General features: G+C 40.0%; 7 protein-coding genes and 2 non-coding genes across 17 annotated transcripts; all 9 read right to left on the bottom strand.

Annotated features, from left to right (window-relative positions):
* Positions 1–29,699: 29,699 nt before the first annotated feature.
* On the bottom strand, positions 29,700–39,054 carry stk33 (serine/threonine kinase 33). The gene is made up of 11 exons (XM_073464877.1): positions 38,981–39,054; positions 38,735–38,839; positions 38,443–38,581; positions 35,488–35,573; positions 34,765–34,852; positions 32,636–32,711; positions 32,440–32,552; positions 32,211–32,296; positions 32,052–32,124; positions 31,715–31,884; positions 29,700–30,347 (listed from the first exon to the last, which is right to left on the bottom strand). Exons 2-11 carry the CDS (start codon positions 38,816–38,818, stop codon positions 30,147–30,149), a joined length of 1,116 nt encoding a protein of 371 aa, XP_073320978.1. The 5' UTR covers positions 38,819–38,839; positions 38,981–39,054; the 3' UTR covers positions 29,700–30,146.
* Positions 39,055–52,299: 13,245 nt separating this feature from the next.
* On the bottom strand, positions 52,300–69,545 carry trim66 (tripartite motif containing 66). Its single transcript, XM_073463846.1, has 17 exons — positions 69,537–69,545; positions 68,509–68,722; positions 66,424–66,553; positions 65,417–65,533; positions 65,122–65,236; positions 64,709–64,855; positions 63,514–63,631; positions 62,329–63,146; positions 59,768–59,974; positions 58,669–58,798; positions 58,488–58,569; positions 58,235–58,409; positions 56,106–56,974; positions 55,878–56,001; positions 55,553–55,627; positions 54,020–54,172; positions 52,300–53,872 (listed from the first exon to the last, which is right to left on the bottom strand). The coding sequence occupies exons 1-17, from the start codon at positions 69,543–69,545 to the stop codon at positions 53,636–53,638; spliced, it is 3,720 nt and encodes a 1,239-aa protein (XP_073319947.1). The 3' UTR covers positions 52,300–53,635.
* Positions 69,546–75,218: 5,673 nt separating this feature from the next.
* On the bottom strand, positions 75,219–124,384 carry dennd2b (DENN domain containing 2B). Of its 3 annotated transcripts, none has more exons than XM_073464142.1 (20): positions 124,252–124,384; positions 111,601–111,699; positions 104,212–105,465; positions 102,312–102,457; positions 97,917–98,038; positions 96,303–96,518; positions 95,821–95,917; positions 95,602–95,646; positions 94,704–94,888; positions 93,920–94,029; positions 92,665–92,734; positions 90,335–90,412; positions 89,155–89,295; positions 88,879–89,027; positions 80,982–81,159; positions 79,068–79,109; positions 78,360–78,471; positions 76,633–76,872; positions 76,298–76,384; positions 75,219–75,705 (listed from the first exon to the last, which is right to left on the bottom strand). In XM_073464142.1, exons 2-20 carry the CDS (start codon positions 111,672–111,674, stop codon positions 75,671–75,673), a joined length of 3,381 nt encoding a protein of 1,126 aa, XP_073320243.1. In that variant the 5' UTR covers positions 111,675–111,699; positions 124,252–124,384; the 3' UTR covers positions 75,219–75,670. The 3 variants fall into 3 exon arrangements, with proteins under 3 accessions (XP_073320243.1, XP_073320245.1, XP_073320244.1); XM_073464144.1 differs by lacking the exon at positions 124,252–124,384 and adding an exon at positions 121,915–121,934; XM_073464143.1 differs by lacking the exon at positions 124,252–124,384 and adding an exon at positions 121,861–121,895.
* trnae-uuc (transfer RNA glutamic acid (anticodon UUC)) lies at positions 77,997–78,068 on the bottom strand. The gene has a single exon. It is a non-coding gene; the product is annotated as a tRNA-Glu (tRNA).
* On the bottom strand, positions 80,027–80,098 carry trnae-uuc (transfer RNA glutamic acid (anticodon UUC)). The gene has a single exon. It is a non-coding gene; the product is annotated as a tRNA-Glu (tRNA).
* A 6,984-nt stretch (positions 124,385–131,368) lies between the features above and the next one.
* On the bottom strand, positions 131,369–137,441 carry tmem9b (TMEM9 domain family, member B). Its single transcript, XM_073465175.1, has 5 exons — positions 137,238–137,441; positions 136,249–136,340; positions 136,043–136,151; positions 134,879–135,013; positions 131,369–132,706 (listed from the first exon to the last, which is right to left on the bottom strand). The coding sequence occupies exons 1-5, from the start codon at positions 137,307–137,309 to the stop codon at positions 132,551–132,553; spliced, it is 564 nt and encodes a 187-aa protein (XP_073321276.1). The 5' UTR covers positions 137,310–137,441; the 3' UTR covers positions 131,369–132,550.
* A 2,605-nt stretch (positions 137,442–140,046) lies between these two features.
* On the bottom strand, positions 140,047–161,104 carry scube2 (signal peptide, CUB domain, EGF-like 2). Of its 4 annotated transcripts, none has more exons than XM_073464088.1 (23): positions 160,845–161,104; positions 160,248–160,364; positions 159,755–159,880; positions 159,212–159,346; positions 158,265–158,390; positions 158,021–158,137; positions 156,455–156,544; positions 155,590–155,706; positions 155,357–155,479; positions 154,682–154,798; positions 154,424–154,546; positions 154,008–154,124; positions 152,481–152,570; positions 152,232–152,354; positions 151,391–151,558; positions 150,901–151,107; positions 145,874–146,044; positions 143,989–144,156; positions 142,594–142,755; positions 142,300–142,497; positions 141,895–142,047; positions 141,692–141,771; positions 140,047–141,223 (listed from the first exon to the last, which is right to left on the bottom strand). In XM_073464088.1, exons 1-23 carry the CDS (start codon positions 160,930–160,932, stop codon positions 141,077–141,079), a joined length of 3,063 nt encoding a protein of 1,020 aa, XP_073320189.1. In that variant the 5' UTR covers positions 160,933–161,104; the 3' UTR covers positions 140,047–141,076. The 4 variants fall into 4 exon arrangements, with proteins under 4 accessions (XP_073320189.1, XP_073320191.1, XP_073320188.1 ...); XM_073464090.1 differs by having other exon boundaries at positions 150,901–151,104; positions 160,248–160,367; XM_073464087.1 differs by having other exon boundaries at positions 160,248–160,367.
* A 1,621-nt stretch (positions 161,105–162,725) lies between these two features.
* Positions 162,726–167,500, bottom strand: sinhcafl (SIN3-HDAC complex associated factor, like). 3 transcript variants are annotated; one of them, XM_073463913.1, is made up of 6 exons: positions 167,416–167,500; positions 166,132–166,294; positions 165,881–165,980; positions 165,680–165,794; positions 164,590–164,740; positions 162,726–164,490 (listed from the first exon to the last, which is right to left on the bottom strand). In XM_073463913.1, the coding sequence occupies exons 2-6, from the start codon at positions 166,257–166,259 to the stop codon at positions 164,307–164,309; spliced, it is 678 nt and encodes a 225-aa protein (XP_073320014.1). In that variant the 5' UTR covers positions 166,260–166,294; positions 167,416–167,500; the 3' UTR covers positions 162,726–164,306. The 3 variants fall into 3 exon arrangements, with proteins under 3 accessions (XP_073320014.1, XP_073320012.1, XP_073320013.1); XM_073463911.1 differs by having other exon boundaries at positions 164,590–164,743; XM_073463912.1 differs by lacking the exon at positions 167,416–167,500 and adding an exon at positions 166,536–167,367 and having other exon boundaries at positions 164,590–164,743.
* A 1,241-nt stretch (positions 167,501–168,741) lies between these two features.
* Positions 168,742–207,575, bottom strand: dennd5a (DENN/MADD domain containing 5A). Of its 2 annotated transcripts, XM_073464336.1 has the most exons (24): positions 207,376–207,542; positions 194,557–194,622; positions 193,635–193,744; positions 192,144–192,840; positions 186,825–187,012; positions 185,032–185,343; positions 183,551–183,766; positions 183,214–183,448; positions 182,671–182,754; positions 181,412–181,562; positions 181,184–181,277; positions 179,976–180,107; positions 179,287–179,439; positions 179,087–179,174; positions 178,912–178,999; positions 176,070–176,198; positions 175,448–175,569; positions 175,208–175,353; positions 173,178–173,296; positions 172,893–173,074; positions 172,550–172,632; positions 171,639–171,762; positions 171,307–171,475; positions 168,742–170,265 (listed from the first exon to the last, which is right to left on the bottom strand). In XM_073464336.1, the coding sequence occupies exons 1-24, from the start codon at positions 207,473–207,475 to the stop codon at positions 170,082–170,084; spliced, it is 3,972 nt and encodes a 1,323-aa protein (XP_073320437.1). In that variant the 5' UTR covers positions 207,476–207,542; the 3' UTR covers positions 168,742–170,081. The 2 variants fall into 2 exon arrangements, with proteins under 2 accessions (XP_073320437.1, XP_073320438.1); XM_073464337.1 differs by lacking the exon at positions 182,671–182,754 and having other exon boundaries at positions 207,376–207,575.
* Positions 207,576–208,171: the final 596 nt, after the last annotated feature.

The raw sequence follows: 208,171 nt of genomic DNA on the forward strand, positions 1-208,171 counted from the left end.
TACATATTAAGAGCTTGTGTCAGTGCTGCAGCATTTCATCTCATCCTATACAGTCGCCTTCTTGCACAATTACACTTGTCAATCATTTCAACTCAAATTATTTGAACCACTGGAGAAATGATGTAGATCTGCCAGCGTGCTTAAGAGCCTGAAAGATGTGTTTTCATAAACCTGGAAACAAGCAAGTGAGGAAGTGTCTCTATTGATCCCACTGCCTGTAAATAAAACAGGGGCAATGAGCAAAAAGAAACAAACAACTCTGGCAGAGAGAACATGGGGAGAAAAAAAATCAATAGGTTCCCTCACTGGTGGGTCTTCTCTGGTCAGACTATTCTCTCAGGGTTAGGTTGTCTGCAGACAGTAAGGAGGGGGAACACACAGTCAACATCCTCTTGATTTCTAAATTTCTTTTATAATGGGACTCTGCAGAGAATGTAGCCCATGTGCATTTAACCCTACCTGAGACAAGGAAGCACAAATAGATGATAGTTCTCTGGAAATGATGAAGGTTGGTTATAACAGATTCATGGTTCATGTTTTGAAGGGCACAGGGCAGCAGTTGTGTACTTTTGATGCATGTCTCTGTTTGTTTGTGCGTTGTATGTGTTTTCCTAAAGTGCCCAATTTTTGTTTTTTATTCAACTCAAAGATGCAATGTGGAAGAATTTAATATAAAACATTGGAAAATTAACTAAAGTTATCAACAGAATCTGATAAGTAACACTTTTGACATCAGACATTGATGCATTGTGTTGCAGAGATATCTTCTGAAGTTAGCATGCTAAACAGCAAGCCCCAGCCCGTCTTTTTTTCATAATATCTCTCCGAGCTTCCAATTGGGATCACTAGCTGCACAGCTAAATAAGCTAACTAGCTAACAGCAGCTACAGTAACCCGCAGTTAGCAGTTACTCCGGTGATATGCTGCCCCCTATGTGTTTTGAGTGTTAATTTGGGAGGTGGCCAATTCCCCAACCCGTCCTGGTCCAAAGCTCCTGTGCTAGCAGTGTAAACAATAATACTCCCCGAGCTCCCAATCCAAACTGCTAGCTTCACTGCTAACTGAGCTAACTAGCTAACAGTAGCTACAATTTGCAGCAGTTACTCTGGTGATATGCTGCCCCCTATTTGTTCTTGAGTATGCATTTGATAGATGGCATGTTAAATATATAACAGGATACGTCCCTTTATTTAAAAAATCACTGATTGAGGAGAGTGTTTTTCATGTTAAGATGAGTGGAGGAAAACAGTGATAATGATGGTCACTGCTGCTCAGTTTGTGTGTGCTTTAATCACAACATCACGACTCTGAGGCTGGCCCAAGACCTTTGGTCATTTGCCATCTCTCTGTCTGTGTCACATATGTGCCCTCTTCCTCAATGTCAGTGGGGAAATATAGCAAAAAAAATGCCAAGAAATTATTTTAAATGATTTTAAAATATAAACTATATTGCTTCATAAAGCCTTGTACAATTCAGCAGTGGGTTTAGAGAGTCTACATTGAATACAGACAAAAGGTCTTTACATCTCTAGCATGTGGACTGACAGTATATGCCGGGAAGTGACATCATCTTCAGCACAAACATATTCAACTACTCCTTTCCTAAGATGTATTTGGCTCCAGTGTGGTTAAAACCAGGCCAGTTGTGGACATTCAGCTCTGCCTGCCTCTTTTTCTTGTTCCAGCTTAGTGGGCAATAAGGAATGCTGCCTGCCGCCCTCCATTTCCCATTAGCTGTTTTATTTCACGGGAAATTTGCTTCCTGCTAGCTGTAATTGGTATCTAGGCACCTCCTGATGTGGGCATTAGGATTTTTAATACAATCTTTTACGCAGGTGAGAATGCGCATATATTACCCTTTCAGTAGCACATTATTTGATTGTCATTCACAATTATTTACCCATGCATTGTGTGAAACAAAGTTAAAGATTGTGGCTAATGTTATTAGCTAAGTACAAGTGGGAATAACTTTGTTTCCACACCCTCACTGCACAACGGTGATAATAAGACTTGAAAACTTTGGTGTAATTTTTTCCAGTAATGGCTCTGAAATGGAACCAAATCCACAAAAGCAGGATGGTTTGCACGTTTCAACAAAAGACAGTGCTGTTTAAATATCGGCATAAGCAGACCTGTAATGAAAGGCAGCACATTATAAGTCAGGAAGAGGGGATGATTTTTATCCTCATCCCTAAACACTGTGTCCATGTGGTGAATTCACAATGACAGGTCAACACACAACATGTTGTTTAAGAATATTTGTCCGTAGCAGTAGCAAAAAAAAGAAGACTTAATCTTACCTCCCGGTAATTAACTCCGCCTCTGCCCTTTTAATTCATAGCATTTCTAAGGGTTTTGTCGCTGCAAATTGGTAGTCAATTGTGTGTTTGGAATTCAAGACACATGCTGCATTGAGTGGTGAAATTGCAGCAAGTCTTTCTTTAGCAAAGGCCAGAACTGGGGCGCCATAATGATATTCATTTTCAAACAGGAGAACAGTCTAATGGGCAATTAAGATGATCAAGCCTGCCAAGATACACGTGAAGAACGGAGTGCTGGTGCCAGTGATTACGTGTCCTCCGCCCCTGCCTCCTTCCGGCGCTGGCCCGGGCTTTGTCTTATGTGTGTGCATAAGTAGAAGGGAGGGAAAGAGGGAAAAGGCTCCAAAAGCACAATGTAATTGAACTTTCCACATTATTTCTCACTAATATGTGCTGCCACTTGGTCTCATTAGTGGAATGATGTGCTCTGCCATTCTGGAATGAACTCTTTGCCCGAGTAATTAAGGCTCCTAAAGTTTCTAGTCCTTTGTTTAAAGAATTCGTCCTTGTGCTCTCCATGCCCCATCAGCTGCCTAATTAGCAGGACCTTTGTGTGATTAAAAATTCTCACAGAGATTCCGTTGGATATTTTCCTCTGTTAATGAGTGTTTGTGGACAGCTGGGAACGGGCGCAGGCTCCCTCCTCGTAAGACCTCCTGTGCATTGGGCAGACCTCTGTCAGGGCCCGAGAGTGAGAGCTGTCATTTCTGTAATGGGGATGGAAATTGGTCAAAACCTACCGAGGTTCCCGCAGGACTGGTAATGCCTTGAAATATAAATGAGGATGAATATTCATATTTCTTCCACTTCGATAAAAAAAAAAAGTGCTGAGTATTAATATACATGTCTGTCAGTTAAAGCAGAAGCACCGGGAACTTTGTGTGCTATGTCTGCCCATTAACGCAGCCCTTGGCTTCATTTGCTATTATCCTCAGGTTCTTTTTCTCCTAAAGTTGGGGTCACCCACTCCACTGAGAATTGCACATTGGAGGCTTTCCTTTTGTTACAATTCTCCCACTTAGCAAGTGTCTCAGAGAAAGAAAGAGAGAAGGCCCTGAAAGAGCCAGAAAGACATTTAATGAAGCCCACTCGGAAGTAAGGTAAGCAGAGGTCAAATCCAAATGAAACGAACAAGCCTGCTACGTGCGCAGTTGGAAGACAGCAGAAATCCAGAGGGAGAAAAGGGAGCGACGTTGGGAGGAAAAGGCCTGGAGAAGAAGAAGTAGTAGTCCACATTGGTTTAGCTGCCTGGGACAGATGCCCTTCAGCCCCTCAGCCCACTCCTCGCTTCCACTCTGTCTTCATTTGTCCAAGGAAAATGTTAATGCACTTGTTCATACAATACCTCATATCTTTATTTCAGTAATGAGCTGAATCTTTTTCACATGGGAAGATCTGTTCAGTGTCTGCCGCTAAAACAAACGCTGCCCGGCTACGAGGAGAGACAGCACCCTTAAAGCTGGATGTGTGAGTGGCGCTTTGGTGAGACTGGAGGCAGCAGAGAGAAAATCAAAGTAATGATACAACTTGACTTGCACATGGAGAAAATGCTGAACCAAGTGATGAAACCAAGTGATGGAGCAATGAATACATTTTCTTTTTCAACCATCATTATAAACACAGACAGGCATAATTGGCTGATTATAATTCTATTTTAAAGACCTGGATCTCAAGAGAAAAAAGACAGCTATGATATGACATCTTCATCACTGATTAATTTACGCCTGAAAGGGCATATTTAGCTTTTAAAGATAAAAAATCCATTCAAATTCTGCAAGAACAAAAGAGACAGAAATTATTATTAACCTCTTTTTAGTATGATTTTCAAAATCATTGTGGATGTACTGACGATAAGTGTCCACAGTGAAGGTTAACAAGATTAGCTTGACTATCAAATAATAAATCAGCCAGTGATGATTTCCTATTTGTGGGCTCACAGATGTTGATGTTTGGACCCATTCCCCTCGCCTTATTAGCATATGTCATTTGGATTCTTTTTTTCTTCAGTTGTAAAAGTCTTTTCATGTATTAATTCTCCCCACAGCCGACTCAGTGGCCAGGATAAAATGGTAGCAGTTAACGTTAACGTGCAAACCACTGATATGTTCACATTTGTTCGTGCCATATTCAATTTAAAGTCAGAATTTCCGAGTTCCCTGTCGGCACTTTCATTCCAGTCCGCTGAAGTCAGATTTCTGACTCCGAAAGTGGGATGCACCTCACCAACCCCGACCTCAAAATCCAAGACGGCTGCTTTGCGAATCAACAGCTGTGAAAGCTGTAGGATATAGTGTTTATTAGCACTTCTGTCGTATTTGTTTCATATTTCTCATTCAATCTTTCCACCTTTTATCTGTGGACATGTTGCTGCGTGTTTGTATAATGCATTGTTAATTAACTGGTAAATAATAGCTAACAATCTCTTACCAGAACGCAGTCAACTCAGGTACGATGTCACTCCCAGCTCCGACTTCCATCTTCCGAGGTAAATGGATGTAAGGTAAACATGTTATATCGCATTCTCATCACATGTTTATGACCTGACTTTCGTAACTGGAGGTGTTGGGCGAGAAGACAGTTCGAGACTGTGTTTCAACATTTGTAAGTGTGAAACCACTGGATATTTTTAAGAAGACATCTGGACATTTCTTTCATTGTGCGGACAGAAATCAGAGATTTTTGACAGAAAGTCAGGACATCTCCAGCCATGTCTGATCAAAACAGGTATTGTAAGCCAAACCATGATGTTTTTCCTAACCATAACCGAGTGCCTAAACCTAACTAGACCATACGCACAGCATTGTCAAAGATTAAATTGGAAATTTAACCTAGAGCAACAAAGTTGCAGCATAAAGAAATGTAAAGTATTAACATATCCGTGAGAACAGGCTGATTATGTTGTCTCAGCATTACAAGATATTTAGTGTACCTTTAAAGCTGCTCCATCATTCTACAGTTAAAAGTTAGGTCCTATTTGGATTGAGTTAAATTTCCTGGATGCATGGAGCTCTGGGTAATTTGTTTGTTTTTAATTAAAATCTAATGTAGCCCTCTCAGGGCCTGGCAACTCTGCCGCTCTGCCCAGTGACTGGGGGATATTTAATAAGCCGCAGTGCTGAAAGTTGTTTCATTAGGTGTGAAAAGGGCTGATAACTCAATAGCCAACAGCCAAACATCCTCTCTGTGTCAGTTTCCTGCCTCTTTAATCTGTTTTTCATTCTGCCTGGCATGCTGTAGCAGTACAGGGGACTTCACAAAAAGGAAAAGACATTCATCACCATCGGGCCTCCAACAGACCAGGGTGATGGAGCGAGCCAGCCAGTTTGGCTGAGGAAGGAGACGATCAGACTGCAGAGCACGACGGCTGGAGCACCCCGTGTGAACTGGAGATTGCATGTGTGTTTGTGTGTGTGTAAGTGTCAGTTCATCTGTACATTCAGTTCTGTCACGATGAGCCATCTTTTATAACAGGTTGTTTTGTTATTATTATTATTATTATTATTATTATTATCACATGGTGACATTTGTGGTTATTGCATGTTCAAATTGTAGCTTTGACTCAGTAACACATGGGGAAAAGATTGCTGCGTTTCAGTAGCTCATGAGGTGGCGGTAGCAAAGGGTTGTCTACGGCGGTTGAACAAGCTCAGTGCAATTAGATGAAACACAAGCAAGTGACGAAAACATCTTCATCACTTTGACAACCCATTTAGAAAATAAACACCACAAATAGGTACAAGTCATTTTCCAACATAATTTGTCAAGTTTCCATTTAAATTTAGAGCAAATATTAACCAGAGTTCCAGAAATTTGGCAAAAGAAAATGCAAATGAATGTGTCATTTGTGCGCTGCTGTTATGCAAATATTAGCAGTTGGTTCATCAGGATTAACAGTTGGTGGTGCTAATTATCCAGAAGAGGACGGTGCATGGAGATGATGTAATTAAAAGAGCGGCAGTCATTATTCATTTGAGTTCTTCATCTCGCCTTTATGATGTTTTGTCAGTTTTTTGTCGATGTCATGAGTTCGTCCGCTTGCGCTACATTTTGTCCAGCATGTTATTATCAGGAAAAGATCCACATAGGACGACCCATGTTTATGTTTCTTGTTAGGTGGCGACATCTAGTGGCCGAGGGTAATTATTAGGGCAGCAAAGGAGGAAGTCGGGAGAAGAAGTAGAAAGCGCGGAAAAGGGCTGTATAGGTAGGAGGTATGGGGGTGAACAAGCACAGGACTTTTATTCAGGACACTGCTGTTCGATTCAGTAAACTGTGAGGTACTTATGTACGTAATCCAAACCAGATGCTTTCCTAAACCTAACCAAGTAGTTTTCTTGCCTAAACTTAACCACATTGAGATCGAACAATGAAGGGTTGATGCGCTGCAACAGCCATGATGTTTTGGGAACTGTGATATTTCTTGTCTTGAGTCACTGGAAAATACATTTTGCTTTTGTCAACACACCAACTTTTCCACTTCAGCCAAGAGGAACAACCTTTTTTTTCAGTATTTCAAGGTTTTTTTTTCCCTTTTGTTTATTTTTTTGCAAAATTCCAGTGTCTCCCAGTCCTTTTTCTTCCATGCTCAAATTGAAAATAAAAATAAAAACATTGAGATAGAAAGTGCACATTTTTACATTGTGATCAACAGTGTGAGCTGCATCCATGCTGACCAGATGGCTAGATGCTGAAATGAACTCTGCTGACACCAAATCACCCAAATGAAATCAATTTAGTGTACAATGAAAAATGTGGTTATTTATGTTTTTTTATGTATTATCTTTTTGTTTGCTCTTATACATGTCTATTAACCAGCCGTTTTTTAATCTAAAATGGGTCCAACATGGATCTCTATGAGCCAAATTTCCCATCCTCAAATCAGATGTGTCAGTAAGTGTTTCCACCAACAATATCAACATTTGCCAAGTGTACAGTCCTCTTAAATTTCTCTCATTATTTTATTTCCTTTGATTTTTTTCCACTTATCTTCACAAAGGGCTTTAGCACTCTGCATGACCTCAGTTATTACTTTGATCTCATGGTGCCTTTAGTTTTGTCGCTGCTGAGTGTTCACAAATGATAGAGACATTTATAAAACCCCAGCAACCTCTAATGAACAGTGCTGCCTGTTTCAAACATGCCACTGTACACACACAGTCATATCACTCCTTGTCTGCAGAGTTGCTGTGCTGTGTTGAGGCAGTAATGTTCTGGGCATATCATTAAAGTAAAAATCCACCACAGAGTTATTTTCCTCTACCTGAGAAATGTGACAGGCCAAGTATCTCGCAGCCTCTTTTTTACCCATACTGAATAGATAGCACAGGCCCTAATTTGCTGCCAGAGATGTGTGGCATAGTTGAGTGTTCCCCCTCCCTCCCTCCCCCTTGCTCGCTCCTTCAGGGAGGATTTCTGAAGCTCTTACAGTAATAAGGCGACAAGTATGCCTTCACGTGTTGAACTACATCAAGCCCACTAATCCTTGTAGATGGAAGCCGCCCACTGATTTAGATTGTCATTATGTGTTTCATAAACGTTCCACTCGGAGGTTTTATATTCAAAAAATCTGGAGAGGTGGAGGTGGAATGGGTGGTGTAAATGGCCCTTTCATTACCGCTCATCCCTCTGTATGCGGAGTTTAAACAGGGCAACGTAGGTGCGCTCGCTCAATGGCTCTGTTCCACCTGAGATGAAAGGCTATTTACATCCAGCGATGATGATGATGGCTGTGGGAGCCGGTGTCGTTTCCAGGCGACCAGGTTTCCCCGCTCACCGTCATTTGACAGGCTTTAAGGAGCACAGCGTTAGAGCTCTGCAGACATTGTGACCATCACGCCTAATTGACCAGAGGGGCTGTGCCTTAAGTGAAACAGAAGTATAACAACTGAAGAAATGAACCTCTTTCTTGCGCATTACCAGATGGACGTGACGGTGCAGGCAAATCACAGGTCACCACTTTATATATAAAGTCATATAATTGTCTAATTTGAGATGCACTGAGTCTGATCTTTAAATGTGTAAACTATAAGAACTGGACCATAATAATGACTGTAAAGCCAGAAGGAACTTTTTTTTTTTTTTTTTGCCCTGCTCATTCTTATTTCACGCGGCGTTGATAAGTTGATCGCTGATAAGTGTTATTCATTTCAATGAGAAAGCCAATTAAAAATGGAGTTTTATCTGACATGATAGTTAGACGTAATTTGCAAGAGTTTAGACTGCAAACTCTCAGTTAATAGTGTGGTTTTAATTTAATTTTCCACTTTTTTTCTGGAGTATTGGATTAACAGGATTGAAACTTTGTCTTCCAATTGCACAACTCTATTGGGCTATTTAATTAGCCTCTTTATTTTCTTTTTTTTTGCCGCTTAGACATGTGCATAAAGCAAAATCCCATATCCCAGAAAATAAATGAATAATTAAAATAAATGTATGCTTAAAGGCAATTATCACAGTAAGTGCTTTAGCAGCTACATTAGTACCACTTGTTCTGGAGCGTGTGTGTAAGGAAATGTAAATGTGCACACTGTTACTGACTTCTTGCAGGTGGGAAACGGCTCGCCAGCAAACTCCAAGTCGGAAAATGGAGCAACTGGAGCAGGCTCCTCTATTTTTCATGAATAAGGTCACTTATCAGTGAATGTAATGCCACCAAGTTCTCTTCATCAATTCAATAACAGTGTGAAAGTGAAAAAAATAGTTGGGTCATTTCTTTGTAATACACCCCTGGGCTTTTTATTATGACTTCATTTCCCGTTGTAATATTGGAACGTCTCTATAATTGTAAAAGTGTAATAGACTCTAATATAATTTCATTTTGAACCCTGAATGGTCTATGCCATCTCTGCTCAATTTGAGTAGAATAATGATTTTTAATGTCCACACATGGCTTCCTGTGACCTTATTCAATCTCTGGGCTGATCAGGAAATATATTGATTCAATTACAGTGCTGATGACAAGCGAACAGAGGAGAGGAGGGAAAAAAGGTCAGCATATATTTGAAAATGTAAATCTTAACAATGTCTTTTGGGTTTGCTGAAAAAAGCCATTATCAAATGCCATTTGGCTCCAGTGGCATGTAGCCCTCTGCCTTTTTCTCGCACACCAATGGGAATAGTTAGAATATTTAGGATATCCATATTGGATTTTTCCTTTGTCAGCGTGAGTTATATTCTGAGCATGTGCCGCTTTTTTTGCTTTTTGCTGTGATTGTGTGGAACATAATGGCTCACATTATTTCTTTAGCATTACATGTCCACAACTGGCCTTTTGGAGACTTCCTAATGACCTTGAAGTAATGACTTTCCGACGCTTTTGTATGTACCACACAGTTCTTTCGCTGCATAAGCGGCTCTATAAGTAAATTAGCCTGTCTGTACTCAAACATTGAACAAAGCTCTCAAATTTATTCCTTCTCAAATTACATGCACACCACACCGGGCTCGACTAATTATTTGTTTGGTCATTAAAAACTCATTAAATTTAAATTGTTCATTTGCATACCACTGTGTGTTGCATCATAAATTATTAATTGAAGATAAATAAATGAATTCAATTAGAAAAATAAGTAATGTAACATATGCACCAACAGAGATCCGCTGCTTGTCTTTCTTTTGACATTGAGGTTTTTGCTCCGGAGGAAAACTACAGCTTTTCCTTTGCCATTTGTCTGAATAAAGAGCGAGCACACATAGAGGGATCCTTGTTAAAAGGGAATGACAGTACCCAAAAGCAGATTTGAAGTGGTGTTGATGAGTGCAGATCACAGCTGCATGGCCAAGATGAACATATACTGGTAAATTCTTCCTGCAGACTAAAGTGGAAAAAATGTCCCTCTTCTGTTTTACATTTCACTGATTAACTCCCCTCCCTCCCCTACTGTCACTGTTTGGCTTTGATGAATTTGAATAAATTGACTTTTTCTCTTGCTGACAAATATTTAAGCAATCCAGCCAAAGAAAGGCAATTTTCCTTAACCCAACTCATTACCTCACATCTGTATGTGTTTTGTGGTTGGATCATCTCGTCTCAGGGACGGAATAATATTCCATCTCATTGCAAACGATCACTCTGCAAGTGCTTTTACTTTGTATGGGGTATTTCTTCATGACTGTGGCTGTTGCTATTGCTGTGCTTGTTGCTCTTGTTGTCTCACTTACTTTACATGCCCACTATTTTCCAGTTCCAGGGATTGGTAAATGTTCACCCTTTTTCAAATCACTTCATTAATTAAATGGGATTGGGAAAGGTTTTGAGCTAATGGATTAGACTGGGGCTGGCTGGTTCGGGCCTTTTACCAGAGGTCACATTTCATTTGCTGCCTATGTCAAGCGACCAGCAGCGGGGCCTCAGAGGCAATCTAATCAATGTCTGCGTGCCGTAGCCCTTGAATGAATCCATTAAAGTTATGTGGATGCATCCTGCACGGAGAGAAAAAAAGTCTCCTGATACCTCTGATAGAAATTAGCCTCTCTCCAATTAGGAGAGAGGCTGGGCTCATTCTGGATGCCAGCCAAAGCAGAATTAATAGGCCATCAGAGCCTCTTGTGTGTTAAATCCCATTTGTTCGCCCATGGTTTATGAAAGCTCCTCCTCTGTTTCTCCAGGCCTGGCGTGAGACCCCCGAACACCCACCACAAAACTTCACTCATTAAATAAAGTTCTGGGAGGAGAAGAGGCAGGGAGGGCTGGAGATTGGGGACGGAGCAGCAATTTAGGCTGGTGTTGTTGGAGATGATGATTCTGAGGGGCCGGACTGAGCTGGGGTTGTGATTGCATTTGGGGTTTGGATGGGCTTAGTCTGCAGCCAGGAATGGAGCTAAGAGGACTTTAGCGGGACACTAGGGGGACGATAGTCATGTGGGCCTCTTCAGCACCAACTTTATCTCAGCAGTGTCCACTAATCCCACAAATTGATCCTCAGTGTTTCTGTGTTTAAGTGGAGGAAAAGCACTGACCAAATCTCCTTGGAAAAGGATGTCTGAAATGCCTAAACCTATCAGAGGGAGAGGTTTCACCCCTGCAAATTTTCAAGCACTTCATGGTTCGCGATCATTATTTTCTGTACGCCTGAAAACACGCAGCAGCATATGAGATAATTACTGGACATATACTTTACTTAAAGAGTAACAGCTTTTGGCATGCCTGACTCACTAAGCCAAGAAGTCAGGGCTCGGAGTTTGTTGCTTACAACAAAGTGTGCTCTTCTGTAAGATTTTCTTCATCACTGCTGTATCCATGCTGTGTTTTCTGTTTTTCTGCTTCAGTTGGACCAATTAACAACTCTACTTTTGCAGTACAGGCTTTGACTTTCAAATAAGTGTTGCAGACGGTCTAATGTTCCACTTTCCAACACATTATTGCAGACTTGTCTTAACTAATGCAGATCTTTTTCTGACCAACTTTGTTCTGTGAAGGCTGAGCGCGCCTATTTTAAGTCACTTTGAACAGAAACGTCTGTTAAATGTATGTAATTAATGTAACTGACAGTTTTCAAACCCCAGGCAACTTTGTATCTAATTGTAACCTAGCAACCACACCTTGGCCTAGATTTGCGAAACTCTCGCAAGATTTGTAAATGTTGTGTCTTTATCGTGCACAAGAATGTGAATGTGATAACGCTGTGGTTAAGATCTGGGTAGATTTAGACACAAAAAACCAAGGTTAGGGAGAGGTCATGGTTTGGGTGAACATAATCACTCTCGCGAGACCTTTCACAGGTCTGCCTTTTTCAAAACCAAAACACAACAACACAAGTATAAGGAATGGATTGAAAAGTGTGTTTGTCCGCTATAACATAAGTTGCAATTGTTAGCAAGTCTGGCTAATGAACTAACTACCTACAGTATCCACCAAACATTACAGTACTTCCAAATTTGAGGACTGATTATGTTTAAGGTCACATTTTTAAAAGCCCTGTTTACAGTTAGCACATGTACTGTGTTGTATTTAAGCCAAACCTGGATGATATCATACATTTAAAGGTGCAATATGTAAGAATTCATACTACAAACAAACAGGGGGCAGCATCACCAGAGTAACCGATAACTGCTGCAAACTGTATTGTATTAATACACCTGTGATTGCAGCTGCTGTTTGCTAGTTAGCTCAGTTAGCTATGCAGCTAGCCAGACAACTAGGGAAGTGTTGGTGTTTACACTGCTAGCACGCAAGCACACAAGCTTTGGACCGCCGGGAGAAGGAGCTGGGGAGCTTACAATGTGGTATTACAAGACAGAAAGGGTCTGGGCTAGCTGATTAGCATGCTAACTTCAATAACATCTCTGCAACACAACGCAAAGACATCTTCGCAGAACGTTTAATTCTTTACATTCTCTTAATAATTTTAGTTATGAATATTTTAAAGTAAAAATCCAACACATTGCAGCTTTAAAGTTATGTATTGCTCTTTATTTAGGTCTACTATGGGGTAGTTTACACTCCAGCAGGACCAACCAGTGCTAACTGAAATAGCATTATTGTTATAAGAAAATACAAACAAGTACAGTGAATAAGCTGAGCAGCCAAACAGGGTTGGGTTGGAACAAAATAACAATCTTACATTTTTCATTTTACCTCATGGTACTCAGGGCTCACCAGCTCTACCCTGCAGTAAAAGAGCAATGGGGACACACTGCTTTAACCTCAGTCTTTTAGAATAATAATAATAATAATCTGCCTGAAATCAAGGACCCAATGTTTCAGAAATAACACGAACACTGTAAACAACATGTGTACCATGTGAGAATGAAAAGCTTGATCGGCACTGCAACAGTAACTTAGGGGTTTGGGACTCATAGAAGACTTGCAAAGAAACAGACAGCAGTGACAGTTATCTGCTGGTAAAAAAAGGAACAAATTACACTCAGTGTCAGATTTAATTAAATTTATGGAAATTACACAGTTTGGACAAATATCTGACACATCTTTAAAAAGTTACAACCGTGGAGGCTGAATATAATCTGAGGAGAGTTTGACGTCAGAAACAAAATAGTAAAAGTGAACTTTTCCTTTGGAGATCTCGCCGCCTCATTTGAGCCAGTGTATGCAACAAAAGCACTGACTCACCTTGACAAAAGCAGTGATAACCTCCAAATGAACTGGTACCACCCAAATCAAGCAGCCAACCAAAATAACACAGAGATGTGCAGCTCAGGGGGGACGCCTCAAACTGCTGCTGTACAGAGAAGTTTGCATACTGAACCCACTGGAGAGCCATTACAGCTCAACCGTTCTTTTCACTGCACTGATAAACAACAATTCCCAGAGTCCCTGAGTCCTCCATTGTCCAAATTTACATGAGGTTTGGGGGGCTTCAGCGCATGTGAGTGATAGAGGTCAGAGCGAGTGTGTATTCACAAACGCACGCAACACAAGGAGAATGATAAACGTAACTTTCCCTTCAAATGCCGCTCTGCAGAAAATCCAAAAACAAACTTTTAAAATGCCCGAATACACCTCAATGTACACACTCTGTATTCATGCCTCCTGAAACGTGCACACTGCATGTCCATATGCACACGCACACACATACAAACGCGGTTATTTTCATGCTGTTATAGACACACTATATGTAAATGAGATCTAAAATGGCTCTCATGCTTGCCCTCTTCCTCCGGTGCCAGAGTCACGCATCATTGTCAGCAGCCAGCAAAACAAGATGAAATAAAATTCTAAGCCGTCCTGGCAGTCAAGGACACCATTCCCTCACCGTAATAGCCTGTATCGCCTAGCCACTCCATGTGTAGCTTTTCTTCATTGCTCTGGGCTTTTATTCCTGGCAATAAGCTCTTTATCACTCCTCAACACAATTCATTTAAAACCACCGTCAAGAAGCAATCAAACCTTAAGTAAGAGGATTCAAAGTCAGTGTGTTATTGTTAAGCAAAGTAGCATTACTTCATTTCCATAATGCACCCGGACAGAGATGCCAAATAGGTAATAATAAAGAACAGTACGAAAGAAAATAAACAGTTAATATTATTTCTCATTTTCGTGTCCCTAAATTTAAAATGCAATATATCCCCCGGTGTTGTTTCCTCCTCTGTTCTTTCTTGCCTCCTTTCTGCCTCCAGAATGACATTATGTTTGGGTTAGTTGTCTTTCTGCCTCACACACCTATGATTTAGCAATTCTTGACATATCCATTACATCTCACAGATTGGCTGTTCTCCTTTCCCTGTGTCTTGGAAACCTATAGAAATGACATGTACCCTTCCATTTTTTTCTCCCTCAGATGTCCTCGATTCACAGGTGGTGCGTTTAGAAAGAAGTGGATTCTAATTTCAGGAGTGTTCCCTTACTATTAACTATAGCTACAGGAGACACATCAATCTTGACAAGGTCTTTTTGAACCACGTCTAAAAAATGCAATACCATTGTGTATTTTTCACCTGCTCTCCACAGCCTGACCGTAGATGGGCATTCGGACTGCTGCTTTTATGATTTACTATCTGCATTATTTTTGTCTCCAGAACAGTGTTTGGGAAATGGTTCACACACCATCATTATGTATCTTTTATATGTTGATTGCTTAGGTCAGAATAGCCTGTCTCTTCTCCTCTGCAGCAGAGGCACAATCAATTTTATAACAGGTGCAATAATAGATAGAATCAATGTCATCATCACAACAATCATCTTCATCCTTCTGGCGATGTTTACTTTACTGTGAGGCCAGCTTCGGCTTCCAGAGGCACCTCAGTCATCTTACACTGATGTTTACTTGCGGATTGATCTTCATCCTCATGTATTTGCAGTTCTATTCGATCTTGATTTTTACACTCTTGACCGTCGACATTAATTGATCCAGTGAAAGAGGAAGTTCATCATGCAGCAACTGCATAAACCTATGAATGGATTCTGCAAAACCGCACAGCCAAGAGGTCGCTGTATGTCCCCATAGAAATCAGTCTGGTATCAATATTAAAGCTACTACAAGGAGTTTTTAACTGGTTATGAAACAGTCTCAATTTAATACTGATGCCTCAATATGACCTACATAAGCAAACAAGAACATCAGCAAGAAGATAAACTATTTCTGTTTAGTTTTTCTTAACCACTGCCACCAGGTCCGCGTGAAGACTGGATGAGCCTGTGTTCACATTTTCCCAGGCGAAGTTACAGTGAATAGGACGTTAGCCAGTTAAAAAGAAGCAGGAGGAGACTTTTCTTTAGATAATTTTATTTTTGACATTATAGTTTATGGTTTTGATTGTGGAAAAACAACCACTTTTGTCCACAGGGGCCTCCAAAATGCACAAAAATATAAAAGTTCCTTGTAATAAATTTAATTAGACTATGATTTTCAATTAAAATAAAATGTTTCTCTTGGATATTTTCAGGGTCCTTTGAAATTCAGCCTTCAACAACATCAGATGTACAGCACCCCAGAGAAATTTACCTCCCCCACGGAGGTAATGTTTCCACCTGTTTCCGGTTGTTGGTTGGTTTGTGAGCAAGATTACATAAAAAATACTTGACGGATTTCCATGAAACTTGGACGGAGGCTATGTCTCGGACCAGAATAGACCCCATTAACTTTTGGTGTAGATCTGGAAAAAGGGATAAATCCATGAATTTCCTCTCACTTTCTTTCACACTGCTTTGATTTCGACATTTTTCGTTAATTTCTCAGGGAATAATGCACAGATCTTGATGAAAGAAATTAGGTGTGTTAAGGTTGCTGGTATCTATGAGATCTCCGAGATCTGGTGAGTTTAAAGGTCCAGTTTGTAAGAAAGCGTCTGTATTTGACAGTCTTTCTTTCTTACAAATTGGACCTTTAAATTGTCGATATGCAGTTATGGGTGGTTAAAATGTTTTAGTTTGATATTGGATGAGGCTTAAATGAATTAAAGGGGACTGTTTGGCCCTGGCAGAGGTATGCGCTCTACTGAGTGCCATTCTAGTCTGCATAGCAATACCAATCAGTATTTTTTCCTAAAATATCTCATCAGGCATCAAAGCCTGAAATGAACTCACTCATTTAAGCACTCTATTTGTTTCATTAAATTAGATATAATGAGGTCTCACTTCATGAAAGCATTTTACAGAAAGGTATTTAGATTCAAATCATTATCAAATAGCCCAGTAAGTGGTGGTGTTTGTCAAACGTGGCTCTAAGTATGATGGTTTAATTCCATGTCCACTCTCCCCTCCCTCCAGTGATTTCTGTTTAATACACCAACTTCATCACCAGGGAGATTAAGGCTAATGCCTAAAGGAGCACAGCCCAAAATTGAAAAGAATTAACTGTAATTAGCACGCTAACAAATGGCTAATACGGTGGCAATTGTATTTTTATTATATAACCTGTAATATTACTCTAGAGAACCTCATTTAAATGATGATGAAATGAGTTATTTTAATGTCAATCGTTCAATTAGCTAAAATTCAGATATTTAAATTAAACGCAGCGTAAATAAAACAGCATTTTTCACAGCTTTGCTCTGTTCCCACCAGGGTTTTTACCTTTTGTGTTACATCCTTGCAAATGTGACACAACACTGCTAAACCTACATCAAGCGCTGCATCATTACACCAACACCACAGCCACAGCAGGCAGTACAGCACATAAAAGACCCTGCTAACTGTTCCTTCGCCCTGTAAACTCAGCTAATTAATAGTAGCTTCATGCTTTGTGCATGTTGCCAGCTCGGTGTGTTTCTTCAAGGCCACAGGATGTACGCCCTGCAACAATCTGCAAGCCAATCGTCATACAAAAAAAAAGTGAGACAGACAGTAGTGAGCAGGGAATTATTGGCTCTGATAGTTATTGGATGGAGTATTTCTTTTTTCATCTTTTCTCACCTTCTGCTTGCTGTCGCTGCAGCCGTCACTAGTATCTTTCCACACCAACAGTAATGAAAATAATAATAATGATAAGAATAGCATCACTTCAATCTCACTTTCAGTGATTACATTGTTCTGCCCGTTTCCGTTTCTGCTTAAATTATATTTAACTTCATCTGCTGTGGTCTGCAAACAGGATTACTGGTACTTATCTGAAATGAAAGTGCATTTTTAACGCAGTTTAATAACGAGAGTGGAAAATCCAGTCCATAGCAATAAAGCTGAAACTAATTCATTTCAATGGCTGTCGGCAGCAGAGTGTTTCAATTCTTCCTCACATGCCCATTTCCACTGTTAAAAACTGTAAAAGAAAAGAGGCAGCAGGCCATTTGTGTAATCTGCCGCAGCCTGACATGAGCGTGGTGATCACAGAAACACTGAAGAATCTCCATCCTGACTTTAAGAGCCTCTTCAGAGAGCCACTAAAAGGCCAACCTAAAAGCAACTGAGATCATCAAACTCTGCAACTTTTCTTAAAAGTCTTGAAGCAGAGTGGAGGGTGAAGGGGTGGACTGGGAAGATGGAGGAGGGAGAAACTGCAGCATGTCCTCGTGCATCTAAAGTGGTCAGCAGTTTGAACCTGTCCGTGCCTCCTGTTCCATTATGGAATAGTAACACGGGGGCCTGTTTGTTCGCCAAACACAATTAACAAGGTTTCTGCTGCACATCAATACTGCTATTTGCATAGGGTATTGATCTGAAGTCCTTATAATCACAAAATGTTAATTGCACCAATTAATTCTCAATCTGTTTGTGCCCTTGTCTGGCCGCCTTGAGCCCTGAAGGTCAGTGTGAAAATGAACTGCTCTTTGATTCTCCTCCAGGAAAAGATTTTTTCTCAAGACAACACAGTTTGCTACTCTGAAATCAAAAGGCCCCTACCATCCTTTATCATTATTATCATTCCCCGTGAGTAGCAGCTAATGGGGTTGAAATCTTGTGATCTGATTTGTCCTTTTAAACAAGGTTTTTCTTGTCTCGTTCATTAACCAGGGCTGCCTCCTCTTCTCTGCAGAGCCACGGCTATTTACACCTCAAAGACACAGTATCCCCCTTTATATTGACTAATAAGTCATTTTCTGAGACAATGCATTGCCCATTTGATTCATAGCCCATACGCTGTGTTTCCCTCTGTCTCTGGTCCTGCTGCTACACCATGTTATTACATGCTGAAACATGACCTCCTGGTTTATTGTCTGTTTGAGATGATCAGAATAATAAGTCAGAGCTGTCTACTCTGCTGCCCCTCTGCCTGTGATATGTAGGTAGGTAGACCTCCTTGCTTTGTTGTGCTACACTCCTTTTTTGTCCCAACATGACACCACTTATATCACAGTCATATATATAAAATAATTTTAAATATACTACAGATAAAAATCATAAATGACACTCACAAGTATCTGAGTATATTGCTCCTTTTAGTGATGAGAATAAATCAGATTTTTGCACTGGCTGTCTTTACCGGTATCGATCGGCGTCTACGTTAATTGCTTTTTCCCTCTTTCCTGATACAGCCAACAACACGAATACAATTAAAGGTTTTGCAACGTGTTTCACTCACCGATATCTGTACATAACAGTGCAGAAGGACCTCTCTTCCAGTCCCCGTCATCCATGCCTGAACACAGCCAAATGACAAATGAGCCACCCTGTGTGAAAGATGAATTTCAATCCACTACACCTGTGCCACCCCACCAAATGAAAGTACTGATTGCCTCCAATTGCATATTTAAAATGCTTAATTCCTCCATTAAGAAACCTATTTACATGAATTAGGGACAATTAGCATTTTCAGACCCACTTCAACTTTGTTCGCCCCCATCCATTAACATTTGAAAGTGTCGGCTGCCAGACACAAGAAAGCCCCTCCATCTGATTTGTGCTGACCCCCTATGACGGCTGCCTGGATGGACTTTTTTTTATCTGTAGCACCTCCGTAAAGGAGGGGGCTGGCCCGGGGTCTGTAGTAAGTCACCTCATTATGGTTAATCAACAAAAGCCAGTGAATGAAAGACAACAGAGTGAAGGGCAAAAGGATGTCTGACTCAGAGAAGCAAAGGTGCAGGTCTTCAACCTTGCACACCTTTTATCTCAGGGATATTACATTAATTTTATGTGGTAGAGCTCGCGGGTTGTAGCTCTAACAGTGTGTTGAACACCGAACAGTCGCGGCGGGAGTGGAAAAATCTGTGGCCTCTAAACTGTCAGTGGTTAAGTAGAAATAATGAAGAAAAAACTTGATAAAAGAGGAGGGGATGATTATCATGGTATGCACCTGTCAGGTTTCTGAAGTTATTAGACCTTGTAGCTCAATCCAATCCGCACAATGGGAAATGAGGCCTCAGTGAAGACTATTTATGCACAGCCTTGAGTATTTTCATTGGTCAGCAATTACAGCGTCTGATTCAAAGCGCTTACACATCCCTAATATGAGCTTTTTGATGGAGAAAAGCTGTCATCTTCTAATGGAGATGACAGAGGCTGTCTCACTCTCTGGGGAATTTATTAGAAAAAGGAGCCTCACATCATGTGAGTCATATGTAATGCTTTTTATTGCTGTAGTCACAGGCGGGAGAGGGAGAGGGAGAGAGAGAGCTTGTTTTGATGATTATATTCATTCTTGAAAATATATTAATATGTCTTTGAGTTGCGCAAATCCTCATGTGTTTGTTTGTGTGTGCGCGAGTGAGTGTGAGTATGAGAGAGAGAGAGATAGTAGCAGCCTGAATCTGTGTGTGCCCATCTATAGTTGTGCACGGCTGCATGTACACTGTGTTCTTATGGGTCCGCTAATGAGTATCATTTAGATTCCTTTATGCATCTCAAAAAGTAAATTAAATTCAAAGTTGCTATGTTTGACTTGATGAAAGTGATTCAAATCATACAAAGTTATTCAATATGTGCAAATAAAGTTTGGGAATTTTAAAAATTGAGACCCAAACCCGTGTAACACCTACATCTTTAAGATCCAACCTGACTAAACTTTACTGGCACTGACATAATTTGAGACCTGAAGCCAACCAAATACCTAAAACTATCCAGTATTTGTACTTTATTATTCACTACTGACGCGCATTGGCCACACAATGTCTTTCCAGGGGTTATTTTTACATATAGAATTGCATCACATGAAAAAAATGTATTCAGACATTTGACACAGAGACAGTAAGAGTAAAGTTTTTCAATAGATTGTCAGGCCTTGTTATGTTCATCATAATTCAAGGGCCATCATTGAAACTGACCAATCATGTTTTGTAACGTCATTGCTTAACAACTCTGGGAAAAAGGCCAGAAAAGAACATATATAGAAGAAGTTATCCTTTCAAACACATGTTATGTGTTGATGTTAAATGTTTTGAAATAGTCCATTTTAGCCCAAACCATGTTTTCCTAAACCTAACCCAAGTATTTCAGTTCCCTAAACCTACGCATTTTAGTTCCCTAAACCAAAGTATTTCAGTTCCCTTAACCTAAGCATTTTTGTTCCCTAAACATAAGTATTTTAGTTCCCTAAACCAAAGCATTTCATTTCCCTAAACCTAAGCATTTTAGTACCCTAAACCAGAGCATTTCAGTTCCCTTAACCTAAGCTTTTTTGTTCCCTAAACCTAACCAGACAGCGACAGAAAACTGCAAAGAAATGGAAAATAACCAAACCACATTTTTTAGTTCCCTAAAACTAGCCATTTTTTGTTCCCTAAACGTAAGTATTTCAGTTTCCTAAACTTAAAGCACTTTAGTTCTTTAAACATAACCAACAAAACTTGATGTAAGGCTAAGGTCAGTGAAAGGTTTAAAGGGGCACTCAAATCGCAGAAAAAAACAACAAAAATGGGCTGAAAATGCCAAGCATCAACCCCCTGCTATATTTTCTAAAAAAAAAAAAATAAAAAAAAAAGCAGGTTGTTTTCTGTTCAATAACTCACTATGAAAAAATATACCATCAAGCTAAGAGTTATGCTCTTGAACTAAAGTCTGGGGCATGAAGGTACTCCACTGGCTTGAAATGGCCTCCTCAGCAGTTCAAACACCCCTTTGTGCAACAACAGACAAACACAGAGATGGTTGACCTAAAGCTTCGAAACAGCCTGCCCTACTGATCACCAGCAGAATTGTCTTTGCAAACAGTATGAAACAATTACACAAGCTGGTGAGGATGCAGTGGAAATATCTAGTATCCATTAGCCAGAGCCACTGGCTAATGGTTTTTGTTGCTTTTTGTCCATTAGCTGTAACCGTCCCCTATTTCTTTCAATCCTGATGGAAGTTAAAGGCAGCAGCTAACCAACCTCTCTGCAGACTTCTACTGACTCTCCAGCCTTGTCCAAGAGAAAGAGAAACTCTCGATCAGTTGTTGATCAGTTGTTTACATTGACCACAGACCAACAGACTAGATAGGCTCCTCTCTTACTAAAACACCAATAGATAGATACAGTGCTCACTGGCTGCTGTGGCTGATGATTCAACTGACAGCAAAGTCCAATATGTGAAAGATTACACTTTATAGAGGGTGTGAAGAAGCGTGATGACATACACACTACCACATCTGCAAGAGATCAAACATATGTGCAAAAGTTATTTGGCATGTAGACATATGTGTAGGAATCTGTCCACCTCCCAGATCCATTCTCTTGATTTGCTGCTCGACAGTATGTCAGCTCACATTTTCCAACCCCTGACTTCCCTGAGCTTCTCATGTTTGTTTTCTGCTCAACAATATTTCCACCATGAACCATTTCATATGACAATTAGAGCAATTATGAAACATGGTTTTCTCTGTTTGAATTGGCAAGTTTGATCTCTGTTTTTGCCACAAATCCTTATACCTGACAGGACATGGTAATGTTTCTGAAACCAGCTGGGTCATTCACCTGGGCTCAACTGAGCTCTAAATGGACCTTTTCTGTGTTTCAAATGTACGCAGTTAATCCTTTTAATCACCATCATCTATACTTTTTCCTGCTCCGCTCCTAGCTCTTGTGAACTTCTCCTCTAGTCCTAGAGTGTTATTCCTTTTTTACTGAAAACTACACTGCTTTGTTTAGTAAGATTTTTAAAAGGTGATTCTGTGAATATGGATGATGCACAAAGACTTTGTTAGATGATCACATGGGAAATGTCTTAAATAGTTACTTGAAGAAAGTAACTAGCGGATTTAGATAAACTTGTAGCAGTTCCTTTTGGTGTTCATTTGCAATTACTGTTCATGATTTGAAAATATACAGAAATACTTATAATGTCGTAATTGATGTTCTTCTGTTTTTGGCTATATTGTCGAAGTACATCTTACCTGAAGATGCATGTTTTGTAAAATAGTGTTGTCTTGTTCTTGGGCCATTTGTTTGACATGACGTATAAATAAAAACAAACAAATTAAACTGGTGATGGACAACTTTTTTTGCTTTAACTTATTCTGAAGTAAATGCTGATTGCACAGTGTAATGGCTGAAGAGAAATCCCCAGGTAACGTTGGAACGACTGGAATTAATGTGGACTGCAGTGGATGGTGAGCGCTCCGGTGTCAACGTCTGTACCCCGTTGATATGTGTTTCCTTCTTACCACTGGGACCTGAGTTTGATTGACCTTAAATAACTCATTGAAGAAAACAATCTGATAAATATATCTAACCTTAATTTTTTTGGTTACTTTTGCTGGTACTTTTAGTACACCAACATCACATGAGGCTGCTGAGTGTTCCTCTTCAGCTCCTCTGAAACACCTTGCAATCCGACCAATATTTCACGGCACACCAAAGGACAATCAAATGCCATCATCTCACTGGATTTAGCAGCCTTATTGCTCTCTCCTCTTGACAACAGATTTCAGAACAAAAGCAGTGACCTCCATAGTTTCCAAGACAATGACAATGGGTTGTTGTTTTTTTCTTACGGAGACACAGCATGCGCTGAAGAGTCCTTGGTATATTTGTTAGGATTGTTGTGCAGCAGCTATCATAAAAGCCAAAAGGACGCCAGTATGAATGCATGGACATCTATACACGCTCACATTGCGATAAACACAATGCTGTTTGAATGCACTCACTGTCTGCAAGGACAAGTCCTATGTACTATCATAATTGTGGTATTGATTACACATAACTCACTTTGTCTGATTATGATCACAATTTAATATTGACTTTCCACGTGCGATGAATTCACTCTCCCGGTGTCAGTCTTGTTGACTTGTATGATCTATGAGTCATCAATACCATTGATTCTCCCAAAGTTCATCCATCCATATGTGACTGGCACATCAGTATTTTACATAAAAAAGATTGAGGGGAGGCAATCTGCATGTCAGCAAAATGTCACCATAATTGAGCTTGGCTGATGTTATTGTCCCTTAACGAAGTTCTGACTGTTTTATAAACAGGGCTGGGACAAGAGGCATCAGTCACAAGGGAGAATGTTAACATTACCAAGGACAAGAGCATCTTGCATTAAACAGGAGCAGCAGATGTGCCTCACGCTCCTTCATATGGAATCTGAATGCATCTATCTATCTATCTATCTATCTATCTATCTATCTATCTATCTATCTGTTCATGTGTAGACTCACACCACAGGGATGGCGGGCGATGTGTTTACAGTTTACAGGACAACAGGAGAACATGCAGTACTACAATAGCACACAAGAATGACAGCACACTGAGGCTAATTGGAAAAGGCCTGTCACTGATTACAGACACCCTCTGTTTGTGTGTCTGTGTGTGTGCACACGTGCCCCGCGTGTGCCTTGCGTGGGCGCAAAGGCTATTCAGTCCACACACGCCGGTGTGTCTCTGGCAATTGCTCTACTGGTGGACGCCGCTGTGACAGTGGGCTGCCCTCGGAGGTCTCTGGATATCCAGTGTAAATCCAGCCCAGTGGAGCTGTGAAAAAAGCTAATAATATGTTATTGCAGTCTGGGTCCCCCTGTCGCCTCTCCATCAGAGCACCACTGTCACCTTACACATGGACCGCGGTGTGATAATGGACAATAATGCGGAGTAGCTGAGAGTGAGAAGTCCAATCTGCCTCCTGAGTGGTAAAAGGGTTGGAGGAAAGCACACCCCATATGCTGTGTGAGAGCTCCTGACTCCGAGGCCATGTGTCATCCTATCATGAACCTCTTGGCATCCCTCACAATAGGAAAACTTTTGATTGATTATTAGCTTATTTCATGAATTGTGATGGTTCAGTCATGACAACAGAGGGCCTGTGTGGGTTTGTCTCACTGCAAAACTCACTAATTGCATTCTTTTCCGCTGAGAAGTGAGGCTAATTTGTGAATACCACTCCGCAGCTTTGTTTTTGTTATCACATCATCCAAATACTTAAACGAGCTACACGGAAGACCGTTGCCTAATTGTTTCATCATGATGTGTTTATTCATATTTAATGTAGAAACACTTTCTCCTGCAAAAACAGTCATTAGTGGGAGTCTCGCAAAAGAAATAAATAACGCAGATTTGTTGTGAGAGTGTTTAAATCTCTCAAAGAGAATCTAAAATCGTGTTATCAGTGGTGACTTCAGGCGTGTTTAGCAGTTAGTGAAGCGCTGCCGCACATGAGCTATTGTTGTGCTTTCTTTGTTTAGAACAAAAGTTTCATGAAACTACCTTCAGAACATAAGTAACAACTCCGTTTTCAAACCTAAACATATTAAATATGCTTCCTTTGATCAAGCAAATGTTTCTGGTTTTGCTTACAGTAGGAATGTTTCCCTGTAGAGAAATGTTAAAACACAACAAAACACAAGCGGTACAACTTCTAGCCAGACTGAGGCCTCTAGTGGCAGCTGAAGGCAACATCCTCCCCCACAAAAAAGTTAGACTACAACATAATGTGAAGGGTTCAAGGATGAGTCTCGGCTTTTATATTCAGCTTCACAATCTGATATACATTGTCCGTACAGCCTATGAAGGCATAGAATCCCAGTGGGCGCAAAATACATTTTAATCTGCAATCTTCTAATTTCTATAAATGTAAGCGTTGTGAATAAAATAGTTTCCAGCTGTCGCCCAAGCCTCATTCACCAGGTTAGAGTAAATCTAAAACTGCATTGAAAGTCTTCTACTTGTAATTATTGTGATGTTGAGAGGGCACAGGGGGCATTTTATTTTCTGTCTGATGATTGAATTCCTGCCTCTCTCCCCGTGCTGAGTTGTATTTCGGTGCGTGACCACAGGCTTTGTGGTTTTCCAAGCCTCACGGGACCAATTCCCATTATTTACTTGACTGTGACCCCGTATCGTGACCTCTCAAGTCTCTCATTCTCCAGAAGCCTTCTTTTAAATTGCCCATCTAATGGCGACCTGCATTTTTACTGAACTGTAATGAATGCTCCAATTACGCTGAAGGTGATGGAGGTGATTTTCCTATGATAGAAGGGGTGATTGGATCTCCCACACTCCATTTCACTATCTCTCTGCTCTTCAGGCATTCCTGCAGACCTGTGGTCAGCACTAGCTGTTGGGAGGAAACTAAGCCTCCACTTGTGGTAATGCACCCTCTCAGTGCACCGCCAAGCTGCTCACCAATGAGGTGACTACAAAATTAAGTGCTTGAAATAAATGAATTCATTCTGGCAGAAATGTGTCAAATGACCTTTCCGCTGCTCATTACACATGGTGCACATTACACCAGAGAAATGCTCCTGTTGTCGAGGCTCCTTTGTTTCCCCCCTCCCGTCTTTCTGCCTTGTCAAAGGGGGAATGGTAATTAATTGAAATCATTTCCATGTGTAAGGTTGTGTAGATCCCTCCTCAAGGTGTGTCAATGGGTCGATAGATATTTGGAGTGTATAGTGGAGTCAGGTGATAAGAACTCTAGTCATACAGTGCTAAATGGCTGCCAAAGCTCCATAAAACCAATTCAAGGGCAGAGGAGTTTGAGGGCAGGAAGTAACACAAAGAGAGGGGGGGGGGGGGGGTTTGTCCCCAGCGGACGATATTCTGACAACACCGGTCCCTATCCACAGAAATTGAAATGTTTTAGCTCACTCAAGGCTGAGCACATTTTTTTCACTTTCTCTCTCTCTGATTAAAAGGTTGTTTGCGAGGACTGAACGGGTTCCTTCGAGGTGGCATCCTGAATGCGGGGCATTTTACCCAGCTCTGTGCACAAGAGAGGGGAGCTTATCCTAATGCAGAGGCTGCCTGTCTGCCTGCCAAGGAGAGATGTGGCTTTAAGAGGCCCATACATGGTGTTGATTAGTTTTACTGAGCGGGTATGCAGAGACCAATAAATTAAATATGAATAAATTAAAAATGTACTCTAGCAGAAAATTGCTTGGAAAACAACCACCTCCCCATTAAAATATGTATAGTAATGCCTTTTATGTGAAGTAACTTGGGATTAGATATCACTGTAAATTAACACGCCATCCAACCGTAGTCAAGAACTTTTCACTTTTAACAAGGAGTTATAAAAGAGGTATTTACTCCAGTGTGTTCAGTAATTAATTTGATATTCAAATGAGCTTACAGTATGTATTATAATTGCAAATATCCCAAATAAGAGTAGTTTAAAAAAGGGGTAGTGTCAACAAAGATTGATGAGGCTTGCTTTGAAATTGCCATCTGTTTCAAATGTGTACTTGAGTGGGGTTCCCCTCCCTCTCTTCTTCTGTGGTAAATAGAGGCATCATGGTTTCCTCCTGCCATTTGGCCATATGTATCTGATATTTATTTATTTTTTCGGAGGGGACACACTGGTGCAGCAGCATTCATGAACACACACATGCATCTCCACACACAACCTAAACATTGAAGGGGATCAGGAACATCAGCATGTGTGATGAGCTCCCACAGATAACGTCTCTGCAACATTTCCATGACATTGTAGCTGTGTTACCTCATTACCACAATGTCACAGCAGCGGTGTGAGGATGTTGTGTTTGGGGTGAGGATGGAGGGGAGTGTGTGTGTGTGCGTGTGCGTGTGCGTGTGTGTGTTTGTGGGGGGGGGGGTTCAGCTGCAGGTATCGGGCCTCTGCAGATGAGCTGATTAATTAAAGGGAGCTCTATTAAGGTTATTGAGATGCACACCCCCCCCCCCCCCCCCCCCCCCAGTCCTAGCAGCCCCCTCCACGCTCCTCAGTGGATAAAGGTGGATGGAGCAGAGGGGGGGCAGAGCAAGGGGGAAGCATCCTTGCCTCTTTTGACATTAGCCCGCGTGCACCCACTTCACACGCCCCGCGACTCTCGCCACAAGTGCCTCTCTGCGCCCCACCTTTGCAGGAGTGACGCTCTCTTCAGGCTCCAAAATGGGGCTGCAGAGTTTTAATCCCTCCAGCCCGTCAACCCACCCACCCTTACTTCCATCTGTCAGGAGCGCTGCTGGAGGAAAAAGGGGGGGAGGGTTTGTGGGGGGGCAGGGGGCGCATCCCTTGTTCCATCCCGACGAATTTTCTAATTTCCTTTGCCTCCATGCTTTGTCCCAAATTCACGCCCCTAACCTATCCACCATACAGCCGCTCTTGTTCCTGCCCCCCTCCCTCCCTTCCTCCCACCTCTTTTCTCTGTTGTTTTGGCCAAAGGAGTAAAAGTAAAACTGGAGGCTCCTGCTGGCTTGCAGCAATACAAACTGACAGTGTTTTAACAGCATCTGAACCTGCTGTCATCATACATGAAGACACTGATTCTTCCATATTTTCTTGATGCGTTTCAGTCTCTTTAAATCTGTTCCACCTTGAGGCACGTACAGTTTGCTGTAGGTCATATTCTGCTGGCATAAATCAATTTTAAGATTTTTTTTCCCCCTTTTGTTTCCCTTTAATTAATCAAGACAATGAGCGCCATATGCTGAAATCCCATCTCCTCTTCTGACAAAAATTAGCCATACAAGAGGTTGCCTAAACAGCCTTCCAGCACGGTAGTCTAAAGGGAAAAGGGCTGTAACTAACTAGATGAACCATCGCTCAGTGTTTTTGTTTTTTATTTCACAAATTATCGACTAACAAAATCACATTTTATGAACAAGACAGCACCCAAAAAAGACGCACGTCTTAACCGTTTACTTAGTTTGAAAGGACCATCAAGATGTAACCATACAACATATTAATTAGTGACACATTACATGGACATCACAGTTTTAATGGGCAGTGACTCAAGCAATCAATTCTAATTACACATCTTCATGCACAAAACCAGGTAGTAAGCTTTAGGGATAGCACTCTCCTGTCAGATTAACTCCAGGAAATGGATTCAGCAATTTACTACAGCTCCATCTGCTGTTTATACCAGTCTGAGTAAACCGAAGGCGTATGGTGTGTCAGTAATGTTGCAGTCTTTTTTGGCAAGCAGCTTGAATCAAAGATAATTCACGTACCATTTGTTCATTCTAAACTGTCTGTTCAATTAAAAACACATCTAACCAACGACAGTGTTTTGCATTCTACTCACATCACCCAAGATCTGTACGTCTACCTGGACAGACTTTGATAAAGGTTAACATACTGTGTCCACACTTTAAAGACAATTACCTCTTCCCTGAAATGTAGGAAAACCTTCAACAAACACACACCACATTCACGCATACACGCTAAAACACAGAGCCTGTGCAGGAACACGGAGCCCCATTGTTGGCACTCATTCACTTCGAGATGCAAATGGGTGGATTTGAAATTCAGCCTCTGTGTGTTATGCTTGGCTACTTTAATGTTGTATCTATGCTGGGGATTATTCTCTCTACAGCGGAAAAAACCTGTGCTTGAATGGCAGTGCCCTCAAAGTAGCTCCTACTGCTTTCAATGGCCTCCAAACGAGATTAGACCCGTGGCTGCCCTCGGTCCCAATCCTCTGCATTCAGATGGAGCGTAACCAGCCTGTGTGACAGTCTTTCTGTTTTGACACTGAGTGGGTGCAGTCACTGCATATAGGGCGTTTTGGAATTGAGAGGTCAGGATGGGAAGAAAGAAAATCCCTAATGCTAACTTTGGTGTTGTGAAATGATATCAAGGAAAATATCCTGCACTCTTTATGAGTGTTCTCCGTCTTCAATCTAACATGTAATTATATAAAAAAAAACTTTGTTGTTTTATTGAAAATATGCTAAATTGTTGAGCAGTTTTGAACAGTTCTGTGTTTTAGGATATTTGGCACCCTTTAAATAATATTCTTCAAAAATAAACTAATATTATTAACTTAAGGACAGATTCGAGGTGTAATCACATATATCTAAAAAAGGCTGATTTATTTTTTTGTGGGAATCAGTTTGTACCTTTCTTTTTACAAATGTGTCTGTTTGGATGTTGAAAATATTCTCTACCCAGATTATTACATCCCCGATGATCTCTAGCCAATAATTACTTATTCCTAATGTAATAAACATTTAAGTGATTTAAGTGACTATTACTTCCATATACCGACAAGGAATGCATTCACAGTGTATATAAATAAAGACATTAATAATGAGATGACATGCTGCCAGTTAGTAAGGACATTACTAAACAACAGTATAATAAAAAAAAGAGCTGTGCTGTGCTCAAATCTTTTTCAAATCTCAAACTTTTTAATAAAACCGTCAATCTGATGTCACCTCTAATATCTGACAAACTCATTCAATCTGTGTTTGCTGGCTACTATAAAAAGTATGAGTCTGTATTTGGGCTGCCGGACATTATCACACAGCTGGCTGTGAAACAGTGAGCATTTGTCCAGCAGGTCTGGCCCCCTCAGACCGGGAGGCCCTTTCCTTTGGCACGAGGCACAGCTGAGGCGGCACCGTCAGCTGCAGAGGTTTTGGACTTCTTGTGCTATTTCACACTTGCATATGAGGCCCATTTATTTGACATCGATGTCGCTGCTTATTCTCTGGTCATCAGCGTTGAGGTTGCGCTATTCACAGTAGTTTAATTCACATCACTGTTGAATCACGGAATTATATTAAATAGAGTGTATATTTAAAAAAGTCCTTCTCTACTTTAGTTTTTTTCTCTTGTCTTCTTCCCGCCCACTCACTCTCTCCAGTGATATGGCTCGTTTTGTTTTCTTATTCTAAAGCTGCACTGGTGTTAGAGCCAGCTGCCGGTTTGCGAGGGACAGTCCTACTTTTACTGGAAGTAGATGGTCTCTGGTTGCCAGCTTTCCTAATGTCAGAGGCTGGTTTCTGTCCTGTGCTGACATCCTTCTTGTCCCAAGGCCTGCGTTGCTTTGCAGTCGGCTGTGTGGAGGGTTTCAGACCAGCATGAGCCTGCAGGGATAAGATTCATATTATTCATCTTACATAACAGAATTAACTATCGCATTCATTTAAAACAGCTGCATGGCTACACCTTTATTTCCATCTTCTGTAATAGGTAAATCTGGCACCATCTAGTGGTGACTGAATATGAAAGGCAGTGTGAGTGAAAATATGAAAATACAAAGGCGGTCTAATAAGAAAATGTGTGTTTAGAATTCAAAATGTGCAGCAGTAGATATCTGTAGTTTGTCTGGTCAACAATTGTAAAATTAAAAACTAGGATGAATCAAGTGCTGCTGGAAATGTAATTAAATCCTGTAAATAAAAGTATTAATTAGGGTTGAACTGAAAAGGTTACGTTTTAGGACATTCAATAAATCTGTGTGGTGGGAGGTTGAGGCATTCCCGGGGTTTTAAAGTCATTTTTGCGCTTGTCCTGCTGGAGACTGCCTCTCTCTTTAGTCTTTATTCCAAGATACAAGGATAACCCAAAGAAGAAAGATGAGAGATCAATACCTGGATCCCATGACCATACATAATAGATAAGGGTTGACCTTTAGAGAGGTAGTTTACTTTAAAGGAAAACTCTCTTTTGTTTTGCTTTGTTTTGAAGCTTCTTCTAGATCAACGTGAGATACACAATCATGATAACCACATGGATATTAAAAATACAACAAAATCTACACACTAGATAACAAACCTATGAACATGTATTACCTCCACATGTGACATTTTGGGTTCAAGCCCTTCTTCACATGCGGAGATAATAAATGTTCATGAGAGCATTATCTAGTGTGCGGACTCTGTTTTTGTATTTTTGACTTTTGCTTCAGTCCAGCATCTAGTGTTTGTCTTTTTTTGTCTTATCAAGTGGATATTGACATGACAGATCAGAAAATGTTCAATTCTGTACAGTAGCATGTGCAACATATTTGTGCGTTTATAACTACATGTGGAGCTTTATTGAGTTTCTGAGTTTGAAGTACCCCAAAGTACCCTTTTCAAAGTCTAATAGAAGCCTGGGTAATAACCAACATGTTTTTATGCTGAAGATGATATGGTTATTATGGTTTATTCAGCACCACCAATCGTCCTTACCTAAGTGAGTTGTTTCCTAAAAAAATATTATAACCATGATGAATAATGGCTAAAAACTTAGAGTTATCTACTTAATGAGATAGCCTCAGTAAAAAAACAAGATAATTACCACATGAGGTAAATGATGTGTAAGCAAATGCAACAGTGCTCAAATAGATGAGTAGAAGTTTGACATCTTTTAAATTATTTGGGAGCCATATAGATTTATAGACTTGAATAAAAATTCAACACATAGCCGGATGAGGTCAGCTCGTTTTAGATCTGTGGTAAAACAGTACCTGCTTGGTAGATGTGGCTGGCGTGGAGAAGTTGCTGTCTTTTTTAGGAATGAGCTTCGCCTGGCTGCTGCAGTTGCTGGCGGTTACTGTTGAAGCTGCCCCAGGGACCGGGGGTGGCTCCAGTGTGTCATCAGAGGAGGTGAGGGACAAGTCCTCCAGAGTCTCTCCTCCTATTGTGGATGATTTTAAATAACAACATCGAGTAAGCTCTTGTGGCTTTGGTTCATCTCACTCTCTCCTTCAATCCCTCCTCATACTCTCTGTTTCTCAGTTGATTATCACTTGCACAGTGTTGTCAATTAATTTAAATTAAGATAAGTCTTCATTGTTGTCTTACTCTTTTCCTGTTCCAGGTGGTGACGCATCATCTCCAGCACATTGGACGGTATAGCAGGAACATTAGTAGCGCCCTGTTGGACAAAGCACCTCATAAGAGCTCCTTATGTGAATCATTTGGTAAAGTGTATGAATACAGCTGGAACAATCAGTGACTCACTGTGATCCAGGGGTTCTCTAGGAGTTGATTAGGAGACATGCGGTAGGCGGGGTCCACCTTCAGAAGGCAAGTCAATACATTTTTTGCTGTTGAGAAAGACTCAAGCCAGTTGGTGAGTTTGTTAGGAACAAAACTGTGTGAATGCATCCTGTACTGTTTCTCAATGAGAAAATATTCACTCCATTTTTTGCAGGATTACATGTATTATTTATTTATAATAAGACATCACCTGCATCACTGATTGTGGCCCAGATGCTCCGAGTAAATTTGACTTCTTTGTTCACAATCTCCTCAAGTAGGTTTTCCTTCGTTTTGGACACAAACGGGGACTCCCCACACAGCCTGTGAGGACACACAGCTCAGACACATGTGGTCACAGTGCGTATGAGTGCATATGTAAATATAATATCTGTGTGTTTACTTACAACATGTACATAACAACTCCTATGCTCCACACATCGCACCACTGGCTGTAACCACCACCGCTCATCATTTCAGGTGCTGAAATTCACACACAAATGTGAGTCTTTCTTCATATGAAATCTGGGGCTTAAAAACACTAATTAAAACCACTTTTTGACCACTAGTGGTGCTACTGAGCAATGTTTTATCATTGTATCAGCGCACAAATGCACAGCAGCACAGTAGCCATGTGATACAGAGGGTGGTACATACATATCCACAGCTGGTGGCAGTCAGTGTTGGGGGTAACTTGTTACAAAGTAATCCGTTAGAGTTCTCAGATTACTTTTTGCATTTGCACTGTTCCTGTTTCTGCGTGGCAGTGGAAGGTAAACCTACAGTTGTGTCAGTGTGCATGTGTAGCTAGCTAAGTCAATGTGGCGAGATGGCAGAGAGGACAGCATTAACTTCATAGAAATATTCCCATTATTCTGAAATTTTGGGCAAAAAGGAAAAGAACAACACAGTGAAATGCAAGTTTAAGCCCATGCACTTTCATCTAGTTGTGCTTTTATCGTTTCTATGTAAGAACTCATAGTTTATGGGTTCATTAGTAGCATTTTTAAACATAATTTACAAGGCTATAAGAGCCTGTCTTGTATTGTTTTTATTGAAACAGCTGTGCCTGATACTGTATGCTTCTGCCCAATTCACTGTCAGATTGTTAGCAAAATAAAGAGCTGTAAATGTTATATTTCGTCTGTCATTCCTATTATTAGGCTGCAGAGTTACCGATTGTGGCCCATAAAGATGGCTACAAAATGGCAGTAGAGTCAATACATTCAAAGGTACATGGCTACACAAACCGTCAGAAGTAAAAAGCTAACATTAGGCTACACACGTCCACATCGCATTTGCATGACTTCAACATCAGAGCCTGTAAAGACGGACAGTAGATGAGTGAGTAGATGGTTCTCCGTGTTCGGTGTAATGATGTTTAATGTCCCAAACAGCCTCTGTAGTCTCATTAAGCCACTTGTTAGCAACCACCTTTTTTAAGACAAGTAAACATTTTTTAAATTCACGTGTGGGATATATACTGACGTACTTTATGTCTGAGAACAAAATGTGAAAATATCTTAAGCTTGTGTTAACCACAGACCTTTTTTTCATACACCAGTCACAAAGCCAAATTCTTAAATACTTTGAACCTGCAGTGTTTCTACCAATGTTAACATTGGCTGCCTAGCTTTTCCTGCATGTTGCTACATGTTTTGGCAGTTACCCCGAACCAAACTGTCTGTCAGTGGAACAACATGAAACCAAGGGACGTCTTGTACTACGCATTGTTATGACTTCACTCTGCACTTGGCAGTAATGTGTGCATGCTAGTAGAGCATAAGATACAAACAAAACAGGGACCGGCTCATAAAATTGCTTCATAGCACCACTATTGATCTAAGACTCCATTCATATTAATGAGTATAGATGTGAAATACACAGTCCACATGCTAAAATTGAAATACACTCATTGCTTAAAAACTAAAAACTACTATGTGTAAAATTTAAACAGTTCTAACTTGAGCAACCCCCAGTGGTTGAACCAAAACGATACTGTGACAATTGCCTTTTTCACACAGAGACTCCGCATTGTCGGCGCAGCGAAGGCTCGCCAGTTCTCCACCTTTGTTTGTTTGTTCACACTGAACCATGCAGCTCCGGCGTAAAGCCACACCAGTGTGTCATTTCATACAGCACGCCGCTGCTGCAGATCCAAAAGAGGCGTGACGGTACAGATCATGACGTTGACATGTGTGTTTTTTTTCCAACATGTTTCCCCCGGTATCCACCTGTAAATCTAAACATGTACCTGCTGACTGTTTATAATCATATGGATGCTGTTATAATGTGTTATAACATCCTGACCCACCATGCATCCTGGAAAGCAAAGAACTTTCTGGAAAGCAAAACTGTCCCCCCTCTCCGCATCTGAAACTTTCACATAGACGACAATGCGGAGAATAGGCGCACGATTCCCGCACTGAAAGTGCAGTGTGAATGGGGCTAATGGAGAGGCATGCTGCTACACCACTCATTCAAACTCAGACCTCTATCCCTGTGGTCATCTGTGTGGGAGATACAAGTGTCATACCCATATAGATAAGAGTCCCGCAGGCCTCTGTCATCATGTTCCCAATGCCTACACCGCCTGTCTGCACCGATAATCCAAAGTCTGTTACCTAGGTAGAGAATAGCACTTAAGAAAAGGGTGATACAAATAAACATGATTTAGAAAAAATAATTAATTCATTGTTAAAGGTGCTTTTGTCAGGAAAACAAGGCCACAGCGTGAGCACAAACAATGAACCTCTTATTCTGATTTACATGAATAGCAACATAGCTATTGAGGCTGTCACATTATTACAAAAGTGAAAAATTAATTAACTAAAAATGAAAGCATTTTCCGCAGTTACATGACAACACTTTCTACCAACATGTACAGTATGTGGGTATTTGTATATGTGGGTGTCAGACAAAAGAAAAAGAGAGACAGGGACATTCATGCAGTGGTCTAGACTTGTTTCAGCTCACACACCAGGTATCTGCCTTAGCTGGCGCATTGTCAATGCACGCAACATGCTGTGCTCAGCTGGTAAATTGTTTAAAGATACAGTTGAGTCTCTCTTTGTAAAGGTGTACTTTAAAGGAAGACCAGAGGGAGTCTGTCGTAATGAGGTAACGTTTAAAGCCTTTACTAAATATAGAGGAGATAGCAGGCAAGGAGAAAGTGCCCATCAGAGGCTTGTACCCAGTCTGACAGAGAATGGATAAGAAGCAGTGATGGAACATTTCACGGTTTGTCTCACCATCTTACCTTGATATTAATCTTGCCATTATCATCCTCATCGAGAGAATCTTTCACAAGAATGTTCTCAAGTTTCAAGTCCCGGTGCACAATGTCTGCAAGATACGAGGAAAAAAACAGTTGAATTGACAATTATATATATATACAATTATATTTACAGAAATAGTTGTTGTAATCAGTATTAGTATCAATGTTAACATTTGATCAAATGTCTAAAAAGGGGGTTGCTCATATTGATGAAACCACTGAATTATCACACCGTTTTGGTTTAATGGTCTGAGATTTTGATTCACACACAACAATCTCATCCACACGTGAGAAAAGCTCAGATAAACCCACTGTATACAAAGCACCATACTGCAGACAGACAATTGTCAACTCGCAGTTGAATATTTAGAAGAGATGAGTCATATATTTGGGCTTCCAAGTTGGTGGAGACCAAAACAAAGCTTAAAAGAGGGTGAATATTGAATATTGTATACAGAAATACAAGTCCAAAATGCAAATTTTGCTGTCTGCTTGATGTGTGAACATGTAACTGTAACTGCTGTTTTAATTAATACATGCAGGCATTGTTACATCTAAATAAAATGCAAGCATTTTAAGCACTAGTACGAGGATAAGTGATGTAGCCTAGTATCATTTTGAGGCCATTACCTCACAACATTATCAAAGAGCATAAAAGACAGATCAAGTTTATGTCCACCTGGTTAGGATAGGGCACTTGAGGTTTAAGCAGCTTCACGGACTTGACCAGTGGAACATGCCCAAGTTTTGAAAATTCATCACAAAATATCAAAAACATGGTATCTGCTGAAAAAACAAAGGTTTTTTATCTTCAACATATTTTGGCTTCTTGTCTTAAATAAAAAGAAAGAAAAGAATTAGGGTCAGAGTCGGCGTACTGGAGAAAATGAATAAAGTCTGCGATCAGAGCAAGATGATTTGCTAATGTCAGTCACTAGAATAAACTACAGTATGTTTTGTGCACACTAACACAGTGATCTGTTTACCTCTCTAACAGCAGGCCAGGCTGAAGGGCCTCGTTAACAAAACTTGGTGGAGTGAGAAAAGGTAGGAGGAAAAATACAATTGCCCTGGGCAGTCCTTTTCACTGCACTGTTTGAAGCAAGCAATTATAAAATGCAACAGTGCTGATGGTGTGTGAAAGGTAAGTAAGACCGACTGGTGTGCACAAAACAAACACGAATGAAAATGTTCCTTTTTCCTTCATCCATTTTTTCATCCATATTTTCTGATCATTATACCCTTTATTTAACCAATTTCTGGCACCTGTACTCTCAAATTCATATTCATAAATGTCTTTATTTTTATAACAAAACATAATTCAAATAACAGTTACCTATTTTAAAATATACTCAGTATTTTTGCATTCCTGAAAGTTATCTAATTAAATACAGATAAAACAATTGGAGCTGCAGTTTAATAATAACATGTATAATGTATCCTGTTTTAACAAATAAAAGCTCAAAGCACAGCTGAGCCTAACACAGCTAAGACTAATACCTGAAGCAGCTGAGGCTGACAAAGGACAGCAACAATCTGAGAAAACCCAAACAAATTTAAGCTGAGAGACTTTCATGATTAGCCATTTGACAAGAATGTTTCTGGCTATCTCATTAGTATCACTGGTCTCTATAGAGGTGAGCAAAACCAGCACAGAGGGACTTTCCATGTGAAAGCACACCTATTAATCAGTATTGCTCCCTAGCCTGTTGTAAATTAGTCATTAGCCACATGTAACGATGCCTCATTACTAGGCAATGTCCTAAATTACCTCTAACCACAGATCTCAGCATTGAAGGGGAAACGTCATTTCCAAATAAACCATGTTGATTTAATTAAAATGTTTACTATGTTTTTTCTTTTATATTACTCTTTAATCAACATGAGCCTCATTCTATAATGACTGAGAGCAGTAATGGCAAATTTATCAAATCCTTGAGAGCAACAACATTTTGGTATTATAATGGCTTTTTAGCACTATTTAGGCACTACTATCTACTCACCCCCCATGTCGATGGAAAGCCGGGTGAAGTTTCATAGTCCACAAAACATTTATGGAGCTTCACTGCAAGACAGCATTGCGGCATTCTCCTAAACAACTGAAGTAGATGGAGACTTGTTTTAAAATGTTTAAAAAAACAACTGGGGAAAAAAAGATGAAATGGCTCCATACAGCTTGTTCGGCATGATCTAAGTCTCTGGAAACCCTGAGATCCAAAATTGAGTGGAAATGTTATTTTTACGCCCTTGTCACGCGGTCTTGCTTGTGCACCCACTTCAGTTAGCTTAGCAGCTACAGTGAAGATTTCAGCTTTAAAAAGGGTGTAAATAATGTCTTTTCAAATCACTTTGTGGTCTTGGGCCCTCCAGAGACTTGGATTACACCAGATGAGCTGTATGGAGTCATTTTTGTTTGTCTTTTTATAATTTTTTAAAACAAATCATCATCTATTTCAGTTGTTTTCGGAGAATGCTGCAACACTGTGTTGCTGTGAAGCTCCAGAAATGTTTTGTAGACTACGAAATTGGCATGTGGGTGAGTAGACAATGACTGAATTTTTGTTTTTGGCTGAACTTATCCTTTAACTGAAGCACACTTAACAGTCTGTATTAGGGCAAAATTGTCAGTGCTTGTTCCGCACAATAGTTTAATTAGAGCAAGAGTGTAAAGTATATAAAATAAGTTAACATCAAGCTGAAAATTGTATTTTTTTACTTGTCATTTGGTTATAAGATTCATGTTGCAACAGTAACCACATCTGGGTGTGGTCACACCTGTAAGCACATCTAACAATGATGTCAGGGTGTAGTGAACACATCTGCATCACTCACATCTTCAAGACTCCAATCAGTTGAGATCATCAAAAACTATATTTCCAGCTAGTTTTGAGATGATTTTTAATACTATCCAAATGTCAATCTGTAGAATGACATTACCTCTTTTGTGAAGGTAAACAACAGCATCAGCTAAGCTTGAGATGATATGCCTCGTCTCGTCCTCTGTAAAGAACTTTTTCTGCTGCAACAGCTGCTTCAGTTCACCTCCAACGCACAGCTCAGTAACCAAGTAAGTCATCTAGAAACAAGCAGAGAAAATACATCTCACCATACAGTCAATTTGTGTGTGCTTATCATTATAGGAGATTACATGTCACGTACATTACACATAACCCACTCGCTTGATTAAGCTTGCTTTGAGATTGTTACTTAAAAGGACAGCAATGCTCACCTTAGGCGTGTCGTAGACTTCCTGGAGATGTATTATGTGAGCATGATTCACTTGTCTGAGAATGTTTATTTCTTGCCCCAGCATTTTGACTTTCGAACTTCCTGCCTAAATTGACAGAGAGTAAAATCACAACTTGAGGAGTTTCATCGTGGTTATGGTCGCTTACCTCTCTCCAAACATTAAACTCTATTATTAGTGCAACACATTAAAAAACAGGCTTCCCAGTGGGATGCCAAATGCACTCACCGCTGGTCTGCAAACCTCCTTAATAGCCCATTTTGTCTGTGTCGCAATGTGGGTGGCTTCATAAACAACTCCAAAGCTACCTTGACCCAATTTCTTTCCAAATGTATATATTTCCTATGGGCATGAGAAAGGAAGCATTAATACATATGTAATCTATACCTGATCAGTGTCAGTCAGAGAGAGCAGAGGATTTCCCATGAGCTTGTGTTCTGGATGATTTCACTGTTTTGGATTACAAAGACATTATGCCTTTGCTCAAGTCCTGAAGTCTGGAGAACATCCTAATTTCAAGATCTCTGAAAAAACAGAAAGTTTTCAGGTCTCTGGAGGTGCACAATATAGTATTTCTAATCAAGTTACAAATGATTAAGTTGCTGCTGCAGTTCGTTCAATCTCAGGTCTAATTAACTTGATCATTATCTGTGTGCATGCAAGGCTGAGCACTGGCTGCTTCGGATTTGGCAAAGGGAGCACTCAAATTCCCCAATGAAGGGGGGCTATACAGCAGCACAGTGAAGTTTGATCCTCTTCTCCTGCAGATAGAGTATACTATAGAGGTCAGGTCACCAGTGAGTATGTGTGGCTTTGTCAGTGGTGGCCCCATAGCACAACTCAGGACTGTAGTGGAATCATTCATAGAAGCTCTCCATACCCTGAGGTCAGCATCATCGTTCAGGCGTATTAAAGGCGCATTCCTCTCCTGTGTGTCCCTGCTGGTCCGCGGGGACACCATGCTCATGCCAAATCCACTAACATCTGCTTGTGTCATCTGGAAATGGAAGGAGAGGGCGGTCATTATCTCTCTGGAATTCCTTGTCAAGCCATGGGATAATAGGGCTGTCCGTGACAAAAGACATTCTTGGTCGACAAATAATAACTGCAAATCTTTGACTAATCAATTAGTTATTTTAATCAAAAAATCTGTGAGATTATTTTTTCCAATATTGTTATTATTACCTCCGCCAAGGAGGTTATGTTTTCACACGTGCCCATTTGTTGGTTGGTTAGTTGGTTGATTTCCACAGAAACTTGGATGGAGGATGGGTCTCGGCCCAGAATACACCTCATTAACTTTCGGTGTGGATCCAGATAAAGGGACAGATTCAGGCATATTTTCACACTTACTAGTAATATAATAATGCATGGATCCTGCCCAAAAAAAATCTGGCACATTTAGGTGGCTGGTATCAATCAATAGTGACTACTATTTGATTTGCAGATCCAAATAAAAAACCTGGATCTAGCCGATTTAAATGTGTGTGAGGGTAGATTTTTTCAGCTGCTATACAGCAACAAAATGGGATAGAAAACTGCAAGTACCACAGATGTGTAGCTGAGATAATGTTTGTAGTGTAACTTTGTTACTGTTTTTTATTAAACTATTATTCTTCCACAACACAATGGAGAGTATGATTGCATCTGAATTGTTTTGTTGTCCTAGTGGTTGGCTGTTACAGATCTGGTGATCTTAAATTATGGTTAAGCAGTTATTGGTGGTGTTTGTTATCAGATTAGGCTTGATTGAATTAGGGGTTAAGGCTGGGCCTTGGTGGAGGTATGCGCTCTACTGAGAGCCATTCTAGTTGTGGATGAAATAGGGCTGAGTGATATGTCCTTGGATTTATACTGCAATATTTTTAGGCTGTATCGCAGTACACAATACATATCCTGATATTTTGAAATCTTCTCAAAAGGACTGGGGGACAAAATCAAATATCACAATATTTTGACCAAATACTTTGGTATTGATAGAGACAATATTGTAGCGATGACTATTGGTACTTTCACAAAATATTGAACAATGACATTTTTGATGAAAAAAAAATCAAAACTAATGTGGATTTAATGACTAAGTGGCAAGTATTAAAACAGTCTGATAAGGTCATAAAAATAACTTAAGTTTAATGCAGCCTTTAAAAGCAGGAGAAGGCATATCACAATAAAAAGATCAGCAAAATCTAAGACGATTGTCTCAAATCACAATAATGATATATCAATATACTGCCCAGTCCTAGGATGAATGTAGTCATGAGTAATTGTTTCAGCACTGAGAAGATAATGTCTTTCCAGAAACATTCAGTATACCAAATTAACACTATTGTTTCCAAACTGTCAGTATTTCAAATTATAATATTACCAACTACAAGACAAAACAAATATTCTCTAACACAAGCACTCATCACTGCTAGTATATAAAAAAAAGTTTTATTAGCCTAATATAAATACATAAATATTAATGTAATAATAATAATCAGGAAATATATACGAAGCAAGAAATGTAAAATTTTAATAATAACTATGTATAATTGAAGCTTATATTACCAGTATCAAATACATTATTTTAAGGTTAGCTCATGTTCATTTAAAAAGTCTATACTGCAAGAGGTAGTATACAGAATTTCAGCATCTTTACTTACTCTCATCTAACTCCACACTGCCGTCTCTGTCTGAACAGATAATAACTTTAAGCACAATTTACCCAGCTTGGAAAACAGTCTGTAAAGCCAAATTAAATGTAAAGCAGTTATCAAGTGATGACTGGGAGCGATGAAGTGGATCCACCACATGCACAGCAATTAATTATTAACAAGGAAGCGGTGTCTTTAACCTCCTCACTCTGACGCATTATTTTAGCCTTGGCAGGGGCCTCATAACAGGCCTGTCTCTCCCATTATCTCCTGTCTATTTTCCAATCAAAACGATTGTGACAGCCTCTGGAAATTCCAATCACCTCAATCATAGCTCATTTGAGGAAGACAGAGCGATGTGATGAGTGTATCATTTGGGACTTGAAGTGACTGGAGGAGGAGGAGGGTCCTGTGCACCTCAGGTGTCTCCAAGACAAAGGTGCCCCAGATCTCCGAAACAAAGGAAATAGGATATCAGGGTCAGGTTAGGTTGAGAAGTCTGACCTTAAAAAGGGTCACAAACAGGCACAGGTCTTGAATTGCCTTAAGCCTGGGGTTGTTATCTGTAATATCTACACCTGTGTTTCTAAAATTACATCAAACTACAGGTCAAAACACAAAATAGGTGACTTGTTTGTTTTTTTTTACTTCATAACACAACCACAAACTCAAACTGAGGGCTTGCAGGGCTTCAGGGGGGAAATTAACCCTGAAGAAATGATCAGACTTGGGCCCAGATGCACTCGCATTAGAGCCCTGATCAATACAGCTATGCACAGTACCTCTTCCTCTACTTCAAAGTTAAAAAAACATCTCTTGTGAATCGTGAATGCCACTGACAAAAGCAACCAATCCGTGTTACCCACCTGCTGGAAACATCACTAAGAGGGTAGACTATAACAGCACACACTCAACACTCAAGAATCACTAATGCAGTGACAAGGACATGCGCAAATATAGCCAATTGCGTCTGTTGCATGACCAAATTGCTGGAAATAAAAATTAGGATTTAAACCTCTCAGCGATGGTGGGTAAGAGTTATGCCCCTGTGCCACCTGTGCACCTAAAATGCCTTTCCATTAAGGTTAAAATGTCTGTTCAGGTGAGCACTAACATGTGAAAGTTCAAAACATCCTTGAAAGGCCAAGTGTAGTCTGCTTATTCTCCTTTTATTGACTTGTTTTTCTCAGAGTTACAGCCCATCTGTACGTATATGGAGCAATGACCCAAGAATAACTATATAGAATAATTAAATAGGTCCTATAATGATTCAGTTGTAGCAGAAGGCACAAATTAATGGTCTTTGTTCACACACAGACATGCTGAAAAATGAGCAAACATCAGTACACACCCCAACACCAAGGACACACGCGCTGTGTTCCACCTTTTACATTGAGTTGGCCTCATCGCTTGTTTCAGCAGGAAGTAATTAGGAGCTGACGGTTCATCAAAAGTCAAGCCCATACATGCCTCATCTCTCCATCATTCTGTCAGACAGGTATTTCTGTTTATTTATATTCCTGAGTGAATATGTATACATAGCACCTAATGACAGGGAGTGAGGTAGATAATGTCTAATGACTAAGCACACAAAATCAATGTCACTTTGGAACAAAGGGAGCATGGACATACAGAGGATGACTTCGATCCTGTGTAACTTTTCTTCCCTTAAACCTTCTTGTCTTTCATTAACTTGAGGTAATGCATATATACTCCTTCTCCCACCCTTAATGTCAATAAGACTGCTACTAGCCCTTAGAGGCTGCAATGCTCTTTAACTCCCGCACTATAAAACTGTTGAACAAGATAAGCTAAATACTGACAATATTGTATAAATGGTAACTACTGTTTACTGTCATAGAGGCATGGGACGAAAGGAGAATTTCCTGTCACGATTATGCTTCCCAAAATAATTGTGATTTATGATAATTTCCTGATAATCATCACAACATGCTGAAAGAATCAAATATTTTTATTGTATCACAGACAGGACACACATCTTTTGATATTTCAAAACTGATCAAGAAATCAGTGTAGGACTGCACCTTATCAAGCTACATTGTCCCAACCTTACTGGCATATGCATATGCAGAACATATGCTGCTGCTGCTGATCTAGCAGTTTTAAAGTGCACCTGTAAGTATGAACTGGTATCCGTCAATATGCTACAAGTGAACAATTTGCCAATTAATCGAGGATTTTGGCCTCCTAACTAAAGCATACACTTCTAATGCACTTAAATACTGGCCATTCTTTGCCTACCTTGTAAATCATGTTTATTATTGATCGTGTGATATGTGATATTGATGCCTGTCAATGTATAATGCTGCAGAACTGAGTCTTGTCACAGTGCTGTACTGAAAGCAAATTCCTCTGACTTGGACATGTGGTCATTAAGGTAATTGTTTCAGTAAATAATAATAATTAAAAAAAAAAAAAACTTCACAGTTAATCGATTAATGTTAAAATAATCAACAAATAAATCAATGATGGAAATAATTGGTATTTGCAGCCCTAATGCTGTTTTTTTAAGAGCAGCAGGAATCAGCAGCAGTGTGTCCCAGAAAGCAATGGCATTTGTTCCTGAAACCACGGTTACTTTAAATCTTCAGTCACTTTTCAATCGCAACCAGTCTGTCGAGATATTACACATTTTAATTATTGTACAGGGCTTTTAGAAGTTTGCTTTCTTTAAGGGCATAACTCGCAGAATAAATTAGGCTTAAGCAGCTCTCTATTGGCAGTGCCTCTAGCTGTAACAAGCAGCCACTAAAATACAGTACAGCTGGAAATCAAACAAAAAACAGAATCTTAGTCACTGCAATTAAAATGTAAACTGCTATTCGTTTTGCTTGAGCCCAAATATTACATTTTCCTCATGTGAAACTTAATCATTTATTGACAGCTTGGCTTTGATGACAAATGATAAACTTCACAGTCCTAATGAAGCGTGGGATTACATTACCTGATGAGGCAAGAAATTGCATGTTTAGAATGCAAATATAGAGCCCATCTACTAAGTTATGAGGTGAATCCTAATATTATGCGGAGAGATTATCAAAGCTTCTGGTCTAAATGTAATATACCAAGAACACATCAACATTAAGCCATTAAAGCATACAACGGACTTGCTAAAGAGAGGTGAAAATATAGTCTATCTGACAGCTGATGGACTGCGGGGCAGAGAGGAGGCACTTCAGGGTTGCTGCTCCTACACTCAAACAAGTAATGCATGTAGTGTCCCTGTAAACAAATCATTTAAAGGCCCCTCCAAGAATCCCTTCTGTCTCCAATGGTCATGTTTGATAAGTGTCTATTGGCAGGAAAACATGCTTTGCCAAAAGGAAGCAAAAGATCAAATTCTGCCATTTGCTCAGAGCACTCCACATGTTGCTAGGAGATAAGGGCCAACAAATTCAAATTTTCTCATTGGTTTAATCCTGGTTAAGGCTAATCTCTGCCCTTGCTGGGCTCAGCCTTGGGAAGCTGGGAGGGCAGACATCTAGAAAAATGTAGGCCATAGCAGAAACAAGAACAAATCAAATTCATTTCAATGACAACCCGGAGAGAACTCAGCACATTCATATCAGAGTACACAGATGTCCACACCTTCAGTTATAAATCATTCATTGTCCAACTGCCAGGCTGATAATGTTGACGCTCTATCACTAAAAATGTGTTTTTTTACCAGTGAGAACAAAAGATGGAGCAAAACCTAACCTTTATGACCACGACAGAATTCAAAGTATGACAAATGACGACAGCTGAGGATTTAAATGACTCAGAAAGTTCTGTTTTTCAGTCCTGGCTGAAATATAATGTGCTTTAAACGTTTATTCACTGCTGCAGCTACGCTAGCAGCAGTAACTTAAACTAATGAGGTTGGTTAATTTGTATGGATCAGTGAGGACATTTTGGTGCTCTGTAATGTTCCAGATGTGTTTGCAGTTAGTGTTAATTAATTAGCACATGGGAGCTGGTTAATTTGAAACATTGAGCCTTGCATTTCATCATAAAACATACGTTAGCATAACTCTTATTTAGTTAGCTAACTGAACTACACAAGCAAGCTAACGCTAATAATTTGTAGAGATTACTAGGTAATTAATTATGAAGCCTGAAATATTCAAATACAGGTAGAGACAGTTATGTTACTCTTCCATTGACCATCTTGTGACGTTACAAACAAAATAGGTGAACCCTTCTCGTGTTAAAACCTGAAATAGCGCAGAAAAAACATGAAGACTGATCGTATTTTTAGCTAACGCTAGCTTAAAATGTTAGATAGCTCTCCCCGTGGTACGCGTTGTCATGGCAACGGAACATGAAGCAGTTGGGCGGACGATTTCTGTGAACTACGGACCGAAAAACACGTCTAAAACGACACACATATGAAGGTAACTTGGGTTTTTATGTTGTCGCTGCTGTTAGAAAAGTCAGTCAAAGTTTCTTACCTCCTCGAACAGCTCATTTTCATTCCGCAGGTTGGTTTTCGCACAAAAACTTTTTTGGCGAGTGATTAGGGGAAGCGAAGAGGGACAAACCTCCGATGAATGAGCAGGGCTTCTCCTCCGAGGGTCTTCCAGCGCCCCTGGTGGCTCGTGTGTGTCCACCAACCTAAAGCAGACCTTAACTTCAAGGTAAGACACGACACGACTTGAATTTCATCTTGTACAATAAGCATAAGCTCTTACAAGTGGATGGGGAGGCAGTTTTTCCCTGTGGCTGCCTGGATTTCTCTCGGTCCTTAGTCTCCATCTAGTGGACAAAACTGCAGGGGTGTATCTGAGTTGGTAGTCTGGATTCTTTAACCACAATTATCTGTTTTTAGAAATAACATAATGATAATCTTAGAGACTGTGATCACGGATTACCAATTAAATAAAAAGAAAATAGACTTGATCATTTGACATGATCTCACACAGACCACTTTTCCCCCACGATTTCAATCTCTCTGTGAACTATTTCTTCTCTGAACTCATGTGTTGAGTTTTCTTTGGTTTTCTTTTAGCGCTGCGAAATTACATTTATCATCTGTTTGTTTGGATTTTGTTATAATTTCATGTAGTTTATTTTTTATTATACAGCTCCTTTTCCCAACAGGCTGGGATACAAGTAAAATCTACTGAAAACCGGTTTGGCTCCAGCTCCATTTAGGATAAAATGGAGCAGTTTGCATGCAATTTAGAGTGGACGGGGGCCTCTGTAAATGTTTAACCTTAAATCTCATTTGGGCAGCCTGAACTTTAATCTTGGCATGACATTCAACTGCGCCTAGCAAACATTTTAAGTGTGTCCAGCCGACTAACATTTCAGAAGGTCTGCTGGAGGCAGCTTTTCAGTTTTCTCTTACATTAAGAAATTAAAGCTTATTTTATACCATAATTCTACGGACTGCAATTTACAAAGTGGATGTTTCTGATACAACTTTCTCAGAGAGTTGTAAGATTCACAAAATAACTGTAAGCATAGCAAAAACAATGCTGCTTGCTGGGAAGACATAATTATTAACAGAAGCATACAAACATATTCTCTTTTTATTATTGTTCTGCATGCTAACAAACTACTGTGAATGTTTAAATGTAAATCCTTTTTTAGATTGATGTGTAACAACTATTCACTTATACAGATGAAAAATAACATGTTGGCTAATTCTTGCACATTTGCAGCAGTGTTTTTTAATGTCCAAAGCATAAAATAAAACTTATATGTAATTTTATTCGCCCTTAAAATGAGTTCTTCAGTATGATTAATTTATCTTTCTATATAATATATAAACTGTGAGTGTTTTAGACACTGTATCTAAGCTATTTTGCTTGTTTATTTTTGGTTTCCACTTGGTATCAGCTTGAGAAGAAGTCATTTTAAGTGTTCCCCATAACTGTTTAAATGTTTCGCACAGTATGTTGGGAAAATAAATGCACAATTCAAAGAACTTGAAGTGGTCAGGCTTTTGTCATCCCCAGCTGCCACAGTTCATCCAATGTTGCACTGGAGTAAAATTTCTTATATGCATATACAATATGAACTGTATATTGGAAAGTAGTCCTTAACTTTCATCATACCGCACTGATCTTTACCTTGATAATCATCTCAGGAATGGGACTCATTAGTTCATCAAAATAAATCCGTCAGCTCGGCCTCATTCCCAGCAGACTGCAGTCACTCCCCCCTTACAGCTCTCCTCCCGGGCTTCTTTGATCTGTTGCAGGATGCTTTTCGTGCAGAGGAAGGACATTCGGTCAGTGATGTTGTACAGCGCCACAAATCCATCTGCTCAGTTCACAGGCTCCTCCAGGATACATCTGCTGCTTCCACTCTAACACAGCAAAGGTGGATGTAGGAATCAAACGCAGCAGCACATCGTATATCAACTCATCTGACTACAGAGGCTATGAAAAGTTTTAAACACTTTATAGAATACTTCTTCTCTGACCTACTGTAGAAAACTGATGAGAAACATGGTAGGACATTTGCCAAAATAAACAAGAAGGATGCCAAAAGAGACAGTAAATTAGCTGCAGCAGAGTCCCAGAGATCCTGTTATATGAGACTTTTGTAGTCAATAAAAGTAAAAACTTTGGTGGTAAAGAAAACCACATGTGCTCACTGTAAACATTCAGCTGTTGTAAGTCACAACGTAAACATTTAAAATGCTGAGTGTGCTCTCAGCTACAGAGTGCTTGGTATAGAAACACAATTCATCACCAAACTACCAAGCCAGAGTCAAAAAAGACATATTTTCTGGTATAAATAGTCGCCACACAAATAAGCAAAAATATGTTTTAAATAAAAACTAATATTTGCTGTGAATAGAATGAAAACGGATGGACATTAATACAAATGAAGAGCTCAACACAGTAAATAAAACTGCTACAAAGCTTTCTTGCCGAGAGGCGATGAACACAGCATGGTGCCAGTTTAGTCAATCTATGCAACAATGATTACTGTAATTACTGTGGTGCATGATTGCTCAGAGGGAGCAAACAAGCTAATTAATTTAGTCCAGAAGTGAAAAGGTTTGAAATTGTATACCCTGCTGCAAACTGTAATTCTATTACAGTCCTCCAGGCTGCAAGATAAACATTGAGCGAGGCTAAAAATGTGCACGACGTTGATTTCAAATCCATATGAAACAGACTGAAAAGGAGGTTTTGTTGAGTCTCATTTAATATAATTAGTGTGAGGTCATCAGAAACACAGTGGGAATCCAGGTTATACAGGTACATGGGGATATATTATATATCTTTCTATGATAAAACACATTACTGGTTTAATGCGTATATTAACACACTGGCTATTGAAGCATACTCCAGTGAATCTGAGTACTCGCACAATCATTATTTAATTTCATTATACAGCATTTCTTTTCAATTTCAATAATATACATGATTTTATTGGTCAAAGGTCAAAAGTCAAGGTCACTGTCACAAAACCCAAGAATTCATACAATGATAAGGACAAAATGTTTCACAAATGTCTAAAATGGTAGAGTGAAGACAGTTTATATCAAAAAGGTCAACGGTCAACTTCACTCTGACATCATAATGTTCTGCAAAAACAAAAAATACACACTTTCCTGGCTATTATTCAACGGCATAAGTTGTAACTCAGGAACAGAAGTGAAGAGTGTGACCATATTTCACAGGGCGGATACTGAATTGGTGATGCTTATTTTGGGTGCCCACCTTGAGACTGTGAAGACTGTAAAGATCTTATTTGAGACTTCCTTGTCGAAAAACTTATATAATAAATGATGTTACAGGATTAGCCTTTCTACAAAATAGTCATCAGGTCTACGTGTCCAGCACAAAGGAACGATCATAAACAACTGTCTTGAGAAATGTGACAAGACAGGCGTGTCACAGCTGCAGAATCTAACACACAGACTATAAAATGTAACATGTCAGTTCAGTAAAGCACAAACTTCTGCCTCCCCTCTCATCCCCCATCAGAGCATAAAGAGACTCCAGACTTTGATTTCACAGACTGCCTCACTGGTCAGCTCTCGTTCTTCTCTCTCTGCCCTTTTCACTGTTCACCAAAGGTCACAGAAGTGTCTCATTATTATCCTGTAATATTTTACTCCACGTCTGCTGACTGAAAGGTCACAAACCTTATTCAATAATAAAACATAGCAAGATGCCCTCTGACCCAAACAGTGTACATATAACACCTTTGACTTATTGCTGTATGTCTACTGTGAAAAGGAGACATTTGAATATAGTCACTTAATAAACAATGAGTATTTTTACTGCACATTGTAACCCTGTAACTGCAACTTAGACAAAACTTCAACACCAGCCAAGGTTTTGTCTTAAAATCCTTACTTTCTCTAAAAAAAATCAATTCACAATTCACATTATTCCTCTTCAATTAGAGACACAACCACAATATTGTTTTGGCCGAAATGAAACATTTTCAACAATTTTTTTAATCTTCTTCTCAATATCTGGTGTGTGATGTGAGGCAGGAGTCAGCAGTGTCTCCTGGGTACAAAAGCCTCAGAGCCAGGCAGCAGGTTGACATCATGTCTGTGCTGAGGACAGACTCCTGCGAGCCGCATCTCTCTTTCTCTCATGCTTTCCAGACAATCAGATTCGACAGCACTTTAGAGCATCTGGCTTCCTTAACAAGATGTTTAAGTGAATCTACAGTGGTGCAGAATGGCTAAAACGTTTGCATTTTGAGCTGTACAGAGAGGCTTCCAAGGTCAAGAAATTCAGAGCAGACAAACAACAAAGAGGGAAGATAAAACAGCAGCTTAGTAAACATTCAATTATATATTTTATATGTTTTTGCCCTGAGTGCAGTCTTCCAGAAGCTGCAACCCTTCAGGCCGCCCTGTCAAAGCTCTACCTGTCACAGCAGTCTGATAGATCATGGCTACAGTTTACCTTGAAGGCCAAATTTAGGGCAAAAAGTCCCTCAATCTGCACCCCCCCTCCTGTTCCTTCAACTCACTTACTGCTATGACATCAGAGAGCATTAAAACATCAAAATATGAAGCTACATGTGATTCATCAGTGACATGTTTTCTGACTCAGTGCCTTCAGTTGTTTTCCCTCCAAAAAATGTTAACTACATATGCTCACAAAAAAGCGGGTAGGGAAGTACTTACTGTAATTCGTCAATAGTGTATGACCGTCACAGCAGCTTTAAAAGTCACAAGTTGTTTTAGAAAAATGGCAGCGCTTTTCAGAAGTGATAAGACCTCAGCTCAATGCTTTGCTGACGCTGAATTTAGCTTGCGGTTTCATCAACACCTCCGTTTGACTGCCTGTGGTAAACAAGTCACTTCCCATCACAAACTGTATTAACTGATCATGAAGCTGCAACAGAACTTTGTACTGACATATTTGTGCATGTGGCAGGGTATGATGTTCACATAAAGTTGGCTTTGCAGCATTTTAAAATGAAATAAAAATGGAGCTTTTCATCTTCCTTGAAAGAAATCACATTGTTCATATCCGGAAAAGCTGTGAGGACACCATAATCCCTATATTTATTATATTTGTGTATGCTTACCAGTATTTAAAAAGAGTTTATCCATGCAATTAATGCCTTATGCTGGACAATTTGATAGAGAAACCTGCACAAATCTGCACAGATCTTCTGCACTTCTGCACACAAATTCCAGTATGGCCTTCATGGCTTCACTCACCACTCTGAAATCCAAACCATGTTACATCCTCCAACACAAACACCTGGATTTATTATCACTGCACCAGAGAGGGGGATTTTGGCACAGGACATTTCAATCATCATCATCATCATCACTGAGGTTAATCAGAGATGACACAATGAAATTAAAGTCGTAGATATTTTCGTAGGGAGCCATAAATCATTTTCATTTACAGCCCACTGAATCTGTCCGGACCCTCTGTGAAAATGGAAAATTACGTCCAAATCGAAATATATCTTTGAGTGTTGACATGCATTTAGAAGAAACTGTCTCCAGGAAAATATCTGAGCTACAGGAGATGTGCCACTTCCCAAAGTAAATAAAGGTGAAGTAAAATCCAAAGAAATCTGTATGAATTTTATTTAAAATGATTTAAACGATTGCTACGATAGCTTTTAGGAAAGAAGCTGGGAAAGAATCACGGTACTAGTCTGTTAAACTGTAAATAATCCATTTCCATTTGTCGCTCCTCTGTAACGTAAAATGATTACAGGTGAATTATTAAATTTTTTCAGCCCTTCCTTATCAGAAAAACCACCAGAGATCGACTGTGAAAGCAGCTTATTATGACCCATAGTGATGTTTGTTGTGTGTGTTTAACTTTTTGTAGTACAATGTTGGTATATAGTCCTATGTTCTTCCACTGTACAACCTCTAGACGGGCAATGCTGTTTTTCTTCTCAGCCTGCCGTCACTCAAAATACAAGCCTGTTTTGCTCTGATGTTCACAAACACTAATGTAAAGATATATCTTACGCTCATCTAAAGCTCATGTTGGCTCTGTGTCCTTTTTTTTGTCTATAGGCCTGTAAAAGTTACATGGTATACCTTTAAAGGTGCTATTTGTAAGAAAAGTTGATTTTGAGTCTAATTACCAACTCGCCATCCCAAAGCATCAGTTTTTAACGAGTTGGGAATGAGACTCAAAAATCAACTTTTCTTAGAAATGGTACCTTTAATCATGCAGATGAGAAATAATAAGAAAATATATTGTCTCTTGAATGCATTTTTATTGATAAGCTATATATGTGCATTTATCGTTGACTGTTACAGTAAAAAAAAAACTAAACTAAACTTAACAGAAACTGTGACAGTAACTATCTCCTCTTGTACAATAGGAAATATTAGAACATCTATTGATTTCAAAGGAAGTAACATTACATATACTGTATATTAACTACTCTTGATGATGATCAAGGAGTGCACAGACAATCATTATTGTGCAGTAATTACTCTAAATGTCAAGTAAAATCTATCTTAAGCTGCAGGTAGCAAGTAAAGAATATTTAAAAACAGAAAACGCTCTACAACAGCAGGTATTATAAAATGACATATGTGCGGCTCTACAAATAGCAAGGACGTTTTTGTAACTGTCAATACTGAATGAGATCAATACCTTACACTCTTATTAAGCCTGAGATATTTTAACATTTTGCTGAAACAACAGGAACAGGAATGTTACATAAAGCATACACAAACTTAATTTAAGGCTACAAGTAAAATAAAAAATCATCTTGGATTGTGGATATTAAATCCTCTAACAATCATGAAAATACATGTGCTCTGTTGAGCTTTAACACTGGTTACAGCGCCCTCAATCATTTACATTCTGTACTGCACTCTGTCAAAAGACAATCAGATTCACTGCTGCTTTTTTTTTTAAAAAAAAGCTACTGAGACACTTAATTCTATCAATAATCAATGCTATGATAATTGCCTGCAATCATTCAGTAATTAAAATGACAAATATAGTAAAATAAAGTTCTATACAGTTACACATATATAAATATGTTTACGAACATGGTAAACACAGTATTTACCAATATCAAAGTTTCAAAGTGCTGTGTATAATCAGAGCTAAGTTCACCTAAAAATTACATTTGATAAAGATGCAAATTGAGATTAATAAACATCCATCTACAGCATCCTCTTTGTACAATAGCATAAAACATCCGGTATGTGATTTCAGCAGGTAAATACAGGAAGTCATTTCAGGAGAAAATCATAAACAGCCCATGTATGATGTGATACAGTAACAATTACAGCATCGCCTCATGACTTTAACTTGTTTTAAAGGGGCTCCGTGGAACAATTTGTAGCAATTCACATGTATTAATCACTTTTCATTGGCCAGATGTGAGCAGATTGTAATGTGACATGAAAAATTTGAACTTCCCCGTTTCTCTTGGTTGCCTATACAAGCCTGTGGACGATTTGTTTAAGTTGCTGGATTCTGGATTTCTTTGTGAAGGACTCGGGTCAGATTTTCGGCGACACTCCAAAAGATGTAACTTTATGCAGGTTCTTGTTCTTCTGTTCGATTTTGATGATTCTTATGCTCTTTGCTCCTCTGATCAGCTGCAGTTTGCTCCTGCCTTTCAAATATCTGAACAATTGTTTCAATATGTTTGGCGGCCATCGGATGGCAGCACTGTGATATTATTGCAAACCACAAATTGGAGCTCCTTTCAGATTACAGAATGGAAACAGTGTTACAGCCCCACAGGCTGCTGAATAAAAACAGCATAATTACGCACAAACACAGCATATTTGTGTCCATGATTAGAAGTGATGTCTCCTCGACTTGAGAGAGTTTCTCCTCTTCCTCTTCCTGTGGCACTGCTCCCTCCTCTCCGGCCAGGGGAAACCACCGTCAGCGGTCCTGTAGGCCTCATCATACTCGTCGCTGTCAGATTCCACCTCAGCAGCGGGGAAAACTCTGTCTGGGAAAACTTCTTTCAGCTTGGAGATGAAGAACGCCTCGAGGCTGCGGCCAGCTTGGGCCACCTCAGAGTCAGGCTGTGGTCAGAGAGAGAAAAAGATATAACACTCGGATCAGTGCTGGTAAAGTACTGACTGAGAATGACTTTATTTATCATTTAAAGTGAGATTCTCTGTAATTATGAGACAAATGGCACATATACAAGATATAAATGTTTAACTTACATAATTGAACTTTGCACAGTTGCGGAACATGAGATAAACATCAGCAACAAACTGCTCCGGTGAGTTATAATGTCGAGGGTTCCTCTTGTTGAGTTTGGCCCTGATCACAGACAGGTCCATGGGCCTCTTAATGATCTGGTAGTAATGACGAGCCTGCGTGAAAAAGCAGTGACATTTAAGATTATTTTAAATCATAGCCAGGCGGCTAAATTTCGTTTGAACTCATTCCAATGTAATTACCTCATTACTCTTTCTGCATTCAAAATGCATCAAATAAATGTCACCTATGCATTATGTATCACTGTGATGAATACGGCACCTGCCTGAAAAACAGCCATGCATACACAAACTGGAGTAACACTTTATCATAACCATCATTAAACAGGCAAAAGTTTTTGCTTCAATGTGTCATGAAATAAATGTTGATTGCACGCTTAGATTGGCTCCCTGTAAACTTCGGTTTCATTGTGTTGTTTTGTCTGCCACCGGGCACGAAATCTACCAGGAAAATGAAGGCTGAGTGGTCTTCCAGTGAGGCTGGTACCATTTCTATCTGCTTTCATGTCTCCATTATGGACTTAATGAGTGAATAAACTCACATTTTGTCCTGTGTTATTGTAAATGCCGATAATAATACCAGTCAGAGATGATAGGGGGGCAGATGTTTTCTGTTTCCACTTTAAATTTTTAGTTAATTACACTTAATTTAATAGGTATTTTACTGTTTACAAATGAAATGTTGGATAAACCACATTTATAGACATGTATAAATATCAGTTGCAACTTTTTAATGGCCATCCAGATAATGTTTATATAACTAAGAACTGATTATTTATTACAAAGTAATAAAAACATCAGCTGCAACTTTACAATAGTTACTTAATACATGGTTTATAACGCTTGTGATTGTTAACAGTGAAATAACTACTAACTAAAGTTTAATTAACTAGAAATGTACCATTTATTAATGATGGTTATTGGAAAGTGTTACCACAAACTGTAGACTCTTGACAGTGTCTTTGATTAACTACAGCTGCAATTTTAACTGTGCTGGACTCAAGAGGAGGTAAACTAAAGTAATCATAGTGTGAAGTTTCAGACCACCAGCAGCACTGTCATACAATCCTCACTGTTTGCAAATGAATGTGTGTAAGCACGCACCAATGCAACACGCATTTTACTGCGAGCTGTTTAAAGCTATTCCTCTAATCACACCAAGAAATGCTGCACTGCACCAGCAAACACATAAAGAGGAAGTTCAGTTTTGCAAATGTTGAATGATTAAACCAACTCCAGGCCTCAAGGACACACTCATTGTGTTTGGTTCAGAAAAACTGAAAAGAACTCCACTGGGTACCTGTACGCCCCCAAACCCTGAGAAATAAAGCAGCAATCAAAGCGTGTATATACATGCTGAAACATGAGGAAAACTAATCACAACGCTGCTGTGTTCCAGTAAGTATCATGAAAAATAAATGAGATTTAGAAAACGAGTTACTGTAACTGGACTGTGAGAAAAGGGTGATCACTCACAAGTGGGCTGACGGGCTCGTGAAAGGGAGCACTCAGGATGTTACTGAGGATCAGAAGAGTCAGCCGCTCACATTTCTGTAAACGGTCGAGCAAACATGAGAGAGAATTGTTATCCATGCAGGAAAAGGAACCACCAACCTTATTATCATTTTCAATATCACTGCCAACTCTACTTTTCCATTTTAGTTTTTATTTGTTTACTTATTCTATTAAATGTGTTTCATTGTCATTCCATTATGCACTGGTGTTAGTATTTATTCCTTATTCACTTTATATTTACTACTCAAATCTTATTAATATTAATGCAGCTGATGAAATGACCCACTCTCTGGTCAGACTCAGGCAATCCGTGTGATGCTGCGTGTTCTCCAGATGTTCTCTCATTCTCACAGTCGTACTCAACCTCTGGCTGCATGACATCTCTGCACAGGCTGCACACCCAGTCGCCTCTGAGCAAGATAAGAAACAACATCAGGTTAATAATAAACTGTTTGAAAGGAGGTGAGAGTATCATGTTGAATGCATTATATAGGTTACAGTTTAAGAAGCTTACGAGGGGAAGCTCAGCAGAGACGGGATATGGCATGACAGATGATAGACTTTAGGACAGCGGTCGCAGCACAGCAGCTCCCCTCCGATCAGACACACAGCACAGAAGTCCTCACTCTCCATCTCTGTACTGTCCTGGTCAGGCTGGACATCCTCTGTGAATCTCTGAGTCACAGGGTTTGCAATCAGAAGCGGCCTCTGACCAGGCCCGGCGGGGGACTCCTCCTCCAGGTCAGAGCGGAGCGGTTGTGGGTCGTCGGTTCTTGGTTCAGCATCCGATTCAATGTCGAGCTCGGACTCCACAGAGCCCTGAGAGTCTGGAGGCTGATCGGATACAGCGTCAGAATCAGTCTGAAAACAGGGGTCATAGTCAGGCTGGACATCTGACTCTGTTTCAACCTCGACTGATTCCGCGTCACCGTCCAGCCCTTGGCCCTCCTCTGATCCAGCTCCTGCATCTGATTCTGGGTCTGCATCATATTCAAGACTCGGCTCTGAATCCCCTGCGATACCAGTTTCAGTCTCTCCTGCAGCCACCAATTTCTCCTGAGCCATACATTCAACTTCAGCCTCAGATGAGGACTCTGGTGATGCATCTGAGTCAAACTGGGGTTCAGGATCAACCCAAGAAACACCACCGTCTTCTTCTGAGACTGACCTGGGATCAGAGTCAGAGTCCAGATCCACAGCAGAGTAACGCCTTGGCACGTATTTAGGGTCAGTGGACGGCAGCTTGGGTGATTTACGGGAGCTGATTCTCCCACAACTGTCAAACTCACTGGTGGTGGAGTGTGTGGTAGCCTGATTACACTGCAGACGCTCTGCATATGGTGGAGCTGTGAGTGAGCGGGTGGTCCTCCCTTTAGCTATTCCCTTTAAACAGAGGAGAGGAGAGGAGAGGAGAGGAGAGGAGAGGAGAGGAGAGGAGAGGAGAGGAGAGGAGAGGAGAGGAGAGGAGAGGAGAGGACTGAATTAAACATAATTTCACCAGCATGTTAACTAGAATCTCTGGTGGCTGCTAAGATGTATTCACTGAAATAATAATTCCGACACCACATCAAACAAATGACATACTGTTATTTGTCTTATCTGCCTTCTTAGATGCAACACAGGGTTGTCATTATACAAAAACAATAGTTTTTTGTTAACTCAGCCACAGTTCATAAATGTTAAATGACACTGTAAAAAACACTGGAAAGCCTTCTTGTAAAAGATCAAACAATAACTTATGATTTAAATATTTGTTATGGACACATTTCAGTTGGTATCCAAAAAGTATTGAGGTTCAAAACTCAATCTTGCAGGGATGTAAATGCTGTTTTTTTAATTATATTAAAAAAAAATCCTGTGATGCTTTTACTGCTGTGAAATCGTATTAATATGACTATTTCTCATGTAAAATCAATGCTTTGACCATTTAATGTTCCATATTATGATAATTTTCAGGTTCCTTTGATTGGTCAGCACACACAGACCTGAGCAAGCGCTGGCCACCCTGTTTTTGTATCAGCACTGCCGGTGTTTTTGCAACCCCCAAGACGAGTGCCAGGCTTTGAAGCCAACTTTCGTAGTGGCCAAACCGTTTAATTACAACGTTACATGACCCCCACAAAACAATGTGTTGGACTATCACAATCTGAGCAATTCAGTCCAGTAAAGTTTGGAAAGTCAAGAAGAGCTGCAGGATTCAACAACTCTGAAGTATTTCGAGTTGTTGAATCCTGCATATTTTTACAGCCGGGAAGTCAAGCTGTTTTAGCTTCACCACTGAGCAGCTCTCATAAGAATGAATGGGGCTCCGCCTCCAACACTGTATCCAGGTTTTAATGTAATATCCTAGGTGTTTCTCGCAACCATGGGCATCGTAGGGGCGTGGCTGAAAGTGGTGACTGTATAGTTGTGACATCACAACCTTACAGAATTCCTGATGGCTCATTTGAGGGCTTCTGAAGGAGGACGGTCTGCATTTCTCTATGGATTTATTGATACTATCATTATAGTGAGTATAGTCAGAGTATTTATAAAGCACCTAGACCTGCTTTATAATCAAAAACAACAAGGAAATCTCACTTTCTACAATATGGGACTTTTAAAAAAAGCTACTACTACTGTATGGAAAGAAATGAGACATACTTCATGCCAGGTTCTCTGCTGTGGGAAGGTTTCACTCCTCTCCGACCCGCTGGCAGGTAAAGGGTCACTCTGCCGTCGTCCATGTGGGGGAAGTTGAGCCACAAGTATTTTAAGACGCTCTAAGCAAACCACTGGAACTCTGGACCTTCCTGAGTCCTTCTGAACGTCTGTGTTACTAAAGAGGGAAGCAGAGAATGAATGATGAGAGCTACACCTTATTTTCCTGATCTGTTCATGGACTGATGTTACACACCTGTTGTGGCCGTTTCGTGACACCCTGCATTGGTCCTTGGCTTCATAATCGATCTCTTCATTTACACAAGTAAAAGAATGGTCTAAAAGAGAGAGATAGTTTGCATGTATTTACAAACTTTGCATTTGGTTTATTTGAGGTTATTTAAAAATTGGCATGGTAAAGTAGAATTTTCCAGCACCTGGCTCTGTCTTATAGGACAGTAGAGGAGACCGGTGGCCTCTAGAGGGCGCCATGTCAGACGAGGCCTCTTTGACAACACAAAGCACTCCATCTGAGGCTCTCCTCTGTCTGGGATCCACAGTGGCATACTGGGAACAAAACAAACATTCTGTAAAGGGTTTCCAGGGCGTAAACTGTCTACTACAACAAAGAAAAAAACACTATTAGTAACTTGATCGTGGTACTATTATTTATCCAAACTATGACTTTCAACTTTTTTGCCATGATAAGGAGAAATGTACTGTACTTCATGAATGTAATGTTACAGAGAGGAGAGGGAGTTTCTGGTGAGTGCTGAGTTTAGTGATTGACCTGAATGCAAACACACAGATACACACAGCCTCAGTGTGTGCTATTGCTTGCTATCTTGTGGTTTAAGTACAGTTAAGTAATCTGGCTGTTTGGGTCAACTTAACACTTGTGCAAGTAACACAAACAAAAGTCAAATGAGGTTAGGGTTTACTTTTATTCTCTGACTTCCACCAAGCTAATAGTGACGGGCGACCGAGTGAAATGCACCATTACCCTGAGTAAACAAAGGTCTGGTCATTTTTAGACATTATAATGCAAAATTCTTACATCTTATATCTTTTATTGACATAAAACTAACAACAACTTGGTTTTAATCAATTGCTGAATTTCTTTTTCAAGCAAAAATCTTTGGTTCCAGGTCCTCAGTGGTGGAGCTGGAGATTGAATCTCTTTTGGTATTTTGGACTCTTGGTTGTACAAAACAAGCAGCCTGAAGACGTCACTTTGGGCTCTTTGAAGGTGATGGGTATTTTTTCACCATTCTCTGACATTTTATGGACCAAACAATTGACTGAATAATCTGCAGGCAAATATACGATGAATATAATAGCAACTTGGTGCCCTTAATCAGTGTAATAGATTAATTTCACAGTGGAACTGTGTCTGACAGGAGAAAATTGTCCTGTTATTACTGTTCCTTTGCACCGCCAGAACTCACATGTGGAAAGGGCGATCACCTCTATTCTATCTGACAGCTAAGCTTCGCCATCCTCCCCATGTGTGATTATATTGTAATGCAGGGTTACCTTATTTGCAGCTCCTGCCTCGAGGCCATGAGTGCATCCTGTGGGCCTTTCAGCGTAAGGGCTGCTGGAAGGGGCTGCCAGTTCTGCAGGGATGCTCTGGGAGCGTCTCTTCCTCCTCGTGCACACTAAACTAGGGCTGAGCCTGCTGCTCTGCACATCAGATGCACACTCGTGGGCTGTCACTGACACCTCCAGGGATGTGGATCTCTGTCAGAAACACAAATGTAGACAACTGAGCAGGGTTTCAAGCTGTATCGTACGCGCAGACGTCCCCTGCTCATGCCATTAACAACAGAGAGGAGAGAAAAAGGAGTGGGAGGTGTGCAGTGGAAACAACCTTGAGTGTCACACACACATTGACGCCAGACTAAATGAACAAAAACATCATTCAGAGCTAATTCTGGGACTAATTCAAAAGCACTCAATCCTTATAAACACGGAGAATGGCCCACACAGCTGCATATATTACTGTTATCGTACAGGCAATGAAAGGCTTAGTTACAACACCAATTATCATATGTAAATTCACTATCAGGTGTGCAGTGTGGCCCTCTCATTAAACCACACTCTCTTTCTCACTCCTTTAACTTACAATTTAACTAATGCAAGTGTCCCGAAAAGCTCCTTTAAACTTCTCAGCTGTGTCTTCAGCTAATGTAAGCAGAAGGGCTGACAATTCATTTAACACCAGGGTTTTTTTTTTTATTTTTAACACGTCCTTTTTCTTTTTCTAGTGCACCATCATGCATATTCAGGCCAGGCTGCCACCGAGCATGTGCTCTTAAGTATCATGCGATTAAAACACTTACCTGATCCATGCCCCTTGGGAGAGGTGTGCAGGATTCAGACTGTGGAGGGAAATAGACTATAATCCTTTCTCTCTGGAACGATGGGGGTGTGTGTAGGAATTTATCTCAGAGTGCAAACCAGAACTGAAATCAAACTGGCAGCTCCCCCAATTCCCTCAGTGACTCATTAATGACAGGTTAAGTACATAAATGACTTCTCCCAGGTGGTTTTATGTCATTTTCAGATGCTGTGGCTTGAAAATGCAAATATAATACATACATACATACTTTGTGCTGTAAGAGCAAACCCTGAGAGGTGACGATGTGGCTGCTCAAACCTCTGGAATCGAGTGTGATGATGATGATGAACGCTGCTCCCTTGGTTTTGGGATGCTTTGCTATGAGCGGCTCAGCTTTAATTGTCAGAGCAGCTCTTTGTTTTTCCATCATCCTTTCTTCATAAAAGCTGAAGCACATTTCTGTTGCACCATCTGTTTTCAGGCTAGCTGTCAACTGTGGGAAGTGATCATTCTGGCATTAAAATAAAGTGCTGTTTTTGTTTCGGTCGTTTACAGATATTCATTAAAACTGCCTCGAATTCAACACTCCCTTAAACTTCAACATTTAAGAAATATACAATAACCGAGAAGCTTATGTGCAACATTTTCTACTGGCTTTGATTTACTTTAATGTCATTATGTGATAAAATGTTTGAATAAGGCTTTGTTGCCTTTGTCTTTTGTTCTTTGTGTTTGTCTGCATTTTAACACCTGTGTTTCACAGGAAATAGGCCTGACTTTGAGTGATAAATAGTGGTTTTTGTGAGGTGTGTATGCACAGCCTTGTGTGGCTTACCATGTCATGAGTTGTTGAGAACTGTCTGCGGACATAGAAACTCTGCAGAACCACGTGTGAAACGAAAAACTGAAAACTGAAGTGTTCAAAATCCCACCACATACCATGTTTTGACCTCAAAGTAGCTGTAAACAAATACACCACATTTTAAAACTTCACATCCAGTTGTTTTGCACATCAATGGCTTTATGAAACTGATTCCAACGTTTGTAGTATCACCAACTGAGCCAAGGAATCACAGATATAGGTAGGTAAGTATCCAAAAGTCATACATGAGTAGAAGTAAAAATACTGTGTTAAAATATTACTTTGGTAAAAGTGAAAGTCACCCATACGAATAGTACTTGAGTAAAAGTCTTAAAGTATCTGATATTAAATGTACTTAAGTATCAAAGTGCAAGTAAATACTACATATATTTACATGCATGAATATGCTGTATACTAAGGGTCAGCATTTTTCAGAATCAGAAAGAGTGTTTGTTTGTCTGCTACTTTGGCTCTTATGCGGCATGCAATCTCCAAAGTAACTAATAACTAAGTTACTTAGTTAACAACTCAATGTAGTGAAGTAAAAAATACAATGTGTAAAAATATAAAGCAGAAGAAAAAGAAGAAGAAGAAGAAGAAGACGAAATGTGTGCTTGTGACGTATAGTTACTTTGGGGTCAAGTGTGAACGGTATGGTGCGATACTGAAACCTACACAACAGCTACTGAGAGGAGCCTGTGGTGAGATCAACCGTCAACTGATGTTTCTGAGGTCAAGAATTAAGTTTAAATGTAATCGTGTTGTATTTCTAGATGTCGTTATTGATTACAGTGCCTTTATTTCTTTGCAGAGTTTACTGTAGTTTCAGGGATTTTCTTTGCAAAACTCTTTAACACTCATACAAGTAATGTTTAATTTTTATGCTCTCACCCTGCCATCTCTGTGGTCTCTGAGCATCAGTGGAGATCTGTTCCTCTGCTGATCTTTCCTCAACTCTACTACAGCAGGAACATGAAGCTGCTGCTGCTGTTGAACTGGACTCTGCTCCCTCCTGTCCTGCTGCAGCCCATCATCCAGCAGATCTCTGCTTTCAGTTGCCGCTGTTTGTCCACAAGCCTCCTCCACCCTGCATCTCTCTTCCCAGGTCTCTTCAGTCATCACATCTCTGTCGACAGCTGTGTGGCTGGGATCCTGCTGTAGAGCTGTGATGGTTGACAGCTTCCCCTGACACTGACCCGGCCTGCTACGGTCTGCACTTGGCTGAGCCTGGCTGTCCAGAGGAACTTCTCTCTGGTGTTGGTGATAGAGATAAGATTTGGCTTGAGACTGGGGTGCAGAGGCAGTAGCTTGTGTCTGGGATGTTGATCCTCGACTGCAGCTGAGCTGGATCATCGGTACAGGTGATGAAGGGGGAGGACATTGCGATGAGCTGTCTGGGTCCCAGCACCTCTGGAGCTGCTGGCTCTGGTGCAGGGAGGCAGAGATAAGGGCAGGCTGGACACAGTTGGAGTTATAAAGTGTGCCTTCCAGCTGGCTTTTGTCCAGACTGGGCAGATCTGGCTGAGCGGGAATGCCGTGCAGGCAGCACATCTGTGGCTCACAGCAGGCCTGGTATCCACAGCCTGGCTCGAGTCCTCTGTGACAAACAGACGGCAAAGCCAAGCAGGTAATGGGCTGAGGCCGGAGGATACTGGAGCAGGCCAAGCCCGAAGGATAAGTGCAGTTTCCCCCTTCAACAGTCAGCTGACCTGCAGAGAAACATAGTCACATTAAGAGCTCTGTTCAAAACATCATGTCACATGTCATGTAAATAATAATATTATTGATAATAAAGCCTATGTAGATTAAAACATAAAATGATTTGTTTGAACTATGTAGTAGAGAGTTAATTTGAATGAAACTGTTGATAGTAATAATTAGAAAAAAATTCACTCGCATCAACAATTATGTTCACAAGCATTTCTAAAAGCTTGAATCAAAGAAATCCTGCATCAAAAAATGCTATTTTTATTCTAATGCATTACATTTTTTTCAATTATTTCCAGTTTAAGTCTCATTTTGAATAAAGGTCAATGCTGTCAAATAACCATCATGATTCAACAACATTATTTTTACCTAAAGAGGAAATCTGCTTCGTCCAGTAACTGGCATCCCAGTTAAATTTGATCTTGACAGGACTCCAGGAGTCTGAGTGGAGTGACGACTCAAGCAGCTGCTGCATCTGCAGTGAAATCTGAAAGAAGAATATATATTGTTCGTATATGAAAAACCGGATGCATTTTGGAAACCCCTGATGTTGTCGCTGATTTCAACAGTATAATTACAAAAAGTAAAAGCAAGCGTGAAAGAGACCTGCAGGTAATGCTGAAAGGACAATAATTTAGGATTTTCTTTGAAACCTAAGCTGCTGGAAATCAAATGCAAATAACACAAAATCTCACACTGTGCTCCAGAGTAGTGAAGCATGTTACGTCCTCGAGGAAAAGAGATCTCATTAAGATACCTACAGTAGTATTGAGCTAACAGTGTGCCTGAACTGCATGAGACCAAGAAAAAAAATATCCTAGCAAAAGCCTTCTGGCAAAAACATTGAAGTGCATGCAAGTGGTTTGGTATTGCATGTTCATAAAGTAACAGTTAAATGAGGAGATTTCAAAATAATAGTTAAAGTTTAGACAAAGGTATCTTGACCTTTTCTCTAATCTTGCAGCTCGTCTTTTGTTCAACCCTTCCTGCCTGGTAAATGGCTGCATCTTTCAAAAACCACACTCACCGCTCATAACACAGGCTTTCTGTTTGTGGTGACACAGAGAACATTGTACAACTGTGTTCAGAAGTGGTACTTCCTGTGACTGGTAAACTACATGTGTAATGAGCAGTGCTCTCCTTTAAAGGTCCAGCGTGTAGGATTCAGTCGCATCTAGTTGTGTGGCTGCAGTTTGCAAGCAACTGATAAACCCTCGCCTCACACTCCTCTAAGACGGCCTCTAAAACGTGAACGGCCCTCTCTAGAGCCAGTGTTGGTCCCTTCTGGGCTACTGTAGAAACATGGGGGACTCTGCTTCATCTGTAGATATAAAAGACTCATTCTAAAGTAACAAAAACAAAACAATTCTTATTTCCAGATAATTATAAACTAATGAAAACATCATTATGAATATTATTCTCCATTTCTGCCCCTAAATACCCCATAATCCTACACACTGGACCTTTAAATATAAAGACGAGGACTCCGCTTCCTCTCAGAAATGAATTATTTTCTCCTCATATGACTGTGTGTGTGGACGTGTTGACCGTCCTGTCAGCGTACCAGAGCCCTGCTGAAGAGCACCGGGCCTCTGCAGTGGTGGGTTGTCGCCCAGGTGACGAACTTCTGAACATGGTCCAGCTGACCACAGATCTCTATTGCCCCCTGCAGCTGGTCCTCCAGACGCTGCTGGAAGTCCTCTGAGATTTTCTGCAAAGAAAACCCATAAAAATGCAGTTACATGTAATTACTGATACATAGAGTCATGGCCGGACTGTAGGCTAAATCAATGGATCTTTTTTTTTTGACAGATATAGCTCCTGAGGAGTCGGCTTAAGCAGCTTTGACAGATTATTATGGGTTCTCGTTTGCTTGCTTTCAGGACTGATTACATCACAGCGGTTACTGATTCCTCACATGTAGATTCATGGCTGGCTGAACGATAAGAAGGAAAGAAAAAGAGAGAAAGTAATTACCTCCAGTTGCTCTATTAATAGGTTGGCTCGTTTGTTAAGCTCGTTCATCATAATCATCTTTGCCATTTTAATCTGGTTCTCTGCCTTCCTGTGTGCGATCTTTACTCCATGAAGTCTACGAAGAGAGGAGAAAATAAATGCCCCACTCCGGGCAGAAAAATCCCAAATGCAGAACAAAACAGCAGCATTTCAGACACTAATTTATGCATTAGCTTGCTATATTTCACACTATTAAATTATTGACTATTTGTGGTGGAAGTCGCTCAGACTTGGGACTGTGTGAGTCTGAACCAACCTGTCCTCTATCTGTTTAGCATTGTTCTCCACTGCAGACCTCCTCTCCTCCACCTGCACCATCAGGCTCTCAAACAGCCACTGCTGATCCTGTAGGGCCTTTCCGATCTGCACCACCCTAAACACATAAGAGATCACAACATCCATCAGAAAGCTTGGACGGATTATGAGACAACATGGCCTCTAACACCTCCTTTACAGGAGCACACCCAATCTGAGAAAAAGTCTCTTTGTTGTCGTTTGGTAGGTGTGTCTCTTTGGAGTTGGTTGTGTCTCTTTGTGACAGTTTTGTGTCTCTGTAGCCATTTTGTGTCTCTTAATGGTAGTTATGTGTCTCTATGGTTGTTGTTGGTCTTGTTGTGATTTGTCCCTTTGTGTTAGCTTTGTGTCTCTTTATAGTACTTTAGTGTCTGGAGTCATTATGTGTCTCTTTGAAGTACTTTTGTGTCTCTGTAGTCATTTGTCTCTCTGTGGTCATTTTGTGTCTCTTTGTTGGAGTTTTGTGTCTCTTTGTGGTCTATTTGTGTCTCTTTGTTGTAGCCCCTGTGTTTCTGTGGTCGCTTTGTGCCCGTTTTATGTCTATTTTTAGCCAACTGCCTTTCGCAAAGTAATGTGTCACTTCAAAAAGACGCTCTGGACCAGAGGCCCCCTGATACCTCGGGCCCCTGAGCCTGTGCCCAGCAGATCTCTTTCAGTCATCCATCCATGCCAGACATAAAGTTGCACTAATTTATTCTCTGGGCATGAAAAACACCAGAATTAAATTTGTTTCCCCTGGGGACAAGTCATTATGCGGGTGACCTTAGAGGCAGCTACTGTACCGAAACATCACAGAAAACAAAAGCATATGAATACTTAATAGGTATTAGGCAGGCCAAGGATAGTGTATGCAGATACGGATGATAAAAGTGACAAGGCGGTTAAAGCGAGTTGCTGCTCAGAGGAAGTTTTTAACCTGTGGTTAGCCTTTCTCTGCAGTGTCCTTGCGCTGTGTATCGGCGGACTGACCTGTGGTTTTTGTGGGAGGACAGGTGACAGCTGCTACAGCACAGAAGGTCACATGACTCACAAAACAGCTCCAAGGGCTCCTGTCTGTGAGAGTGGCACATGAGGAGGGAGCAAGGATACGACCCCGGGCCTAAAAGACAGACGGAGAGAGGGGAGAGAGGGGAGAGAAGGGAGAGAGCATGGAGCATTATTAGCAGCATGAGAAGCAATTCACAACCACAGCTAGAGGAGAACCATCAGTGGTCTCAAAGGTATTTAGAGAGAACAAACACGACCAGGGAGGTGTAATGACTTAAGAGTTATAAAATGATCATCCCAGCAATTATTATAAGTTTATTCATGGAACTAAATTAAATTTAAGGTTAAAATGTGTTAAATCAATTTGTTTTTTAAGCGTAAAACACACTGGATCTCATTTTCAAGGTTAAAGGTCATTTTACAACCAGGTTGCAAAACCAAATTTTCTTTTCTTTCTTTTCCTCCTTTTTTTATAAGTTCCTTTATGCAACATAAGAGAATCAATACAAAACAAAACAATTTTATGGAGTGGAGTGTGAAAGGATATATTGAGGAGTCTCAAAGCCTGCAGAAAGAAGCTGCTCTGTGGTCTGGTGGTATGGCAGCGGATACTAGCGTATCTTTTGCCAGAGAGTAAAGCTGAATTATACTCTCCTCTACAGTCTGGTGGTTTTAATGTAGAAATGACAGGTTGTACTCCTACAGGGGGCAAAGTGTTATGTTGTGGCCAATAAATATTATAGCACATAGCACACCCAACAAAAACTTCTGGTTCTGTCCTTTAGACAGAACCAGGCGAGCTCTCTCCCCCTGTTTAATGTCTTAATGCTAAGCTACGATAAGTGGCTAGACTAGTATATCAGTCTTTATTTCAAATTCATTGTTATCCTGTTAGTAATCCCCTTTTTAAATGAATGTATCTTATAATCAAATTACATCTTTTTTCTATAACTTTACTGGAATATAGTTACCTTTTTTTTGTTTCCTGATTACATAATCCTGCTACATGTGAACATGTATACATGTATTTAAACCTATTTTTGAAAATGACCACAATGACAGAAATAAAAACAAACCTTTAACACATGTTTACCTCAACTTATTTTTAATTATATAAGCAGTCTACAAAACTTCTATGTAACGGAGCAGTGGGTGGTTAAAAGTAAAGTGTGATGAGTGATATTGGTAAGTAATATGTAATATTCAATCAGGCCTGTCCCTGCACTTTGAAAAGAAAACAATAAAACAGTTGTGGGAAGCAGGTTGAGGTTTCAAAGAACAACATCTCAATGCTGTCCAATTGATGCACCTTTGATGGCTTTTGATGCACCAGCAGCCACACACACGCCCTCAAAAATATCTCTCAAACATTTCTAAATAGGTCACTGTAGAAACAGTTGGCCCACAGTACGTCTATCTAACAATAGCTGGATGAGGCTAATGAGCGCAGCCCTGCTGCTCTCTGCTGGACGGCTCACCTCAGCCAACCCCCCTCCTGCCTGCACATCATCACAGGATCTGTGGTAGAGAGCTGAGCATCACCTCTTGTGCATCAGCCCGATCTGAGTGACCACATCCTGTCTGTCAGCGCAGTCACACGGCTTTTCTCACAAGTACACAAACCAAACAGTAATGCTCCCACATCACAATAAAAGGTGTTTAGGACGTGCCTGTTATGATTTGACAACTCGTGCAAAGCAGCCCTGCAAAAGCAGCCAGGAACAAAGCTGCCAGGCATACTTCAGGGTCTTTAAATAGCAACACACTAATATTAGCAAAAATGAAATCATACGAACACTTTAGAAACTGGGCCACGTGTTAAAGAGAGAGGTGTAATAAAACACAGGGATCTCCAAGAACTATCATCAACCATCGCCACTGCCATGCATTATTCATCGCAATGGTTCCTACTGAGACATGATTAACAAACAGAGCACAGGAGGGAAAATAAAGAAACCAAAACATGTTTTCAGGTTACAGAGATGCAGACTTTGTAGCTCCACTAATAATCTGTCACACTGGCCTGGAAAATTGAGGTAAAAACTCTTGAAAATGTAAATATCTTGCCTTGTCCAGTCGGAGGCAGCGAGCTGGAGCCTCTCTGGTGCAGGTCAGGACGCTGGGTGGCACTGGGCCTCTGCTGTGGGTGCATCTCTGTGTACTGGGGCGTATTGGGTGCTCTCTGATGCTGATGCACATCTGTGCACTGGTAACACAACCACTTGTTGCAGAGAGTACACAGGCTGTGTGCAAGCGTCGGCTCTGAGCACTCTGAGCAGCTCTGAAAGAGAAACATGAAGTCAAACCCTGCTAGTGTTTAAAAAATCACACACACGCACACAGGTCAGTGTGATTTAAAGACGAGGTGGCATATGTCAGAAACACTTGTGTTGCCACCTTACTCTGGGCTAGAATCACACTTTTTTGCTCTCATGCTTCAGAGACTCTCAGAAGAATATAAGTGAAGCTAAACCTGTACTAGAGTATCGTTTTGTTTAAGAGCCAAATCATTCAAACTATGATTTAATTTTCAACATTTTAACATTAAAATGTTGAAAAGGAAAGATATATAATCTTTTAAAATGAGGATTTTTGCAATTTATTATCAAAAAATGTGATAAAACTACTGTTAATCCCTTGTGTTTACATCGTATTTCATTTCAGATATGAGCAAATAAAACAGCATGAAATATAAATCCAGACAGACGATGCACAGTACAACTATTTTCACCTAAGTTATTAATCCCTGTAGGCAATTCATCCTCTGCAGCTGAGTTTCCCTCTCAATTCAGGAAGAGTGAATGGCACCTCGGGACCAAATCCAGTTTTAAAAAATCCTATTCCTTTTGCCAGAGTGGTATTCCTAACATCCAACGTGTCTTTTGGGGTGAGAAGAGAGCAACACAAACGTAGGAAGCATGCCAACTCTACACAGAAAGGCCCCGAATGCCCTGAAGGGATCCAATCACAGGATCAACAGTGCAAACTCAGAAACTGCTGATCAAAAACGAAACAACCTCCCATCTCTAGCTGTGTCAGAAAAGAAGATGTTTAAATCAAGATAGGAAGCAAAAGCTGATGCAAAAACACCTTACCTTCTCCATTTCAGTGCTTTGAGCGTGAAGCTGTTGCCTTCTCAGAGGGAGAGAGAGGAGAACGAGCAGCCTGACGCCTCAGCAGCAGCAACACTGAAGTTTCTACCTGAGGCAGGAAGCAGCGCGCACCGAGAGGTGGCCCCAGAGGAGACGGCTTACATGACAGCCTCACTGTGCTCTCTCCTCCCCCAGTTCATCCATGTGTAGGACCCCCCTCGCTGCAGCGGAGGAGAAGAGTGTCACATTCAAATTCATCCTCTGCTCGCCCGTACAGCAGCCAAAAAAGAGAGAAAATCTAATCCTTTTTCTTAAATAAGCCTGTGCATAATAATTGGGAATTAGGGAGATAAGATAATTATTTTTTTGTAGGGCAAAATATCCCCGGAAGCTCTTTCCAAAATGGAGGAAGGAAGACCAAGTGACCTACAATGAGGAAGGAGGGAGAATTTGTACTGTAAGCAACTTTTAGCTGTGTGGAGCAGGCAGGATTAGGTGAAGTCAGGTTGTGTCAGGCTATGTCGGGCTGGGATAGGACGGGCCGGTTGTGGCCTTCTTCCCCTGTCAGCACAAGAAGGGGACAGGTCCCAGAGGAGCTGCACGCTAACGTAGCACAGAGAAACCGGGTCAGGCTCCTGAAAGCTCCAGATGGGACTAGGATACACTCCTGCAATTCCCTTTAACACTGTGACATCTATTAAGATTTTCGAAAATGAAATGGGGAACGAAAAGGGGCTAACTGTAAATGGAGAAGAGGAAAATTCAAACAGAATGGATGAGACTCAAAAGAAACAGATGAATGAGGAAGAAGTAGAAAAAAGGCAGCTGGGGAACAGGGAACAAAACGTAAAACAAACACTCGTCATCAGATACAGCCTGGCATCAAACCGCTGTCACATCTGCAGCTGTGAGCAAGTCTGCCTAACAACAACCCCTGCAGCCTGACCTACAAATCTGACAACTTTCTCATCCTTGGGTGCTTCAGCGGGGAGCTCAGAGCAATCCCATTCCCCATTGTGCACTCAAAGACCCAATTTGAAACACAATTAGTCAGTCGTAGTACACGCTGCCTCTCGTTCACTCAGCTCTGTGGCATTTTCAGGCTGTGCTTGCTTGCTTTCGCTGCACCTTCACAGCGTTTATCTTTCAAACAGAAACCTCCCGCCAGCCTCCCTGCCCTGCTCAGTAAAGCTGGCACTAGATGCACCCGCCATCTCCAGAGATGTCACCATAATAGAAACCTGCACAGTGATCTCTCCCTTGAAAGCACCCCCCTATGTAACATCTATTAACACTGAAGTGATGAGATCACAGAGAAAGGCGGATTATCTTCAACCACTCTTGAGTTATTATGCCATTCTTCACTATTTCTGTCCTCGACTTACTCACTCTCTGTTCTTTAAAGGAGTCCATCAGCAGGAGATAAAAACACCTTCACTTGTCTTCTTTTTATAAAATGCAACAAAAAAAATCCTTACCTGTATCTTAAAAATAACAAAACTATTTAAATAACATGAGAACCTCCACTGTAGACTGTTAAAGCCAGCTTCAGTCGCTGCAGCTTCACACAGAAACAAGATTGTTAAAAGATAATTGTCACTGTGTTTATCCTCTCATCACGGGGTGTTTGAGGCACTACTGCTGAGAGTATTACCTCGCCCTTTCTGTCAAACGGTTGCATGCGATTCAAAGCAGTTTACTTTCTGTTTGTTGTGACACCTCACCCTTGTTCATACACACATCTGTCATTTTAACACTTCCTCAAAAACAACCCTCATTATTAGTCCAAAAAGTCCATTCGTTTTAACATACTATCACTTTGTACAGTTGCTATGGCTAATCTGGAGTAAAATATTGCCTGTTACACTTAAACCACAGATATAATTGTTGTATGAAGCTGAACACAGTTTGTTTATCAGAGCTTTGTTGTTTTAAGATGACCATTTCATTTACAAAGTACATGCTAAACGGTAGGATCTACAGTAATGTTTATCTTGAGAACATTTTTAAGAAAAATAAGTAGACAAATGCTGCAGTAACACAACAGAACAACAGAATATCTCAAATATTTTATCGCAACTTGTTAGATTGCCAGATTGCAACGTGCAGTACTCAGCAAAACAATATGATACAGCCCAGGTCGGTAGCTACTACAGCAGCGTCTGTGGTTTTTCGTGATCTCAAGAAGAGTTTCACTCTTTAATGATGGTGTGATTTGAAGGCTGACAACATTTTGAAGCAGCATTTAAAGGGAGATTGAATTTACCAGTAAAGTTGTGAACATTAACAGGCTTTTTTGGTAGCAAGTCAAACATTTTATTAATCGGTGTGGTGACACTGGGAGAGTTTGGACAAGTATGGAAAGCCGAAGTCAAGGTGCAGGTGACCCCATGGGACCTTATTTTGGAAAAACTTTTATACTTAAAAAACTGCAAATATGATGTTTGTCAATTTAAAAGACAATTTTTCAAGTCAGATGCAGTTTGTCATAAATAAAGTAAAATATCATCTAGTTTTGTGTTAAACCTCAGTGAACTACATCGTTTCACTCAACACGTGACACCAACACAAACATGGCTGCCAACTCGGCACAGAAAAGGTGCTGAAGACAATAAATAAATCTGGTCACACTGACAACTACAGTTATGTGAAAGGAGAGTTCATCAGTTCTGTAAGCTGCTAAAATATGTATAAGTTACGGTTTTGGTGACCATTCAACAAGACAACGTCACAATTACATATTCTCACATAATCACAGTCTTATATTTCACTTTCTCAAGTTTAAATTGGCAGACATCATTTTTTTTTCAAACAGGATCAAAAAATGATTTGTTTCTCTCCAGTCACTACAGTACAAAGTTAGTCTGAAATAAGGTCCGATGGAGCAAACCAGAGGGGGCATGACTTCAGCTCTATATTACTAAAATTCTTGTTCCGGCCCTGGTGCGGTCGTTATTTATGGGAATATCTAGGTCAATTTTATTTTTATGGCATAAAAGCCACAAACTCTGACTGTCACTATTGATTTAGATTAGGTAAAACTCCCCAAAACTTCCAGTTAAATAAAATGAGATTTGCCCCTCACAATGCCTGCTATTTTATTCTGTTTTTCCTCTTGTACTGAAGTGAAAAGTGAGCTTTAACTTCACATTAAATAACCACAACTATCCAGTCCAGCGTGGCTTGATTTTTTTCCGGTTACACTAGAAATCTTCCTGTAAAACAAGTCGTTTGAATAAGTACGAACACGCCTCTGTAGTTTTGTGTTTCTGTGATTTATAAGTCACTGTCTAAAGCTGTGGGGGGAATTTGGGATTTCCAGTGAATTTCCTTCTGGCTACCTGTTCCATCTGTTCCTGAACGCATCAGTGTGACAGGCACTTTACCATGAACGCGTCCTCGCTTTAATAACAAAGAGCTTGTCAGTCAAACTGCAGAGGAGCTGCCCCCGCATCCTCAGCCTGCCTCTGCATTAGCAGCCTCGTCTCCAGCGCATCACTGAGCGTGATATTATGTTTTAGAAAGTGCGCAGGAGATTACGCCCCTATCACGGCATCGTGGTGCAATCCACAACACAACAAGAGGACAGAGGCAAACACAAAGTCAGCCCGCGGACAGGTCGGAGCACACACAAACTGCGTCTGTGTCCACATCAACACCGCTCGTTAAGTGCGCAGCTCATGCAGAGCATCCTGTCAGGTAAACATGAGCGTGTGTGAGGATGTGAGTGCTGCTCTCAGTCCGCTGGAAACGAGGCTGTCTGCCGAGCAACTCAACTTCTGTCGGCCTGTCACTCACGTCAGGTGTGCTGTCTGTCTTTTTTTCTTTTCTTTTTCTTTTTTACCTTGACCCGTGCGTCTCCGAGCGTCGCTCCCCCCATCGGATGTCGCTCTTTTAGACCGGCCAAAATTTTGGAGATTGCAAGTCTCGCAGTTAATCGTGAGATTTTATTGTCGCTCTCATGCAATACTTCTGACGTGTCTCAGAGCTGTAGTGTGAGGAGAGTTCAGAAGAATGGTGTTACTGTCGCATCACTGCTGCTGCTGCTGCTGATGATGATGGTGATGATGATGATGGAGGAAGTGTTCACATGTCAGGAACAAGAACAACACCACAGTGCTTAAATAAAAAACATGCGTTCATTGTAACTTAGTAATCATGCACAGGTACTGTATTATGAGTACTTAAATCATCAGGAGAAAAAGTAGACATGCAGCAGAAAAATCCCCAACAAATTATATATTATATCATATTATATGATGATATTATATTATATTATATTATGTTATATCATGATATGATACGACATGATATATGATATTATATGATATTATATGATATTGTATTGTATTATATTATATTATATAATGTGATATAATATGGGAAGGCTTCCACTTCACTTGTTCTGATTTTGACCCAGGTGTCGTCCACATACCTGAACCAATGGCTTGGAGCAGTTCCTGTGAAGGTATTCAAGGCTCTGCTCTCAACTTCTTCCATGTAGAGGTTCACCACTATTGGGGACTGAGAACCTTCATCAATATATTATTATATGTTATGTTTATTTTATTTTATCATATTTTATTATGTTATGTTGTTATGTTACATTATGTAATGTTATATTATATTTGATCATATTTTATTATATTATGTTATGTTGTTTTATTATATTATATTATTATAGTATTTATTCTTTAAATATATTTTATATACTGTTTGGTAGGTAAAAGTCAAGTGTTTCAAGTGAATGAACTTAAAGGATAAGTTCACCCAAAAAAAAACGTTATTTTAACCCTTGACGCACAAACACTAGCACTTTTAGCTTGGGAGCTAGATTGAAGATTTAGGTTTAGTAAAGGGTGTCTAAAAGTCATAGGGAGGGAATATTTTTTGATTGAGAAGAGATTAAGAAAAAACTAAGCTTTTATAAAGTTATATGAACTTGCTTTAAACATGGACCAAAAGGCTTGAGTCACATGTCTGATGTTCAATTCATAAAGCACAGGCATCAAATACATGCATTTGAGAACAAGTAAATAAATCTGAATAGAAAATATGCAAATTTAAAATAAGGTATTACCACCTTAAAATGCAACGTGGTTGTTAAAGTAAACTTTCCTACTGTATGAGATAAGAACAGGGATGTAAAGCAGGCGTTTAGCTGAATCTTAAACAGAGAACATGTTTCTCCCACTTCAGATGTCACCCTTAATTGCTGTAAAGGACACAAGCAGAGGAGAAGTAATATGGCGTCTGGAATCAACAGTGAGCCTCTCAGTTAGGAGAGCTAATAACAGCACGGCAGTGACAGCTGCCAGAGTGATGTGTGCAGACGTAATAAGGTTACCAGCAGCACGTGCTAGCTGGTGCTAGACTCACTGTGTCTTTTGGGATCATCTCCTAATGCACAGCTTTGGAGGAAGCTGTCATTGAGATGTCACGTTTTATATTATCTGGCAAACTGTGAGTTACTTATTTCTGTTTCCAAAAGTGATGTCTGTATAACAATGCATCTGTATTGTTGTCATTTATATGGTCGATATGAGGAGAAAAGTGTCACATTCTGTTTTCTTTTTGCAGCCTGCTTGTAAGAAAAATAAAAACAAATCTACAATAGCGGATTAATTAATCGTGGATTGACATTTAACAACAAAATAATACTGAAAAATACTGTACACTGAGCCATTTTAACCATTTTGACTACCATTTTTTAATAAAGGATAGCAAAAGACTCCATGAAGAGTTACAATCATTTTCTTCATTGTCTTGATGCATGTACAGTTTTTGAAAAAGGTTTTACACTCCTGAAACAGAGGACAACACTGTCGTGAAATAATGCAAAAAAGAAAACATATGAACTGTACATCTATGCCCAATGTCGAGTCACATACACTCACACACTCTGATAACAGTCTCCACAAGCACACCTGGACATCAGTGGTTACTCTACGGCTCACTCGCTGTGTACCGTCCTGTTACACTATCTCATAAGGTACTATAAACATACACTGAAGAGTATCACAGCCAGCTTGCAGTGAAATAATATGTACATGTTTACATTAATAAAAAAAAGACAAAGAAGTGAGAATCATGATGCAGAGACTTGAGACGTCAGGACTTCAGTTTGTTGTTTCCTCTCAGTTCTTTTTGTGGAGAAACTTCATTTTGCTTCCTGAAAACAGTTTAAAAACAAATCCATTAAATCCTGTAAAATGCACAACATCTGAGAGGTTACATTTAATTCATTTTATTACATTGTATATGGGGATTAAGCCAGGCTGAGATTACAGGAGGTTTGGTCTGATTTAACCCTGATTTATCCATCTGCAGTCTGTGTGGAAATCTGAATATCTGTGTGGTTTCCTGATAAAATCTTCAAAAAAAACAAACCTCCAGACAAGTTTAAAGACATGGAAAAATATCATCTTTGAATAAAAAACAGGATTCTTGGGAGCATTACTAAGTCTACACGGTCCAAGTGAAGTAACAACAGGCAAAACACATTATTATTAACTATTGGCAGGACTAAATTGGTAATTTCTATCATTTATGAGTTAAAAATGAGCAATTGAAAAAGTTGGGAAAAAACTGGTGTGTAGCTCCCTCTGGAAAGAACATACTGAGAACAAAGAGTCCTGCATGATCTAACCTTGCAGTGTGGAAGTGAAGAAATATTTGAAATTTCCCCTGATTTTAATGTTGCTTGATGTTTTATACACTCCTGGTATCTGACTCTAGCCTTGTGCATCTACAGCAGGACTCACCAAGGCCTTTCAGAAACTTGTTGACTCCACTCTGCTCCGTGTCCGGCAGCTCCTCCAGATACTGATCCACCCTCTGCTCAAACAGACCTGTACACACAAGATTAAAAAAAAGAGAGATAAAAAAATGTGAATCATCTCAGTAGTCCAGAAAGTAACAATGACTTCTGCTGGCCAAAGAGAATGTGGTGAGAAAACATGCTGATGATGACTTTCAGCCACTAGAGATCAGTGTTACTGCAGTGGCTCCTCCTGCACAGAGAGTACAGGGGTGGACATCCAGAGAGAAAAGTGTGCAGACTTTTCACCAAAACTTTTAAGGAAGAACGACAGGCTACCTTTGGCACGGCTCTTCCTCAGCTCTCGATCCTGAATGAACCCAGCGAACATCTGAGACTCCATGAAGACGCCCAGGAAACGACGGATGCTTTTCGACGCCACAGACTTGCGGAAGGCCTCTCTCTGGAAAACACGCTCTCCACGCTCGTTCTGAGTGATGAACAGGGAGTAATGGCCGATGGTCTCCAGGAAGAAGCGAATGAAGGCCTCTGACACAAGGCTGTTCATGGAGTTATACTCTGTAGACACAAATGAGAAGCAATTATTCACTACACTTTCATCGATATTAATAATAAGGAAATAAAACAGACATGTCACACTTTCCAAGAGATAGTCACATAGTTCTTTAAGGGGCCTGATTGGAGCCAGATTAAAGCAGATTACATGGTTTGGCTCAACGTTAACAGCCACATAAGTAATAAAACTAAGCCACAGCTGTTGTGAACTGTGTGGAGCTTTGGGGACGACGTGTCCTCTAATGCTCCGTCAAATTAGCCTGACTCTAATTAACCACAAAATGAGTAATAATAATAATGAGGTTGCCTCTTTATTGGTGTTGTCAGTTTGTCAAAAGTATAGAACAAAACTAGAGCTGGTGGAAATTCTGAGCAAGCTAACAGAGGCACAGACCTTTGTGGCTGGAGAAAAGACTGTGAATGTCTGAACTCTGAGAGATTGGATAAAGAAACTCTGAAAGAATCTGAACTGAAGCTGAAGAGACTCAAAAACACCAGAACTGTAACTGTGGGGGCGTACCAGGAGTCATCAAAGGATAAACATGCATCTAGTTTTTGTTTAGTCTTTGTTTTTGAAAATAAAAATAAAATAGAAGTCTTTTCACTGATCCGGTCTCGTTTGTTGTTACAGATCATTTATAATCATCAGAGGAACCAGGAGACTGTTTCATTAACACTTAAAAGTTCCTCGTAGTCACTTTAATGTCATATTTCTATGCCCATGTAGAGCACTTTAAACTGCCTTATGTCTAAATTGTGCAATAAAAATAACCTTTTTGTAAAATCAAGCTTAAACATCGAGACTGTAGTTTGCACAGTGTCTTTGGCTTTGGTTTGCACATTAGTGTGAACAGGCTGTGATTGACAGGTGGCAGATGTAACGCAAACACACTGTTCGCTGCAGGTTTTATTTTGGAGAAGAATGTGGGTAGCAGAGACAGAAAGTCTGTTTGTCAAGTCAGTGAGCATGTTTCTGAAAAAGTGGGATGAGGTTTTTTTTATGTTTCCCTTGAATTTCCATATTTCTGGTATTCTTTGCTTTGCGACGTGAAGAGCAGTGAAGTGACTATTGGTTTGAACAAACCTATTCTTGATGCCCTGGTGATAAACCCTTCCTAAAATCCTAATTCCCACACCGGGAGTTGAACCCGGGCCGCCTGGGTGAAAACCAGGAATCCTAACCGCTAGACCATATGGGAGGTATGAGGATATGTAAAATTATTTTTCTTTCTGATATATTTACAAATAGACCCTTTTGAACCCTCTATAGATCACATGAAGAGTTCAAAGTTCATCAGAAACACCATATTATCTAACTTGTAAGGTGAGCCTTTGTGACTCAATGTCTTGATTCATCAGAACAGAAGACGTCATCTGGAGCGAGTTTCACAGAGACACAGACTGAACACGTCCTGCCACAGAAACTGTTGCTCTAATTACCGAGGAAAACATCTGTCTCAAGAGGCGGAGATGATTTGTCACTTATTCACCTTCGTCTGACTCGCTGTCAGAGTCCTGATTGATGATGTCATTCCTCTGCTCCAGTGCTTGCTCAAGAGCCGCCTGAAGTTTCCGCGGCAACAGCGAGGCCTCGTCGTCCATCTATAAACAAGCGAAAACACTGCAGTCACCAGTGATAAACAACAATGTTTGGAGAATACGTTTCAAAGGCTCAGACTTACAACAGAGAACCGCATGTTTTACAACCCTCGTCTAAAGCGAGACCATCTAACTAAAACTCATGTCTCACTCTTACAAATAAAAAGTTGAATTCATAAGCAATAAAATCCACATTCACTCTATTCAACACATTCGGGGGTTTTGCTGCTTCAGCCTTTCTTGGTTTGGTATGACCAGTAACCAGGCTAATGTTTGCTAGCTTTCATTAGGAGATAAATATTTCAGTGGTTTTATCACAAAACATAAAATGAAAATTAAACACATCATAAATCACCAGAAGACATGTTGTTTTTCTGTTTCTGGCCCTATTACATCTATATCTTTTTTCGTCCATTTTTGCTCTTTTTAGACAGAGGAATGAAATGTATCAAAACATCCAGGTTGGGCTCAAACTAAAGAGAAAATTACCATTATTTTGCAGTTCCCATTTGTGGCAACAGTGGACACTGTTCAGCAAAGGTTATATAGTATTGCTTTGTTTTTGTTTTTTTCTTTGTTTCATAAGTTCATACACTTACCTGTCGGATGAATCGGTCAGTTCCCAGGTCAACCATTAAAGCCTGAGAAAAGGAAAAAGAAAAGCATATCAATCTTCCGAACTAATTTAAAAAACCTGGAAATATTCTCTTCTTTCTTTTATCTCTTACAAGTACAATTGTTTATTTGTTAAGTAAAATAAATAACAATCATCTTCAAAGAAGCTACAACACAGAAAATTAGACATGAAACACATTTCTTCAGAAGATCAGTTTAGAATCATCTTCATGAGTCAATCAGCAGCCGGAAGAGTGATGTAAACAGACAGCAGATGTTGTTGAAAGCTCATTAACAGGTCGGTGTTAACTATGACTCACGTTGTCTTTTCACATTAATCACCTCTCAGTCTGAGATGTAGCCAATGCTGAGACAAAACTAACATCTGTACATCTTATTATATTGCTTCACTACACAAAATGTGTATTGTGAGCCAAAACTAGAATGAGAAACCTTGTAACTGTGCGAATGCTACACATATGTATACGCTAGAGATATATGTATCTATGTATATATGTATTGAGGTTTTACAGCAACACCGCATGGGTTTGTGAAAAAAGGCATGGCTTGACTTTCAATATGGATGTTTTCAGGTAAGTACGAAGACCAGAAAATATTTTTGCTGAAAACATTTCTCAAACAATTTAAATAAACTATTGCAGATTGGTTTTCTGTCCCAATAATGCTCAATCAATGACCAACAAACATGTAATACCAAAGATGCAAACTACACCAAATTATATTTAAAAAAAGAATGAAATTGAAACTACACCAGTCTGTGTTTTTCTTTATACAATGCAAGTTGTCTTCATTAGTGTCTCTTGAATTCAGTATTGTTGTTTTTTACTCTGTGAAGCAACACCACTGGACTGATGTTTGGAACAATGATTTATTATTAACCTATTCTTGATCTTCTAATGATATACCCTTCCTAAAGTCTTAATTCCCACACCGGGAGTTGAACCCGGGCCGCCTGGGTGAAAACCAGGAATCCTAACCGCTAGACCATAAGGGAGGTGAAGGAAGTAATAGATATTAAAAAACAGATCAAAAACACAACCATACTCACCTTGTTTCAAACACTAAAAAATCTTAAGTGTGGTACTGTTCCTGAAAATTTTCTTCTGATATATTTCCTCAGGAATATGCAACTTGTGGTCGTTCCAGAGGTTTTTTTTACCACCACATTAGAACATGCGACCTCTATGAAACCCTCTGTAGAAGATGTAAAGAGTTCATTTTCTGAACACCATATTATCTAACTTCCAAAAAAATTTTCCAGTTAAAAAAAAAATACATGAATTTTCTGTTGCTTGATTGCTGCAGCTCATTCAAAACATAAAAAAGTTTTGCTCAATCTATGACCAACAAAAAGACTTACAACTTAAGATGTGAAACAAAGAAAAGAACCAAATTGAAGCTGGACTAATCAATATTTTTGTATGTTTAATGTGAGAGGGTTGGACAGCTTGTTTCACTGCCCCCAAATGGCCAAAACAATAATAATGCACCTTTAAGTGATTCTGGTTTGAAAGGTATTGTCGAGAAATGTGACCTCAGTTTTGATATTTTCCTTTGGTTGGAAGTCACCTGGCTGCTTCCCTCATATAATAAGACTAGAGGCAGAGGAGGTCAAACAGACGCAGGAACAATCCATTGGCCAATTTATAATGGAATTACTCTGAATCTGTATTTTTGTAATTTATCAGCCAGACACTAATATTCACTATTCCAAGAAAGAGGCTTCAGTTAGAGAAAGTTGAGAACAAAGAAACAGAGACAGACCAAAAAAGACAGACCAAATCAGGGACATCCAGATGAAGAATGTCAAATCAAATCAATCTGAAATGTAAAATTCGCAGAAACACGCAGAGAAGATGCAGAGGCGGCGTACTCACCTCTTCCACAGGCAACTCCTTGAGCTTGGGCAAAGAGCTGGACAGCAGCCCCACCAGGAAGGGAGTGGGACAGCAAACAATGTCCAACATGGAGCCTGGCAGCACGGGGATGAAGGTGTGTTGCCAGGAGAAGGGGTAGAGCAGCGCCACCACTGCATGCATGCAGCTTGACAGGGTACTGTTAAAAAACACAAAAAAACACAACACACACCATCAGTCACCTTCACACTCACACAGCAGCGCCCTGCAGAGGCCACACCAGATTACAGTGAACACAAAACAAGGCAGATGTTTGTTTTTCCAGACTGAGAGGGGAGTGGTGGTTTATATGGTTTTCCTAAAAATACTGCCTACTGCAAAAAAAAAAAAAAAAACTCAAAACATCACTCCTCCAAAATGTAAAAATCATTATCATTAAATCATTATCTGGGCTACATACTGAACTATACGAGCACATGAGCTCTTTTCCCAGGTTTAATGAATACTTGATCCTTTTCTCCTTGAGACACTTATTTTATATGAAGCTTGACAGCACAGCTATGTACTCTAGCTTTGACACTTTGTTCTTCCTGCAGCTCATCATCTCCTGCCTGTCTCCCACTCGGAGTTTAACACGATCGACTACAGACCACAATGAGCCCAATAAAAGGCATTATTGTGACATTACCCTTTGTCTGCAGGGGCTGGCGTGACTCTGACATGTTGCTATAGTTAAGCTGGAGGGCTGTTGACGCAATACAGAAAAAAAAACACCAATTTGGTTTAACTCCGACAGCTGTGGTATAAAATGGAGATCACAAATAGCAGCCCGTCTTTCTCACGATCCGTCGCTTGTTGACAGTGGCTGACCCTCCCTCCCCTCTGTCCTCTACATACTGTCCAATCCACGTACACAAAGAGAGTGAAAATAAACTGTGGGTGCAATCATACGCACACACACAGTGGAGCACTAAATCAGTATGGATCAAGAACAAGCCCAGGGATCAAACAGGGTATGCAAACGCACCCCACTTGAGATATATACACTTTTAATGAGGAATGTTTTGCATGGTGGCTGTCAGAAGATCCGAGTAAACAGAAGTTACTCCCTTTTACGTGACCTCGCTCACGCTGACTTTCAGCCTCAGAAGCTACATTTCAGAGCAACATATACAGAGAACAGAGATCAGTCTAATCAATGTGCTGCTGAGATTAATGACAAACTCCCACAAACTTTTCCACTCAGGCTACATGTTTGCCACAGGCCTTTTCATCTTAACTTCCCATGAGTCAAATTGCCAAGATTAAAATGTACTTTCTTGACAGGGTAAAACAGAGTTACACCAGTGAAAACCCAAAGGCTACAATAACCACAGTCTTTTTTTTTTAGAGCCTTCCCAGTTCACTCACAACATGAAGCACTTGCAGCTTTGCTTTGGCCGGTCTGATTTCCATTTGCCTGAGGAGGGCTTGATAATTCCTAACAGATCCCGTCTCCTGGGTTTGACGAGTTCCAACAGGGAGTGATGGGGCACAGATCTCAGAAAAACCTTCGCCACAGGCTACACGTGGCCCAACACACCACTGATACCAAATGGATCACTTACACTCATTCCCCAACCACACACTCTTGGGAGAGGATGAACTTGCAGTGAAAACATTCTGCACTACCAGAGGTTGCCACTCAAGTCTGGAAAGAGAGAGGGACATTCCCGTTAAGATCCAGACCAAAGCTTTAGAGCCTCAGACCACACATCATAGAAAAAGAAGAAAAGGCCTCTGTGTCCAATAATCGGGGGGAAAAAATTTCACATCTTGAATGAAAGAATTTAATTACAGCATCAGCAGAAGGACATTTTCGACAAATCTTATTTGATGAAGCTTTATTTTTTCGGGTTTATATGTGTGGATAAGAATCAAGGTTGCAATGTGGTCGTATCAGATTGGATTATGCTGTATGGTGGTTTTAATGGCTCTAGGGATGAAATATTGGTCTGTCAGTTGGTCAGCTGGTCCACCACTTCGCTCCAGACTGAAATATTTCAGCAACTATTAAATGGATTATTAATGACCAAATCCCTGCAAAACTAGTAGGGCTGGGCAATATATTGATCGTCATATTGTTATCATGATATATGTCGTCTTATATTTTGGATATCGGTATATCATGTTATGGCATGTGTTGTCTTTTCCTGATTTTAAAAGCATTACATTAAAGTGATGTCATTTTCTATACTTACCAGACTGTTACACCTTCTTGCCTTTACCCACTTAATCATTATTTAATATAATGAAGTTTTATCGCATTAAACACATTGTTGATGACTATTTATCAAAAATCTCATTGTGTTATCACATACTCATAGCTCATAATGTGATATTTGATTTTGTCACTGAGTCATGGCATTTCTGAAGTGCTTTTGAGTAGATTTCAAAATATAGACATGTAGGCTACAGTGTATCACAACATAGCCGAAAGATAGAGCAATATTATTTTAAGGCCATATCACCCAGCCTTAAGAACTAGTAAGATTCCCAGTGTGCGAGCCGTCTCTCTGTTTCGTGTTTTGCTCACTTTCCACTCAGCACCTGCCCTTTTTTGGTTTGGATGTGCATTCTCCTATTTTTGCAAAGCTTAGCATTCAGCATCTTTATTGTGAGCATGTTAGTATGCTGATGTCAGCGTGTAGCTCAAAGAACCACTGTGCCAAAATACACCCAAGAAAATCCAAAGCAACAAGCTACATGTGGACTGGTTGTAAACTAAGACTTTATCATACCAGGGTGATACAAAGTTTAACAGACAGAATGCCCTGTATTTTAAATGTTTAACCCCAAAGTTTTACTTACTTACTAAGGTGCAGGCATAAACCAGCTCTCAAAGATAAATCTGATTAATTTCAATCTGATTACTCTTTTAAAAGTCAGAGAAATTTATGAGTCCACTCTCAGGAAAAGAGAGAGAATTACCAGTTCTGTGGATGTGAGGTCTGTGCAGAGCTGTTATGTGTTGAGGTTTTAATCCTGACATATTAGTTCTCAAAGGTCTGCCAGGACTGGTTTAGTGTGTGTGAGGCTGAACTGGCAGATACTCCAGGAAACATGGGATCGAGAGGCTTAGTCTGTGAAGGCCAGAGGAGGAGGGTATATTTCAGTGTCCGAGACGGAGAAAAAAAGCCGATATCACCACATACTTCACAGCTCTACTAAAGCACTGCACTGTGTCTATGTGGCTGAGACTGATTCCACTGACAGAGGACAGAGAGGACGAGACAGAGAACATACTGAACCACAGCTGTCAGACACCAGCTGTGCTGCGAAACTCTGCAAAACCACTCTTGGACGTAAAAGCTCTTCCCAAGCTCAAAATAACACCTAGAAATCATATAAAGATACAGCAGAGTACATATAGACCTATAGGATTCCTATGACAAGCTGCACATGGTGTATTTTTATCCTCTTTGCTCCCTTAGTCCCCAAATGGTTTTCCCTCACTTCCTGTCTTTAAGGATCTCCAGCCACCAGGTCTCCGGCTCCACAGAAGGCAACAGCAGAGGTAATTTTACAATAAGTAATTGCTCCCCTCTGGGAAACTTCATACATGTTCTTATTAAATCCACAATAAGGTCTGAGTTTGATCAGCCCTGTCTCGAGATTAGACGAACATGTTCAGGTGTTTGTGTATATGAGTCTCCACAAGTGTGTGTGAGCGTCTACATGTGGGTGTAAAACATTCATGAGAAGGACACTGATGTAAAAATCAGCTGGTCAGGCTCCGGTAATGGCCACGTTTTTCTTGACTCTTTGAAAAACAGAAACATCTCACATGTTTACAGTGTGTGGATTTCACTCTGCCTCTGAGTTAAATAGCACATGGGAAACTGGTTAAGTTGTTAAAAGCGGTTTTGGCCTCATGCCAGCTCAGGACTAAATGAAACAAGTATGCTACCACGCTTGTTGATTGGGAAAATGCCAGCCGCAGCAGAGGCAATAATTTTACCTGTCTGATGATTACAGCCACCATTGATCATAACACTGCAGCTGCAAAACATGTCATTGCCTCCAACTCACTTTCAGACCGATGGATTATTCCAAAAGTAAAAAAGGACACCATTGACTCAACATTAAAAGCATACCTCACATTGTACTTCATTTTCCTGCAGTTTAAATACACATTTTGGGTTTACCATTGGCAGAGATTGGAACCAAAATTAATGGCATTAAGAGGAAACCAGAGAGTCTTTGCAAAAACACGTGCCTCATGCCACAAAAGTGAGCTTGATTAATTCACCATGGCCACAAAAAAAACTTTGAGATGCCATTGTTTAGTTTCCCTCTAGTCTACTCCTTTTTAACTCTTCTCTCTCTCTCTTCCTCTCATACACAGACTTCTCATCTTTCATTATATTTCTTTTTCTTCAGCCGATATGTGAGACACCCACCTCCTGTAACAGGACATCTCTGCGATCATTTCATAATTTCAGTTTGAGTGTGCAATTCTGATTATGGAACAATTGGGACAATGGTGTGATTCAATCATCTTAACAATGGAGTCATATTAGAGAAAGTCATTTAGATGTAATATGCAGTTTCCCTTTTGCTGTCAGAGTATTTCACCGCCACGCCAAGAGATGAATCCAGACTTGCGCATACGGTTTGGTAACCGTTCTCAACTATAGCCTGAGGTTGTTTACAGAACTCTGCAGCACTGACAAGACTCATTCAGCATCTGCAGGTCAATTGAGTTAAGCAATTACAGAGTGACATAACTGACGATGAATTTATCTGATTAGCCATCCAACTTGTTATTACAGGCATTGGATGGTAAATGATCAGTTTAAAAGAAATTGCCTGTGCAGACTTTTTGTGTCGAGGCAACAACCTCTTTTGGGAAAAAACAACAAAGGATTCAGTGTAATATTACACAAGTTAAGTGAATGTAACGGGCGATAGACGACCCCACAGAAAACGATTGCCTAACATGGCTTCTCCTCTTGCTTCCTGCTTGTACTGGATATACATTTCAAGGGAAAGAAGCATACATCATGTTCTGCTGGCGCGGTATTTTGGGAATGGATTTTGTAGCAGAGCCCCAGAGGGAGCAGCCCTTTTATCATAGTCATTAATGCTGCAGTGAGGCCCTGTCACTGGTTTTAAAAGAAACCAAAACACTGCAGCTCTGCATGCACGCTTGCACATTTCAATCCACACACACACACAAACAAACACACACACACACACACACACACACACACACACACACACACAATTGGTTTGTGCAGATCATACAGTATGCACAACTGCATGTTTAAGACAGAAAATTATATAACTCACATTTGTAATTTTCTTTTTTGTAGTTATTTTAGATTTTTGAAACATAATTTGTACTTTCTGTATCCACCCTTTACTGCAGACATTTTAACTGTTGTTCTGCTTCACAGTAATTTAACCTTTGCCAAATTTGAACTTGAATGGCGGCTCATTATGACAATGGTTACATTTAGCTGGTATAATGTTTACCATGTTCGCCATTTCAGTTTGATTTGTTAGCATGCCAATCCTGAAATTGGTTATATCCTAGCTTTACACAGATTGCAAGTTACTGTCTTGCTTTTCTGTCTAAAATATCGTCAAAATAAGGACATGTTGAATTAGCCAACTATTATGAGCTCGTTCAGTCTGTGTCGCATTTCACGTTACGGTGGGTGCAAGATCTAACGAATAACGTAAAAAATTCTGAGAAAGAAAAATATGGGGACAACCGATGTCTTTCTAAAACTGATAAATACTGATTTCTAATTTATTAATTTGTGCTACAACAGTTTGAATATTTGCTTAAAATTGCATTGGTACATATTTATACGTCATGGAATCTGCATTGGTATGTGGATGAGTGACATCAGTATGATATCTGATTAGCTAATTACGTCAGTATCAGCACCCGATACTGAGATCGGATTAGATCCCAACTCTAATGCTAACATTTGCTAATTTGCATTGAACAACAAGAAGTTTGGCAGGCATTTGGACAAAGAGTGAAATTTTGACCTGACGATGGCGCTTGAAAAACGTTAAGAAATTGCAGAATTAATTACAATTCAGCCTGAAGGGAACATGGATCTCTGTACCAAATCTCATGACAAATTATCCAAAGGTTGTTGAAACATTTCACTTAAACCCACAAATATAAACTTTACGGTGGTGGCAGGACAGTCAGGAGATCACCAAAACCAGTAGGATATTTGAATAAATGTGCTTTGTTACACAACTTTTGTCTTACAACATATAAATTAATCTTGTTGCATGTATGTTCACTTCTTTGCACATGCTGTGTGGCACACGTGTCTTACTTTCAAGGTCGAACCACGACAACCAATTCGAGAGGCATCCCGGAACAGCTGATGATGCTGCCTAGCAACAGTGAACATTGTAGGCCTTGAAGCTAACGTTAGCTAGCAAGCTACTGTTGACAGAAACTTAAAATCTCACCTCGAGTTGTCACTTAGAAATAGAAAACCTGTGTTGACCATATTTTCCCACTCATCCAGGCTTGTTTAACTTTCTGCCTTTGTTTTTTTCACACTGCAATGCGGTACTCACTAATCTCCACTTTGTTTATGTCATCTTCCCCATGAGATCATGTGTTCAGTCTGTTTGCTGTTTATTCAAACCTTATTAATATTGAACGTGTTGCATTTCCAAATTACACCAAATTCAACACTGCACATCCCTGAGTCCTAAGCAACAAACCTAGCAAGTGTAAAGTAGTTTGGATTGATGGTTCTCGAGATTACGCGAATAACTAACAGACAGACAGACAGACGGGGATTCCTTGTTTTACAGTTAAGATACTCATACCATCACCATCTTGGCCAGTATATCATGATAATATTGCATTGTGAGAATCCCACCCAGTGACTCCTTGATGTTATCGCCTCTGGTAATCAGCAGCGTAGACCGATTCTCTCCAGGGACACAGAGAGTGCCGTAGCTCATACACAGGGAGTGAACGTGGCATCATAAGTCAAACGGTGACAGTCGAGCCACAGATCACAGAGGGCAGAGTCGCGCACACAGGAAGTGCATTCCTTCTCCTCACAGTCACTGCCCCCACTGATGTTTGTTTAAACTAGGCTTTGATACATGGAGAGATTACTTCTTCTCTCAAATCTCCTCCCACTCCACCCTCGCCTCCAATGCTCTAAAAGTACCCTTCTCCTTTCTGTAGCAAGAGGACAGACTGGGACACTGAGTCCTTTGAGACTCTCTGCATCTTATCAGCCCCCACCCTGTTCTCCTCCGGCAGTGACTCTCACTGCTGTGACCCACTTTACTACCGGCATCAAAACTGGCAGCTGACTGTAAGACAAGCTAACTGACTGACCTGTTGCCTGAGTTTCTGATACTGATCAATACACAATAATGAAAACAGTTCCACACATGGTGCATCTGTTAAGCTATTGTGTGTCTGTGTATGTAGAGAGGTTAATTAACAGACTGGCTCACCATCAAGCTGGCAGTCTGTAAAATATTTTTGGATGTGATAAAGTTTGTCACACTAGTCATCCACGATATCCATCCATTTTGTCACAGGGGCTGATGCCAACTACAGCTAATATTGAATGGGAAGTGGTGTATAGTATACGCGTTTCAGGTCTATTAAAAGGGCCTCATGAAAGATATCAATAAATCTAAACAAGCTTTCAGTATCTGGGGTTCCAAGAGACTACGTTATTTTTGGACATTTATATTACAACAGAAATGTAGAAGATTATCCATCCCATGGCATAATTATCTCTTGATGAAACACAATATTTGTTTTGGCCACATTACTTTAAAATGTGTACAGAGGTTCAAACAAAGTTAAAGTCAAATCTATGTAACTGCAAGAGGAAAAAGCGTAATCATGGAGCCTCACCTGAGTTTATCAGCCACAAAGATGACTCTACGCTCCAACAGCAGAGAGGCAAAGACTCGTACCACCTGCCGAACACTGAGGCAGCTGAACAGACTGTCAAAGTCCACATGCTCCAGTCTGGAGTCAGTGGGCCGCCTCAGCTCGATGACCTGGACGACCACAAATAAATTGGAAATTAAAGTCATCACAGTTTGTGGATGTAATTGACTGAGAAGTGTACATGATTTTATCTAATGGGTGAATGAGAGTAGAAAGCATAAGTAGTTGGTTTCTGACCTCATTTCCTGCACCAGGCAGGAAGGTCTTCACTTTGATAATCTTCCCTGGTGCAGGGAAGGGCGACTCCATCAGACTCCTCATGAAGGGGTATACCAGGGCTGCTGAGACGCCTCGCCGCCGCTCCACCTCATCCAGGATCTGAACATGGCAGGACAGAGCACAGTTTCATTAATGTGATTCAAATAGTTTTAACATCAACAACACACTTCTTTGGAAATCAATCTGCTATGTTGACTGTGTAGTAAAGCAAGACAAATGTGCACGGCAACAAAGTGTGTGTTATGTGTTTGGCTTTTATTGTCTGGAACTCGGTATTCATTTTCTGTTTTGAAAAATACCAAATGAATTTCTTTCCATGCCTGTGTGATTGGAAAATTCCACCCAGTGTGCCTGTTTTGGTCCAAGCTGCCTCTAGTCTGGAAAATTGATTGGAGAATTGCTTGTTTTCAAGGTCACATGATATCACCTCTCTCATCCTCTCCCCATTTCTGTCTGTCTGTCTGTCTGTCTGTCCATCTGTCTGTATGTCTGCCTCACACACAAACAGCTCCTTTTGAAATCAAACACCAGCTTCTTTTCTCTTTATCATGAAAGCACTTGTAAAACAGATTCCCTTTCGTTTTCATCTCAGGTTCTGATGCTTTCGCTTGCACTCTTGCATCTGTTGATATCACATGATGCAAAACTAGAAAAACTCTGGTGCTAGTAATAACACTTCGTTCACAAATCAAATGCTAAAATCCATTTTTTAAAAATGTTTTTCCAAACCTTAGTTCATCATTATTAAACAATGAATACATCACATATTTGAACATTGTCTTTGAAATATACCATGGTATTTTTTTTTATTTCAACAGTCTGGACTCACTCTGGTTAAATTTGCAAGTAATCAGATAAGGCTGAAAAAGTCAAACAGAGTGACAGCTCTGCTCTGTGTTAGCACCACCGAGACAAAAGTGAAGGAAACAATTACTCTGGGAAATCAAAAAGTAAAAAAAAAGAGACCGAAATAAGGTTTACCAATGAGCAGGCGTACAGCAGAAGGTCTGCTGAAAGTCATTTACTTCAGCTGTGAGGCGGGTTAACCGCAGCTACAACACCACACACAGCTTGCTTACTGTAGCTGTCTGTCTACAGTACATGTGTTTGTGTGTGAGCGTGTACATGTTGAACTCACCGTGGAGAACAAGTCGAAACAGCCCAGCCTGCTGATGACACAGTACACCTCTGGAAGGCGAGGTCCTTTCCCAGTCGGCTGGAAGACAGAGCAACAGACACCGCCGATAAAAGACTTGAAGGAACACATTCACAGACCTGAAAACTGTCTACAATCATTTTTAAAGGGGTAGAGACTTCAGTAATGTTGGGGGACTTAAAAGAGGCAGATTTAAAGAAGAATTGTCAAATTCGAGGCAGTAGAGAAACACGTTGAGTAGGATAAACATGATAGAAAACATGGTTTGAATTGAGTTGCACTTCATAGTCAGTGTCCACACACTAATTGTTACTTCTGGCTGGCCAAGATATCCTGACTTTTAGTCTCAAGTATAGGTCAAGCCCAAGTGTAAACCCACTGGTTTGCGGACTACCAATTTGAAACCTCGAGTTTGGCAAGTTTGGCCTTTGCCATCTTGGTTTTTTGGAGCCAGAAGTGACCACATTTGGACGAGAGAGAAAAGCACTTGAGGATATCCTAATTGTATCTGACTGAGAGCCTGAGGACACAACGTGTTAGCGACTTGTCATTCACAAAATAGCCACGCCCTAAAGCATACCCTGCTTTGTTGTCTATTTTACTCTAAATGGGACCATAATTTACTAAATGAACACCATGATGTATTATATAAGACTTGACACAAATGATTAAGACCATAAACTCATTAGGAAACTGTTTACAGATGTAATAATAAAGCGAGAAGTATGGCCATTTTCTCATAAGCTTACATACATTCGGACTTCTTTTTGAAAAGACTGGAGTTGTCCCTGTGGCCATGAGAAAGAATGCAAGTTTAAGGCTCTTCTGCATTGGTATAACTTTTCAGGCAAGAAAGCTCTGTGCATATTTCTTACAGTCAATGGTCAAGCCTCCAAATTACTGGATCTGAGTACCAGATCCATAATACAACTCCAGGCAGAGAAGTTGTTTACATACTGTAGCTGAGGTCTTTAAATCTAGGCTGTGATGTGAGGTGAAAGTCTTTCATGTGGATACCAGCTTCCTAAACACAGGTGGTTTATCTGCTCCTGCTGATTGTATCTACCTTCCTTAGTACACTCATGCACCATTATGTGCTTCAAGACAAACACTCAAACACACAGACACAAATGAACACAAGCACTCAAGAAACGCCAATCCACTTGTCCATATTAGGTATACAATTTTCTCCTCTTGTTTCTCCTCCGCTTTTCCAAATGGATGATTAAATCAACTATGTGGAGCTTGATTCAAGTCCTCAGGAATGCTCGGTTACTGCCAACGGCTGGTCGGACAGCAGGGAGGAAACAAAGTTGCTGGCGGAGAGCAGCTTCCTCTACCTTCATTAAAATCTGCTTCTATCAGGATGAATCTCAGATCAACAGAGTGAAAAAAACATTTTTTGTCTGGTCAAAGAAACGACAAAATGTCCCACTGTCATCAAGCTCCTCCGCATAGACAGTGGTAAAGATACTGCCAGCAAACCTCTGAGAAAATACACACTGCAGCACTGTAAACATACTCAGAAATACCAAACGGCAAACAAAATCACCACCACATTCACAGAATCCCACACAGTCATGCTTTCTACCCGCAAGCTAAATGGGAGGCTCTGCAGAAAAACTTCAAAGCTCTCTGCAGCCTCATTATGAAGAGGAAATGCTTCACAATGACAAAGTTTGGATTTTTCATGGTTTCTCTTTGTTTCGCCTCTCCTGAGAAACTCTCATTAAGTCTATCATAACAGGGATTCTTTTTATCGTAAATTATATTTTTATGACTAGGACTGAGTGTTTGAAGGATAACACTAATTTAAGTAGTGTGTAGCAGCTGTATTTCTTTCTGTGAATTTTATAAATTACATATGTAATTATATCTAATCCCAAACACAATTATACTGACAGATTTACATATTTAATATGAAAACACTTTAATGCATTTTTGTAGCAACTTCAGTTACTGTTCTCAGACAGCCATGTGGTTTGAATGTTTGTTATTCCAGATGTTTCTGTTTCTACTTGCCATAGGTATTCCCTGAGAAGTCCCTGTACATGACCCTCATGCTGATCAGCAGCTATAATAATGAGTGGGTGGATTTTTTTTCTGCCTCTCCTCAGTCATGGGTACAATTGTTTTTTCCTTGTCTTTTTTTGATTTATACACTCTTTCCTGCTGCCACAGTGGATGGTCACGCAACACATCAGCGGCCCCACAGGAAAATCCTATCACATGTTCTCATGTCTGTCACAACAAACAGGGCTCAGCAGGGTGTGAACAGGGAGCAGAGGAGGAGGGGTTCAACAGTGGCTTACCAGCAGGCGTCTGCAGTACCCAAACCTCCTGCTGCCGTCCTCTCCAGTCAACATGAAGGAGAAGGTCTCACTGTAGCACAAAATGAAACAAATATACATGAGAATCAACACAAAGAAATACATAGATAATTTGCAGATAACATATACAAAACAATTAAAAAAACAGGGCACAGAATAAGGACTGCGCAACACCTTTCTGTCAGGATCTGGCCCTGTTTTACATTTAGGTGGAGAGTGGAGCAGCTGCAGTACACAGATAAAAGATTTTATCCTGCATCCCAGAGACAAGGTGTTTGAAAGATAATCATGAGGCTAAGCTCGGCTGATGAGCATCTACAGCATAACATTATCAATCAAAATATGCCAAGCAGAGAGCAGTTATTTCTCCTATCCATTATAATAAAATTATATTCACACTAGACCAGGGCTTCCCAAAGTTGGCCCGCCATAAGGGTCAATTAGGCCTGCCAGATGTTTCTAGTAAATAAAAAAAAATGTACATTTATTTAAAATTTAGAATGCTTATGCTGTTTCGGTTTGGTGAGGTTAAAATGCTCTTTAAATATGCAGGATGCTTAACTTTAAATAATCTGAGCAAGGCCAGCGAGGTGAAACCTTCCACAGGAAGTCAGTCAATCAAGGGAAATTGGGATCCTAACGGCATTTTGAATCATAATACAATACAATAGGTGGTTGCTTTTGGCCTGTGGCGCGCCATTAATTTCAGTTTTGGCCATCCAGGGGGAAATAGTCTAGTCACTGCTTATCTAAATGTTGATTCATACATTTAGCAGCAGTTGATTCTGTATTTTGTAACAATACAGGAACTCATGGAGGTGGTTTTACTACTACTCAGCCTGTCAAGAGAGTTAAATAATTTCTCTGTGGCTTTGGAGGAGATTGCCAAAGTCAGAGGAAATTATCTTAATGATGTCATCGGGGTTATCTTGATTATAGCTGGAGATTTTTTTCAACAGAAAGCCTCTGCCACAAAATGGTGTGAGTTTGAAAGATGAGTGTGTGAGTGTTTATCACGCAAGAAGAGTACAATGAAGCTAAAATGTAGGATGAATCCTGGGTTTTTTATCCATTTTAGGTACTGAAAGTCAAGATTTCTCAGCATCTGCTTCTATGATTTTGACTATTGTCAAATAGTGCAATGCTGGAGTTGAATGCTGAATCACTGGAGTACCCCTTGTATAGACCACTTAGTAATAATGAAGTTGACACTGAATTAAGAAGGTTTCAGCCATACCTGGTGTACTCAGAGACAGGACTCCAGTCTTTTGCATCTGGGAAACAGAACTGAGGAATAGCTTTGAGTCTCTGTTCTGCCTCCCTCATCTGCTTGGTGGGCCTCTCTAGCTGTGAGAGGAGAGGAGAGGAGAGGAGAGGAGAGGAGAGGAGAGGAGAGGAGAGGAGAGGAGAGGAGAGGAGAGGAGAGGAGAGGAGAGGAGAGGAGAGGAGAGGAGAGGAGAGGAGAGGAGAGGAGTCAACTCATTGTCCTTCAAATAACTGTGTCCACCTTTGTTAAAGATCCCCGCGGATATCAGTGTGACCAATAAATGACCAGAGAGAGTGTTTCCTCTGGCTGGCAGAGATGTACTTCTCCCAATGGACACAGCTGCTGAACCAGATCTTAAATAACTTTAAAATATATCTTTGAATAACTAAAAACACTTCCTTGCCACAGAAATGGATGCTGGTTATTTTTAACTGTAAACAGGCTCCCAAGACTGCCCAGGCTCAACGTTATAACCTTAACCAAGTGTCAAAAGCTCATGGCACAGATTTTGTTATTCATTGATTTATTCCATTTAACTGCAAATTCATAATGTTTAGCTTTAGGGCTTACCGTTTCCATAACATGCCATTGATTTTTATACTGATTATAAAGTGATTAATGTGTGTGCAGCCACCTGAACACACTACTTTGCTGCAGGGAGTGCTTTTAAAAAAAGTTCCTCCTTTCAACAGCAAGCTTTAAAAACAGTCAGCATTTTAGGGGATGGGTTCAGTTATGACTGTTATGCTTTTACCTTGGGGAACTGATAGGTGACCTCTGGGGAGTAGGAGTTTTTGCTGGGTTTCTTTTTTAGAGAAACAACCACAAAATACTCAAAGAGTTCTCTCTCCTGCCACTCGATGAGCTGCAGCTCCAGTGTGCGGTAGCTGGGGGCCCGTCGAAGGATGGACTGCAGTTTCAACAACCTCTGAGTATGAGCTGCAGAGGAAAGCACACATCAGTATATACAATTCACTGTCTGGAGTGCCAAAATGTGCCGAAACTTAATGGTGGGCAAACATCTAAAAATGGTAATAGGATCCAAAGGTCCCTTAATTAACTGAATGCTGAAGACTGAAGTCACCTGCAGTATGTGCCTGCTGTGGTCAGATTATGAAAAATAATTAATTATTAGGGTTCCTATATGATTATAAAGTATTTTAACCTCACACAAAAATTGAACTGCATAAACAATTATTTATATTGTTTTCTCTTCATTTTTATTTATTTATCAACTAATTGATTACTAATACAAACCCTCTGCCGGGCCCCACTTTGGGCAGCCCTGGTCTAAACAAAATTCACACTTTGCAGTTCTCTATGTTAATCTAAGGCCTACAGGTCATTAACCTTCCACGTGTCAGGCCCTGAAATGTAGTGGTGTAATTCACTTTGACTGAAAGCTTGTGTCCAAAACAACACAATATCTCATTATCGTTCATTCTTGTCATTTAATCAATACATGTGATACATGTTGTATGGTACTGATAATCCGTGCATATGCTAAATGTTTCAGTTACAATTCTGCAGCCTGTCCGGTCACACAGGATCGCTTGTTGGATACAAAACTGTTGGAAGCTGTTGCATAAGCAGTGAGAAAAGACAGAAATGTAGCACCTAACCTTTGCCAAGGCATTCTTGCGGTCACTCACCTTTGAACCTGTCGTCCGAGTCGCTCTCACTCTCGCTGTTGTCATCTGGAAGCAGACATGAGACAGACAAGAAGGTTTTCGACAGGTCAGAGGGCAATTTCACAAACATGTATTTATGTCATGAGCTGGACACAGAAAGAACTCTATGTGGGTGGCTGAGACACAAATATTTACTCACTTATCTGGCCAGTGGATATAGGGAATATAGAGAGCCCTTACCTCTCAGAGATGTAGTCTCAACATTGGACATGGAAAGCTTCTTCAGCCTCTTCTTCCCACGTTTAGTGCAGTAAATGGAGTTGATCCTCTGGACCAGCTATAAACAGAGGAAAGAGGGAATTCTCTTTTGGGGAATCTGAAGTTGTTTCTTTTGATCCTAAGTATAGAAGAAGTGGGTGTACCTGGCCAAAAGTAATACTGCACTGAGCTTTAAGGTTACAGAAAAATAGAACTGAAAAGCGTCATGGCAAGTTCTTGAGAAAAGGTACCACAAGAGCTGAAACCCAAGCAGTAATTAGGCACAAGGACAGTGTTTCAAAAACATCTTTTCTGAATACAAGTGATCCAGATCTGCTCTGACTCTGACCTGGTCCCTACAGAAACCTGAGCTGCTCTCTGAAGCAGGAAAGGAAAGAGAGAACACAGTCAGAGCTCTGCAAGGACTAAGTGTGGGTGTTTGTGTAGGATCTTGTAGTGTGTACCTTGGGGATCCTCCAGTGCCTGTGTGAGGCCAGGGTATCACTGGTGCTACCGAGGCTATCATCCAGCAGGCCACAAGGTGAAGTGGAGACACCCAGCTGGGGGAGAAGCAGCATTTCATCATGGCTGTAGCGTTTGGACAACTGTGACATCCGGTGGCTCTTCCTGTCACTCGCACCAGTGAGGCGAAGGGACTGGCTACTGGGTTTGGAAGGCAGCTGGCCAGGGAGACATAATATCAAAGGTTTTTTTTTTGTTGTTTGCTTTTTCTTTACTTAATATGATAACTTATAGAGTAAAAGGTAACAGGGCAGAGAGTGGAATATGACTTGCAGCAAAGGGCCAATGGTTGGAATCAAACTGCTGCTGAAGACTCTGTACACGGGCCGCCCGCTCTACCAAGTGAGCTATTAGGGCAACCCAAATATGGCAGGTTTGGTACGTTTCATTCATTCACAGGTATAGTTTTAATAAATAGTTATACCACTGCATTAATTCAGATATTTTCCTGTAATTCATTTTCATGAAATCAAACCTGTTTTTTTGAGGCCATTTCCTCTTGTATATATATATATAGTGAGTTTCATTGTTAGTGGCAAGGTCCTCCATTCCCGCACTAGATTCGACTTGCCTGCAAAGGCATGGTGGATTCATAGGAAATGACGCATGCATGTTATCCAACTTCACTGATTCTCACTGATATTTGTCTTGGCCAAGACTCTCTTGAAAAAGAGATTTTTAATCTCAGTGAGACTTCTTCCCTGGTTAAATAAAGGTTAAATAAAAAATAAAAAATAAAAATAGCAGCCTGACTGTTTACTGTTCACTCTCTATAAACCCAATTGAACATTATTCTTTGAACATTAAAAGCATTAAAAGGGTTCAGCCAGGGAACACAAGAAGCAGTAACAAGAAACATAATGTATTTGTCTGAGAGGTTAGCACTGACAGCAGCGACTCATCAAAAATGTACATCTACAAAGAAGACATGATAATTTTCTGCATTTTCTGACAGCTGATATGTTTTAAATATTGTAGGGAGTAATGGAACAAGAAGGAGCAGCCACAGCGATCTGCTAAATGTAGAGCTGCAGGTGACAGGGTGCTTACCTACAACTCCTCAGCAAAGTAACAAATTTTACTGCGCATGAAACCAGACTGCAGCAGGGAATCAGATTACTGTTGCATGATGGTATCTAGCCAATTATTGATTGACTTCTTTTGTAAAACATCATGAATTTGTTTACACTGTAAACAGAGAAGCAGTTGCTCTTCTTTTATATTCCTGTAGCTGCTCAACAAGTATGTGCTGCACTTGAACGGCACTTGTTGTTACCACCAGTATCCATGGGTGGTAACAACAAGGGCTCCTGCGTTGAAGTAAGGACGCCCAGCCTGGAGATGTGTCTTTCTGTGGAGAATCTCCAGGTCTAAACACATCCAACTGTTTCCTGTAGTGTCACAAATGAGGTGTGAGATTCTTTAAAAGATCTTGTCCAGATTCAGCCCTGACAGCCAGTGAGGGGATTTACGTTAACACAGGAAAACATACAGTATGTGTTATGTTCATTACAGGAAAAAAAAGTGCTGTTAATCCCAAAAGGTTTGCGACCCACCTGAGGTGGAGAGTTCAGCTTCCTGTCCATGGTGGTCCAAGATCTGTTGCTCTCCAACAGACAAGACTTCCGACCCAAACTCTTCCGCTTCAGGTCAACATCCTCATAGGGGTTCTCCTTCTCTGTTGGGAGGAAGTGCATAATCAATGTAGCTTAAATATAATGTCAGTGGTAAAGCTAGCATGGACAGAGGGTGTTTTCCAAAAAGACAGATGAGGCTGTGGGGTCAAAACAGAGGGCAGTAAAGGGTGTCGGAGGGCCTTCCTATGGTTAGTCTGGAAAGAGAGGAGTCCTGAAAGGTAAGTCAAAGGTGACTCCCAGCTGGCTCAAGTGAACTCCCTTCTTTCAAAACAGTTACTGTTGGCACTGGGCCTCACAGGTCTCTGCGGGCCCAGCTAAAACTTCTGGACACAACACTGCCGGTGAGTCACTGTCCAGGCATGTTCACTGTCTGCTGTGAGAGGTGAGGAGGAGAGTTGTCTTCTTAGACTGTGAATCTGGCAATAACATTGTTCAACTACTGAAGAATTTCAGTGTACAAATACATGATTATGATAAAAAAAAAAATCTTGGCAAGTACTGTATGTATTTATGTAAAAAAAATTCAGAATATGGAAAATCAAAACATTTTTAACCCAATGCTATGTGCTTAAACATGTTGTGGAATTGCAAATAAGGCATAAGTAATGACGATACAAAACACAGTTAATGCTCAAACTATTGACAAATGTTTAAGGAGCTTAACATTAAAAATGCAACACTGCCCCTTTAGGAGTTTACAATAATCACAGACTTTGCTACTGCTCTATAGATGTACTAGATGATAGCAGAAAAGAAAAGAAAAGAAAAGAAAAGGAACGTTACAGAGCACTGCACAGCTCTCACTGATGTCACCTGGCAAAGAGCCAACTTCAATAAAGAGAAAAACTTGTGTAACACCACAGTCCATGTCTATTCAGACATTCGCTCTGAGAATAGCTTTTTGGCAGGGTCTGAAAAAGGTTGTGAGAAAGTGAAGAAACCACAGCGAAGAATAAAAACAGAGCCATATGGCGTCGAAATGCATGAGGGAAACTTTTAAAAGAAAGAAAAGCAGTGTTATCTGTCAGAAGAAAGGGAGAGAACAAAAATCTATGTGGTAGCTGTGTTCCTTCTTCCTGAGTATATTAGTGGAAAACCCGATAAACTCAGCATGTCAAACAATGAGTGTGTGCTTTTAAAAACACCCAAGATTAACCTACAGGCAGAGCTCTGTTCAGTTATCTATTTTAAGGTTAATTATTGAACCTGTCTGAGGTACAAACACACACACCAATGCATAGACAAGGTGCGCCTGGGATCATTAGAGTGTTATGTTGTGTCACACAGTAAATTAGTCTACTGGAGTGATTTTCTGTGCATCATTAAAGCTGAGGAGCAGAATAAGAGGGCTTAGTCTGACCCCACGTTGTGCTGCAACTCCATTAAACTGAAGCAATACTGTAATGAGAGCCTGCTGGGAAAATGATATGTCTGTATAGCCGCTTATGTACTGGAGGGTACTAATCTACTCCTCTGATTACAAACATCCAGATCTCTCTCTAACACACCCCCAGACGCACAGATTTAAGCAGGGAGTGGACGCACCTCAGCTGCACACAGTGATTGTACATTTCTGTTTACACAATGGACTCTTGGGGCAGGGCAAGGCGGCACAGAACAAACTATACCAACAATGTCAGTTTCAGTTTACCCTATAAAGTGGACGAATGACGGTATAGTGGCACGACTCACCCATTAAGTCGTGAGCAGAAATGTGTAAAAATAGGTCACAGTTTTGTAAGAACATTTGGCGGAACCACAAACCATACAGATACTGTGCTTGTGACCACATTGGGGAAATGTAGGAGTATTTTTGGCTTATTTTGCACCAAAGAATAACAAAAGCCCCAGTTCCAACTGTGCTTGTAACTGTCTATGTGTAACTTTATTGGAATGGGAATCACTCATTACATGTAGAGACAGATTTATTCTGAAAAGTAGAAAATACTTTGCCAAAAGGTAAGAAAAAACTACATCAGTGAAGGTAATACAAAGCTTGGAGTTTGAATAAGACCAGGGGCCTCATTACAGAAAATCGTCCTAATTCCTTGTTCCTATTGCTAACATCAGCATTAGCTTCTCCAACAGGCTAACATCAGTGTTATCCAAGTTTAACAGGCTAACATCAGTATAATATAATCCTAAATGTCATCCTAAACTGAGAAAACATCTGATTTCAGACTTAGGAAGTTTCTGTAATGAGGCCACAGGACTGAATCATAGTATCACTGGAGCACAGGGTGTGATTCATGTGCCTGTAAACAGATCACTCTTTGGCACTCCGTTTATCACCTACACTAGTCAAAAGCACTTAAAACAGTCCCCTAATATCACAATCTATCATGCATTTGTAGTAACACTGTAGTCTAGATTACAAATGACTTGCACTCTTAAGGTAAACATCTGGCATCAAGCACAGGTGCGAAAAACCCAAATGGTGTGAGTGAATGTCATACAAAGACAGCTAAGAAAGGAAGCCAACATGTCCTTATGGAGTTCAGGAAATGTGAGGGGATTTCTTTGCATTTAATGCTTGTTAAAATAGGGGCTCAGAGGGACCAAAACATGGCTCATTTACTGCTGTGGCTGCTTTTCACATGGATCATCTAACCTGTAAACCACTAGTGTAGTGGTGGTGGAAACCACTGCGCTCCACCATTCAGTTTTAAAGCTTTGTTTTAAATAACTGGAGCAATTTCAAACTTACTCAGTGACGATGTCATTGTCCGGAACAAACAGAGATTGGCAAAAGTGCGTCTCCAAACTGCAAACTCTACACTCACGCTGCTGGATGAACAATGGGGGCTTTGTGAGGATTCACATGAAAATCAGTCATGCCCTGACGCTCCCTCTGAGACTGCTGCACATCCTCGGCTTCCAAAAAACAAGAATGCTGCTGAGCACGACACTGATCACTGATTCGAGAACAGCGTGGCTACTTGTAGAAATACCATGAGGTAATGTAATACTTGCATCAGGCCTTATTTGGTCATCACTGAGCATTTATCATACAAAAATATTTCAGAGTGTGAAAACTTTTTTACTGCATCTGAAATCGAAGCTTTATCATGAGACTGCACTCACACTGACACACATTTCCACCACATTAAGTATTCACTGGGGGAGCTGGCAATTGGACTGGGCAGAAGGCCTGGGGGTCATTTGCTAGTGGAAAGGAATTTGGCTCGCCAACATGTTCAAGATTTCATACACACATCAACTCAGAGAACATTTGAGTCGATCCTGTTTACAGTGAGATACACATGTCACAAAATAAAGATCTTCTTCACTGTGAAAATAGTTTTACTGAGTTTTACAGTGCTCATCTGAATATGTATCAGCAGAGTGCTAGTTAGCAGTGTGAAATCTTTCCAGTAAAATACAACCTATAAAACCACATGTGAGCCATTAATCTTATTCTCAGGCTGAGTGTTCAGTGACTGCTCCCACGCTGAGACTTTTCTACACCCCACACCTTTACATGAGGCAGATGCAGGAGGAGGAGCTTCCCTCACAATCTTATGACATTAGGCCATGCTGTAGGGGATCTCATTCTCACTAAAACATTTGACTACTGTCTTCCAAGGCCACTGATGATATCATATAATGTATGTATGTACACTTCATGAAATGCTCTGAACATGAACTAACGAACACTTTTTCTTTGACTGTGGTTTAGACCTTCTGATACAGGGGAATACCACCTTTAATTTAATCTTGGTGTCAATACTTTGAGTTTAAAGCAAACACGTACTTTACTTTAACTCAACCACATTTTGTAGGCAAATATGGTCATTTTTACTCCACTGCATTTATTGAATTACGTTACCTGTTATTTTGCAAATTTGCATGCTGCATCAAAGCCAAAACAGTGCATGTTTAAATTTATTTAGTTTATTGGCAATCAAATAAGAATTCCAATTCCAATATTCAGAAAAATGCTGATTATCAAATCAGAAAATGTGCAAGGCCGATAATTAGTTGACCCAAAGAATATTGTGTATACATACATGTAAATATATGTATAATTTACATTTACCTGATACTTAACAACATTTTTTGCCAGAAAATTACTTTTGATACTTGAGTATATTTAATATCTTACTTTTGTATGTATGTCTTTTGGGTACTTCCAACAACACTGCTTTTGCAATTACTCAACTACCAAAAAAGTTGACTAAAACATACATTTTCTGTTAATAGATTCATCGACTTATCCTTTCAGTTATAAACTGTATCCAACAGTGACCTTGTTCAGACAGAAATGAGTGAGGGATCTCAGTGTATTCAAGGCCAGTGAAGCAGTCTGCTTACCTACTATGTCCTCATAGGCATTCTCCTCTAAAGTGCTTTTGGAATTGGGTCGACTCCGTGTGTCTGTGGTCAGTGTGCCATTCTCTGTAGGCGAGGATGGATATGAAGATGGCACACTCGTAGCATCCTCCGACTCACACGATTCTCTGGAAATAAATGAGGAAAGTCAAAACAGACCAAGATGGGAGGAGATGATACACACATGCTCAAAAATAACAAGGAGGAAGAGTCAGTAAGAGTCAGTGTCAAACTGCAGCCTCAAAGGAGCTAGACAGATAAGAGTAAACAGAAAAAGGCCAGATGGTATTAAAAATACTCCTTCTTCTCCATTTGCCAGCTAGACTCGGAGAAAAGCTGAACAGGTGGTTAAGACACTAAACACACGTGAAAAGCATTCTTACCCCTTAAAAGATTGAAATCAGGAACCACTAATTATAAAATACAGAAAAACAGAAACACCAGGATCAACATGTGCTCCAATAACAAGGAAATTCACAAGTAAACATGCAGATATCTTACTATTTCTGTGTTCTTTGCACAGTATAAGGCTCACACCACATGTCAGGGCACTGCAGAGGAACTCTCTGCTACATTAGTGCAGGGAACTACAGTACGGTCATGTCGCGCCATCGACAGCTTGTGGCTTTTAAGCTTGGTCTGAAATTGCTAGTGCCACAGGAATGTTAAACACAGAGTCCAAGGGATGAACGTTTACGGATTTCATCCCCTTTTTACATAGGGACAATCTGGAGAGGTCCCACCCTCACATGAAAAACACTGAGGACGTCTGATCCTGAGAGCTATAAGTTAAGAGTAAACACAAGGGCAGACTACAGAATCCAGGATTCAGCTAATATTTACTGTGTACTGATGTATTTCCACGTAATCTTTTTCTCCCTCAATACCTCACTGGAATAACTTTTCAGGAAGGACACATGAGGCCACAGATTGCTTTGAGAAACTGTCTTTAATACAGATTAGTCACCAATATCCGATCTGCTTGATGAGGTTTTTATTTTCAATTATAGCGATTCTATGTATCAGTTCTGGGCATTAACAACACACAACCTTTACAAGAACAAGTAGGTTGTTTTACTGTTTACTCCTCAGAGGAATGAAATGACACACACGTTTTGTTGTTTGAGAATGGAGGAAACACATTGATACATCCATGGGCATAGGGACCATTGAAACTGTAGGTAGGACAATGTAACAGAGGTTTGGAGGTTCTCCCCTAGAATTTCATGTATAATGGTGCCTTTTAACATGTGTTCGATACATTTATCTGGCTATAGTAGCATGAGAAAAATTATGGGCAGGCCTACATTTTGCAGTTTCAAAATGTACCAAAAGTAGAGCAATTATTTGAAGATATTAAAATGGCTTCAAGTACAGAAATTGATTCAATGCCTAATTCATAACAGCTTTGTGGCACCAGCTCATTATGTACTGGATACTTTTATTGGCCAAAAATACATACTTGCTAATATTTCAAACAGCAAATAACTTCAAATCCAACACATAGAACCAAAACAATCTAAATTAAAGTGATGCAATTAATCATGACTTTTGATGCTTTCTATTTAGCAAATTTCATAAACTCACAGTGACTCAAGATCTAACAGTTAAAAGATTTGAAGATAACAATAAAAAATAAAAGCTAACAGCTAGAGCTCCTCCCTGCCTTGATACCTTTCATCCCTTTTTGTTAATTCACATGCTCCTTCTCTTTCTCTTCATTTTTCTTTCTGAAGAAGAAAGTCTCATTTGCCATGTTCCTTTCCTCTTTCCTGTCATGTTTCCCTTCTTCCTACCCGGTATACTCTCTAGGCTAGACTTCCAACAATATTGTGTATTTTCATCTCGGTTAAAGGAAACATAAGCACACTGATATTCTCACCTGTCCTGGAGTCTCAATGGGGTGCTCCCCTCTGTCTTAACCGTTCGTGTCATGCTGGGTGCAGGAGTGGAGGGCAGAGGTGGGGGAGACTCCGAGGCTCTGTTTGGAGGTAGTCCATTTGCTGGTGACAGGCCCTTCTGGTCCCCTTTGGCTTCGTACTCAAAAGTGCGTTTGGGTTTAGGTAGGGGGTTGACTGGTGTGCCAACAGACGTCTGTTGGCTGGGTGGTTCTGGACTCTCAGACCTGGCTGAGCTCACACTAAACCTTTGTCTGAGTTTAGAGAGCTTATCAGGCACTAAAACAGCATCAGGTTCAGTGGCAACTGAGCAAATGCTGCTGCGCTTACTGGTGCATGTACTGTCAAAGTCGTCACCTATCATGAAAGACTTTTGTCTTGTCTTGTCCGGGGCATAGCAATTACTCAGATAACGTGGAGGGGATGGGTTGGGATTCTCCTTCAGGGCCTGCTCTATCTTCTGTATCCTGTTGAGGACTGCTGATGTCTCTTTCCGAGCAGACAGGGAACGTACAAATGTTCCCGAAGACTCTGACTTGCCCATCCTTTTCTGGAAGCGACCTACACCGTCTTTGTCTGAAACTCCTTCTTCTTCCTCTGTGTAGGAGCATTCTGAGAAAGCCGTGCTCATCCTGCGAACCCCCTTGAAGTCAAAAGTTTTCTCGCTACAGGGAGAAGAGAGCAGGCTGGGGCAGCCCTCACTGCCCCCTACACGCTCTCCTCCTCTTTTATCAAGACACAAACTCATCCTAGGCAGAGCCACCCTTCTGCACTCCCATTCTGAGATCTTTTTGCGGATTGTGGTGGGGGGAACACCTGCAACAGAGCGGCTGAGGGAGAGGGTACGTTTGTGGCTTTGGTTAGAGGAAGGTCCCAGTGACAGCGTGCTCCAACTCAGCGGCCGACCATTGAGTCCATCTCCCGGAGAAAGATCCCCTTGTTTCTCCTTCTGCTCCTGGAAACCCTGACCGTCCTCACAGGACTTGGTTTGAGGCTTATAGATGGAGAGCCTATTGTCCAGGCAGCTGATGCTCTTTGATTTGGTGAGACGGCCTTGGGATTCAGTGTCACCACTGCATAGGCTGGCGGCCTTGCTGCTCCAGCCAGCTCGTGCCAGGAACCTGCCGTCAGTCCTGACGTACCGGCTCTGCTTTCCTGCTTCACTGTCACTGAGGACAGGCTGCTGGCTCTGCGCCTGACTGGCAGAGAGGATAGGGCACGGAGATGTAGACTGGCACCTGGAACAAGACAAAGACAGGTGTGAACAAGCCAGGATTGCAACTCAGGATTCTTTGTTGTTTAATCTGTTGATTATTTTCTCAATTAATCAATTAGCTATTGGGTCTATAAAATGTCAAAAAATGTGAGAAGTCAATCGGTGTTTCCCAAAGCCCAAGGTGACATCCTTAAATGTTTTGTTTTAGTCCACAACCTACAGATAATCAGTTTACTGTCATAGAGGAGTAAAGAAACCAGAAAAAAAACATGTAGAAAAAACATCTTTTGGAGCTGATGCCAATAGTCATATTAGGCAGTAAAAAATTTCAATATTGTTTTATCAGCCAACATACACACGTTTTGCAATAATCCCTAAAATGTGGTAATCAAACACTTGAGACTAAGATATTTAACATTGACAGAATATTTGAACTTTTACTTGTTAAACTTTATTGTCCAAAATGTCATCAGTGCACTGAAACACTAAACTTCAGTGGGAATTTAATAGTTACAAATCACCCCCAAGCATCTTTTTCTGCATTATATTCTCGAAGAAAAAGTTTTCAGCGCATGTCACAACATCTATGCCGATACCAATATAGCCATGATAGGCCAATATCTACCAACAGTATCGGCCAACTTATATATCGGTCTGTCCCTGGTTTCTTTACAAAAAAACACACATTACAGCCTAAGATATTAATAAACCAAAAGAGGCAAATCATATGAGCAGCCAATAAATCCATTCAACCCTGCAGCCTGAAAAGTAACCTGATGTGGAACAGATGGAAGAAAATTGTTACGAATCAGCTGAAGTTCTGAGATAATTTCCACGATCAAAGACAGAATGAAAACTTGAGCCACTTACTCAGAATGACCACAGGAAAGTATTCTGTCTTTGGCGGGATGAGATTAAAACAAAGTCCAAAAGAAACAGACTACATTGAAATGCCACTGTGGATTTTTCCACATAATCAAAAGAACTTGAAGAGAATCAGTGCAGACCTCACACAGACAGCCAAGCTAGACGTATTACAGCGTTCTTACCTGTGAAAGTTTCACTGCTTCTCTCTGGTCCTCAAAGCTTTTTCTGATCCCTGGAGCTAAGTGAGACTAGGTGCTACAGCAGTCACACACACTCACTTATGAGGGCACCTTTCACCACACACAAACTTTTTCTCACGGTGCTCACCGCCTTTCAGATTGCAGACAGACAAACTTTCCCTATAAAACCCTGACACTGTCATACTCATAGACTATCAGGAACCTTGTCATGACTTGGATTCTGACTAAGTCTTGCGAAAGTGGAGCGTTGGGAGATCTGATGTCACAGGCATGGTTAGAATAACAAGCGTTATGGGGGAGGAGGAAGCTGAGGGCAGCGGACTGTGATCCAACAGTGCAGGTTGGGACAGATCTCGCTTCACACCTCTCTGCCCTTCCCAGGTTTCATACGTCCTGCTCCAGGGTGGAGAGACTTTTGCAGCAGCTTGGGACCTGCAAGCTGCAAGCATGATGGATGCAGCTTATCTGACTTCCCATGCCTTGAAGAAATTTGAGAATTTGAGACAAAGGTTCACGTCTGGAGATTTGTACTGTTGGTTTGTAGTATTCCGAAATCCAATATATTGATTTTTCAAACAAAACTTTGGGTACTATGATTATTCAGACTGCTATAGGAACTGATATTATCTCTGAACATGATTTCCTGAAAGTTCAAAAATGAAAAAAGAGGGTTTTGTTGGTGTGCACTCACACTTTGACTCTCACAAACACACTCAATAAAATATATTCTAAGGCATGTTTTATCAGTGATACAGGCAAAGTACTGTAAAAACTATTCCCCAGTTTAAAACTTGTTATCCTGAGGATGGAGTTGTAGCAGCGGAGGTGTCAAACACGCACTGTAAATGTTTGTACATTCACAAGTGCACCATTTTGGAGGTTTCAAAACATGCAGGGCCAAATTCAGCTTTGGAGGGGACAATTTCATGACATTTTCTCAAGAGCAATTCCTGAAGAGGACACCAAAAGTAGAGCTGTAACTCTGCTAACAAAGTAAAGCTATACTGTTACTGCAAACAGTGCTAGTTGTGTTTACAGTGATATACTGGGGGGGACTATAAAACAAGTAATAAATGAGTTTTGTTAACTTACTATATCAGTCCTTTGTGGACATTCATTTCCTAATACAGAGGCAAATTCTATACCCTAAAGAGCTCCCAGGGAGCCAAAAATAAACGTGTTCAGGGTGATCAGATCATGTAATGCGCATGTTATGCACAGATAAGAATACAGGTGTGCCTTGAGAGTTTGACTTGCCCTGTGATGTGCCTTGGGCACAAAAAGGTTTTTTTTAAAAACACTGGTCTAGAGGTATTACAGCTACTTCACATAAGGCTGTACATTGTAGCTGCTTTTCATGAAACAATACTGTATTCAGGTACAAACATTAACAGATCATCTTTCCTATGCTGTAAATAAGCTGAGCTCTGGTCATGATTCCTCACCCTAACGCTAATGCAGATATTTAGATATTTGAGCTTGAAAAGAGCTCAGGATAAACTCCAATCTCAGGGCAGATCAGATGAAACTTGGATCAGGTCACTTGGTATCATGAAAAAATACTTTTGAGCACAATATTAAGCAGCAGTCCAAGACATGACATGCTGCAGAGGTTCAACAGGGAGCTATTAGAAGTTGTTTTCAAATTAAAATTGTTCTGGTTCCCTGGTAAAACTCCGAACTCAATGTCTGCCAAGGAGTATTGCATGCCTAATGCAGGAGCCAAAGAGGGAGCAGCGTCTCCGAAGCTTAAAATCAATGGGAATGTTTTAGCAGCAACCAGACTAAACACTCAGAAATGCAATTCTAATGCCAGTAAAAGTACAGTTTAGTGAGTTAATCACTTTGTTTTGATGGCCTCTGGGCTTTAATTTTTTTAATTTCACAATTAAAACATGAAGAGGATGCAGCACGGTCTTGACCATGATTCCACCAATTTGACAGTAATGATATGGGAAAAAAGGTTTAAACAGGCTTCATATTGTGCTTTGTGGTTGTTTTAGAGACTGCATCTATGTTTCATTTTATATACAGTAGAGTGTCTTCACTCTGAGATACTCTCTTGACTGAACTGACTTTGAAATTCATCTTTACAAACTTGTAAGCTGATTTGATTCAGATTTTATTACTTGTAAGTCTAAGATCCATGACTTGGTAACAATATGACATGATTCAAATATAGTAAATTGTATATATGTTTCTTTTGTATTATATTATTTCGTTTTTGTGTACTCTATCATTTTTTATGTTTTGTTTGTTCAACTGCAAAAGCAAAATGATCCACAGAATAAGCCTCATTTAGCTAGATTAGTCTTTGTGCTGTTAAATAAAATAAAGACACTTTGATTTGACATGAAAAGAAAATATGTGCAGATTTTTTGTCTATTTAAAGCTGGGGGATTTTAAAGGAGTCCTGGTGGTCTGGTTCATGCTTGTGAAAATAAGCCCAGTTTAGTCAGCTTCAGATGGGCCGGACACACATATACAGTACTGTACAAAGAGCTGGATGCCAGTCACAACCTGGCCTCTGGCTTTCACTCAGGCTTCCAGGGCATGCTGACCACAAGCCACTTCCTGTTACTGACCAGGATGGAGGGAGCAGACTGCTCACACAAACAGCACTTCTGCTGTTACAGTTCAACATAAGTAAATTTTATCATCCATCAGCGCCTTTTCCCTGTCACTCATTTATGCATTATCATATATAAAACTCTAATCCAGCTCACATTTCATTCAAGAGTATGGGAGTTTTTATTTGCTGACATAACAAGTAAATGAGATCAATCCAATGAATGTGCATTTCTGGGTATGTAAACATTAGTCACAGTGAGCTCTAACAGCCTTGTCAGCCTGGTTTGTGTTGCCAAAACACCTCACCGGATTGTGTTTGTAGTTCCTTGTGATCCTGGAGGTGCGGCCCTTTCACTGAAAGTACAACAGACAATTGGCAGGAAAAAATCTGTATCTGGTAAATCATTTCTCAATTATTCCCTCGCAGAAGATCACAGAGCAAGATTAAAGCATGTTTTTCGTTTAGCTCTTTATTACTTTTTCCACCATGTTGCTGCATGTTGCCATGTGTGCCTCTTGAGAGCACACAGTTCAGTGTAGGCGTAATCTGTCCTAGAAACCGATCCTTGGTTGACTGCACAGTTTGGTGGGATGAATTGTGTAGCACTGTCTGAAACAACAAAAATGTCTCCCCATGTGTTCAAACATGGAGCTGCAAAGCATCTGTGCTTCATGAGCTTAAAATATGATCTTTACGAATCTGGGGTAACATGAACCCATGAGGACAGCAAGCTTGTAATAAGGCTCCTATAATGACAATTACATTTATCAAAAGAGGCTGAGGTTAAATGAACAATGATCACGTTAGAGGAATGCAGCCAACGCGAGTGTGATTAGCGCTTTCCTCATGTTTACATTCACAGTTTACCTTGGGAATAGTGTACATCTGACAACTCTGTGGTGATATTACACGTTTGCAGGCAAATGAAAGGCATTTATCTGCATCATTATATTAACATTATCATTAAGGGTCCAGTTTTTAAGATTTAATGGCATCTAGGAGTGTGGCTGTAGATTAAAACCAGTTTAATACACCTGGTCTGACATTTCCCTACAGTGGCCACTAAAAATGCAAAAATAAATAAATAAATAAAAATAAACACAAAAGGCCCTTTCTAAAGCCAGTGTTTGGTCTGTCTGCTCTGGGCTACTGTAGCAACATGACCTGCTCCCTCTACATATAAAAAACTCATTGTAAAGGCCTTTACACACTGTGTGGATTTTTAAAGTCACAAGTCAGTATTTTTTGTAACTGCTGTTTTTGTCAATAGTCCTTTCACACAAGAAAGCAAATATTAAGCAGAGAAAAAGCATTGTCATTTGTTTTGTTTTTTTTCGGAACGAGGTTGATTTTTCTTTGTAAAATGAATGAATGTCAAGTCACAACTGCTGGTAATGGCAGACCTGTTGATTGTTTATATTTGTCATCACCCTGTGTTACATGACAATGGACAGGAAATTCTAAAAACAATGTGACAAAGGTGACTTGGGATGAGTAACCACGACTGCTCCCTACCCAAACAGACTTCTATAGTTGTGGAATTTACCGTTGCAGAACTGTGATATTATGTGACCCATGTCAAAAAATGACACATTGAAGCATACTATCACATATTTGCATGTCTGCCGGTGTGAATAGTTTTGATGCGACATTTTCACAGGCCAGTATTTCACATTTTTGTGTCATTTATTCATCACGTCAGCGATGTGTAAGGCCTTTAGGTAACAAACACACAATGATTGTTAGTTGTTATGGTGATGATAGTATGAGTATTATATTCTATTTCTGCCCCTGAATCATACACATTAACATTTGTGTGGTTTACCACTTCCAGTAGGCCTAATTTACACCACAAGCAATTAAAGAAAGACCAGCTGCCACAGGTGACGTTATGTTTGGTAGTGAGGAAGTAACAACCAGCACTTGAAGTCAAATAGTAGCATTACTACTTTATATATTAGAATACAGATGGCAGCACCATTTCTTAAAACATCTTGCTCAAAATCAGCCACCAGACAGTCACAGGTGTGAACACAGACGGTTCGAAAGTACAATAATCCCGTGTTATGAAATCTTTTCTTGCCAGTCTGCCTGTTCCTTACATGACTTCTTGGTTAAAGAAGCTTTTGAGCTTGGTAAAATTTGACAGGATGATAAACTGTCAGAATGAATAGTCCAGATATCACATATCATTCACAAAGTTTGTTTTTCTCTCCCAGCAGGACATGATAAGCTCTCAACATGCTAACACAAGCTTCAGCTCACTACTCACAGCTCACAGTTGGATGGGGCCCTTGTCCAGGAAACAGGATTGTACTTGCAAAAGCTTTGGAGGTCTTATCATTACTGACAATCATTAGTCGTTCGTTCCGTAAGTGGAAAAAAAGAAAAACTACCACAGGATGATCATTGATGGCATCTATGTTGTAAATGAATGAAATAATGAGTACTCTGAAATTATGTGACTTGACTGGAAGTGCACATTAGCCCGCCCACTCCTGTCCCAGATGTCACTGACCTGTCGGGGACGTCCCGGGGGGCTTTACCCCCTCCTGCACGAGGCGCAGCCTTCGAACTCTTGTTGGCTGTCATGTTCGTCTGCAAACCGCCCACTCACCTGATGGACAAACACAAGGAAGTGAAACATCAAACATTTTGTGAGCAAAAATACTTGAACTCATAATGCAAACTAAAACTCCTCTAAGTTTGTTTGGGTTTGTCAGTGACAAATCAAGGCTGTGAATGAAGGCTATCACTGAAATATGAAATAAAATCAGACTTCACAACAGTCCAGTCCTGTCACGGACATGGGCTTTAATCCTGCACCACATCAAAAGCCAAATGGCCCACATTGACAAAACCATGGCCAGGACAAAACTGGGTGTGCCATCCATGAGAACAGGCCAACTCATGTTCACCACCTGCGTTTAATATTGGTCAGACACTCCTTAACTCTGGTACCAAAGGGTAAACAGAACATTAACAATATGATTTTTATAGGAAACAATGGAAAAATGATCACTGCAACCCTATTGTCCATATTAGTTGTACATGACACAAGTTCTTGACACTGTCAACCCTGAAACTGACAGTCACAGATTCACATGGGAGTAAAATGGACAACCTTTTGTAAGGCAGGATAATAAAAAATCCCACTTCACCACAGGTGCCATGTTGAATCATCAGTGCAAACACTGCAGACGAATTTCAACAATCCAGAATCAAGCGGCATAACTATCACAGCATGTAGACATTGTTGTGCCAGAGAAATGCTGCTGCACACAGCTACTGTATTCCTCCACTTACAAAAATGTATATTTTCACATAAAACACCACAGAACTACTTTGGTGCCACTTAAACAGTTAAACTGACAAGACTTGAACAAGGTCTTGTTCCAGATTTGGGTCATAGCCAGAGAGGAAATTAGGAACGACAGACATTATTCACAGTGATTGTTCATGTATTTGCTACACATAAACCAGAAGAATACAGAGCAAAAATGAATCATTTTGATGCGTGTAGACATTAAGGTTCTGTAGTTATTTTGCAGCAAACTGTGCATGTTTGTGGTGCATGATTTAATCAAGGTCACCACAATGGATCATCACGTGTCTCCCTTAAGCACAACATGTTAATTTCAAAGGCTGCCTTCAAGTAGCTGCAGATACTTTATTGACTAGAAGGCCAGGATAAGAGACTGGCAATAGCTTCATCAAAGGGTTCAAACTAGGTATAGACGATTATCTGCCTGGACAACTATCAGGGCTGATAGTCAGCATTTTTGTATCAGTTTTTTCTGTCCAATTGCAGATAAAATAAATGAATTTAAAAATGCATTAGTTCGGCTCTGATGCAACTCTCTTTCTCTGTCTGTAGTCACCAATCAGTCTCACTCAATGTTCCACCTACACCACTATCTGATTGGTTACATGTCACAAGTAGTAGCCTATCAGCATTAAACAATCTGAGTCTGGAAAGTAACTAGTAGCTAAAGTTATCAAATAAATTAAGTCGAGTGGTACTTGTAAATTGTGATTAGTTACATTCCATCACTACAGTTATTCTACACTTTGACACCAAGACTTCTACTGCAAATATATATCAGTTCTTGATTACTAATAATCAGTGTTGACCCTGGAAAACCATATCGGTCAATCCCTGGCTCAAACAAATCACAACAAAACAAATGTCCTCACTTTGTTTTTTATATTTAGTGTGGCCATAATGATACAAAATATTTGAGGACGATATCGAAATTTGAGAGTTCCAGTAATGTTTTTCCCAAAACATACACAAACATTTTTGATAAGAATCCTTGAATGTTTTGTCGCACTTTGTAGTTGGGAAATAAACTTGTCATATACAAATAAATCTGCATTAAGCTAATATCAGGCGTTACATCAGACCGGTCATTTATCTGTCTAGCTTTTATATGTAGCCATGCAGATAGTTTTGGCGTTATTTGCAAAGGTTCAGAGATATTTAACTCACATGCATGTTGTTATTACTTATAGACTGTGGATCCGTTTCAATTACATTCCTTTATTTAACACGACAAGACTTCTGCCTTGTGATCAACATTTCTCGGACTGGATCTCATATTAGACCAGCAGTTAGTTAAACCCTCCCCTCAAACTGCAGGTCACTGCCCCTAAAAATCACTTTTTGAAACACAACGTTGGCCCTTTCAAGAAGGCTCAAGTGATTGTTCTGGTGCATACAGAGGTCAAATGGAGATCCCTAGAGATCAGAGGTGGAGGATGGGAGGCTGCTTGGCAGCATGACTTGTTTACAGGAAGTTGTTGTATGGAGAAGGCAGCCAACCAGTGGTGGAGCTGAGTCCTATAGAGACAGATGAGGAGAGAGAGGGAGCATTCCTGCTGTCAGCTATTTCCTGTGACTGTGGACTCTGCTAAGAGGACAGGCCATGCATCATTATTTTCATCAAACACAAAAAATCATGGTGTCCTGTCACAGTCTCACTTGCAACTCTCCAGTGCTGTTGTTATTCTGTGTAAAACATATTACACTCACTTCTGTATAGAAAACTGGTGTGAAATACAACAACAATGGTAGGAACATATACGTATTTCCTGTGACAGTACAACAATGGAATTTAAACATACAGACGTACATTAACCAGTGTGGTTATCAGAGGGACAGAGCACTGCATTGAGGGTTGTTCAATGAAAACACACTTTTTGGATAGCCAAATGAAACAAAGATGAGCTAAATAATGTATCAATGATTGCATGATAAAACAAAACAAATCACTGTGGAAAGGCAAATTGAGACAAAAATAAGCAGAACTTGAAAATATTCTGCTTGCATTAAATTCAGACACTGGTAACAGTGTAAATTATTATTTCTGATTAATACCTGCTGAAAATATATTGTATGTTTTTGGAAGTGACATTCAATATTCTCCATGACTCTCTTTTCTGTAATTTCAATTTGTAACACCCTCAAAGGAAACATACAAGGATTAGAGTGTAAAGAGTGTGCCAGGAGCGAAGAAAATTAAACTGTCGGCTCCCCACGTCTAAGTTATACTACATTGAGAGCAATGTTTATTTGTATAAATTTATCTTTTTTTTATTTTTTTGGACGGAGGACGCTACAATCACAGAAATGGGTCACAGAAGCCCAAGATGGACTTTGCAGTGTAAACACCAAGGCGTTAGCCAACTGACTTCCTGAGGTCTGATACCATCTCCCTACACAAAATCACAAGCTGTAAACAACCACTTCTGAGAAAGCTCTAGAGTACCTTTAAAGTGCATTCAACCAAATTCAATACAAATTTTCTCTTGAGATGACAGAGCCAAAGGCAAGCTAACGGTCAACTGTGACAAGCCAACAGTGTCATACTGATGGGAGGCATTCCTTCAGTCTACTGTGTCTTGATGACACAACTGGCATTGATAAGTGTTCAAATGTTTGGTGTATTACTGAATGAGGTAGGACTGGAAAGATATTTATGTTTGCGGGCACACTGTGGCCTGAGGGTGTTATTTAGGACAACAGCGTATGGCAGTTTTGTTATACAACATTTGACTTGATAAAAGTTCGTAATATGCTCTTCAAATAAAACTACTCTGCCAAATAGGAACATGCACGCTTTACAATACTTCCTTGGTAGGGTTGCAGCAGTGTACCGATTTCAAATTATACCAAGGTATGCAAATTAGTGGTTATTTTACCATGTACATATGCTTATTTATGGTATAGAGTTTGACTGTATTAGTGTCATAAATACATATATATATATATATATATATATATATATATATATATATATATATATATATATATATATATATATATACATACAGTATACATACACACATATATATTTATCTGTCAGGACAAATTATAATGAAATTTAACAAGAAAAAAACAAATTATTGTCATTGCCATTGTAACTGATAATAACAACAACAACAACAATAATAATAGTAATTATAATTATAATAATAATAATCTGAGGTCTGAGGAGGATATCGTACTGTGAAAATCTCCTCAGATGACAACTTTTACTTTTAGAGTTTAAATTCTCTAATAATTCTTATTCAGTAGGTTGATTCGACAAACTTGTTGGGTTGTCGCTTATTTGCATATCCAGCAGATACAGTGCATCATAATAATTAATATGGAGTCATGTATGTAACCATCTAATCAATGTCCAGTGTATACTCTCTTTTAGTTCCATTTTGGTCTCCACCAACGCCTGAGGAAAATATGTGAATTTAGCTGCTAAATGCTACACCATGTTTACCAGCTAGTCATTAACTTTATTCACTGTTTGGTGCTGTGCAGGGGTAGCATAGAGTATATTTTCACAGTGATTTTGTTGACAGCAGCTGGAAACATCACTGGTGAGAACGGCGGGAATATGGCAAAAAATTAAAATGCAGGCCAGAATTTGTCTCCAAATTTTATTCCAAGCTGCAACATTTGAATACAGACAGACTATCATTCCTACGGAAATCATGGGAGACTCAGTTGAAAACAACAATAGACACTGAAATAACCATTTACTTTTACCTTCGAAAATATCCATATGTAACAGACTCAGAGAAATGCAATATAATATCTTACAAAATGTCTATATATCTCCATATATGTATAGTAAATACACAGCAGGGGCCTCTCCAAACTGCCCAAAATGTAAGACTATTTTAGGGACAAGATTTCACTGCCTCTGGGAATGCGAAAAGATTCAACAGTTTTGGCAAACTGCATGTGATGAGGTTAGTGTGATAATCAAGCAGCAATTACAGCCTAATCTAATATCATGTCTATTGGGATGTATCCCTGAATCACTAAGATCACATAAGAACACTGTAAATGTTTTGCTTATGTTGGGCCGAAAGGCTGTTATGATCAAATGGGTGGGAGATGAACCTCCTTCAGTACATCTGTGGAAGTCTTTGATATCAGACTATATTTCTCTAGAAAGACTAAGATTTGGTATTAATGGTCAGAAGGACCTTTTTACAGCAAAGTTTGGCAAAGTGTTGGAGTACCTGGGAACTCAGAGTGCAACTGCCTGAAATGTTACACCTAATAAGGACTTTTGAGATCACTGCTGTGGATGTATTCTGGATTTGCTACATATCTCATATAATCTGTATACACTGTGCTGGACTGTTATAATTTTGAAAATGTTAAACGTTGAAAGAATGTTAAAAAATAAAATAAAAATGCAGGCCGGAAAATGTAAACAATAATCTGGAACACAGCAAATGGCTCTGTACACCTGAAAGGAGCGGCAGAGTCAGATGATAATTCCCTGTGACTTTATCACTATAATCTACACCTTTCATTTTTACTACTTACTACATACTTTATGTAGACTCTAAAGATGAAGACGAGTGAGGTGTTGATGTCTGACCTCATGTTAGATGGTTTGCACTGGAAATGTAACAAACTTATCTGGTCAGGTAAGAAACATGAGTTTAAAGAGTCTAAAGAGCAACACACTGGCAGCATACGACACATGTCAAAAACACCAACAGACCTTTTTTCTACGCCCACAAACACAGTGGTGGCATCTTGACACATGTTAATGCCTCTTGACAGGATACAGAATTACTCTGTTTTACATGTCCAAACTCCTAAAAATAACAAAGCAGCAATTTATAACATTTACTCCCAAATCACACATCTGTACTTCCCAGCTACTGGATTGTAGCTTGACTACTTCTTCTGTTACCTCTAATAGCTTTGTCAAACAACAAGACATCCAGCCTTGGAGAAGTTCAAAGTTCTCCTTCCTTACTTTTAATCCCTTTACTTGAGATATAAAACCATTCAGTAGTTTGTCTGTGTTTGGCTCTAACTTAAAAACCAAATCCCACAAGCCAGACTGTCTCTTTAAGATATTCAACACCATCATCTTAATGACCTAGCCTTCCCATTGCAGGGTTCTTTCCTGGTTTTGTCATGTTCATGTCTAAAGTACTAATTGATTACATGAGAGGCATATCAATGACGCATATTTTCCCCAGCAACAAGAACATATTCATGAAATGGGACTACAACAGTGTCTCCAGTAGACTATTTAGGGCGGAATAAAAGAGCCCTTTGTATTCAGTACGTCCTTGAGAGGGAGATGTGGTTAAAAAGTAAGTCTTTTATCAGCTCTGTGTGTGTGTGTGTGTGTGTGTGTGTGTGTGTGTGTGTGTGTGTGTGTGTGTGCGCGCGCGCGTGTGCATGTGTGCACATATGTGTGTGTGTGTGTGAAAGAGAGAGAATCTATTAGGTAAAATATCTTTCAAAAGAGTCCACACGTCCTTGGCCCTGTCACATTTGACAGATCATCTGATACACAGTTCTCTCCACTACATGCTGGAATGTGCTAATATTTGCCCTATCCATCAGACCGGGCTGCATTCAAAATATTAAAGAATGTTTTCAGAGGGTGAGAGACTGCGCAGGAGGGGGGCAGAAACACCTGGACCTGATGCCAAGAGCTTCTTTTTCATTCAATAAAGACTACACTCAAATATCCACCCTCTCTCAGCACAGCAGCACCTGGCACTTGATGTTCAGACTACAAGAGCACTATTCTATGACGTCATAATGGACAAACTTTCATTAACCTGCACTGGGTTCAGTTTAAGATCTGTGTCTGTCCTGAAACATGCAGTGGCCAGCACAACAGCTTCCATAAACAGAGGATAATATTGTTCCTAGCTACTCTGGCCGACCCGGTCCTCATTTTCTGCTGATCAGCAACCTGACTTCAAGGTTTTTAAAACCACTGTAGAGTTTTACAGGCAGCCAAGAAGCACGGGGGATAAGAAGAGTGAAAATCTCTGCAAATTCTCAACTCTTTCCAGACGTCACAACTCAGTGGCAGACATGAGCCCACACACTGATCCATTGCTGCCATTGTTTCAATATCTACAGAAAGAACAGTTTTGTCCACTATAGACAAAAAGAGACTTGAGCTAGTTGAGTTGGATCTTATTTAGCTACAGATTATGGATGAGGAGTTGCATAAATGTCCTGGCAGAAAGGAATCCAGCTCTTGATACACATCCCAGGACAATACAGTCCACATATAGGCCTTTACAGCACACATACAACACTTTGTTGCAGGCCAAGCATGATGCTAAAGCAAAACCTCTCAGCTGAAACTAAAAGATTAATGTCTTATACTCTCAATGTACATTCTGTACATAAACTGCTCTCTCCGGATAGGAGTTTAAGGCTCTGACAGCTTCAATGTGTCTCGATGTAAAAGAAAACCACCAAGGTTGATGCTACTGGCAGTTACACATAGCCATACCTATGTAATTACCCCTATACACCACCACATGGTTCGCCACACTGCCACTGTGTAGCTCAATGAACCAGGTGGAACCAATTCTTGGAATCTTTTTTTATCTCCTTTTTTAGCCATTTCAGCTCTTTTTTTCAAAGTAATCATGGCATATTTTCTCTTTGTGGAAAAGCGGAAAAACCCTTCTGTGTAACCTAGATATGAGCGTGCACAGCTGCAGAGGCAGGCATGTGGAAAACGGGCTTATATCCATCTGAGCTGCAGCAGGGAGGCTAGAATTTGTGTCACAGAGCTGACCTCTGACACACAGTCTCTGACTTATCTAAGGACATGAAGTAGATGAGCCGTATTTTTGTTTGCCTCGGTCTTTAGCTCAGTCAGAGTTTAGCTCAGCCAACAAAAACAATAATGAATTATGTTGTTGCTCATTTTCTAGACTATGAGCATGTTTTTTTTTATGTTTATCAGCTTCAAACAGGTTACATACCTGCTTAAAGCTCCCATTAATTGGGAAGTTTCAGTCAAAGATCAGAGATATCAGAAAAGAAAAAGCAAAACCATATGTTTCTCCATAAACAGCTGTTATGGTAATATTACAAAGAAAGTGTGCAAATATAAAACAGTGGGATGAGGACCTGCAATGTCATTCAAAAATCGGTAACCCTCAGTTCATCTGTAAACATCATTTTGATAAACTTTTTATCAGTACATACACTTTTCAGACGCCAGTAATAAAACCTTAAAAACAGTCACCGTTTGCTTCTTTTCATCATGAAGAGGACCTTTTCCTAACCTTGACAAGGTTAGCTGGGTGAACTTCACTGCAAGAGGCAGGTCACAAAACACTTACATGAACTGTTTGTGGACAACACAATCGGCAGAATTAATCTTGACAATGAACGTTTCTGCAAACCATGAATATGCTGAAACTTCACGTTTGTTTAGGTTCAATTTTCAATGTATCTTGTGACAACACTGTGCTAATGGTCTGGTTAGGCTGCTTGACAAAAAACACTTGGTTAGAGTAAGGAAAAGATCATGTTTTGGCTGTTTCGGTCACCGGAAACCAGACTGGAGATGTCCCAACTTCCTGTAAACAATATCTATTTTTTGTTGCCAAAAACACAGCTGGAAATTGTCCCCAGGTCTCCTAAAAATATCAAGTGGTGTCACACTTACAAATGATAAAACACTGTGTTCCCTCATCAAAAATGTTGAAATACAGTCTCAAACTGTGGTCACTGGCTTGGCAGCATTGTCACACAAATAGTGGTTGGGGGTCAGTTGTGAACAAATCAGTAATTTTCAGAAACGTTAACTGCCAACACTGGGCTGTTGTGAATCAGTTACACTGTATGGATCAAGTGGCATATTAGTCATTCAGACTTGCACAAATTCAAAATTCTAAGAAAACAAATGACTGGAAACTAGCTTTAGGCTCTGGCTTCCAGTGTTCACATTAACATGACTACTATTAACATAGTGAATGAACTAAGATAACTGGAAGTGATCTCATAATGGAAACCCCAAAAACGTATAAAAACCCAAAGACGTTCAACAGGTTCAATTCTTTTGATATTAATGATCTGGAAATTATGTAATGCTATGATGATTAATGGCATGATGAAAATTATGCTCCAAGAAAAAGCCTCAAGCAATTTAGAGACCTTACAAATCACAAGCTTAAAGAAAAAGCATGTACCATTTATTCTGAATATCAACAGGTTCTGACAAGTGTTTATGAGCAGAGAGTTTCATAAACACAGCTGACAGTGTTTGTATTCAGACATCAAAGCCGGTGGTGAACCGCTTGTATCTAAGCAAGTAATGTCCTGAATAAATGAAGCAAGAACACCTCATGGCATTTAAATGTTGACATGGTGATCCCATTACATCACTGAATGTATATTGATAAAGAACTGCTCATACTGTGACATGCACAACTAAAATTAAACTGTGGCTGCCAGTTTGTTGTTAGTATACAGTAAACCTAAAGAAACGTCCATAAGGAGATTACATCTGCATCAAGCGAGGATAACTTTTCTTATTTTTAAATGACAGGGGAAAACATGAAAGCGACAAGTGACAAAGCAAAGTCAGGGGCTTGTAAACCTGGGATTATAAATCAGGGATGTGTCAGTGTCATCATACAAGTGTTCATCAGCAGCTACAACTGGCAGACAACAGAACAGCCTCTCATATTCTCATCAGCAGAGCCAAACAAGTCTTTGAAGAAAAAAAAAATACAGGGGAATAACCAAACAGCAATACAACAGAAACAAACTGACTTCCAACTACAACCACGTGCTCCATCCAGGTACTTGTATCTTAGGATCAAATACGACTGAATCTGAGCGTGGATGCGTCATGAGGGGCAACAAAAAGCCAAGTAGATGTGCTTCTCTCACAACACATTCTCTCTCTCTGGTTGATAACTTCAGTTGAGCTTTGGGGTAAAGTTAAGAGAGACAGTCTTGTGACCTGAAAAACACTCAAGTAGATACTCGATTGAGAATTCTGCTGAAAAAAAAGATGTACTGTGGCTTATCTTCCTTTCAGCAAGAACCTTAACATGGCAAACAGTATCAGACTCTAACAAAATGTGTGTAAGCGTATGAGTGCGAAGTGCTGATCAACAGCAAGCATCTTATGTTAAGGTGAAAAGGATAACATGAGATTTAACACTCCTAACAACACTTCCATTTAACCACCCTATCTCTTCAATCACTCCATCACTGCAACGATGATAAAAGCTGCTCACATTATCACCATGCATCAACAACTTCAGGGACAGAAGGGACAGTTCACTCAAAAACACAAACTTGTATACACACTTTAAATGTGCTTTTGCCATAATTTAGAGCCCTTGGCTACAGCTTCAATCCAACCCATCTAATGGCACTGAGAGACACATTTTGTACATTTGGAAAAAACTCAACATGAATCATAAATATGACAGCTTATTAACACACATTGTGACTGACCTTTTTTAACCTTTGTACAGTACATGTGCAGAAGGATGAAACAACAAGATGTACCTGTACCGACATTGTTAAGTTTTTCTGATCCTCAGGATGCCAAAACACCAAAATTATCTGGATGAGCAGACAAAGAGCAAAGTTACATTCCCTGTGATGTTGAGTGAACAAAAGACCCTGTAAAAGTGTCTGGTGACAGGCCAGACTCACTCCTGTTAAACTGAATAGAGAACAGAGAAGAATTTCCTCAATAGCTCTGTGCTGACAGTCCCTTCCAGTGAGAGGGGAAGGTCATTGTTTGATGTGCACAATAGAGAGAGTTTAAGGGAAAAAAGAGCGCTAAATAAAACCAGTCATGTCCCCAGAGTTTGTACTATAGTGTATAAGATAAAATCTTCAGGGTTTAAGTTGTAATCTGTTAAGAAAACTCATGTAAACATTCATGATGGACCGAAAGCGTCCCATATTTGAACTACAAAGCACTCAGTGAGAACATGGCTTTGCCAGTCTACTTTTAAAGTTGTGAATGTTTTATTTCTTTACAATTTTTCAAATCTATATCTGGATCCTGATCCGTACCAAACTCACAAACAATCATGTGTTACATGAATCACATTTATTTATCCAAATAAGTGGATGAAGGAAGTCATGAGACATTAATCATAATGCGATTTTTGTGGCAGATATTACCAGTGCAAAACAGTTAAAATCATGATGATGTGACATTTGTCGGGATCTAGACCAAACACACGTTTTGACATCTTGATCAAGATTTGTACACCAGGGCATCTCTGCAGCAACACAGTACTTCATTATGATGCTGTTTTGTCACACATTGAACCTTTATCAAAAAAATGCAGCTTGTGTTGGATATTGAACTTGGCTATTGCGATTTTGATATTTAGATTAATTGTGGGGCCCTATAAATGACAAACTAACTAACTAACGCTTTAACGCTGTTTTGGTGTGAAGCTCATGAAATGCTTTATCGACTACAAAACTTCACCTGACTTTCCATCGGCATAAGGGCATGAGCAGATAATGACTGAATTTTCATTTTTGGGTGAACTTATCCTTTTAAACCTTCCATTACTGAGGGTAAAGCAAATTTAGCCTGCATAAGTATGATGTCATAAAAAGTTGTTTTGTACATGACATGTACAGTATGTCATACACCAGGCCTATTTAACTTCTTTTGTAGAAGGGCCAGATTTGAAATAAGTTAAGTGCTAAGGGGACTTTTACATTCCTAATATCTTCCCTTTAAAGCTTGTAATTTAAATGTGTTAAAGGGGCACTATGTAGTTTTGGAGAAGAAATTCAAAGTCAGAATTTTAATATTTTTAATGTTAATGAGGTTATGATATATTTTTCCATAACTGAATAAACAAGCTGTTCTCAGAGGAAAATAAGGTCCCCAGAACAGTTTGAAGCTAGAAAGGTGGCGGGGTCCGCCAAATATAAACAAAGTAAAACAGTATGAAATTGTGCTTTAAGGTCAGTTTGTTTATTCACTTTATTCAGTCATGAAAACAAAGAGAGTTTGTTTATTTAGTCTGTTTAGGTATTGAAAAAATCAGTCAATGAAGATCTTTCTCCTCTGATTAAAACTTCTTCCCCAAAACTACATAGTGCACCTCTGTTAAACTTTTAAGAGTATTTTTTGCTTGGCAACGGACATAACTAATGAATGTGCTAATTAGCCTACCAACAAAATGATTAAAGGGCCAGGATGAGGTTGTTAAAGGGCCACATTTGGCCCCCAGTCTCCACTTGAATATGTCTGTCATGTATAGAATATACAGCATTAACACAGCAAAACACATGTGTTCAATCTCACATAAAGTCTGTATGAACTACATAATACATTTAAAGTTCACACATTTTGTTTCATGTTGGTTTTATCTGCCAAAACATAAAAACCCCTCTCCCCCCCTCCCTGAAGTCCAGTAAAAGTCCAGTGAGGTCAGTTCACTGAGGTCCTGTGCTGTTTCTGCTTATCTGCTGCTTTGGACTTTTTGGATGTCATAGCGATAAGTTGTTCTCATTACGAGCCACAGAGTTAGTGCTTGCATCCGCTTGGACATTTTTCTCCATTCTGAGGGGTCAGCTGAAAAAATAAGACAGCGAGCCTGCTTGTTTTTAGTTAGCTGCTCACTGCACTTCATCGTTTAGCTAACATGTCGATGACCAAATATGGTCACATGGAGATTAGGACTAACGGTTAAACGCACCTTGCGACTTCTTTAACAAACACCTTTAGGACAAGTTTCGGGCTTTTTCTTGTCGATACCGGTTTCCTGACCGCTAGCTAAAAAGTTGAACCCTCCTCCTCCTCCTCCTCCTCCTCCTGCCGTTAGCTCGTCTGTAGTTATGGTTCAGAAAGCTGTGAGTTACCTCCGAGTTTCTCCTCTCATCCATGGCTGCTGCTCCTGCTGCTGCTGCTGCTGCTGACATTTTCACATTATAATCCCTTTGCGACGCTCAAATCCGTTTCGTCTACAGGGTGAGAAACTTTGGCTGGTTACCTGCCCTCCTCAGTACACTCCGACTTATGTCTTTCCAACTAAAACCGACACAAAAAAAAAAAAAGAAAAGAGAAAAAAAAAGAAAAGCCCTCCTGCCTCCCCTCACACAGCCTGCTGGAGGGTGGGAGGCAGGACTTGTTGCCATGGGGACGGGTTGTTTGCCCCCCCACCTCCTCAGCCAGGCATTCAGCTGCACCCTCTCTCTGCCTCTCTGCCCCTTGTTTATTGTCAAGGAGTGTGGATGAATATTCACGAGTTGAAGGCTGCTGATGGGACGGTGCCAGAGTTTTGCAGCAGTTTTATTGTCATGCTGAAAACCCTCCACACTGGGCCCACCGGTCAACAGGAATACATTTCACCACACAAAGATGTCTTTCATTTGGCAGACATGAATGTGCAACACCAGAGCAGCTCATACACAGAGTGGCATGTCTTCAGTACTCTACGATATAAGGACAAATCTTATTTAAGTAACAGTCATAGTCATTATGTCTAGTCGGTAGTAGTCATTAGGATTAAAGGTGCGCTGTGTGCTGTCTGACCTTAAAGGACAACATCATTTGTTTATATGTGGCGGACCCTGCCACCTTTCTAGCTTCATACAGTGTTCTGGGACCCTTATTTTCCTCTGAGAACAGCTTGTTTACTCAGTTATGGAAAAGATAAATATTTCTCAGTTTGTATTATTACCTCATTGATTTTGTAAATATGACAACTCAGAGTTTGAATTTCTTCACCAAAACTACATAGTGGCCCTTTAAAATGGCCCCTCTGAATGTTGTATTATTGTATATATATCTTTTAAGCAGTATTTTAATGTTGTAGATAGATTTTTAATTTTTTAAATATGGTTGTTTCTAAAAATGATGTTAAAAGGGGCACTGTGTACTTTTGGAGAAGATATTTAAAGTCAGAATCTCATTTTAAAATGTAAATTTAGATTATTTAAATGATCAGGAAATATCCTGAATATTAAAGTTGCACCGTGGGTAATGTAGGCACCAGGTTTTGAACACTGTTGGACTCATTCTAGACAGTTTAAAAACAATAATTGTTTCTAAAAATCGATACACCAGAACCAGAGATTATCGCCTTTTATATTTCACGCATTCTTCTTCCTTTTCAAAAAGTGGTGCCTACATTACCCACAATTCTGGAGCCACAAAAGGCTTTATACTACTTTAATGTGTAAAATTAGTGAAGTTACCCTTTCAGTAAATACATCAGACATAAATTAGAGAGTAACTACACATCCCCTGAAAATCATGTTTTTGCTGACCTCCAGTGGTTTCACCTTGCTGCATTGATCTAGAGGTGAACTCCACAACCCCATGACATCACCTATGGGTGCGGTTACAGGTGCAACGAAGCACAAATCTGGCAGTAGACCGATCCGCCACATTTATTAGTGATGTTGGTTGTAGTCAGAGATTAAAACTGTCTTGAAACTTTAACCAGAGAGGACAGCGAAACACAGCTTTGCAGCCTTGTGTTGAATTACTTTTTAAGTACAGTAATTTGATAAATGTGCATAGCTTCATTCCATACGTATCTCCAAATATCCCCCAGCGTCAATGCTTTGGAGCAGAACCACAGGTCCAAACTTGAGCTGACCACAAAAATGAAAGTATTCACCCAAAATGCAACTTCCCCCAGTTAGGTTTGAGTTAACTCCAACCAAATTAAACCACTTAATTTGTGTGAATGCTGCAGTTCCGGAGCCTACGCTGTTAAATAAAGAGCATCTTTGTAATGTGACCTCATGTTAACTATATCACTCTATGTACTGTGCATGTTCATGTACCAGACAACAACGCAATGAGAAAGCCACATGAATTCCAAACATGTAGAGTCAGTATGCTTCTCAGTGGCCAAGTGGTCAGTACCCATTAAAAAGTATTCATCTGGTCACTATAAAATATAAGGAAGTGGGTAAAACTGGATTATATACACAGTGACTCACAAGAAAAGACAAAAGCAATATATAAGATGTAAAATTAATAAGTTTCTGAAGTTTCTAGTAGTACTACATTCTAACAAATCCTAAAAAAATGGATTTACTGTTAATGAATGAATCACTTAGAAATTCTGATTCATCGAATACCTTTTAAAATCTGATTTTATCATTAAGGTTCACACAATTCAAAACAAAACTTGAGGTTTTGTTTGCTAGACAGTTAAAATAAAAGGAAAAAAAACAACTGGACCTTGGTGGGAGACTATTTTGTCAGCTGCTTTTGAGGTCAAATCTGAACTGTGAAGCTCAGCACCAAAGACCTCCTTTTCACCAAATATCAGTCAAACTAATCCGTCACCTCAAGATATTGAACATGAAATCCTTTCATCTCTCTGTGCGGCTGCATGTAACGTCTCTACAGCGAACATCGAAGCACTGCCCATCCATAAAGCCTTCTCCTTCCAGTGGTGTCTTATCATCCCGCAGACTTGGGAACAGAGGAAGTCACAAAAACACCAGACATCCGTCATCACAGTCCGTAACATCAAATCAGCAGGAAGCCTTTAGAGCTCTGCCACTGTGCAGCTTTTCTCTGAGACCCACTCAAAACCTTTCAAGGCCTCGTAAAAAGATTGTCCTTCCTGAAAACACTGCAAACCCTCTCTGTTGGAGCACAAAAGACAGCTCCGACTGCTTTTTGTGGGATGTTTTACCAGATTGTAAGCTTATTCTGCTCTCATGGAATTCATTGTTTCCATTGATCGCAGTACCATCTGTATTTCTCATTAAAAGCCACATCCTCTTCTTGCGTGACATGGGAGCATCAAACAAAGTTCAGCTCCATGTATACACTGACTCTCTACACTATTATGCAGAGCTCCAAAGACTACATTACATTTTTCAGGTTGACGGCTGAGCTCTGATGCTGTAAATCTCAGGCCTTCCCCCCCCATTCTCATGATTACACACCTGCTAAAGCCTCAGTCACAAGGGAGTTTATTTTCTCAAATAAAAGCCCTAAACCTTATGTGTGTTTGTTAAGGATCCACTGTGAATCCCAAATCCCTAAAACATTCAAGGGGATTAGTCCACAGCTCTATGGGGATTTTTCCACCTACACTCCAAAAATTCACCTCAGATCCTTTTCTCTCCCAGGGGTTCGAGGCAAGAATGAAAAACCCTTCTGAGATGAGAACAGCATAAAGTCACTGCACATTTATCTGCTTCATTTTTAATTATATATTGTATTTGGTGCAATAAACATCATATCAGGTTTCAGAAACCGAGTTGAGGCAGCTGTTAAACTCCAGGATTATGTTGAGTCAGGCTGACGTGTCGAGTCAACACTCCTGACGGCACTGACAAAGGAGACATGGCTTGTGATGTACAGACATCCTCTCCTCTCTGTCTTCTAGTGTATCTGAAAATAATATAATGTAATTACTACTTGATTTTATGTGTAAGACATTCTGGCTTTGCAAATTGTTACTGCTGCAATTCAAGAATAACCAGGAATGTAAGAGTTTACAGCCTCAGGTGCATTTCAAACCTGTTGCTTTTATTGCAGTCTTGGAGAAAACTGCTATCAAATGCATCATTTAATCAATCCATCATCACTTAAGATTGAAAGAAAAACAGTGGAATGGTGCTGACTGCCTGATGTGCAACATCCTTTTTTCTTATCAATAAAGTCATACAGGAATTTAGTGGAATCAACTCATCTTTTCTCATTTTCTTAAAGGAAATACACAAATTTTACTTATTTCAAGTCAATTAAACTTGACATTTCTAGTTATTAGAACTTATAAACACAACTTCTTACAACTTTAAGTCTTTTAAATTGAAATAATGAGTTCGAGTTCAATCAACTCATTAAAATAAGTTTCTAAAGACACATGATCGGCGTCTTATAGACATCCCAGCATGCATTGCTTGAGACAAAACTCTCCTGAGACCCTTCTTTTTCACTGTTTGAAGAAAACATATGTAATTGAAGCTTGCTGTGTGTCTTTCGTACATTTTAAGAAGTCCTTGTTGTTTGTTTTCACAGTCATGAAAACACCATCATAAAGGTATTGATTTCAATCTTTACACCCTCACACTCTGATTTTGAAAACATTATTGGGGTGGTGAAGAAATCAGCTTGAACAGGAATAACTGCAGTTGTATGAAATGTAAAAGGAAGTCAAATTTGTTTGTAATACTGTTGGGGGGACTGACCAGTTGTTGAAATGAACATAATAACTTTTACAACTTTTATAAAAAAAGACTTTGAACTAATTATTCAACATTAATTAAAGCAACATTATGTACAAATTGGTATTTTGTGCGATTTGGCACCCCCCACAGTTTCTGAGTGCAACAACACTGTCGTAAATACAAATCCCAGGTCTGTCACAATTTGTCAGACGTAATGTAGGTGCTGACTATAAACAAAACTCATTACGTCATAACAATGTTATGTGTTGAAAACTTGTATGTTGAAGTAAACATGTATGTATATATTTTAAGGTACATTTAAGACAAGCAGTTGAACTCAGTTGAAATAGCCCCAAAATAATTACACTGTACTCGGAAATATGGATCATTAACAATCAACTATTCACAGAGTGATTTAAAGTACTTTAATATTAGTTACCAATCAAGTCACCCTTTGATTAATGACAGAATCATTTGATCTGCAATGTTTTGTCTGCAAAAACCTGCAGTTTCATCGCACACTCAGTAACAAGTTAACACTGTGTCACTGTTTGGAAAAAAGCCTTGAATAACTGCAGCTGCAGTGTCACATTATATCTTGCAGAGGAGCAGCGAGGAGTCAAGTGTAGCACAAGGACGTTTCTTTATCTCGTGGCATTTTCAGCTTTTTGCCCCACAGCAGCTACAACATCAGTCTGACTGACTCAGAAACCTTGAAGGCAAATGTCAGGCAAAGTCTCATACACTGGAGTTTGTGCATGGTAGTGAGTGTGTGTGGGGGTGATTATGGCTCAGAGACACATAAAAAATAACTGAACTGAAACTTGCAGAGACATGAAGGGAAAAGTAAACACAGGTAAGAGTCAACATTGTCTGTGGGTGTCTTCAGATGGATCAAATTCAAAGGCTGAGGCGCCCCCTGTAGGCCGACCAGTGCCAATGCAGCAGTACAGCTGAGAAGATCAACTTCTCCCGTTTAAACATCAAACAGAAGATCAGACAGTTTACCAAACTCGATCAAAGTCAGCGTCTATGAAGAAGTGTGAGCTCGTGCATGTCGATCATATCAACTATATAACAGAGTGTAAAACAAGAGGGGGATTTCATTTTTTCTTATGAACTCAACCATCTAAAGATGCTCCAAAGAAGTTAGTTAAAAAGAGTCAAATCTCGTTAGATTTCTATGTAAACAACATTTCATGAGCTGAAAGAAGAAGCCTACCTTTGTCTCTGTGCAGTCGCAGTGTTTGTTCAAAGATCCATTCTTTAACAGAGTCTGTGTCGCTTTCTCTCTCTGCAGCCTGAAAACTGACCTGTTTTTTTTTTTTCCTGCGGAAAAATCGTCTCCTCTGTATAACTTCATGCAATGAGGAGAGAGAGAGAGAGAAAAAAAGGAAAAGTAGACTTCACAGGAAATGATGACGCAGCTGTATGGAAATCATTTTGCGTGATAAAAAACACTGAATGTCACCAAACAGTTGCAGAATAATTCAGGTAGTTACAGTTTAGTTTAACAGATTTGAATGAGGAGTTTAACTGGTTGCGTCCCAGATGTTTCCAGATATCTTCAGTCAATAAAAGTAGCTGAAGAATTTCAATCTGAATGTGCTATAAATCAGTGTCACGACATGACTAGATTGGGTTATTTTTAGCAACTAACTTTCACCCAAATGTGACTGTAAACATGCCTGTAAAGTGATATGGGAAATTCTGGATTCTGGTCCAGAGAGTGTTTTTCCATTGGCTGTGTCAAATCACCAAAGCAGTGAACAGAGATTAGCATAAGAGTGAGACTGACTGTTAGAAGACAAAACAACTAACTCCTAACTTTGCCAGAGTGGCTATTACTTTGTGGTAATCTATTTTTTTATTTATTTTTTGGTAATATGCACAACAAAAGTGCAATTTTTAAATAGTGAGGGCTCGACTGATATATCTGTTGGCTGACATCATCAGCCGATATTGGCCTTTTGCAAATATAATGGTATCAGTCTATGATTTGTCCAATACACTCCAACACCTTTTCTCAGACATAATAATGCAGAAAAGTAAGCTTGAGGTCAGAATCAGAATCAGAAATACTTCATTGATTCCTACAGGAATATTGGTATGTTACAAGTATCACACCATAGAGAGATATCAGTAATACGTAATTAAAGGAGACAATAAGAAATGAGAGTAAGTAAAAATGAAATATACATAAATACATTTCGATAATATAAGTAAAAAGAAGTTGTTTTTTAAAAAAGTGCATTAAACTATATGTGACAAGTATATCACATATTTACATAATAAATAGAATTGTTGCTAGAAATAGAGATGTAAGAAATGTGCCGAGTACTACACTACAACTACGGTGTAGATAATATTTACGAATATTACAGTATGTGATAGTTAACAGTAGTTAACTATATAAATGCTGCAAACAACATGATATTGCAGAGTGAGGTATTATGAGGTATTGCAGTTAGATTCTCATCAGTGAATTAAGAAATTATTAGATACCCAGTTAAGTTCGAACCTGTTGCTTTTATTGCAGTCTTGGAGAAAACTGCTTTAATCCATCCATCATCACTTAAGATTAAAAGAACACTGAAATAGTGCTGTACTCTAGTAAACCCAGCTCTGTAAGCGTTAAAGGAATGAGTGGGCTATCATGACATGTCGTAGTGTTGCTAAGAAAAGCGGCAACATCCGACTCGCCATAGGTAATATCTGTTTGTGTACAAACTGTCAGGTACTTTGTTCTTGGACCTGAAAGAGAAATCAGCGGTAAGGCCTTCCGCTCATGTAAAGCATGAAGAATTTCAACACATTACAAGAACAAGAATCACAAATATTACATAAATTTATTTCAAAGTTAAAGGTACCACATATACAATAGTTAAGAACACTTTCATAGGTCACCCAACAGTGGTTCTTTATCCACTCTGCCCATGTACACAGCCCCGATATACACAAAATAAACTCTGTAACTCAATGACATCGCTCTCTGTCATACTAAAGACAACAAGGACCTTCATAATGTAACTGAAGTTAGCGCACAGAAGTGCCAAAATCAAAGACAAGAGATTGGTTTAGGCAGTAGAGGAGGGCACTGATTTCAACAGATGAGGATCAATAGCACAGCTAAGTTCACTATGACATCACCAAGAAATTGCATCGATTTCAGTGAAACTACTTCGAATATGAAATGTAGTGTAATGCATTAAATGATGGATTCCACACCAGTTATCAGACATGTAACATTATGGAAGGAATGAAGAACTGAAAAGACATTTATAAAAGAGCTATTATAAAACATGCATTTTCAAAGAAGGCTTTATACTTTACACTTCTTCCTTCTATCCTGTGGTGAGAGCAGTAGTTCCAAGTTATATTAGTTTAGGGGTGGAAAATGGCCACCAGCTACACGTTAACAGGTCCTTATTGGTCCAGTTATACAGCCAAGATGAGTGGGACCAACCAACATCTGGATGTTTTACTCTGACAGCCAGTTTGTCTCGTAAAACTGAAAGACCTGACACTGTGGCCAGAAGGAGTTGGAGGATGTTATAAAATATTCACTCGAAAGATTTATTTTTATCTCACATTTATTAGTCTCTCTCTACCATCAAATTTTTTAATTGCAAATTCTCTCTGGTGACTTGGCACTTCTGCTAACCAGACTGCAGGCAGGGAGGAAATTCTGCTTTTGGAAAAATGCCATTTAAGACTGTTCATTAAAGATTGTGCAAAGAGGAATTCACTGTAATCTCTTGTGCAGCCTGTAGACTAAATAAGAGCTCCCAGCTTTGATTAAACACCTGCCAGGGAGTCCTGCTCTACAGATCCAGATTACTTCACCATGTTCTCCTCAAGAGTGAAACATTTGATGAGATACAAACCACAAATGAGAGAAAGGAAGCGTTATAAACTGAGGGCTCCGTCACAGTGCTTTTTTTGTTTGTTTGTTTGTTTGTTTGTTTGTTTGTTTTTGCTCCACCAGTAACTCGTTTGGTCGCAGGGCAGTTTAACTGAGAACAACATGGCGGTCGAACACAGACTTCCTCTGCTCCTGGACCTGCCTCCTCCAGCGCTGCTGGGCGTGCTCCACTTTGTTCAGCATGTTTGGTCGAGAGTGAGAGCGGGACAGAACGTTGTGAGCGTTAGCAAAAGGCTGCTGGTCCTGAAAACACAGAATGGAAAGAAACACGATTAGCTTAAAAGGTATGACATAGGTGAATCACAGTTCCAAGAACGTTTTTCCATTATATCTGCCGGCCTGGCTCTACTCGGTTTTGCATTTCCATCACAACTGGGCTACCTGCTTGAAGGCGTGTCATAAAGCAATGACCGTCTCCATCCCCGCAGTACTACCGAAGAATCGCCGCTAACAAAGTGGCTCCTCTGATTCGGTTACAAACACGTTTCATTCACTATGACTTCTTCACAAAAAAGCCCCCCGTTATTTGGTCATTTAAAAGCTTTTATTGTGAAGCAGCATTACAGGAAACGTTATATATATATATATATATATATATATATATATATGTATATACATATATTGCTCCTGACAATTGTTTTTTTTAGGTGTACATTACTCTGCGTCTCCATGCTTTTATCTTCATTTGCTTAAGTTTTGTGTTAGTGACGTTTTATTTTACTCTCACTGGATCTCTTAATTTTATGTCTTTTGTAACTTGTATTTGGTGAGCGCTATAACAACTCAGCTGCTATTGTTACTTAACAGCAGAAACACAAAGTTAATAAAAAAGCAAATGCAAGAACACGATGGGAGGATCACAGCCACAGCTGCCGTCTGTGACCAACATTATCAGTTGGGCAGCCTGTATCAAAGATTGAGTAAACATTACAGGCCCACAGTTTCCTCTGTAATTAATGTAGCCACAGTATTTCCGGGTATATTAGTTTTGCTTACACATCTCTCTCCCTTTGTTTTGATCCCAGTGACAGTTTAAAAGCTACTGTGCCACATAAACTTTGGCTCAATTAGATGATTGCAGTATTAGTCATCTCAAGCTCTTTCTAACAGTGGTGATTTTCCTGTTTTGCTGCTGTACCTTAAAAAAGGAAACCATTCCACATCTTAACAAACAGCAGTAACCTAATAACCTATATACTTATAATGGAAATGGCACATTTACCAGAAGATGCCTGACGGTAATCTGGTGACTGTTTTTGTTTACATCCCCTTGTGAAACAGAATCACAGTATATGCTTACAACTGCTAAGTCACATTTTACAGCAAAAGCTTTTCTTAGGAGAAACCTCTCATGTAACACTTCCTCTTTCCTGAACTCTGCCAGTGAAAACACAGAGTCCTCAGCAGGAGTTCCCCCCTCTCCCCTCAGGCAAAGGCACTCACTGTTTTCCTTCAATATCTAAACACTGTAACATATCAAATTGATTTACTGCTTGTATCCTGAAATAGTTAGGAGTGGAAACGACAACTATATCCACCACAAGATTTCTGGAGAAGAAATTTTGTGTATGCACTACGATTGTGACATTACTCTAAACACCACAGTTTACTTCAAGTTGTTTCTTTTCTGCTCGCTTCTATTCATTTAGTGGGATCTGGGTTAACCTGCTCAGTAATTCAATGCTGCCACTGCAAGGCATTTGAGTGAGCAGTCTTTTCCATTCCTCCTCCTTTGTCATGCCAATGTTTACACGAATAAACAGGATTTCAAGTGCAGAAATGTAGCTTCATTAACTCAGCTTCTTTTAAATCACAAGACCTGAAAAAGAAACCCGTTCTCTCATTTTAATCATGTTTAAGAATCAGGGCAGAGTCTTACATACGCACATCGAGATAGTGGTTGAAGCTGCCTGCATCATGCACTGCTGCAGCTCTCTGCCTGAGATTGCGGTTACTAATGGATCTGATACTGTGTGAGAAAGCACTTTTAAAAACTATACATCACTCCCTGGGCTTGCAGGAGGTTTTACCACTTTGTCCTGCTTACAAGATCTGTTCAGATAGGATCAGCTGCTGTAACGCTCAAATAAACTACTGTCGAATTTGTCATCTACATGTTTATTTCACACAATGGCTGCTGATTCAGATATTATGGTTGTATTTTCTGTGTAATTTGGGGCATCTGTAGCACATTTCAAATCCACCTCTTCAATGACCTTGAAGGACAAATCCCTTGTGACATCTTGTGCAAAGGAATGTCGTTGACACGTACATGAGATTCTCGTGATAAGGAAGAATCCAGAGAAACCCGTTTCCTGGATGGAAGAGTGTGGCAAGCCAGTACCAGTTGTACCATAATAAAAAACATTATTTTACTTTCTTAAAGCGAGCTGTAGTGTTATAAGAAACACATACCCCGACGTCATCGTCACTCTGGATGAGCTGTGAGTGTCCAAACAGACGCCTCTTCAACATGGGCTCCAGGAGGGTCAGGTAGACCATGTAGAGCAGCAGCATGCCCAGAATGGAGAGGTACATGATGATGGTAACCTAAAGATAAAAAATGTGATTACTGACTCCCCTTTGGTTTCCATCAAGATGAGTACGATCCAAATATAGAAAACACAATGCATAAAGTGACAGGCAGTGCTGGAACAATAACTCAAATACTCAATTATTTGATCAACGGACAATTATCTTAATTATCTATTAATTATTTAAAGCAGTTTTGACGTCATGTTAAAGGCACTGATGTATTGTGTTGCAGAGATATCTACTGAAGTCAGCATGCTAACCAGCTACCCCCGGTCTTTCCTGTCAAGTAATACCACTCCAACCTCCCAGTCCGGATTGCAAGCTGCATGGCTAACTGATCTAACTAGCTAACTGCAGCTCCAATAACCAGCATTTAGCAGTTCCCCAGGTGCGTACGTTGCCCACTGCTCCCTCGGGGTGGGTTAAATGCAGAGTACCACTTTCACCATGTTGGACACTGTATAATATGTGACATAAATAACGATTCTTCTTCTTCTTCTTCTTCTTCTTCTTCTTCTTCTTCTTCTTCTTCCACTAGCGATTTGTTGCCCTCTACTCGATTGGAGTATCAATTCAAGAAGTGGCTAATTCTTATATAAAGCCACTTTAAACTGCTATAGAGCCCTTATCCCCTCCACAAAAGGCTTGTGGGATTTTTGAATTGGATTTTGGATTATTGTAGACAATAATGGCAAACACAAGCTTAAAATACTTACATGTGTTTTTCAGCAAGATAACCACAGGTAACCACAGACCTTATTTCAGGCATTTAACCAAAAACCATTTCAAGAAACCACAAGACTTTGAGACAAGTGAACCAGCAGTTCATCTTACAAGCAATTTGATGATTGAAGTTAATTTAATGTATTATTGTCATTTTTCTGTTTTTTTCTGGCATTCTATAGAGCAAACGACTCATTCAAAAAATGACCCAAAATGTAATCGACACTGCATATAAGCATTAGGTGAAGAAAATGACGAAACAAATGAAAATTAATCAACTACCCCGCCCTCTTTGATGTACAACCTTCAGCGCCAACTTACTTTTATGGTCCCCGAGCTCCTCTCTTCATATTTACACTCGCAGCGTAAACAGTAAGCCTCCACATCTTTTCCTTCAACTGGCATGGGTTCAACTACGTGGAGACAGTTACTGAAAAATGAATAGATAGCATTAACAGGCTGGTAGAAAACAGGAATGGACAGCTCATATCATCCAGGGAAGTGTAGTGATGCATCACTTAACATACCAGTCTTTGAGAGAAACATTTTGCTTGTAGATTTGCCCCTCCACATCTCTGTACGGCGGGCAGATGCATTTACAGCGGATGTCTTCAGAATTCTGTACCAGATAGATCACATGCATCAGATGTTTTGTGTTGGTTTGTTTATTTTATTTGTTTCAGTTTTTTCCCCCCATCTTCTCAAACCTTTTCCCTCTTTTCACGCATAAACAATCAGCACACACAACACAAATATAACACATATGTTTAAGTTTTTTTTTTAAATGTATTTTATTGTAAGGATGAAAGATCTTGCATACTCTCGTTTTAAATTATATATGATTGAATTCATATTTGTAGCATTCTTACAATACTTTTTGGAGTTATAGTGAAGAAAAGGGCAAAATAAAAGCACACATATTATCTAAATATATGCATATACATTTTGTATTATGTAACTTAGAGCATATTAAAAATAAGTTACGTTCATGATTTTTTATTTGTGTAAGAAGTAAACATTTCAGTGTTGATGGATTTCATTATTTTCTTCAGCCATTTCCTTCCCTTTGTACGGAAGCCCTGAGGGGCAAGTGAGAATATTTTTAGGCTACATTATTTGTTTGGTCTGGTTGTTTGTGTCTTTACATTTTGTCACACAGTGACAGTACACCCTTTGTGCCTGTCTGAAACCAACCTCACATTGCGCCTATACAAAAATATTACTCATAACATTTGTTAATGGTTGACAAGCAGCTAAAGATGTGATCTTTTTGCTAGCTGCCCTGCGTACATACAGTACACACGACTGACACATTTAGTACACCGAGCTAGCTTAAGTAAAAGCTAAGGCTAAAGCTAACCCGCTTTGCTAACACTCTTCCTGTAATCGTACTCGACAATTAAACTTTCCGGTCAATTCAAAGAGAGGATAAGATGGTTAAGTTTACTCGCTTAGCCAACATCATCATCATCATCTTCTCTCTTACGCTAGCTAACCTAGCTAACATTAGCCTTACCTTCGCTGTCACTTGACTCAGAAGCACAAAACAAGCTAAAGAGAAAGCCTCGAGAAGAAACACAGACTTCATCTTTACAGGCTGTCACAGCTTTACAGTTCCCAACAACCGTTGAACAGCTGCTCGACCGTTTCCAGTAACGTTAGTGTAAAAAAAGTAACCTAATACCCGACGACGTTTGACATCAAGCTAGCTAATTCAGGGATAAACACCCTCAGCTTCCTAGCAGCTGACTTGTAGTTTCCGGAGATGGCGGTCGCCGGTTTCCGTACACAGTAACACTGGGAGCGCTCGATTATGGGTATGATGAGAACCGGATGGGCGGTGATATGTCAAGGTGTGCCTTTATGACGAATAACAGTGAGTTTACAGTGACCATTCCCTTTGTAGTCAGGGTTTGATTATTTCCCATAATTTTAAATATATAAAGAATGGCTGTATTATTATACACACCGCCCTCGCTATTGACCGGATGAGTGAATGTAGAGTAAAACGATCGCCACCCTCGATTCGACATTGTAAACAGTCGGATTACCGAACTATGGTTCCGGTGTCGTGCCGAGAAGAGACTGCTTGCCGAAAAACGACTGCCCCCGACGGGAACGCGCTTCAGAGGAAGTGGGCGTTGCATTCATTCTCTGTCTTTTCAGCATTAATAGTAGAGGAAACCAGGTGCATGTACAGTGAATTTGGTCAATATCACTCTTGCAATAAGGACTTACAGGGTGCAGTCACTTTTCGGCAGGGCCTGCCGAAAAGTGACTGCACCCTGTAACTCTGGATTGGGAGGGGTTACATTCTCTGTCTTTTCAGCATTAATAGTAGAGGAAACCAGGTGCATGTACAGTGAATTTGGTCAATATCACTCTTGCAATAAGGACTTACAGGGTGCAGTCACTTTTCGGCAGGCCCTGCCGAAAAGTGACTGCACCCTGTAACTCTGGATTGGGAGGGGTTACATTCTCTGTCTTTTCAGCATTAATAGTAGAGGAAACCAGGTGCATGTACAGTGAATTTGGTCAATATCACTCCTTGCAATAAGGACTTACAGGGTGCAGTCACTTTTCGGCAGGGCCTGCCGAAAAGTGACTGCACCCTGTAACTCTGGATTGGGAGGGGTTACATTCTCTGTCTTTTCAGCATTAATAGTAGAGGAAACCAGGTGCATGTACAGTGAATTTGGTCAATATCACTCCTTGCAATAAGGACTTACAGGGTGCAGTCACTTTTCGGCATGGCCTGCCGAAAAGTGACTGCACCCTGTAACTCTGGATTGGGAGGGGTTACATTCTCTGTCTTTTCAGCATTAATAGTAGAGGAAACCAGGTGCATGTACAGTGAATTTGGTCAATATCACTCCTTGCAATAAGGACTTACAGGGTGCAGTCACTTTTCGGCAGGCCCTGCCGAAAAGTGACTGCACCCTGTAACTCTGGATTGGGAGGGGTTACATTCTCTGTCTTTTCAGCATTAATAGTAGAGGAAACCAGGTGCATGTACAGTGAATTTGGTCAATATCACTCCTTGCAATAAGGACTTACAGGGTGCAGTCACTTTTCGGCAGGGCTTGCCGAAAAGTGACTGCACCCTGTAACTCTGGATTGGGAGGGGTTACATTCTCTGTCTTTTCAGCATTAATAGTAGAGGAAACCAGGTGCATGTACAGTGAATTTGGTCAATATCACTCCTTGCAATAAGGACTTACAGGGTGCAGTCACTTTTCGGCAGGGCCTGCCGAAAAGTGACTGCACCCTGTAACTCTGGATTGGGAGGGGTTACATTCTCTGTCTTTTCAGCATTAATAGTAGAGGAAACCAGGTGCATGTACAGTGAATTTGGTCAATATCACTCCTTGCAATAAGGACTTACAGGGTGCAGTCACTTTTCGGCAGGGCCTGCCGAAAAGTGACTGCACCCTGTAACTCTGGATTGGGAGGGGTTACATTCTCTGTCTTTTCAGCATTAATAGTAGAGGAAACCAGGTGCATGTACAGTGAATTTGGTCAATATCACTCCTTGCAATAAGGACTTACAGGGTGCAGTCACTTTTCGGCAGGGCTTGCCGAAAAGTGACTGCACCCTGTAACTCTGGATTGGGAGGGGTTACATTCTCTGTCTTTTCAGCATTAATAGTAGAGGAAAACAGGTGCATGTACAGTGAATTTGGTCTATATCACTCCTTGCAATAAGGACTTACAGGGTGCAGTCACTTTTCGGCATGGCCTGCCGAAAAGTGACTGCACCCCATATTATTTCAGACTGTTAACCTGTCTGCCAGAATTTGTATCCCCCCATATCTTTGGCTAGAAGATCAAATAAAACTATTACAGAAGCACAAGAAATTGACCGGAGAGATATGTAGGAACAGGATACAGATAAGTAGAAAAAAAACACACAAATAATAAATTAATCGAGTTAAAAATGTTACTCAAAGCCAGTGAACATGAATGAAATGTATGTTTTCTTAGAAATGCTGTGGTTTTGCTAATATTCCAGATCATATAAATTGAGAATCACACAAAAAGACTATCACACATATCCTAAAATGAGCAGCTCATATAATATTTAGGCATTTAGTTAGACAGACAGTCAAAAACCTAAGAGAGTAGAGTGTTATGGGTTTTTCTTTTTTCTTTTTTTGCCTTAACACAGTCTTGCTGATGAGTATGTATACATTTTAACTGGCCTAAAAGAGCAGCAATTGTGTGTGTGTGTGTGTGTGTAATATGTGAATGAAAGTTAAAAAGTTGTTTTGTATCACAAAAAAGGTAGAAAAAATAATACTTGGAAAGGGAATATAAACACAAACTAAGTTTCCTATCTTTATTTACAGCATATTAGATGTACAAAACCATAAAAATATACATACATGTGTCATCTAAGACAGGTGAATAGCTCAGTTCTATTTTACATGACTTTTCATTTATTTTCTGACCTCAGTCTCTTAAATCACATCACTTCCAATCCTCTAAGTGTGCTAAGTGTCTGCAGAGTGAACGGTTTTCTTTGGTTACACACTGTATCGATTCATACTGGTACTATTTTTTGCTGAAGTAACTTTTTTGGAAGATGAGAAGGTTTTTCAGAACAGTAGCACATGTTCACACATCAAATACATGATCGATCAGCTATCGCAGCAATGCTAGACCGTCAAAAACACACGTTGTTGCTACAATACTTTTAGCATTTCACCTAAAACTTTTTACATCATATACAAAACATTCGGCAGAATAATTGCTCTTGTGGTGCCACTACTTTCTTTAGTAGTGCTAATGTTTGAAAACATTTGTGCTATATTTGTTTCTGACATTTAGCAGTCACTCTGTCAATTAACCTCTACCTGTGAAAGTAGCCTATGTTAAAACTAGATACACACTCTATATACAGTATCACTGACGTTCAGTATATATCTGTTTAGCTACCATATTTGATGCTGTGAGCAAATGTCTCGATGTGGTACTTAGCAATATTCAAATACACAGACAGACTTGCACTTTGGATTTGAATACTAAGACTTCAAAGGAGGGTATAAAGTCATTACATGCTTCTGTTGCTAATTAAAACATGTTTCCAAGTGTCCAAACAAAGTGAAGAGCTCCAGATCCCTGTCTGAGGATGCCTGTGAGGATCAACACCGATCATTTTTCCATCTTAAAGCTCCAGTTAAAAGTCCACTTTCTCTTCAGGGTCAGTATTATCAGCTGTAGTCCTCTCTAGTATCGCTGCATGTGAAAACAGAAAACTACAGAATATTCTAAAAGGGGTCAGTGGATAAAACAGATACTACAGCTAGTATCGAATGTAGGTTTTCATGAATTATCAGCAGTAACCGGACCATCCTACGGGCGAAGGAATCTCAGGACTTTGGAGCGCAGGAAGCGGATGAAGGACTTGGGGAACATCTCTCTTGATTCTTGTGCTGTGTAATTGAAGAAGTTCTGCGGGTGAGCCAGCACATCGAACAATGCCTTCATGAGCTTCTTGTCCTGATGAGGAAACATATTGCATTAATGGAGAGGAAAGCATGAATATAATGATGGGAGCAGCCGGTATTTCCACAAGTTTCCAAAAGGGGGTGCTACATGCTAACTGGAGTTAAAAAGTGGAGGCTATACTGTAGTACTGATCTGAAAAATCAATGATGGGAACTATATAATTGTAATGTCAGTGGCTCAATTTAGTTCAGGGACCTTTCCTGCTTGACCCTCACCATCCCATCCAAAGGATATATTATAGTTTTTTGATTAATTCTTATAAAAAAGATTTGCAAGAAACATCTGGTGGGCCAAACTGAAACCCATGGCGGGTCAACTTAGGCCTCACTTTGGGTGGCCCTGCTCTATTCAATACGGATGGTGCAATACAGATAAAGTGCCAAGTCTATACATGAAACAGTGTCTTGCACAACAACATGAAGTGCTCTTTGTCAATTTGTTTTTTCCTACAGTACATACCTTGAGGATTTCCTGGTGATTCTCTGAAGCATATAATCTTCCATCTCTGACTATGTCTTCTATCAGTTCCTGGTAGTCCTCTGATATAAAAAAAAAAAGTCCATAAACAGCTCGCTAATACAACAAATCAAATCAAATTAGCATAACGCACTGAGGCAGCAGCATCATAGTTACAGCACAAGACGTCACATTTCTCCTCTTACCATCATATGTCACATATGGGACCTGGAAGCCTTTCCCACTGTTTCCCTCGTTGGACCTGAACTGTATCCAAAGCCTTTTGGAGCGGGAGGTGAAAGCGATGGGACGTTCGTATGTCTGACAAGTCTCGTAGGTCGTCACAGAATTGGAGAGAGCTGTGAAATGAGCATACAGGGCAGCATCTATGATTAGCTGTCAACATACATGCTCGTGGTCAGCTGTAATCCCAATAAAGACGAGTGAGATAATGACACATTATGTTGAGTTTAAAACTGCATAAAGCTCATCAAAACCTTTACTCTGACCACTACTGCCTTAACAAAACATCCCACCCGAAAATAATGGCTAACCTCTCTGTGGTATAGTTTTTGCTTAAAAATACAAACACACCCACAGTTAACACTTACAGCTTTTTCTCATTACTAAGTAGTCTCCGCACTCGTCCTCAATCGGCAGAAAGATTTCTGGGACGACAATAAGGATCCTGCGTTTGGGTGGTGGGTTGATGATCCAGGTGCACTCCACATTGGCTGGGTAGTTCCCCGGGTAGTTGGGAGACTCAATATAACCAGTAAAATCTCCCAGTTCTCCTCCACACTGACGGTCTGTGAAGTGATGTGTCAAATATTTATTTTTTTGTTCTGGGTGCATCAAGGTGAAATACCGGGAACTGAATTCCAAAATTGGATGGACATACGTACTTTTGCATTGCATGATGTTAGTCGAGCCATCGAAGTCGGTGGTGGTGTTTCCAGGGCATGAGACGCAGTAATTCTGCCCAATCTCTCCTTGATACATGCCCGTGGGACAGCGGATGCAGCGGTGTGTGCTGGTGTTGTAGTAATGTCCTGGAGAGCACTGGACTGCAGAAGCCAAGCAGAGCGAGAGAGGATTGTAAATTGATATAATGCTCCCAATGTTCACTGCAGGCCTGTATGTATGCAACTCTAATAATGGTGTGTTAAATAATTTTAATTAAAAGCTTATTACTTTTTGTTTCCAACAAAATAGGAAACTGAGTAGAGAGCAGAGAATCAGCTCAAGGAGAACATGTCAGATCTAATTAAGTGATTTAGTTTTATGTCTGTGAATAAAAAAGGTTGCATGTAGATATTCAAGAGAGCCACCATCTATTAGCGTTGACTTTTCTTTTTCCGTTTTTGGCCTACCCATAGAAACTTTACAATGCTGTAAACTGTGGCTAAGGAGACTTTTCCCCCAGGAAAAGTCTGCAGAAATGCAGGCTTACAGAAAGTGGCCATAAAGAGCTCAAAACGTCTGCAAGAGAGTCCTCATGCATTTTACAATTTAACAGTGGGACAGTCCTAAACCCTTGTGGACTAACCAAAGTCTGTGCCTGTGGAGATTGGGATTGGGCCTTACTGTGCATTTATGTGTGGTCGAAATTATCAGAAAAACATTTTTCCGATTGGGAAAATTCACGTGTCCTCTCATGTCGGAATAACAACTCGGAAAGTCTGAGAAAATTTTTGGTACATGAGTTGCCGAGTTGACGTCATATGACACTGAAACATGGGGGATGAAAGTAAACATTGGGCTGATGGTAAGAAACTTTTACCAAAGTCATGTATTGTCATTGTATCATTTCCTTAGCTCTTCCTTGTCACTCAAATAGTGGAAACAGCTGTCAACTTCTCTCTGAGCAATAAAATGCAAAACAACTTATTTTCGGTGTCCATGATGCTCCCATATTCCAACATGACGTACATGAATACACCGTAGTCGGAAAAAACGACTTCCCAATGGGACCATCCGAGGAGCTCGTGAATACAGCGTTAGAGTGAGGGAAGACTGAGCTCCTACATGTACAGGCGTTACAACAGCTGCAGAGGGCGGCAAACTTCCTGTTAACATCCAAAAGAGCTCCATGGTCTCAGCAACCACATGATACTATCCTGATGTCAAGTGAAAAAACAAATTTTTAACCAAAACAGCCACAGATGTTTCACTTTCTCTCAGAAGTTTGACAGGTTTCCAGTTCCAAAAAAAAAAAAATGTAATCCCTCCATTCATGTTAAAACATGAGAAACCAAACTAAACTAAACTGGAGTTATTGGAGTTTTTCACTTTCCCACCTTTGGTCTCACACTCCTGGAAGGTAAGAGCACCACTGCGCTTGGTGACCAGGTTCCCTCCACAAGGGAAGCAGGAGGTGCGTCCCACTTCTGGCTGGTACATTCCCAGTGGACAGGGCAGGCAGGGGATGAAGCCGTCATGTGAGTACTGACCAGGGGAACACTGACCTGAAATCACGCAAGCATTTGACCGAAACAGAGTGTGAACAGGTGGACACAGCAACAGTTTCCTGAATTTTGTCTCTCTTGTAAAACTTTTAGAGGTGCACCACCTGGATATGTTTAATTTCAAGGTATTTTTTTGTTATGTTCAATGTGACATGTGAGAGGGAATACTGAAGATAAGAGCCTGTTATAAAGCTTAAGCAAATGTTGAAGAAATTACGCCATGTTTTATCTCACAGTGTAACTCTGAGGTGACTAATACAAACTGGGTGCAGTTGGAGTGTGCTGATAGCTCTTGTTGTTTAGTCTGACAGAGGAGATGGGATCTGGGATTCAGCCACTAAAGTGACTCCGATAACAGCACAGGAGGAGACAAAAACATGGTGGCTCCTTCAGCTTTTACTCGAGAGTTCACCTTTTGAATTCAAATACATCTTCAACATCTAAGCTCAGGGTTTTTTGACTTTACACAAAGCAGAACATCTGGAGGGGAGAGATCTTTATCGAGGCACCATCGCTTCCTGTGTGGCTCATATTCACAAAACTGTTATCTACATTTTGTGTCCTTCTGTACCTTGATTCTTTTTCTGCGTTTTGTTTATTTGCTCTAGATTTGACTCTTTGGCTTATGCTTTTTCATTGTAAATACTGTTTTCTTAAAGGGCTGCACAATTGAAACTATTGTCATTACGGACAGGGTGAAAAAAAACAAATTTGAAGATTTATTTTTAAATCATCAAACCATAAATGAAAACCTTTCTATGATTGTTAAAGGAAGAGTTAGACATTTTGGGGAAAACACTAAGAGAGGATCGATGCCTCTCTCATGTTTGAATGGTAAATATGAAGCTACAGCTAGCAGCCGCCTAGCTTAGCTTAGTTTATCACAAAGACTGGAAACAGGAGAATCACATGGTCTAGTTCGTCCTTTAGTAACAGAATCCAGCTGACAGCACATTTAAAGATCCCTGATTAACAAATGTCTTTAATTGTTTCTTTATTTGATTTAATATAATGCTCATAATATGATTATGGATATAACTGTTCACAGTCAGGTAGTGAAAAACTGTGGAGACCCTTGATGGCTAACAAAAGAGCCATCACAACTACTTACAGCGAAGGTAGGTGAACTGTGGATGTGCCCAGGTCCCACATTTCAGGGGCCAGTGACCTTAAATAGCATCTGTCTGTAAGTTATAGGAAGAGGACTGATTTCATAATATGGATTTATTTTACATCTGTATCTTCATTCGAATTCAAGTAAGTTAAACTTCCAAGATTGACAGTTTATGTAGTGGGTTACATCAGCTGGTATTGTTTATAAAGATCAGACCCGGCTCCGCGATGAAGCGCCTGAGGGAGCTGTTAAAAATTGCAAGGGGGCAATTTTTTTTTCATAAAAGAAAAATTGATTAATTTAACCACGCAACAACAAAAGAAAGGCTGAAAAACAACAACAATGTTTTCATCTTTCAACATCTTTGTGCCTCTGTATGTACTTAATTCTATGGAATGTCCTGTCTTGTATCCGGACCCTGAGTCTGTAATTAAGTTTGAATTAATGAATGCTTAAAAAAAACACTGTCTTTTGTTCTGTGTCCATCCTGGAAGAGGGATCCCTCCTCTGCTACTCTTACTGCGATTTCTTCCTTCCATAAAGCCATCTGAGGCATATTTGTGATTTTGAGTTACAGAAAAAAAACTGACCTGACCGTCTTACCTCCACATTCTGACATGTTTCGAGCTCCGACCACCTTGGAAACGTCCCTTCCTTCAGGTGCAGGACAGACCTCACAAGACGTCTGTCCCTCCTCATCCTGATACGTTCCAGCTGGACACAACACACACCGTCCCTGGTCTGCATCGTAGTAAGACCCAACACTGCAACTCACTAACAGACAGGTGGGGAATGACACACATTTAGAATCAAGGTTATTAAAGGGAAGACTCACAAATACATGCACTATACAAAGAGCAAAATTTAACTTGGGTCTACAATGTTTTCTTGAAGTAGCTGCCAAAGGTGTGGTTGTTTATCACATCTGTGAGAGCTGATCGTTTGTTTTACTGTTGTGGTGAGTTTGAAAAGAATCATGTTCTGTACTTAAACACATCTATTATTCTCTCAAAACGACCACTGTGATCTGCAATCAAGTTGAAACAAATGTAATTATTCAAGCTGGTGAAATCAATCATTTCCCTCACTGGGAGACTGAAAACAAACAGCTAAGAGACCCAAAACAGTCTGATATGACTGAACGTGTAATTTACACCAATTTAGCAGACAGATCAGAGTCGGAGGTCGTCCGTCTACAAACACTAGGTGAGATAGACAATGTAAAATGCAGACATGAATCAACAAATATCACAGGATGCCCTGTGGCTACACATAATCAGACAGTCCTAACCACACTGTAGATTTACACCACAAATACAGCAGCTGCATGACAAAACCATTAAAGTAAAGACCCAGACTTCATCAGCTGCCTCTCAAGTTTAATCAAACACGACCGTGTATGTACTTGAAACGGATAAACACACTGAAGTGTATCCTTAACACATTAAAGGCAGGAGCCGGGCCGGAAAACAATTTATCAACGTGCTGACAGATTTGACTAAGCTTTACAGACATGTTAATGAACATTATAAGTATCGTTGACCTTGATGGAGTTAAACACTCTGCTACAAGCTGTACAGTCTGCTTAAGTATTTACCAGCACTGTTTAGAAGTAGAAGTGCATCCTCCAAATCCACCTCTATTTTATGATAAACAGAGTTGTAGATGCTATTTTGGCTTTATTTGAGGCATCTTCTGAAAATGTATGACAAGTTATCTATAAATACACATTTTTCGCAATGATCCCTCAAATGTAGCTATCAAAAACTCAAAAACAAGATACAGTGACTGTTGTGTGCTTTGTGTGTGAAGTAAAGTTGCTTAGTGGTATGAGCTTATATCTAAATTGAGAAAATATAAACCAGGCAGGATGGATCTACATACTGGCTTTAGGTAATGTACAGTAAAGCTGTTAAAACTAGAAACATGATGATAATCCTATGTTCATTTTCAACACAAAACTAGCTTTAAAGAGTCATAAAAGACATGGAGCTTATACCATTGTGTTTATTAGTAATGTCCATCAGTTTGTTTCTCATTTCATTGGTGTTTAATCTGATTCTTGTCACTAAACAGTGTCAGACCTATTATTAAAATAAACAGTTTTGCTCATTATTCATGTTACATGTAGTCTTTGGCCATTTAAATCAAAGAATGTCAGGAGGAGGGAAAGTAAACTTTTTACCTCAGCTAGCTAACATTTTAATAACAAAACTATTGAATGTTACTTGTATCTATTTAAGAGTCATTTAGATCAAAAATCTCTTTTTCAAGAGAGTCCTGGTCAAGACAGGCAGCAGCAAAATTACACAGTTGCAGACATAAAAGACACATAACAAATTGCTTTGGCATAAACTATCAAAACATTCATTGACATCTACAGCCAGATGTCCTTTCTTCCAAGTCATTTAGAGTAACTTTAAATGCATCCAGTGAAAGCAGCTCCCTAAGATTCAGGCAAATTTGTAAAAGATTCCAACTTTAGGGACAGTTAGTTGTAGGAGAAGAATGCAAACAGACCAAGAATAGCCTGGTGATCAAGAATATGACAATGGTTGAGTCTACAAGTGGACAAGGCACACCATCCAACACGGGCAAATGTAGCTCTTATATTGGTGATTGCTAATTATTGCTAGGTTGATTGATTATTATTAGTTTTAATAATCATTTAATTTAGATTTATTAACACTATTACACAAAGCCAGGAGAGTCATTTTTCAGCCGGCCGCCAAAGGGCTGCGTGACTCTTACACAGACATACAAAATTTTGGCAAAAAAAAAGGTCTGCATGATGCTGTCTTTCACATTAGTTTAGATGCAAGTCAGGACACTCACACACATACAGTAAACAAATGCGTAGAGGCACATTTATGTGTAAAAAACATCCATAATGAAGCTGTTGAAATGCTTTCGCAAGCCAGCCCTAATTCAGCCAAAATCATTGAGACAAAAGAGCACCAACCCTCTCCACATCTGACACATTATAATTCACACAACACCACTGTGCACCAGGGAGGAACCTTTAACACCACCATAAGCGTCCTCACCTCTTTTAAAAGCAAACACAGAAGCAAATCAAAGAGAGTATTCCCCTCTTATCTCACAAAAGTGCAAAGGCTTGATTAAAGGGGCCAACACGCCGCTTTGCTTTGGTTCCTCCCATTCAGAGTGATGCCTGTAATTAATTTGGGAATTACTGCGTCTGTCTAGAACTTGAAAACTGAAGCTGATCTCGCACAAGAATAAATCAATTAAATCCTAGGCCTTTAGCACAAAATACTCCTCAGTCAGTCAGTTGTAGCCTTTAAGCCGCCTGTAAGCGGAGAAACCACTATCTCTAAAAGCCCAACGCACAAAAGCTTTAACGTAGATCCATTATACGTGGCTCAGCAAATTGTTCGATTTTCCCCCTAAAGAAAGAAAATGTAATTCTCTCAAGAGCAGTTTATTTTTTGAAACCTATTGTTTATTCTGAAAGACCATGAGGAGCCATCATTGCATTGTCCTCTAACAGCTTTTATTTGACAGAGGGAAGCAGTGAGAGAGGAGAGAGAGTGAGAGTGAAAGACAGAAAAAACCTTGAAGCCTTTCAAATGCAAAGAACGCTTCTATAGAGTCCTCGAATTGATGGCCCCAAAGAGGTTTAAAAGACCTTTCACCTCTATTCAAGTCCCCAGTCTTTGCCTACTTGATGACATAGGAAAACACTACGGTATCACAGTGGTAAGGAGCTGAACCCAATAAAAGGGGTCAGGTTTCTGAATCCCCCCATTCTGCACGGCCCAATCGCTGCTCGCGCCCATCAAGCGGAGGCCCAAACAACTGATGCTAATTGATTCCCATGGTGTGGCTGAAGTCAATTCTCTTTAGCAGTTTAGTGGCTGGGGGTCATGCAAAGTGGCCCCAGTTGGGGGGCAGGGGGGACACAGCACTCAAACTGCCAGCTTGAATCAACAGCACTTCCTAAACATCTTCAATGTTAAAACAAACACGCAAACAACGGTGAAATAGATGTGGACACGCACCACTGACGGCATCACTGGATCATTATGACTGTTGACGTTGTCGTGCTTCTTTTACTTTTTAGATAAATATGTATTCTGAAAAAATTTGACAGTACAAATAAACATCTGAACGACATAATAAATAAACTAAATCATCCATACAATGCACTTAAACAAAAATGAGGTCCTGGAATATAAACCGATGCAACAAATCACAATCAGAGGAGAAATGCTTTAAAGGACTCAGAGAGGTGAAAGCATATTTTCTCCAAATGCACAGGAGTCTGTGTTGTCATCCCTCCGAGGCAGTGAGAACAAGCCCCAAATGGGTTTTTTCAATGGAGTGGGCAAACTGAAAAGGACTAAACTGCACTCCAAGCTAAGCCAGAGCGGGAGTTGGGGGAGGAGGGGAAAAATATAGCTCCTTTAAAGAGCTGGAGGTTAAGAAGAATGCCTTTCAGCCCTCCGCCTCCCCTCCTCTCCTCTCCCAAATTACATGTCTACACCCCTGCCATGGCCAATAGACTGCTTAATGTTGACCTGAAAGTGTAGCGGGGGAGTTAAGGAATAAACACGCTTAAGACCTGTGTTACTGAAAGGTAGAAATAATGAGCAGGAGCATATTGGGTTTAAATCATGTCAGCACAGCTCAACAGCAGAAATGACTATGATGTTAATACAAATATGGTGTTACAAAGAGATATATGCCACATTATCTCAAGAAAATACAGGATAGCTGTAGTTTCGGTCTCTAGTTAAAGTGCAAATACCCTAAATCATCCCTATTCTTGAGTGGTTCCAAAGAGGGAAAACAAAAACTTTAAACACTCTGGAGGAGCTGTGTGAGGTTAACTAAATATCCGGGTCAAACATCTTCAACATCGCTGGTAAACCTGTGAATATACTGAACAAAAAGCATAACATTCGAATAAATATTTAGACATCTCAACAGAAGACAGGCCCCTGTTTCCTCTCACTGATATTAAGACGGCGTGCAGCAGGCAGCAAACTTACTGTGAGGCCCGAAATTAGGGGCGCACGCTCCCAACAGCCAGAGAAAACACATGCCAGCCTCCAGCCCTCCAACACTGACAGTGTGCGGTCTTATTTAATGAACATTTTCTCCATCACAGGTTGTATATAAAACCCAACGGGGAGGCAAAAGCTACCAGGAGACCTGCCATGAGCCCTCATGTTACACTCTTATCCCGCGGAGATGCTGGAAGATCTCACAGCTTGGAGGGCCAACAACAGTCTCTCTGTTCTTCCATTCAGCTCGCTCTCCCCTCCAACTAGCTCATTACAGCATGTCTGCAAACCAAATATGGCACTCATCTGGCCAACACCTGCTCCAAATCCAATCATTAAACCAGCTTGTCTAAATATATCTCACTGGCATGGACCATTTCAATTGCTTAAAGACGTGACTATGAGTCTACTGTGTGTTTAAGGCCTAGTCAGAGCCACTGCTGCCTTGTGTTAGGTTTAACAAAAGCAGTTGGATCTGCGCTCGTGGGAGATGAAAAGTATTTCCAGTAAAGGAGACGCCTGGCTCGATGGGGCATCACCTGACATTTAAATTGTTTTCTGCATTGCATAAAAATTAAACACAAAAAACAAACTCACCACATTTCCTGCCCATCAGCACCTGTCCTGCCACACAGTGTCCTGGAAGCTCTGCTGGCTGGCCCAGACTCTTGCCGAGCTCGTAGTCAGACCCGGCAAAGTGGAGGTGGAACTGTTCCCGATTGATGGACTTCCTCAGGGTCCTGATGGTCTTCCTGAGCCTCTTCTCCGAACGTCGGCGCACGCAGTTCAGGTCACAGCTCTCTGCTGAGAGAGGCACTTGATACCACAACTGTTTCCACGGCAAAATGTCATCTCACACGCCTATTGTAATTTCATGCTTGGATGCTCACATGCTTACCTAGACACCACTTCATTCAAGGAAATAAAACAAAAACACCACAAGAGTCCCAGCCTAGAGCCAACCACCACGGCAAAGTCAAAACAGGAGATACTTTAATGTTTTGATGAACAGACATCAGTGAAAGAAAGATGGAGAGCAACAAGCAAAGGTCGCAGGCAGGCAGAGAGGGAGCGCAGAGAGACCAACCTGTTACCTCCTCTAGGTTCACATCCAGCTCAAACTCAGCTGTTATCGAGGAGCCGTCCTCCTCGCCGGCCTTCCTGCCGTGGCGGCTGCGTGTCCGCTGTCCGGACGAGGTGCAGCGCAGGCTCACGTAGCTGAACTGGACGTTTTCAGTGAAGAGGAACCTGCTATCTGTGGACATGGGAGACAACCACCCCCCCACAACACACATACAACACACACAATCGCACAACTGTTAAAGAAAATCATAGATGGAATCAAAAATATTTTAAAACACCCCTTAAACCAATGCAGCTAATTTGATTATTTTTTGTCATGTAGACTAGTATAAGCTTATAAACCTATACTAGTGATAAAAAGGATGTTATGTCCCACTGACAATTTCCTTTATTCGAAACAATTATGTGCCCTTTCAGTGACTGTGAGGGATGTTAAAGACCATGCCGAAACCCTCCGGAGAAGCAAAATAATCCTACAATCGGAACCCCGTTTGATTGATGGCTAAGTCAGACCCAACTGAAAGGCATGCTATGGCTAATTACATCCTCCCCTGTCACTGCCAGACAAAGTGCTACGCTGAGACGTTCAAGACACTCCAAACCACATCACTTTCCCCACAAATTTCTTTCACATTTGCCTTTGGTTTTTGGTTTACTTTGAAGCAGCCTTCAGGTCTGCTTTGTCTTCTAAAGGTTGTGGCTTTAGATGCTGGCAGCTCTCTGTAAACCCAAAATGTTTTTTAACCAGCAACATGAAGGAGCTGTAATTTTAATCCTCATCTATCTGTAATCTAAGTCTTGTGTTTGGAGGCGGTGTTATGCCTGTTGTGTGGCAACCTCTGTACCTGAGTTTGCTGAGTTTAAGCTCTCCTTCAGTTTCTCCTGACTTCGCTTTAAGTTGCATTTTGCAGTGCCAGACTTAAACGTGGCTGTGGTCTTAATGCGTGGAACACTGGCCACTTCTGGACCTGCAGGACAGAAGAACAGAAAATTATCTACCTCTGAGAATAAGAAAAGACTGAGTTGTTCCTGGGTTACTGTTTTGTGTGGCAGAGCGGAAAGATAGATGTAAATCTGTGATGTTTTGTACTTGCCTAAGCACTGCGAGCCGCTGCTGTTCTTTTGTGCGTCAGCCAGGCAGGGCAGAGGCATTCCACAGGTCACCGTGTAGGAATCCTCCGTCCCTGAAAACACACAAGAGGCCATGACACACAGACCAGCACAGACAAAAGTTAGGGCCACAAAAGCCAAGTTAGTGAGAGCAAACAGGCAGCATGTAGGAACAAGAAGAGTCACCCTGCAGACTGTTGCTGACGGCTGTTCACACAACAAGTTGTAGAACAGCCTGACTTAGTGACATATTGCTTTAGCCGTGTTGCATCAAAGGACACCCGACCTGAACTGCAACAAGCTGTTTGGATCTTAACATAATGGTAAGCTTGACTGAGGTGTGTCAAATCATGTCAACTGACTGCATCAAACATGTTGAAGAACTCACAGTTCTTATTATTCACTGTACAAATAGGAGCCTTATTGTTTGCTTTGCTTTGTCAGAGCTCTGCTGAAGTCCATTCACCCCTTACATTGTTTAAAACTAACATGCAAGCCAACATTCAAGTATAAAATGGTTACTAGTGGTGAAGTCAACAGCTGACCGGATTAGTCAAGACTCTTTGCAGCCTTCCAGCAGCCACCTCCTCACTGAATTCCTGCTATTACTTTTTGTTAATGTTTTGGTGCAATTCCATTTTGGTGTGATTGGAGAACAATTTTTGGGGCGCATGACTCTTCTGTATTTATTTTCTTTTTCCTACCCTATTCTAGCAGTCAACATCCAGTGCCATACAGCCTCTGAATGAGTTTGGATTATTCAAAGTCCAAATTTAACATTTGCTTTGCCTGATAATGGACAAATTTTCCATAGAAACAGGTGTAATCCTATATTTCATTTACTGACCATGGAGATTTGTCAGAAAAAGTTAAGAGAGTAAACAGAAAAATTATTAACAGATGTTTTGTGGAGGTGTGATTAAGAACTTTGAACAGCTGGAAGGCTTTCAAACTACAGAGGCCACAAATATTAGCCATCGAGGGCCAAATTGTTGCGCAGTTAAGGTTCATCTAAATCTAGATTTGGACATTTCTCTGGACTATTTATATGCAGAATCTGTGATAAAACTGCATGAGTAAAACTGACTTAGAGCTCTGACTGAGCAGTGCGAACTAAGTAATGCTTTTATTCGTTCGATGAATAATAAGAACAGGAAAATATGCAGGAGTGACAGAACTGACAATGATGTTATGCAAGAACTAGGTTCTTTACTTAAAGTGTGCAGGTCAGCTTTGTTTCATGAGAGGAAAACAAACAAAAACAAAAACACAAACACGAAAAAGAAGATGAAGCTTCAGATGAAGAGATTTTACAATACAGCACAGGTGTTAATAAAGTTTGTGCAAACCTTGAACACTCAACATGAGATTAAGGTAAACAAAACCAAAATCCTCTGCCTTATTTGTCTCATGGAAATATAGTTAAAACAATCACTGAACAGGTTCTTATCATATCAGGTAATTATGGCAGATAAATCATGTTATATGGACATCTGGCTCGACCAACTCACCACTGCTGATATGAACTTGGGACTGGCACGTCAGGAAGCAGCGGTCCCCACCCTCCTGCTTACTACAGTTCAGGGTAGGTTTAGAGGGGGGGTTTGCAGCTGGCAAACCCTCAGCCTCTAGATAGAAACAGCAACAAAACTCCAAGGTAAAATAAAGAACAACTTTTGTTTGTAACAAGGAGCAAGAGTCACGTGAAGATGAGACATAAAACATCCTAAAACAGCATTGTTGCATTTTGGATGTTTTACACAAGCACAAGAAAACCAGGTGACAGAGAATTAAAGAGAAAAAAGAGAACAGAATTCAAAGTATCTCCTGTTTTTGTCCCCAAAATTTTAGTCCTAAATGTGGGATGTCACACAATTTCCAAGGACAGCAGCACTCAACAGATGAGCCAGATGTGGCATTGCCTTACCAATGCAGTCCTTTTTGTTCCAGTGAAGTTTATAGCCTGGATGGCAAAAGCACTCAAATCCACCCATGGCGTTCTCACAACCATGCTCACAACCGCCATTGTTCACACTGCATTCATTTATATCTGAGATGAAAAGGGAAAAAACATTATTATAAATACAAGACCCATTTTTTCCAATGCATCAGTGAGCAAGTTCTGACCGTTGTATGCTCTAAATTGAGCACCTTGTGTAGCTCCCTCCACCTGATGTAGACTCACCTCCGCAGTGGGCCAGTCCATACATGGTGTAGCCTTTGTTGCACAGACACTGAAAACCACCAGGGGAGTTCACACATGTGTGATCACATGTCCGCTCAAAAAAACACTCATCTATATCTGTAATCAGAATCAGGTGGATGACATAATAGCAGGGCAGTCAGTTGCAATCTCATTTGGGAGGGATTTCCCACCCACAGACACATTTGATCCTGAATTTTCCAACTCTGTGAAATGTGACGTGTGCTTTATCAGGTTAAATAGTGTTGGCTTTTGGGAATAAAAACAGGTGCAGTGTTTCATTGAGACGCTTTAAATTTAACCATATTTGCATCGTGACAGTGTGCTTAAAACCATAGACTGTGATCCAAAGGTTAACAAAAGTGTAGGCCTATTACCGAAAACCAATACACAAGGAAAAAAGTGACAGATCTTTTAACACACAATGTGAAAAACAGCTCAATCCCAGACAGACGGTAAAGCAATTAATGTTTTCTGATCAGTTAAGTATGAAGTACCAGACTTTTTCATCTGCAACTTCAATCATGCAACTTCATGGTCACAAGTTGATAGCTTCTTTGTACAGAATGTACAAAGAAGCTATCAACATCACAAATGTCTGCTAGTGTTGTGTTGACTGTGCAGCGTTTGAATGAACAATCCAAGATCCATTCCTACCTTGACAAGAACGTTCATCTGTCAGCAGCTTGAAGCCTTTCCTGCAGTTACACTCAAAGCTGCCGATGGTGTTCCTGCAGAAGTGCTCGCAACCGCCGTTGTGATGCTCACACTCGTCAATATCTGTGGAAACAGGCGAGATCACAACACTTTAACAAGACTTTCTATACAAATCCACTGAGATAAATCAGAGTTTCAATGAGGAGATTTTTTTTGTGGACAGGCAGTCTGACCTTTGCATGTTTTTCCATCCGGCTGCAGCGTGAAGCCAATAGGGCAGCTGCAGCGCACACCTGTGGATGTGTCCTTACAGGTGCAGTCGCACCCCCCATTGTTCACCGCACAGGTTTCTGAAATTACACAATGTGAATGTATGTGAATGGCCATCCTCTTTGTGAAAATGCTGTTATTCCTAAATGTGAGATATTTTCTTAACACTGTGCTCTCAAAACACCTGGACTAAAGAGATAACATGATATTACAAATGTACCGTTTCTTTAATAGAATTTGAATTGTTGTCCAAACTGTTTTCAACCCTTTAGGCCCTAAATATATAGAAAACATAAACAGTGATTATTACTGTTTTAAACACAGATAAATAAAGCTCTAATGCAGACTTATTCAACAGGCCACCCGTGGGCTTTGATCATTTTGTTAGTAGGCAAATTGGCCCATTTATTAGTTATGTCTGTGGCTGAGCACACAAGGTACACCCCTACATAGGTTAGGTACATCTAGACAAGACTTGTACTTGGTGAAGTGCCAAAGATATAATGTTTTACATGTATCGAGTGACCCAAAATCACACAACTGATAAATACTAGCTATACAAGAAAAGATTCCCACTCTGCTCTTCCCAAATGGAAGGAAAACGTGAAATGTACCACACTGTCACAAATGCATATTTTTCATGGGGGAAACCGGGGGCGAGACAGCGAGCGCCTGGTCATTTCACAGTTTGCTGAAAAGTCCGAGGAATGCATCGGCTTACTAGACATTAGTTCTCTCCCCCTGAGTGGTTCCTGGCAGCTCAACACACTGTCAGCTAAAAGACAAACTCGAGCTGTCAGCCTGTGAATGTAGAAGTGTGATTATTACCCATTAACAGTCTTCGTTTCACTCTTTTGTCCACCTCTGTGAAGGATGTGGCGTTGTGGTCTGACGACTCGGTGGTGGCTTCATCTCGTTCTGTGACACACAAAACTAATCATCAATAGAGTAAGAACTGACACACACAGTCACTACATTTACAAGCAGTGTGACTACAGCTCTGGGTGTTTGCGTTGGTCTCCTTTCAGTAAGCAGATGCATGTTTACACTTGAGATATTCAGCTTGTAGTGGCTTGGTGTGAGTCAGATAACACGCCAGATCAGCAAAGTGAATCTGTAGACAACATCGCAGTGATACGCCTGGACCTCACACACACTGCTGCTGCTGGAGGGAGAGATACTACCCAATATCTGATCCTTATCCTTCATAACCATTGTGTGGAAAAATGCACACAGCCCAACAGGATAACTGACACCGAGATGTTTCCAGTTACTCTGTTTTTATTCGTTTCGTCAAGATAGCCTATGTAACAGTAAAGAAACAAAGTCCAAGCTGCTCCTGGAATGTGCACTCCTTGAGCTGATATGTATTTTTGTTATTTTCTGAACAAGAACAACAACAAGAACCCAAAACATAAATCATACCTGTGTCAGCCTCATTCTGTTTATACATTCTGTATTTAAAAACAACCAGCCAACACTGACGGACGGTTGTGATTTATGTGACAGGAAAAAGTACTTTAATAATCAGTTTTAACATCCAGTTTTTCCATTTTGTCTTCCCTTTAGTATCGTTAAGGTTGTTCATCTTTCAGATGAGCATCTTTCAGAGCATAATGTACATTATCAGCTTGTTTCAGCACTCCGTTTAAGCTACATGATGACGTAAACATCTGGCTTCAAATCCGGGACACCATTTGACAAAACAATCTTCCAACCAACTCTCTCCACAGCTTTCAACCACAACTCAGAAGTCCATTCCCTAAGGAAGACTGCGAGAAATTCTAAATAAGTAAAATAAATAAATAACTTGCTCGTCTAAGACTTGTTGTTTTTTATGACTGCATCATTACAGCCAATTAAAATGTTATAGACCTCTTGTGCATCATTTTCTCCCAAATTCAGTGTGATGTATTTGGTATCTTTGGAATTATTTGGATTTCTAGAACAGAGCCACCCAAAGTCGGCACCACCGTAAGGTTTGATTTGGTCTGGCAGATGTTTTCAGCAAAAAAAAAGGTATACAAATCATTAAAGAATATATAATATAATTTGTTGTTTATGCTGTTTTTTGTGAGGTATAATGCTCAAGGATCCCAAAGTATTTATGATTTTCCTTAATCTCCACCATTACATTTCAGTTTTGAAAAAAGTTTGGGCACCCCTGCTTTAGAAGGAACAATACTGTTGTGAACAATGATTGTTTGAACAATGTTTAGCTGCACAAAATGAGTTTCAAGTAAGGATAAGATATGGTTATACCCTCAGAGAAGATTACAATATGTTTTTTAAAGGGAAGTTTATGTTAAAAAACGATAGAAATGTACAGAGTATTAGTGCATCATCATGTCTCACATGTCAAGCAACAATTCAGTCTACAAACAGTGTGCTTACCTACACACGACCTCTTGTCAGGTTGCAGCGTGTACCTGACGTGACACCTGCATATGGGGCCGTTCTCTGTGTCCTCACAGGTGTGCTGGCAGCCTCCGTTGCCGTGGTTACAAGTTACTACAGAGTCAACAACATGCAACCATAAGACATTAAATCAGTGCAATATTTAAAGCCAGCTGTGTGTGTGTGTGACTCTTAGGTAGGCGTGTAGTGTGAAGTCAGCTTCATGCTGTTGAGCACGTACAGATGCAGCCTCTCTGGTTCCTGGCCAGCTCGAACCCTGGACGACACTCACAGGCCACACCCCCTTTGGGTGTCTCTTTGCAGATGTGGGCGCAGCCGTGCTCCTTATTCATACAGTTGAGGCCCTCTGGGATAGAAAGAGGGCGAGAGGTACACAATGAAACTCTCCTACAGTGACTGACCGGCTACACACAAAGGCACACATACTAAGAGATTAGTCTGGCATCCTCAAAGACACTGATTGTTCTCACGCCTTACACAATCCAAAAACATCAGCCGCTATTTTCTCTTTAGCACTTCCAGAGAGGAATAGAAAGTTGATTAAAAGTTCATTTCCTGAAAACAAACTCTGCTAGTATCTACAACATACTCAATAATGCTCTCTAGCTGAAAAATTAGATGAGCTGAAGCACCATTTATATAGATGGGTCACAGCTGAGTAGACAGGTCCACGGGATTTAAAAGGGTTGTCAAGACCCGATGGAGTGGAAAGTACTTGCATTTAAGTTGACTTCAGTCAAGAAGACAAAACAAAGGCACTTCAGACTAATCTGTGACATAGACCACATAGACCCAAGTGTTGCAGTTATTAACTCATTTTGTTCTCAGGGACACAGAGATCCTTTTCCCACAGCATGTTGCTGCTGCAGATAAAAGCTCAGTGACGGGAGCCAGCTTGAACCTGTCATCCCTCATTCTGCCGTCAATCTTAGATTTGTATGTGAATATTGGAGCATTTTCCACATAATTATCTGTCTTTTTACACAGCTTAATGCAATTAGCAGATACAAGCATTCGCAAACACAAACACATGAGACAAACAAATAAACTGTTAAAATAAAATTTCCTTTCCTCCAGACATTTTAAACAACATGTATATTTGAATATCAGGTGCAGACACAGGCATGGCTGCTGTTTACAGACCAAGTGTGCATGTTGTACACTCACCCACAGAGCGGTGGATGCATGTGTGCTGGTTGTCGCTGAGGAAGAAGCCCTCTTTGCAACGGCACTCGTAGCTGCCCATGGTATTGACACAAGTGTGTTGGCACCCACCATTGTTGAACATGCATTCATCCACATCTACAGGACAGTGGATTAATTGCATTGATTAACAGTGTTTACTGAACTCTGGAAAAACTATGTTTTATATATTCACAAATTAGCTTTTAACTTATGTAAATCAAATAAGGATGTTTTCTGCAGTGTTTATAAACACTGCACATGAAAATAAAGCTTTTTTCAAATCAAGTTTCAGACATAAATATTTGTAAATTTTTCAAATACTGCATGATCAAAACCAAAACTGTTTGTATGAGGCTTCATTTGAAAAGTTTACCGAAGAGGGCCCAAGAAAAGACATCTGAGTGAGTGTGAGACACTTCACATGCAACCCACACAAACATGAAATCTTCACCATCAGAGCCGATGATTCAAGCTCTCTGTCTATCATAAAAGCTTATTTACTGAGTGGTTTAAAGCTGAGCTTACCTAGACAGTTGTGTCCATCATGTGCCAAATTGAATCCGTCATAGCAAGTGCAGCGGTAGTTGCCTGGGATATTGTTGCACTCATGTACACAGCCACCATTATACTCCAAGTCGCATTCATCAATGTCTGTGAAGTAACACCACATATATGAAAGTTCAGCTGCTCATCAGAAAGTTAGAATGCAAAATGTTATTCTTTAGCAGTAAGAAAAAGAACTGGGGTGCATTAGGAGGATGTATAGTTTATATATTAAGTAAATATAGGAAGAATAAGATTTAAAGGAGAACATTTTAGGAATTTAGAAAAGATGCCACAATTGATAAAATAATGTTATTATATGGTAATTACAAACTGTTATTCAGTTTTACAGACAACCTTTTCAAAATATGAGCCTAAACATCCAAACGCTATGATCATACTTCGACAATGTGGTGGTTTTGGTAAGCAGATATGAATGTGAAACAAACAGCTCAACAAAAAGGAGACACATTACCTTCGCAGTGTTTTCCATCTCCTTTAAAGCCTGCTTTACACGTGCACTTGTATGAGCCTTGGGTAGTCTGACAAATAGCATCAATGTGACAGCCATCACTTCCATCTGCACATGGATCTGCTGAAATCCATATGGGTCTTATAGGTCATGATTACCAAAACACATTCACATAGTCTAATGAGTCAAATAGTATGACATTTACCATATATGCACTTTTAAGTCACGTTTTGTTAGAATGTACTACAGAAGGCGAGCAAGAAAACTCTGATTTAACTCACAAACACTAAAAAATAAACCTTCCATGATACTAATTGTAGCCTACAGCAGGTCATTTTATAGATCCATTGAAAACCAACCTGAAAGTTAATAAGTTACAAAATAAAATTTGTTATAAAAAAACTAGGGAGCACATAATTTCCCCACAACAACAGTTATTTGTATAAAGCTACACATATACAAACTAAGAGAAAAAGTTAAAATCACCACTTGGGAAACAAGAGCGCACTCCTGAAAGCGTGCGTAAAAGTAGCACTCTCCACGACTGGAAAACACAACACAACACACACACACATGCACACACACTCAGTACAGTCCCACCTCGAATCTCTGGAAGCGCTGTGCTTTGGCGACTATTTAACAAGAGCAAAAACAAACAAAAGTCCCTTGCAGCCCAAATAGCTCCCATGGTGATATGATCCAAGTTTAGAGGTCTTCTCAAAAGGACGCGTACGCACTGAAGTCGTGACCGAGCGTCCGCCTCATTTTCATTCTAGCCTGTCAATCTGCTTCACAAGGGGCTTTTGAAAAGAGAAAGGAGTGAGTAAGTGAGTGAGTGAGTGAGTGTGTGTGTGTGTGTGTGTGTGTTTCGGCGAGCGAGAATGAGAGCGTGCGTGCGCGTACACATTAGAGTGGAAAAAAAGGCTTTTGAAGCGGGGCGTCAAGTCGGTCGGATAGCCAGTGCAAACCCGGAAGTAGTGGGACTTTGCGTAAAATGTTACAACTTCATCGCACTGAAGAGGCTTTTATTTTGAAAGCTATGGTCGGATTTCCTTTTGTGAACCTGACATGATTGAGTTCTTTTAAAGTCTCAACTCTGTAAACATGGCCTTTGGTGTCTGTGTTAAAGTCAACCATGCCAAACCTCTGTGATAAAAAAACACCAAACACACATAACACAACCACATAACATGCCGTTAATGGCGTCTGGTTAGCTCAAAGCTAACTTCTATCTAACTAGCTAGTCCGGGGAGCGTAATTACCGTTAGCCAAACAACATGGTTGCTAGGCAACACACGTTTATCGGTTCTATAACGACTCCAAAAGCGACTCAGCCGCAGAAAACTGACCTTTGTTTTGTTTGTTTTGTTTATTTTGTCAGTCATATAACATAACACTGTGGAGGAAGATGAAGAATTTAGCAGTGAACACAAATGAAACGAAAAAAAACAAAAAAAACATTACACGATGAAGAACGCCGTCTTTCCCTCCTAAAAAGTTAGGTTTTGGTGCCTTTTCAGAGTGTCCTTAATAGAAGCGGTGATAGATAACTCTTACCAAGCTACTTCCAACGCAGTCAAAGGTCTTCAACATGACTGATTTCTGTCCTAATTTAGGTAACAGGTTTTATATCTAACTAGCTAACATTAAGCTAATTGTGTGGCGTATCAAATTATGGGTCGTTCTTATCCGTCTCTATTTAAATAGCTGTTACCAAAATGGCGCCTCCAATTCTTTTTCTATCGGGTCGCATTTTTTATTTTATTATTTTTTTTTACTGTAAAGAAAAACTGTTTTGACTCACATTTTTTGTTTCAAAATATGTAACTTCTACTAATTAATATGGAGATTTAAGGAGGGACATGTTTGGTAACAGCTCAATACAGTACGTACAAAAAGTATGATAAAAACCTGCGCAGTAGCAACACATCAGGGCTCCTAATTGGGTCACAGAATTTAGTGTAACACCCATAAATCAATTCAATGATATAACGGGAAATAAAAGACTCAAGTAACCTCATCCACACCAGTGTCTTCAATGTTCATTACATCCTTGTATGTAGCTCTTGTACACCACCTACAGGCTCCAACAAATATCACCAGCACACTTTTCTTTCAATTCTTTTATTACAATACGGATCTACTTTGTGGTACAGTATACAAAAAAGCATTAAAAACATCTACATTGCATGTTCAAAGGAAGTGCACAAATTAATTAACAGACTTTCTGAAAGGCTCTACACCAGTTATCAAATCTTCAGTAAAAAAAAAAAAAAAGGAAAAAAGTTTTGCAATAAATAAATATAAATTACGTGATAATCATAAAGGTCAGGTAATTCATTAAGGCACATCTCACATCCCAAAATGTACCTCGCAAAACAAAAACAAAAGAAATATATGGCAACTCCCTAAGGACAAAAACAAGCTTATTTTCCCAGCTGAAAAAGGGAGCAGCATTTCTCCTTTTAGTAAGAATCATAAAACATGTTCAGCATTTAACTACCCTGCCGCAGAAATGTTTATATATTAAGCAACTTTATAGAGCATTGCCTGTCAATTCATGAAGTCTGAGATTGGTTACAGAAATGCAACAAAAAGAAAAACAACCGTTGTCACTGCAGTGATAATTTGAGACAGTATGCACCGTGGCTAAAACTGCAAACTGAGCATTATTTTAACATGACACACAAGAAATATCTTGAGACAATTGTGAATTGTGAGTAGGAAAATGTAAAATTATTGCTGAAATATCAGATGCTTTTTACAAGCCAATTTGGTTGAATAAGGATCCATCACTTTGCACTATATTAATGAAAGTGACAGAAAGCCCCCAGAGCACTTCTCACATTCAAAACGTCTGCATAGTTTGAACTTTGACAATTGCTTCTGAAGATAAATCACAACAATCACAAACACATTTTCTCTAACAGCACTTCTTTGCCAAAAATGTAGCATAACCATTAAAAATATGTCACATGATTCCTGTGTGTTCAGCTATTGACCATTGCAAGCCATTAGCAATAAAACATAAGGAATATTGCAGCAATTAAGCATATAGCTTTCCCTGCAGTTTACACGTATTTCAGAACATAGCATAGGCTACAGCTTTGCATGCCTGTAGAGAAATGCCTTGGAGAAAATTAGATGTCACAGTGTGCTAAAACTTAACTGGCTTAGCATAAAAGTACAAATTTCAACACCGTTCAGACACTCAAATTTCTCATTTTTACAGAAGTAGTGGTTTGCCATTCTGTAATTTTAAAAAAGTTTGGATGTACCAAGAGCCAAAACACTGTATTTACAAAATTCATTTTAAAAACATTTGCTTTACAACATGCATTGTCATTTCATTGGAGGCTGTACAAAAGAAATAAATAAATCACTTTTGTCATTCCAGAGGGCAGAGGAATGTACTGCATGCATGGAGTGTTTTAAACTTGCGGCATGCTTAAGCTGTGAATATGTCAGATTATACACACATTAAAAGCTCATTACGTTCATTGAGAACAGTTGTACTAATGGTCCCTGGTGTAACCAATGTGTGCACTAAAAGACCCTACAGACTCATACTTTTGGACAGATACAACAAAACATTGCAGCAAAATGTTGAAGAGTCACACACACACATACGCGCACGCACACAAAAAAAGCTGTTATTAGAATAGCTGGTGTCTTTCATATGCACACTTGGAAAAATCATGAAAAAATAGAACAGTCTTGATATGTACGAAAAAGTGACAATATTTTCACAAACGTTGATCAATACAAAATAAACAAAAATAATTCAGAATCAGAAATGGAGCCTTAACAAAATTTTCTTCCTCATCCTATAAATAACACTAATGCCCTTAAGTTTTTTTTTTCTTTTTATCTTTCTATAAAAAAGAAAATTAACTCTATACAAAATTTAAAAAAATACCCATATAAAAAGTAATATTACAAAAGAAAGGAAACATCTAACTAACAGACATAGTTGGAGTGGAATTGGGGAGGTCTGCCACTGGAGACAAATCCAGACGGGGATGTCTTGGATAACCCTACAGGGGGATTCAATAAAAGCGATCACCAGCTTTCTTTCACATCTTCTGGAAGTGGTGGAGGAAGTGTGTCTGGAAGGTGTGCGGCCACTTGCGTGGATGCCAGCGTCTTCTGTTTTTTGGAACTGCAGCAGGGCTTGAAAAGTCGAGGATCAATAATCACCTCTCCGAACCGCCCCTTATAGACAATCCCACAGCACACCTTTTGCCTAAAAGGAAAACAAAAACAAAAAACAGATGCTTTGTTATCATATGAAAAAAAACAACAACAGTTTAATTAATCTGTCCCGCAAACAGCAGTAGCTTACCTTTTCCAGTACAAACGATCCAAGAAGGAGAAGATGGAGGGAGTCGAGCGTCTTTGTTTGGACTCGATGTCTGAGCCATCGTCTGACTGGTTGCTGTAACTGGGTGACTGCGCAGGAGACACACTGGAGGTCGTACTGTGGGCATCTGAATCTGCTTGGAAAACAAAAGAAATACTTAAACATTGTCATCAGATTGATTTGGTTAAATGAGGACTATAGTTGACTAAAGTTTTAACAGTTCCCTCTCAACCATGATTTATTACTGGGCAGAAAGGTGACAATTAACAGATGGGAAATTCAGCAAGTCTTAATATTTGAGGGGATTTTTAAAAAAATAAATACACAGTAGAGTGAAAGTAGGTCAACAAAAACTAATTTGAACAAGGGCAACAACTGTCAATTATATTAATCTTTGTAGTATTTTTTGTAGTCTATAAAATGTCTGTAAACACTGAAAGTGCCCACAGTAATTTCCTGATACTCTGACCAACAGTCCAAAATCCATGTGTTTAGTTTACCATCATGGAAGACTAAAAAAAAAAAACCATTAAAAAACATCAACATTAGAGATGCTGGAATGTGGTATTTTTCATCAAAATTTATGCAACTCAATTTTCTGAAAACTGGCTATTTAATTGAATGCACTGAATCCAATGCATGCCTTACATTGCAGTTAAACTACACTACTCAAATTTAAATCAAGGATATTGGGATATTTTATTGTTTTACTTTATTGTTTATTCTGTGACATTTCTGTGAATTTTTATTTTGAGAATATTTTTGGTCCACAGAAATAATGCAACACATTTCATTAGACTTTTATTGCATATCCATGCACACGCATTTATGCACCCATATCCTAATATCCCTAACTCATCTTGAGTAGCGCATGTCTGCCCTAACAAAAAGAGCCACAAGATGCTGCTATACAATCAATTCTTAATTAGGCTGTCAGTTTGGGCTGAGAAGAGAAGGAAACTACAACAAACCCAAAAATTGCATGCATCGGTCTGACCATGATATTAGGCACATAAGTCAATATTTTAATCAACAAATCATCTAGCATGCTGATATTTTTTATGAAACTTACTTTGTCTCTTTAACTTGTGAAGCTTCTTTAGCTTGCTTTTCTTCTTCCCATCACTGTTCTTCATCTTCTTGGGTTTTGTCACCTTGAAGCCTGGTCCAGCTCTGGCATCCACCACCTGAGTCAGGTCACAAGCAAGCAAGTCAATTGAAGGCTCACGATAAACCAGAAAAGATCGTTGCTGTGTTGTCTGACATCACTTACATGGTTCCAGTTCTTCTTGGAGCCATTAGGTAGCTTCTTCCACCTCTTCACCAATAACACACAGGCATTGCAAATGTCTCCAACACGATCCTCTGACAGCCTTAAAAAAAATAATAAATGGAGCATGCAAACACAGTGGGAAGTTTAACACCCTGGTGCATTAGTTTAATCTCAATTCACATGCACACAAGCAAAAGATAGAGAGATTAACACTGTACAAACGCACAACATGAATGAATGGGAGCTCTTACCCAAAACAGAGCCTGAACGTCTCCTCATATCGGCTGCTGTCTGTGAAACGTGAGCTGGAGGACTTGGTCTTGCAGATGCAACAGCCGTCGTTACTCCGGTAGATCTTTGACTTGTGAAAGCCAAACATAGTCTATTTGTTGGTCAGTGTTGTGGCAAAAAAATCTGAAAACGGAAAACAAAGATCGGTAATTGTCTCAGTCCTCGTGATGAGCGCCGTGAATGTCTGCAGACAGTTGTGCTTTCTACTACGGAGAGGGGGGCGGTCCCTGAACGCATTCACACACACATATACACACAATCCAGTCTTAACCCATCATTTTAACACATTTCTGTATGAAACTCAGCCATTAGATAGAAGTTGAATCCATTTAAAGTGAGTTACAAGTTAAAAAGCTGAACTAACCTGTTTAAAACAACACCCGAGTAACGTTATGTGTGGTATTTAAAACCAAGTCGCGGGAACACCAAAACATCAAAAAACAGACCTCACGCTGACGTTATAACCCGATGTTATAGGTTGTGTTGGAAAAGAGGCAAACTATCCAAACATAGTGGATGTTTGAAGCTAGAGTTGATGTATAAAGCGACCGAGGCAGGCTCTCAAACTTTCAAACACTTCGCACGGTTAAACGTAGGTCAATCACAGATACGTTACACCCACAACACAGCGTTTTACTATCGTTAACTGACGCCAATGTTACTTTTCTGAACGCTGGTTAATGCCACAGAAACTTTGTGAATTTGTTAGCACCAACACAATGCACATATCCGAAGCCAGGCATTGTTCAACTACAGACTTGTTTGCAGCGAATACTCGAAACAAAAAGCGGGCAGGAGCGCTTTCTGAAGTCAAGAAACAAAAAGCTACCGGGCTATTCGATGAATTATGTGAAACACGCGTGTTTTTAAAAACACAATTATCAACTCGGCGCAATTCGCTTGTGTTGTCACATTTTGAATAAAATACGAAAAGTTGCGATGAACCCGTCCTTCCCTTTAAATTCTAACTTTTGCCCGCTAGAGCGCCAAATATGGCTCATTGTTGTTAGCTGTTAGCATGCTAGCTAGCCGACTCTGCTACCATTACCACGCCACGCTCTCGTTCACTTCCACGTTATCCCATTGTCGAGGCGCTTCGTCTTTGTACATTTAGCTCGCAACAACTGGAAACGAACACGTCAGGTAAACATCGCCACACGTTACGACCTGTCTACCCACGCAAAACAAATCGCTAAAATTCCACAAATGTAATTTCTTTACAAGAGAAATAACGATGCACTTACTGAACAAAAACTTTGAATCTTCGCCGTATTCTTTTGACGCACTGCGCATGCTCTTACTACTAATGCATACAGCTGGCCATTAGAATATGATTTGCATAAAAAGCCGGAATGAAAGGGCTGAGCCTACAATGACCATATAAGGAGTGCAGCCGTTGAGTTTGAACCTGATTCGACCAATCGCTGCCGTCCTCGCGTGCTCTCCAGAAGACATGAATGATGGGAGGCGTAGTGAAAGAGCGGGAGATCGCCGCACCGTCACAGCTGTTAACGGCCTTCTTTTTAAACTCAAAGTCCCAGAATCCACCTGGCTCAAGGCTTTAAAGAAAAACAGCTATATGACATGGCGCGAAGAGTTTGTTGACATTTTCTCAGCTGAGAAAGCACAGAGAAAGCTTAGAGTATAAATCTGTCCATGACCCGCTTGTCAAGGCTAATACAGTTACTTTTCAACTATGATTAAATGGGGAATTCAGAGTTGTAGGTTAAATATTTTAGGATATTTTGTTTTTAATAAACACAAAGTAGAGCTAAAGCGGGCCGGATAAGGCGAAGAATAGACTCGTTTCAACTAACACTTATTTTCATTATCTATTAATCTGCATATTACTATAATCGTTTAAAAAGTCATTTGATCCATAAAATGTGAGAAGAATCACCATTTCTCAAAAAACAAGTTCACATACTGGCGAAAGTAAAGATATTGTGTTAAAATATTACTTTGGTAAAATATGATAGTAATTGAATAAAAGTATCTGATATTAACTACTATATTCAAGTACCAAGCATCATTTTCTGGCAGTAATGCACTTAAGTATCAAAAGAAAACCTACAAGTACATTGTACATATATTTACATGTACACTGTATACTGTGGGTCGACTGATTATTGTATCTGATATTCAGCATTTTTCTGATTATCTGAATCAGTATTTTGTTTTGTTTTTTGTTGTCTTTTATCCGATTGCTGATAAACTAAATACATTTTAAAAAGTTATGTCCAAAGTAACTAGTAACTTATTATCAGTTATCAAATAATGGTACGGGAGTAAAACTACAATATTTTCCTCCAAAATGAAGTGGAGTGGCAGTATAAAGTAGCAGAAAATGGAAATACTCAAGTAAAGTACAAGTACCTCAAAACTGTACTCAAGTACAGTACTTAAGTAAATGTATTTAGTTATATTCCAACACTGCTACCAATAGTCCAGAGGCCAAAGGTAAAGTAAATGTTCACATTTAAGAAGCTTAAGTTGTTTTTCAAAGTGAATTTCATTTTCTTAGTGGAACATATAATATAAATATATTAATGAATAACTGTAAACTCTGATACAATTAAATCCACTTTAATGCATTACAGATGCTTTATTCTTAATATATTTTTACACTGTACACTGTTGCTCACTTAGTAAACACTACATTACACAGCTATGTCAATAAATGTACAACAGTACTGGAAAACAAAAATATATATCTCCCAAGATGCTCATGTGTGGGTCGTACACAGACGAGTACAACACAGTCATTCCAGACGTTGTTGGCACAGAGAAAACAGTCCTTCACATATCAAATCTCTTGTTCTGCACTGTTAAGTTCAATGTATGTAACGGAGGAGGGCCAGGTAACACCTCAAGACAGCCCGATATGGAGAGACCAGGGGGCTGAATTTTCTCTCTTGTGGATATTGCATAGCAAGAAACCATGATGACAAAATCAGGAAGGGGGGAACAAGATGTCCTTTTGCCTCCTCACGCAGGAAGCAGGGGATCATCCTTTATCACGAGGAGTCTACACAGATCATCACACTGTTGTTGTTCAGAGAAGAGGATAGATGTAGTGTAAGGGCTGGGGTGGCGGTAGAGGAAAGGGCTGGTTGGAGGTATTTACATGAAGGCTGTAATTGTGATCCACTTTGCACAGAAAGCCGGGAGGACAAACCAAAGACTTGGGGTATTTTTCTCTATCCAACTGAATGTACTGTCCATCACTGGATACAGGCTTGAGCCACACAGTCTTATTATCATGCAAAAAGGATAATTTTCTCTGCTAAAGGTATTCCATGTAAAGATCTGCATACTAGTACATTTCCCAGGGAAAGGGTCGAATGTAACAGCCTTTTTTATTTCTGTGTAGGTGAATCATCGTCCACACTACAAACCCCCTGTCATACACATACTTATAAAGCATACTTCTACATCATTTGCTTTAAGCTCTGCGTAATGACAATGGAATCTGAGTTGACAACAGAGCAAGCAACTTGACTGATTTAACAAAATAATACTGTTTTATCTCTGAAAATATATTAACAGTTTTGATCCTCACTTTCCCTTAAATATAGCCATTGTCAGCAGTTCATGATAACAATGAAAATATTTAGCTTTCAATAGAACATTATAGCACAAGTAGGTCAATAAATGTGAAAATCATGGTTCATAATAGAAAACATATTTTTAACATCTAATGGCAACATCATTGAGGATAAAAATAACAACATATCTTGAAAGGCTCATTGCACTTAATATATGGCAAATGTAACAGTAGCTTTAATATAAGCCAGAAAAAGTCCTTTTGTTCAAGTCAGTTCCTGCATATAAAAGGTTCAGTTATTCTTTTTCCGTGGTCCCCAGCGATCTTCCCGGTCAGGTACAACTGGTGTGAAGTGGGTTCAGTTTAGATCCCAACGCCTTTGACAAGCGAAGCCTCCAGGGTGATGTTAAACTCCTGCAGAGTCTGTAGTACTCTGATCAGAGAGTTTACCAACGAGCGGTCTTTTATCAGTGCAGTCTCCTCGTACATCTGAGTGGTGATTGGACAGTCTGCGAGCAGAGCGATCCAGTGATGCAGCAAATGGTCCCTGAGAAAAGAAGAAAACGCAGACACAAAGTGGCGTCAACACAACAGCTTCTACAAATTGCAATTACTGCATGTTGCAGTTTCCAACAAAAATCTCTATATAAAATATCAAATTTATTACATTAAGGATAAAAACACAGTTGTCCACTGACATAAGAATCGCAGCATTATTATATACACTTACTGTAAAAGCAAAGCCACAAACACTCTTCAGCTTTGAGGAAGAACTGAAGGAAACCAATGAAATATCTGATACTTCAAGAATCCTCTAAGGAGAGATCATTTTTCACTAGACTCCTTTCAGGTCAGGATGTAGGGTCAGATATAGAGCAGTGTATCAGCTTCTGTTAGGGATTCAGTGTCTTAACCAGACAGTTCAACAGGAAGGATTGATTTGTATCCTCTGGGCTTTAACTTGATTTATGGTTGTACACTGAAGGAATACTATGCAGGATTTTCTTAAAAAACAATGTTGAAACTCATACAAAAGGAAAAAAAATCACTTAGGACCCAATGTGTGTGGGTGGTGGTGGGTATCTGCAGAGACCCTTCCCTCTGCCTGTATTTTCTTATTTTCGGGACGTTTTTGGGCGTGAGCCTTTTGGCAGTGGTGTGTGGCCCCCAGCCAATAACAGTGTGCACATATAAAATTGTGGCAACCAGGTTACATCATTGTCTCTTTCTCTCTCCTCTGCTGGATGTATAAAGAGCTGCAGGTCTGTGTGCCTATTTGACTGATGGCAGGGCTGAGCTACACACACACACACACACACACACACACACACACAGGCAGAGCAGAGTGGCAAATAAAGGACAAGATGAGGCGTGCACTTTGGCTACATTCATACAAAATCTGGAAGGCTATGTGGAGGTGTGTCTATTTGTTTTTATTAGAACATAACCGCCACCAATGCCACTCCTTTCAACTTTGAATGGTGTGCTTACAAACAGCAACCAACAAATCCTGCATAGTATGCCTTTAATGGGTTATGATATGGCCACAGCAGATTCGTCTGGAGGTTAGTGAATGCTGCCGGCCTACCTTGCACCCAGACAGACGAGCATCTGGAACTTCCCGTCCTTGCCGATGTTTCGGGACGTGTTGTTGATGGCGCGCATGAAGCGGCAGAAGTGGCGCACTCTGGTTTGCCAGTTTTCATCCGGAGTTGCCTCCCGCTGCTCAGCACTTTCAAAGTACACTTGAGACTTCTCTGTTTAAGCAAAAAAACCAAATTGATTATACAGTAATATAAAAATCTGTTTTAAAAACTCCCACATTTTTTGTGTTTCAGACAGTCAAAACATTTAGATTCTGGTGGAATATCACTTTGAGGGCTGAGGTAGTTTGAGATGGTAATGATATTAAGTCTTTACCCAAGAAGTCCCAGATGAAGACATTCTTAAAGAGTCGGGGTGATTTGAAACCGTGCTGGAAAACTTGCTCCAGAGCCCAGACGAGGCCATACTCCCCACAGAGGAGAAGGGTCAGGCTGCCTCTCTGTGGAGAGCAAAAACAACAGGAAAATGCATGTAGTTAGAAGTGATTATGAGGCTGGATGACAATTAAAAGGAGGACTTGCTAGGTATAGCTCTTAACAGCTTCTCAGATCCAGTCATCCCATCAAAAAGGACCAACTATACTTCCAAGTATGTTGCAGAGAAACCGGACTAACTGGACACAGCCATCTCAAACAGGTAGCTAATGAATCATTATAATAGATAACAGCTTTCAAGTTTACTGAATGTTATATTCATTTTAGAGATCATGGAGAAAATATTTTGTAGGACGATTTCTATTCTTAGCAGCCACTCTACATTGTTAGTGCCGGTACTGTAAAGAGGTGGAGCAGAGGTGGAGGGGATTTCCCTGTCAAAAGAAAATCCTTTGTACTTTGACTACACAAGCAATGACTCCTACAACCTGTAATCAACAGATAAGTTACAATGCACTTTAAAAATCTTCTATAGGGATCGCCTTTGATTTGGAAACATCACTCCATGTGCCTAAATAAGTAATAGTTAGCAGTGTTGGTGCTTTATAATAGTGCATCCAAATCACAATAACAGGCATCATTCCAGGCCAGAAAAACTGATCAAGAATAATATACATTTCTGAAAATCAACAAGAATTCTGCTTTTATGTTTCAACAATGTGAATTAAACCACACAGCCCACAGCTACACTGAGGGGTTCTTGGGGACCACCAGAGCAGAAAGCTGCTATTCTTCATTTGCAATGAATAATAGAAGTACATGTCGGGGCCTGTCTAGACTGCCGTGTCTCACCTCCTTCTCCGGCTTGTGGAAGTGCTTCACAATCCCATTGATGGCCTCTCCCACTCCCTCCTGGATCTGACCTGTGTTTAGCTCTGGATGAGAAGAAAAAGGGCAAACAAAGATTCTGTAAGACAATACAAGCACAAAGGGAGGAAAAATCCCCATCCAGGTTTTATCTATTTGTCATTGTGTTTTTGCAATCATGCATTTGAACTTTAAGCAGTCAAGGTATTAAAAACAAAGCTTCAAGTATCAGTGAGTGCAAAAAGTTTCTAATATCAGCTAGAATATAACAAAATCCACACACGCCTATAACTTAGAGCTTATGGTTACGCGGTTTTGAGTAACTTACTTGGTTTGCTGTTTGGCGAGATGGTAACAAACCTCCTCATCATCCCTGGGGACTGCTGCATCGGGGGTGTGCGGCACATCCTCTCATCATTCTCAGTGCTGGGGGTCATCAGCTCTCCCACCAGGATCCTCTCCAGACTGCCGTCATCCACACCCTTCCCCAACCATCGGCCACATGGAAACCTGCACAAAAAACACGTTTTGTTAATTTTTTTGAGACCCATGTGGTTTAAACAACACTGCAAATAAATAATAATAGTAAATTTCTCTCAGAAGACGTGCTCACTTGTAAGTGTGTCCCGTGATCTCGTTGCGGACCATGACATACTCCACCAGCCACTTTGCGTAGAGCCCTGTGTTGTCATGACCCATCTGCACTGTGGTCAGCTTGCCTAGGTTCTGACACTGAGAGAGAGAGAGAGAGAAATATTAGCTAATTCCATTAAAGAATAGTTGCGGTTTGTTACAACTTGGTCTTCTTTTTATAATTTTGGTGATCATTTTTATTGATAATTTGTTGACTGAAAAGAAGTCCAACAGCAAAATGGGAGACGAGCGGTCAGATGATCACAAAGGTTTTAAAGAATTAGCACATTTGTATTCCAAACTTCTTCAGAAGAGAAAACAACAGAGAATGGTTAAATATTATTCCTGTGACAGTTTAGGTCATATCACAGTTTACAGACCAACATATCAGACTAGCTTTTAATTTCTGTGCAATGAGGCATCATTATGGACATTTCGTGTCTGCTCGCTTTCAATTTTACCAAACAGAAAAGGTGATTAAAACTACAAAATTAACCCTGTATTCATGTGCTCCTCAGATGGTCCTTTTTCATGTTTTGGGAGGTATTTTTCCCCCGACTTTGGTCTGTTTATGAGCTTTTAAGTCATATTAAGTAATGTGGAAACAACATGGACGCCACAAAGAAAAGGTGTTGAACTGCTTATGTTGATAGCTGTTTTAAGTTTGAAGCTTTATTTACAGACTTGTTGCTGAACAAGTACATTTCTACGGAAGCCCTAAAGGGCCATGCATTCATACATTTTATTTCCTCCGTTTTCCCGTGATAACGAGTTAATTTCATTTGTTTTCTCAAGATCTCGAGTTATTATCTCGAAATAACAACTGCCTTTTTCCTGAGATAACAAGATAATTTTCTCGAGATCTCGAGATAACGAAACTTTGTTTTCCCGAGATAACGATATAATTAATTCGAGATCTCCTCATTAACTACATAGCTGGTCAGCTATGTAGTTAATGACGACATCAGGCTCACTTAGATTGCGCCGCCAATATAGCTGAAGCCTTGCTAACTGTCTTTTTAGATTATGCACACTAATGTGTATATTATCTGTAACAGCAAGGCATAATGCTATTTCAGCCTGTGTCAGGCCTTGATTGAAAAGATATGTGACGTGGTGATCGATATGCTCCTGCTCCTCTGACATTGCTACACTGAATGATGTTTCCTGCAATGATTTAATATACTACACTATCCTTTTGTTTTCTCAAGATCTCGAGAAAATTATCCCATTATCTCAGGAAAACGGCAGTTGTTATTTCGAGATAATAACTCGAGATCTCGAGAAAACAAATGAAATTAACTCATTATCACAGGAAAAAAGAGGAAATAAAATGTATGAATGCATGGCCCTTTAGGGCTTCCGTACTTTTCCTAAAACCCCTTTAATATTGCTTTCCCTGACTGGTTTTCAGAGTTAACAATAATAAAAAACTTTTCAAATTAATCTACATCACTCTACGTGGACAGCAACTATGTGTCAAAGCCCTAATAGAGGGCTCCGGGGTGCAGTTCAGATATATATATATATATATATAAAAAAAAAGAAAAAGTGATGGTGTGATTTAAATGAAGAAAATCATTTATATGCACCTTTATTCCTGTTTTCAACCATTTACAGAATGTGTTAATACATAAAAAATCTGTGTGCTAGTGCACCTTAATGATAAAGGTAAGTTGCACCAGTGCAACCAGTTTAAAAGTTAGTCTGGAGACCTGCTAATAACATATTAAAAATAACAAAAATTGATATGTAATCAGAATTGATAAAACATTTTCAACCAAATGCACTTTTGTCTGCCATGTTTCTGCGTATATGATGTCAAAGTCAGCAAGTCTTGTCCCTAAATATTCAAGTTTCCAAGTCGTTAATCTGACCTGAGGGGTCATTCTCATGAATTTTCCCACTCAGAAGCTAATTTTTCCGATCATTCCGACACCACATGAATGCACTAAATGGTCCAAGTTGTAACAAAGTGGACTTATCCTTTATCTGAGAATTAACACCAACCTCAAAAGTGATCTCCAGAGTATTTCTGGGGACCTGCAGGACGCCGGTCTCTGCCAGCTCACCAGAGACACACACCCAAGGGTTGGCTGTGAACATGGAGCCACCCAGCTTCTTACTGGGAACAACCACCACATGGTAGGGGATCACTGGGAGAGAGAGATGAACGTTATACAAAAATGTCAAATAAAATCACTTGATTACAAGTATGTTTGGGCTGATTGCAATTCAAATAGCACTCACTGATGGTTGTAAAGACGTTGGTGAAACAGAAGTAATCAACAGCGTTAAAGGACAGGAGGTGGTAGAGAAACTGCTCCTTCTCATCATCACAGCGGAGGAAGGCGTACCGTTTGTACAATTTCCTGAAAGAACAAAGAAGATTGTTTGAGGAAAGTGTAAAAACAAATATTAATGCTTAGACTATCACAATTAAATCATATTTGTTATTTTCGAATAGTGAAGTTCCTCAACAGTGTCATCAGCATGATGATGCATTCATTTTAATTCAAATGGATGACAAAGTGAGTCCTGTTTGATGTGAGGTAGAACAAATGATAAGGTAAGGTCACAAAAGGCAGACAGAAACCCCCCTGACCCAGTTCACCACTCAGATATTAATTATGCAGAAGGCTGTAAATTATTTACGTGGCGGTGGACAAACGTATGATGCTTTGAGATTTCAAAAGAGTTAATGTATTATAAATGGGTAGATCACACGTCATCCTAATTTCATATGAGACAGACATTCCTCCAGAAACACAGACAGAAGGTCAGGATAAGAAAATACAAGAGGTGGGAAAAGAAACTCAGTGGTACTTTTACTGTTTTGAGGAAAGTGTGACTTTTGTGTCATTTTGCTCACTTTGTCAGCTCATGGTCAGAAAGCAGCTGCTTCAGGTGTCTGGAAAGCAGCTTCTTCTCCATGGAGAGGCGGACCCAGGCTCTGGCTTTACCCACATCCGTCTTGATCTCACTGATGTTCTGAATGTGTCTGAAAAATAAACAGACAGATCGAGAGGTTCAGAGGAGCTCAAACACAAACACAAACATCAGGATGGCTTTTTTTAAAGGATTCTTCTGAGATAACACAGGAATGGGCCAAAATCACAAATGTCTTCTGATTATTTTTAGTGCACTTGGATCTTTGAGCTATCTTTTGATAAATCGATAATTCTCAAGTCTATAAAATACAGGGTTAGTCAGCTTTTTAGGGGTAAATTTTAAAAACTATTCAAGCACTTTCAAGGTACCTAAACCAACAATTTCCAGACTCTTGAAGCCTTTATTATCACACGAAAAATAAATTAAGTTTACGTAATTTCCTGCAACAATCAATGTACAGTACATTGTCACTTGGTTTATTTTACAAGCTGTTCATATTAACTTTATCATATTGACTTTTACTTTATTGATTATTATATGCTCGCTCTTTTCAATTCCAAGAAATAAACAAATATGACAATTACAAGAGTGATTGTGTAGATGAAACACCTGATTATGTTGAAAGTCAAGCATTTTTTTCAAGGATTATATTCAAATTCAAAGTATATTCCTAAACTTAATAACATATAGTTAAAATCAAGCATTTTTCAAACTTTTATAGTTTTGTATGAACCCAAAGTGATGTCATAAAATGTATTGTTTTCTCCAAAGAACAATGCAAAACCCAATGAAAAAAAACAGAGAAAAGAAGAAAATCTTCACTTTTGAAAAGCTGTGGATATTTGACTATAAGAATTACTGCCAATTATTTTCTTACACTCACCTTACCAACAAATCATCTCGGCACTATAAATGTTATTCTCAACCTCAGACTTGTATGAATATTATATCATACAGTAAGTCTGACTTTCCCCAACATTACCCGCCGTGAGTCGCTCTCATGACCAAACAAACAGCCCAGTGCGCCTCTGCTGTGGCATTTTTAACCACACGCTCGGTCCCATGTCATCGCTCGGAGCCACTATCATGCCTCTGATGTCCAGACACATTCCCTTCCACTCCACCTGTGCCATAAGCTCGTCTGTTAAGAGCTCCTCTACCTTCCATCCCCCTCCCTGTCTCCACCCTCAACGCTAGCTCACACCAAGTAACCCACTTTTCACTTGTCATCTCCATGGCAACGGAGGAAAGCATCTCGTATATTCAATGTTATATTTTATCCTTTACCTAAAAAAACACAGGGTCGCACAGATCATCTCTAATTAGCTTAAAAACAAGGCTAATTAGTAAAAATATTTGCCGTCTGTGAAGACAATATTATCAGTTTTTTAAACCTAATTAAGGGCTAACTGATGGTTTCTTCTGAGCACCCTGAGTTGACCCCTCCTCTCTTCTCAGTCAGACTGGTGGGGGGTCTGGTAATTAGGCTGGAAGTAACGTGCTGTTATGCGCCTCCTTCCCGCAACACAAGCCCTGACTCCTCAACTCTGTCTGGGTTACAGTAGATGACATGACAACAGTGATGTCTGCTATGCCATCTCTCTCTCTCACACACACACACACGCACGCACACGGTGTTAAAGCATGCAGGTGTCTTGCAGAAGCTCTCAAGAGGCACTGAATGCTTAGTGTTTAATATAAATATACTAGAGTAAAACAATTTGAGCAAACGGGGGCACCAGGTTGGCCTGAGGGTCTGGGACAGTGGTCATGTTGATGAGAGAGGACTTTTGCTGCACATCTCCTCCTCCCTATTTCCCCTGATGTCCAGTCACATATCTCACTATTTGTAATCTAGTAAGGCAAAGAGGTCCCAAAACACTTTAAAAAGAGGACAGAGCTTTTTCTGAATCAAATGGAATAACTCTTGGACTTACAAAACATGTATCATCTTTAGAGTCACTCTTGAAAACTCACTTTTGTTGTATGTATTTTATGTATCTCATGAGTGAGATACATAAAATACATACAATAAAAGTGAGATATACATGTGAGACAACATGTTAAAAGTCTGTACCATTATCTAAAATGATCATGTGTTTCTGGAATGCTAGTGGTACAAAATATTTATGTTGTGGTAGTTTGGATGTTTCTGTTATTTAGATTTTGACTGATGAAGTAGAAGTTGTAGTTTCTCACAGCAAACTGTTACAGTGGCATTCCTGCTTTCTGAAGATATATTCTGCACAAGACTCACTACTTAACAGCAGTTTAGTTTACTTTTAAAGTCCAACTCCAAAACAAATCTACTAAAAACTATAACTTATAAACTGAAAAATGTCCCTTACATCTAATAAACTGTCTAAGCAGCTGTATAGAGAAGCCCTTGTTTACCTAAAACATCAGATCTCAAGTTTTTTTTTGGTCATTGAACCAAAACAAACAAACATTTTGTCTGAGGTATAAATTTGTTCTTATGTTGTTGAACAGACTCCTCTTCATTTGTGAAGACACGAGTGTAAGAATGAATGATAAAAACAATTTTACAGATGATTTTACTGGAATAAGTTAGGTCATTATTATTCATTTTGACCCCCTGAAAATCCTTTGCAGATCCATAGATCCCACTTAGACAATCAGTTACCATAGGATTGTTAAAGCAGTTGTTTGACAGCCTACCACAAGGGGGCAGTATTAATCCAATTTACTTTCTTCTGATAGCTACCAGCAGCTAATAGATTTCTAAGCCAGCTTTGTGTACACTGGATTAAATCAGGCGAGACTTCATCCTTTATTGAGCTCACATCTAAAAACCTCCTCACCTCATGTCCTGGATCAGGGAGACTTTAAGAGGGGCCATGGCTGATACACCACCATCAGATTTGCGTCTCTCTGTGTCATGAATGAACCCTGGTGTGTAGAAGAAAAGGAAGTTAAGCACTTCACTCATTTGTTCATGTAAATTTGTTCATCAGGTGAACAGATTTCAGCGTTTACCTGGAGGTCCCAAACCACCTGGAGTTGCACTTTTCTTCTCTTTGCTCTCCTGATAGTGCAGCAGGTGGGACCACAAGGCAGATTTACCCTGAAAGAGAAAACACAGATAAGTGCCATTATTTTCTCTGAGAGCACTGTATGTCCTCCGGCTGTGGAGGATCAATCATGTGAGATGGTGTTGATATCATTTGTTTCCTGACCTGTTTAACCTGCAGCCCGTGGCTCCAGATCCTCTCCAGCAGGTCACAGAGACTCGCAATCAGAGTGTTCTCCTCAACGCCGGTGATGCTGACCTCCCCATGGCCCAACTCCACGGCCTCCCGACCCATCTTCTCCACCAGCATACGCTTGGTCTGCAGGGAAACAAACGCACGTAAACTGTTGTTGCTCAAAGTTCTGGTGACAAAGCACTCAAACAAATAATATTGGACTTTTTCTTACTTTTGTGCAGAGAAAACAGAAGACTAATGTACGTAAACACAAAGCTTAATTTGGTTTTGCATGTTTTTCTGTTTTGTTGTCATTTCAGCAACTCATCCTTTGTGACTACTTTTATTAACCAAATACCCAAAGGATCAAATTTAAGCCTCAACCAGGAAATAGTAAATTGATTTGTTTTTAATAATATCTTTATTTGCATTATATATTCTTTATTTATATTACCAGTAACTTTCTTCGAGGTTTGACACCATAAAATGTGTATTTTTAAAATGAACAGCGTCCACTTTAAAATGATTCATAACTCAATATAGACATTTAGAAAGTTGGCCATAACTCCAAATGACAAAGTTTCTTCACTAACTTCATGTGTCTGAAGCGCTCATTGAAAGTGCTGTGTAGACTTTCTGCACATGTAGAAATGTGTAAAGCAGCAGAGCTATACACAAACCTTGTTCCTGCACTCCTTCAGCAATCCTTCCACAAATTTCCAGTTAGTCTGAGCGATGACAGAAGGCGACAGGTTGGACAGTTTGGGCTGTCTGATGGTCGTGCCCAGGTTTCTGGCCTCCTGGATGTACTTCTAACAAAACATGGAGAGGATTCAGTCAGCAATCAGCTAAACAGAGAAATCAACTCAGCTTTCTGGTGGGCTCGCATGGTGAAGGTTACTACGGAAGAACGAGGAATACTAGAAAAACTACAGTTCAATCAGTTTCAACCTTTTGTCTTTCTGTTCTGGGACTCCAATGACACTTTTAAACGAAGTTTACTATAGCTGTCTCCTGAATTGTTTCTACCTAATGGTTGTTTCATCTCATCTAGTCCTGCTGTTTAAATTCTATTAGATTTTTATTTTTCTTCTTTTTTTGTGTTATCATAAATAATGGTTGTCTATTTTTATGTTACGCACTTTGTGTTGCATTCTATGCATGAATTGTGCTTTATAAATACAGTTTTTAATTATTATCATCATTATACAAGCAGTGATCCTCGTAGTAAAAATACAAGCTAATTAGAAAGATACCAGAATTGAAAGATTTGCCCTTGATAAGCATGATTTATTTTTCTTTTAAAAAAAACAAACTTGATGTAATAAAAGAAGTACAAATATTAAGCTTCAGTTGACACAAACACACAACAACATTTTCTTTTCTTTTCATTCACTTTCATGTTTATAAGTTCAAACATGACACGTCCTAGAAAGTGACGTGGATTATAAGCTCGGCTGCTGAGGTGAAGGAAGCAGAGGGAGGTAAAGACCACACAGGTGGACAGGTCAGTGTTACGACTTAAAGCCTCACAAACTACCAACACATACCACATCCACAGTCACCGACTTTAGACAGGGCTTGAAGGACTGCGAGAGCCAGTAGTAGTCAAGAAACAGCAGGAGCTGCAGCTCCGGAAACAAACACTCTACATGCTGAGAGTGTGTGAGCAATGAGTGCAAGAGAGAGGCGGAGAAGAAAGACAAAAAAAAAAAAAAAAGAAAGACAAGTGACCAGAGGTGTGAGAGGGAGGGGCGGGAGAGCAGACAAGATGGTGAGAGCGAAGTTAAGTAACAGGTCATGCAAAATGAACCGAGACAACAAAGCTCAGGCAGTCAATCTGTGTGGAAATGAGCTGAGAGAAGAAAACAGCGCGGCGACCTCTCACCTCCCTCTGGTCGTTGTCTAAATAAAGGTGCTCAGCGTGCTGCTTCTGTCGATCCCTCCTCCTCCACTGGGCCGGAGCGCTCCTCTTGGTCCATCTGTGACACAAAACAACTTCGATCAACTTCATAGAGAAACATCATGAAACCTCCATCAAGCTCAGACTGAATTAAGTTTATTTGAAATAAATTACAGAAGTATTTTTGAAGTGACAGTAATGCAAGATATTTACTTGTTGCTGGTGGGCCCCGTGGAGAGCACGTCAGACTGCAGTCGGGGGAAGAAGCCCTGCTCGTAGCGTCCCTGACCGATCTTCATGTCCAGCAGGTGGGGATGCAGGGCGGTGTGGTCGATCTTTGAGACTCTCATCTCGATGGCTTTCTCTGCGTGGGAGATGTGGGGTGAAATTAAAGGTGAGGTCTGCTGTAAAATGACAGGATGTTTTCAACATGTACATCTTGTTAATTTGCCCAAATCTTAAAGCTTTTATTGTAAATACATATGTAATTAAGTGTCTGACATAACAACATGTCTTTGGCTTTGCCTAAATCTAAATATCAACAATTTATGTGGCCATCTAATCTAAGCATCTCCTCTACTGGTATGGGAAGATTTTTCTGGATGATTATCAGACAATAATCCCATAACCATCCAAAAAAGAAATATCCTTTCCATTCACATAAACAAATCGCATAGGGCTATTCTTACATGAAATATCCCATTGTCTTTTGTCTTTTCTCACCAAACATTCGACTAAGATTCTCATATTTTCCGTAGCCAATTGTGTCAAGAAACAAGATAACTATGACAAAGAATCTGTAATTTGTCTTTTAGTAAATGACTGACGACAGAGGGAAGAGAGCAAGCTGAAAACCAAAAAGACATTTCCTCCCAAACACCCACAGATCCCAAAGAAGTGACAGAATAAAGGCTCAGAACAGATGTTCTTTTTCTATAAAGAAACCAAATCAGACTCGTCCGTGAATGCAGCTAGAGACGGTGATTTTTATGATGCATGATTACTCTCAACCCACCCACACACCCATGAGCTTGAAGAAATACAATAGACCTGAAATAGACAAACAGAAAGTGTACGATGTGCACAAGATGAAAGCTGTGATTCGCACGTACAAAGATTTTATTCCCTGAAAAGAGTTTATTAACACCCATTCACCTGCATGCTCCAAGGTATCAGCTCACCACCATACAGATCAGTTTTATTTGTTTATAAGATGATGTTCACCAAGCTTGTAAATGGAAATGTATGCAATGCATCAAGGATCTCACAGCGGGCTCTTATTTGTAAGTGTTGTAAATAAAACATAAATATCTCCAAACATTAAGGTTGTCTGTATAAAACGCTGTTATAGTGTTCTGCTTTTAAGTGTTCAAAGGAAGTCCATCAGTCCTCTATGAGTGACCTAATGCATTGCACACACATTCACAGAGCTGCCACCCAGTGACGTTTGAGGTAACGAGAGCAAATATTACGAGTCTTGTCGTCCTCGAGCCCGATGGCATGAGGTCCAGGAACGACAAAATCGGCTTTTTCATATCGCTTTCTAAGCAGGTTGTCTGCAAACAAGACAGCAATTACCAGTCAGTTAACTAAAGAGAGCAAAACTCCAACTCTGTCACAAGTTTACACCTTCAAATTACTTTGCGACCACCCTCATTCGGAATTAAATTAAAGGAGTTTTAAGGGACTTTTAATGTCTTCTTTAATTACATTCCTGACACTTTAAATTGAAAATGTTTTGGCTTTACAAAGGCACGTAATTAAACATTGCAGAGGGCCATTTTCTTACAATCTTAGGTTAATGCATCATGGTGAAGCTATTCGTTTTCAAACTAAAACCTGTGGTTTTCCTCAGGATTAAAGGTGTTTATTCCAAGACATGGACAGGTCCACGGAGCTCAGGCATATTGATATATTTTAGTAAAAATATGGTGCTCTAAAAGCAGTCCAATTATTCCATACCCTTTTCATTTTCCTGAATTTCAGAAGGATCTCAAGGACTTTTTTTCCCTTACCTGCTTCTTCAATGTTTGTGCATTTCTGGTACATAGAGGTGCGCAGTGTGGGAGTGCGGACATTCAGCATTCTGATCTTATCCACACGGGAGTCAAACACCCGCAGTGTGTGCTCCTTCTCCTCATCATCGTGACAGAGGATCTTACAGTCAATGAACGAGGCAAACATCTGCGTCTCCAAGAAACGTGACAGGAAGGGCAGGTAGGGCTCCGGCTGGTCGGACAGGAAGGAGGCCTGCAAACACATTTAACATTTAAAAGGTGCGATACAAAGTCATATAGAAAAATAACACAATCTCCACACTGTGCTGTTAGCGAACTAACAATCACACTTTACCTTGTCAAAGTTCTGCATCTGGTCTCGATTGGTGAACCAGGACTCTTTGTCGTGGCTCGGCTGGATGACAAACACCTCATAGTCTGCGAACATCTGTGTGAACCGGTTAGCGAAGACCTCGCGCACCTGGATGTTGAGCTGGTGCATCTTCAGCTCCTCCTCATCACACTGAATCCGTCCATCCTTATTGCTGCTGGCATCCTCTCTCACCTCCAGCTGATTTACACAATTTAATAACACACAGAAGAAAATTTGACAATAAAGAGAGGAGAAAAAAAAGGAGTGTGAGAATAAGTCTGACGAAGAAAAGAAGCAGAACTGTTGATATTTCTCATGTTATCTAATCTGACTGTTGTCACAGGCTGCTGATGACGCAGCAGGGTCATGGGAAAGGAAGTCAAGGACGTTGGTTTTGATTGAGGACCCAAAGCAAACTGAAACACAAGCTCTATTTTTAGCATGTCAGTAGGTCAGCTGGAGAGATGCCGGCTGTAGGGGGCTACAACAACGCAGAGCAGGCCCACCAGTCCAAGGACAAGACCCAAGAATCTATTTTATCACTACCTTGTGCTCAACAGCAGTGAGTTCAGATAAGAGGAATCATCAAGTGAGGTCTGACCTTGTAGCTGGAAAACTATACACAGACTATGAGCTAATCCGTTCAGAGAAAGCTAATGCTGGCCACCAGTGCATAAGCTGATTAGCCTGCACATACAGAGGCTTTCTCTAATTAGCAGCTAATTCATCCCTCTATCAGTCTTTAGACGGAGTATTTCATTCAAATGCGAAATGGAAATGAGGCCAACTACATCTGTTGATGTCAGTGACTTGAAAAGGATTTCTGTCATCGAGGCTGTGATACATCGACCAGCAGCATTTCAGAGGAAACTGTTGAGCTGATGTTTTGAGCTGATGAAGCAAAACATCTTCAAGACTCCACACGGCTGTGGGTGGCTCTTTATTAGCTCACTGTTCTATCAGCATGAACCTATGTGGGTTATTAAAAGGGACAGTTACAGAGGAATCTATTCAATATGATTATTTTGGAAAAAATCCCCATAATTATTCAAATATTATCAAGATCTTCAAAATCAAACCAAACATTTTCTCAACAACATGTAATTTATTTATGTTTTACACAGCATCCCAATGTTTTCTGGGCATCAGCGTTGTCCGTGCATTGCAATGAAACTGCCGACTTGAAGGATTTAAAAATTAAATATTTGATTTTACATTGAATGCATTCATCATTAAAACTCAAAGTTTTGAGTTATGGGGAATCAGGGAAGCCTGATGACCTAAGTGGCTCATACTGAGATCACACTTATCATTGAAATGATCAGGCTTGGTGAAGTTATGAATCTTCTGTCATATAGAACTTTTTGTATCTACAGTAAAACCTGAGAACTATATGAGGACAATATGAGACATGATCTTTTGTACAGCCCATTTTGAACTCATGCGATGACATCACATCTCACCTTCTCCAGGCTCACACCCGTCCTCTTGACCAGCGCCTGCAGTCTGGCGATAGTTTCATTCTCCCTCAGCAGGTAGGAGTTGAGAGGCGAGGCCAGGTTGCCGTTGCGCTTGTCAGAGACCATATCGACGGATCGGAAGCCCCGGTACTTGGGCTGGCTGTCGCTGGAGTGAATGTTTCCCTCCGGAGACACGCCGAAGGACATGAGCACCTCTGAGATCTCCTGAATGAACTCGAGCTTGTTGGGAAACTGGGGCAACTCCTCTGGCAGTTCAATGAAGTGGTTATCGATGTCCACAAAACACAAGTTAGCCTGGAAGGAAACAAGGAGCAAGATAATTAAGAATGAAAAAGCATAAAAACATTGAGGCTAATGCACAAAGAACACATTCAACAATAACATCAGTGCTACTAGACCTACAAGTCTACCTGTGCTAATGCTAACAGGTCTATCAAGTCCTAACAACACTATTACAAAGTCTATTTTTATATCCCTTCAGTTTTGATAGCTCACCCTCCTGATTAGCCTGACAGGTCTGACAGCCCATTAAATGTCTGTCTGTATATAAAATGGGAAGCAGACAGAATTGTACCTAATGAGCTAACTCATGACTAAAAACTGGCACACCGTGCTGAGAGCAGTGCCTTGAAATACCCCTGTACATTGAGAGCACAGTGCAGGTTAAAATATCTGGAGTAACTAGACACTTGAAAGTGCAGCCACGAGAGGAATGAGAAGAGGAAAAACTGTCCACCGTGACTCGTGTCAGCAGTACAACAAAGACCTGACCTATGCAGAGTGACAATAATAAACCTGCTTGTTCAAGATATAGCAAGCATGTTTATATGCACAAAGAAAATTAAGGACCAGGGTTCACTAAAGAGACAGTTCAGCCCAAAATCAAAAACACATGTTTTTCCTCTCATACCTCTTATACATACATATGAAAAACTCAACAGCAATGTCTCTTTCCAGAAAAGATAACCCGGTTACTCAAGATAATCCACAGTGTTTGTTGTGAGCCATTTCATGCAGGAGCTATTTTCTTTCCATGTCAATGCACAGAAGGAAGCCTGCATCCTCTCATGGTTAAAAGGCTAGTTAAGCTAGCTACTGTTACAGGGCCATTAATGTTTACATCCGACGCTGTCACAGGCACAAGTCTCGAGTCTCTCAACCTAAGTAGATGAAAGCTTCCTTCTGCACGGTGATGTGATTGACGATTGTAGTTCGCTAGAAAGGAAAATAATTCCTACACAAAAATGCTCACAATAAGTGGTCATGTGTTGTTGGATTTATCAGAAAAAAATTGTTTTTCCAACTGCGACTGAGAAAATGTTGGTACATGAGTTGCCGAGTTGATACCATATGATGCTGCAACAGGGCAAAGGAAAGTGAGAAAGTCTGTTGATTATCTTGAGGAAATGGTTCATGGCTTGCTCAGTTAGCTTAGTTAGCTAGCCTTTCATCCATGAGTAGATGCAGGCTTCTTCTGTGCAGTGATATGGAAAGAAAACAGTTCCTACATGAAACTGCTCACAACAAGGTCTGATGGTTATCTTGAGAAACCGAGTCATGATTTCTGCAAAGACATGCTGCTGTTGAGTTTTTCAAATGTATTGAGCAGCACAAGCAGAGCGCCATCCCGTTCCATGATATTCTAAAGAAGGCAGATATCTCTGTGGCTGATATCTCCAAAATTCGGGAACTCACCAAAGACATCTAGATGGATAAATAAAACAAATAAAGAAAGTTCAAACTCAATATGGGAACACAATGCTGTGTGCTTGTACCTCCTGCGGCAGCTCTAACTTGGTGCGGTCATCCTGTCCGTTGGAGTGGAGGCCCATGAGATACGGCACAGGAGCGTCCAGGAAGTGGAGGAGGGAGGCGGGCAGAATGGGGACATACACATGCTGCCACTGGAAGGGGAACATCAAGGCTGTGATGCTCTCTGCAACCGTCATCAGCCTCTGGTAATCTGTTTCACGCACACAGAGAGAGTGAAGGAAAGACTGTGTAAGAGATATGTGCCCGCAGTGTGTATAAGGTTCATTTCCTGACTTGATTATAACATTAAAGTTATGGTGATTGTAATGATTCTGCGATGACTTGTGGTTTTCCTGATTCGTTTCGACAGCACAATCATCAAAATCTCCACAAGCAAATGGCTGTTCAATGATGTGTTATTTCAATATGTCCTGGACCAGAGTTTTTAGTGTTTTCAGCTAAATTTAAAGCCACAATGGGGCAGTGGTTAGTTTTCATAAAATCTATTATCTATTATTCTAAATGACTAAAGTGCATTTTTGAGACAAAGCCTGACATTCAAATGAGGCAAAAACAGGTTGCACAACTCTTTCCCCACGTTTAATTTCCCTCAAGGTTCTGGCGTACACTGGTTTCGTTTGATAGATGCTGTTTTTTCTTCTAAACAGCATGTGACAGAAAAGTTGTGCAACACGTCTCATGTCTTCAATGAGATTACATTGTTTATGCCTCAGCTCTTCTGTTTGCACATGATAGCTAATCCTGCTGTGTTTGCAGTAACTACACATTTCCATCCAAAAAAGTGGATGAACATGACAAGACAAGAGGAAACGCCCAACTCTAATACAGTGTTAATTTTTAGTCTGGCTGTCTTTGTTATTCTCTGTTATGAGAATGTAGGAGTGCAGTGAGAGATCAATGACCGACCTAAAAGGAATTAGCTGTGATCACACGCAAGCTGTGTCCAACTTTAGGGCGTGGATCCTTATTTGCAGATCAAATCATAACAAGCAGATATGGCCTGACTTTAACAAACAGTTGCAAATGCTAGTTGCGGAGTGGAAGTATAAAGTATCAGAAAAGCGACATACACAAGTTAATTGTGCCTCAAAATTGCTCTTAAATAGTACTTGAATAAACTGTACTTAGTTACATTCCATCACTCTGATAAAATTCTAAAAATTCTTCTTCATTTTTGGTCTCTGTGAGTTTCTGAAGTCCTCTGAAGGCCCTTTGGAGGCTCCAGACTCTGAACTGTGACACAGCTCCAGTCAGCTGGTCCTGTGGCTAATGTTAAATTCCTTTCTCATGACTCCATGAAGCACTCCTTCATGTTCAGGCTTTCACACTTAAGTCAACTGGTATACACACAAATATGTGTCCAGTCCTCCTCATCTGCATTCTTACTCTATCATGTTGACGCGTACTGTACATTCAGCAGCAGCCCTGCCTCTCCTGTTATGGTGCCAAAATAAATACCATTCCTTCATTTGGTCATGTGCTGCTCCATGAGAAGAGGCTCTCACCCCAGCCTGGGCCTCCCCCCCTCGTCCCCCCTCTCAGCAGGCTTCCTCTCCCAGGATGGGGACAGGAATACTAACATCAACCGTCTGTTCTTAAACTAGGCCACCATAACAAGAAACCAGTCACAAAGAGTCAAGCACTGTTGCTTATACATATATATATATACAGGTGCATGGCAGCATTTTGAAGAGACGCTTGAACGATTCAGTTTACATACTAAGTGCAAATGTGTGCAGTACAGCAGGCTAAAAATACTATGAACACACAGAAGTGAAACTTCTTCAGATCTCAGTACTTCACTGATTAAATAATGTGTCGGACTAAACGTGCTCCATGTTCGTTTAAACAGCTTTAAACTAACTCCCCTCCAGTTAGTTAGAACTGACGAAGCCTCTTGGATGAGAGGTGAAACGTCTTCCAGAAGCTGAAACAAGTCCAGTTGCCTACGATACAGCACTTAGAAGTACCTCCAATAATTGAGGCTTCACATTCTGAGTAATTAATATTTTAGTTCAGGAAGAAGTGAAGGGAAAAGCCAAACAGCGAAACTCTGACTTGTCTTGCTGGTTGTCAGTGCAGAAGTCCAGTTCTTACAATATGTAGCCTAAGCCTGCAACATTTAATTATTTTCATTATTGTATATTATTGTGTATTCATATGTTTTGTGTCATATGACCAACAGTCCAAAACCCAAAGATTTACTGTGCAAAATGAAAAAAATAAATAAATAAAACCTCAGCAAATCCTCACGTATGAGAAGGTGGAGCCTGAGAATGTTCTGCAGTTCTTCTTAATAAATCCACAAACAATTATCAAAATAGTTTTCTGTCAGTCAACTTTCCTATCATATATTTGAGTAAGCTTTTCAGCTTTGGTCAAAACGACATCATTTATATAAGAGATATTGCAGCATAAAGACTAAAATGGAAACTGATAATATGTGGTTAGAAGCTGCAACTTAATTTCTTTTAAATCACTTCTTAAAACCCACTTCCTTTTAGTCTTTCTATTGTTTTATTCTTTTCACTGTTCTTATTCTTTATATCTTAATCTTATTCCTCTTATGTGATGTCGTCTTTTTATCGTCCTTTAATTGCTTTTATTTGTATTTAATTGCTTTTTATGTGTTTTTGTCTTTTTTTATTGCCTGTATTCCTTTGATTTGTATTCATTCTTATTGACATTTTGTCATAATATGAATAATAAAATTCTCGTTAGTCTGGTCTTCTTTCTGTTTGGCTTGACTGTTTAGAGTTTAGTCTGTTATATTACCTTCCTGAGTTTCGTGCTTTTGCTTTGTCTGCCAGACTGTTTTTAAAGGTGCTATAAAAATAGTTTAAAAAAGTTGTTCTTGTTAAACAACCACCATTGCTAATTAAAATCTATCTGACGTGACTCAGACAGAAGTGTCTACGAAAGGGGAAGGTGTCATGAAGTTTAATTTGCGTCTTGTTTAGTCACATTCGTCCACTTCCTTCCTCACTCTCTAACGTATCCTCTGATGTTTCCTAGGAAGTTATACCACAAGGCAACCAAATGAAATGCGCCGTTACCTTGAGTAAAATTAGATTTTCTTGGTTTGATTAATGTTGGAAACATTTGGAATAATGTAAGTATGTAATGTAATGTAACATAATATATATAAAAGGTCGAGTAATTTCTATGCTGAATATGCTACATATTATATCTTTAATTTCAGATGAAGCATCTCGGTGCCTCAAATGTGCGTTTTGTAACTGCAACGTCCTCAGTTCACACCCAGATCCCCCTCTCCCCTCATCTCTACTGTCACTCTCAGCTGCACAAATCACATAAAGACTGAAAAATCCTGTGAAATAACAATAACAAATAATGGCTTCCAGTAATTGCAGCGTGTCACCATGGTTGACACATGATCGACACATGATGAGCTTCCTGTTTGAGAAAGACGGAAGAAGCAGCAGACAATCTCTTCTTTTAAGGCCTCATGTTAGAAATACTGGCCAGCGTCTTTTTTTTTATTTATTTTTTTTAATCAGAGTTTTTCTGGTGCTATTTTTAGCACGTAGCACATACAGTCCTTTCGTTATTTGCAGAGCATCCCTCTCCTCAGTGTGTGTGTGTGTTTAACAGCGAGGCGTCTTTCCCGAACAGTCCCTCATTTCTTCTCAGTGGCATATTGCCAGGGCTTAACTCTACACAACACCCTTCACACGTTCTGCAGTGATGAGCCTCATGGGGGGGGGGGGGGACGACAAAGAGGCATGATGTCACTTCCAACCAATAATAATCATCCTGCATCACTGCTATCCTCCCTGTCTCCAGGTTGCCTGGCAACACCACAGCTTTCCCCCTTAAGAGCTTCTCCCCCCCGGCCCCTGGCGTTTTGTAAACCATTTGCCTTCTCTTGCCATTGTAATAGATCCAATCACAACACCAGATCCAGCACCCTTAAATGATTTCCTTTCTTCACCTCAAAAACACACACACACACACACTCTCAAAATGGTGAACAATGACATGAATGTCACCTTTCTGAATTATTACTCTGCACGTCAAAGGACTGAATGGATTAATTTTATCTTTACTGAGCTGTTATTCGTAATAAATAAATACTAACGAGGATCAAGCTCCCAACATTTTCGGACTGAAGTGGGAATAAAGATTGATTATCAGACTCTCTCTGTCTGTGTTTTGCCTAAAGGATGAATAACAAATACGAGTCACAGCTACCAAAAGAGGGCCGCTTAGCCTCGCAGCTTAAAATGTGCAAACAAGAAGGACCTACACAGCAACTCACACACAGACAAACACACACACTTACATGTGAGTCCTGGTAGAAGGAGCTGCCTGTGGTGGGTGAGGGGGCCGACATTTACACAGGCTAGTACACTGCACACTGCATCACTTTAATGGAAACACTCAACAGGTTATGTAATCTCCTGGATAAAAGTCCCACCATGCATATCAAAAATGTGTCGTAGCCTAAAGCTGTCGTTTTTTGTTCGTCCAGACATTTTTAAATCCTCAAATTTCTGGTCAGAGTGGTTTTATGGAGATGTTACATTTCCTTCTCAGTGTACAAAATGAAACAGACCATAACAGTGAAGACTACGTTGAGTTATGTTGTTTCTATTAAGCTCTAAGGAGCAAACTCATTCAAGTAGCAACTGGGGAATGACAAGATCACCATCAGGTAAAAAAGAAAGACTTTTCTCAAGGATATTACTTTTCTAAGCTTCTCAGGGTTCAGTGAGGGAGCCAGTGTTCTCCATCAGAAGTGCTTGTCGGATGGTCGAATAGCCTCAGAAAACTCCCACACACTTTCTTAGCTGTGTGTGACCCTTTCTGAAACTTTCTGAGAACCGCCAATCCAGAGATTACTGTGCAGGTTTGTTGTGGAAATATTAAGTCAAGTCATCCTTCCACCTAACCAAAATGTATAAACAGGGAGGAAAGCCTTGAAGCTACACCAGCGTGTGTAACCAGGTCCCTAGACATTTTCTAGCCTCATGTCCTGACACTTCATAGATCCTCCAGCTCCAGGGAGACATCTCTTGAGACTCTACTAACAGGATCACATGACCTCACAATTCCCCCCAAAACAGCTGCTACAGATAATGCATGATTTTCTTCTTGTTTTCCCACATGCAGCTCTTTCGAAAACACCTACAGCGTTATTGAATTGTGTCCATCCGTCGCAGGATTTCAATGTAAGCCTGACTACTTATCTATTTGTTTTTACAATATGGTTGTATTGTAAGCAGGATGTGGAGGTACTTGTAATCAATCCATCCTAATGGGACATCGAGTGTAACAGGAGAAGAGCAGCTACTTACGCTGTGAGTAGAGCAGTATCTGCATCTCGAGCAGGGCGCAGGTGAACAGCTGCAGAACGTTCTCCACCCCCAGCAGATTAAACATCTCACCGATAGGAAAGTCAAAGAGTGGCAGCTCAGATGTGCTCGGCCTCTGGCACACCACCGGCCCGTAGACGCCTGAGAACTTGAGGGAGCGCCCGGAGGGTGGCATGGGCACCTCGAAGAGGATGTTGTAGATGTAGCTCTCCAGCGGGAGGGGCGGGGGCTGGGGGGAGGAGACAGCCTGGTGGAGCTGCTGCAGTACCTTCCTGCAGGCCTGAGGGAAGGCCATGGGTGTGATCAGGCAGATGCACTTCGACACGTACAGCGTGTCACGACTGATGTCGTACGAGTTGAACCGCTGCAGGCGGGAGATGGCGGGTGCCGCGTGGAGCATGGGTCGAGTCTGGGAGTGTTGGTGTTGGTGTTGGTGTCGCTGGTCCTCGGGTCCCGGCGGCGAGGTGGGGGTGTGCAAGATGTCGTACTGCTCTGCATTGTGCATGTGGTAAAGAGTCTGCATGGCGCTGCAGATCTGCTTACTGGTCACCTCCTCAAAGAAGGTGAGGGCGAAGCCGTAGGTCCGAGAGCCATCCTCTCTGGTGATGATAAAGGAGTGAAACTGAGGCTCCCGAGAGTCGACCTGCGTCCTGAACGCCAGACCTTTTGGCATACAGAGCTGTGAGAGGACAGACGGACAAAGTATGAAAGGGTTGAGAAAGATATTAGAATAAATCAGAACCTATTTCAGTGTTGAAAAGGGAAGTTGTTAAGCAGTTGAATGAGCGCATATTGCAAAATTCAGTTGGTGAAATGTATTTAGGGCCAACTTTTTTTCCTTAAAAATATACTCAAACCAATGAATCAATTATCAAAATAGCTGGAGATTAATTTAATAGTTGACAATTAATAAATCAGTCAATTGATTGCTGCAGCTCTAGCCTAGTGCGAGCCTAGCATAAAGTCTGGTCCAGTCCAAAAGTTCAAAATGCCAGCACCTCTGACCTGATGTACTGTGTTTGTTTAACAACACAGTTATGCAAAAGTGACAATTTGAAGTTTTAGAGGGAGTTACGCAATTACTACACAGACACGGCTGGCTCTTTTACAAATTACTGTCCAACAAACAATACATAATGTGAGATGCTCTTAGGCGTATTAGGTGACAGAGCCAGGCTAGGTGTTTTCCCATGTTTCCAGTCTCTATGCTAAGCTAATCGCCTCCTGCAAGTGTTAAACACTTCCTTTGATGATCCGAAGCAAACAAACAAAATTATTTACTGATATTTTTTTTTCCTACGTGTTCGTATTGCAAACACCAACTTAATGTGACTTTGATACATTTTCTGTATGAGATAAAGGAAAGATACTCATATTAATCATATTAATTTGTTATATTAATGTCAACACTGTCATACCATACTATTATTCTTAAAGTACAAAGTGAGTGTTATGACTGTATCGAGATCGTACCATGCCAACTGCATCCTGGTCGAATGGATTCCACTCGACATTTTCTGGAAAGTGTGCTAGAACTTTGGATTTAAAGGTTCTCCGCAATGGACTCTGCTCAAAATTCTCACCTGGAAGTGAAACAAACAGAGAGAGGAGCAAAAACAAAGAAGATGGGAAGCCGTTAGCACATGTTTCCAGATGTTAGATGGAGGAGCAGAAGAACAGTCTGATTGGAAGCAGGTTTAAAGTGCCAGGCGCAACTGGAGGAAAGAGCTAGTCAGCATGTTTGTCTTGAGAGGAAGATTGTATCGCATCATATAAAGCTGTCATCTGCATCCTGCTTGAGAAAGTAAACATAATAAAATATTCAAACAGGCAGCATCTAATACTACAAAATTGATAATTTATCAGACAGGAAAACAAATCTGATTTAAGGATCTTAATGCTTCCTGACAGCTTTAATGGCAATACAAAGAAACACACAAAATAATCAACCATAGAAAGCACAAATTGAGCTGATTTGAACCCAGAGTAAAGCAGAAGTGATGCACACACCAAGGCAGTACTGAAAAGTCATTCAGAGTGTCGGGGGGAGAGTAAACATTGACCAAGCAATGCCAGCACAGGCAGCACTGGATTCTTGTGTGTGTGTGTGAGAGAAAAACAGAAGCAGTGATTGTCAAACATCAGCTCGTTGTTCAGCTGCTGATCAAGGATGTGAGGGAGAGGGAGGATGGGGGAAGACAAATTAGGAGGAGGGTGCGCAAAAACAGAAAGGGCAAGTCCCCACACCTGTGCAGAAAATAACTGTGAAAACTCAGAATTTAAAGAAACAAAAGAGGGCTGCTGAGAAAAACAAAGGTGTGCCAGGTTAAGGGTTGAAGGGTTGAAGCTGAGCTCAGGTTAAGAGGGGGAGGAGTGTGTGTGGTGGGAGGGTTACCTTCATTTGCCAAATTTCCTCTGGCCCCATCTCTGAATTTAGTAGCTTGTATATACTGGCATAAAGCTACACAACAAATAAAACAAAAATATAATTAAAAGCCTGCTTCTGGATGGGTAGCGCATCACTTCTCAGTTTTGTGCAAACACATCCCGACAGCTGTGCTGTCAAAGCTCTGTTCTGAGAACAAGCTGCACACAGACGCAGGACATTATCGTGTCAGGTGGGTATGCTAATTCAAGGCAGCTGGCAGGGTTATGATACAAGGATACAGCGTTTTATGTGTGTCATGGTTTCCTCTTCGTCTACAGATCATGCAAATCCATATATGGATTATATTCTCACCACAAAGAACCCACAGCCATGCTAGAGCTCAGTGGTGCTTGGAGCCAAATGCTAATGTCAGCATGCTAAAATGCTCCCAATGTTTGCCATGTTCACCATCTTCTTTTAGCGTGATAGCATGCTAACATTTGCTAATTAGCACTAAACACAAAGAGCAACTGAGGCTGATGGCAATGTCATGAGCTCTGCAGGTGTGATGTATTGGACAAGCAGACATTTTGACCTGTTGATGAAAAGATAAGGGATCACCAAAGTTATTATAAATCATCACCCAGAAACCATGAATGCCTGTACAGAATATCATCAGGGTTTGTACATTTTTTTAAGAGTGGAATTCAAGCATTTTCAAGGTACTTAAACCAATAATTCTTCGTCTGGTGTGAGACGCCAGGAACAAATATATGACGACAGGATCATTTCATTTCAAATATTAAAAATTATTACAATTATTAAAAAGAGTGATTTTGTAAATCACACCTGATCAAGCATTTAGTATATCTGAATTCAAACATATTCTTTACCTTACAATTCAAAGGTACTGATAAAGAGACTGGATTGTTTAGGCTACAAGCAAGAGCACAAACTTCTTGCTATATTTTTCTTATTTATCATCATAACTGTTGCCATTTAAAGGACAAGACTGCCAATATTTCGAATCTCTCTTTTGGTGATTAAATCCAATATAAAGACCAAAACCAAAAATGAATTGGTCCTAATAATAAGCCTGTGTAGCCAAAGCCTGATGTAGCGTATTTCTCTGTGCCACAGAGCTCCATTATTGTCCAATAATATTTAAAAACACATTAAAGAGTCACACTGGGGGACAAGTTTCTTTATAACGATGAACATGGAAACTGCAGTTTATTTTGAGTCGATCCCACCAGCACTGCCCTGCTGCCATAAATAATCACTAAAGCACCAAATGTTAATTCTCAGTTAAAAATAGTCCCAAACAAATACACTTTTTACTCCCATCAGAGTAATGGTTGCTGAAAACTACAGTGTCCAGCTGTTTGAGGAAATTACTGAGCCGTTTTAAAAAAACACAAAATGTTTAGAGATGTATTTTTTGCGTGTCAGACGAAGAATTTGGAAATCATTGGGAAACCAACACATTCTAAGTGTTGATCTTTTTATGGGATCTGTTAAAGAAAAATACAGTTTTGTTCCTCTCACGCTTCATGATTTACCAGGTGATGCATATGGCCTAAGTATTTTACAGACATGATGTGACATTTTAATATATTTCAACATTTTCCCCTTTTAGTCTCAAGCTTGAAAAACATCTCTCAGTGTGGCACATTAGTCTAATGTGTCTCCATCAGTAGACAGTCATGGGGCCGACTGAGTGAAAGGCTGCTCTTGTACTGCAGACTGACTGGCCCTGGGGCTGAGCTAGATTATCTAACATTTTACATAAAAGCAGCCAGGCGGTTCTTTTTGCTGTCCTCTTCATGCATGACATTTGCCAAGCACCAATGAAACAGTCCTGCTGGAAGAAAAACAAAATTCATGCAGCACGTCAAAGCCAAATGTGAGCTGTGTGACACATGCCATTGGGTCTTTTCTACACGTTTACAGCACGTCAGCTTTAAATGAAATCTGCTCCCAGGCCTGTGAGATGTCAAATAAGGACTTTCCTTTCTGGACATCCTTATATACATCATGCACCTTACTGCCACAATCGCTGCTGTACCTTCATCAATCGATCAGTACACTCTGATCACTTTTATTGCTGTTTTTATACTTTTTGCTTTATTTTTCACCCTTGTTGCCTTTACATTCTGTAATTATATTTGTGTCTCATACATGTATAGATAGTATATACACTTGCACCTTAGCCCTGCTGTCCCATATCTTTTTATACTTCTGTATACTTGTTTTTTATTCATTTATTATTCTTATATACATTTTTTTTTACTAATTACTATTTACCATTTCTATAGTAGAGTCTCTCAGCAAAATAATTTCACATGAGTGTACTTGTACAACCAGAATGACAATAAACTCTCAAATCTTGGACACTTTTGTGGACTATGTAGTTTATGAATTCTCATTTCACTTATAATATGACTCAGTGGACACACACACACCCACCCACACACACACACACACACACACACACACACACACACACAGGCAAGAAATGATGACTCTCCAAACTCTCCTCCCTGCTGATTACATTAATTCTCTCTGTTGCATCTGTTTGAATATTCATGTTTGATCTTGGGGAGCAACAAAACCAGCTCATATTAGACTCATTCATAGCACGGTGAAATGAATCCTGGCAAGGGAATAAAAGTCTTATGGATTAAGGGGTTTAATCTGTTGGTTACTTTCATATTCAAACCGTCCCGCAGGGCAGAAAGTAGGCCAGGAACGCACCTCGGACTACACAAACATCAGCAAACAAAGATAGGGCAGACAGTGAGATTGTTATGATTAGTAGGGAAGGTAAAAAAATATTCCTTATCATTTCTGACATCTTTATCCCACTATGATGAATCTAGAATCAATGTTTTATCCCCTTATTTAAGCCACGTAATTGTTTGTTTTTTACTTGTTCAAAGCAGATATAAAATGCTGAAATAACAAACTTGAAAGTGAAAACAGACATGGAGCATGACGACGAAGCTGTTTCTAAATTCAGTCACGACAAAGTCAATTGCTGCAATAATACAACAAAAATCTGGGAGCATCTGGCTGTGGAGCAGGTTTGAGGCTACATGTCACTTCACTCAACTAACAGCGTCACTTTATGTTCTTTTAAAGTAATCTGTATCATGGCGAATGGTACTGTTTAATGTGCATAAATCACCCCCACAGTCTGCACACGGCAGGCCTCTACACTATCACAGGGTTTTTTTTATTGTGAGAATCCTAAAGGTAATTATCACAGCATACACAGGCAGCACATTACAAGAAACTTGAGCAAGTGAGTGAGTAGAAAATGTGCTTGTCATGACATGCAAGATAAGGAAAGTATAACTCAGTGTTCTCCAAAGCCTAAATCAATACAAATTGGTGAAAGGCTTCCGTTCTGGTGTCACAGATGACTACATGGAAGCTAAAGTTTTTCATTTTCTTTTCTATCATCGATTACATGGACACCAATTATCAGAGATCAAGGATTATACTATGTGTGGTGTACAGAGAAGCATTTTAACAATAATATTACTTAAAATTAAAAGGAAAATGGAAGACTAAAAGAGAAAACGTCAAATGATGTTTTGACAATCTTCAATCAAGTGTACTACTCATTTTGGGGCTTTTTTGTGTATTTATCAGAAACAGCAGACAGATGACAGGAAACAAGGGAGGGAGTGCAGTAAGGGTTCATGCCAGGACATGAACCAAGCCCCAAAACCAGGCCACCATTAAATGTTAAAGAGGAAACTAAAACATGGAATTGGATATTGAAACGACAAATGGATATTGTAAAACGGCAACAAGAATATGTAAAGAGAAGAAGAAACAGAAAAATGTCAAGTCAGTGCTCAAATAAAAGCCTAATTGCTTTGAACTTAAATTGAAACATCTAGAACAAAAAGGAAAAGGTGATGGAAGAAGAAAACAAAAGCATACAGCAGAACATTTCCTTTTTAATTCTAATTCTGGTAAAATATCCCTCCAGAGTGGTGCTATCACTGTGCAAACATCTTTGCTTATACTATTCTCCAGGAGAAACAAATTAAATATACCTTTATTTTGAAGAATTATACTAGGAATGTACCTATTCCTTGTTTTTCACAGGATGACCTGGTTTGTGGCTCCTGTGCATAGACCACACAGGTGTTCCTTTCACCTGCTAATTAGTGCTAATTACAAGCTAACCGCCTCACTCTGGGAATACACTCAGGGAATATGCTCATTGACGTGAACACCAACAAACATTTTTCTTGATTTGTCAGATGTTCCTACAAATGGACCGTGTTGCCACGAGCGTGTGGACCGGTAGCAGTGGGAGTAGAACGTCACAGAGCTCTGGCTCCTCGCTGTTTCTGCCTGTAAGCCAGGGACCACCTACAGCTCTGCACCCCTCCTGTGCTCATACACCCTCACACCTACTGTACTGTAGTGTGGCCGACTAGGCAAAGAAACTTAAAGGAGGTTCCTCTCAGACTAGGAAGCTGTATTCAGACACGACTCGACTTGACTGCTCGCTACAGAGTGTGGTGAGGACACTGCTAACACTTCAAAATAGCTCAGCAGAGAAAACATCAACACTTTTTCACCCAGAGGTCCCGGCGCTGACAGCGCATGATAGCTCACTCTCAGCTTAGCTCACAGCCTTCACAGCTTATACTCCCAACAGAGACAATACGGGGGGTTTATTTTCAATAAAAGAATACATTTTCACAAATACTTTCTTCGACTTTCTTTTTTTTTCACTTGCTACAGTGTGGGAAAGGTTTCTAAACCGGCACTTTAGTTTATTGAAAGCTGGCAAACTACCATCGGTCTTTTCTCATCAGCATCAGTGGGAAACACCACTCACAGGCTAGCTGCCAAAAACTACCATCATTCTGTTTCTTGGGAAGCTTTAGGAGAAAAAAGTGGTTAAGTAACTGTCAAAGAAAAATGTCAATACATCAAGGAATTTGATGAATTGCACTGGACCTATAGTAGTCTCCAGAGCTGCAGCGATAAGTCGAATGAAAGAAAATTAGTTGCCAACTATTTTAATCTTCATTCGTCATTTTTCAAGCAAAAATAGGAAACGTTGGCTGATTTCGGCTTTCTAAACATAATTGCTGCTTATCTTTGTCATTTATGATAGTCCAAAAGCCAAAGACTCTCCATTTACTGTTTGGTTGGACAAAAGAAGCAATTTGAAGATGTCACTTTGGGCTCTGGGAAATTGTGTTGGGCATTTTTCACTTTTTTGTTGTTGTTGACATTTTCAGAGACTAAATGTGAAAAATAATTGGTAGATTAGTCTAAAAAGTCTAAAGTCTAAAGAAAATAACTGTTTCTCCTTTCTTCAGAATTACAAATCTAGGAAATGATGCTCTTGCCATCAAAAACCTATCTGACAACATAATGGAAGAAGGACAAGTTCAATAGCACTTCTTTCAGAGCAGGCCAGTATTTTTACCCTGTACCTTCCACAAAATCAGTACATCCATCTAACTACATTTATCCTGTGGATCTGCTCCAATTAGCCTTGAAGCAAATTAACACCTGTTCCAATCAGTGTAGCGGCACTCTCTTTTCAGTGTAGCGAAATGTCTGTAAAGCCTGACAACCTGATAATGTTACGTATATTCTACGAATAAAAACTGATTTTCTTTTTGATAAGTTTACCTACTGCTGTTTGTTGCTGCACCCCCAACAAGCAAACATTTTCACAGCTGACGTCTGAACTTGTCACATGACGACGAGCACAGGTGTTACCATTAACGTAATTATGGCTCTGTTACGTTGAGTGTCTCAGTAAATCATGCACATGCTTGAAAGGCTCCAGGGCCGAGGAACTGGCTCATCCATATGTAATGGAGGCATTATTACAGTGAGTAATTGCACCTGTGTGTTTTCCCTACTTTGACGATCACACATCTGCTGTGAAAAAGGTTGTATACTTATAAAGCCTTGAGACAAATTAATATTTTCTGATGCTGTTTAAAGTTTGTTTATGTTGTCCATAATGTCTATAGGCACAGCAGTAAAAGTAAATACTTTATAATTGCTTTTACTGCCGGATCATCATGAAATGAAGCCAGTGAGAGTTACAAACACCAGCCAGTTCAATATCTAGCTCCTATCTGCAGCTAAATGGAAGATGAAGGGCTCTTTAAATTATACTCTGCTTTGACGTCACATGAAAGCCTGAAAATTGAGCTTACAAAACATCTGTTAGCAGCACCGGGATAGGACTGCACAGAAACTCGACCTGCGGAAAATACACAGCGTTTTAGACAAGAATGTGCATGTTTAATTACTCTGCCATGAAGGGAAGGAATGCAAACCTTCACCATTCAGGAGCACATCTACGCTCTTAGCCTAAGCCTTATCCAAACAGGGAACAATACTTTATCCAGGGGAAGACTCATTATGCCCCAGGGGGAAAAAATGAAAATTACCATCTTATTCAGGGAAATGTGATTCAGGAGGTTTCTGCAAAGCAAACTCAACCCTGAATACAGACGATATCAAATAAAAACCCTGGATGAATACAACAACGCAACATGAAGCAGATAAACGATCATGTTTCCGTGAAAAGACACACGTTCTAGTTTTTCACGTTCCAGTTTTTTCAGGGCCAATATAGCGATTATTAGTAATCAAGCAGAACGATAGCTGATATTTGAAACCGACATTCATTTGTGTGATAGCATGTTAGCATGCTATCACGCTAAGCTCTTAGACTAACAAGTGATAGCATGTTACTAAACACAATTTACTCAAGAACTGTCATCATAAGAAAAATGGTGCATAGAAGTTTTATATTAACATCTGAATATATTAGCTAATAAGTGGTTATCTACTCAAATGAAGATGAATGTGCAAATATAACCTATTGTGGGGGCTTGTGTAATGTGAAAAGAAACCAAATCAGACAAGTAAAAGCCGACCACAAGCAAATATCATGATCATCATCATTGGCTGTCCCTAGTATGTATTCCCTTTCCAAATTTTCCTTTTAATGTAAATCTAATCTAAATCTAAATGTTACTTAACAGTGGAACACAGGACTCTCCCCAATAATGTCACAATCCTATAGATTTATATTATGACCATCAATTACTTTTATATTACCCAGAATATAAAAGCTAATTGATTCAAGCTGATCTCTAGTGTCCACCTACCATTAGCGGTAAATCTAACCGAATTATGAGCTCTGTAATTGGATGTTTCTTCTAGAAATGCACCTCAGCAGTCATAGTTCATTTTTTAAACTTAGAAGTTTTTATGTCAATGGGGTTCTACCTGTGACCCTTTGATAAAAGAACCAGCTACTTTCAATCTCAGTTGTTCTTCTTTCTTACTGATGATGTAACTGGGAGAGGTTTTAGCTGCTAACTGTGAGTCAGCTATCATTGTCTATTGGAGTAATCAATGAGGCACTGTAATTGTGGCTCTATGACGAATTGATTAAAAGAAAATAATGTTTGATAAAAAAACTAATCCTTACTTACAGCCTTGTGAGCCAGTATTTTCTCCTATCTTACTTATGGTCAGGTTCAGACTTTGCAAAAATGTTATGATAAAGATCAAGATAAACTGCACCTTCGAAGCCCTGTGAAGTCTGTAATTAGTCTTCAAACGGCCTCCAAAATCCCCCTGACACATTTTCAAGTAGATTTTTTAAAAACACGGAGAGGAGACCTTTAACAGTTCCATAAATACCGAGTGAAGTGAATGAAAATATGAAAGCCCACATTATGCATTTAAAGCCAGCTTTCATGTTGAGCCATTCATCCTCATTTGTTTGCTGAGTAGGATTGGGGGAGAGAGGCTGCCTGGGAAATTCAAAAGGATATTTAGCATTTGAATAAGTGGAGCCTGTGTGCGAGTGTACTTATGTCCCTCAGCTGCCTGTGTTTCCAGTGTCGCCTGCAAGGCTGCAGGGTCATACATATGCTAATCAGGTCCTCTCTGTGCTGCCAAACACTGCGCTTTAAGAAAGTTTTGGTGGTTTCTTTGTGCTTCACTGTACATAAATCACCGTTGGATCACATGAAAATTGAGGAACATATTGTACTTTAGCTCTGTTAAACCACCAGAGAGTTCGACTCGCCTCATTTTATTCATCCATTAATAGTCAACAGTTGTGCCAGCAAAGTTTGACGCAGATGACTTTAATTGATTTTAAATGTTTAAATCATTGAGCGTATAATTACTGAATAATGTTCAGTCATCTGCTCAGTTATTACGGTAATTACTAAGGGAGTTAGGCTCCGAAGTTCCCATCCTCAGTATCTATTGTTTATGCTGTATAAGATAAGGCTGAAATGTCGCTTCACTGTTTCATGACATGTTTTGTTTATGTCGCCCAAAACTGTTCTTCAATTACAGCTGAATAAAAGCATTTGTTTAGAAAAAAGTAGTTCAAGCTAAGTTAAGTATTTAAAAGGGCTGCAACTAATGATTAATCTTTTCATCGATTAATCTAACACTTATTTGGTTCATGAAAGGTCTGAAAACAGTAAAAATGTAGCTTGTAGGATTAGTTTATTAATATGTTATAAATATTCTACTCAATTAAGGGATTAATTCAACATTTGATCTATAAAATTCCCTAAAGTCAAGGTCAAGGTCTTAGTTTACTAACATGTAAGACAAAGAAAAGAAGCAAATTCAACCAATTTAGGAGCTTAAATCCATAAACATAATTTCTACATGAATAGAATAACTTAAACAATGAACTGATATCGAAATAGTTTACAATTAATGTTCTATCGACTCACTGATCAATTAATAAATTGGAATGTTCCCCAACCTCATGGTGATGTCTTCAAATTGCTTGTTCTAGCCAACCATCAGTCAGTCAGGTATTTCATTTCACTATCAATAATCACAATTGGGGCCGATATGTCTATTTTTTAAACAGGTGTTATGTTTACAATATGATTCATGATTGGTCAGGATGATCATTTTTGTATCACAACCTTCTTTTTAACTAAAAAGCTATTAAATCCCCGATGATGTGACATTTGTTGGGGTCTGTACCAAACAAACATGACAATGAAAAACAATGAAAAACATGCACTCTTGGTATCATCTGCAAACTTTACATTAAGTATTACAAATTTAAAGCTTTGTTTGTCTACATTGCAACTGCTGCAGAGTTTCTCAGCATGTGCATTTCCTCAAAAACCACCCACACGTGAAGGATATCTGAACCATCACTGCCTAATTTGGTTTCATAGTGAAAAAAACAAATTATTCCTTCACATGCAAATTATTACATCACCCGTAAAGATTCAAACCTGAAACACTGACACACTTTCTACTATGTGTTCATTTTTTAATATTAAAATGCAAAAGAACTTCAAAGTACACCTGTAGCAGATGTTTAGCTGACATAATCTAACCTGTAACATTGGAATTTCCACACGGTTTCCTCTCTTCAACTCAAAACTGAAAGGCGGTGAGGGCAGGCCCCTAACCTCTTTCTACAGTAAACAGCAGCGACATGCAGTAAGTAGAACAGCTACAGAGATGTTTGACCACAGAGCCCCGGTTTGAACTTCTGAGGAAGCTTTCAACAAGTTACATTTTTGTCCAGTCAGAGACGCCTGAAAGAACAGAACCCCTAAGAATATTATATTACATTAGAGACTTTTGAAAATTGGAAAGGTAATTTGAGAACTTGTCAATAATACAGCTACTGTCACTGTTTTAAAATGGATAGGAGAAGCCAATCAACATGAAAAAAACCTGTACTATAAAGAAATGTATACTTTTTTTGCATATTTTAAAAAGGTCAAAAACGAGCTGATACGCTGGTAATTTTATTGTCCAAGAATTGAATGACAAGCAAGACAGCGGTCGAAACAGCTAACACAAAATACTTAATAAGCAATTAGTTTTGCTGCCACTCAATGTCAAAGAATGACAGCCAGGTACACCATGGTTTTCTCTGTCCACACTGATGGAGGGCTAACAAACAAGTATTAAGAAAAGCTTTACTTTCAGGGGTAGAAAACATGAGTTTACTGAGGCTAGAAGGCCAAAACAAAGAGATAATGATTAAAGACTTTCTGCTTAATCCAAATGAGTGTGGAGTGGACATGGCCTTGGTCTGATCAACTATACTGCTGTGCTCACTTCAAAAAAGAATAGTGCATGTTCTTGAACTTCTTTTAATTTCACCAATTTTAGGTAAGAACGCAAGTGTAAACAGGAACTAGAATTAAAGGAAGTAAAACAAGGAAGTACAGGGGTTGAGTCTTTGAAAACCAAAAGTTTCTTTGGTTACGTTATTGCTACAAAAGCAAACTCTGTGGGCCGCTCACTATCTGCTGAGTCACAATAAATCACACTGAAATGAAGCCGAAAGTAGAAATAAAACAGACTCGTCCCGAAAGTCAATCCTGTGTTGTGAACAGCTGTTCAAAAAAAGGTTTTTGTGGTTGACTTTTCAAGAATGAAATTCAATGAAAATGTCTGAACTAATTGGATTGTTGTCTGAAGGGTACAGGAGTAGTGACCTGGTCACCAAGAGCTTATACACCTTAAGACATTTACTCACAACAGGCTTAAGACTGGTTCATGTTAACAGATTTACACTCAGATAGACTGAAGCAAACCAACTACAAAACTGCAAATTGTGATTCTCAACATTTAAATGTACATAAAGTGATGATCACATCACTGGACTTATGTTATGTCTTTGTAGACCATCAGCATTTAGGGATTTCCAGAGTTAAGAGTGATGTTGCTGCGGGAAACCCTGACATTATTCGATGGGGGAAAGCTGCAACAGCCAGATAACATAAGCTCGAAAGGACACAAATCTCAAATGTCAAAAGTCTAATCATTATTATTTATCACAACTCCACTGATGTCTGGAGTCTGTCACGACTCCCTGAGGAGACAAACTATATTGGACACACACCGCCCAGTTGCCAGGATGCAGTGTTGGCACTTAAGGTTCCTGCAACCCGCTCATACATTCATATTCTTATGTGTCATAGGTTGTACCATATTGACATTTCTACAAATGTTTCATATCACGAGAAGGCTGCTGCGGTGACCACAATTTCAAGACGGTGTTTTATCATTTGTAAGTGAGAAACCACTGGAAATTTTTGATTAGGGGCCACTGTGTTTGGACATTTGATACCTTTAACATTTAGGGTTTCCCCAGAGTTAGCAGGGTGTTGCATCGGGAAACCAGACATTGCTCTATGGGGAAAATGTTGGAGCTTCAACTGCCAGATATTTACATACACTTCAAATGACACAAATCGCCATTGTCATAAGTCTAATCTCTATTATTTTAGCCCACTGATTCTCGTTCTGTTTTTCATTAATCTCAAAGGAGACAAAGACCCAACAGTATTAATTATTATCAGTTTTTTCCTGGGTGGAGGCAATGTTATGGCCAACTATATTGTACACACAGCCCCAGAAAGTCCGATGCACCTATCTGTCTCAGAAAATCAAATAAATGTCATTAACAATAATCTTCAATAAAACTGGATAAAGGCATGAATATTTAAGAATAATAATTCTGTAACAATCAGCATCAGCCACAGTTTACACAGCATGTAATTAGATGCATTTTGCAGAGTCTTTTGAGAGAAGTAGTTTACAATATTTGAACCAAGACAAAATGGATGTCTTTGTTAGGATCTGCTCTTTTGAGATGAAATGTGCAGTTCTGGTAACAGATCCTGTCACGTGCCTTCTGTCAGTTGTCATAGCTACTCAACAATCTTCACACACAGACTGCTTTCAACTTCTCTCTTCATGTTTTGAATTAGCTTGTCCCTTAACAAACCCAGCTTGGGCAGGCTGCATCTTGGATTCATCTTCTCTATCTTTCAAAAACTGTGTCTTCCAATAATTGTATCATATTGCCAGCTCCTTTTGACTGACGCTTAATTGTATTTCATTTATGATAAAAATAAATAAAATACATGTTTGAAGAATCTGCACACAGTTCATGCTCAGGGCCAAGACAATTCAGGGACCTCAGGCCACCATGCAAATAGATATGCCAATCCTCTCTCTTTCAATACACATGCTCATGCAGGTAAAATCATAATAGAAAGGTCTCAGAACTAAACAGGATCCAGGTGTGTCACAGCCTTTTGTACTCTTATAAGAAGCTATTTATATGATTGTTGTGTTGGGAAGGGTGTGCCCTCTGAGGAGGTTACTTGAAGAGGATGGGTGCATGCACAATGTGGATCTCGGGGGGGATGCTGAGGATGTCAAGGGTCGATGAAGGGCATGATACATTTTTGCCCTGGGGGCATCTAACAGGTTAATCCGCCCCTGTGTGTCGCTACACTGATACCTGCTCTCCTCTAAATAACCCGGTGACAGGTAGGAGCCACTATGACAACACCATCATATGTAATAACAGTATACCGACATAAACCAACACCAAAGAGAGTGTTTACATTAAATATTCATCATTACTGAGCAGCACCAACATCAAATTATGTAGATATAGAGCTAATGTGTAATAATCGGGAGGGAATGTATCCAAAACCTTTGAATTAAAATTCATGTCAGTGCGTTAAAGAGACACAACAAGCCAGTAATCGGCTCTCCTCTCACCGAGCATTACAGAAAAACAGGCTGAGAGGAGATGAGCTAGGCCTGACGTTATGTCCGCTGTGTGTTTATCACAATAACCTACATTTAATGTAATGCAAATTAATAAGCGACAGGCACGTTAAGATACAACAAAGGCTGAATAATAACGCTGACCTAATGTTATAACCCTTTCCTTCCTGCCTTATTTGCTACAGCATCAGCCCCGACATTAACCCCGATAGCTAACGCGCTTACCGGACAGTTCGTCGGGTTCCAGCCCGCTGTCGGTGTCGAGTCCGCAGATCACAAAATAATCTGCGAACCGGCAGGAACCGGAGCTGAAGCCGGTGGTCATTTTGAGACTGGTCCGGTGGTACCCTTATCCCCTCAACAGGGAGCATATTAAAGGACCTCGGAGAAGTGATTTCGCCCTGCCATCACGGATGCTACGTTACTGCGAAGCTTGAAAATCAGTACCGATACCAAGCTAACATGTCTGCTAACGGCAACGGCCACGATACATCCGGTACACGTTCCTTCACAATAAAACACCCTCTCCACAAATTAAAAGGGACGAGAAAGTTTAAGTTTGACCCAAAACACACAAGTTAATACATAAAACAAGCACAAATTAAGATATTTTGATTAATAACAATAAATAAGTTATAATCTTAAAAGAATAAGTTTGTATAAAATATGTATATATAAAAAGTACATAATAAAATCACATTGAGTAAGGGGGGGAGGAATAAGTAAATCTGGAAATCTGATAGTTAGAAAATATCTTTGAAGGTGAGAAATACTGTACATTTAGAGATTGAAATGGACACTGTATGCTATATTCAGCAGTGGTTTAATAAAATAAAAACTACAGGTCTACATATTAGGCCATATTTGCACAATTCATGATTTTTTTCAGTGTGTACTTGAGTACTTCACAATTCTTCTTACTCCTCTTTTATGAGTGGATATGGTATATGTTAAAACAGTCCTCCTTTGTATCCATGAAACTTTTTCCTTGAAGGGCCAAAACTGAAACTGGTGGGCCACT

The sequence above is a fragment of the Pagrus major genome, chromosome 4, assembly GCF_040436345.1.
Source record: "Pagrus major chromosome 4, Pma_NU_1.0".
Classification (NCBI taxonomy): domain Eukaryota; kingdom Metazoa; phylum Chordata; class Actinopteri; order Spariformes; family Sparidae; genus Pagrus; species Pagrus major.

What these genes read in the sequence shown, in the direction of transcription:
- stk33 (XM_073464877.1), bottom strand. Translation starts at nt 38,818, where the DNA reads ATGCTGGGGCAAGAAATAAACATTCTCAGACAAGTGAATCATGCTCAC. An exon ending in AAGTCTACGACACGCCTAAG is followed by an intron (nt 38,582 to 38,734) that starts GTGAGCATTGCT and finishes GCTTGTTTCTAG; the next exon opens with ATGACTTACTTGGTTACTGA. An exon ending in GGCCACAATCAGTGATGCAG is followed by an intron (nt 32,297 to 32,439) that starts GTGATGTCTTAT and finishes CTTTCTCAACAG; the next exon opens with CAAAAAATGTATTGACTTGC.
- trim66 (XM_073463846.1), bottom strand. An exon ending in GAGACCACAGAGATGGCAGG is followed by an intron (nt 59,975 to 62,328) that starts GTGAGAGCATAA and finishes TGTTTCTGACAG; the next exon opens with AGATCCACATCCCTGGAGGT. An exon ending in TGCCTGAGTCTGACCAGAGA is followed by an intron (nt 55,628 to 55,877) that starts GTGGGTCATTTC and finishes GACCGTTTACAG; the next exon opens with AAATGTGAGCGGCTGACTCT.
- dennd2b (XM_073464142.1), bottom strand. Translation starts at nt 111,674, where the DNA reads ATGACAGCCAACAAGAGTTCGAAGGCTGCGCCTCGTGCAGGAGGGGGT. An exon ending in CCATTGAGACTCCAGGACAG is followed by an intron (nt 102,458 to 104,211) that starts GTGAGAATATCA and finishes ATTTATTTCCAG; the next exon opens with AGAATCGTGTGAGTCGGAGG. An exon ending in GAGGAAGAGCCGTGCCAAAG is followed by an intron (nt 76,385 to 76,632) that starts GTAGCCTGTCGT and finishes TTGTGTGTACAG; the next exon opens with GTCTGTTTGAGCAGAGGGTG.
- tmem9b (XM_073465175.1), bottom strand. Translation starts at nt 137,309, where the DNA reads ATGAAGTCTGTGTTTCTTCTCGAGGCTTTCTCTTTAGCTTGTTTTGTG. An exon ending in TGAGTCAAGTGACAGCGAAG is followed by an intron (nt 136,341 to 137,237) that starts GTAAGGCTAATG and finishes TATCTGGTACAG; the next exon opens with AATTCTGAAGACATCCGCTG. An exon ending in GGAGCTCGGGGACCATAAAA is followed by an intron (nt 135,014 to 136,042) that starts GTAAGTTGGCGC and finishes TTTTATCTTTAG; the next exon opens with GTTACCATCATCATGTACCT.
- scube2 (XM_073464087.1), bottom strand. Translation starts at nt 160,932, where the DNA reads ATGGGAGCTATTTGGGCTGCAAGGGACTTTTGTTTGTTTTTGCTCTTG. An exon ending in AGCGCTTCCAGAGATTCGAG is followed by an intron (nt 160,368 to 160,844) that starts GTGGGACTGTAC and finishes TATGGATTTCAG; the next exon opens with CAGATCCATGTGCAGATGGA. An exon ending in CCCATATGTGACATATGATG is followed by an intron (nt 141,772 to 141,894) that starts GTAAGAGGAGAA and finishes TTTTTATATCAG; the next exon opens with AGGACTACCAGGAACTGATA.
- sinhcafl (XM_073463911.1), bottom strand. Translation starts at nt 166,259, where the DNA reads ATGTTTGGCTTTCACAAGTCAAAGATCTACCGGAGTAACGACGGCTGT. An exon ending in ACGTTCAGGCTCTGTTTTGG is followed by an intron (nt 165,981 to 166,131) that starts GTAAGAGCTCCC and finishes ATTTTTTTTAAG; the next exon opens with GCTGTCAGAGGATCGTGTTG. An exon ending in GATCGTTTGTACTGGAAAAG is followed by an intron (nt 164,491 to 164,589) that starts GTAAGCTACTGC and finishes TTTTCCTTTTAG; the next exon opens with GCAAAAGGTGTGCTGTGGGA.
- dennd5a (XM_073464336.1), bottom strand. Translation starts at nt 207,475, where the DNA reads ATGACCACCGGCTTCAGCTCCGGTTCCTGCCGGTTCGCAGATTATTTT. An exon ending in TCCCTGATCCAGGACATGAG is followed by an intron (nt 176,199 to 178,911) that starts GTGAGGAGGTTT and finishes TTTATTTTTCAG; the next exon opens with ACACATTCAGAACATCAGTG. An exon ending in TCCACAAGCCGGAGAAGGAG is followed by an intron (nt 171,763 to 172,549) that starts GTGAGACACGGC and finishes TGCTCTCCACAG; the next exon opens with AGAGGCAGCCTGACCCTTCT.